Below are 288,358 nucleotides of genomic sequence, written 5' to 3'. Positions count from 1 at the left end.
TACCAGCGAAAATTATAAAAAGAGGATCAGTTACACTGATATCTCCCCCACACGACCAAATATTTAAGGAAGAAATTCATGCGTTTAGTTCCTTATACTATCGAAATGTCAAGAAATGGAAGATAATGGAACTCTTCCATTTCTTGACGTATTAATTCTTCATTTGAAGCCAAAACAAGGAGATATGTTGATAAAGGAATACAGAAATACAAACATAAAGAAATACAGAATCGTAAAGAACAGAACCCTGGATATCTTAGCGACAACAAAAGAGGAGGAAAATCATGGTATAGTTGCATTATTTATCATCAGAACAATTGAAAATAAAGGCTTTTTTTGGCATAGGCAAAAATTACACGCACCAATTACCAGTCATAACTGCAAATACCGAAAATTTCAGATCATCTCACTTGCATGATAAGCTAAACATCCTGTATTATATTATATATTATATTAATCAATATAATCAAGATATATTACAAGATTATATATATATTACAGTATATGAATCAATATAATCAAGATATATTATATATATATTTATTATATATATAATATATATCTTATATAACCAAGATCAATATCACCAAGATATGTTATTTATTATATGAATCAATATAATCAAGATATATCATCAAGATTATACATATTACAGTATATCAATATAACCAAGGTATATTATTCATTACATTAATCAATATAATCAAGATATAATCATGATATGAATCAAGATCAATATATAATCAAGATATATAGTTATGATATGAATGATATGAATCAAGATATAATCAAAATTAATAGTCCTTATAAGGACTGGCTTAAAGGGGCGAAGCAAGAATGCTTTTCATCTTCCCCGTTATCTGTGGAGGACAGTGTAGGGATAAGGTTATTGAGCTATTAAAGCTCTGATCTGGACAGGAGGATAACAGCAATAGCCGAGCCTCAGTTAGAACTTCATTGGCTACAGCATTGCCATCCATTACCCTCCAAGGGTATTAATCACCGCATCTCACGGTCGATTCAGCCTCACCCCAAGATTAATATCCTTATTAGCTAGCTACAGCATTGCCATCCATTACCCTCCAAGGGTATTGGATTGAATGAATCAATCACCGCATCTCACGGTCGATTGATATCAATCATTCTCCTTCCCACTTCCCCAAGATTAATAGTTCTTATAAGAACTGGGCGATGGACTGAGTACTTGACTCTTTATCCCGTCATCTGAATGAAGTAAATCTGTGTGGATGGAGTGTTATTGAGCTAAAAAGCTGTAGTCATGGCTGGATAACGGCAATAGCCGAGCCTCAGTTAGAACTTCATTGGCTACAGCATTGCTATTTGTTACCCTGATTAGTAAGTAAAGGGTAAAATCTCAAAAAATCGGACGATCTCTAGGCCACTCCATAGTGGGCGAAAGACCGTCCATGTCTCAGCGTTGGTTCCACTTAGTGACGGCCGCCCCGTCCAAGCACCCCGACGGGCTCCCCGTTTAAGCAGAACCGCTCAGCGTTGGTTCCACTCAGTGTCGGCCGCCCCATCCTAGCACCCCGATGGGCTCCCCGACTCCTGAGCAGAACCGCTCAAATTCCGAGGAAAATAATTCACCGACAAGAACCCCTCAGCGGGCCCTGCCGGAGAACACCTTCCCCGGAGACTCAAGGTGCTCCCTTAAGGCAAAAACCCTAAGGGAGCGAACTCAAAAACTCACACCCAGGATAACAGCAACAGCCGAACCTCAGTTTACTTCCTCGGTTCAGCATTGCCATTTGTTACCCTGATTAGTAAGTAAAGGGTAAAATCTCAAAAAATCGGACGATCTCTAGGCCACTCCATAGTGGGCGAAAGACCGTCCATGTCTCAGCGTTGGTTCCACTCATTGACGGCCGCCCCGTCCAAGCACCCCGACGGGCTCCCCGTTTAAGCAGAACCGCTCAGCGTTGGTTCCACTCAGTGTCGGCCGCCCCATCCTAGCACCCCGACTCCTGAGCAGAACCGCTCAAATTCCGATTCCGAGGAAAATAATTCACCGACAAGACCCCTCAGCGGGCCCTGCCGGAGAACACCTTCCCCGGAGACTCAAGGTGCTCCCTTAAGGCAAAAACCCTAAGGGAGCGAACTCAAAAACTCACACCCAGGATAACAGCAACAGCCGAACCTCAGTTTACTTCCTCGGTTCAGCATTGCTAATTGTTACCCTGGAAGTCCTAAAAAGGACTTTTTTATCCCAAGATTAATATTATAGTGTTGTGTCTAATTGTAATATCATGACATGAAATATTTAAAGGTGTACTTAAGATTTTTAAATTTATTTATATGTAATCTGAAAAAATCCTAATGTTTAAGCTCAGTATTAGTTATGTTTTTATTTTAAATATAAAAATATAATATATTTGTTGATAAATATTTATTATTTTTATCGTAAGTACTCAATGATATCGTATTCATCTGAAGCTACTAGATAGACCTTCCTTGTAGAGCAGTATTTCCCAACGTGTTTTGGATCATGCCCCACCTCAACGCCTCAAAGATTTTGATGTCCCCCCCCCTCGCCGACAATGAGGAGTGTTTTGAGTATATCAGTGATGAATGCAACATCAGCAGTGTTTCTCAACATGGGACGTACGCCCCAAGTTGAGAAACACTGCTATAGAGTTAATAAATACAGAGATAATGGTAAGATAGTACTAGGAAAGCTCTCCCTTCTTTAATTTTGAATCCTTTATGACTGATATATCATATAATCTAGCTAACCAAATAAAAGGATATTAAACTTCCATTAATCTTTCATAGCCAAGGTATAATTTCTATTTATTTTGTACATTTTTACATTCATTACTTGAAAATAGAACAGTGATGAAATAATTACAAAATATACAATTCCCTGTAAAGTAAAGCTATATTTAAGAAATTTCATTAATATTTATTCATTTAAAAACGTCTGAACTTCGATTTGGTTCAGTCTTTCTACTACATTCTCACGAGATTCGGTTTAAAATTTTTCGTTTCTATGGAAACCGAACTCCTTATTGAGACCCACTTTCCCATTTGCCTGCGAAGTGATTTCGTGGAAGTTGGTAGTGGCGTTTCTTATTTCTTCGCATTCAGATCGTCCGAAGTCCGAAGGTCAAATGAAAGCGTGCCCTATATGCAAGGTCCGGTGTTGATTTGCTTTTCGATTTTTCACGTTCACTTGCCTTCCCGTAGTTGAGATTTCTTATTTTCTCCTTCCCATAACTACATAAAAAAAAAGTACAAACGTTCTTCCGATAGGAAAAATTCCATCGAGGATACGATTCAAGGAAGGTATTTGGCTGCTCGATATTCACATATTGGCCGTGACAATATTGGTTGCTACGTCATGACTGTTTGGCGGTCGACCGAGAAAAAGTATTCGGTGAAAATTTATAGAAATATATTCTGAATTCACTTTTTTTGGTATTTGATTCCGAAGTTGCTGCATAACAACTCTGCATATGTTCAATACTTGTTAATGCTAATTGTTAATGAACAATCGCAATCCGTTGATGATAACTTGATAACCTTGTACACGCGATCAGCTAGCTGATCTTGTACACGCGATACGTGTTTCACTCACGTTCGATACTATTTTATTTGTAATTATTCTAGTCAGTTTTTATTCTTGTCAGTTTTGCAGTTACGCATAATTGTGAGAATGTTTAAACCTATATGTAAGTACCCTGAAGAAGCCAACAAATGAGTGTGGCGAAACTAGTTGGTTCAGTTAATTAATAATTGATCAACACTTGATCGGTTAACCAAATATTATTATTTACTAATTTATGATGAAGAAAATAACCTTCATGATGAATCACTATTTTAATTTTAATGTTGAAAGGAATTCTGAACTAATCATTAAAAACAAAACTTAATCACTGCTGTAATACTATAAAAACAAAACTTAATCACTGCTGTAATACTACAAGGAGCGCTGATAAACACGTCTCAACAAAAATAGAATTCTCGCAATCTGTTGATTCTTATAGTCCTTATAAGTAAGGACTGGCTTAAAGGGGCGAAGCAAGAATGCTTTTCATCTTCCCCGTTATCTGTAGAGGACAGTGTAGGGATAAGGTGTTGTTGGCTTTAAAGCTCTGAACATGGCAGGAGGATAGCAGCAATAGCCAAGCCTCAGTTAGAACTTCATTAGCTGCAGCATTGCTATCCATTACCCTCCAAAAGTATGGTCGGAATGACCTCTGGTAAAGTCATCCAATCTGTTGATGAACAGAACAAATTTCTTTAATAAACCAAATATTTAAAAAACTATTTGGTGTAGGAAGTTAAACGTAGATTATTCAGTGGATCTTGAAAATTAAAAATGATCATTGGAGTTTAAGTAAAAATAGTAAGATACATTTTTATTATTATAAAATTTTAAGATTTTTTTGAAATACAATGTCTGTATGCTGTCATTTTGAAAATATTTATGAAATTTTATCGTCTAGAACAGAGGTTCAACTGTAGTATTATGAATCTGGAAAGAAGCAAGGTGACTAACCACAAAAAAAAGAGGCTAAAATATTACTTTAAAAACTCGTCCGTAAAAACCATTTCATAAGATTTTTTGTTTACACACTTTCTAGAAATGCTTCAAATTAAGTGTACACTTAGAACAACTTGCGAAGAAGTCCGATAACTTTTCTTAGTAAGGGAAAAGAAAGTCAAGAAGCCATTTTATGTACAGATAACCACTTCAAGCATTCAGCGTAATGCCAGTAGTGGGCTTGAAGACATAAACTGTTTACTGGAAAGCGGAAATTCACTGATATTCACAAGAGATAGCTGGCCGAAGCCCATCTCGGATTTTAAACGGTGTTACGTAAAGTCCGGCATACAACTGCCGCCATCTAGTGGTCACTAACCCTAACGCAATATAGTACTGTCTGACATTCTAAAAAACCACACTAAATTCAAAATCTGCTAGTCTTAGAATATTGTTCATGCTTTTGTGGGATTAAACCCGAGTTTCGGGTTTAATCCCACAAAATCCCAGTAGAAGTAGAATTAGAAACCTCGACTACGTAAAACTTTCACATTAATAAATTTAAGGATTATTATCTTTTTATCATTTTACAGGATAATGTCATCTACTTAAAGTAAGAAAGTATAAATATCTCCAAGGTATCTTTTTACTCACGAACCTCTGCTTTTCTATTCCACAAACCGACCACGAAGAACGCACACAATTAAGCATGCACTGGTCCCATAATCTTAGTTATTTCATTCTATCTTTTATATTTGTGTCTCCATCTTCCTCTCTAGTTATACGCTACGTGTCTTGATTGATGGTTTGAGCTTCTCCTCAGATTTCTCCACATATGCTGGAGTATTCACTTGCATCCACTCTTGTTTCCTTCTATAAGTAAATAACTTTCTTACACCAACGTCAAATCCTATCCAGAGTGTTTATAGGTGATGATCCACTTTCTTCATTCGATAAACATCGCAAGGATCAGTGCTGGGAACTTCAACGTTACCGAAACACAGTCTGGATTCATTTCTCATAACAAAGATATCAACATTTACTTTTCCTTATCCTTGATGTTATCCAGATTCCCAAACCTGATCAGATTTCTCTTCTTGGGTTAATCTCTAGCCCTTTCTGGTACAAATATGTCAGTCATCGCATACTCAGTATCCAATAAATTAGACTACGTGCCTTTTTTTCTCTTCTCGCTACAGTCACTACTTTTCGCTTTTATCCCTACAAAAACTGTATAAATTCAAAATCTGCTAGTCTTGGAATATTGGTCATACTTTTGGTTTGATGCATCTAAAATCTAAGAATGCTTGATGCTATTAAGAAGAAGACAATCTAATTAAATGATGACTTCCTTCTATCACGGATTAACTCTGGTCCCTCTCTTATGTTTCTGCTTTATGTCACTGCTAGGGGTATTTTTATGGACAATGTTAATAAACAAACAGATGCTGGTCCATTGACTATCCCAGGCATTTTTTATTTCTTGGATAAGACATGTTTCACTACATCCTCCCTAAATAGTATAACAGCTGTTCGAAATACAAATGAACAGATTTCTTCTTACCACCTTGCCTCCACACACACATACCACCTTGATGTGATCGATGCTTGATGTGAGGAAGAATCACAAACTTTGTCTTACACACCTGATTAAACTTCAAAACACTTCCCACGCAACCCTTCAATTATACTTAACCAGTGCATCGCTCGTTGTAAAATTCTCATTATACGTGTACTATACGTTCTCTATAAGGTTGCATTTACACTACTTCCTTTGTACTTTTCATCACGTGCCTTTACCACACCCACAAAACTCTACAGACCATTGTTATATTCACATAATTTCTGAACTGTATGTCAAAGTAAAAATCTGATCCCAACCGCCATCTCCAGATTCTCCTCCAAATTTTTTCTCATTCTCATGAGTATGAGAAAAATACTCTATAATTCTTACATTAAAGAAAAATACTGAATATTATCTACTGCAACTCTTTTTCACATTTTTTTTGGTTTCTAATGTTTTAAAAATGCACTCCAAATGTCATTTTCCATAACCATGCATAATGAAAATTATAAACTAATATTTATGGAGTTTATTTTGAACGTATTGCAATAAATATTTTTTTTTTGCTAGATGGGTGAAGCAAGAATGCTTTCATATTCCCCGTTTTCTGTAAAGAAAATGTATGGATACGGTAATATAGAGCTATAAGCTCTGATCATGGCAGGAGGGTAACAGTAATAGCCGAGCCTCAGTTCAAACTTCATTGGCTACAGCATTGGCACACATTATCCTCCCTGGGTATCCATTTTAGTCGCATCGTACGACATGCATGGGCTACAGTGGGGCTGTTCTTATCCCTCCCGCCATACGGTGCCCAATAACTTTTTTTTTTTGCCAGATGAGCAAAGCAAGAATGCTTTTCATATTCTCCGTTATCTGTAGAGAACGATGTAAGGATAGGGTGTTATTGAGCTATGAACTCTGATCATGGCAGGAGAGTAACAGTAATAGTCAAGCGTCAGTTAGAACTTCATTGGCTACTGCACTGCCATCCATTACACTCCCTGGGTACCAATTTTAGTCGCCTAATACTACATGCATGGGCTACAGTGGGTCTGGAATGTAAGTAAAGCCCTTTCTAAAAATTAAGACGATCCCCGGACCGCTCCATACAAGTGGCCGAAAGATCGTGCAACTCAGCGTTGGTTCCACTCAGTGACGGCCCCTCACCACCACTAAGCAGAAAAGCTCATATTTCAGGGAAAAGCATCCACCGACAAGGCCCCTAACGGACCACGCCCTCTCCCAGAGACTCCAGATGCTATCTCAGGGAAATCCCCGAAATCTAAGCAAAATTTCGGAAGAAACTTGAGAGAGCGAAACTCTGTTCCCCATTTTAGTCGCCTCGTACGACATGTATGTGCTGCAGTGAAGCGATTTTTAAGTAAAGCACTGTTTAAAAAGAGCAGAGCCGCTTATATTTCAGGGAAAGGCGTCTACCGACAAGGCCCCACACACGCCACGCCAGAGAACACCCTCCCAGGAGACTCAAAATGCCCTCTCAAGGAACCTCCCGGAAATCTACCCCCCCCCGACGTGGGAGCAAAATTCCGGAAGAAACCTAAAGGAGCGCAACTCTGCGTCCATTTTAGTCACCTTTCATACATGGGTTGCAGGTGGCAGTGGCGTTATTCTTAGCCCGGCTACTACACAGGTTGCAATAAATTACAATAAATATGTATCGCTATACGATGCTAATATAGTTTTTGGTCTTCTATATTTAAATATGTCCGTTGGCTCGTTTGCTGCAGCTTGTTGAACCAAATCGTTGGGATGTGTGGACGTCTTTAGAAAAAATTTGGAAGCTAAGGATTGTAGATAAGAGAGAATATAGGGAATATTTGTGTCTCTGTGGAGTTGGCTGTTTCTAACATACCACGGGGCGTTCAAAATCATTCTCAAGCACTTGTTCTGCACTCGCTGGATCTTAATAATGTTAGTATTAGAGGTGTGGCTCCAGGCTGGAGAGGCATAGGTGATTATAGGACGAATCGACATCTGGTATAGCTGCAATTTGATTCTTTTGCTGAGTTTGCTATTTCTATTAATTAGCGGGTAGATCTGAGCTATGGCTTTAGATGCTTTTGCACATGCAGACTTGATATATTGGTTGAAAGATAGCTTTTTGTCGAGAATCACACCCAGGTAATTTGTTTCTTTCTGCCAGGGAATTTAGTATTGAATAGTAACACATCTCCAGCAGGAGACATTGGCCTTTTTGAGAAGAGAACCGCTGAGCTTTTCAGGGGATTGACTTCCAATCTCCACTTAGAGAACCAACCCTCCAGCTTTAGAAGATTTTCTTGAAGCTTTCTAGTAACGAAGTGGGGTCTGAGAGATCTGGTTAGTATTGCCGTATCGTCCGCATACAGTGCTAAAATGGAAGTCATCGGATTGTGTGGGATGTCTCACATGTATACAGAAAACAGCAATGGAGCCAGTAGAGATCCCTGCGGCACTCCAGCAAAGATATGGCGCTGGGACGATGTAGAACCGTTAATTTTAACTTGCATTGATCTATTCTGAAGATATGAACGGATTAGATGAACCATTTTTAGTGAGATACCGGCTGAGATAAGTTTGTGCAGGAGTCCAAAATGCCAGATTTTGTCAAATGCTTTAGATGGGTCTAGGAATACCGCACCTGTGCACTGGCGCCAGTTGTAGCTGGTGGTGATATATTCCACAATTCTGTGGGTTTGCTGGGTAGTACTATGGTGTTGTCGAAATCCAAACTGTTCTTTAGGGAGGATGTCTAGGTCATTTACTGAGGTTTGGAGTCGTGAGAGGATGACCTTCTCTGCAACCTTACCCAGATTGGAGATGAGACTGATTGGACGATAATTCTGCGGTAAGTGTGGGTCTTTGCCTGGCTTATGTATAGGAATCACATCAGCCATTTTCCAGGTGGAAGGAAAATAGTGAAGTCTTAAGATTGCATTTATTATATTGGTCAGATGCACTATAGCTTTTCGAGGTAGCAGCTTGATCACCCTGTTTGAGATGCTGTCTGGTCCAGGAGCTTTATTGTTTTTAAGTTTTTTAATAATATCATATAATTCAACAGGTAATGCGGGTGCAATATGATCGGCACTGGTGTCCGGGAGGTTTAGTGCATGCCTAACCTGTCTGTGAATTTTGTACAGATGATTGAAATCAATGTTGTTATAAGAAGGTTTGCACTGATCCTCAAGATTTTTAAGTATGGCTTCTGCCTTATCTGCATCTGTGTGGACTAGGCCCTGGTTTGAGATTATAGGGGGGAGGGATCTGGTTTTATTTTTGATATTTCTCAGTAGGCCCCCAGATAGAGTGATCAATAGGTGAGATAGAGGCTAACTTTTTATCCCAGACTTCGTTTCTATGTGTTTTAAGTGCATCTCTTACTGCTCCATTCAATCTGTTAAGCACTGTCTTATCCTGAGGTGCGCGAGTGTTATGAAATCTCTTCCTAGCTCTGCTCTTCTCTCTGATCAGGTCCATAATGTCCTCAGGCAAACGATCAGGCTTGGGAACAGGTTTCTGGTAGGATGCAACCATTATAGCGGACTTAATCTGTTGGGTGAAGCTAGTCACTGCAGATTCCACATCTTCTGGTGTGCATATGGGAGGGACGGGTCCTATTTGATCCCGAAGTGCTTTAGACAATCTCTCCCACGATATGCCTGAATGAGAAGGAGGAGGCAGGCATTCTTGCTCACCCAATTGCAGTAGAATTGGATTGTGATCCGACGACAGCTCGTTTAGTGATGTAAGGCTGTACTGTAGTTTAATGTCTTGCAGGATGGCTATATCCAGGATATCAGCAGTGCCAGATGTACTGAGATGAGACAATAAATATTATTTATTATTAACACCAATATTTGATATTATAAAATTATATTAGAAAAAAAATGGTGTTCTCAATAATCTAAAAACTGTTAAGAAGTTTAGAAATTTTTTCTTATTTTAGAAATTAAAAGTAAATAAATTAAAATCATTAATCAAAATATTAAAAAGAAAATAATTTAGATTTAATATTTAGAAATTAGAATTTAGATTATTAAAGGAAGAGAAAATAGGGGAAAACCAATTTGTAGAAATCTGTAGATATTCCCGCACAATCGCCGGTACTTAAATTCATTTCAGCTAATGTTTTAATGAACAGATAATGAGAATCGGACTGAAAACCACCGCCATCTCGTATTCATAATTCTAATATACTATTATTGTAAATTTTGTGTGCTTTATGATGATTTTCTTTAAGGAACTTACAATAAAATAAACAAGAAAACTGACCTAAACATAGTTGAAAAATCAACAAAATGTTCCTGGACAGTGAGTAAAATGGATCCTACAAAAAATAATATTTATTTTTACATTATTTTCTAAAGAAATAGTGCATATAAATAAAAAAAATGAAATACCTGTTTGAAATATTGAATAATTTAAAAATAGTAATTTAAAACGAAAGTAAGTATTGCACCTCTTTTTATATTGAATCGCAATTTATCTCTTGAAAAAAAAACTAAAGCAGTCATTGCTGGAATCATGAAGTGTTTCGCCAGTGTCGACTTCTTCAGGTGAGATATAAAAAACATAAGATACATAAAAATAACAATAACAAGGTAAAAAACGTGGACCTTCCAGCTTAATAAAAAGCAGAATAGCAACAGTCAAATTTGAATAGGTGACCGCGTGCTACCGTTGGCATGAGTCGAATGTGTGCGACAGCTAATTTTAGAGCGCCAGTACTGGATTACTGCGCTATGGGAATCAGGCAAATTGTAGCTTAGATTGTTGTTCAAGTATGAAGGGTACAGAACTATTTCTTTTGATTCGATAATTCTTCTTTCAAATTCATCCTTGCATATATATAAATTAGTAGTGCGTTCCCAATCAACTTGGTGTGGCCGTTCTTGAAGGTTAAAGTTTGCCGAGAAGAGGACATGACCGGAAAGGGCGCTCGCTCGTGTTCTACTGTAGGAGATGTCACGTCTATGTTCCTCAAGACGAAGTGAAACAGATTTATCTGTCTGGCCAAAATAAGGTCGACCACAGTCGCACAAACCTTTATAAACATCAGGAAAATGCAGTTGGTTGTGTTTTGGTTTTGGTCGACTCAGAAAAGAACGAAGTTTTGGCAGAGAGTATATTGTAGTGTATATTTGAAGAAATTCAACATAGGCCGTCTTTATGTTGAATTTCTTCAAAACTTAGCTAGTTTTGGGGTAAGAGAGCTGATAAATGGTAACTATATATGAGTGATAGGGTTGGAATCATCTTCTTGTCGAGGATGTTGGCGTGGACTCAAACGTTTAGTGATGTTACGAGACGAATATCCATTATTTAAGAAGGTGTTTGTCAGGAAGTTAAGCTCTGTTTGTAGGTCTTCTTCTGTGGAAGTGAGACATCTTGCTCGATGGGCGAGGGTGGAGATGATGCTCAGTTTCTGAGGTGGGAAGTGATGAGAAGAACCATGTAAATATCTATCAGTGTGGGTGGTTTTTCGAAAAATTGAAAATTTAAGACAGTCAGGTAATCTGTTGATCTTCAGATCCAAGAAGGAGAGAATGCCGTTAATCTCTAGTTCTGATGTGAATTTATTGTTCTGATGTTGGTTATTTAAATGGTTTAGAAAGTTTTGCAGTTCGTCTAAACTATGTCCCCAGATAAGGAAGACGTCATCAATGTAGCGTGACCACAGTTTAGGTTTCAAAGTAGCTGAGGAAATAGCTTTCTCCTCAAAATCTTCTAGAAAAATGTTAGCTAAGACTGGGGATAGAGGGCTGCCCATAGCTAAACCGCTAGTTTGTTTGTATATTTTATCTTCGTAGCAGAAATAGCCGGAATTGATGTAGTGAGTTAGAAGACCAAACATTTTTTAGAAACCTTGTCCTTAAGAAGAGTCAGAACTTCATTTGTAGGTACATTCGTAAACAGAGATACGATGTCAAAACTCACCATTCTGTCAGAGTCTAACAGATTCAAATTTTTTATTTTTGAGATGAAATCTTCAGAGTTTTTGATGAAGGAGGAGGAATTGCCAACTAAATGTTTTAAAGAAGCTGCAAGATATTTAGACAGATTGTACGTAAGTGAGTCAATCCCTTCCACAATAGATCTTATAGGTCTTAAATCCTAATTTCAATAATATTTATCTACCTTCTGACGAGGTTAATGTACATCTTATCAAGGATTATGAAAAAACTCTGGTAAAAATTGGACTTTTTATTAATAGGTTAGTTTTTCTAAAAAGATGCAAATTTCACTCTGTCATCCCAAAGTTTTTAGATTTATTATGTGTGTGTGTGTAGAAATGTAGGCAACTCCAGAAGGAATTCTCAGAAACGAATGTCACCCTGTTTCATTTCTTTGAACCACAAAAGACAACCCTAAATCAGGAGGACATCCATTTATTAATGAACTATAAACAGATGGCTTTGATTTGATGTGCTTGACAGGGCGTAGAGATGATTTGTTGTTCTGAACGAATGCGAAGAGTATTTAACAACAGTATGACGAACCAAAGTGGAATCGCTTTTCATCTATCTATATATATTCTACTATATTCATTCGTCTTCCATTAGGGAAGGCGACTTTTGATGAAATTTATCATTTGGGAACTTCGGAATTTAAGTTATTTCAAATTTTCTTTAGATCGATCGACAATCTTTAGTACTTGAATAAGAGTGCGCGGCCTGGTTCACCGAATGACTGATGTTATTCGTATGCATTTTATTAAACTTGAATTTAAAAATAGTTACATATAATTATTACTTTGATTTTATCAATTGACAGCTTAAACGATGTTCCATATACGGATTGTTATATTTTCTGAGGATGGCAGGACGGGCCTTTTTTTTTCTTTTTTCAGAGGGATCTCTACGGGCCTAGTAACTCCCTTTACAAAACCTTCAATATATTGTAGGTATGTGATAAGAATGTCATTAGCAACAAGAATTCCATTCTTTGTCACATTTATTGTTAATCATTATTTAAGAGTTTGTCTTGTATCGACCCCAAGGAATTGTATCTAACTATGAGACGTGTATGTGTGTGTGTGTGTGTGTTAAGAGAGAAACCATTCATTTTTGTTTTTTACTTTCTGATAAGACAGCTTTGGAATCCTCATACTGTTTCATATCATCTTTGTATTTATTATTTGTTAACTAATCACGAAGATACTGGCCTAAAATAAATTCTGAGGCGATTTACTTTATCATTTTTAGCTAGTATCCCCCTCACGTGATTCCGTTTCTTTATTTGTTTACTTATTCCACTTCCCCCTGCAACGTGTTGAATATCTGGGCTGTTCTATCTGACTTTCCCCTCTACAGTTCCAATCACCTCTTGATTCAAAGAAAAACGCTGACCAGCGAGGAAACGTTTTAGTTTTGGGGTGAGATAGAAGTCAAAGGGAGCCAAATCTGGTGTATAGATGGATGTTCCAACAATTCATAGTGTATATCCCTTAATTTCCCATTGCCAAAAGGCCTTTGTGGGCAGGTGCATTGCCCTCATGAAAGATGATTTTTTATTCTGCAAACCGGGATTTTTCTCATGATGTTTTTCGTCTAGTCAGGTTAAAACATCGAAGTATTATTCCTGTTATTGTTTTACCCTTTTCGAGATAATTAATAAACAAAATGCCTTTTTTATCCTAAAACACCGATGTCATGACCTTTCCTGATGATGGAACCGACTTTGTCTTCTTTGGCAGTAAACAGCCGGAATCTGATCACTGTGTTTGACTGTTGTTTGGATTTTGGTCTGTAATGGTGAATCCAAGTCTCATCCATAGTAATAAATCGACGCACAAAATCGGTTTTATTCTTGTTAAAACGCTCCAAGCACTGTTCAGTGATTTTCATGCGAGTGCGTTTTTGATCTGCGCGGCGCCATCTTGCGCAAAGCTTTTTATTTTTGCAATTCTTCATGCAACATGAATCCTACACGTTCTTTTGAAATGCCTATAATCTCAGCAATTTCACGCACTTTGACTCGCTGGTCATCCAATAACATATCCTTCACTTATCAATGATTTTGGATGTTGTTACACTTTTTGGACGTCCTTCACATGGATCATCTTCAAGGCTGGTACGGCCACGTTTAAACTTAGCAGTCCATTTCTTAATTGTCGAAAACGAAGGAGAAGAGTGCCCATAAACTTTTATGAACTTCGAATGAATTTTTTGCTTTTGGCGTTAAACCTTCTTTTGCAAAGAATTTTGTAACGTACGATACTCAATTTTATCCATTTCAAGGGATAATACAGACAACACTTGCTTCAGACAGCTGTATAAAACAAACTACTTGATAGAATGACTTACAACTTTAGACGGATGCTTATGACAGATATACTAACGAACAACAAATCTTGTCTCTTTAGTGTTACCATCTATTGTAGAGGCCAAGAGCGTTTTAGACCACTCTCGTAAGATCGGGAAGAAACGATATATTAATGGATATATAGCACGTAAGCATTCCATTTATAATATAAACAAAATAATTTGAGACTTAACACTATCAAAGGAATATTCGAATAACAGACTTAAAGAATTTCTTTTTTTTGTTTTGTCTACTAGAATGATTTGTACAATATGAAACATTTTTTTAGAAAAATGAATTGAAGAAAGATAAAAAATATAAATACATATTCACAGTCAATGTACCAAAATACTTAAAAAGGTAGTAGTTGAAAAAAACTTCTGTTATGTAGTCTTGTATATTAAACATCAACAATTTTGATTCCGATGAAAACAAAATTCATTCTAGAAAATTAACAGAAAGATATGTAGTGAGAAATACACGTTTGGATTTTAAATTAGATCACTAAATTATAACGCCAGCAGCTTTAATTTCACATAAATAACATATTAAAATTAAGTAAATTATAAATGCAGTCATATTTTATAGCCAAATATAGAAATAAATTAAGAAATATTTTGAAATTTTAGAGAGTGCTTATCAGAATACCATATTTACTAGAATATAACTCACACTTTTTTCTCCAAAATTGAAGTTAAAAAATCGTTGTGCAAGGATTTTCGGAAACTCAAGTTTTTCAGGAAAAAAAACAAGCTAAATAGACATTTATAAATAAACTGTCAGTATAATTTATAATTGCGCACATTATTTATAAAAAAAAGTGCATTTAAATGCTAATTATCAACGTTATTTACACGATCAGCCGCTCACTTTCATTACGCGATATATTTGAATATTTTATCGACAATGCTTCTGTAATTAAATGAATTATTTCTGGGAAATCATGTCGCAAGCTCGCACAATCCAGTTGCCCAACAGTTCTAACGATAGTCTATTAATTTTAATCCACCCTCACACAATCCAAGATCGTAAAATGTCAATGCCCTCACGCCCACATTTGCTTTACTGGTTGTTTCCATCTCTATGCATATGATTGATGAGGTATTATTTAACACACACACACACACACACACACACACACACACACACACACACACACACACACACACACACACACACACACACACACACACACACACACACACACACACACACACACACACACACGGATTAGAGTCATGAATATCGCCCTAGGAGATGCAGCAGAGGGGTGGTGAACAGGATGCATTAATACGCCGGAAACCCCTCATTAGGAGGGGACTCAACCCGTCCTAGACAGATGAGAAGGATAGGATAAAAAATACGGTATAACTTTCGGAATTGTGGTTGGCTTTGTATTCACCACTTAAATATTTCTTTAAGATTTTTTAATATATCAAATAAACTATAGTTGGATCTATAATATTATCTAAAATATTTTTCGCTTATGTACTTGAATGCATTGAATAACTCCATATTTTAGCAATTACCTTATGTACCTATTTAAAATTCACTTACTACGAATTTAATTATTTCAGTGCTCATTAACTTGATATTATTCCCCGTATGGTTGCCGGGATAAGAATAGCACCAATGTAGCTAATGCACGTCGTACGAGGCGACTAAAATTGGTACCCTTGGAGGGTAATGGATGGCAATGCTGTAGCCAATGAAGTTCTAACTGAGGCTCAGCTATTGCTGTTACCCTCCTGCCATGACCAGAGCTTTACTTTATAGCTCAATAACACCTTTGCCTTACACTGTCCTCTACAGACAACGGGGAATATGAAAAGCAATATTGCTTCGCCCCTTTAAGCCAGTCCTTATAAGGACTATAACTTGATATTAGGGGAGGGATGGGAGCCAAAAGTCCTTTTTAGGACTTCCAAGGTAACAAATGGCAATGCTGTAGCCAATGAAGTTTTAACTGAGGTTCAGCTATTGCCGTTACCCAGCCATGACTAGAGCTTTTTAGCTCGATAACACCCCATCCACACAGATTTTCTTCATTCAGATGACGGGATAAAGACTCAAGGACTCAGTCCATAGCCCAGCTTTTAAGAACTTGATATTACAAGAATGAAGAATCAATCGACCGTGAAATGTGGTGATTGATTAATACCCTTGGAGGGTAATGGATGGCAATGCTGTACCAATGAAGTTTAACTGAGGTTCAGCTGTTGCTGTTACCCCCCCTTGGGCGATGAGTTTTTGAGTTCGCTCTCTTGAGGTTTTTGCCTTAAGGGAGCAATTTGAGTCTCCGGGGAAAGTGTTCTCTGGCACGGCCCGGTGAGGGGCTTTGTCGGTGAATTATTTTCTCCGGAATTTGAGCGGTTCTGCTCGGTGGTCGGGGAGCTGTCACTGAGTGGAACCAACGCTGAGACACGGTCTTTCGCCCACTATAGAGTGGCCTAGAGATCGTCCGATTTTTTGAGATTTCACCTTTACTTAAACAGTCGGTGATTGATTTTATACCCTTGGAGGTAATGAATGGCAATGCTGAACCAATGAAGTTTAACTGAGGTTCGGCTGTTGCTGTTACCCCCTTGGGTGATGAGTTTCGAGAGTTTGCTCTCTCTTGAGGTTTTTGCCTTAAGGGAGCAATTTGAGTCTCCGGGGCAAGTGTTCTCCGGCACGGCACGGTGAGGGGCTTTGTTGGTGAATTATTTTCTTCGGAATTTGAGCGGTTCTGCTCGGTGGTGGGTTTCACTGAGTGGAACCAACGCGGAGATTTGGACGGTCTTTCGCCCACTATGGAGTGGCCTAGAGATCGTCCGATTTTTTGAGATATCACCTTTACTTAAACAGTCGGTGATTGATTCATTAATACCCTTGGAGGGTAATGGATGGCAATGCTGTACCGGTGAAGTTTAACTGAAGTTCGGCTGTTGCTGTTATCCCCTTGGGTGATGAGTTTCGAGAGTTTTTGAGTTCGCTCTCTTAAGGTTTTTGCCTTAAGTGAGCGCTTCGAGTCTCCGGGGAAAGTGTTCTCTGGCACGGCCCGCTGAGGGGCTTTGTCGGTGAATTATTTTCTTCGGAATTTGAGCGGTTCTGCTCGGTAGTCGGGGAGCCTGTCACTGAGTGGAACCAACGCTGAGATAAGGACGGTCTTTCGTCCACTATGAAGTGGCCTAGAGATCGTCCGAATTTTTGAGAGATCACCTTTACTTAAACAGTCGGTGATTGATTTTATACCCTTGGAGGGCAATGAATGGCAATGCTGTACCGGTGAAATTTAACTGAGGTTCGGCTGTTGCTGTTACCCCCCAGGGGCGCTGAGATTCGAGAGTTATGAGTTCGCTCTCTTAAGGTTTTTGCCTTAAGAGAGTAATTTGATTCTCCGGAGAAAGTGTTCTCCTGCACGGCCCGCTGACGGGCTTTGTCGGTGAATTATTTTCCTCGGAATTTGAGCGGTTCCGCTCGGTAGTGGGGAAGCCCTTCACTGAGTGGAACCAACGCTGAGATATGGACAGTCTTTCGCCCACTATGGAGTGGCCTAGAGATCGTCCGATTTTTTGAGATTTCACCTTTACTTACATAGTCTGTGATTGATTCATTCAATCCAATAAATACCCTTAGAGGGTAATGGATGGCAATGCTGTAGCCAATTAAGTTCTAACTGAGGCTCGGCTATTGCTGTTAATCTCCTGCCATGATCACAGCTTTAATTGTACAATAACACCTTATCCTTACACTGTTCTTTACTGATAAGGGGGAAGATGAAAAGCATTCTTTCTTCGCCCCTTTAAGCCAGTTCTTATAAGGACTTGATATTAGAGGTCCTTTTTAGGACTTCCTGGGTAACAAATGGCAATGCTTTAGTCAATGAAGTTTTAACTGAGGCTCGGCTATTGCTGTTACCCTCCTCCCATGATCAGAGCTTTAATAGCTCAATAACACGTTATCCCTACACTGTCCTCTATAGATAACGGGGAAGATGAAAAGCATTCTTGCTTCCCCCCTTTAAGCCAGTCCTTATAAGGATAACTTGATATTAGATACTTCCGGTTTTGTTTTTTCGTGATGGCGGCTCGCGTGTTAGTGTTTCGTGTATTATTGATGGTGAATTGTGAATTTGATTGATGTTTTTTAGCGATTTATGCTTATTCATTAGTAATAGTAGTTAATTGCTTGCTACCATAAACAAACACTTTATTTTTCCATAGTAATTTATCCAGGTAAGTCAATTGAAATTACAAGGGCGATATTCTAGGCCTACTGCCGCTAGTATCGCCATTGTTTCATATCTTGTAATCATAAGCAACTGTCTGTTTGCTAGCGTGACAAGGGCAAGGCATGTCCTGCCCCACAGAACAGATTTTGGGGCCAATCATGGAGGCACCATATGAACAACTAAATTTCAAAGAACTTCTGACTATCTTCAAGCATGTAGACAATCTACTTACGACTTTACCTGGCCCCTAAATGGCCAGGTAAAATCGTAATTCATCAAATAGACGAGGTTGATTGATTCAGATGACCCTCAACTCTCTGAACTTCTTCCCAGTATCCATCAAGATAGTACCAGCGTAATAGAAACAACTGCTGATGACAATTCGATTGCAGATCACTGCGATTATCAGGAGGTTCACGCTCGCAAAACTGCAGCCTCTGAACTACCCAAAGTGGATCGAATGGAAGAAGACGGTTCTGACCCGGACTCTCCTACCTCCTCAAGGGAAAAGATACCTCCGATTATTCTGCGAGAAAAGAAAAAAAATGGATGTCCCTAAGGACTATGATGTCAAATTTAGAGATTTCATACAGTCAAGCAAAGAATGTCACAGAAGGTAGTAAAATCCAGCCCTGCTCAGTGATGGATTATCGAAGGTTGACTGGTGAATTGGATGCCAAAGGTATACAGTATCACACCTTTTCACTAGGAGCAGAAAGAAACCTCAGTAGGTAGATCACTAGGTAGTAATCAGAGGTGTCTCGGAAGACGTATCCATAGAAGAAGTGGTTGCGGATCTACACCACCAAGCCTACCTTTTTCCCAAGTAAGCAAACAAGCAGGTAAGTCAAGTTTGCGCCTGAAGTATTTTCAGGTCTGAGGCCACTCGTGGTAAAGGTGGAGTACGCTCTGATCATTTTCCTTAGTATCTCCCATAATGTAAAGCACATCTCCCTGCGGACATGTATGATGCTTATACGCCATGCACTCCATATCTCACCGAACTATGCGCAGAGAACTGAATATTTGGTAAGGTATGGAGTGAGAACAGCTTTCGTTAAATGTTTTGATCGATTGCTGCACACAGCAAGTTCCCTACAAGACAATACAAGGAAGAAAGTTTTTCTCAGACGACAATAATCTCGTTCCTGACAAACTGTCTTTGGACCACAGTTACGCTTCTTAGACAAGTCTGGGGAATGTTTTTTTCATTGATTAAACACCTGAGATATCTCACCTTTTGAGAAACCAGTCAGCTCTGAGGTTTTCAAAATTGGGACTCCAGGCAGACATGCACCCACAGTAAGTCCTTTATGGAACTTCGAAAAATTCTATTTCCCATTGTGATCAACTATTGACAATTGCTGACCAGCAAGCAACCTTCTTAAATAGTTGCCTAGAATACGTTGTGACTCACGTGAGTAGCCAGTTTGTGTTCTTTACATGGAACTCGAAAACGATTCCAATTCATAACTGTAATTTGAAATTTAGTATGCATTTGATAATATTTTTACAGAAACATTTACGGCTTACATATGTAAAAAAATTATAAAATTTTATTCGTAAACTCCTATATATATATAATCTGGCGTAACATGGGTATCACCAGGGATACTGATAGGTAAGTACAGTCATAACATGAATCATAAGAATGAGTCATGAAGCACGTGCTTAATAGTCGTGTCTCGGTCGCAGCTGAATTGATAGGATTATACTATTGGAGTTCAAAGGAATAATTGTGAAAGTTGCGTAGATTAAAAAAAAAAAAGACGTTCAAAAGAGTGCAAAAGACAAAGCCTTTTGGAAAGATAACAAATTGGCTAGCGTCATTGAGTTCTACAATACCTTTAAAGAAATTAATAAACTTGAATTATGTTTACATTAAATGACTATTACAATTTTATTTATTTATTTTTTTAAATTATTATTTATTTAATATGAAACTTCATAATTACTACAACTACTATTAAAATTTTCAGGTAATTTACATATACTGTTTTTAGAAAACTTAAATGGTGTGTTTATTAATATTTTCATTTATACGGAAATTTAATTTGCTAAACTTTTTTAAAGAATTCGATGAGCAATAAAATTTCATTAGTAGTTCTAATACGTTTTTCCTATTTTCACATACATATTATTACCAAAATTATTACAGGAGAGTTAAGACATGGTCATCATCATCATCATCATCATCATCAACAACCATGGGTCCAATGCCCGTAGGTGTCTGCTGCCATCTTGATATGATTCTTCCATTGAATTCTGTTTTGTGCAAGATGACTCAGTTTGTGTATAGAGTTTCCGCACCATTTGACGATGTCATCGCCCCATTCTCTGTTTGGTCTACCTCTTTTGTTCTTTCCTTCAATCATTCCAAAAAGTAACGTTATTAATTTTCTCTCATCATTCATTCTACATATATGGCCAAATAGACGTAGTTTCCTTTTGATTATTTTCTGGATCAGGTTTTCTTTTGGTTGTATTCGTCTGTAGATTTCCCCATTGTTCACTTTCTATATCCAGCTTATTCTCAAGCTCTTTCTATAGCACTTCCTCTTAAATTCCAATAACCTCCTTTCAGATTCTCTCAAGAGTATCCAGGCCTCGTATCCATAGAGCATGCTGCTGAAGATAAAGGTTTCTACAAAGCGCAGTTTAGTTTGTATCTTTATAACTCGGCTCTTCCATATTTTGTCCATGGCTTTAAAAATAGTTGTTGCTCTGGCTATTCTAATTTTTATCTCTTTTTTTGGGGGGGGGTCCAAGTCATGCGTGATGTGGCATCCAAGATATGTGAAGTGTTCCACATTTTCCATTTGAAATCTGTGTATCGTAACTGTGTTCAGTAACTCCTGTTGTCCGAATATCATTGTTTTAGCTTTTTTCAAAGTTGGCATTTAGTCCATATCTTTTTTCTTCTGTGTATAGTGTTTGCAATGTCTGTTCCAGCCTTGCTGCGTCTTCTTCAATCAGGACGAAGTCATCTGCAAAGCAGATGTAGTTTATTCTCATGCCTCCACCTTCTTCTTTAATCTTATCTAGTGTTCTTCCCAGATGTGTGATGAAGATGATTGGTGATATTGGGTCCCCTTGTCTCGTGCCTTGACTAGTGGCAAACCAATCTCCAGTCTCACCTGCTATTCTGATTTTTGCTTGTGCTTGGCTGTTTATATCTTTCAGCAAGCGAATCAATTTATTGTCCACACCATAGGATTCCAAGACAGCCCATGTTATATTTTGATCAATATTATCAAATGCTTTTCGGAAGTCCACGAAACCGCAATATGTCGTTTTGTTCTTTCTTCGAGCTTTCTCTGCTATTAGTCTTAGTGCGAGTATTTGTTGCACTGTACTTCGATCTTGTAGAAATCCGGCTTGCTCATCCAGAAGATGTGCTTCCATATGCCCCTTCAGGCGTTCTGTTAGTATTTTCATCAGCACTTTTCCAAGATGACTCATTAATGCAATAGCTCTGTAATTGGTGCATTCTAAAGCACTGCCTTTCTTATGAAGAACAACCAAGACCGATTTTTTCCACTCTTCGGAGGAATACCCTGATCTCCACATTTCATTACATAGCTTATGTATTTCTTTTGCTACTGATTTTGCCCCTTATTTTAGCATCTCGCCAATTATGTTATAATTTCCAGGACTCTTGTTGTTCTTGAGATGTTTTATAGCCTTATTCACCTCCTCTTCCAAGATGTCATTTTCAAAGATCTCTGCTGGTGGAGAGATTGCTTTTAGTTCTTTGATTACTTCTGTTGCAGTATCATTTAGTTGATTTTTATATAGTTCGGTGCAATATCTTGTTCATCTGTGTATGATTTCGGTCTTGTCCATCAATACTTTACCATTTTCATCTTTGACTGCTACTGATCTTGTTTGCCACTTCCTATTGGCATTTCTTATAAGTTTGCAGACCTCTCTAGTTTTGTGTTCTCCATAGTACTGTTCAATGTCTTTGCACTGGTCCTCCAACCATTTGGCTTTATCAGATCTTGCTGCTTTCCGTACTTCATTGCATGTTTTGACGGTATAACTCATCTGCTGCCTCTGAATTATCTCTTTTAAGTTCTCTTTTCTCTTGTACCAATTTTAGGGTTTCCTGAGTTATCCATTTCTTGTTGATCTTTTCTCTTTCAGGAATTACTTCTTCTTCTACTGCTTTTTTTAGCACTGTAGTCAGTCGTTCTGCTCTTGTATTTATATTTTGTTTTTCACTTGGGGTCTTAAGCTTAGTTTCCAATATGTTCTGATATGCTGTTCTTAGCCTGTCTTCATTTAATTTTGAGATGTCTCTAGCTTTCTGGAACTATCCTTTGTACTTCTGTTCAGGTTTAGTTTTATATTCGTAATCACCAAGCTGTGGTCCGAATCAATATCAGCTCCTTGGAATGATCTGCACTGTTGAACTGAGGTACTCCATTTCTGGTCTATTAATATCAGGTCAATCATATTCCTGTGTTTGCCATCGAAGGAGCGCCACGTCCATTTACGACAATCTTTTTGTTGGAATTCGGTATTGCAAATCATCAGGTTGTTATCCATGGCAAATTCCAGAAGCATCTCTCCATTCATTTCTTTCTCCATATCCAAATTTTCCCATAACCGTTTCCCACCCAGTGTTTTTTTTTTTTTTTTGCTAATCTTTGCATTCCTGTCTCATCCAATGATGAGTATATCCTTTTTCGGCACCTCATCAATTACTAGTTGTAAATCCCTGTAAAATCTTTCAATGTTTTCATCTGCACTCTCTGCAGTGGGCGCATATATTTGAATGGTTATGATATTAAATGGTTGGACACTGAATCTTGCAACCATTATTCTTTCACTGACTGGTTTGTATCCTATCATTGCCTGACGGCCTTGTTACTTAGCAGGAAACCTACGACTTCTTCATGCTTGCTTTCATTTCCTGACCAGAGAAAACTCTGCTTTGATTCTCCTGACAATGTCCATCTCATTTCTGAAATACCCAATATAACAAATCTGTTTTTCTTCCTTTCTTCTTGAAGCAACTGCAATTTTCCAGTTGCCCAGAGTGTACGGACATTCCAGAGTATTTATCAGACAATATTTCAATTTTAAATCCATTTCTATTTGTTATAATTTAATTAATTATAACAATTTCATTTAAAAAAATTATTGGTGTTTAATAATATTCTTTTTTTTATTTAAAAGAAAGAAAGAAAGTTTTAAGAATATTCTTATATAATAAAATTTACTATAATATATTTTAGTTTTTATTTTATTATATCAAATATTACACATAACTATCTATTTTGATTTAAAGTTTTCTATTGGTGCAATTCCCACGTGTATTTTTTTTTTGAGAATAAAAGCTATCGTTTTCAAAATTATAGAATCGTCAATGACAACTTAAACCAATATCATAACATTTTAATCAATTTTTCATATCAACACGTCCAGTCTTATTCGTAAAAGAGATGCACGAATAAGGTCTTGATAGGAATATCAAAAAATGAAATCATTGTTGATTTGCAATAAATAAATAAATTATTTTAATTAACCTTCAATGATTCTAGACTTAATAATTCCAGAAAATTAAAGGAAATACGTATCTGTTGTCATGGAAACAGGCAGAAGTGAAATGTAAAATATTCAAGCCTCATTTTTAGTGGTAGAAATATACCAAACGTTGAACACTAAACCCTTAAAGCAACCAATGTATACTTAAGGCAACAAAATGCTCACCTTGTGTATAAGGGAAAGAGAGTTATAACGTGCTACTCTCATCCAACAAAAAACATGATGTGAGATATTTCCCACATTGTGCAGTTAAGCTTTTTTTTTTACTACGTCTGCCCTGAATAAAAATTTATTTCCACAGCAGATGCAAGAGACAAGAAGGCAGTGGGCTGTGAAAATAAAGCTTACCCAGTAAATATCGATCGAGCCTGGCTTGCAAGCGTGGTAGAAACACCTAGATTTCTTTTCCCAGAAATACTGAGAATGAAAAGCGTAGATATTATAACTTTTGACGCAGAGAAAAAATTCCATGAATTATATTAGAGGTTAAACACTATTGTCATTTGACCAAATGAATTTTAAGCAACAAAGGTTTGGAATTGGCATAAAACACCAAAATAAGTTTTATATATGATATTTACTTAAATGTTTCTATAAGATAACAGGAAGCAGAATAAGTAAAAGTCACCACAAAAATTTTTAATGATTAACATCCCTGGCATGAAGGGTGAAGCAACATGCTTTTCATACTCCCCGTTATCTGCTAGGGAAAGAGTGAATCGAAAAAATTTATGAGCCAAATGCTCGCTCTGAGCGGACTTGGAGATTAAACATCAGAATTGGTTTAAGATGGGTTTTGGTGTTTTATGTTTGAAGTAATTCATTACTTCGTAATTTGTAGATAGTTGAACCAGTTTGTTGGGGTGTACAGATGCTTTCGAAAAGAACTTGGTTTCTATAGTTTTCAGCAAAGTGTAAATATAGGGGCCATCTGTGTCTCGATGGAGTTTCACATTTCGTACGACCCATGGAGCGTTTAGGATCATTCGTACACATTTATTTTGCAAACGATGTAACTTGAGAATATTAGTATCAGCGGCATGACTCCAAGCAGGAGAACCGTAAGTGAGTATAGGACAAACCATCAGTTTGTAGATAAGTGGTTTGGTTTTGGTATTGAGTTTACTGTTCTTGATGATTAGAGGATAGAGTTGAGCAATGGCTTTTGATGCCTTTACACAGAGAGCCTTGGTGTAAAGGCTCTCTGTGTAAAGCCTTCTATCCAGTAGTACACCAAGGTATTTGACTTCTGTTTGCCATGGGATTTTTGTGTTAAACAGGAAGATGTCCCCTTTAAGAAGCATCGGTCTTCTGGTGGATAGCATGGCTATGCACGTCTGGGAATTCACTTGCAGTCTCCATTTAGTGAACAATTTTCAATCAGTGGAAGGTTTTATTGCAGTTTGTTGATTGCAAGATGTGGCTGTAGAGTTCCTGATAATATTGCTGTATCATCCGCGTAGAGGGCCATGATAGATGGCAATGGATTGTACGGGATTTCATACATGTATATGGAAAACAGAATCGGTGTCAGTAAGGATCCTTGTGGGACTTCAGCCAAGATACGTTTATGTGTTGATACTGTACTGTTGATCTTGATTTGTATACGCCTGTCAAAATGATGTGATTTAATTAGGTGAACCATTTCCAACGGTATTCCAGTTGAGACCAGTTTATGCAGTAATCCGAAATGCCAAATTTTATCAAATGCACTGGTTATGTCAAGGAAAACAGCTCCAGTGCATTGATGCCGATTGTATCCAATGGAGATGGATTCGACTAGTCTATGTATCTGTTGTGTGGTATTATGGAATTGATGGAACCCAAACTGCTCTTTACGAAGAATGTTTAACTTGTTTACGGAGGCTTGGAGTCTTGTAAGAATAACGTTTTCTGCAATTTTTGACAAATTTGAGATGAGGCTGATTGGCTGATCATTTTGAGGAAGATGCAGGTCCTTTCCGGTCTTATGAATTGGAATTACATCAGTAACCTTCCAAAAGGAATGGAAATGTTTGAAACGGAAGATGGAATTAATTATGTTGGTCAGATGTACAAGAGTTATACGAGGTAGAAGCTTAATCACCTTGTTGGTGATGCATCAGGTCCAGGAGCCTATTTGTGGTTTAATTTCTTGATTATATCATATATTCCTGATGGTGACGTGGGTACAATTTCATTGGAGCATGTTACAGAAGATTTTATTGAACTTCTAATATGTCGATGGATGTTTTAGATGTGATTGAAGTCTAGATGTCCATGTGAGGGTTTACATTGCTTGTCTAAGTTTTCTGCTTTGCTTCGGCTTTATCTTCATCGATGTGGATGAGGCTGACTGGGGAAGAGATTTGTTTTTGTTTTTGATCTTTCTGATTAGGTTCCAAATGGAGCCTAATCAGAATCAGTAGAGATAGAAGTCAATCTTTCTTCCGAAAGCTGATTTTGGGAAATATGCTTTAAGGACATATTTCCCAAATTAAGGACTGCCCTCACGCCCAATCACTTGGGCGTGAGGGCAGTTCTGGAAGTAGTGACTGCTGTAAAGGCAGTGTTAATTTGTTGGGTTAGGTCTTTAACAGCTATTTAAATTTCTTCTTTTGATTTTATAACGGAACAAGATCAATGTATTTCGGGGGTGCTTTGTTCGACTTTTCCCATGATATGAATGAGTGTGGTGGAGGAGACAGTTTTTTCTTTGTTTCTCAACTGTAGCAGCATTGGGTTGTGATCAGATTAAAGATCATTTAGTGACATTAAACTGTACTGTAGTCTCACATTCGGCAGTATGACTATGTCCAAGACATGAGCAGTGCCATATGTATTGTGATTGGTAGGTTCAATGGGACCTTCCCCAACCGCGTTGTTGGATCCTGTATACTTAGCAAGTATGTGACCATTCCTGTTAGTAGTATAACTGTTTCAGGCGGAACGCTTGGCATTTAAGTAACCGGCAATGATGACAGGCTCTTTGATGCTCAAGATGACGTCCAAATCCGAGGAAAGTAATGATTTTAATGGAGAATTGTATGCTGCATAGATTTGTAGTCTCCCAACCGAGGCCGTGAGATCTTTACACCTGTAACCTCAGGAGTAGTGGTAGGTGGGATATTTACAGAGTGACGACTAATGTAATTCTTGATGAAAATGGAAGTGCCACCGCCTCTGTGGGTCAGCCTGTCAGTTCTGTACAGATGTTATCCCCTGATTTTAGGGTTGTCCGATGGTCTGATATGGTTTCTCTTATCAAAACGTCATCCAGCTGCTGATGTCTTTGGGTGAACTCTTGAAGCTCGAAGACCTTATTTCTGAGACCATTCGCGTTCCCCGCGATAATCTGCAGAGAGTCTTGATTTAGTTTGTTCCTGTTCAAGGATGAGCGCTGCGAAGATGGTTTGTATATCGTTTAGGAATCGTTTAGTAGAGGATGGTGTAGGATTGGATCTGTTGAAGTCTAGCAGCATATTTGGCAGTGAAGAGGTGATGATCTGTCAGGTTTGAGTGTGGTACTAGCTGATCCTGTTCATGAGTTATCTGTTTAGAACGGACTACATCCACATATGTCCTTGTCTGTCGTTGTTCAGTTGTTCTTTTCAAGGCCTCCGACTGTGGCAGATGAGCTTCTTCTGACAATTTATGCTGGTCATTAAGAAGCTGTGGAACTGAGGCTCCTGGAGTGGACTGACAGAGGAAGAGTGTCTATCTGTCTCCGATCTTCAACTTTTTGAATTTTGAATGCATCCTCTGTAGTTGGCTGTGTATGGGCCACCGCAGGTGACACATTTAGCCGGGGTGGTTTTCGGCTTTGTACAGATATTGGATGACATTTTAAGGGTGTGACCACATTTTTGACATCTGTGGCACTGACTTGTTGAAGCCCTTTTCCTTAAGAGTTCTAAGCTGATTTTCATCCAAAGATTGACATCAGGTCATAAATTTGTTTGTAAGCTTGATAGATCTCAATTAATACTAGTGGCATCGGAATCTTTTCTCTTTTGGTCATTCTGTTGCACTTGATGGGTGGCAGATCCTGATGGCGTAGATCAGCAGCCACTTCTATGGATACGTCTTCAGATACTCCTGGGAGCACCACCTTCAGATTTTCTCTGAGCAGAGCGAGAAGGTGTCATACTGAATTCATTTCTCCTGTCAGTATTCGGTAGTCCATCACTGTGGTGGGCTGAATCTTGATGCCGTAGGTGACATATTTGGCGGCGGTGATATAAGAGACATCCGTCTTTGTTTTTCGCGGAGTATGATTGGAGGTACCTTTTCTCTAATGGAGGCAGAGGGGTCCGAAACTGGGCCATCTTCCATTCCATCCTCTTTTGGTGGTTCAGAAGCCATGGTTTTACGCTTCTTATGCGCTCGGACCTCTGTGAAGTATGAGGGGAGGAGACCACCAAGTGCAGCCTCTCTTCTGTTGGAGTATTGTCGTCACCCTCTTTGTCGTCCCCCGACATAGAATAAAAATTGATTTCAAATTATTTTAGAATCTTTTAAAGTATGTTTATGGCTAGCCCTCTGTTTAGTGACTTTACCAGGGTGTCAACGTCAATTCCACACATTTTGAGAAAATGAGGTGTAAAAGAACTGTTTAAGCTTAAGTCAGCGTGAAGGTTCCCTAGAACCAATCAATGATCTACCCACAGAGAGAATCCCGCATCCGAAAAGGACTGCCAGCAAAACCGAGCGTTGGCAAAACACTTGAAGTATCAGCAATGATTTAAATTAAATCAACCCGTGATTTAATGGGGCTGTGTGATTCAGGAGCTGTCTTGTCCCTTATTTCCACCAAGTGTAGTCGAAATCTCCTACTAGGGGCCGAAGACTACTGACGGGCACAGGGCAAGGAACAGCCGATTGCCTGGGACATTTGCATTAAAGCCAGAACCTTACCTTGCGCTGAGCGAATCCAATCGGCAAAATCCTTCCAGTCAAATCCGTCGCATAACCATCGTGAAAACTAGGTGAAAGACCACAATTCACAATTCAATAAAATCTTTCCAGAAATCCATTCACATAAAATCAATTTAAATTCTTTGAAAAACTCTGAGACTACTGTAACTACAATTCTTGATACAAATTCCCAGAATTTATCACACAAATTATTTTTTTTTGTTATTTCTTTTATAAGATTAATATCTAATATTATAAAAGCAATGCAGATAATGATACATCTTTTTTTTAAATTTTAAAAATAAGTTTATAATAAAACTAACGAATAATAATAAAAAAATAAATAATACAGTATTGTATCAATTAAAATTATAAATTATCACTAATATTCAATTATTATAATTAGTTATCGATAATAATAAATTGCTATACAGCTATATGTCCGCGCAGTTAGCCAGCTGGCTGTGCGCTTCGCAACCATATGCCTGGGGAAGGAGTGTCCTAGGTTCGATTCCCGTCGACGACGTGAGATGTTTAAGAATCCCTCTCGGCCATAGCCAAGTTAGCCGGTCTTGGGCGTGGACCGCATTTTTTATCCCCACTTTATCTAGGGGTTTTCATCCCGCATGCACGCAACACACGGGGATACAACCAGGAATACTTAGAGGCATAGGGGTGACCATCCTATCCTCGTACTTCGGTTACGAAATCCAAGTATGCTTGGAAGGTTGTGGGCTTTAAAGGACCGTTAAAGCCATTGGGATAGGATAGGATATACAGCTATATGAAATAAAACTTCATATAATTTGGTATGAAAAAATTCTGCACATAATTGAAATTTCTAATTCCATTTCTTCGAATTGAATTCTAGAAACTTGTCCGTTCATATATATATATATATATATATATATATATATATATATATATATATATATATATATATATATATATATATATATATATATATATATATATATATATATATATATATATATATATATATATATATATATATATATATGTGTGTGTGTGTGTGTGTGTGTGTGTTTAAAAAATAAATTTTAAATGACTTTAAACTGAGATCTTCTTCTTTTTCTTCTGCAGCTTCTCCCACTTAAGTGGGGTCACTGTGGATGATGAGTCTCCTCCACATCCTCATGTCGTGGCTTGTCACCACATCCAAGTTCTTCATCCTCAAGTCCTCTTCTACCAGCTCCCTTCATCTCTTCTTTAGCCGCCCACACTTCCTCCTTCCTTGCACATCCATCTACATAACCCTTCTTCCCACATATTCGTCCTCCCTCCTCATCACATGACCAAACCATCTCAAACTTGCCTCCTATATCTTCACTCCTAAGTTCGTAACTTTCACAGTTCCCCTCACATAGTCATTTCTCAGACGATCCTTTCTGGTCACACCGCACATCCACCTAAGCATTCTCATCTCTGATACTTCCATCCTGCTGATGTTATTTTTCCTCACGGCCACAGTTTCTATAGCATATGTCGTAGCTGACCTCACTACTGTCCTATAGCTTTTGCCTTTCAGATTGATCGGCACCCTCTTATCGCATAACACTCCAGCCATTTCTCTCCAATTCCTCCAACCCGCTTGTATCCTGCATGCCACTTCCTTCTCAGCTCCTCCATCTTCTTCCACGGCTGAACCTAAGTATCTAAAGTCCCTCACCTTCCTGATGACATTTCCTTCCAGCTCCAGATCTGTCTCCTGGCCGTCGCCCACAGTGCAAGACATATACTCTGTCATACTTCTGCTCAGTCTCATACCTCTCACTTCCAGTACTTTTCTCCATCTTTCCAGTTTAGTTCCCGCTTCTTCTCTTGAAGCGGGAACTAAACCGGGAACCTGCACACAGCAAGATGTCATCTGCATACAACATTGTCCAAGGCGCATCTTCTCTCACATCCTCCTTCACCACCTCCATCACAATGTTAAACAGAAAAGGACTTAATGCTGACCCTTGGTGCAAGCCAACTGTTACTTGAAAACTTTCTGTCTGTCCCAGACAAGTCCGAACACTTGTCTTCATATTTCTGTACATCTCCCGCACCACCTGACATATTTCTACGGAACCTTTTTCTCCCTCAGCACCTCCAGACTTCTTGCCTTGGCACTCTATGGTATGCTTTCTCCAGATCAATAAATGTCAGATGTAGTTCCCGTTGTTTCTCTCGAAACCTTTCCATCATCTGCCGTAACCCAAAGATAGCATCTGTTGTTGATCTACCAGGCATGAAGCCAAATTGTTCCTTTGCAATCTCCACCTCCTTCCTCAATCTTCCATCAAGAACCCTTTCTAGGATTTTCATTGTGTGGGACATCAACTTTATTCCTCTGTAATTTTTACAGTCTTGTACATCCCCTTTACCCTTGTAGATGGGGACAAGAGTACTCTCCCTCCATTCCCCGGGTATATTTTCCTGTTGGCAAACTTTCACGAACAGGTCCCACAGCAGGTCAATTCCCTCTTCCCCCAGTGCCTTCCATGCTTTCACTGGAATCCTGTCGGGGCCTACCGATTTTCTATTCCTCATCCTCTTCATGGCCTCCGTCACTTCCATTCCACTGATGTTCTGCACCATCCCCTCAGAAGGCTGCCCATCTTCTCTGTGACTCATAGCATTTTCCTCATTCAAAAGTCCCTCAAAGTATATTCTCCATCTGTTTCTTATGTCCACATCCCTCTATAATACTCTTCCTTCAGCGTCTTTGATCTGCCTCACATATAAGATGTCCTTTGCTGCTTTATTTCTACATTACGCCAGTTGGTAAATTTTTCTCTGTCCTTCCTTTGTTTCTAATCGATCACACAGATCTTGATATGCCATGGCCTTTGCCTGTGCCACAACTCTCTTGGCGTCTTGCTTTCTCTCTCTGTACACCTCTCTACCTCTTCCACTCTTGACTCATCCCACTTCTGCTTTGCCTTCCTGTTAGCTGTCACTGCCACTTGTACATTATTATTCCACCACCAACCCTCCTTCTGCTCTCTAATCTTTCCAGCTGTCTCACCAAGCACCTCGATTGCACAACTCAGGATTACTTTTGAATTATGTTTCCACCAATCTTGTACACTTTCTGGTCCATCCGAAATCCTCTCTAACACTCTCCCTAAAACGATTTCTCACATTCTTTAAAGCGAAACCACTTAATTGTCTTCATCCCATGGCTTCCAGAGGTTCTTATCTTCGATCTTATTTTAAAGTCTGCGCACAGCAGTCGGTGTTGCTGTGCCACTTGATCTGTTTGGAATTACGTTACAATTTGTCACAACTGTAAGATGTTTTCTTCTAGTCAAAATGTAGTTAATTTTTGAACTGTTGTTACCACTCTTAAATGTTATCAAATGTTCTTCCCTCTTGTAGAAAAACGAGTTCACAATTTCCAGATCAAACGCTACTGCAAAGTAGCGTTTGATCTGGTAATTGTGAACTCGTCTAATAACCCTCATGACGATCTACAGAGTCACTCAGTTTGCTGGGATAAATCCGAAAACATATTTCGCTGTAGTGATGAGTTTGAAAGGAAAATCGTGGAGTCCAGAGAAACCTTCTTAATCCTGAATATTTTAATAGCAATTTGAGTTATAACATCCCTGATAGCCATACTGCAGTTGTTCAATACTGGCGCTCACGAGAACCTGCAAGCACGTATACAATAAACAATAGCGTTAGTTAGAACGACTTGAAAAATACAACATTTTTGTGTCAATTATGTATTGCATTTTTTGCCTGTAATTCTCAGTTTTTTGTAACTTCAATTTTTTTATTACTGTGTTCTACCTTTAGTGGATACCTAAAGAAGGCTGTAAAAGGTTGAAACTAGTTGTATCATTATCATTAAAATTTAATATTTTATCTCGGTTTAAAGTCATTTAAAATTTATTCTTTAAAAAAAAAAATATATATATATATATATATATATATATACATATATATATATATATTTTTTTTTTGCCCCCCCCCTAGTATATACTGCATTTATCCAGAAAGGCAGACTATTGCATAATAAATTGGTGCATAAGTTACGTCAAATGAGTTTGCATTTTAATCTGTTTGGTGATATCGCGAGGGCACTAGTTTGTGACTGATATTCTACCGTTTGAAGACAATGCATGGTTGAGCAAAATTATTAGGAATAACGTTGATGTACAGATGCTTCGTAGTCATTCGTATGTGAGCAGACAAGCGGGATAAGAATTCAACACCAATAAGTGTAAGATTTCTCACTTTGAAACTCAGAAATGTAAAGATGCTTATCACATTAGATGGGTTGTATTAGAAGGTGGAAGTAGAGTGGAATCTTGGGATATCAGACAAATGATAACGAACCAAGATCTCAAAACTTTATAGATCTTTACAAATAACATCCTTAGAGAAGTCTTTGGACAGGTAAGAGATAACACAAGAGATGAATGGAGAAGACATAATCAGGAATCAGACGAACTGTACAGATCCCCACTGCTAACTGGTGAAATCAAAGTTTACAGATTGAGATGGTTTTGACCATCTCAAAATCTGTAAACAATGGACGAAGGGAGAATCCCTAAACAAGCGTTCAGGATGGAAGGCGATCATAACCACGACACTGTTGGAAAAGATGACATTCAAGACTCAACTAAGATAAGACGACTGATCAGTTAACCTCTAGAGCATATATAATTGCATACGGGGGAAAATATCCTGGGAGCTTTCGGTAAATTAGATCGGACGACACTAGGGGATGTTGGGTGATGAATAATTTTGAGATTTCTATCCTAGGATTGTCCCCATGGGGCTTGCGACTTGCAGGCACGGGCATGACTAACCCGGGGTCCCAGAGCTAAGTACGATCTATTTCAAAGCTTTTGGTCATACTTTTCTCTAACTCTTCCACTTCCCGCTTCCCTCATACTGACATTCTTCTTAATGAGGATTCTTTACTTAAAACTTTCTGTCTGTCTCTTTTCTTGCTTACTAACCCCAGGAGGAGGTCTTCCATTCTCCCTCAAGCTATTAGAGTACTCGAGGGCTAGGGGTGTTTCCTCCTCTTTCAACTAACCACTAATAATTATAGTAGTGGGCAGCAGCGCTACTTGTGTTAACCTCCTGTAGTATACATGTTACAATACTGCGATGTGGAAGGCAAGGGGAACCCCATTACATTCCCAAGTAAAAGCAGCAATGGAAGTTAAAAATGAAATCAAGATTGGCGATGGAGCCTTCACTGAAGGAGTCTTGCCAGGTAGGAGAAGTAACTGGGCTTCTCAGGTCGGCAGCCAACGAAATCCTGGTACTTCATTTCAAAAACGAAGACAAGAAATAAGCTGAATATTGGAACACGGAATGCAAGAACACTGCTAGAACCTGGTAAAATAGAAAATGTGATGAAAGAAATGGAAAGACTTGAAATAGACATTCTGGGCATTAGTGAGATGAGATGGGAGGGACAAGATGATTTCTGGAGTGGCGAATTTGGGATAATATATTCAGGACAAAAGAAGGGCGAGTCAGGTGTTGCAATAATGCTTCATAAAAAAGTTGGAAAGTTAATCACTACAATAATTGACCATAGTGACAGAATCATGGCGATAAGCATTCAAAATAAACCAGTAAATCTCAATATTATAATGGTCTACATGCCAACATCACAACATAGCGATGAAGAAATAGAAGAAATCTGGAGCGGCTTTAAAGACAGAGACAATGCAATAATAATGGGAGATTGTAATGCTATAGTGGGAGAAGAGAGCAATGATAATGTTTCAGGAAGATTTGGTCTTGGACGCAGGAATGAAAGAGGAAAGCAATTAATAGAATTTTGTACACAAAAACAGTTAGTTATAGCAAATACACTATTTCAAGTTCCAAAAAGAAGAAGATACACCTGAAAAACGCCTAGGGATTCAAATAGATATCAAATAGATTACATATTGGTCAAGAAAAGATACAGAAACCAAATAAAAAATTGCAAAAGCTATCCAGGTGCCGACATCACCAATGACCATAATATTGTCTTAATGAAAACAGAACTGAAACATAGGAAACAAATCCAAAGATACAAACCAATAAGATGAAACCTTGAAAAATTAAAGAGTAAAGAAGTAAAGAGAGGATACCAAGAGGCAACTGATCATAACATTCCTCCAGAAAACATAAATAGTCAGAATAATATTGAAAACCAATGGAATATGATTACAGAGTTAATTAAAAATTCATCAAACCAATTATTGAAAAATGCAGAAAAAGAAAAAACAAAACATTGGATAACAGATGAAATACTTGGCCTTATGGATGAAAGAAGAAAATACGAAAATGCTGTTAAAGAAAAAGATGTGGCCAAATACAAATATCTTAAAAATCAAATTACGAGAAAATGTAGCCAAGCCAAAAAAGAATACCTGGCAGAACAGTGTAATAACATAGATGAATTATTTATAAAAAGAAAACATAGGGAAATCCTATAAAGAAATTAACAAACTGACTTTCAAATTTAATAAGAACAGCAAAATCAATACCATCAAAGATGAAAATGGAAAATTACTAATAGAATCTGAGTATATATCAATGGAATGGAAGAATTATCTTGAAAATCTCTATAATGGCGACGAACTTGATGTTGATATCAGCATAGAAAATGTAAATGAAGATAATCTAGGACCCTCAATAATGCGAGAAGAATTTGATAAAGCACTGTCCGAAATGAGTAAGGGAAAAAGTCCAGGTCTAGACAGTATTCCTATAAAACTGCTACAAAATCTAGGTGATGAGACAAAAACCTTACTCTATCAATTAATATCCCAAATCTATGATAGAGGAGAAATACCAAAGGAGTTTATGAAATCAACTATAATACCAATACCAAAAAAGAATAATGCAAACAAATGCAGCCAATTTAGAACAATAGCTTTAATCCCACATGCTAACAAAATTCTGCTTAAAATTATTCAAAATAGAATTTATTCAAAAATAGATTGTGCATTGGATGAAGACCAATTTGGATTCAGAAAGAATAAAGGAACAAGAGAGGCAATACTCTGTTTAAGAACAATAATAGAGAGGAGATTAGAGCTTAGTCAAAATACTTACATTTGCTTCCTTGATTTAGAAAAAGCGTTTGATAAAGTAAACCAGCAAATACTCCTAAATTGTCTAACTAATATCGGCATAGATTTGAGGGATAGGAAAATAATTTATCAAATTTACAGAAATCAAAATCGACGGATTAAAATCAATGATAAGGAGAAAATAATAAATATAAGGGGTGGAGTAAAACAAGGATGTATACTTTCACTAGTTTTATTTAATTTATATATTGAAAAGGCCATTCAGGAAACTAAAGATAAAATAAATAGTGGCATAAATATAAAGTGGTGAGCAAGTCATGTGTATGAGATTTGCTGATGACATAGCCCTTGTAGCAGAAAACAGAAGAACGTTAAAAACAATGCTAGAATTACTAAATAATAACCTTGAAAAATATAAAATGAAAATCAACACAAATAAGACTAAAATAATTGTTACAGGCAAAATCCTTATCAATATAGAGCATATAGACATCAGTGGGGAACAAATAAAACAAGTGAAAAGCTTTAAATATTTAGGAAGCCTAATAACAGAAGATGGCAGAAAAAGAGAAGACAAGATCAAGTATAAACAACGCAAAAGCCCAATTCTCTCAGATCAAAAGCATTTTAACAGGAAACCTCAACCTACAATTGAAAAAAAAATTACTAAAGACATTGATATGGAGCATTGCACTGTATGGATGTGAAACCTGGATTCTAGGCAGAGAAGATGTAAGAAGATTGGTGGCTTTTGAAATGTGGTGCTGGCGCCGCAAGGACAAAATAAAATGGACAGAAAAAAAATCAAACGAACAAGTCCTGAGAGAGACAAACAAAACAAGAACTCTAATTAAACGGATCAAAATTAGAAGGGATAGGTGGTTTGGACATATACTTCGACATGATGGACTTGTGAAAAGAATAACTGAAGGCAAAATAGAGGAGAAAAGAAGAAGAGGCAGACCAAGGAAAAGCTTTCTTGACCAAGTCAAAGACAGCACGGGTTTGAGGAGTTACCAGGAGGTTAAGAAGAAAGCCAATGACAGAGTGGAATGGAGGAAATTGCTGCTGAGCTACCAGTCCCAAGACTGATGCAACTGATGATGATGATGATGATCCTACTATTCCCGAAACAAGTCCGCTTTTTTTCTTCAGTTGCATTCTTATTAATCACGCGAGTGTAGGGTTTAGATTTTCTAGAGTTAGAGCTGAGTGCGATCCGTTTTTATTCTTTACCTAACCAGACAAATGAATCAGTTGTTCGTCTTTGCTATAAGCGAGCTAAATCATAAATATGTTTAAATCTATACACAGATGGTTGGTCATCTTGGTGGGCGGAAGATGGCGTTGGTGTAGTTGTGGTTCATTGTAGTTGATTGACGATCAACTGTTGGATTGTGGGTGATGGAGATAAGAGAGTTGTAGAGTAGAGCCCTCCCTAGATGAGTCTTTGGGCTCCCTAGAGGTATCAAGTATTAATAATAATAATAATAATAATAATAATAATAATAATAATAATAATAATAATAATAATAATAATAATAATAATATTCTTTATATATTTTATAGAATAAAAGAAAAACAAGAAAGTGGATGGATGTGGCTCTGTGGAATGTCTGACAGAAAAGACCTGTTCAGCCGACATTGTCGTCTTGTTGACCAACAATTCAATGAACGGCGTAAGTTAAAAAAGAAATAAATAATAATAAAATAATACATAAAAAGCTGACGAACTCCTTTTAATTCTTCCACCTTTGGTCATTTGCTCTCTTTTACTATTGACCAATTAATAAAGTATGCAGATATAGGTAGAAGGCAAAAGAATGGTACAATCATAAAAACGTTGATTTTTTTTTTAATTGTCAGGACCCACTTATTCAGTCTAGACAGTCACTTTACGTTTCTTCACTCCTCGGTAAGCTCTACAAAGAAATAGATAGAGACCGATAAAGAAATACAACAGAATTAATTGATCTGTTTGAGCTTTTAAATCGGTAGAAATATTTGCATAATTATCAAGAACAGATAAAAGCTTTTCTGCCTAGACCGAAAAGAGAAGATAACAAAATCAAACAATCTATTTCTGAGGTGAGATGGCCACCCAAGAACGGGAAAATATATTCATTTGAATGTCTAGATTGTTATGTCTACCCATATTCATTTATCTCATGATAAATTAAATCTATCATATTCATTTATTCTGATCGTCGCACAAGTAGAGTGGAAATTGTTAAGAATTAGAGAGCTTTAGCAATCAAAATCCTCTAGTGTGTTCATGCGCAATGCGCATGTGTGGCCAGGATGACGTAATAGGTCAGAAGCTGAGTTTTAAAATAACTGACATCGCATTTTCTGTATTGAACCAATAAAACCAAAACACCAAATCGTTTGATACTCTCATATGATATCTTTAACTAATAAGGACGCAATAAATGTTTCGATTTATATTTTATTCGATTTCTACGCATTTTGTTTAAAACTTTTCTACGTTTATACGGTAAAGATCCTATGATGGATATAGAAAAGTACACTTTTATTCTTTATTTCCTTCCTTCTTTCATAAATGGCAATTCGTGTTATCAGATTTAAGAGTAAACTTAAATGGCAGATTTATTTCCGGTTTACTGAATTTCAATTTTATTTCATCATCGATCGCTGTCAAGAATAGGATGGGAATATAAACAAAGGAGCATTTGTTTCTTTTTTGTCTTAGGTAACCAACAATAAAGGAGATCGGAGAAAATAATGAGTCACTGCTTCCCCACTCTTTTGCCAGTTATTGTCCTAGAGTTTAAAAATATATAACTAAGACTATAAAAAAATGATGCATCTTTAATATCTTCATTTATTTTTTAAAAATATTTTTATTTCAAGAAAATATTTTAAATAAAAGTTTATTTTGCAATACACCTTTAAAATTATAGCATCTATTGACAATAAATATTTACATCAGCGAGGTCCTAAAAAAAAAAGGAGAGTAATGGATGGCAATGCTTTAGTCAAGGAAGTTCTAACTGAGGCTCGGTTATTGCTGTTACCCTACTGCCATGATCAGAGCTTTAATAGCACAATAACACCTTATCCCTACACTGTTCTCTACAGATAACGGGGAAGATGAAAAGCATTCTTGCTTCGCCCCTTTAAGCCAATCCTTATAAGGGTAAGGTCCTAAAAAGGAGTTTCCGTTACTCGTTGTGAGAGCAGAGGCCGGCTGATATATATTTAGGTTCGAAGGAACTTAAGTTTTTTAAGTGGTAGTCGATCTGAAGTTTGGGTTTTGGAATTCTGAGTGTGTTAGTGTTTCGTATGGTGTATTATTGATGATGGATTGTGAATTTAATTGATATGTTTTAGCGGTTTTTTATGTTTATTCATTGTAATAGTAGATAATAGCTTGCTGTTATAAACAATCGCTTAATTTTCGTCAGTGCATTATCCAGCGTCAACAGAGTGCTCGATCTTCAGAGAAGGTAAGACTTTTATTTCATCTTCAAAAACATTTTTCAGGCCCTCTCCTGTGCCCTGCCCTGTACAGCACTTGGTGGTTGAAGGGACAAGGCAGATCCTTCCCCCACTTCAAGTCTAGATTTAATTATGGATTCACCATATGAGGATCTCTCTTTCAAAGAACTTCTAGCTATTTTTCGGCAAATTGGTAACATTTTGCACACGAAATGGCCAGGAAGAGTTGAAGTTCATCAGATTATGGAGGTCCAGACAGAAGACCCTCAAACCACTGAAATTTCTCCTCACAGTACACATGACAACGTCACAACAACTGACATAGATTCCAAAGATTATCAGGAAGTCAGCAGAAAGAAGAGAAAGAAAGAGTCTCTTGCTGCAGAACCTGAATTTGCACCTAAAATGGACACATCAGCACTATCTAGTGCAAGAACAGAGACAAATATATCGACGGCCAAAAGAGAGAATTCCACCAGTTGTCTTGCGATCAAAGGAAAAATGGTCGTTGCTTGCAGAGACGATGAAGAAAAATAATATCAAGTTCTCATCAGCCAAAAACACAGATGACGGAGTCCGCATACAGCCTGAAGGAACAACGGACTACCGCTAGCTCACCAGACTTATGGATGATCATAAATTCCCTTATCATACCTACCAACTAAAAAGTGAAAAGAACCTTAAGGTAGTGATCAGAGGTTTGGTAGAAAACATAACATCAGAGAAGATAGCTACTGACCTCAGGTCACAAGGCTTGGAGCCGATCAAGATTTCTCGAGTGTATCGGGCAGATAAGCGCCCCATGCCTCTGGTCTTAGTAGAGATCAGTAAAGATCAGAGAGAAATTTATGATCTTAGAATAGTCTGCAACTTGGTCATCAAGACCGAGCCACTGAGAAGAAAGGTGTCGGCTGGTCAATGCCATCGCTTCCAAAAATTTGGGCATGCACAAATGTTATGCAGAGCAGACTACAAGTGTGTGAAGTGCGGTGGCAACCATCCCTCGCACACTTGCGTCAAGCCAAAGACCACACCTGCTAAATGTGCGAACTGCAGTGGCCCACATCCTGCTTACAAGGGCTGTTCTCTCCACTCATCCAACCTTCAAAAACCTAGACAGGAGTTAATCCAGCCCACTCAGAAAAATATTGTGAGATCTGTGCCTGAAATCAAAGCACGAAAAGTTACACCAGATAAATCTTATGCTTCTGTGGTTTCCTCACGTAACACCGAGGTACTCCCTGCAGCTAGCAGTCAAAATTCCTCAGATGTTCTCGCTGCCTCACTAGAGGAGATGCTAATGGCCTTCAGCAAAACAAATCCAAGCCAGGCCGATACCAACAAATTCCTTAGGAATACTCAAGTCATCTTCTCCATGATTAATGACTAATCCAGCTTGAACATCAAATTCTATACAGATAATATTCTGGAATGCAAACGGTCTCAACAAGAAAATTTTGGAATTACAGAAACTTACAGATCACTTACAAATTGATATTCTCCTCATTAATGAGACTCACCTACGTTCCTGCGATAATCCCAAACTCAGAAACTACTCATTACTTAGAAATGACAGACGCAATTCTAGAGGCGGAGGCACTGCCATCTTTATCAGAAGAAACATCTGCTATAATGAGATTAAGAAGACTAATACATCTAACCTCGAGGAGACAGGCATATAAATTCATACCAACAATGCAGGCAGCTTAAAGATTTATTCTGTATACAACCCCCCTGGCAACCCTTTACTCCCCTCTGATCTCTCTCAGCTACTAGATACAAATGAAGCAATAATTGTAGCAGGAGATCTCAATTCCAAGCATCCTTTATGGAACAGCAAGAGTTTTAACAACAACGGAATGATCCTCTACAATTTTACCTTGAAGAGAAATATTGTTATTGCAGGCCCGATCGAGCCAACACATTACGGAGTGATCGGCAGACCTAATTTTGGATATTGCTATATTTAACAATATATGTTATCAATTTCAACTTCAAGTGGTTGACGAGCTCGGCTCAGATCACAATCCAGTACTCGTAAGTTTAGGGGGGGAGCCTGAGCTCATTCCCAACCAATCCCACACTAACTTTGCAAAATTCAAAGCTAAAATGAACACTATCATAGACTCAGTACCTACTGTCTCCACATGTGAAGAAATTGACGTGGCAGTCAGCAATCTTGAATGTAAAATACACTCTGGCTTATCCGCAGTTTGTTCTATTTCCACCCCAGCTCAAGTCAACTCACTTCCTGAAGTAATCCTTGTTCTGATCAGGAACAAAATTAGACTCAGACGCCGCCATCACAACACGCTATCTCCGCAAGACCGTCGAGAACTAAATAGAGCATCCAACCAAGTTCGTTATGCATTAAAAGATCACAAAAACCAGCAATGGGAAAGAAAACTCTGTTCTCTCAAAGCTGAAGATAATTCTCTGTGGAAGTTGACTAAAGCTCTCCGTACAGATCGCTCTAACATCCAGCCCATTCACGGAGAAAGAGGTCTTGTTTACAGAGATAATGAAAAAGCGGAAGCTTTCGTTGATGCCCTCCAGCTTCAATTATATTTTTAATATGAATTATTAAAAACCAATTGTAGGTTGAACTTGAGAGGCTAACAGCCACCCCTATTGCCAACAGACCAGAATTACAGACTTCGCACTTTCACAGACACAAAAAAGGGCTCAGATTTATTACCGGAAACTCATGAAGAATACGCCCGCTTCCGCGAAGGTCAGCAGGAAAAACGACAAAAGTAAACAACTTCTATCGAAAACCCCTATGGAAGCAGAAGCTAATCTTCCTCCAGTTATCCTGCAAGTTAATGAACAATGGACAGCAGTGATCCCAGTCCTCAAATGCTAGTAACACGAGAAGAGGGGAGTCCAAATATTGCCAAGAGGACTACCCATTCATGGTGAACGAGATGCATAGGCTGAAGCTTCTGCCAACAACATGGAGAAATAGTAGTCGAACTGCACGTGCGAATTTAGATTTCATCAAGAACGCACGCACCAGGATACGTTGTACTCTAAAATTCACTGGCTATGTAAACTCAGTCTAACCAACATCTTTTCCGTTGAGATAAATGAAGTCATTACCAAATTTGAGAATAAGAAAGATAGGACTTCTAATTAAATCATCAAATACCTGCCGCGCAAAGCCGCATTACACATTGTTGCTATTATTAATGAAATGTTAAGGTGTCACTACACTCCAGCAAGATGGAAAGTAGCTGATTTAATTTGAATCACCAAACCAGATAAATCAGTACAATCCTCCTCTCCCCCAAACACACACACATATATCCAAACTATCGCCCGATCACTCTGCTCTCATGCCTTAGGAAAAATAACCGAGATTGTTACACTAGCAAGACTACAGAAAATCACTAAATATTTAAATCTCATCCCAGATGAGCAATTTTGATTCCAGAAGACCCATTCTACCGAATAACAAATTTTTAGAGTCGAGAAAAATATCAGCTTAGTTGTAAAATGAAAGCAGCACACAGTGATGATCTTATTGGATATTTCCAAAGCATTCGACAAATTATGGCACAGTCAGCTTCTTTTGAAACTCCTGGGAATCCAAACCTTATCAAATCCTACCACAAGGGTCGCAAAGTCCGACTGAAATTTTAGGGAATCAGATTGTCTGAACGCAAAATCATAAATGCCCCTCATGGATCCCTGTTATCATCCCTCTCTTCGCCATCTATGGGGCTAACATCCGATGCCCAGTTGCCACCACCACCACAGCCCTTAGATGCGGATGAAACTGCAGTAATGGTACCCTTCCTCCGACCTAGATGAGCAACTGTAAACTACAAAACACAATCTCAGAACTAGAACGATGTTTTAAAAAATTGAAAATTGATGTCAACGCCGACAAGAACACAGTACTTTCACCAGAAGACGAGTGTCCTCGAGAAGGAAAAGTGGTCATGTTTGGTATCTCCCCTTTCCATGTCTAACAAGAGTCAATTATTTAGGAGCGCAACTAGATAAAGCGTTTCGCTTCACGACTCATGTCGACGATAATAAGGCAGCTATGCCCATTACTTAATCATCGTAGCTGGTTAATCACAGAACGTAACTACTCCTATACATGCTGATCACGTAAGTCCCGATATATTACTCCCTCGCGACTCTAGTTTAACTTGTTGCTCTAGTTTAACTGAAAGCGGATAAACTAGAGCCACCCAGCGGATTCAAACATGAGCAAACTACAAATAATCCAAAACAAATGTTTACAGATAGCGTTCAACGAACTAGATTTCAACTTCACACAGAAGTCGGTATCCCTAAGATTAAAACTTTCTTAGCGTAATGACTGAAATATTCTTTGCAAATAAAGCTATCTAACCATCCACCCTACTCAATTAATCTGCCAAGCAGTAGACTACAGCAAACATAACCCTGAAAAACAGAAATATCTCAAAAATCCTATTGAATAGGTAAAATTTTTAAACCCACTGCCAAATGCCCAAAATGAGTGAGTCAAGTACTCCATAATCAAACATTAATTGAGCGGTTTCTTTGAAGGTACAACAAGTAACCACAGATCTAATCAATCCATTCGGTCGGAACAAACTCTTAATCTCCCTACCTTTACATAGAAAAAAATCCTCTCAACGCTACTTCAAATTACCGAAGAAGTGAAAAATTAACTCCTCTTCATTGATGTATTTCAATCTCTAATGAAGCTAAAAAACGGTACTCTATAATTATACTAAAATCACTACATCTTGATCATTATCTGGACAATATTGCAACAGACTTCCGTCCGTGCTTAATGAAGCTCTGGTAGGAAGGATCGTCTCACTATCCTGCTAATTAGCAATCTTCCAGAGTTCCCCTCAAGTAAACACGTGATCTTTTAAATAAATAATCCCAAAGCGGTTAAACTAATGCTTAAATTAGATCGCTCGACCTCTTGCTCTCAAAGCAAATATGCAAATATTGCTCATTACGTGGCGCTAGAGTTTGCTGATAATCACGTGATACAAACAGCAGCGATTCAGACTTGCCACGTTAATCTAAATAAGTGTGAAATGTGACCACCTGGTGGTGGTTTTATATTTCTATTATGGAGCAAATGTGGAAATTTTATAGGATATATTACATACAGTTTATAAAGAGTTTTTTTTTTGGTATTTCTGCTTTAACAAATATTTTGTTTTGTTACAAAAAACATTTACAAAATTATTACGAAACATTAACCATGTTAATCCCCTTTTTCAGAACTTTATTGCTAATTTGTTCAAAACAACTTTTACGCTCATATTAACCGATACATTTCCACTATATTATTATTACATACTTAGTACCAGAGTACTTAGTACCGCCTAATCATCAATACATTAAATCAGTGGTTCTGAACCTTTTCCCACTTGCGTACCCCCATTTCTATAAACTGTACCCCTTGTTTTTAAAATAGCTGTTTTTAAATACTGACAGTTTTGTTCAGTGCTTATCTCAATGTAAAATAGTTTACTTTACTTGTTTTTCCGCCATTACTGATTCTTTTTCGTGTACCCCTGAACATCCCAGCACGTACCCCCCGGGGTGTTCGCGTACCACCGGTTAGGAGCCGTTGCATTAAACAAAGAAGAATTCTTCATCACCTGGGCATGCAACTAGAGCTTTTTTTGTATAGAGTAGGTCCAGTTGTCTCAATGAAACGAATTATACAGAGGACAAAAACATGCATGCGAAGCGTATAAGGCGTCATCATTGACTTACTTACCCTACTAATCCTTGTATGATCAGCCTATTTTCTATCCGTTTACAGGGTGAAGGCCTCTCTCATTAGATCTACTTCTTCCATGGTAACTCACTCCATCTTGGAGGGTGTATATATACTTGAACGAATGAATGTATGAAGGTGGGGAAGACAACCACAAACATCCATCCCACAGCGGGATTCGAACCCCCAGACTTTTGGCTGGAGAGCGGATACGCTAACCACTCGGCCAATCAGACTAATCCATAAACATTGCAAAAATTGAATCCAGGAAAGTAATGTTTGGAGAATATCTCAAATATTCCCCAAATCCTTAATACACATATCTGGATGGTTACAGAAATAAGAAAATTTTCATACGTACCATAGACACTGTCTCCTTCACTATAATTATAGATGCCTATTCATGATGATCACTGTTGATTCACAAATTTGCGGATATGCAAATTTCCCTTTATCGTTGCTAGTGTTATCATCTAACAACTTTCATCTAACGCAAAAAGGAAATGAGGAATACACATTAGGCATTGAATCTATGCAAAACATTTCAGTCGGAGAGTTTAAGCAGACATTTCATAGTATATGGAAGTCTGTGGAGTCCTTCCTCAGGACCGGAGGTGACACATTATAACCAACAAATTGCCCAGAGACAAAGCTAAAATTTTTTTTTCTTCTCAGAATATACCTCCTTCGCTTTCCTATAACGATATGTGAAAATGTGTATTATACATATTTTTGTTTAAATAAAATTACAATTATCAGAAATATATAATGATTAGTCTCTATGGACGCAAGTATTACATGCATCAATTATTAATAAAACGTTAGCTATTAGCAAGCATATATATCAGATAATGATGATGTCAAGATAAATATATATATATATATATATATATATATATATCCATTATGAAGGTACTATTGTTTATATCTATTAAAAATTGTTCTTTTTTATTATCCTTAAAATCTTTTCAGTCCAGACCAATGTTTTCGAAGATTCCTATAAGTTTGTCGTGAACGATAGTGTCAAACTCTTTTTAAAAATCTACGAAGCAGAGGTAACCTGTTTTCGTACAGAAGTTCGTATTTCCGATATCACTCTGAGGTTTAGTATTGAATCACTTGTGCTTTCTCTATTTCTGAATATATGTTTAATATATTTCTCCTACTGTCCTAGGATATTTACCTCTTTAAGCAGTACATCTCGTTTTCATAACGGAAGCCTGTTTTTCTTCCTCAAGTTGATGTGTTATGTTCCAAATCACAATCAGCACAAGAATACGTTTTAACTTTCCTTATTGAGTTTCAAAACCTGTTTTCAATCATCATAAAATCAATTTAGTTCCTAGTATGATAACCAAAGTTCTTCAGATGCAAAGTAATTCCAGAATTGAATTTTGCTAGCGTTGGACAGTCTAACTTAACTTAACAAGATTTTTTTTTTTTTTTGGCTAGATAGGTGAAGCAAAAATTCTTTCCATATTCCCTGTTATCTGTAAAGAAAATGTATGGGTATTGTAATATGGGACTATAAGCGCTGATCATGGCAGGAGGGTAACAGCAATAGCTGAGCCTCAATTAAAACTTCATTGGCTACAGCATTGCCATCCATTACCCTTCCTGGATGCCCATTTTAGTCGCCTCGTACGACATGCATGGGCTACAGTGAGACTGGTGTGCAAGTAAAGCCCTGTCTAAAAATTAAGACGATCCCCAGGGCCACTCCCTACGAGTGGCAGAAAGATCGTCCAACTCAGCGTTGGTTCCCTCTCACTGACGGCCCCCCCCACCACCACCACTGAGCAGAACCGCTCATATTCCAAGGAAAAGCATCCACGGACAAGGCCCCCTCACGGGCCATGCAGGAGAACACCCTCCCCAGAGACTCAAAATTCTCTTTCAGGGCAAACTCCCAGAAATCTAAGTACCCCCCCCCCCACCAGGAACAAAATTCCAGAAGAAACCTAAGAGAGCGAAACTCTGCGTCCCATTTTAGTCGCCTCTTACGACGTGCATGGGCTATAGTGGGATTATTCTTATCCTAGCCACCACACGGGGTTAACCACACGATTAACATTTCTGACATAAAGGGTGAAGCAAAATGCTTTTCATACTCCCCGCTATCTGATAGGGAAACAGTGAGTGGAAAAATTTATGAGCCAATTGCTCGTAATTGGCTCATAAATTTTGCGACATAAATTTTGACGATAATGCTCTAAGCCTGCTCCTGAGCAGGCTTAGAGCATTGTCGTCATCCCCCGACATAGAGTATAAATTAAGTTCAAATTTTTGAGAATATTTTTCAGTATGTTTATGGCTAGTCCTCTGTCCAGTGACTCTACCAGGACGTCGGCGTTAACCCCACTCATACCGAGAAAACGAGGTCCAAAATCGCTGTTTATGAGCGCGAGTCCTCAAGTCCGCGTAAATGTCCCGTAGACCCAATCAATAGTCTACCCGCAAAGAGAATCCCGCAGCTATAAAAGACTGCCAGCAAAACCAAGCTTTGGAAAAAACTCGCAACGTAGCAGCAATTTTTGTTTTTATAGAACCCTAATAAAATGGGAAAAGGAGTGTCAAGAACTCACTTGGCCACAGGGTGAACACTTACCTCCCTAAAATACCATACGTCCACCACTGGATTTCGTAACGGGTAGGGCCTACACGGCCATCAGACCTCGCGAGTTTTTCATTCAACCAAGAACTTCCTGGAAGACTTTGATCCTTGGTATGCACAGTAACTGTATCAGCAGTTGAGGCACAAGTCTGTGTGGAAGTAGCTGATATTATCTCGTTTCTTTTCGCAATCATTTAATATCCACATAGTGGGTGATTGGCCCTATCAGTAAGTTGAACTGCAAAACTCCATCTGACATCTACCAGTTAGCTCAAGATAGAGAGACTTGGAAGACCATAATTTGTAATATTTAATTTTTAATATAAATCTCTTTTCCCTTTTCACATTTTATCATATTGTGAATAAACTATGTACGTATATGTAGTAATATATTTCGATTGAATTCTGGAATTTCTAGGACTAAAAAATAATTACTGAAACACTTTATAACATCTTATTCTTTCTTTTTAAAGATTTCTGAGGTTTCTAAAATATCTATGAATATTTTAGAAACATCTATGGATATTAAAGTAGATATCTATAGATATAGATAGATACAAATAGATATAAATATAGATATAAACAGATCTATGGATATTTTGTAAATTTCCGTTAATGTCCTTGGAATTGATTGTTACTTTTAAACAAAATTCCATCTGCTCTTGTCCATCAACATTTGTATTTCCATTTTTAGAGTTATTAGTAGAGACTAATAAAGTCCCCGCGGTTAGCCTAGTGGCTTTGCGCTTCGCAACCATAGGCCTGGGGAAGGAGTGTCCTAAGTTCGATTTCCGTCGACGACGTGAGGAGCTAAAGGATCTTCTTCAGCCATAGCCAAGTTAGCCAGTCTTGGGTGTGGATAGCAGGGTTTTTTCCGCCAATCTAACTGGAGTTTTTCAATCCGCAAGCAGGCAAACCGGCCCCCTGAACACACACGAATACTCACAGGCTGACCTAGACGAATTATTATCCTCGTACTTCGGTTACGAAATCCAAGCATGTTTGGAAGGTTGTGGGCCTTAAAGGCCTGTTAAAGCGATAACAGTGATTTTCAACCTCTTTCATAATACGGCACACCTAGTATGCAGGTTTTACTATCACGTAAAACCTGCATACTCCCATCATCATCATCACCGATAACTTTAATGTCGATGTGTTACAAAACCGATCACTGCAGGACTTTATGGACGCAAGTTGAATCTCACTTACGTTCAGACCACGGCGACCACGCTAGGCAACACGTGTATTGATTTGACTTTCGCCAGAAACTTGGATGCATCATGTCTACCGTTTGTATCTCATACTTCTCTTACCATAGACCTATGATAAATAAAATTATAATCGATAATTAAACTTGTTTTCATTTATTTACACTCCCCAACGCATATATAATCCGCTGGCTTGACGTATTCACGTAAAACCTCTCCAGCAGTACTCCGACAGGACCACACCAGATTTTTTTTTTTTGGAATGAAGTATGTACATTATTTTTTGTTTGTGTGACCCCATCTATTTGAAATGCCATAAACATTAGTACTATGGGTAGGATTAGATTTATTTATTGATTATTGTTATTATTATTCACATAAACCAGACCATCATTCTGTTCTGTTGTAAACATTCTCTCCCTCCCTCTTCTCTCTCTCTCTCTCTCTCTCTCTCTCTATTTTCCTGAAATATAGCAGATATGTAATTTCATACAGTTGTAACTTAAGCTTCTCTTGTTTTAATTGCTGCTTTTTTCGCTCTTTTATGTTGCGTTATTGATCAAAATCAAATGCCTCCGTTTTCAGTGTCTTTTTAACCTTTATTTCTCCTTCTGTAGAAGAAAATGCAACAACACTAGTACCGTCTTTTAAAATCTCCGCTTTGTCTGTTACGTAGCAGTATCTCATACGAATCAAAAAGATATTGGAGTTTCTTTCCACATTTCCTATCGGATTCCAATATAATTAACCAGACTCGTGTTCAACTCTAGTAATCAATAGACCGAAAGTTCCTGTGACTTTCTTATGTTTATTTTTTGTTCCTCATTAAAAAGAGACTAGAAATATAAATCTGTCAGTTTTCCTGATCCTCCTTCCGTAGTCCGATACTCACATGTTCAATTATTGAAAATCCTCCATACTTCAGTGAGATCTCTTGTTACACAAAGACTTCTTCTTATTGTGCTATCTTCTATCGAAGGTCAGCGACCATCTTGGCGAACAAACTGCGCTCTTGTGCTAATCTGAGCAGTTGTGCACTGCTCTTTCCTGTCCACGTCTTGATGTTGTCAAACCATGATATTCTTTTTCTTCCTCTAGTTCCTTTGCCATCAATTCTTCCTACCAAAATAGTTTGTAGAAGTTGGTATTTGCTGTTTCTCATGATGTGTCCAAGATATGATGTTTTTCGTTTCTTGATTATTTGTACAAGATGTTTAGCTTTGCCAATGGATTTTAAGACATCTTCATTGGTAATTTTTTCTGTCCATGATATCTTTAGCATTCTTCTGTATAGCTACATCTCAAAGGCTTCGATTTTCTTGATGGTTGTCGCCTTCAATGTCCATGTTTCAACTCCATAGAGCAGAATAGACCACACGTAACATTTCAGCATTCGGCATCTGACTTCCATGTTTAGGTCTTTATTGCAGAATAGTGTTCTCATTTTCATGAACGACTGCCGTGCAACTTCAATCCTTGTCTTTATATCTATTTCTGGATCCCACCGTTCATTAAGCCAGCAACCAAAATATTTATATCTTGACACTTGATCAATATTTTTTCCATTGAGTGTCAGTTTCATTGATGTGGCTGGATGTTTGCTGATGATCATGTATTTTGTCTTGTTGATGTTTATATTTATTCCCATTCTTTGGCTTTCTATGTATACTCTGTCAACGAGTTTTTGGAGATACATAATGTTATCTGCAATTAGCACGGTGTCATCTGAAAGGTTGTTAACAATCTTTCCATTTATTGTGATTCCCTCTGGACATTCTTCCAATGCCTTTTTAAAGATTACCTCTGCATATATGTTGAACAGGAGTGGTGAGAGCACACATCCTTGTCTCACTCCTCTTGTTAATATCACTGGTGGTAATGTTGTCTAATCGAACGGTAGCTGACTGATTCCAATACAGATTTTTATTAGTCTTATGTCTTGTTCGTCTAGCCTTATTTGTTGAAGGATTTCTATTAAGTTGGTGTGTCTGACTTTGTACACATAAAGACAGATTTCTGTTTTTCTATGCATTTTTGTATCAATATTTGGGTACAGAAAAGGGCCTCTCTGGTACCAAAACCATTCCGAAAGCCGAATTGTGTTTCACTTAGAGTTTCTTCACTTTTTCTATAAATGCGATTCTGAATTACTTTCAAAAATATTTTTAATGTTTGTCTCATTAGACTAATAAGTCGGAAGTCACCACAGGAATTCGCTTTGGGTTTCTTTGGGATAGTGATAAATGTAGATTTGAGCCAATCTGATGGAAATTCATCACTTTCATATATTTTATTAAATAGTTTTTCAAGAAGTTTGATGTTATCTGGTTCGATTAATTTTAAAAATTCTGTTTGCACACCATCTGGTCCACTGGCTTTTCCTGTTTTACTTGTTTGTATAGCATTCTCTATTTCGCATTTCATGATTGCTGGTCCTTGAATGTTATCTTTTATATTTATAGGCTTCTGTCTAGTATCATTGAAAAGTTCTGTTACATATTTTATCCAAATCTGTGCTTTATTCTCTTCTTCTAGAACTATTTTTCCATTTTCGTGTCTTAGAGACACTATTTGCTTTTTCCTCAGTTTTCCGGAAATTTCGTTGATTTTCTTATACAGATTGAAATTATCATGTTTCTTCTGAAGCAGTTCAATTTCAGTACATAAATTTTTCATCCAATTTTCCTTGGCTTCTTTTATTTTTTTCTTGATGATGTTATGTGTTTCTGTATACCTGGCTAGGTCTTTGTTTTTATACATTCTTCTTGTATCAATAAGAGAAAGAATCTCATCTGTCATCCATTCCTGTTGTTTTATATTATTCATATAACCTACTTCTTCAATACTTGTTGTTACGATGGCATTCTTTAAGCTATTCCAAAGAGATTCCACACTTTTATTTTCTTCTATGTAAATCTGTTGTAATCGCAGGTGAAGCTGTGTCTTGGCACTTTTATTTATGTTCGGGTCTTTCAGTTTTTCTACATCAATTTTCTTTTTCTGCTTTTGTGATTTTTTAGCTGATTTTAATCTAAGACGTACTTCTGCAACTATGGGATTGTGGTCTGATGAGATATCTGCTCCAGGATAAGTCTTTGCACTCTTTATACTACTGTGGAATCTTTTATTTATCAGTATATAATAAATTTGATTTCTGACAATATTATGTTGGTTATCTTGAGGCGATTTCCAAGTGTACAGTCTTCTTGGTGGAAGTTTAAACCAGGTATTTGCTATTGTTAGATCTTCTTCCTGACAGAATTGGACTAGGCGATCTCCTCTGTCATTTCTGGCGCCTAAGCCATGTTCGCCAACAATTTCTCCATCACTCCCTCTTCCCACTTTTGACATCTTCTTCACTTTTGTCAGCTGTGGGTGCATAAGCTTGGATGATATTTATGTTAACGGGGTTTCTCTTAAGTTGTAACAGCATTATCCTTTCAGAAAATGGAATTCAATTTATTACTGATTTATTGATTTCTTCATCTACTATTACAGCTACACCATGTCGATGTTTGTTCTCATCATTCCCAGAGTAATACATTGTCATATTATCTTGTTGACACTTTCCAGATCCTGGCCATCTTGTCTCGCAAATTCCCAAAATCCGGATGCCCAGCCTCTTCATTTCTCTTGTGGCATTTCTTAATTTGCCAGCTTCATACAGAGTTCTGACATTCCAAGTTGCAATTTTAAAAGTTGACACCATTTTGAGCCCGGAGATTCTTCGCACCCCTGTCCCATTTGAGGGACGCCGGGAACTTGGGGGCAATTGTAAGGGTTTGCTCGCCATGGTGGTTGTTCTGGAGATAAGGTAGAGCAGTAGTTTCTCCGTTTGCTTTCTGCTCCGCAGTATTACAGACTATTATAACTATTATAACTATTATATAAAATATAAAAGACTATTATAACTGAAAAATAATGCCATTACTGAGTTTTGTCGAACATTGTATCCTCAGTGAAGTTCTATTCTTCTTTTCGGCTGAGGACATCTATAATATATCGCTCTATATATACGAAAAAATAGGTCGTGGGTAAAATTAATTTTTTTTTATTTATGTTGTGCCATGTCTTCTATTTCTATACTACTCGCGAATTAGCGGTCATATAAGGTGCGAATACCCTATAGATCTCGGGAATTACGGCCGCTTTGAACGCAACGCTTCCGATAATGCGTGAATGAAAGGTCAGTTTCCACCTTACGTCTTTTAAACACCTATTTAAGATCTACCATGACACAATCACGATTGAACGTACTGACTTTGCTATATACACACAGAGAGAGATTAATGTAACCACGACTAAAGTAATTCAAGAGCTTTGTAAAAAGAAAAGAAAACTGGATTTTATTCTTTAAATAAATTTTTATAATCACCTAATGAATTTTATTGAATTTGCATTAAAATATTTTTATCCGTTCAACTCATCTCCACCAAGATTAAATCCTGAGTGCGCCACTGATTGCAATTGTTATTCTCTTCAAGCTAAGTTTACATGTCTTACTGTTTCGAATGTGCGCATGTTTAAAAGCGTTTTCCTAATTTTTATACTTGCAACTATGATGAATTGCCTTCTTTATAGGACCTACAACCTTTAGAGTTTTTTTTCGGTTATGAATTGCAGTAAAACTTACATTAATTCTATGGAATCATAGTTTTTCTAATTTTAAGAAAAACATGTTGTATCTCTTTAGGAAGGAGTCTAGCTATAGTTTAAAATTCCGGGAAAAAGATGAAAACAAAAAAGCGTTAAGCTGAAAATTCGGCTACCGGCAAATAACCCAACAAGAGTAATGCTCTTTGACGGCTAATCCGTAGCAAAGGAAAACACATCTTCAGTTTAGTGGCACCTGCAAACAAGAAAAAATACTGATCCCTGAAAGCTAAGCTACTCACTGCAAAACATGGCGTCTCTTTTTAGACAAAAACTGAGAATAGGTGGAGTGGGAGAAACCTGGAGTTTAAACTGCCACTTTTGTAATACAACAAAAGGAACACAGGCACTTCTGTTTTTGACATAAAATCCTGAAACAACCTTTGGATGATTTGCAGCAAAGATGAAAGTAACTCACTGAATACCACGATAAATCATGTTTGAAAACAAAACACCTCAAATCTACTTACATCATATAAGTATAAAAATAAGTTCTAAATACAATTATTCAATCCAATACCCTTGGAGGGTAATGAATGGCAATGCTGTAGCCAATGAAGTTCTAACTGAGGCTCGGCTATTGCTGTTACCCTCCTGCCATGATCAGAGCTTTAATAGCTCAATAACACCTTATCCATACACTGTCCTCTTCAGATAACGGGGAAGATGAAAAGCATTATTGCTTCGCCCCTTTAAGCCAGTCCTTATAAGGACTATATAATATTCAAAAAAAAAAAAAAAAAAAGGGATAAAATGAGTGATTGAAGTAAGATGGCGGCTCGCGTGTTAGTGTTTCGTGTCGTGTATTTTTGATGGTGAATTGTGAATTTGACTGCTATGTTTTTAGAGATTTATGCTTATTATTCATTAATAATATCAGTTAATTACTTGCTGCCATAAACAGGCACTTTATTTTCTATACTGGTTTATCCAGGTAAGTCTATTGAATTTACAAGGGCGATACGCTAGGCCTACTGCCGCTAGTATCGCCATTGTTGTATTTTATATCGCCACATCTTATTGCTGGTAGACACCTTAGTGTGTCTACGGGATTTGCTAGTGGACCCTCAAAAGTCCACAGGCCACTCACTTTTCAACTATGCAATGCTCAACTCTGTTGTAGTCGCCGGCCCTACTGAGCCCACCCATTTCAGCCCTTCGGGTGGCTCGGATGTGCTGGACATTGTCATTTTTAAAAATTTAAGATACCAATTCAAATTGGAATCAGTCAACGAATTATCTTCTGACCACAGTCACACAGTGCTCAATCTAGTTTCATCAGATCAATTCTCTCCTCTGCACACATTCATACCATGGGACAAGTTAGCCAAGGTTCTTCCCGATCATATTGGTCCAGTACCCAATGTCAGTAAAAAGGAAGAGATTGACACAGCAATAAATAACTTAACCATCCAAATTTGGAAAGCAATTGAATTAGTCAGACAATCAACTGTCTTCAACCCAACAAACCGTATCCCTGAAGAAATCATGGACCTAATCAAAGCAAAAAATAGAGCCAGGAAGAGATACCACAATACCAGAGCCCCACAAGATAAAAAAGTATTGAACAATCTAAACAGGTAGGTCCGAGAAGCTCTTCAAAAACACAGAAACCATCAATGGGAAACCAAATTGGCTAACATCAATACTGAAGATCATTCTGTATGGAAATTCTTAAGAGCAATCCGCACCAAAAAGAAACTCACACCCCCTATCCAAACCAAGAAAGGGACAGTTCACAAAGATGAAGAGAAAGCCGAAGCACAAGTAGATAACCTAAAATCTCAGTGCAACCCATCGTATATTAATTTAAATATCAACCTTATGTACAAGATTCATCGTCATGTTAGGTCAACCTTAAGACAGAACATTGTCAACTCAGAACATATCACTCCTACAAATCCAACAGAAATGATAAATATCATCTCCCATCTAAACAATAGAAAAGATCCAGGACCGGATTGCATAACTAACAGAATAGTAAAACTACTTCCAAGAAAGGCCATAGTCCATCTCGTCAACATTACAAATGCTATCTTTAGATTCCAGCATTTCCCTTCTACATGGAAAACAGCCACAATCATACCATTGAAGAAGCCAGGAAAAAAGGCTCACCTTCCTGAAAGTTACAGACCCATAAGCCTATTATCCAGCCTCGTAATGGTAACAGAGAAAGTGATCCTCTCAAGATTACAAGCAGAAACAGATAAGTTAGGAATTTTGCCTAACGAACAGTTCGGCTTCCGTAGGGCCCATAGTACAGTCCAACAAGTGCACCGGCTGGTAGAAATCATTACTAAAGGTTTCAACTGGAAACTCAATACAGCTGCCATCTTCATCGACGCAGAGAAGGCGTTTGATAAAGTATGGCATCAAGGTCTTCTCTACAAACTGATAAAATTTAATTTCCCAGTCAGACTAATAAAGGTAATACATTCTTATCTGAAAGACAGATACATGCAGGTCAGGGTAGGCGAAACGGTTTCGACCAGACGCAGGATCTCGGCAGGCGTACCTCAAGGAACTCTTCTGGCACCTCTACTGTTTTCAATCTATGTAGCAGACATCCCTCTGAACCCAAGAACAACATTCACTGCATTATATGCTGATGATACTTCACTGATGTCAAGTTCACTGAGCCCAAAACTGGCAACTAAAAGACTACAAAATAGTATACACACTTTAGAAAAGTGGATGGCAGACTGGAGGATCCAAGTTAACCCCAAGAAATGCTCAGCCATACTGTTTACTAGAAAGAAAATCCATACCATGGAGGATATTTATTTATTGGGAGTAAAGATTCCATGGCAGACTGAAGTTAAATATCTTGGAGTGATTCTTGATAGTAAACTCCTATTCAGCAAATATAGTAGTTACATTACCTCAAAGACATCCAACGTCTTAGCACAGCTCTACCCTATGATCAACAGACAAAGTAAACTGGACATGCAAACAAAATTAACAATTTACAAGATGGTAATTAGACCGGCTATCACTTACGCATCCCCAGCCTGGAGCCACTCCGGAAATTCGAACATTCTAAAACTTCAGAGATTACAGAATAAGTGCCTTAGGATGATTCTGGATGCCCCCTGGTTCATAAGAAACACCCAGATCCATAGAGAAGTTAATATCCCTTATATCTCTTCCTTTCTCATAAATCTAGCTCTGAAGTTCTTTACTAAGACAAGTAACCATCCAAACCCGTTAATCAAGGAAGCCTCGGAAAATAATGAAGAAGAAATCTACAAATTTAAAAGACCAAAATCTATTTTAAGTTCAGCTGAACGCAACTAACTTCACTGCCCTCAATGGGCGAGCATAAAGCTCACAAACACTCCATTCAAAGTTCTTCCATTACAAGACAAAGGGGAATATGAAAAGAAATTTTGCTTCACCCATCTAGCCAGAAATGTTAATGTTAATGTTAAAATATTCAAAAATTCAGGGGATATGAGAGAATCAATTGGAAATTACCCTTGGAGGGTAATGGAAGGCAATGCTGTAGCCAATGAAGTTCTAACTGAGGCTCGGCTATTACTGTTACCCTCCTGCCATGATCAGAGCTTTAATAGCTCAACATCTGCTTTACACGACTCGGTACATGCACACAACGAATTACATAAATTGTATACGACCAACGTTTCCATAAATAAAGGCATGATTAACATGAGCCAAATATATGGACTACTTTAGTGTATACATTTTTTTTTATTTTATAAAACGATGGTCAAAACTAGCCTAGATCGCAATAACTGAGAAAGTTATAAAAAAAATCGTAGGTCGTATAAAAGGAATCAACTTTTTTTTTTTTTTGTGCTTCTAAAGGTGTTTTTGTCTATCAGGACAAGTTGATTACAGTGTTTGTTACTCTGTTAAAAGAACCCACAAAGGTCGAGCGACTACGTACAGTTTCACAGCATTGGGTGTCCTAGCGTATTTTCAACGCCTGCTGCTTCCCACATTGTCCATTGAATCGACATCGCGTTCGCGTAAAATTGCTCAGTTGTTACTTTAAGAGCCAGGATAGCAGAAAAAAAAAAAGTTCTTATTTGCCAACTTCTTTGTAGCCTTTTGGGAAATTTTCTGAGTGTTATCCGTTCTGTGTTGGAAGTCTTTTATCGCCAGTAAATTACAACCGATAAGATTATTTAATGGCCGAAATAACAAACACCAAACTTTTGGTTGGTCGTATTATTATTAATTTTATTTATATTTGTATTTATTTTAGTTATATTTCTTCAAAATAACTTCTGGTTACCTTGGAGTTAACCAGAGGGCGCTGCTGATTGTTCCACAGTTTTAAATAAATAACAGTTCTGAATTTGCATGAGATATGCAAATTCAAAATGGCGTTAAAATGGCGTTAAAACATTAAAACAGTGAAAAAATAAGAAAAAGGATAAATTAAAAACAAAATAGGAAAATAACTTTAGGAAATCATTTTCTAATCTTGGTTTTAAATTTTAGACATAAAACTGAAAAAAAAAACGTAAAATACAGCACACCATTTCTTTTTTTAAAGATCCAAGACTGTTATTGTTCCTTGTCTTAAACCAACTTCGAGGGAAGGGATTGATTCATTCAATCTAACACCCATGGAGGGTAATGGATGGCAACGCTACAGCCTGAGGCTCGGCTGTTGCTGTTACCCTTCTGCCATGATCAGAGCTCTAGTAGCTCAATAACATCTTATCCCTACACTGTTCTCTACAGATATAATAACGGAGAAGATGAAAAGCATTCTTGCTTTTCCCCTTTAAGCCAGTCCTTATAAGGACCAAATTCGAGGATGCAGGATTAGACGTTAGGAATCGGCGGTGATTAATAACCTTTGGAGGGTAATGGATGGCAATGTTGTAGCCAATGAAGTTCTAACTGAGACTCGGCTATTGCTGTTACCCTCTTGCCATGACCAGAGCTTTAATAGCTCAATAACACCTTATCCTTACGCTGTCCTCTACAGATAACGGGGAAGATGAAAAGCATTCTTGCTTCCACCCTTTAAGCCAGTCCTTATAAGGAGAGCAGGATGAACTTCGATTATATATAAAGGAGTAATCCATGACTAAAGGAGTAAAAACAGATAATCGGTAACTTGAATAAAGAGTTGTGGCAAATCGTAGATAATCTTGTTAGTTTGGAGGGGATGGTTTTGATGAAGCTCACAAATTATAACCTTGTTTTTTGTACTCCTGTTCTCTCTCTTTTTTTTTTTTTCGTTTTGGATTTGGTGTTTGCTCCATTTAATGTTTAGAACCCTCTCAATATTGATTACCATAAACTAGCCTGATTAGTGAATATTTCGTTTTTTTAATTTTAATTTTAATTTTTTATTTTTTACGTTGTTTTAGCCTGAATTAAGAGAAAAAACAGTGCCGGTCTGAAGCGTTATAAAGCCGGTAAAAAATAACAAAAATTGATATATTTTTACTTTTAACTGGCTTAATTCTGTTCATAAATTAGAAATAAAAATACATAAATGTGAACAAAGAGAAATAAAATAAAATGATAACAAACATATAAATAGAAGTTTAATTTTTTTTCTTTTGCTTGTCATGATCGTTAGCTGAAACCACAGCATTACGAAGTCAAATATTAATAGTGGACCTTCAGATCTGTTAATAAAAACAAATCCGATATCTTACATCAGTTGTGAATTACAAACAGACATTAGAATTAAAAGAATAATTCTAATTCTTTTCTCTGTAGCCAATCAAGATAGCATAATCTTGGATTAAATATGGTAATGCAAAGTTGCAGATTAAATGAGTGAAAATAAATATGAAAATCATGATATCTTGCAATACGACAAAAGCAATTTTCTTCTGTATCGCAGCTAGATTAGTCTCCAAACGATTGTAACAAATCTCACATATTAATAAGAAATCTTATCACACAAAGAATAACTAGTTTGGTTTTGATGATGTTTGTGTGATACTGAATGACGCTATAAAGGAAGCAAGTATTTGTTCGTATTTTTTCCACTAGAACGAATAGCAAAGTTCTTTTCAAATTTATCTCGTCTATGTAAAGCAAACAGGTTGATCTCCATCTCTTTCGCAGTCTTATTAATTGTAACAAAGATGTAAAATCTAAATATAAAAAAATTGTCCAGTTATTGCATTTATTTGGCTAAAATTCTTCAATTGGATAATAAAATTAAATACGTCATAAAAATATTCATTGATATTTTGTAGCTCAAACAAAACTTTTATTCATTGATATTTTGTAGCTCAAACAAAACTTTTAAGCTGTAATGTACAATAATACAACTATCGGAATCAGTTACTTATTACTGTTGTGAGTTACTTTCAAACACTGAAGCTGTTTGAAATTAAATCGAATTTTGTTCAACTAATCATGCAGCTTTATGATGCTGTGTTGACTATTATTTCAATAATATTTAGAAAATGGTGTATTACTAAATACGATTTTTAATTTGAAATTCTCCATAAATAAAAATATTTATTTTTTACTTTTATAACATATTATAGTTTACAAGAAATTTTTATCTAAAATTTTAATTTTGAAATAATCAGAGAACTCATCCTTCATTGTGAAGATATAACATTTCGTCTGTATTTCAAACATTACTGTAGTCAATATAAATAAAGGAAATATGAATATATAAAATAGAATACGAGTTGGAAATGAACTGTCATCAATTTTCGATATTTCCAAATACTCGTACTTAATCGTCACATCAATGATAAAGGTTTGAACAAACGGTCTAATTTTATCAATAGAAATATTTATTTGAGGAGATAATGACAGATAAAATTTTCAATTTTTTTGCTTGTTTTTGGTGCAATGCTCATATTGGTTAGAATTAATTATTATTCAATGCGATCACGAAATCTTTAAATTTAGCAGTCCCAAATGTCTGTTTCAATTTTATTTTATTTTATTCTATGATGAAGGAAAAAAAATATAATCCGATGAAGAGTTGGACAAAGATCTTTCTTCATTGTTCCACATGGTTCAAGTCCAGTTCATTATGCAGAAAATTCGTTTTTTTTTTCTCTCATTTATAGAAGGATTTTGTTGATAGATTTCCAAGTGAAACGTGATGTAATCCTTCTCGATTTGGAATTGATCTCTTTAACTGAGGTGTTCAAGAGTCTTGTTTTTAGGACTTTAGGCTCAAAATAGCCGAATTTCTTCCACTTATTATGTTAAAATTATATTACAAGTTTAATACTGTATTGCAGACGATGTCTTTGTGAAAGAGTCGAAATATTGGAACGAGTAAATCTGTTGCTTAATTATTTCTCTGTGGTTGTTTACTCCATACAATTTAAGTATGGTCGTAAATCAACACTTAACTGGAAATACACGTTTGATGATATTACTCTGCTAAAAATAAAATGCACACATGTTGTTTATTAGTATGGTGAACAGATTTCATTGGAAACTGCTTAGGTGTTGGTCGATTGGTTTAGTATCATTTACACTATTACTCATGATGAAGTAGTTGGGTGCCGTTGAGGTAGTATCGGTTTCGAAGAAACATGTAACCATTTAGTTCTCTGCGCATGGTTACGAAAGCACTGTTTCAGGTGTGATAGTTGGCATGGCCATCTGAAACACTGATTTAATGTGACTTATCTGTTCATCCTAGTTCCCAGGTTTCAAGGGATTGCGAAAAATGATATTGCTAGTCCTGTTAGGCGAAAGACCTAAGGCAAAAACCTTAAGAGAGCGAACTCAAAACTCTCGAATCTCAGCACCCCGGGGGTGTAACAGCAACAGCCGAACCTCAGTTAAACTTCATTGGCTAGAGCATTGCCATCCATTACCCTCCAAGGGTATTAATCCTAACCTTAATCACCGCATATATCTTGTAAAGGATGATTTCAAGTCACAACAACTGAAAAACAGTAATACATTAACATTTCTGGCTAGATGGGTGAAGCAAAATTGCTTTTCATATTCCCCTTTGTCTTGTAATGGAAGAACTTTGAATGGAGTATTTATGAGCTATATACTCGCCCATTGAGGGCAGTGAAGTTAGTTGCGTTCAGCTGAAGTTAAAATAGATTTTGGTCTTTTAAATTTGTAGATTTCTTCTTCATTATATTCCGAGGCTTCCTTGATTAACGGGTTTGGATGGTTACTTGTCTTCGTAAAGAATTTCTCAGCTAGATTTATGAGAAAGGAAGAGATATAAGGGATATTAACTTCTCTATGGATGTGGGTGTTTCTTATGAACCAGAGGGCATCCAGAATCATCTTCAGGCACTTATTCTGTAATCTCTGAAGTTTTAGAATGTTAGAATTTGCGGTGTGGCTCCAAGCTGGGGATGCGTAAGTGATAACCAGTCTAATTACCATCTTGTAAATTGTTAATTTTGTTTGCATGTCCAGTTTACTTTGTCTGTTGATCATAGGGTAGAGCTGTGCTAAGACGTTGGATGTCTTTGAGGTAATGTAACTACTATATTTGCTGAATAGGAGTTTACTATCAAGAATCACTCCAAGATATTTAACTTCAGTCTGCCATGGAATCTTTACTCCCAATAAATAAATATCCTCCATGGTATGGATTTTCTTACTAGTAAACAGTATGGCTGAGCTTTTCTGGGGATTAACTTGGATCCTCCAGTCTGCCATCCACTTTTCTAAAGTGTGTATGCTATTTTGTAGTCTTTTAGTCCAGTTTTGGGCTCAGTGATCTTGACATCAGTGAAGTATCATCAGCATATAATGCAGTGAATGTTGTTCTTGGGTTCAGAGGGATGTCTGCTACATAGATTGAAAACAGTAGAGGCGCCAGAAGAGATCCTTGAGGTACGCCTGCCGAGATCCTGCGTCTGGTCGAAACCGTTTCGCCTACCCTGACCTGCATGTATCTGTCTTTCAGATAAGAATGTATTACCTTTATTAGTCTGACTGGGAAATTAAATTTTATCAGTTTGTAGAGAAGACCTTGATGCCATACTTTATCAAACGCCTTCTCTGCGTCGATGAAGATGGCAGCTGTATTGAGTTTCCAGTTGAAACCTTTAGTAATGATTTCTACCAGCCGGTGCACTTGTTGGACTGTACTATGGGCCCTACGGAAGCCGAACTGTTCGTTAGGCAAAATTCCTAACTTATCTGTTTCTGCTTGTAATCTTGAGAGGATCACTTTCTCTGTTACCATTACGAGGCTGGATAATAGGCTTATGGGTCTGTAACTTTCAGGAAGGTGAGCCTTTTTTCCTGGCTTCTTCAATGGTATGATTGTGGCTGTTTTCCATGTAGAAGGGAAATGCTGGAATCTAAAGATAGCATTTGTAATGTTGACGAGATGGACTATGGCCTTTCTTGGAAGTAGTTTTACTATTCTGTTAGTTATGCAATCCGGTCCTGGAGCTTTTCTATTGTTTAGATGGGAGATGATATTTATCATTTCTGTTGGATTTGTAGGAGTGATATGTTCTGAGTTGACAATGTTCTGTCTTAAGGTTCACCTAACATGACGATGAATCTTGTACATAAGGTTGATATTTAAATTAGTATACGATGGGTTGCACTGAGATTCTAGGTTATCTACTTGTGCTTCGGCTTTCTCTTCATCTTTGTGAACTGTCCCTTTCTTGGTTTGGATAGGGGGTGTGAGTTGCTTTTTGGTGCGGATTGCTCTTAAGAATTTCCATACAGAATGATCTTCAGTATTGATGTTAGCCAATTTGGTTTCCCATTGATGGTTTCTGTGTTTTTGAAGAGCTTCTCGGACCTACCTGTTTAGATTGTTCAATACTTTTTTATCTTGTGGGGCTCTGGTATTGTGGTATCTCTTCCTGGCTCTATTTTTTGCTCTGATTAGGTCCATGATTTCTTCAGGGATACGGTTTACCAAAGGCCACACACTTTTCAACTATGCAATGCTCAACTCTGTTGTAGTCGCCGGCCCTACTGAGCATACCCATTTCAGCCCTTCGGGTGGCTCGGATGTGCTGGACATTGTCATTTTTAAAAATTTAAGATACCAATTCAAATTGGAATCAGTCAACGAATTATCTTCTGACCACAGTCCCATAGTGCTCAATCTAGGTTCATCAGATCAATTCTCTCCTCTGCACACATTCATTCCATGGGACAAGTTAGCCAAGGTTCTTCCCGATCATATTGGTCCAGTACCCAATATCAGTAAAAAGGAAGAGATTGACACAGCAATAAATATAACTTAACCATACAAATTCAGAAAGCAATTGAATCAGTCAGACAATCAACAACCGAAAAAAAATTAGTATTCAAATTAATATTACTTTTATATAAAATATAAAATGGTGTTTTATTTCTAAATAATAATATTTGGTTAACCGATCAAGGGTTGATCAATTTTATTAATTAACTTAACCAACTAGTTTCGCCACACTTTGTAAGTGCCCTGAAGAAGCCAACAATAAAGTATGGCGAAACTAGTTGGTTAAGTTAATTAATAAAATTGATCAACAGTTGATCGGTTAACCAAATATTATTATTTACTAATTTATGATCAAGAAAACAACCTTCATGGTGTTTTATTTTATTCTTATTTTTATTCTTTTATTTAATAATTCATAATTATATTTTAAAATTTATAAAATACTTTATTAAGTTGAATGATGCATTATAGTTTAAAAAGAATGTTATTTTTAATGATTTGTTTTATATTAAATATAATCCTGTATAAATGAATGAGTATCGAAGCTTCTGTCGATGAAATCTTAAATTTCCAAGTAATAGTATAAACCAAAGGTCGCCAACCGACGGCCCAAACGTGAATTTTTGGCCACCCATAAAAGGTTGACCATACTTACATGGCATGTGGACTGTGTTGAATTATTGAAATAGTACATTTTATAATATGAATAATAAATTACAAATAATTTTATAACCTATACTTCGTGATATCAAATGATGAGTTCAATGTCACAACAACCGAAAAAAAATTAGTATTCAAATTAATATTACTTTTATATAAAATATAAAATGGTGTTTTATTTCATTCTTATTTTTGTTGGCGACCCATAAAAGGTTGACCATACTTACATGGCATGCGGCCTGTGTTGAATTATTTAAATAATACATTTTATAATATGAATGATAAATTACAAATAATTTTATAACCTATACTTCGTGATATTGCCGTGCAACGAGTCAACCATGTGAGTGATCATTAGTGGGGATAACAAATGCGACTTCTTCCTACGATAACTGAGATTTTGCTGCACTTTTACAATCGCGTTCCCTGGTATGTCTTTTAATAATTCATTAACATCAACTATTATTTTCAAAGGATATATATTTGTTAAAAATAATTTCAAAGAAGGCCTTATATAGATTCAGAATTTATTAAACGATGTTTATTAGCTGTCGTTGAAAAAATATATCCTGAAAAGAAGACTTTATTTCAAGATAGTTTATCTGCCAGTAGAAGAAGTGTCGGTGCCAGTTTATTTGAGTAGCTTCAATTTAAAGCAAAATCATTTGATTATCACGCTCTGGTAACAGATGAAAGCACTGACGTAACAGACATGCGCAGTTAATGATATTTATTCTGGGCATTGACAGTGACTTTAATGTTCATGAAAAATTGGCCAGTTTGTGTAGTTTAAAAGTTACTACAACTGGCAATGATTTGTTCATAAAAGTAAAAGAAACTATTGATTATTTAGAATTGGACTGGAAAAAATTAACAAGTCAAGATGTTATGGACATCGTGATATCAACTGTAAACTTAAGATTTAGAAACGGAATTTGTGGATTTGTGGATTTCAATAAGATTTGTGGATTTTCATAAAAATAGTATCGAAATGAGATTATTTTTGAACCTTTTTAATGTCGACATTGATGACGTACCAAACTGACTACAGATGGAAGTTTTGGAATTACAACAGAATGAAATATTAAAGAACGCATTTTTATTAAAAAATATCCAAAACTTTTTTTCGAAGCTTACCAAAAAAATGTGAAGGATTAATTAGTTTCCCAAAGAAGATGATAGTCGCATTTAAAAGCACATATATTTGCGAATAAGCATTTCCTTCACGACTGACTGACTGATGAACATTTGCATGCTTCGATTCGAATTTGCACCTCAGGTTATAAAGTGGATCTAGATGATTTTGGCAAAGGTTATGTCAGAAAAGGCACATTAAGCAGGGAGACACACATATTGTGATGCATGAACAATATGACTTTGTTTTTACGTGATAATTTTCCATTGAGTTTCATTTCGTGCTTGTTTCAAATCGTACTTCAAATATTTCTGTGTTTTCTAAGATTATATACTAAAAATTGATAACTTAAGTATTTTTTCAGTCCCTATTTTCTCTTAATTAAACGCTTGTGGCCCGATTATTAAAAATAAAAGTTGAATGTGGTCCGCGAGTCTGAAAAGGTTGCCCACCCCTGGTATAAACAATACAGACTTTTTTATGTGTCTGTATTAAATAGAGAAGTGGATTAAATTCCCATGGGGACAAAAAGTATTATAAATACACATTGAATAAACGTACACCAATAAAAAAATCATGAATATAGAGATATTCATAAATAATAAAGAATAAAAAAAAGCCATGAGTAGAAATATAAAAGTGAAAATTTTGTAAGCTTATTCGCATTCCTGATATGTCTTATTCACTGGTTGTGAAATAGACGCTATTAAAACTGTCTCTCTCTCTCTCTCTCTCTCTCTCTCTCTCTCTCTCTCTCTCTCACACACACACACACTGCGTAAAAAGTGTGTAATTAAGGCACAGTTCACTAATTCGGACTTCCCACATGCTTGTTTCCCACACCACCATTTCATCCGCAAAAAGAAAAGTGCTCCATCGATCCCCTTCCATTTCTTTCATCTTGTCAAGACCCAGCCAAGGAGGCGAGAATATCTCGGCTTCTTTGATCAGCTAGCTACGTGGGCGTGTGTAAATTGGAACTGGCTTGCGAACTATACTGTTGTATTAAGTGCTATATAAAGCACACGTGGTTTTTTTTTGTATGACGTCATGCGCAATGGGTGTTTCAGAATTCACTTTCTGCGCATTTTCATTAATCTGCCCGTATTGTAGACTCGTACGCCACAGTTCATTTAGTGTACATCCTCTGAGGCAAATTCAACAAGGGTTGTCTGTGTTTAGGAGATCAACGTCCCTCATTCATTTTTCTTAAATATCTGAATATATTTATAATAGGGTTGTTGACTGCAATCGATTGGATTTGTTTTCTGATTAATATTTCTGCTTTTTTTTTTTTTAAAAAAACGAAAATTTATCAAGACTCGCTTATAAATTTTTCGCGTATATTTTTATCATCTTCACAAAAAGATCTTTTCTATACCATAAAATGTCGTATGTGGGCAAGTGTAACGTTAGAAAGAAGTTAAGTATTTGTTGATGTGCTTCTTGAAGAATTTAAGGATTACAATCACTGAGCATATGGAAGACTGCTCCGAGACTAGGTGTGTAGGGGGATGGTGAACAAGAAGTGGAGGAACAATAATGGCCAGTTGAGTAGAAAATCAACCATGGAAATATCTATAAAAAAGACATAATGCAGCTAGTCTATTGGGTAAAAGCGAGAGGGAGGGAATCATGATTTAAGCGAAATGGTCTCTTCTGAACCCAATGAAGCATTCTAAAGGAAGTCTTAGGTACACCACACCAAATGTGGAAGAGCATTCTAGGGTCTGACGGGGTTCAGTTTTATAAAGTGTGAGTTGAGAAGGGAGTACCGTATGGAATGAAAAATAATACAAACATTTTTGGAGGCCCAAGAGGCTAAGAACTTGATGTTCTTGTGCCAGGAGAGGTTAGATGCAAAAGTCAACACTAGAAGAGCAAACTGATTCTGGTTGGAGAGCAGACTATTGTAAAAAGTGAGAAAAATTAAGGCGTGGTTTTCTTTCGGGAAATGAGAGAGAATTGAATTTCACTAGGTTTAAAATTCAGCAGCTTGTATTCACCCCTGCTTGAGAATGACAAGGAGATCGGTGTTTAAGGCACTGGTTAAAGAAGATATCCAATCGTGACCTATCGGAGCATTATAAGATTTTATAAATGAAAAAGAGGAGTGGAGGAATGTTGTTATCGGCACAGCTGTGAACAGGATTGGATGTTAGAGGAGAGAACATCATTGATGTATAGAAGGATGAGTGTAGGTGAACACACAGGGTCCTCGGGTACACCAGTATTGAATCAAAAATCTCATGAAAGGAAACCATTGACCATGACCCTCAATGCACGACCGGAGAGGAAGTTAGCATTCCATTCAGAAAGTAAAATAGGAATACTGTAAGATGGTAAGTAGGTCAAGATGTCAGACTTAATCAGATGCTTTAGAAATATCAAGAAAGACCACCAGAGTTTCTCCAAACATTTCCATGGCCTGCGTTCAAAGGTGTGTGAGGTTTAGCTAGGAGATCTGCTGTGGAACGAGAATGACAGAATTCATATTGCTAATGACTAAGTAATTGATGAGTCTCAAAGGGGAAGACAAAAAAAATGTAATTACAATGTTAAAGGACAGATTAAATTTATTCTAACGCAAATCAGGATCAGGTTGTGGATAAAAAAAATGAATTAAATCTATTCAAATGTGTATTTAGAAATTAGTTTGTTAATCGGGAGAAAAAATATCTACTAAGGATCAGTCAATTCATCTTTAACTTAACCTGCCTTTCAACCTTACCTTGGAACTCACCTATGAGCTTTGCTTATTCTATTGGCTTTTTTTATAATTTGATTTTCTGAAGTACTTGTTCTACAGGTTCTCCACTGAGTACTTCTTGAAATATGATCCAACTCCGACCAAATCATTATTTAGTCGGAGTTGGATCTATATTATATTATAGTATATTATTATTATTATTATTGGATCTATATTATAGTTGGATTATATTAATTTATTATAATTAATATCTTGTGGTTTGTATAATATTTTTATCCGAATGGTTCCTTTATTTATTTACATACAATATTTTGATTTTGAAGAGTTATCATCATTTCTTAATACGTACATTGAAGGAATTTTAAAGAAATGTATGTGAATTCCCATTCATGGAAGATTATACACCTATAATATATTAGTACCATGAATGAACTAAGGGATGAACTGTTAAGTAAGCCACGAATCATTCTCTATAAAAAAAACAAGTGACACAATTTTTCAAACCATTTCATGGCTCCAATAAGCAGGATTATGATTTTACACTGGGCAATGAAATTCATCTACCACACACACACCTCATTGACACTTTCAGCAAAATTCCGATCACGACGTATTGTTCTGAGGCTCAGACATCCACTTGAACAACTAGCCAGCAAGTGTGCTCAGTACTATGATAGTACTGCCCCCAATTAATTTTTATCACGTTAATATGAATTTTTCAGGTCGCCAGTAGTATCTGATCTCATATGTCGGTATTCTAAGACACTAATATCAACATCAATCCACCTGGATCTTAATCTTCCTCTTGATCTTTTCCCTTCCATCCACTCAGCAACTCTGTTTTTTTTCTCATCTTTCTTCTCCGATTCTAAAGTGACCGAACAACCTATTAACTCTGCTTGAACATTATTGAATGCAAACAATATCAGTTTCCTTTTTTGATATCCTCATTTTTAATATGATTCTAGACTGATGACAATTCATATTAAAATCTTGTCTCATCAGTGGGTCTCGATTATTTCCAACTCAATTTTCAAATGTGTAGGTTAAACTTGGTTGAAAGAATGGCTTGTGTACAGCCAGTTTAATGTTCTGACTAATTTGTCTCGTATTTTATATAAAATTATCAGCTGGGTCCTCACCTATGAAATTTGCTGACTTGTGCAGGAGCTCTATTTAGAATGCACCTCACATTTTCATACTTTAATATTCTTGCTGATTTTCATAACAACCCTCTTATTCTGCTTAGACAAAAGAGCCTTGAAGCCTTACACTGGATTTATTTAGAAATGTAGCATTATTTGTTTTTATTATATTACAGCATTTATTTTGTTGGTGGTTGTATGAGAACATCAAAGATTTTTTTTTTTTTACTTGAAGGCATAATTTTTGTTTTATCGGTCGACGTTGGCGTACCTTTGATTCTTCACATTGGATTTCATACAGCTGCAGTTAATATTGGAAAGATGAACAAAATTAAATCGATCCGCTTTAGACAGTGCAAATTAAAAAGAATCGACGAAACAGGCTGGTTTTAAAGTATTGGTGTTTTATTTTTTAAGGAGGCACAAGAAATGAAAGCTGTAAAATCCAGATCTGTGATGGAAGGATTATGACACTTACAACAATGATTATGTTTAACCCAAAATAAATACACAAAATAAAAATTATTTAAAAAAATAATCCAACAAGCAAGGTAGTTACCATTTGAAAAATCATGATACCCGATTTTTAAAATTATTTTAAATACGGTAATTGATAAATACGAATACAATCCAATTATAGATTTGTCTTTTAAAATTAACAGAGGGACCCATAAGCTACGAGGATATAAACTTTTAATAATTATTTATTTATTAATTATTTCAATTCTTTTTTTTTGTTATAACGAAATATAGAACCTGGAGATTCTTACCATAATAAAAAAGTTATTTACATTTTAACCTCCTGGGATTTATGGGCTACACTGTTGTGAAGATTATTATTATAGGTTTTGAAAAATTCAAAATCAAATCATTTATGTATACTGGTTATTCATAAAAACTAAATATTAATGCAAACTACCATTTGTTATGTGATATTTCTAATATAAAAACTTTAATTTATTTTATAGAAGTAAAATTTTTAAAAAATTCTTATTTTTTCTAAAAAAATTAAATAAAAACTAAAACATATTTTTTAAAAAAACATTAAAATTATCTTAATTGAAAGCAGTCAAAATTCATGAAGTATGGTATTGAACGAGATACCTTCGACAGTCGTAATAATAAAGTCCAAGTAAATATAATTTATTTCCACTTTTTTTTTTTTTTTTAAGTTCGTAATTCACGTACCCACCATCAAGATAATAGCTCCACAAGTAGTTAGAAATACACGTGAGATACTCAAGCATTGATTTCGATCCTCCATTCACAACTTTTGTTGGGGTAGTTTTTCTTGCGGACCGTTTTGAACATTCTTTTAACACATATTGGGCCTGCTTACCATCTTATTCCATCTTTCTATTTTCGTCTACACGCCACTGGCACAACTACTACTTTTCGCTGACACTGCTTCAGACTGGAAATTTCATTAAGTTGACTTCTTGCCATCCACTCATTACCTGAAGGAACATTCGATCGGTATCTTAATTTGCGGCAATAGAGTCGCAAGACAGAGAAAGAGAAAAAGAAGAAGAAGAAGAAGAAGAAGGGGAGAGAGAGAGAGAGAGAGAGAGAGAGAGAGAGAGAGAGAGAGAGAGAGAGAGAGAGAGAGAGAGAGAGAGTGAGGTATGAATGAATGGTTGTGCCCCCGAGTGATGTTCCATGTGATGTCACAGTGAGCAACCCTTTCTGAACTTGCTGATAGGTTGCATGTCATCTAGCATCGTACGCAAACCGACGGATGTTGACAAGAGCTAATGGGTGAGGCAAATGACCCGGTCAACTCCTCCCTGAAGATAACGCTCATGAAAGGCCATTCTGACAAGTCATTGGCTTCACGAAAAAAAAAAAAAAACTCGTGTGTCGACGTAGTTTCTCGTCTACTACGGGAGTTGGAGTTTTTCCAACGCGAACGGACGTTCGTTTATAGAGAATGGTCTCGATTAGTTGGGAGAGTTCGTTAATCCACTTTCATTCAGAAGGATCTCCTTAAACAGTAACCTGACTGCAGATGGTGAACAGGAAACTAACGTATAAAATCACGTGATAGGCTAGAGTGAGTATGTGACAAAAAGAGAGGAAGATAGATAGATATAGGGAAAGAGAAATAATTTTTATGGAAATTCACACAAGACGTAGTTCGGCTGATTACACAATAATAATAATAATATATTCTCCAATGATTATTCTTGCGGTAACCCTCGTATAACACGGTGGTTAGGTTCCTGTAAAATGTCGTCTAGTGCGAATCTGTGTTATAACCGAACTAGATTTCCAAATAATGCTTTTTTTAGCATAACGGCCTTTACCCGGATGATGTAATCTGTTCCTCTTTGCTTGACTTCTATTGGTGTTTACGGTGAGTTGAAGCTGGGAAGGACATGGAATATAACAGGCATTTTACTCATCAATCCACACCCACTACCCATAACTCTGCAAATCAAAATTCCAATCTGAAATAAGCAGACTGTTGGTATTGTATACCTGGAGGCGAAAGTCCTACCTCTCGGTGGAACTTATATTACAAACATAGCACTTTCTTTAGTTGTGGTGATTTAAAGCCATTGGCTGTACGGTAAATAACATAATAAATAAACCCTCAATTTCCAAAGGGAAAGTGCTGTTTTAGAGAAACTAATTCGGAAGATAGGTGTGCGAGCGGTCTCCACCCTCAGTCGTGATGAATACATAACCTCAATGCTATAAATGCTATAAGTGGCAAGCAAGTGCCCTCATCTTGTGATCCTAAATTCCACCAGAATATATTATTATTATCTGAAATACTTCTAGGGTCGATTTTCTTGAGTATTACACAGTTAAAACCTAAGTTTATAGGAGAGACGAACCATAATAGTCTGTGCAAAGTACAAATAACTCACTACTGAAAAATAAACTCCATAAAAATTCTTCTAGTCAGCAACTAGGCTCCAGACTATATTCTGGACATCTAGCACTATGAAAGGCAGTGCCGTTTTCATATAGCGCAGACACTGCAAGGGATAGGATCCAAAACGAATTATGAACACTACGAAAGTGGCAGTTTTGGCAGACCGATTATTTTTAAGCAAAACAGTTGAAGTTATATAGCCTCTATTCTGCTGAATTGACTAATAGAAAGAGAAGCGAAAGAAGAAAAAAAAAGACAAAACGATGGATAGACAGAGAGAAGGAGGGACAGGGAAACTTTCCATGCATGCTTTTAGGGATATTGAGGTCGTGATGTCACTGAATTTCTAAGACTCTCCGTAGAAACACTTTTGTTTTCGAGTAAGCGGAAATTGTGGCTGTTTTCTGATGTCATTCAAGCCCCAACTGATCGTGCAGAAACGGTTTTTCCTTGCAGGAAAAACCACTCACCGATGCCAACTCTCATTGCTTTGCAATACGTAAGGGAAGTTTATAAAATCATATCCGCTGCGGCTGTCGATGTGAAAAGACTCCCGCGTGATTATTACAGTGGGGAAGATTTCCCTGGAGGTGTGCAAAAGTACTTAAAGGGTACGCACGGAGAAATTTCATCCCGCGCGCAGCTTCCGGGAGAAACATCTCGATTACCATCTGAACTGACGGCGGAAGGGATGACATCTAAGTAAATACAAAAGAGATTGAAGTACGTTTCAATGTAATCTTATAGGAAAACAGATAAAGATGCCACATAGAGATTGCTTGACGTCTTACTTAACATTGACGTAAACAAGGTTGGCTTCTGTTTCTCAATTCTTGTCGAATATGTTACCAACTGAGCTTAGCGTCAGCAACTCCCCCCCCCCCCAACAACAACCCTCTATTGGCTGAAAGTAATCACAAAATACGCTTCCACAAAGACAGCAGAGCTATGCCAAGTACTTGAAATGTTATTTAAATTGTGCCTTTATTAAAATCTTTATTTTAAAATTTATTAAAATTCGGTTTGAATTTAAACTTTTAATACAAACAGTTCGAAACACGTGGTTGGATGGTGATCATGACGTCAACCATATACGTCACTAACGTTTAGTGGATATGCCAAGAGACGCGTTTGTTTAAAACTTCTTTTAGAGTTATTACTTATTGAAAATTATTTCTAGAATAAACTTGCTGTTATCTGCGACAAAAATATAAAATTTAAAAAAAGTAATAAAAATAAAAGGAAATGTATTTTCCTTTAAAAAGGTCTTTAGTATTTCCTAAAGACCTTTCGTATACCCCTGAGGAATGTGTTCTGCAATATGGAAAATATTGCTTTATTCAGCTGGAGTTCGGGTTATCAGTATTACCTTACTGTTCACTTAAAAATGTTACTGAGGTAATGAAGATCCACGCAGTGAGCATTCTACAACATCTTTCTTAAATTCAAATATGATCATTTCATAGTTCGAATGATCCCGGCGGAGCGTGGATGGCTATTTATGTGGTTTCTCTCTCTTTTGGTTAAAATTTCAGTTACTGTATCACACACACACACGCCTTATTTAAAGGTAAAGGCGTGTCTAAAAATTCGGACGATCCCGAGGCCACTCGATCGTGGGCGAAAGACAGTCCATGTCAGCGGTGACTCCATTCAGTGATGGTCTTCCACCTACCACCACCGAGCAGAACCGCTCATATTCCGAAGAAATATATATATATATTCACCTACAAAGCCCCGCCGCTCAGCGGGCCGTGCCGGAGAACACTTTCCCCGCAGACTCAAATTGCTCCCTTAAGGCAAAAACCTTAAGAGAGCGTACTTATATTATATTATTAGCAATGGTGAGCCTCAGTTAAACTTCATTGGCTACAGCATTGCCAACCATTACGCTCCTAGGTCATAACACACGCCAAAACGAATGAATGCTGGGTTAAAGTATCTCTCCCAACAAAGTTATCCTTATCCTTATAAGGACTGGCTTAAAGGGGCGAAGCAAGAATGCTATTTCATATTCCCCGTTATCTGTAGCGGACAGTGTAGGTATAAGGTGTTATTGAGCTATTAAAGCTCTGATCATGGCAGGAGGGTAACAGCAATAGCCGAGCCTCAGTTAGAACTTCATTGGCTACAGCATTGCCATCCATTACCCTCCAAGGGTATTGGATTGAATGAATCAATCACCGCATCTCACGGTCGATTGATCCCTCTAACCTCTTCATGACCCCAACAAAGTTAAATTAAACGAAAGAATATAAGGAATTGCCTTATGTAATTATTATTATGGTATCTGAAACAAAATATATTTTTGCACTTATTAACTGATTATTTGGAACTATATATATTTTATTTGGATAAAATTATACTTTATTATATATTTTATACTTTAACTTTAATTATTTTAAATAATTTAAATTAAATGTGTTTTTTCAACACTTGTAACATGATTTTAATCTAAATACAATCTATATCCTATGTATTTTGTATTGATAAAATACTGATTATAATCATTATAGGCAACAATTATTTGTCGAAACAAATTGAAGTATAACTATTTTTTTTTTAAATTTATCCCATACACAACAGGTCGAACAGGACTTACAAGGAAATCAGAGACTTTTTTATTGATTTGTGTGTGTGTGTGTGTGTGTGTGTGTGTGTGTGTGTGTGTGTGTGTGTGTGTGTGTTTGCATTTGCATTTGCACATTAAAGGGGATGCGCTGGGAATTTGTAGCTCTTGTATTAACAGCTGCAACAGAACTATGAGATCTATGAGCCTTAATTGCATTCCTCTGGATGATGTTAAAGATTTTAAGGGAAGTTTAAGGTGCCCCCCCCCTAAACATGTGAGTAGTATTGTAAACATTCACGAATTTCAGATTTCTATTTTGTGAAGAGGTTGTTGGGTTTGAAATAAGCTCTTAAACGAGAGGGAATGCCAAGTTTCTTGGATGCTGAGGAGACTATTGATGTGATGTGTTTATGCCAGGACATACTGGATGTAAACGTCAGTCCAAGCAGAGAGATCTGATCTTCTCTGGTGATTTGTATGTTACTGAGGAAATCTTAGATCAGGTGTCTGCATACAATTTTAAACAGTTCTCTATTATTGTCTTAACTAGACATTTAGGTTTACTCAACCGTCGTTATAATAACAGCCTTAATTAAATTGCCTGAATATTTTATTGATTAAAAGTCAGAATAATTATTTTTAACATTAAGTTTTTTAATTTAACATATTAAATCTTTGCAATAACTTAACATAAAATTACGATGTTGATATAGCTAAAAACTTAAAATATAGTTAGCATATTTTTAAGATTTAGCTAGCTTTTTAAAAACACAACTAAAATGGAATGAAAATGGAGAATGGATAGTTTGTTTTTTGCCTGATATTTTATATATGAGATTAAATGTTCCTTTTAGGATCGAAACCGCTCCATACCTATAATCTGAGGTTTCTGATTAGGCTGTTAATGTCATAACACAATCTACATTTTCCGTTAATGTGTATATTCTACGACCCACTTTCCAGTGTTGCAAGAAAGATAAAACTCCGCTACTTCTCTATGAGATCAGCTAGTTCATCTTCGGTCAAAAAGAAGTATTTGTAAATGTTGAGGAGCTTAATCAAGGCTCATCAGTATGGATTTCGTTCATCTAAATTCAGAGCACGTTTTCTAGCCATCCTCTGATCAAGTGTCTTAGAAAGATTTACAGAGATACATCTTACTACCGATCTTCACTTATTTCTCTACCCAAGTCAGACAGCTATTTTTGCTCAAGTAATATAAATATGCTCAGACAAGATCAGATCTCTCTCTCTGTCTTTATTTGATCTGACATTTAAATATATTTTTAAGGATATATATATATTTAAGAATTAACAGCACACACGCTTCTTTAGTCGATGTCCAACGGAATCAAACTATGAGGATAATCTCTGGTGCTCTAAGATCTGCTACTGGCTCCCAATTCTCAGTAATATAGCCCTCCCTCGCTTCGAAGGACCCAAGCCTTAAGCAAATTATGGACAAAAATAATTGGAAACAGTTCCTTGCCTATCCACTAAGACATTTCCTTCCATACCTCACAAAGACTGAAATCCAGGAGCTCTGTCTAGAGGAGTTCAATACAAATGAGCGACCAGAACTTCGACCTGTGCGAGTCATGAGGAAAGCATCGGCTTCAACGTAACCGCAATCTTAAAATTCCCATTTCAAATCGAAGCCCTTCAGACGAGATGTTGGATTTGAAATGAGAATAAAGTGGTCCACACATGTCTCTCTAGACATGTGTGGACCACTTTAAATCAGATCAGAATAGGACACGGTAGATGTAAGCATCTCTCGCATAAATGGAACTGGGTCCGATACTCCAAACTGTGAATGCGGAAGCGGATTCAGACTATCAATCTCATTGTACTTCAGTGCCCTATCTACTCATTCTCAGGTTCCGAAGAGGACTTTTTTAAACTGGTCCCAGAATCCCTGCAGTGGATCCCGGATTTAAGGATTAAGCTCTAACTCTTGATTCTTAATTTTGATGTTTAATCATTCCAACCTATTGTACCCTTTTTAATATGATTTTTACAATTGTTTTTATGCTGCTTTATGTAATTTGTATGAAATATCCTGAGACCTGTACATCATAGGCTAAATAAAATAAGCATTGTGCATAAGGTGTGACGTTACATGATTTTCATTCCATTCATCACAACCATAACTTCAGTTAGCGATGTAGTGCGTCAGTCATGACGTCAGCGTTTTAGACAAACCGACGAAATGCCCAAAGGAATATTTTAAAATATTTAATTTAAAATTATTAGAAATGATTAACTGGCTGAGAAATGCATCGTCTAATATGCCGAAGGTGCCAACAATGTTTCTATAGAGAAGGATAAATATCGACTCTTGTCAGATGATTGCAGACATTCGTCTTTGTTGGCATCACTTCAAAGCTTAATTCCACTCTCTTTCCATTTACATTACTTTAGTACACTAACTCGAGTAAATTAAAAAGCTTTTTCCGAAACGGCATTTATTCATCTCAGCTAATGGCTTTTAAACATTCACGAAAAGCTATTATGTATATTAATGTACAAATTTATTCTACTCCGTACTATTAAATGCCATTGCATTTCATAAACAAACATAATAATTAATATAGTTTTTATAATAAATGGAATTGTGTCGTATTTTTCGAGAGCACATCGCTAATGATATCATTAAAATTCTGCGTCACTTCAAACTTTCCATCTGAACATAGGGAATGCGATAGAACACTTAAAAATAAATGCAAACTTACCTCCGATCTCTTACGGTTGTCATGGCAACAACGTTAGTAAACTAAAGCTCTTTTGAAAACAATGCAAGATCAATCTCATTATCACGGGGATTTACATCAATATTAATAAACGAGCTTGTATTCCATTTATACGCTTATGACTCACATGTCAGCGCCATGCAAGCTGAAGAGAGAATTAAACCGCAGAAATAATTCTACACAGTAGAAAAGCATATCGATGTATAGACAGAAAACATGAAAAACTTCTGAATAGAAAAATAAACAAAAAAAATGGCTCTTTCGAACCAAATATTGGACAGAACGATATGTTTGCGAAGGAGAAACTGTCATATCTATAATAGGTTTTGTGCGGAGAAGCCAGCTGGAATGTTAGTATGTGGACCCCATCTGTAACGCAAAGAAAAGAGCACACACACACACACACACACACACACACACACACACACACACACACACACACACACACACACACACACACACACACACACACACACACACACACACACACACACACACACACACACACACAGAGAGAGAGAGAGAGAGAGAGAGAATGCATTTTACCGTCTACGAAAACGAAGAGACAGATTTTATCTGGTGAGCTTAGTCTAAGTATTGTACATCTATTTATTCTATTTTTTCCATAAATTCTCCCGTTTTGGATAAGGAGGTCAACTTGTTCTCATTGATTTAACATGGACAGTAGAAAAATATTCACTCTACTATTATAAATGATTTTAATATTTTAATTTTCTTTTCATTTCATCTTTATTTTATTTCAATTATAAATAATTTAATTTAAATAATAAAACAGGCAGTATAATTTGATTTATACTGCCTGTTTTTAGTAATCCAAACCCCGAGTTTTTGGGAGATAAAACAAAGGTGTCCGTATGATACTGGTAATTTACTTCGGTTGAAGAACTCTCATGAAAGTTTTTTTCGAATCCTAGAGGTGGCGTTCAAACCCAGAGCTTTTTACTCAAAGAGTTGAAAGTTGATAACGAGTTGACAGGATTAGCTCCGAGAATATCAGCTTTGGGATTCTAAGTAAATCACCCAAACTACGCTAGATACTCTCTGCTAGCAGACAGTGGTAAAAGTGCATCACGGGTTTAATATCATGTCGAACATCTAAACAGCTAAAATTGCTTCCTGAGAAACACCTAAAAATTGCTGTGTCCCAGGAAGTTAGCAGTAGGCAATCAGGATAAAGCCTTATCCTGTTTCTCAATTACTTGGCGATATTTATAATTTTGCAGCACTATTTCTGAATTAGTATTAGTCTTTTTGTATAAACAGCATCGAGTTCCCAAAAAAGGGTGTTTCTTGTATTGCTAATGGGAATACTCAACGGGCATCAAATTATGTTGAAGATAATCCAAACTGAATTAGTATTTTAAACGATTTGAATTTTGTTCTCGGGATTTGCATATAGTGACCTTCATGCAAATCCCGATAGAACGAAGAAAATGTAGATGGAATTGGAATCCCTAAGAGTACGATCAACGTTGCTTGTATACTTTAGTTTTGCTGAGCTCGGAGATTTACTGCATGAGAGTCATCAGTTTTTATTTAAAAAAAAAAGAAGAAAGAAATGGTTATACTGTTAAGAAGAAGACTGCTAATGTGGATAGTTCTTACAAAAGGCTCTAGCTTCCTCATATATTTGATTACAGCCCGAACCAATTTATTGAGGATAACTCTTTAAAATTGTAAATGTAATGGAAAGGCGATTATAAAATTTAAAACGTAATGGAAAGACGATTATATGATATATGTATATGATACGAAATATGTGACTTTTATAACATAACACCACTAAGAACGTAACTAGTATCTAGTAACATTACTGGCTTAACGGGTGAAGCAAAAGCTTTTCATATTCCCGGCTATCTTAACAGAGACTGTGAGTGGAGAGAGTTTATGAGCTCTATTGCTCGCCCTGATTGGGCTAGGAGATTAATCCTCAGTGAGGGGATTTAGGATGGCTTTAGGTCTTTTGTGCTTAGAATAGTCCGTTGCATCATAGTCAGCGGCCAGTTGGATCAGTCTGTTAGGATGCACACTTGCCTTTGAAAAGAATTTGGTTGCTATAGTCCGCATGAAGGTGTAAATATAGGGGACCTCCGTGTCGCGGTACAGTTGGACAGTTCGGATGAACCATGGAGCGCCCAGGATCATTCTAAGACACTTGTTCTGAATGCGTTGTAATTTAATGATATTTGAGTTTGAAGTATGGCTCCAGGCCGGTGAGGCATAAGTGAGTATTGGACGAACCATCAGTTTGTATATGAGAAGTTTGATTCTGGTGCTCAATTTGCTGTTTCTGTTTATTAGCGGATAGAGCTGGGCTATGGTTTTGGATGTGTTTGCACAGAGAGTCTTGATATGGGAGTTGAAAGTCAGTTTACTGTCCATTACTACACCAAGGTACTTGATCTCTGTTTTCCACTGAATTTTTGTGTTAAAGAGGAGAATATCTTCTTTGGGAAGCACTGATCTTCTAGAGAATAAGACGGCTACGCTCTTCTGAGGATTCACCTGGAGACGCCATTTGGCAAAATATTGCTCTATTTGCAGTAGGTTTTCTTGCAGTTTCTTGATGGCTAAGTGAGGCTTTAATGATCTGGCCAATATTGCTGTGTCATCAGCATAAAGAGCTTTAATTGAAGATAATGGGTTGCGTGGTATATCATGCAGGTATAAGGAGAATAGGATTGGTGCTAGTAAGGACCCTTGTGGAACTCCAGCCAAGATGTGTTTCTGTGAGGACACCACTCCACTTAGTCTCACTTGCATGCGCCTATCGCAGAGGTACGTCTTTAAGAGTTGAATGATTCCGATTGGGATACCGGATGATATAATCTTGTATAGTAAACCATAATGCCAAACCTTGTCAAATGCACTGGCTAAGTCTAGGAAAACAGCCCCAGTGCATTGGCGCCAGTTAAAACCTGTGATGATATGTTCCACCAATCTGTGTATTTGTTGTGTGGTACTATGCAACTGTCTGAAACCAAACTGCTCCTCAGGCAGGATGTTTAACAGGAGTACAGAATCTTGAAGCCTAGTAAGAATTACCTTTTCAGCTATTTTTCCGAGATTAGAAATGAGACTGATTGGTCTGTAATTCTGTGGCAGAGTGGGATCCTTTCCAGGTTTATGAATTGGAACAATGTACGCCAATTTCCAGTAGGAAGGGAAATACTTGTAGCGAACTATGGAGTTGATTATGTTTGCCAAATGAACAATAGCTTTGCGAGGTAGAAGTTTTATAACTTTGTTGGAGATGCCGGCGGGTCCAGGAGCCTTTTTATTTTTGAATTTCTGGATAATAGCATATATTTCAGCAGGTGAGATGGGTGTGATTTGAGTAGAATGTGTGGGAGCAGACTTGAGTGAATATCTGACATTACGGTGTATCTTGTAGATATGACTAATGTCAAGGTGACCGTATGCGGGTTTGCATTGATTTTCAAGATGATTCGCTATTGCCTCAGCTTTATCAGCATCGGTGTGGATGAGACCTGAATCTGTTTGCAGAGGGGGAAGAGGTTTATTTTTGTTCTTGATCTTTCGGATAAGATTCCATACAGAGTGGCTGTCAGCGGAGATGGAGGTCAGTTTTTCTTCCCAGAGTTGAGTTCTATGAGCTGCGAGTGCATCTCTCACTGCAGAATTTAACCTATTTAAGATCCGTTTATCTTGTGGCGCCCTAGTGTTATGGTATCTTTTTCTAGCCTTATTTTTTTCCCTAATCAGATTCATAGTATCTTCAGGCAGGTGGTTGGACTTGTGGGTGGTTGCAGGGGTAGTAACTGCTGTACAGGCTGCTGTAATCTGTTCTGTTAGATTTTTGACAGCTATGTCAATTTCCTCTTTTGATTTAATGATGGGAACAGGTCCAATATATTTCGGGAGCATCTTGGAGAGCCTTTCCCAAGGAATAAATGAGTGAGGGGGTGGGGATGATTTTTCAAGATTTCCTAATTTTAACCTTATTGGATTATGATCTGGTGATAAATCATTGATTGTTATTAGATTGTATTGGAGTCTGATGTGCTGCAGTATGGCTATGTCCAATACATCGGCCCTACCATAGGTGTTGTGATGGGTGGGATCAGCAGGGCCTATTACGTGAAGGTTGTTGAAATCATCATAGTTCTGTAGTATCTGTCCATTTTTGTTAGTGGAGTGGCTATTCCAGGTAGAATGCTTGGCATTTAAATCACCTGCCACAATGGTAGGCTCTCCAGTGTCAAATATGGCGTTCAAATCAGAAGGTAGTAGTGCTTTTTGTGGTGGATGGTATGCTGCAAACATTTTTAATTTGCCTACTGACCTCGTGAGAATCTCGATGCCAGTGATCTCAAGATTGGAGGTAGTAGGAATGTTTATGGAGTGATGAGTGATAAAATTTTTGATGAAAATTGCCGTGCCTCCACCTCTGTGGGTTGATCTGTCAGTTCTATGCGACTGATATCCATAGATTTTGGGATTGTCTGCTGGTCTTAGATGCGTTTCATTTATTAGTAGAAGATCTGGCCGATGTCTGTGGGCAAAATTTTGGAGTTCTAGGATCTTATTTCTTAAGCCGTTTGCATTCCAGGCTATTATCTCTAGGGCTTCTGGTTTTAATTTTTTACCGTTCATTAGTGAGCGCTGAAATGATGACGTGAGTATCTTTCAGAAATCTGTTAGTAGAACTTTGTGAAGGATTAGATCTGCTGAAATCTAATAGCATATTTGCCAGAGACGCGGTAATGATAGCTGTCATATTTGGGCGTGATGTTGACTGTTCTAGGGATGTCTGTTTAGGGCGGGTTACATCCGCATATGTCCTGGGCTGCCAGCTTAGAGTCGTTTTTTGAGGGACCTTAGTTTTCAACAGATGGGCTTCTGAGTTTTTATTCTGTACTTTAGGAGGCTGTGAAGTAGCCGCAGATGTAGGCGAGCTGATGGAACGAGAGAATGGTCCCTCTTCAGATTTCCTGTTACGTGGATTGTACAAACATCCTCTGTAGTTGGATGTGTGAGGACCGCCACAATTGGCACATTTAGCCGGGGTAGATTTTGATTTAGAACAGGTGTTGGTTGGGTGACCAACCCCACACTTCAAACATTTAAATTCGGCCCTACACATTTTCTGGGCATGCCCAAACTTTTGACATCTATGGCATTGCCCAGTAGAAGCTCTCTTCCTTAACGGTTCTACCGAGATTTTTAATCCACAGATGGTTGTCAAGTCATATATGTGTTTATAGGTTTGACTGATCTCGATCAGCACTAATGGCATTGGAGTCTTGTCCCTCCTGGTCATCCTGCTGACCTTGATTGGTGGTAAATCACTTGAGTGCAGGTCTGTGATGATTTCATCGGTGGAGACATCCTCGGGCACGCCTCTAATCACAACCTTGAGATTTTTTCCGAACCGAGTGAGAAAGTATGGTACTGAATTCCTCTGGAATTTAGTTCTGCTGTTAACCTACGATAGTCTGTGACAGTTTTAGGGTGAATTTTTACACCATCTGTGATATTCTTTGCATTGTTATATGAGATCTTTAGGTTGTTCATTATGCTCTTTAGAGTCATCCATTTGTTCTTCTCACGCAGGATAATCGGGGGGATCTTTTCCCTCGCGGAGGTAGGTGAGTCTGGGGCAGAGCCATCTTCTTCCATGACATCTATAATTGGTGTTTCGGAGGTCACAGTTTTGCGCTTTTTGCTTGCGCGAACCTCCTGGAAATCAGTGTGGTCAGTACGGGAATGATCTTCAGCCGTTGTGGTTTTTTCAGTAGCGTTGTCTTGGAGTAGTTCAAGAAGTTGAACGTCGTCCGTATCAACTTCTTGGATTTCATGAACTACTACCTTACCTGGCCATTTTGTGTGTAGCAGATTTCCAATATGCTTGAAAATAGCCAGGAGCTGTTTGAAGGTGAGTTCCTCGTACGGCAGGTCTGTGGTTGGACCCACGTTTTGTTCTGGATAACAGGACATGCTTTCCATTTCTGTCTACCGTATTGTGATAATAGGTAGTTTCTAAAATAATAACTGATTCAATGAAACAATGGCGATGCTGATGGCAGTAGGCCTAGCGTATCGCCGTTGCTTCGGAAAAAAGGTTAACTTACCTACTGAATTAGTTTTTATGAGCCTATACAAGAACCAAACCGGTTGACTATACCAGTAGGACTATTCACTGTCAGTAAAAATATTTGTTGAGTTCATTAAATCACATTTTATATCAAATATCAGAATCGCGAATCAAATGTATAAGCACTAGGCAAAACGCCATTTTTTTTTTCGGTCCCACTAAGAACGTGACCATTGACCATTGACGTTACTGACAGGATGGGTGAAGCACAAGTGCTTTTCATATTCCCCTTTATCTGTAATGAGAGTTATTTGGGAATGGGAGATTTGTGAGCAATTAAGCTCGCCCTCTGAAGGCAGTAGTGTTAGCTATGATCAGTTGAGAGAAGAATAGCCTTCGGTCTTTTGTGTTTGTAGTAATCAGTCTCATTGTAATTGACAGCTTGCACGATTAGTGGGTTTGAGTGTGAACTTGACTTCACGAAGAATTTTTCTGCACGATCACGAAGAAGAGAGGAGATGTATGGAGTGCCGGTTTCTCGGTGAATTTGTGAATTTCTGATGAACCACGGTGCATCCAGGATCATCCTAAGGCATTTGTTTTGGATTCTCTGATTTTGAAATGTTTTTGAAATGTTTGATCTTGAAGTGTGACTCCATGCTGGTGAGGCGTAGGTAATGACTGGACGTATTACCATCTGGTAAAGAAGCAATTTATTATGTAGGTTCAATTTGCCCTTGCGGGTGATCAATGGGTAGAGCTGAGCTATGACTTTGGAAGATTTGGAACAAACGAGATTGATGTGTTTGTTGAAAAGGAGTTTCTTATCCATCAATACCCCAAGATATTTGGTCTCTGAATGCCATGGGATCTTTTGACCAGAGAGCAGGATGTCTTCTTTGTTGCAGATCTTTCTTCTTGAAAACATCATGGCTGAGCTTTTGAAGGGGTTTACTTGAATTCTCCAGTTGGTGAACCAGTTTGCTAGCTCATTGATACTTGCTTGGAGTGTAGTGATTGCTATGCGAGGGCTGAGCGATCTAGCTAGAATAGCGGTGTCGTCAGCATAAAGGGCCGTGGTAGTTGTTCTTGAATTGAGAGGAATATCTGTCATGTAAGTTGTGAAAAGTATTGGGGCCAGAAGAGAACCTTGAGGTACTCCCGCCAGGATTTTGCGCCTTGATGACACAATTCCGTTGAGTTTTACTTGCATGTATCTTTCATTTATATATGAGTTTCACTAGTTTAATTGGGATATTGTTCTCAATTAGTTTGAAGATAAGGCCTTGATGCCAGACCTTATCAAAGGCCTTGGCAACATCCAAAAATACAGCAGCAGTATGAAGGTGCCAGTTAAAGCCATGAGTGATGTGTTCTGTTAGTCGGTGAATTTGTTGCACCGTGTTGTGAGCTTTGCGAAACCCAAATTGTTCATTTGGGATTATTTTCTGTTGGTCCACTGCTGATTGTAGTCTTGATAGGATGACCTTTTCTGTTACTTTGCCAAGACAGGAAAGAAGACTAATGGGCCTGTAGCTTTGGGGAAGTTGTGGGTTATTACCAGGTTTTTTCAGAGGAATAATGTCCGCGACTTTCCAATCAGAGGGAAAGTATTGGAATCTTAAGATGGACTAAGAACGTTATACAATGTAAATAAGACACCATATATAATTTACGTTTTAGGGAAAATTTTTGGTGTTTTTTTAATAATTTAGATTATTAGAAGAAACTCATAGTATTTTTTAATTTCTCTAAAAAATCTCTCACAGTATATAGGTACTTTTTTATATATAAAAACAAAATCAATAAAATAATATTTAATATTTTTACTAGAAAATTTGTTAACTGTGTACTATGAATATGAAAATTCGTGTTGTCGCGAAAGAAAACGTTAGACTTAACGAAAAGTCAAAACCGCTAGGTGGTGTGTCATCTGAACATAGCTATAGCAAGGCAGCCAGCTCAATGGTTTAAATTTTAGTTATTCACTGTGTTATCAATATTAGTTTCTTTCTGTGTCCGGATTTTGTCTAGATTAGTTACTTTTTGTAAATGGATTTTTGGCATACTTTGTACAGTAAGATAATGGAGAATTCAACTAAGCTTTAAATGGATCCTATTAAAAATGGCATTTTTTCTCCCTTTCGATCCTAGTTGCTCCTTCCGTTCACTTAAAAGAGACATTAAACATCCTGAACAACTTGAATATTTTATGCCGATTTAAAATTTTCGGGAATGGTTCTTATACAGTAGTATTGTATAATGGCAGTGTTTTTCACCTAATCATAGATTAGGTGAAAAACACTGCCGTATTTTCTTTGCGAAGAGTGACGGCGGAAACCAAAATTAGCCCTCGATATTCCAGCAAAGTGGCATGCACCAGATATTAATTTATCCCCAGTCTTAAAAATATTTTCTGTTAAAGTTTGAATGATACACAGGATGTTCATGTTAGGCTTAATGAAGCAATTTGTCAAGACATGAGACAAGAATGGTGATGATTTTCAGTAAATGATCTGTCAAAAAATGCTAATATCTGAAACATAGCTGAAAGTATATTCAATAAATTCAGGTCGCAATAAGAGTTAACGTTTTTTTTTTTTAAAGCCTTTAGATTGATGCTACAGCATCAATCTAAAGCCGATTATATATTATATTATATATATAATATAAATATTATATTATATATAACTTTTCTGGAATATCGAGGGCTAATTTCCACCGTCACTCTTCGCAAAGAAAATACGGCAGTGTTTTTCACATATCATACTACTGTATAAGAGCCATTCCCGAAAATGTTAAATCGGCATAAAATAGTCATTCATGTTCCTGTTCCTTATTTTTTTTTTATTTTATCAAGTTGTTCAGGATGTTTAAAGTCTCTTTTAGATCGAAAGAAAAAAAAATGCCATTTTTAATTGGATTCATTCAAAGATTATATATATAATATAAATATTATATAATATATATATAATATAATATATTATATATATATACTACATATATATATATATATATATAAATATATTATTATATACATATATTATACATATACATATATTATATACATATACATATATTATATATATATATATATATATAAATATATAATATATATATATATAATATATATATATATTATATATGCGTATCAAGGATTTAGGCCTAACATGGCCATTTCCGGCCTTAGAAGTCATCGTTGAATCGTTTAAGAGGACGTACTGGTTTTCTTTTTCCTAATGCCTTGTTTACTATATATATATATATATAATATTACATATATATAATATTATAAAATATGTAATATATACAATATACATACTTTTATACTTTTACATATATATAATATTATATAATATATAATATTATATAATAAATACAATATACATAATATTACATATATATAATATAACATATATAATATTATAATATTACAAATTAATACTTTAGTTCTATTTATAACTTTTAACATAAAAAAGGTGTACTAATTAATTGATAGTAAATATAATTATCATTTAATGAAATTATATATATTTTTAAAATGTTAAAAATATTTAAATATAATATATATTTTTATATGAAATTGCTTATAATTAAATAAAAAAATGACGATCCTTCGGTGATTCCTCGCGTGTTTTAAATTTGACCTCATTTGCAAAAATCGATTTTGGTAATTTCACTTAAAATATTTGTGCCTCCTATCTGATAATCAAATAGGAGACAACAGTTTCAAACAAATACGTCTAACAGTTCTTATAATCTAGTTGTTTTTATTCTTGAAAAAACTAAAAAAAAGTGATACGAGTTTTTGATAAGTGTAAAATGATCGCAGTTGAATGAAATAATAAAAAAAAATGTATAAATACATCTTTAATTTAGGCATTTTTTAACAACCAAGGCTGAAGTCACAACATTTCATTTGTTAAAGCAATTTTTAAATAAAATTCTTTCTAACTGTCCTTTTACCACAAACTGCTTTCGTAATACGCGATTATTTAATTTTGTATTCAATAAATAAAGTAAAGCGATGTCTGGTTATGCTCCACCTATCGACTAAAATTGAAAGTTTCCAAAACTTTCAATTTTATGGATTTTATTGATTTACTGGATGTGTCTTAGTTCGCAGAACATTTGTATGTTAAACAAAATTACTATAGCTCAAGAAAGCTCAACAGATCATAAAATCCATCAGAAGTGGTACAGTTGGTTAAAGGAAAGTGCGATACAACCGAGGACAGCAACTTTTAAAAAGTTTTTCTGACTAGTCTAACAATCCGTTGTTGACAGCTGTTACGACTCCAGCCATGCTGGCGCCATCTGTTGTCATTAAAGTAATATATAAATGATCAGTGAAACCAAACAAATACTTCAGTTATTCAAGTAGTTTCTCTACGTGCTGTAAGATAAATGGTATTCTAAGAAATAGCTAATGTAATATTCCCGCAGCGTACATAAAATAGGTCACAATGTTGTCTGGCTTGGACAAGTACACATACTAACTGAGTATTACTGAAAACGGCCTGACTGCCTCTGAGACTCAGATCAATGACCTCACATGGTTGCGGTAAATCTTGCAAGCAGCGATTAAGGCCAGATGCTCCTGAAGATGAACCGAATCTGCACAAATATCTACAGAGCATGTTTAAGAACACTGACCACTTCGCTTGCGCAGAGCTCTTATCCAGGAGGAAATAAAAGTTTGAGGAGTAGAAGATTTGGGAACACGTACTAGAAGAAGCACAAATCGTATTTTGTTTTGATCTCCACTGTGACATCATGAATCAATTAATATAATACGCCGAAAAAAACCATACATATGTATGTAAATATACACACACACACACACACACATACATATATATATATGTATTCATGCGCAAACTTAATTGTTTGCATACTTGGGTTTAGGAGTTAAATAACCAAGTTTATAAAATTACTTGGTAACCCTAATATACAGTATCCCCAAGTTAAAAAATTCATTACATATATATATGTATATCTATACGTGCCTCAGTCAGAACTTCATTGACTACAGCATTGCCATCCATTACCCTCCGATTGTATTATTTATCACCGCATCTCACGGTCGATGTATCCCGCCTTCCCTGTTATATAGTCCTTATAAGGACTGGCTTAAAGGGGCGAAGCAAGAATGCTTTTCATCTTCCCCGTTATCTATAGAGGACAGTGTAGGGATAAGGTGTTACTGAGCTACTAAAGCTCTGATCATGGCAGGAGGGTAACAACAATAGCCGAGTCTCAGTTAGAACTTCATTCTAATGGATGGCAATGCTACAGCATTGGCATCCATTACCCTTCCAGAGTTTCATCCTTCCTTCTCTCATATCCACTATTAAGCACCTTCCCTGTTATAGTTCTTATAAGGACTGGCTTAAAGGGGTGAAGCAAGAATGCTTTTCATCTTCCCCGTTATCTGTAGAGGACAGTGTAGGGACAAGGTGTTATTGGGCTATTAAAACTCTGATCATGGCAGGAGGGTAACAGCAATAGCCGAGCCTCAGTTAGAACTTCATTGGCTACAGCATTGCCATCCATTGCCCTCCAAGGGTATTGGATTGAATGAATCAATCACCGCATCTCACGGTCGATTGATTTCTCCCTTCCTCAAATCAACCTTGCCTGTTACGCATAACGCATAACGGTACTGACTTGATGGGTGAAGCATAAATGCTTTTCATATTCCCCTCCATCTGAAAAGGAAAGTTCTTTGGGTGGAGAATTATTGAGCTTTAAGCTTGCCCTGAAAGGGCAGTGAGATTAACTGTGTTCAGCTGAGCATAGAATTGACTTGGGTATCTTGTATTTGCAGAAATCTGCTTCGTTATAGTCTGAAGCTTGCTTGATCAGTGGGTTCGGATGGTTAATTGTCTTATTGAAGAACTTTTCAGCTAGGTCATGAAGAAGAGTTGTGATGTAGGGAATGCTGACGTCTCTGTGGATTTGGGAGTTTCTGATAAACCATGGAGCATCTAAACTCATTCTCAGACATTTGTTCTGTATTCTCTGCAGCTTTTGAATATTTGCCTTCGAAGTGTGACTCCATGCAGGAGCTGCATAAGTTATGACTGGGCGTATTACCATCTTGTATATGAGCAGTTTGTTTTGAGTATCTAATTTACTTTTTCTGTTCATCATAGGGTAGAGTTGCACTATTGCTTTAGACATCTTTGAACTTATGTGTTCTATATGGTTGGTGAATTGTAGTTTTTTATCCAGAATTACTCCCAGATATTTGACTGTATTCTGCCATGGGACTTTAACACCTAGTAAATGTATATCTTCCTTGATTTCAGGCTTTTTTCTAGTATGGCTGAGCTCTTCTGTGGATTGGTTTGAATTCTCCAGTCCATAAACCATCTTTCCAGCGTGTGAATGCTGCTTTGGAGTCTCTTAATAGCCAGTTTTGGGCTGAGAGATCTGGCTAATAATGCAGTGTCATCAGCATGTAATGCAGTGATTGTTGAGCTTGGGGTTTGAGGGATATCAGCAATATAGATAGAAAACACAAGGGTGGCCAAGAGCGAGCCCTGCGGTACTTACTCCCGCCAGAACCTTGCATCTGGTTGATACAGTTTCATTTATTTTGACTTGCATGTATCTGTCTCTGAGGTAAGAGTGAATTATTTTAACTAGATTAGTTGTGATGAGCTTGTAGAGAAAACTCTGATGCCACACCTTATCAAAAGCCTTTGCAGCATCTAAAAAGACTGCAGCTGTATGAAGATTCCGGTTGAAGCCTTCGGAAATGTATTCGATCAGCCTGTGGATCTGCTGAACGGTAGAATGGTTTTTTCTGAATACAAATTGCTCATTTGGGATTATATGTAGTTGGTCCGTTTGTGATTGAAGTCTAGTAAGGACTACTTTTTCTGCAATCTTTCCAAGGTTAGACAGAAGACTGATAGGTCTGTAGTTTTCAGGGAGTTGAGCGTTTTTTCCCATCTTTTTGATTGGTGTGACATCTGCTATTTTCCATGTTAAAGGGAAATACTGGAATCTGAGGATGGCATTAATTATGCTCACTAGATGTACAATGGCTTTTCTGGGGAGAAGTTTAATTATTCTGTTAGTAATTCCATCTGGGCCTAGAGCTTTATTGTTGTTCAGGTGGGTTATAATGTTTATAACTTCTGTTGGAGAAGTGGGTATGAGAGATTCTAGATCATCTTTTTGTTCTGTTATGGCCTGCCTAACTCGGTAGTAAATCTTGTAGATGAGATTTATGTTCAAATTTTCATATGAGGGGTTGCACTGACTTTCCAAGCTGTTGGCTAGAGCCTCTGTTTTTTCCCCATCATTGTGAGCTATTCCTTTCGAGGTTTGAATTGAGGGTAAAAGTTGTCTTTTGGTGCGGAAGGTTCGCAGAAACTTCCATATGGAGTTGTCCTCAGGGTTTAATTTTGTTAGCTTAGATTCCCACTCTCGGTTTCGATGTGTCTGGAGGGCTTCACGTACTTGTCTGTTTAATTTGTTCAAATTTGCTTTATCTTGAGGAGCTCTTGTTATGATACCGCTTTCTGACTTTGTTTTTCAGTCTAATTAAATCCATAATTTCCTCGGGGATCCGTCCACTAGGGTGAAAAACTGTGGTTTGGGTAACTGCCTTTATTGCATTTTTGATTTGATTGGTAAAGTTGATTGCAGCCATTTCTATCTCCTTTTTAGTATGAATAGTAGGGACTGGGCCAATGTGATCAGGTAAGATTCTGTTGAGTTTGTCCCAAGATATGAAAGAGTGGGTAGGGGAGAATTGTTCTTGTGTACCAAGTTTAAGCAGAATGATCTGATGAAAGTTCATTTATTGCTTCCAGCTGGTATTGGTATCTGATGTTTTTGAGGATAACTACGTCAAATACATCTGAACTTCCAGTTGAGCTATGATGGGTGGGCTCTGTGGGTCTGGTTACAACAATAGAATTTTGCGTTGCGTAATAGTTTAGAATTCGACCTTTGTCATTGATTGTGGAGCTATGCCAGGCTGTATATTTGGCATTAAAGTCACCAGCCATGATGATGGAGTCGGAGAAGCCGAGAATGGGGTCCAAATCGGATACCAGCAATGGAATGCTGGGTGGATTATATACAGCGTAGATTTTGATATTGCCAGCGTTGTTGGTATTAACTTCAATGCCTGTTATCTCTAGGTTCTTGGTTTGGGGATTGGTCAGAACATTGTGGCTTAGATAGTTTTTAATGTATATAGCTGTTCCTCCTCCACTTCCGGTTAGTCTATCTGTTTTGTACATAGTATAGTTCCGTAATTTGGGATTATTAGCTGGCCTGAGATGTGTTTCGTTTACCAGTATTATGTCAGGATTATGCCTGTGAGAGAACTCTTGTAGTTCTAGGGTTTTATTGCTGAGTCCGTTGGCATTCCATGCCGTGATCATGAGACAGTTGGGATGGAATTTTCTTCTATTCATTGTTGAGGGCTGTCAGAATTGAGTGAGTACCTTGTAGGAATCTTTTCGTGGATGGTGAAGGATTCGTCAAACTGAATTCTTGTAACATGGTAGCTAGTGAGGCAGTTAGTACTGAAGTAAGATTTGAGCCTACATGGTCATGAGATGGAGTAGCCTTTGTTCGTGCTGCCTCTGCATAAGTTTTAGGCATTTGTTTCCTTTCTTGAGTTACTGATAGTTTGGGCTGGGGTGTGATTAGCATGGCTGGCTTGCGTATCGCTGAATTGTGTTGGAGGGGTAGTTTTTTGTAACCCTCGGTTATTTGGGTGTGTAATGCATCCCTTGTTGTTTGCAGGGTGAGGTCCTCCACAATTTTGTGCATTTAGCTGGAGTGGATCTTGGTTTTGTGCACATGACTGTCTGGTGGCCCTCGCCAAATTTTAAACATCTGTAATTTGCTTTGCAGAGTTTTTGGGCATGGCCAAACCTCTGGCACCTATGGCACTGCCCAGCTGTTGACCTCTTCCTTATTGGTTCAGTAGAAATTCTGAGGCCACATATCGTTGTTAATTCATAAATCTCTTTCTGTGTCTTATCAATTTCTACGAGTATTAGTGGCATTGGTCTTTTATCTGCCCTGAGCATCCTGCTCACTTTCACTGGTGTTAGGTTCCGACTCATGAGATCAGTGGTGACTTCTTCACAGGTGACACCCTCGGTCACTCCGCGAAGCACAACCTTGAGATTTTTCTCGCTTTTGTTATCTATTAGTCTTGTTAGCTGTCTGTAGTGACTGAGGCTGATTGGATTTTGACTCTTTCATCTTGATTTTTTGCCCAGGAATATGCAATTTTGTGTTCTCTAAGGGCTGCGGTGATAGTGGTCCATTTGTCCTTGTCCCTAAGTATTACTGGTGGAACCTTTTCGGTGTTCTTTGGGACTTCTAATGTACTTGAGTCTTCATCCATCTGGTCTTCTGTGATTCTTCTTCTTTTGTAAGTGCCACACCTCTAATGCTAACATCATCAAAATACAGCGAGTGCAGAACAAGTGCCTGAGAATGATTTTGAATGCCCCGTGGTATGTTAGAAACATTCAACTCCACAGAGACACAAATATTCCCTATATCTTCTCTTTTCTACGATCCTTAGCCACCAAGTTTTTCTTAAAGACGTCCACACATCCCAACGATTTGGTTCAACAAGCTACAGCATACGATCCAACGGACATATTCAAATACAGAAGACCAAAAGCTATATTGGCCTCCTTTAGTGATGCATAATCTCCATGCCCAATCAGGGCGAGCATTCTGCTCATAAATTTTACCTTCACTGCAACCACAACAGATAGCGGGGAATATGAAAAGCATCTTGCTTCACCCCTAAAGACATAAATGTCAATTGTCAAAAAAAAAAAAAAAGGTTCGAATAGCCCTCCAGGTCCACAGAAACTCCAAATGGGAAACCAAACTGAAAGAAATCAACCCAGAAGATAACTCCATGTGGAAGTTTGTAAAATCTCTTCGTACCAAAAGACAACCACTTCCCCCTTTAAAGACCAATCTTGGAGTTGCACACACAGATGAAGAAAAAGCAGAAGCCCTAATTGACAACCTGGAAAATCAATGCAGCCCATCTTATGCAAACTTAAATATCAATCTTATTTACAAAGTCCATCGTAAAGTTAGAAATGCACTAAGTCAGCTTAAGGATGATTCAGAAACCATCATCCCCACATCTCCAACAGAAATAATAAATATCATTTCCCATCTGAAGAATAAAAAGGCCCCCGGCCCTGACGGCATTACCAATAGAATAATAAAGCTACTCCCACGGAAAGCCATAATTCATCTAGTTAATATTACCAATTCCATCTTAAGATTCCAATACTTTCCCTCTGATTGGAAAGTCGCGGACATTATACCTCTGAAAAAACCTGGTAATAACCCACAACTTCCCGAAAGCTACAGGCCCATCAGTCTTCTTTCCTGTCTTGGCAAAGTGACAGAAAAGGTCATCCTATCAAGACTGCAAACAGCAGTGGACCAACAGAAAATAATCCCAAATGAACAATTTGGGTTTCGCAAAGCTCACAACACGGTGCAACAAATTCACCGACTAACAGAACATATCACTCATGGTTTTAACTGGCACCTTCATACTGCTGCTGTATTTTTGGATGTTGCCAAGGCTTTTGATAAGGTCTGGCATCAAGGCCTTATCTTCAAACTAATTGAAAACAATATCCCAATTAAACTAGTGAAACTCATATATTCATATATCAATGAAAGATACATGCAAGTAAAACTCAACGGAATTGTTTCTTCAAGGCGCAGAATCCAGGCGGGAGTACCTCAAGGTTCTCTTCTGGCCCCAATACTTTTCACAACTTACATGGCAGATGTTCCTCTCAACCCAAAAACTACTACGGCTCTTTATGCCGACGATACCGCTATTATGGCCAGATCGCTCAGCCCTCACCTAGCAATCACTAGACTCCAAGGAAGTATCAATGAGCTAGCAAACTGGTTCACCAACTGGAGAATTCAAGTAAACCCCCTCAAAAGCTCAGCCATGATGTTTTCAAGAAGAAAGATTTGCAACAAAGAAGACATCCTGCTCTCTGGTCAAAAGATCCCATGGCATTCAGAGACCAAATATCTTGGGGTATTGATGGATAAGAAACTCCTTTTCAACAAACACATCAATCTCGTTTGTTCCAAATCTTCCAAAGTCATAGCTCAGCTCTACCCATTGATCAACCGCAAGAGCAAATTGAACCTACATAATAAATTGCTTCTTTACCGGATGGTAATACGTCCAGTCATCACCTACGCCTCACCAGCATGGAGTCACACTTCAAGATCAAACATTTCAAAATTGCAGAGAATCCAAAATAAATGCCTTAGGATGATCCTGGATGCACCGTGGTTCGTCAGAAATTCACAGATTCACCGAGAAACCGGCATTTCATACATCTCCTCCCTTCTTCGTGATCTTGCAGAAAAATTCTTCGTGAAGTCAAGTTCGCATTCAAACCCACTAATCGTGCAAGCTGTCAATTACAATGAGACTGATTACTACAAACACAAAAGACCGAAGGCTATTCTTCTCTCAACTGATCATAGCTAACACTACTGCCCTCAGAGGGCGAGCTTAATTGCTCACAAATCTCCCATTCCCAAATAACTCTAATTACAGATAAAGGGGAATATGAAAAGCACTTGTGCTTCACCCATCCTGTCAGTAACGTCAATGGTCAATGTTAGAGTCCATTGTTCCATGGACTCTAATAATATGGGACTACTTTCTAACATGGGACTATTACAGAATTCAAAGGTGTGCTCTTACCTTAAGGTTTCGCGAGTGTCCAGCGCGCATACACTGGTCTCTGGACAGAGCTCGTGTCTTTTAAGAAGTGCAAGACTAAGACAAATCTGATATTACATTCTCATAAGATACCTCAGTCAACTTTGAAGTTTTTATTCTCGTAAGATACCTCAGTCAATTTTGAAGTTTTTAAATGTTTCAAATTTTCTGCTATGGAATACGCAAAATCCTTTCATTTAATACTGATGCCATTTTATTTATGGAGGAAAATACGGGCTATACGAATAACAAAGCAAAATAGCATTGTTTTGTTTAAATTTCAACTTCGTATAAGATAATCAATAGCAATTCATACATTTATATTTTAACTTCTACAATAATTTAATATATAATAAGTTAATATCGAAATTTTAAGTACTATGGCAATTTAATGTTTCAATTTCAATCCCTACAATACGTTCATAGCACGTTAAGCAATTTCATGACACTAATTACGGGTGTAGACCATATTGGTCTGTTCCGGTCTCATCATCCATCCAATATCGTGTTTTGATGTCTACCCTGCCTTCTCTTCCCAATTGGCTTATATTTTAGCATTTGTTTAGGATGAATTTCAATATTTAAATTTTCCTTCCTAAAATGAATTTCACAATTATGTCTTTAGGGGTGAAGCAAGATGTTTTTCATATTCCCCGCTATCTGTTGCGTTTACAGTGAGGGTAAAATTTATGAACAGTTTGCTTGCATGGAGATTATGATCGCTACAGGAAGTTAAAATGGCTTTTGGTCTTTTATATTTGAATATGTCCGTTGCCTCGTATGCTGCAGCTTGCTGAACCAAATCGTTGGGATGTGTGGACGTCTTTAGAAAAAAACTTGGAAGCTAAGGATTGTAGATAAGAGAGAATATAGGGAATATTTGTGTCTCTGTAGAGTTCGCTGTTTCTAGCATACCACGGGGCGTTCAGAATCATTCTCAAAAACTTGTTCTGCACTCGTTGTATTTTGATAATGTTAGCATTAGAGGTGTGGCTCCAGGCCGGAGAAGCATAGGTGATTATAGAACGAATCGTCATCTGGTATAGCTGCAATTTGATTCTGTTGCTGAGCTTGCTATTTCTATTAATTAGCGGATAGATCTGAGCTATGGCTTTAGATGCTTTTGCGCACGTAGACTTGATGTGTTGGTTGAAAGATAGCTTTTTGTCGAGAATCACACCCAGGTAATTTGTTTCTGTCTGCCAGGGAATTTTAGTATTGAATAGTAACACATCTCCTGCAGGAGACGTTGGCCTTTTCTAGAAAAGAATTGGAGAACCAACCCTCAAACTTTAGAAGGAAAAATGAATTTGAATTTCCTATAAGAGAATTAATAGAAATTTTTAAGCAAAAATTAAATGGTGTTTTAAGATATTCTAATTTCATCTAAGTTATTTAAGAATAATTAAGATACATACATACATCTTCAAGGCCCACCTTTCCTAATTGGGTTGTGGGGGACAACAGCTGCAAGAGGAACTTCCAATGGTCAAGATCCTCTGCCACCAAGCTCAGGTGTTCTGGTGGGATTCCCAAACGTGTTCACCCAAGGTTTTGGATATAATCTATCCAGCGAGTCCTTGGCCTTCCACGTGGCCTCCCACCCTCTGGCTTGGCAAAGAGGGCCTGCTGAGGGAGGCTCTCTTGAGGCATTCTGACAGTTACGTTGGTGCCCGTACCAACGTAACTGTGATCTCTCATTAAAAATTAAGATATACTTAAATATTTAATCATCTATTATAAGTTACAAAAACAATCTATATATATATATATATATATATATATAGTATATTAATATATACTATATTAATATACTATATAAATAATATATATATATATAATATATATATATAAATTATATTTATATAAATATATATAATATATTATATATATTATATATATATATATATATATATATATATATATATATAATATATATATATATAATATATAAATAAATAGTATATAAATAATATATATATATATATTGTTAATTAATTTCATATAATTGGGTTTCGGTACTTGTCGAAATGAACTTCGAAACTTAGCTACTTCTATAGTGGCGCCATCTATCAACACACGAAGTATTCATATTCACATGTTCAGTCACTTTTATCTCCGTCTATCAATAATTTAGCTGTCTTCGAATATAAAAAAGAAAATGAAAAAAAAATATATAATTATGTACTTAAGTATTATTATATACTTTAAACTTGTCCCTTTAAAGTTTTTGCTAGTAATTTCAATTTTTTTTTCTGAAAAATTTTGCTTTTTCGCTAACATGCTATTCTTCCCCCCCCACACACACACTCTGAATTCCGATAGCGATGCACAATAATCTTTTATAAACTATACGTTACTCGAAATTCTTTTTTTTTTTTTTATTACTGCAAATATCAAATTAGAATAAAATAATTGTTTCCTATTTGTCGTTTCCTACATTTCGATAGGAAACCATTGTATCTCTATTTGTTCATTTTTAAAACAGATTTGTTTTTATTAGTGAGTTTCATTTCTTTTTAAATGCGATTAAAAGAGTTCGAAAATGCTATGAGAATACACACACAAGTAAAGACTGTGGTGTGACTAACTTTATTTCTTCTAGCAAAGCAGTTCTTAACGAAAGTCTGGTTTTACAACAGAACACAGACATGCAGAAATCCTCTTTATCTTGAGAGGAAAGTTACTTAACAGGAGGGAAAGGGTGGGGGGTTCGAGGAGTAGAAGACGAAGATGCAGAAGACCATTGAAAGTAGCACATTCATTGCACGGGTGGCGTTTCTTGAGTGACGTTGTGCGCCAAACGAGGGACGCAGTAAAACTTCCTGTGGGCGATGAAATTGGTCAAGTGGTTGAAGGAAATATCGCACGATTTGCAATATTTCGGTCCCTTGGGTCGCTTAAGACTCTTGTCTTCCGTTTTCTCCGTGATGTCGCTACTATCGGAGTCACCTTCCTTATCTTTATACCGAGGGGTGGTCTTCGAGTGGGAGGTCACTGGCATAGTTGTGGAATCCCTACTGGATTCGGCTTCAGTGTCTATCACCAGCTCCTCCGAGGGACACGGACTCCTATCTTCCATCCCAGACTCAGCGGACGATACCACTTCGCCGTGTACGGTAGTGACGTGTCTGATGACATTGTCCCTTACGGACGACGAAAATCCGCAGCATTCGCACCGGTAGATGACGTCATTGATACTAGCAGAAGAAACTTCTCGAGGTGAAGCACTAGATGGCGCTGAAGTGGACATTTCGGTGTCTGTAGCCGCTGGAACTTTCTTCGCATCAATGCCACCTTCCGTTCGGATTTCTCCGTTGTCGTACGTGGTCCTTTGACCGCATTCGGTGGTCGGCGGAGAATCTTTATCGACCGTTGCCAAAGCGGTTATCGTTCCGTCCTCGGTGACGCACGCAATGAAGAATTCTTCGACGGCCACGATGTTCTTGTTGTCGAAATGGACTCGGACGTGAGTGCGCATGCCCCTCAAGGTGTTTCCGCGGTAACCACAGATTGTACAACAGAAAGCTTTCACGTCAGAGTGGGTGGCCAGATGGTGTTGGGCGTAAGTCAGCGTGGGACACGACACCGCACAGTAAGGGCACTTAAGCTGCACAGCACATTGCTGGGGATCCGTAGGCTCCGAGGTCATCGCCAGCACTGAAGGACACGATGGTTCACTAATTCGCCTGCCGCGTCTTGTGAACGACTGTTTTCTCCTAATGGAACTGTCCCTTCGGGGGCAATAATAAGTTTGATGGGCGCGAAGGGTGTCCGGAGAACTGAACTTGATGCCACAAGCAGTGCAACAGAAGGTTAACAGGGGTGGCGAGACGCTGTCGGAATGGTCTACATCCTTCGCTTTGGACATGTCCGTGGTTCGAGATAACACCGCTTCGTCCGACTCTACTTCGTCATCCAAATCCATTCTAGTCGGGAGATCGTGTGACGACATGGTTTGCATGCGATGACGACGAGAGGCACAGTAATGTCGCTTATGAGCCACGTAGTTGTCGTACTTGAAGAAAACGATGTTGCATTCCTTGCACACGTTGTTTCCCTGCTTGGCAACACAACCCATTTCTCTGATGGGCACCAGAGGAGGAGGCGAATGCGAAACAGGCCTTCCATTGACACGTACACTCTCCAGGGACGAAGAAGGAGGAGGAGGAGGAGGCGTGATGGATTCAAATGCAGAAAGAGAATTGCTGGCCTGGAACGAACCTCCAGTGGGTGGTGACATAGGCGATGCCACTGCTGCCGACATGGAATGACGTCTCTTTATTCGCAAGTCCAATGGTTTGTCGTCATTCTGGACATCCAATTGGTGGGGTATGTTTTCGGTAGTTTTCTGATGGGCCAAGGTAGTGGTGGTTGTGGTAGTGGTGGTCACATCCTCGCGAGAAATCACCGAAGGATGAGAGGCTCTGCGTTCACTCCTGGGTTTGTCTAGAACAGCTGTAGGTGGCGATGCAACTGGAAGTTGAGGGTTGAGAGTAGGTACAAGAATCGATGTAGGAAGAGAAGTAGAAATTCCGTTCGTGGGTGTGGACCCAGGAGAAATGGTCACTGCTGGGATGAGCCCACTTCCTTTTATGGAACACGGGATTAGGATCAAGGGATTAGTCGAAATTGCTGCAAATACCGTCGGAGTTTGTAACACTTTGGGTGCGAGAGGTTTGTAGGCCACACTTTCAGCTCTGGGGGATGAAATTAATTTCTCTTCCGAAGATGACCTTGTAGTGGTGGCCGGAGGTTCTGGAGAGGATAACGTATGTTCCTGTTGGGGAATATCACCACTCCGAGTCTGTCTAGACTTGCAGTAATATTGCTTATGCACTCGATAGGTCTTGGGTGACAAGAACTGGATGCGACAGTCGGAGCAGTAACGTTCGACCGATGAGTCATCGTCTGCAGGGCGACTTTGGATCGATGGATTCGGCTTCAGCACGCTCTCGTGAGCTCGCATGTGCCTAGACAAAGAGTTTCTTTTTTCGGTGAAGTAAGCGCACTGAGGACACCGATAAATGCGACCGCTTTTCACGTGTTTCATAGGCATCTCCTGGCTAGTAATTTGAACTCCATTTTGGTATGCACGGCCAGCGATAATATTCGAATGGGATTTGTTAATCTCACGTTCTCTGGAAGCAATTACTACTGACGATAAACACATTGAATCATCGGGAAGAATACCTAAAAAATATATAATTTCTTTAAATAATAAGCAATACCAAATATTATATATATATACACACACACACATTTATTATACTACATAGTTACTCTGTAGCAGGTACTGTGCTGCCATCTATTGACACTCGAATGAACTAGCTTTAAGAATAAAGATGCAGCCATGTAAGACTGTCAAAAAATTAAATAATTAGTGAACATGTTTTTATTATTATTATTATTATTATTATTACCACGTGACACCTCCAGTGAGTCCAAGGCCTCATCGTGGGAGGGAACAGTACTCTACTTCGCTAAATACATCTCATTCTCTTCACTACTACTTAAACTACTACTGCCATCTATCGCCCATCATCACCAACAATAATATTTTTTGTCTGTAAATTGCGTGGTATTCTGAAGGCCGATTTTTTTTTTTTTTATTGAACAACAAATTAATACGATATGAAGCTGAACAAAACTTGTCATAAAAAAACTCCTAAAACAAAATTCCTGTGTTTTATGATACGTAAAAATTCGTTTGATTTTTTTAAGTCTTATTTCTCAGCAAAATTAGATAAACTCCCCCCCCCCTTTATTTTGATACCTCTATTTTTAGAATACAATAATGAAGAATTTGGTCTGAAGTGTAATATGAATAATGTAAGTTAAAATCCTATAATTAAGTAGTAGTAGTATTTTTAAATAAATTGAGATTATTATTATTATTATTATTATTATTTTGAAAAGTTAAACTAATGCAGCACAATAAAAGTTTTAATGCTACAACAATTATATTGTAATACTAACTATTATTTAGCATTCATAAAATTTATTACTAAAGAACAAACTAATTGTTTAAAAAATTTCAATTGAAACACCAATTGTAGAAGTATATAAATAATATACATTTTGGCCTTTTATATATCTTGGTGAGAGAGGAATGAGAGAGGAATAAATCGACCCTGAGATGCTGTGATTAATACCCTGGAAGGGTAATGGATGGCACCTAATCTTAGAATATATATGGAATATATATATATATATATATATATGGATCATATATACATATATATATATTTATATATATATATATATATATATATATATATATATATATATATATATATATATATATATATATATATATATATATATATATATATATATATACACATATATATATGTATATATATATATATGTGTGTATATGTATATATATGTATATATATATACACATATATATATATATATATATATATATATATATATATATATATATATATATATATACTGTATATATATATATATATATATATATATATATATATATATATATATATATATATATATATATATATCTTGGTCATCGAAAGTCAACTAGAACGGAGTAGAAGAAAGTCCTTTATAGGACTTCCAGGGTAACGGATGGCAATGCTGTAGCCAATGAAGTTTCAACTGAGGCTCGGCTATTGCCGTTACCCAGCCATGACCAGAGCTTTTAGCTCAATAACACCTCATTCACACAGATTTTCTTCATTCAGATGACGGGATAAAGAGTCAAGGACTCAGCCCATCGCCCAGTTCTTTTAAGAACTTAAGTCAACTAGATTTGGAGCCAAATCTTCTATCTAATTGAGTCGAGACTGTGCAGTAAGAGAATAGAGTTGATAATGATGCATAAAGAAGACAAAACAAGGAAAATGAGGAATTTGAGAAGTATATTGAATTAATAAATAAAAAGATTTACTAATTTTTAATTTAAATTTAATTGAATTCTAGTTTTGTAATTCAGTTCAATGGAGTCTTTTTAACAACATTTTTTCATAAATTTATTTATTTTCTATTAATTGAAAATTTATCTTTTTTTTTTTTTTTTTTTTTTTTGACCGGAGGATTATTTTCCTTCGGTAAAATGTTTTTATCAATATCAAGGAAAGTAAGAGAAAAGCCTAAACTTCTTTGGTCATTTGTGTTGGTGACATATATCAGAACACTCTATGATTAATTTATAATATATTTGGGAATTTTTTCCTGCAGTGGAAGCACACCTATTTTTTGATGTTATGATATTCCCAACAAACATACTCTGTGTGTGTGCGCGCGAGCACCCTTCCATTTGTACCAATACGGATATTTATCTTGGCTGATAACACGCAAACATTGAAAAGTGTCACATGATTTAGTATTTGCAATGCAGCTAGAAGAAAAGAAATTAGCCAAAATTATTCATTTAGAATCCACAAAACAGGAAAAATTGTAATACCTTGAAGAGTAACGTTAATGAGAGTAGCTTAGTGCCACTATTATTGTAGGAAAAAGCGAAGGCTATTTATTTATTTACGCATTTATTTATTTAGTAAATACGCATATTCCCACAGATATCACAGAATGCAGAACATTACTTGGTTTGATGGTGAAGCACAAATGCGTTTCATATTCCCCTTTGTCTATGAGGGAGGTTCTTTGAGTGGAGTGTTATGGAGCTCTAGGCTCGCCCTGTGAGGGCAATGAGATTAGCTGCGTTCAGCTGAGCATAAGATTGATTTGGCTCTTTTATATTTGTAGTCCGAAGATTGTTTGAAGAGCAGGTTTGGATGATGAAGAACTTTCTGCTAGATCATGGAATGTTGGAGGAAATAAAAGGAATGTTGACTTCTCTGTGAATCTGGGAGTTTCGTATGAACCATGGGGCATCCAGAATCATTTTCAGACATTTGTTCTTTATCCTCTGCAGTTTTTGAAGATTTGTATTCGAGGTATGACTCCATGCATGAGATGCGTAAGTGATGACTGGGCGTATTACCATTTTGTATATAAATAGTTTGTTACGTACATCCAGCTTGCTTCTGCTGTTGATCATGGGGTAGAGTTGCGCGATTGCTTTAGATGTCTTCGAGCCAATGTGTTTTATGTGATTGCTGAATTAAAGTTTTTTGTTAAGTATCACGCCTAGGTATTAACTTCAGTCCACCATGGATTCTTGATTCCTAATAGGTGTATGTCCTTCTTGCTCTGGACCTTCTTTTTAGTAAAACATTATAGCTGAACTTTTTTAAGGGTTTACTTGTATCCTCCAGTCCATCAACCACTTTTCAAGTATATGAATACTGCTTTGGAGTCTACTGATTGCCAGTCGGGGACTGAGTGATCTTGCTAGTAGAGCGGTGTCATCTGCATATAATGCAGTGATGGTTGTACTAGGGTTTTGGGGAATGTCAGTTATGTAAATTGAAAATAAAAGGGGGAGGGGAAGGAGAGAGCCCTGAGGTACACCAGCCAGGAGTTTTGCGTCTAGTTGATGCAATTTCATTTATTTTGACTTGCATAAATCTGTCTTTGAGGTATGCATCTATTATTTTTATTAGCTTAATTGGTACGTTGAATTCTATTAGTTTATAAAGCAGGCCCAGATGCCACATTGTCAAAAACGTCTGCAACATCTATGAAGACTGCAGCTGTGTGGAGTTTCCAATTGTAGCTTTTGTGATTTCCTCAACCAGTCAATGTATCTGTTGTACAGTATTATGGTCTTTACGGAATGCAAATTGCTCGTTTGGAATGATTCCTAATTTGTCCCTTTCAGATTGGAGCCTTGTGAGTATAACTTTTTCAGCAACCTTACCAAGACAGGGTAGAAGGCCGATAGGTCTGTAACTTTCTGGGAGTTAGGAGTTCTTTCAAATCTTATTGATAGGGATGATGTTGACAATCTTCCAGATTGTGGGAAAGTGCTGAAATCTGAGATTAGCGTTGATTATGTTGACTAAATGAATTATGGCTTTTCTGGGTAGTAATTTGATTATTCTGTTGGTGATGCCTTCTGGCCCTCGAGCCTTGTTGTTCAGATGGGCTATAATACTTGCTATTTCTGCTGGAGAAGTAGGTGTGATAGGTTCTGAATTAACCTTTTGTTGTCTTATGGCTTGCTTGATACGGTGGCGAATTTTGTAGACAAGGTTGATGTTTTAATTTTCATAAGAGGGGTTACATTGTGTTTCTAAGTTGTTTATTAGAGCTTCAGCTTTTTCTTTGTCTGTGTGGGCTATTCCCTTCTTGGTCTGAATTGGGGGTATAAGTTGTCTTTTAGTGCTAAGAGATCTCAAGAATTTCCAGACGGAGTTGTCCTGTTGAAATTAGTCAATTTGATTTCCCAATCATGGTTTCGGTGCTTTTGAAGAGCTTCATGGACTTTCCGATTTAATGTGTTCAGTATTGTTTTATCTTGTGGGGGCTCTTGTGTTGTGGTATCTCTTTCACGCTTTACTCTTATTAGATCCATAATTCCTCCGGGATGCGACTGATCAAGTGAAAGATTATGGTTTGGGTAATAGTTTTATTAGTTCGTAAAAGAATTGGGAGATGGACTGAGTCCTTGACTCTTTATCCCGTCATCTGAATGAAGAAAAACCTGTGTGGATGGAGTGTTATTGAGCTAAAAGCTCTAGTCATGGCCGAGTAACGGCATTAGCCGAATCTCAGTTAAAACTTCATTGGCTACAGCATTGCCATTTGTTACCCTGGAAGTCCTCACTGATTTCATTCTCCTTATAAGGACTGGCTTAAAGGGGCAAAGCAAGAATGCTTTTAATCTTCCCCGTTATCTGTAGAGGACAGTGTAGGGATAAGGTGTTATTGAGCTATTAAAGCTCTGAGCATGGCAGGAGGGTAACAGCAATAGCCGAGCCTCAGTTAGAGCTTCATTGCCATCCATTATCCTCGAAGGGTATTGGATTGAATGAAACAATCACCGCATCTCACGGTCGATTGATCTGTAGAGGACAGTGTAGGGATAAGGTATTATATTGAGCTATTAACGTTCTGATCATCAAGGCAGGAGAGTAATAGCAATAGCCGAGCCTCAGTCAGAACTTCATTGGCTACAGCATTGCCATCCATTGCCCTCCAAGGGTATTGGATTGAAGGAAACAATCACCGCATCTCACGGTGTATCTCTCCCTGATTTTAATGCTTTTTGGATTTGACTGTTAAGTTTTCTTTATAAGAGCTGTATTCTGGTGTATTAATTTAACTTTAGTTAACTAATTTTATTTATAATAAAATTTTTAAAAATTAATAAATATTTTTATTACAGCGATACTTATTTATAATATAAATGTAATTAAATAAATATTTATTTATTTTTATTGTCATGTAAAGAAATAAATAGAGTTAATTAAGTATATGATTATAACTTCATCCAAGATCTTTATTATATATCTTTGTGTGTCATCTTATTGATAGGTTTTAACTAATTAATGTATTTTACAATTAATAAAATTATTAAATAAAATTTTAGTTGACTAATTACAGCTCGATAAACGTTCATAATTTGATCGTCAACAAATATTAAAATTAAATAAGGATTATTATTCGGCTCACTTAATGATTTTATAAAATGACTTAATAAATTACACAATTCTATTTCTTTATTTCTTCTACACTTTTCTACTGTTTTTTTTTTTTTAATTAATTTTATATATGCATGCCTGGTTAGTGGACGCCTTACAATCAGCAGGCTTTGGTTCTAATTTCACCGTAACTTCGATATAAATAACTATGAATGTTTGCATTATTATTAAGTGACATCTTCAAGGAATTCAGACTCTTCGAGGGAGGGCACTCTACTCCACTCCGCTACACACATCTGACCATCAACGCCATCTACCGCCCATCATTAGAGTAGTTTTTTGACTGTACATTACGTGCGTTCTAATCGCCGATTTGCCTGCATGCGGGATGAAAAATTCTAGACGAGGGGGGGGGGAAATGAATTCTTCGTCTACAGCATCACGGAACAATCGAACATAAAGAACTGACAAGAATAGTTTGGTCATCCTGAATATTCAAGTCTGTAGATCAAACCAAGAACATGATTGGATAAACGAAGATAAGATAGATTATTATGCTTCTAATCAAAGTATTAAAAGACATTGTTTAGAAGAATATGGCTTGCTATCTGCTTTTATTATTATTATTATTATTATAACCATCTCAAATAGAAACATGTGCTGTGTAAAGTCCTATAAGGATGCTCGTGTGTGAGTGCGCGCGCGCTAGTTATTGCCTTGCCGTTAGGGTACTGTAACACAAAGAATTAAAAATAAAATGACCATAGGTATGTACCCCAGAAATCAGTGCCCAGTCGATTGTTATTCCATCTTTAAATTAATGACACTAGCAAGGATTCTGCCTATACAAAGATAGGTAGGGTAATCAGGAAAGTATCCAATATGCAGTAGTTGCAGAATGATTTGAATATGATATGCAAATACAGTTCAGTGGAATGCAAAGGAGAATGTTAAAGATGATGTCGGGACTGTGGAATGCAGATTATGAAAAGAGATTGAGAATTTGTTGGCAGCAAACCCTAATAAACGATAGAAAGGGAGGTAATGTGCTAGAGATTTAAAAACTTCTACAAGGATCATAAAGGCTACAATGATACCAAGAGATGAAATTTTTCATTTTATAGAAGGTGGGAAGAGCACATTATGAAAGTTGAAATTCAATTCACTCAAAGATAAATTTTTCTTTCATAGATTGTAAGTTCCATGCAGTTTTTCCCAATTTCATCTCTTTTAAAGAAAAGATAACAACGGAACGCGCTAAAAGAATCTATCGTAAAGCTAAGATGGATCTCCTCAGCGAAAGAATTTCAGACACAAAACGTTGTTTAGCTTTTTTGTTCAGCACAAAAAGATCTTTAACTCAAAAACTTGAAGAAATTGTGGATAATGTTAACTTACATGATTTTATCATTAACAGTGAAGCACAAGCCACACGAATACAAAACAAGAATAAATATACTCTTATCAAGAAATTTAATGATCTAATAAGAACACAAAACAGATCTGGTCATAGTGAAGCCCGTATTAATCCTGAAAAGGTAGTAGTGAACAAATCTTCTCATATGCTAACGGATGCAGAAACGGATATTCTTAGCAAAGGTCTCAATTTTATTCCCTCACCAAAATTTATCCCTAAAGAATCTCTCCTTACAAAAATAGAAAAAGCAAGTTCACTCATTCCTAATCATTTGGCGAAACTTCTTCGTATTGAATCGATTTTCATTATAAATAATGCCAAACCTCCAACAGATAATATTTCAGTGGCTGAAAGAAAAGCCCTAAAAAATCTAAAACAGAACAGTAACATTATTATTTTACCTGCAGATAAAGACAACTCCACGGTCATCCCCAACTCCGAAGATTACCACAACAAAATGCTTCAATTACTTGGAGATAGTTCAATATATTCAATTCTTCAGGACGATCCTACAAGAGAATTACAAAACCGTACAAACAACTTGTTAAAGACTGCGAGTGAACTTCCTCATAATGTTCGCCTCTCTTTACGCTCTCTACATCCTCTTATCCCACTCATCTATGGAGTTCCAAAAATTCATAAAGAAAACACCTCTCTTCGCCCAATTGTGGAAGGAATTGATTCACCTACATATAAACTTTCAAAATATTTAGCAAAGTACCTCAAGTGTTTCTCCAATAAATCTTCATCTTTCATCAAAAACACCACAGATTTTGTTTCTCATATTAAAGATATTCCCATCGATGAAAATGACATTCTAGCTAGTTTTGACATTATATCTTTATTTACTAACGTTCCTACGGACGAGGTACTTACATTACTACAGGACAAATTATCCAAAAAAATGTTCACTTTATTACAGCATTGCATTCATTCTGGTTACTTCAGATATCAGGACTCCATTTACTAACAAAAACAAGGCCTGGCAATGGGCAATCCTTTGTCCCCAGTGCGAGCTAACATCTTCCTTGAAGATTTTGAAAAGAAAGCCATATCTTCCTTCTCATTTAAACCAAAAGTTTGGAAAAGATATGTTGATGATATATTCATTATTTGGAATCACGGGCACACATCTCTCACAGATTTTCTTCGTCATCTAAACATCCAACATCCTAATATAAAATTTACTGCTGATTTAGAAAATAACAACTCCTGACCTTTCTTGGATGTTATACTTACACGATGCTCTGAAAGATTAAAAATCTCTATATACAGAAAACCTACGCATACCAATAGATATCTGCATAATCTTTCTCATCATTTTCCACCACAAAAACTTGGAACTATATCTACCTTAGGACACAGAGCACGTTCTCTCTTAAATAAACAAGATGAACTACAAAAAGAAATGAATCACCTCACTCTTATTTTTAAACAAAATGGATACTCTGAAAAAACAATTAAGAAATTTCTTCTGGATCCTCCTACGCAGTGCACAACAGAAACTATTAATTTTAAAGGTAGCATCTCCATTCCATACATTAGCACAGTCTCCAAAAAATAGCTAAAGTCCTTAAAAAATATAATATCAGGACCTTCTTCACCACACTTCCTAAAATCCGCTCTCTAATCAGCCATCCAAAACCTACTCATCACAACCTTAAGTACCCTGGAGTATATAAATTGTGGTGCGATTGCAATATCCCATACTTTGGACAAACAAACAAATCTATTGAACAACGAATAGAAGAGCATAAGAGAGACATCTCTTACAAAAGATCTCATGCAACGGCGTTATCCAGTCATGTTCTTTTTTCAAATAATCCTAATGATGACCAACAAAGCCACTCTGTCTGCTGGAATAGATCAGAAAATATCTTTCGCTGTGATGATGAGTTTGAGAGGAAAATTGTAGAATCAAGGGAAATCCGGCTGAATTCTGTCCACTTAAACAACAATTTAAGTTATAACATCCCAGATAGCCATGCTGCAGTTGTTCAATATTGGCGTTCACGTGAACCTGCACGCACAATTGCAATAAACAATGGCACGCCAGTTGGAACAACTTGAAAAAATACATACAACGTTTTTATGTATCGATTATGTGAGGCAATTTGTACCTGTAATTTCCAGTTTGTTTAGATTATTCAATGTTTATTAGTATTCCTTTATAAATACCTGAAGAAGGCTGCCATATGCCGAACTAGTAGTATTTATCATTAAAATCTTTATGTTATCTCGGTTTTATAGTCATTAAATCTATATTTTTTTTCAAATGTAATTAAGAAATAAGTACGAAATAAGTATTTCTTTCATTCTTTTTTATTTAAGGTGTATTAATATATTTATAAAATATAACCTTTTTTTAAAACTAATATTAATAAGATTTTATATGCAACTATTTATGTTTAATATACTTTAATATTATAAACAAGAAAACATTCCATATGTTTAGAATGGCTTCACTTTGGAGAATGGCAACATTAATACTACATTCGCAATACCATCAATAGTACAAATTATCTTCTAAGTAACATGCATGTGTGTTAAAGATACCAAGCTATTTTAAACCTGGTTTTACTCCATTTTCCAAGTAAGCAAACAGACAAACAAGTGAAGTTTGCGCCTGCACGTATTGCAAGTGACCCGCAAAGTAGTGCAAATCAAGGCAACTCGTGGTAAAAGTATAAGCTCTGATCACTATTCTTAATATTTACCCTTAATGCAAAGCCCATCTCCTTGAGGAGATGTATGATGCTATGTATTAAAAGCAAGGGGCAACAACCCAGACCGGTTTCAACCTTTATTGAGATCTCATTAGTGGGAGTCAGGCTTAGGAATACCAAGATTTAAGTGGTCAAATAATAAGAAATTTTCCATATATAGGAATACCAAGATTTAAGTCGTCAAAGAAATAAGAAAAATTCAATATATATGGTTTCTTATATATATATATGGTTTCTTAAGTCCTTATAAGGACTGGCTTAAAGGGGCGAAGCAAGAATGCTTTTCATCTTCCCCGTTATCTGTAGAGGACAGTGTAGGGATAAGGTGTTATTGAGCAATTAAAGCTCTGATCATGGCAGGAGGGTAACAGCAATAGCCGAGCCTCAGTTAGAACTTCATTAGCTATAGCATTGCCATCCATTACCCTCCAAGGGTATTGGATTGAATGAATCAATCACCGCATCTCACAGTCGACTGATTCCAACTTTCATTCCCAAAGTCAAAATAAGTATTTATTTCATTCTTTTTTACTTAAGGTGTGTTAATATATTTATAAAATATAACCTTTTTTTAAAACTAATATTAATAAAATTTTATATGCAACTATTCCTGTTAAATATACTTTAATATTTTAGAAGGAATCACTTAATTTAAACAAGTAAAATTAGTATTTAGAAATAAATAAAAACAAGACGAAATAAGGAATGTTATTGCCACTTCTATGTTGAAAATGATTTCTGTTTCAGCTTTACAAATCGAAATTGTACAATGAATATGGCCTACTCCATTTTCAACTTAAATCCTTAATGCCAAAAGTAGTCTTGTATGGAAGCTTACTGTTAATTTATGTTACTTCCATAACAGAATAATATAAAGTTAATTAATTGTAGTTCTTTTTTTATTGTGGTTTTATATGGGTGTGTGATAGATTCAGATATTTAGATTTAAGAAAAACTCATATTTCTGTATTAAAGTAGATATTGTCAATGTCGCACGAATGCGTAATAGAACAACGGTAGCCAAAACATCTTTGATGGGTCAGCTGTATAGGAGCGATTCTGTTCAGTGCAGTATTTGTGAGATGTATAATTCCATGTCAGTTGTGTGGAGAAATCAAAACATGCAGTAGTGGAGTAGAAAATGTTAAGAAGTCTGCAAAATGTTAATGTTAGGCAATAACGTTGAAAGTTGGATGGTGGAAGGTCAGGATAATGATTCAGACTTCAAGAAGGAAACATCGCAAAGCAATTATGTATATTCAGGACATATATTCTTTTCTCCTGAGAGTGAAGACTGTTAGAATAGTTCCTTTCCTTATAGCAAGTGTGATAGTTTACTTAAAGAAGATTAATACGGATTTCTAAGGATGTTTTTACCAAATTTATGGACAGAAGAAATTGAATATTGAATATAATGTAAAACTAATATAATATAATATTAAACTAATATAATATAATATTAAACTAATATTATAATAAACTAATATTATAATAAACTAATATATCAAATTAATAATCGTGTATATACTTTGTGGATCTCGCACTTCAGAGAAACAATCAAATGTGTTGTGTATAAAAGGGAGGGAGAGACCTATCATCTACCAAGCCGTTTTTAACTATAAAATATTAATTCTATAATTACGAAATAATTATAAAAATAAATAAAATGTAAGAAAAAATTAAGTAAAAATAAAGTTATTTTTAAAACTTTATAAAGATTAATCAACCACTCAAAATTCTTTATTTATCCTTAAAGATTCTTATTAAAATATTTCTAAATTCTATAAGTACAGGGTGTTCAGGATAAATTTGACAGTTTCGTAAGGAAAAAGAAAATCTTCTTTGTATCTATTAAATTTAATGAATTGACAAAAAATCATTACAGACAGAGTTAATTACAATACTATCAACAAGATTTACTCAAAATAACCACCATTAGCATCGATCACAGCTTCAATTCTGCTTCGGAACCTCGAACAAGCTGATGCTACAGTCTCCCTGGGAAGGGCCGCAAAAACTGTTTTAATTTTATCCATTAACTGGGCTTTTGTATTACTGGAAGTGCGATTGGTGTCTTTTTCAACTGCGCCCCATACAAAATAATCCATGGGGTTAAGGTCTGGGGAGTTTGGAGGCCAAACATTTGGACTGGTGAAGTCGTAGAAATTTTCAGACAACCATTTTTGACTTTTCCCAGAGGTGTGGCAAGGGGCCGAATCCTGCTGCCATACATACGGCCTACCATTGGCTACCCTTGTTATCCAGGGCTTGACTACAGTTAGCAACTCCACGAACAAAGCCCGAATTCCAATGCCAGGGTTCTTCAACACCTGTTCCTGAAGATTTGCGAGGAATTCTGCTGTACGAACGCAATCAGATCGTCTGCTAGGGATCTTTCTTCTTGCTACATCCTCGTAGTCACCATTGCAAGTCTCTAGTTCATGCCTGATTGTTTTTACTGTATTCAGGGAGCATTGGGCAGCAGTCGTAATATCCTTATTTTGATGGCGGGCACGAATCATCATGATACAAGTTATTCTCTTCCATGATTCAGGTGGGTTCCAGCTATCCATCCTTTCTGACATCTTGTATATGAATGAAGAAGGGTCCAAACTTTTAAAAGAAGAGAAGTGTGTGTTAATACATGTAACTTACGCAAAAATATAATTAATTATAAATATGTCAAATTTATCCCGAACACCCTGTATATGCTGAAGCAATTGCATGTATTATTAAATCAGTGGAATATGATGAGTCCTTTTTTAGAACTTCCAGGGTAACGGATAGCAATGCTGTAGCCAATAAAGTTTTAACTGAGGCTGGACTATTGCTGTTACCCAGCCATGACTAGAGTTTTTAGCCCAATTACACTCCATCCACACAGATTTTCTTTATTCATTCAGATGATGGGATAAAGAGTCAAGGACTCAGTCCATCTCCCAGTTCTTTTAAGAACTTTAAGAATGTATTATTAAATTAAATTACCCCATATAGAGGCCTGGATAAGAATAGCCCACTGTGCCAATGCATTTCGTACGAAGCGACTAAAATGGGTACCCAGGGAGGGTAATGGATGGCAATGCTGTAGCCAATAAATTTTTAACTGACGCTCGGCATCGCCGTTGTCCTGGGACGCTGAGTTTTGCCTCTCTTAGGTTTCTTCCGAAATTTTCCTCCGGGTGAGTGGGGGCTAGATTTCAGGGTGTTTTCACAGAGCATTTTGAGTCTCTAGGGAGGGTGTTCTCCAGCATGGCCCGGTGAGGGGGCTGTGTCGGTGGATGCTTTTCCCTGAAACAATAGTAGTTCTGCTCGGTAGTGAGGAAGCTCATCACTGAGTGGAGCCAACGCTGAGTTGGACGGTCTTTCGGACACTGTGACGTGGTCTGGGGATCGTCCTAATTTTTAGAGATGGCTTTACTTATTCGGTAGCCCACTGTGCCCATGCATGTCGTACGTGGCGACTAAAGTGGGACCCCCGGGAGGGTAATGGATGGCAATGCGGTAGCCAATGAAGTTCTAACTGAGGCTCGGCTATTGCTGTTACCCTCCTGCCATGATCAGAGCTTATAGCACTATATTACCCCATCCATACATTTTCTTCTACAGATAACGGGGAATATGAAAAGCATACTTGTTATCCAAAAAAAAAAAAAGTATTATTAAAGATGGCGGCGAATGCTCATCATCATTAATTTAAATTTAACTATACTCCTAACGATGGCAAACTACTTACTGTATTCTGCTGGCTGGATAGGAATTTGTGCATCCATCTGTGAACTTTCAACTTGTATTCTACTACAGTAATATTTTTGATGTGCCTCTAGGATGGAGTAGGTACTAAACGTAATTCCACACGGCAGACAATGAAACTTTCCATCTAAAAATAAATAAATAAATAAGTGTGAGAAGATGATCATAGAGTCGCATCTAATATTTCAGGAAATTATCTTGAATAATTATTTTCTTACCAGAAGATGGCACCACCGATTCAGGACTAAGTCGTTCTTGTTTTACAACGCAGTTTTCGGATGTTTCCAAATTTGGATTTTCTAATTTGACAGTTACGGCCAGCTGCTTAGGTGAAGAAGTGTTTTCAGACTCTTGTCTGGTTATTGCTGCACTTTCAATCGTTTGATTTTCCACTGACATCAATTCGGCATCTCTCGGCAACCCAAGGATCTCTAAGCCATCGAGCATCGCGGCGCTGTCGAGCTGCTCCGAATTCGAAGGACTGTCGGAAATGTGCTCACCTGCCGATGCGACGAACTCTGGCAAAGCGGAGTATTTTATCTCGTGTTCACTGTCCGACGGGCATTCCTCTGTGAAAAGAATTTAAAGTTCTCAATTGAAAAAAATGTTATTTTCGTTATTTTCTACAGTATAATTATGTTTAGATAATTGAAAGACTGATCATTCCTTCATTGAACAGACACACAGTAACGCATAGGGTACAGTGCTGCCATCTGTGATCCAGTTTTAGAATTCATTAATCGATTTATTTTTTTATTTCATTTTATTTATTTATTGACCATTCCAAGTGCACAAGGTAGAAAATCACGCTATCATAAATGAGCTTTTGGGATCTTTAAAAAAAGTCCAGATATTCAGTTTCAGTTTGATAAATCGTTTTCGAGAGAGCATAAATGACAAAATCATATTAAAAACGAAGACAGAAAGATAACTGATATTTAGAAATGATCCAATGGAATAATTGATTGATATTTAATCAAGGAGAACAATTATTTTCCTCCACAATCACATCTTCATTACCTTCCTGTGAAGGACCAGGCTGAGGCTCTTCTGGTGTAACCTTTGTTTTTATGATGAAAAATGTCCAATGGGCTTTGCTTATTCCTCTTCTTCTTTTTATCATAAATTTATTCATAGCAAACAAACGCATCGTGTACTTTCCTTTCTATTATTAAGTAGCATTTAATTAGGGTCCATGTCTTCAGCCATTTTGAGACCATCGCTAACTGCAAAGAACATTTCTGCAAGACCCTTCGGTGTAAATTGTTTAACTCCCCCTTCTTTTTCTCGTTTTTTCTCTTCTGCGACAGTTGTTCCTCCAGTTCCACCAATTCTTCGTTTGTCAACTCTTCAGAGGAACTTTCTATGAGTTGAATTATGTCGTCACCATTCACTTCGAGATTCAGATTGTTTGCTAGGCCCACTACTACAAACTTCCAAAATCATGCACAAACCTTTCTAATGTCTTTTTCCATATGCCATTCATGCATTGAGAGATCACTTCGTCCCAAGTCACAGCAATATTTTTAACAGCATGATAAATATTGAATGTTTTCCAGAATTGTGAGAGTCTGATCATTTCCTTCAGTGACAGAAATGGTTTGTTAAAAAGTTCTCCGTAGATAATAAGCCTTAAACACTACAAGACTCCCTGATCCATCAGTTGGATCAATGAAATAGTGTTTGGGGGGAGAAAAATGACCGTGAACTTGATAAAGATCACCGCTATAAGACGTACAAGACGGATGACCTGGAGCATTATATAGAATTAATAAAATTTTAAATTCTACATTTTCTTTACAAAATAGCTTTCCATTCCACTCGCATAACAGTTGATTAAGACATCCTCAAACAATTTTTGATTCATCCACGACTTCTTTTTGCTCCGATAATGAACTGGAAGTATTCTTCCTAATTTTTCTGAAGATTATCACAAATGGTTTCAGTTTGTATCCAGCCACACCCGTAACAGTATCGCAATACAAGCTTTGAATCTAGGCATAGATTTTAGCTTTGCTTTATAACTTGCAGCTTTGTATCAAGATCAATTGCTCACCTCTTTTACTGTGATTCTTCACTACGTTTTTTTTTATTGTGCGTGTAGGGACCATGATGAACACAACATCGCTAAATATTTAACGATAAATACACAAATAACCCATTTCTCAAACACAAAATCAACAGAGGAACTGTTGAAGACAGGTGCCGACTGCCGAGGGAGGTTGAAAGCACAGTCACTGTGCATGCTTTACTTTACGCTCGCTGGCGTCTTGTTCGAAAGTATAGCCGAAAATGTTATTTATTCCCTTATGGGATCGCGGACGTATCTTTGAAACGACGTAACTCGAACGGACGTAAGTCGAGGGATGACTGTATATAAAACAGACGACATAATATTATGACGTTCTTAGCTATCGTAATTTGTTAGTTACCAATTATTAATAGTTAAAGTTTGATTTCATTTGAACTTAGGATGGTGATTATACGATAAAATAATTTAAATTTTCATATAATAGGCTGTTTAATATGAGTCTCACAACATGGAATATCTGCAGGAAAGAAGGTATGTATGATAATTCCATTGCAAGGGTGATGCAAAGACCGATGTATCAAACCAAATGCTAAATAAATAATAAAAATTTTGTTACTGAATTGTTATTTTTTTATCAATTAGCAATTTAATTTTTTTAATTTGATTTGGTATACGATTTTATCGACACCCATGTAAGAGTAATGACGGATAAAATATTGGGAGGCAGATTCTGACTTTTGACCATGTATAGGATTAATCCAGTTCAGTGATCACTTCCTGCAAATTTTTGGGAGTATTCATACGAGTATAATTAACGTAGTGCTGTTGTGATTAAGTACGTGACTACCTAAGTGGAAAACCATTGTCTTAAAAATATAAATAAACATTTATATATTTAAACTTATTAAAATAAAGAGCCAAAAGGCTCCATTTCGTCGATGCAAAATTATTTAAATCAATTGGATATTAAATGCAGCATTATTTCAAAGTAGAATGCAGAAAGCATGAAAATTTCGTACGAAGTTTGACCAGAGAGCTTACGGGAATACACTCGCCGACATTTAATGAGTTACCCTAGCGCAGGCCTTCTAGAAAACATGATCGCTTGGCCAAGCGTCCATATATACGCCTTCTATTGGTCCCCTTCTTGAACAAGAAAAATATGGATATCAACACTGTAAACAAAAGTTATTCTAGAGAGCGAGAGAGAGAGAGAGAGAGAGACCTATAATGAATGGTAAATGTCCAGTTGTTTAAATAAAGCGATAAATTGCCAGTAAGAAATCTTACAATGGCTGAATGCCAAGATCAGCGATGAACTTTTTTCATGTCACTTTGTAAGCAATAGTTCTTTCCCTTGTTTCATTTTTTTAAGAGAATGTCTACTGGGAATAATGAAATATCCAAATATAGTCTATTTTCATATCGATAAAGGCAGATTTTATAGAAATATAAATAGATTTTATCAAGTTTCTAAAACAGAGTCGTTTCTCTCTCTCTGTCCGATGATTCATACCCACAACTTTATCAAATTAGTTAAAAATCATTAAAATGAACAAATGTACTGTATGTAGTTTTTTTCTTCTAATTCTACTTGAAAATGTCAAGTTTAAGGTTAATAGCATAACCAATAAAATGAAACAATAGTCCTTATAGTCCTTATAAGGACTGGCTTAAAGGGGCGAAGCAAGAATGCTTTTCATCTTCCCCGTTATCTGTAGAGGACAGTGTAGGGATAAGGTGTTATTGAGCTATTAAAGCTCTGATCATGACAGGAGAGTAACAGCAATAACCGAGCCTCAGTTACAACGTCATTGGCTACAGCATTGCAATCCATTACCCTCCAAAGGTATTGGATTGAATGAATCAATCATCGCATCTCACGGTCGATTGATTATTCTTCAATGAAACAATAGTCCTTATAGTCCTTATAAGGACTGGCTTAAAGGGGCGAAGCAAGAATGCTTTTCATCTTCCCCGTTATCTGTAGAGGACAGTGTAGGGATAAGGTGTTATTGAGCTATTAAAGCTCTGATCATGGCAGGAGGGTAACAGCAATAGCCGAGCCTCAGTTAGAACTTCATTGGCTACAGCATTGCCATCCATTACCCTCCAAGGGTATTGGATTGAATGAATCAATAATAATAGTTCTAATAAGAACTGGGCGATGGACTGAGTCCTTGACTCTTTATCCCGTCATCTGAATGAAGTAAATCTGTGTGGATGGGGTGTTATTGAGCTAAAAAGCTCTAGTCATGGCTGGGTAACGGCAATAGCCGAGCCTCAGTTAAAACTTCACTGGCTACAGCATTGCTATCCGCTACCCTGGAAGTCCTAAAAAGGACTCTCTTCAATGAATCAATAGTTCTTATAGTTCTTATAAGAACTGGGAGATGGACTGAGTCCTTGACTCTTTATCCCGTTATCTGAATGAAGAAAATCTGTGTGGATGGAGTGTTATTGAGCTAAAAAGCCCTAGTCATGGCTGGGTAACGGCAATAGCAGAGCCTCAGTTAAAACTTCATTGGCTACAGCACTGCCATTTGTTACCCTGGAAGTCCTAAAAAGGACTTTATTTCAATCAATAAAAAATGAATTGGACTAGATATATTACTAAAAAATAGAACAAGAAAAGGTGTCCTAATCAATTTTTATTTATAATAAAATTATTATTATTTTATTATTCTTTTTCTTATTTAAATTTTATTTAATTTTAATATTTTCCAAAATTTTATTTTATTTTTATTACTGCTTTCGATTGTGCTATTCTGTAGATAAGGCAGTTGGCTTTACGACAGTAGCAAGCAAGCATTTTTTACACTGACGAGCTTGAATCAAGTCTTCAGTGGGACTCGTAGGTCGAACATGCTTACATTTATAAAGTATAACCAGAGAGGAATGATATCTTACTTGGAATATATATGAAAAGATTTAAAAACAGGTTTTACTATTCTACACAGTTGGATTATGCGAAGAGAGTAATACTAGTTTCGGCAATTTTACAAAAATATAAATATTCAACTGTGGCAACGAATCAGAATATTTAACTCATCAATGCGTTTGTGAATTATTTGTCAAAAAATTAAATAAATGAAAATAAAAAAAATAACCCACCTTTGATATGATTCCTGCTCAGGTCTGAACTAAGTGTGATTGCAGGACTTGATATCGAACTGGCATCTTCTTCTACACGCAGATTCTGTAAAAAAAAATATAACAGATAGTACGATTAATACAAAATAAACTATCTTAAATCACAGAAAATGTTTCCTTTCTCAATTTTCACGACATTAAACGTAAAGAATATACTTTGAAATTTTCTTATTTCTAACAGTGGCGGCTCGTGACTTGAAATCGTGGGGGTGCTGCAACTTTAAATATACATACATACTGTAAGTATAGTGTATACGTGTTTGGATAAAATATCAAAATTATGGTAAAAATTAAAAAAAAAATTAAACATGAAAAAATATTGTTTATTATCGATAAAATTATACAGTTTGGTATAATAAAATATTACTTAAAAATAAAATCCATTCTTCTTGTTTTGTTTCGAGCGAAAAGGTCAATAACTTTTTCCTTGATGTTTGTGTGACTGTTGAAGAATTTGTAGTTCACTTACAGTCACTATTGTCACAGAACTTATTTCTTGATTTGCATTTCTAAGTCATAATCGTCAATAACCCCAATAATGTTCTAAAATAAAAACTATAACAAATGTTATGTCTTTAATTGTAATGTCCAAATATTTAAAGAGACGGAGTAAACACGATAAGCACTACGAACTCTCGACTACTGGCGCAAACTGCATATAAACAACAGTGGAACTGCGCGACGGACAGTGCCGCATTACGCTAATAGCTCTCATCTTACTATGACGTGCAGATGCTTGCGCGCGTAGCAATAGGACACTGTGGTAAACACAGTGCCGCTAGCGTCCTTCGCCCTTTTAAGTGCTACAAGATGGATTTTTATTATTTTTTATGCAAAATAGGAGAATTGTATAGGATTGTTGATGATAAAATTAAATATTACAAGCAAATATAAATAAATTAATAAGCATATTTATGTATCGAGAAAAATTGGAGGTGCTGCTGTTTCGCAATGCCTATGCACGAGTAGCCTCTGGTTTCTACTTAAAATGCATACAACATTTAGAGTTAAGAATAACTTAATAGTCCTAAGGAGTATCTTAATAACACTTTTCAGGTAAAGCACAAGATGTAACGAATAGGATCTGAAACAGAAAACGAAATTAAACCATTAATAGGAGATGAATTATCTGAAACAGTTCTCACAATGAAGAATTAACAAGTCACAGGTTATCAAGGAGCTTTTTAGGCATGGAGGAAGATCCTTAAAAATTAGACTGTTATGGTGAAAAAGAAATTGGCTCTTAAAAATGTGGCTTTAGAAGATGCAAGCTCATCGTTGATTACATCTTCACTCCGCGTGGTGGAGTTATTTTCGTATAGCTACTTTCGCACGGAGTTACGTGATGGAATCTTCTTGAAAAGGTCATAACTTTGTGACGAGGTGTAACTCCAAACAATGACGATGAATGATAACTGTAATTTTATTATTTCCGTGTGTTATTTAAAGTATTTATTGCTATGGTAATCCCATGCATGAAAGTTGTTCATTCACTAGTACATTAGTAATATGAACAGCGAGTAGACAGATGCTTTTAACATTGGACACGAAGAGAGTGGAGCACTCAATTACGAAGATTATTCTGCAAGTTTCGAGTTGAATTTCGCTCTGAACGATGTCAAGTTGTATTGTCTGAAACATGAATATTCTTTTCCAACCATAACTATGCCATCATCGTTCAATTATGAAAAACATTTTTGTTTAGCATGTCAAAAATACTTCCAAGTTCAACTGTTGAAATAAAGAATGACGTCATCATAGGAGAATGCTATCATGAAACGCATCTTTCCAGTCCCGTCAGCAGTCATTTCCTCACTAGTTAATGCTAAGACTTAAACTGGCCAATGAAGTAAGCTTTACTATTGTGTGGTACATTAACTCAGAGCATTTGAAGGTCATTCTTAACTGATAACTGCCTTTAAATGTTCTCTTCAGTACAAAGTTTAATAATGGTTTATCTAGCAAATCGGACCCGAAATTGCTTGCTTAAGACTAAATACTAGAAACACAATTCTTTATGATCTTTTGAGAGTTCAGCATTATGTTGAGTGTAGCTACGACATTTATCTGTTTGTCTGTTAAACGAACAGTTATATTCGAGTAAATACGGCAATTATTTTTTATCTTTCAAATTCTTAAGGAATCATTGGTTAAAGACTGGATTTATAAAACGCATAAAAGAGAGCAATATAGCAAATACAAATCAAATGAAATTGATAAGGGTGTGACGTCTGACATCTCTAGAGAACCAACTAGGAAGACGATGTAAAATCTTCGTAAGTACGATATGAATTACTTGAAATGTGGATTTTCATGGACGGGAAATGAAGAGGAACCGATTTCAAATTTTGTTTCATTAAAAATATTTTTTGTTTACATGAACATATAAATTCAAATAAAATAGACATTTACAATGAAATATACTTTATTTATTATTATTATTTTGATAAGGGCTACTTGATAATAATGAAAATCTAAGAAGTGTTACGCGGATATCTGAAGTTTGAGAAACACTGCATTAAGGGAATGGCCACTACCCGAGACCGATTTCGACCTTTATTGAGGTCTCGTCAGTGGGAGTAGTAATCCACCTTTACTACGAGTTGCCTCAGACTTGAACTACGTTTAGGCACAAACTTGACTTACTTGTTTGTTTGCTTACTTGGGAAAAGGATTAAAACGTAGCTTATAAAATCGCTTGGTATCTTTAACATAGTATATACCCAAGGTAAAAAACTTTCTACAACTTCCAACATCTTTCATTAATTTAAATCTACAATACTTAAGGAGTGTCTCTCTGTGTGTATGAACACAAACTCAAGAAAATAAAAAGCCAAGCTCAAACATAGTCTAGCTTCAGGGTGATTATGGAAATTTCAATCGTTAAATATAATATCAAAATTGAACTAAAGGGGTTGGAGATTCTTCTAGGGATCTTCAGAAAACATTTCGAGTCGTCTGTGTTGCATTTCCCTCATGAATATATGTTGAACCTTCTAGTGATTTTTATTTCAATTTTGTATTGATTGGCAATTTTGATCCGGACATCGAAGAGTACTTCGACTAGTTATAACTATCTTAACAGATGAAAATTAATCGCTCTCATTCTCTGGGGAGCTTGCTCCGAAAACTATTCAAAATTGCATATTATAATACGTCAAGCACAGTAGTTTGTGTTATGTGATGTTATTATTATTATTATTATTATTATTATTTATGATTTTTACAGTTTCATCCAGAATTTTTCTTAGGTCTGTAGCCATCATATGTGCAGCCGAAGTCTCCCTGTGTATGCAGCAGTGTGTCGACTTTGCATCTGGTACAATCGCTTTAATCCTTGAAACGAGCCCTTTTTTTAAGATCCCACCATGGATTTCTCTCCGTCCCTGCTTATTCCAACACAACCTTTCCAATCGAGCTTGTTTTTTGATGCATAAAGGTATTTATATTGTTGAATATTTCTTCTCCTGTTGTATGTTTTGGTAAGGGTTGGCAATATAAAACGTCGTCATGAAGTTTTTGATTTTTTTCGTACCTAACGAACACTAGAAGATTTGCAAAGTTTGTAATGTCGGTGAATTCACCTACCTGCAACGTATAATAACGTCTCTTACGTATATCGGATAAAAATGTTTGGATTATATTTTCAGCCATTTGAGTGATTCTTCGATGAACGGTACTATTTGAAAGGCAAATCCGATCAAAAGACCTTTTTGCATTATTTCCGACCATAATTCTGCTATTATTTTTGCTGCAGTCTTGATCAAAGTTTCACCAATTGTTTCCACTGCACCACTTTTTACTACACCACTTTTTACTATTAATAGCGACACACGATATGAAGCTTCTAAAGCCTCCTTATTTTCACCTCCTAACAGGATCGACATCATTTTTTGAGATTCTTTTACATTTTTTAGTTTATTTTGAAAAAAAAGTCTGCAGGTTTGTCCTTGTATTCATTATGTTTCGATTCAAAATGGCGATTTCAATTAGATGGTTTCATGCTTTCATTTTTTAAAGTTTCACCACAAATGACACATAATAGAAAAGGTTCCTCTTCATTTCACGTCCATGAAAATCCACATTTGAAGTAATCCATATCGTACTTACGAAGTTTTTTACATCTTCTTTCTAGTTGGTTCTCTAGAGATGTCAGACGACACACCCATATCAATTTCATTCGATCCGGATCCGGATATCAACGTTTTCCTGGTGCTTACAGCTACTTGTATCTGCTATATTGCTCTCTTTTGTGCGTTTTATAAATCCAGCCTTCAACCAAGCTAAAAAGTTATATTTATTATAGGTATTATAATTTCCGTACATTATTAAAGCAATTATATTACTGTAAAAGTAGTACAAACCTATTAATCGTTATTTTAACTAACAACAAATTTATAGTATGATTAAATAATGAAGTACATTGATTAATATCTGCTTAACTATCTTAATTACATCTACTAATGATTCATATAATTACTTTTTTTTATCAGTGGCTATCGTACACTTTTCGCAGGCTCACAATGTACGATCATACGAAGCTGAACGAAGATTCACGAGTGCTCGCCCGCGAATTTGTAAACCATTCAAATGAAGCAGTTATCACAATTTGTGTAGGAGAATTCATACACAATATATAATTTATAGAGAAATATATAGGGGAAAAAAAGAATTAAAATAATTCTTTGTTTTTCCCTTAATAATGATTCAATGCGTTACTGATGCATAGCAGAAAATTGCTGTGCATCATTATGCATAGCATAATGATGCATACGTATCCCCTGAAGACCTTTCACGTACCCTCTGGGGTACGCGTACCACACTTTGAGAAACACTGATCTATACCAACCGAACTCTTTAAATTATTACTACATGAGAATGTCTAGGCATACAAAATAATTTCATCCAGTTCAAAATGATATCCTCAATGCTATTTCAGCAACTTTTTTTTTTTTTTTTTTAAAGATACCCCTTTCAATTAGACGAGTCCAAAAAGAGAACATATTATTAATGTTATAAGCAGTGGCGACCCATGGTTTGAAATCGTAGGGGTGCTGCAACTTACGATATATACATAAACACGTGTTTGGATAAAATATCAAAATTATGGTAAAAAAAATTAATCATGAAAAATATTGTTTATTATCGATAAAATTATACAGTTTGATATGATTCAAAATTACTTAAAAATGAAATATATTCTTCTTGTTTTGTTTCATGAAAATATATTGTTTATTATCGATAAAATTATACAGTTCGGTATACTTCAAAATTACTATAACAAATGTTGTCTTTAATTGTAATGTCCAAATATTTAAAGACGGAGTAAACACGATAAGCACTAAGAACACTCTACTACTGTCGCAAACTGCATATAAACAACAATGGAACTGCGCGATGGACAGTGCCGCATTACGCTAATAGTTCGCATCTCACTATGACATGCATATGCTTGCGCGCGTAGCAATATGACACTGTGGTAAACACAGTGCCGCTAGCGTCCTTCGCCCTCCTAAGTGCTACAAGATGGATTTTTATTATTTTTTACACAAAATAAGAGCATTGTTGATGATAAGATTATATATTACAAGCAAATATAAATAAATTAATAAATATATTTATCTATCGAGAAAAATCAGGAGTGCTACAGTTTCTATCCACGAGTTGCCCCTGGTTATAAGACTTCTATGGCATTGAATACACGAAAAGCATTCTGGACCAACTGGGCATAATAACGTTCCTGAGATCAGGGACCAAAAGTGAACCAAATACTGAGCAAGTAAGAAGTTGCAATTTAAAAGTGATTTCGATGACATTTTTTTCTCCAGGTATTGTTATTGTTGTATTCTGGTACCGTATTTTAAATCGGTTTAATTTTTTTTTTCTTGCAGAAACACTCCGATTAAAACCAAAACGCGATAATTTAAGGCTTAGAAACTGTCGTACATACTAAATTTCATCAATATTTCTTTAACAACAAGAGATTACTAACTGAAAATTTTTTTAACAAAATGGAGATTAGTTATTGAAAAATCCATGAATGTTGATTTTCCGGTAATGTTAAAAGCAAAATGATCCTTATAGGGACTGGCTTGAAGCGGCGAAGCAAGAATGCTTTTCATCTTCCCCGTTATCTGTAGTGGACAGTGTAGGGATAAGGTGTTATTGAGCTATTAAATTAAATTAAAGCTCTGATCATGGCAGAAGGGTAACAGTAATATAACAGCAATAGCCAAGCCTCAGTTAGTATTTCGTTGGCTATTGCCATCCATTACCTTCCAAGGGTATTAATCACCTCACCGCATCTCATCTCTTCTCACGGTCAACCAAAGTCAACCAACCAAAAATCAAAATGAAATCGACAGTGAAGCTTTTATTGCTTTTTTATTTCAGAAAAAAATTGGTGTCTAAACCGACGATAGAAATAGTTTCAAATAAAATATAAGAAAACAGAGCAAAATACCGCTAAAACATATGTGTAAATCAACCTGAAGTTAGTTAATAATCTTATATAAGAAGTTAATTTAATATTAAGAAAGCCCATAATTTTTACATTGTGACTAGTCCAACACCTCCTCTGGTGGCGGTCTTCTTGCTAAAAATGATATACATAATGGTGTCATTTGGGCTTGGAAAAAAATTAAAACATTACAATCATTACGAAAGTACTTGTTTTAATTTTAAGTTAATAATTCGAAAGTATAAATTTCAGTCATTTAACATTCACTTTGAATAAAAAAATACTTTATTTCATTAATATTATTAATTATAATGTAACACCTAAATATTATTGTAATAAATCTTCTACGCATGTGCACGGGATCGAACCATTAACAATTATTTTTGAAGTGTTTTGCGCATGTGGAAAAACCCGTGGTAAAAGTCTAATGAAATAACACAAAGATGGAAGCTTGCGGTCACTATTTTTGTGACGATTATCAGTAACGATTTCGAATCAATTCATTATCAGCACATCGAATTAATCTTATTGTCTACCGTGATGTCGTCTACGATAATCTGTTGATTAAATTCCGTATTCGAATGAGTAATGGTGCCTTTTGACTTTGATAAAGTCTACTTTTTGATACGAGTTCCGTGTTCTTATAATTAAAATGCAACTGGAATTATTTCTTCATTCGTTAATTCGCGACTGCAACAACAGTTTTTCTTTTATTATTAGGTTATTAATCCAGTATTGATAAGATGTATAATATTTCACATAAAAGAAACTAAAAAAAGTACTTAATCTAATTTAAAATATTTTAAAAGGACTGGACTGGAAGTTTTAACTTGGACTCGGCAATAGCCGAGTCCAAGTTAAAACTTCATTGGTTACAGCATTGCCATTCGTTACCCTGGAAGTCCTAAAAAGGACTTTTTTTTTCAAAAAAAAAAAAAACCGCTATATCTAATTTCTTCTCTTAATGACTTCTTATTAAGAAAGATTTTTAATGGTGTACAAAAAAATATGGTTAATTTTTCCAAAAATTAAAAAACAGCAATAAAATAATAAAAATATTAAACTAAATTATAATTTAAATATTTTTCATAATATTTAATTTTTAAAATATATAATTAAAGTGAGCAGTATTTAAATGTTGTATTTAGAATATGAGAACTGATACAGCCTTATAAACAGAAGTTGGAATAATAGTAAAAAAAAGGGGCGTTTATTATTAGCCAACAACTAATTACAAAATTGAGGGAAATACTTAAGTTCAATTTAATTTAAAAACAATATTGCAAATGAAAACATAGTGCTCTTTTTGAAAGGATAATATAAGAATATGGTGAGGGTTGGCTGAGCAATACACAGGTTTGAAGGTGACATATGTTCTGGGAATATATTTGAATAATTTTTCTTAAAATTAAAAAAATATTATTATTATTATATTTCATATTAAATGTATAATAATAATAATTTAAAATATTTTGTGAATAATCTATTACTATAACTTTAAAAAAAACGCAAAAAAACAAACATATAAAAAAAGATGGATCTAGATGAAAAGAGAGAAGTGGAAGAGACAGAAGATAAAAAAAAAAAAAATTCAAGAACTTGATGCAAACGAAGCAGCAGCTTTGGATGATATATCAGCAAGCGTTCTCAATGTGCTAGATAATTACCATATCCTAAGATGGTTTTCTTGAGTCTCGAGACAAACAGGATTCCTGATGATTAGAAGGAGGACAAGATAACTCCATCATACCAAGTGGAGAGGCAGAGATAATGAAGCCAATTATAGACAAATTTGTATCTTTGGAAAAGTCATCAACGTATTAGATGGAATACTGAGAAGTCGCATCCAAAGGGTAGATTAACAAGCTGAAGTAGAGGTCCTCGTGGCTCTGTTAAAGCAAGGTCTTCTTTCACCAATCTCCTCATGTTTTACAATAGGGTAACAGCTGAGTCGAACTGGGGAATGAATGTAACAGAATTCTCCACTGAGGATTATTATAAAAATTTAAAGGGAGAGGTGTACAAAATAGTCTTATAGCATGGCAGGCTAGTAATGTAGCTCATTGCGTGTGCCCTTCTGGCTACTTAACCATACTAAACTGGCTTGGTTACCTTTAGCAGAAAAGACTATAAAGCTATAATAGTTCTTTGCATACTGGACAGGATTCGAACTCACTTCTTTGAAACTAAAGAGCATCTTCAATACCGACTGAACTACGGATGCTCTCGAGAACGGAAGAACTGTATCTAAAAAATGCGGGAGACTGCAGGATTATGTTATATCATCCTGTTTAATCCGTTTATTAATGACTTTGGATGCAAAGTTAGATCAGATGATAAGAGATCTATCTGATACAGAAACCACGCAAGATAACTTGAACAGACTAATTCTATGAGCAAACGTGTTCATTTAAGACTGTTAACTTCACGTTTATGCACTTTGGGGATCAAAACATTGCAAAAACAGTTAAACGAATTTAATGCCAGTTATTGATGAAGCTACAGATTTATGGGTAGAGAGATAGTTTATTTTTGTATTTTATAGATTTCGGAGATATTTTGGTGCTATTAAACTTATCATTTATAGTTGTAACTGAGGGACTATGCAATATGAATTAGATATTTTCATTAGATCTGAAAGTAGAGGAATTCACAAAAATAGATGGACACATTTTGGGAGTTTGAGTTTGGGAGTAGAAACTGTTGATTCGATTCTAGGTTCTTTCTCTCCGTTTCTCCCTCCCCATCCAATGACTGTCTTCTCTGTAGAATCCTTCCCCCGCAAAATATCCATACTGCAGATAAGTTAAAAACTTTCCCAGAACATACTGAAATACGCTTCAGTATTAAACTCGTATCAAGATTCCAACAGCAACAAGTTCTAGTTCACTTGAATCCTCGGGAATGTATTGAAAATGAATTCTTAATTTTTTATTTCATGTGTTTTTCCATCTAAAAGAAAGTATCTGTGCTTCTTGTGTACTGCTCTGCATGACAAATTGATTAAGATGGGCACTTCCCTATCTTAATTGCTTAATTCCCTCTCTTTGATTCCAAAGACAAGATAACGAAGCATTGTACACACCAAAATATCCGAAGAATGGTATATACCTTCGCCTTTTTCATCAGCAGTCCATGTTATTTTCTCATACCACCAATGTAAAGTTTCATGCATACCCATTTTCAGAATTTCTTCTAATGGGATAAATAATTTTTAATCCATTGAACATTTACTCACTCTTTTGATAAAAAAAATATCCTTAGTTTCAGAAAATTTATATTTCTGCCCATTTTTTTTTAATCCAATGTCTCTCTCACATTAGACTACAGTTAATACGCATTATCAGAATTTAGCTTATAAAAGACTGTTCGATGATCAGTATCATGACGATATTCTTCACAATTACAACTTCAACTTCAACTTTACTGACTCCAAGGGTGAAGCAAGATGCTTTTCATATTCCCCGCTGTCTGGATACAGTGAAGAAAAAGGTTTATAAGCAATATGCTCTCCCTGAGAGGGCAAGAGGATTAGAGGTCATTTCTTGAAATTAAGAGGGCTTTAGGTCTTTTGTGTTTATAGAGATCCGTTTCATCATAGTCAGCAGTTTGTTGCACCAGGGGATTGGGATGTGTAGACGTTTTTAGGAAATACTTTGCTGCAAGAGACTGAAGGAAAGAGTATATATAAAGGATGTCGGCGTCCCGATGAAGTCGAACATCTCTGATGGCGCGTTCAGAATCACACGAGAGCACTTGTTTTGCACTCTGCAGTTTGAGGATATTAGTATCAGCGGTATGGCTCCATGCTGGTGAAGCATATGTGATTATAGGACGAATCATTAGTTTGTAGAGGAGCAGTTTGATTCTGGTGTGTAATTTACTGTTTCTGTTTATTAGGGGATAGAGCTGGGTGATGGCTTTTGATGCCTTTGCACACGAGTGCTTGATGTGGTGGTTGAAGGTTAGTCCTTTGTCCAGCAGTCCATCAAATATCTGACTTCTGTTTTCCAAGGAATTTTGGTGAATAAACCCCTTGAAGAACAGCGCTATGCTCTTCAAGGGGTTTACTTGTAATCTCCAATTGGAGAACCGTTTTTCTAATATTTGTAGGTTATCTTGGGTTTATTGATGACTAGGTGTGGGCGAAGAGCTCTGATTAGTATCGCTGCGTCATCAGCGTAGAGGGCCAAGATAGATGACATTGGAATGTGTGGAATATCTGCCATAAATATCGAGAACAGAATTGGAACTAGTAATGATCCTTGAGGAACACCAGCCAGAATGAAGCGCTTGGTAGATATAGTGTAGTTTATCTTGACCTCCATAAATCTGTTAATGAGGTATGATTGGATCAACTGTACAATCTGTAGCAGGATATTAAAGGCGATGAACTTGTGGAGCAGAACAAAATGCCACATCTTACCGAAGGCCTTGGCCATATCCAGAAAGACAGCGCCGGTAAGCTGCTGCCAATTGTAGCATGTGGTAATATATTCAGTTAGTCTATGGATCTCTTGAATGGTGCTGTGACGTTGACGGAATCCAAATTGTTCATTTGGGAGGATATTCAGCTTATTTACTATGAACTGGAGGAAAATCCGACATCCCACACAATCCGATGTCTTCCATATTGGCCCTATATGCGGACGATACGGCAGTACTAACCAGATATCTCCATCCCCACTTCATTACCAGAAAGCTTCAAGAAAACCTTCTAAAGCTGGAGGGTTGGTTCTCCAAATGGAGATTGGAAGTCAAAAAAGCTCAGCCGTTCTTTTCTCAAAAAGGCCAATGTCTCCTGCAAGAGATGTGTTACTATTCAATACTAAAATTCCCTGGCAGACAGAAACAAAATACCTGGGTGGAATTCTCGACAAAAAGCTATCTTTCAACCAACACATCAAGTGTACGTGCGCAAAGACATCTAAAGCCATCGCTCAGATCTATCCGCTGATTAATAGAAATAGCAAGCTCAGCAACAGAATCAAATTGCAACTATACCAGATGACGATTCGTCCTATAATCACCTATGCCTCTCCGGCTTGGAGCCACACCTCTAATACTAACATTATTAAGATACAGCGAGTGCAGAACAAGTGCCTGAGAATTATTCTGAACGCCCTGTGGTATGTTAGAAACAATTAACTTCATAGAGATACAAATATTCCCTATATTTTCTCTTTCCTACAATCCTTAGCATCTAAGTTCTTCTTAAAGATGTCCATACACCCTCATCGATTTGGTTCAGCAAGCTGCAGCACACGAGGCAACGGACATATTCAAACATAGAAGACCAAAAGCTATATTAACCTCCTATAGCGATGCATAATCTCCATGCCCAATCAGGGCGAGCAAACTGCTCGTAAATTTTACCCTCACTGTAACCGCAACAGATAGCGGGGAATATGAAAAGCATCTTGCTTCACCCCTAAAGATATAAATGTCAGTCAATTGTCTGACAAGTGCAGATTAGTTCGCTGAAGTGTCAAAGTTTTTTTGTTTTTTTAATCAAAGATTTTTTGTTAAAGAAATTTTTTTTTTAAATCTTTGACCCATCCAAGATATGTGATTAGTAAGTGGTCCAAACAAGGCGACAAAAAACCAGACTTAATTCATGTCATCATTTTCATATAATAATATTTAAGGAATACAAGTGCTATGCAAGCGAACATTTCTATTCCTCTCTTTGTAACGTTTCCCATACAGCAAAGTATCTCTTCTATTCTACAGATTTCTGCGTTTTAGTATGACATCGTTCACGAAATGTAAGTACTTTTTATAGATGAAATTCTCAGCTTGACTGGCTTTAAATTGTTGCTTACATTTATGGGTAGGATTCCCGCATTCACTAAATCAAAGAAAGTTCTATTTGTAGAGATTATTGGTTTCTTAAATCGTTTCCCTGTTGTCAGAAAGACTAATGGATTGCTAGACTAAAGTGTAAATACATTTATCACAGCCACAACCATCTATTCAGAGAAGAAAGATGAGTTTCTAAAGTAGTAGAGGAAAAAAGGAAAAAAAAAGTTTAAGAAAGAAAAAAAAAAAAAAGAACAGTGATTAGAACAAGGCGTGAAGAACACATCAGAATCAATAATTTTACCTCGTTAAATATTCTTGGCTATTTATAGCATACACGTAGTAACCTTTATCAATTCCTACCTGGTTATCAGATACGCCTGTAACCTGACTGTATTTGAAACCGCATCCATCATCAAGCGAGTCGATTCCTTTGGACTCTTCAAGTTCGGTTTCGCAACAATCAAGTTTTTCTTCCACTGGGTGCTCAGGAGCGACCTCTAGTAGCAAGCTGGGTAATTCTTCTGTCTCATCGGCTTCTTCGTCTGACCCTATAATACACATTCAAATATAATTCAAATAAAATATGATTGGACATAAAACTTTTTTTTTAAAAAAAGTATTGATTTAAACTTCGAATAGGGTATGATAGTGAGACACTAATAACGTACAAAGATTTAGATACGATGAAATGAGATGTCTATCATAAAACGAGCCTGGGGCGAACAGACGGACATAAACGAAGACGCAAAAATGACGATAACATGGACCATTTAATTCTGACTACAAAACCGCCCGCTGGGCGGGTGCCTTCCCTCCACGCCCCAGCGTTGCTAAAAGAACATGTTTCGCCTGTCCGTAGGTAATCGCCTTAACACTTGGCAATGTCACACTTCAAGGCACAACACAGGGAGGGGGGGGTCAAGGACATTTTAAGTACTATCCTGACGTTGAAACGATCCCCCTAAAGAGAACAGGAGGAGGTTAAGTAGGCGCAAATTAACCTCTTTTGAAAGGGTCGCACTAAATAGTGCCCGTATGTAATTGACGTCGTAAATAAAATACACGTTTACATACACCCTTAGGTGATTTGATTAACTGGGAAATTCGTTTCTTTAATTTGCAACAAGTTTTTTAGATTGATATCAGTGCCATCTAGTGGACACTGTTGTAACTTCTTTTAATATGGTAATTGATTCTTTGAATTATAAATAATTTCCGACATTGAATGACTTGATAATGAAATCCAGTTTTCGCCAGTATATGCAAATGAGGGTTAGTGATTCAACTTATGATCCGTAGAAGTGCCAAAGGTCATCTGTTACCGTCTATTACTAGACTTATTTCGACATTTGGTCTGCAACCCAGCCAGTAAATATATGGTCAATAAACGGAAACAGATGATAGCGCACACGCAAACACGCACGCACACACACACACGCCTGTGACGTCTTAATAGTTAAGAGAAAAAACCCTGGCTATCTATCTAACTTGAGACTGACAGCTATAATGATAACAATATAAGCGCATGCAAACGTCATTCATTAACTTGTAGGTTTCACGAGGTAACCACGTAAATCCAGTAGATTTCCGGATGACGTCACCTGATTGTTTCATTCGATCTACAACAATTAACACGCGCTGTATGAAAATAACAGTATGATTGTATTGTTAACAAGATCGAATATTTTTATTTTTATTTTTTGAAAAGTACATTTGGAATAGATGCTACAAATCGAAAAGTACAAAATACATTCACAGCTTGTACGAGTAAATATTATCCCTAAAATTGAAATTCTCCTCATCAATCTCAAGATAAGTGGCTATACAAATATCGATGAATGTAGTTTTTATCGAACGTCCTAAATCGTTCACTGTAACTATTTTAATTAACTTACCTATTATTAAATGAAGTCCATAAGACTATTCCACGTAATAAAAGTAATTCCAGTATCCTAACGTCGTATTTCTGAGAGCGGCTGATTTCGCATGTCCAAAATATCCTTTTCTTGCTTCTCTTCGATACTTCCCAAAGTCATGTATCCTCACGCATGCGCAGTATCTCTTTCTCTGGAAAACAGTTACGTATGCCGGGCACAAGAGGCTATCTCCCAGGGCAGTCGTGCATGTGTTATCATCAACAGAAGACTCACGATTCACGAGACTACAACGTGAATCAGTCGATTTTCTATCTGACGCAACAATGAAATCGAGTTGTGTTGCTACTATGCCTCGCGACCACGCACTAGCTATCACGCTGCTATGGTGAAGTTGACGAAAATATGACACAAACAAAACAAGCGCTTACATGAAAGAAAAAAAAAACTGTTATAATGACTGAAATAACGGGAGTAGATCTTTTACTTGGCTATTTTGTTTATAGGACTCTGCCTTTGATAACACTTTAAACCGTAGCGAGTTATTTTTGGCAGATAAACAGTAGTATCTAGTTGCTATACTGTACAAAGGTTTTGTCAGTCATCGAGCGGACTCAACTCGATTTACGCTAAAACAGAATAGTGCGTGGGTGCGCGCGTGTGTAGCGGATGATCGCCCCCAACGTGTCATTGGTGAACTTACTACAAAACTCATTCATTTAAAGGTTATGCCATACATTATTTGAAGTCTATCGATTTACAATTGCGGTATTTGTCTCCCCTTTTCTATCTATCCGCATCTTCTCTCCTTTTCATTTGGTTTCATTATTTTTCTTTCCCTTGACTCTTCCACTCTCATTCATTCCTCTTTCTTTCATTTTGCTCTCTATTTTTTCGTTCAATTTTCTATCGTTCCATCCTCTTTTTATATTTGTTATCCCACTATGACTGGGTAAAAAAATGTCAGAAACTCGTAACTCTGAATTGAGTAAATGGAATGTAACTTATAACTTTTTAATCTATACACTTTATAGAAGTGTATAGATATAAAAATTAATAAACTGATATTATACATAAAAATTTTAATTAATTTTGAAATATCTAAAATAATATGAAAAATTATTAAAATATTTAAACACGCCTATAAATTTTTAATATAAGTATATTATAATAGAGAGAATTACGACTATCCAAAAAGCATGGTGAGGTGCGAATGAACAATCGACCGTGAGATGCGGTGATTGATTCATTAATGCCCTTGGGGGTGATGGATAGCAACGCAAAGCTGTACCAATGAAGTTTAACTGAGGTTCGGCTGTTGCTCTTACCCACTTGGGCGATGAGTTTTTGAGTTCGCTCTCTTAGGGTTTTTGCCTTAAGGGAGCACTTTGAGTCTCCGGGGAAGGTGTTCTCCGGCACGGCCCGCTGAGGGGCTTTGTCGGTGAATTATTTTCCTCGGAATTTGAGCGGTTCTGCTCAGTGGTCGGGGAGCCCGTCACTGAGTGGAACCAACGCTGAGATTAGGACGGTCTTTCGCCCACTATGGAGTGGCCTAGAGATCGTCCGTATTTTTGAGATTTCACCTTTACTTACATAGTCGGTGGATTGGTTCAATATGAGATGCCCATATATATAGGGTAACGGATGGCAATGCTGAACCAATGAAGTTTAACTGAGGTTCGGCTGTTGCTGTTATCCTGGGTAAATGAGTTCGCTCTCTTAGGTTTTGCCCTAAGGGAGCACTTTGAGTCTCGGGGGAAAGTGTTCTCCGGCACGGCCCGCTGAGGGGTACTTGCCGGTGAATTATTTTCCTCGGAATATGAGCGGTTCTGCTCGGTACTCGAGTTTCACTGAGTAGAACCAACGCTGAGATTTGGACGGTCTTTCGCCCACGAATGAGTGGCCTAGAGATCGTCCGATATTTTTGAGATTTCACCTTTACTTACATAGTCGGTGATTGATTTTATATGAGATGCCCATATAGGGTAACGGATGGCAATGCTGAACCAATGAAGTTTAACTGAGGTTCGGCTGTTGCTGTTATCCTGGGTAAATGAGTTCGCTCTCTTAGGTTTTGCCCTAAGCGAGCACTTTGAGTCTCCGGGGAAAGTGTTCTCCGGCACGGCCCGATGAGGGGTACTTGCCGGTGAATTATTTTCCTCGGAATATGAACGGTTCTGCTCAGTGGTCGGGGAGCCCGTCACTGAGTGGAACCAACGCTGAGATTAGGACGGTCTTTCGCCCACTATGGAGTGGCCTAGAGATCGTCCGTATTTTTGAGATTTCACCTTTACTTACATAGGCGGTGATTGATTCATTCAATCCCTTGGAGGGTAATGGATGGCAATGCTGTAGCCAATGAAGTTCTAACTGAGGCTCGGTATTGCTGTTACCCTCTTGCCATGTTCAGAGCTTTAATTGCTCAATCACACCTTATCCCTACACTGTCCTCTACAGATAATGGGGAATATGAAAAGCATTCTTGCTTCGCCCCTTTAAGCCAGTCCTTATAAGGATAAGGATCCAAAAAGCATGGTTAAATAAATATATATGGTAATCACCGTGAGTTGCGGTGATTAATTATTAATACCCTTGGAGGGTAATGGATGATAATGCTGTACCAATGAAGTTTAACCGAGGTTCGGCAGTTGCCCTTGGGCGCAGAGTTTCGAGAGTTTGAGTTCGCCCTCTTAAGGTTTTTGCCTTAAGGGAAATATGAGTCACCGGGGAAAGTGTTTTCCGGTACGGCCCGGTGAGGGGCATTGTCGGTGAATACTTTTCTTCGGAATAAGAGCGGTTTTGCTAGGTAGTGGGAGTGCCCGTCACTGAGTGGAACCAACGCTGAGATATGGGCGGTCTTTCGCCCACTATGGAGTGTCCTAGAGATCGTCCGAATTTTTTTTGAGTTCACTTTTACTTAAACAGTCGGTGATTAATACCCTTGGAGGGTAATGCTGTAGCCAATGAAGTTCTAACTGAGGCTTGGCTATTGCTGTTACCCTCCTGCCATGATCAGAGCTTTAATAGCCCAATAACACCTTATCCCTACAGTGTCCTCTACAGATAACGGGGAAGATGAAAAGCATTCTTGCTTTGCCTCTTTAAGCCAGTCCTTATAAGAACCAGAAAGCATTCTTGACATATGAACTGTGACCAACAGGACAATTAATATATTAGTATACAATTAGTCTGTGATTCAAATACCCATACACTCTCATATATATGTTATTCTTGTAGTAGGAGAAAGTTAGTTATAAACAGTATTCCCTTAATCAGATATTATTCATATCATTTTTGTGAGAACACACACACACACACACAGATGGAAGTGGTAACTTTTTATTAAAACCTACCAGAAAAAACAGATCTACTAGTGCATAATGTGTAGTGAAAACCATGACTGAGCTAATCTTTGTATCCTATCAAAGTTCTATCTCATCTTATCATGAGATAAGACTCGGAAGTTCGGGACCGATGTTACCCTTTCGATGAAGAGCCTTGAGTTCGAATCTAGAATGTGAAGAACTAAGGAGGGGAGAATCGTGGTAGATTTTAAATTCTACTACTTGAATTCTTCCTTATACAATAATTTTAAAAAATCCAGTTTAGCTGAATAGGCTTACTTATTGGAGGACTTTTTGGTACATCAAGGAAGCAAATGACCTTGAGAGAATAAGAATGGTGGGAAAAGAAACCTTTCAGGAATAGAAGACTTCATACAGACAGGCAAATATTTAAGAGGAATAAAAATCAAAGAAATTAAAAACAAAACAGAGAGATTGTGAAAGATTAGGCAAAATTTTATCCTTAAATATTAAAATAAATACAGGTGATCGTAGATTATCAGGCCCAGATTATGAAATGGGTTCTACTTATTGTGTATGTTCTATGGCTAGTTTCTCTCTCTCTTTTTTTTTTTAAACGAAAATTTCTACCTTCTGAGTATATGGAAACTAAATCACCTTCATTTCAACAGCTCTTATAAAAACGCAGATGTTTTCAGCCAAGTGTGTCGTTTCTACAAGCTGCGTTTTAGTATTCTGATTCAAATCGGACACAGATTTAATGTGAAAAGTAACCCGAACGCCTCTATCTGCTAGAAAGAATACGCTGTGACACCGTAAAGTGTAGTTTGTCGAAGAGCCGATTGCGATATAATTTGATAATAATATTGTTTCTAATGCCGCATTGAGTCTAAATTTTGTTTGGATTTAATCGATTACTTTTTCGCTTCATTATTTATTGTTATCATATTATATTCATTTCGTCTAAATGCCATCTTTAGATGATCATGGCGCCCTTAAGTAGTTTAATAAGTACTTCCAACGCCATGATTGTTACTTGTTGGATTTTCAATGGTTGATAATATTGATCACCGATGAGAAGTTTTCCGGAATATTCAAGATAAGAACTTTATCAGATAAACGTACAGGAAAACACTTGTGTTTTTGAGATAAGAAACGTCCTGTTTGACTTAGAAACAGAAAGCTTTTGTACAGAATTCTCTATTTCTTTCTCTTTCCCTCTTCCGGCTTCAGGACGCAATGTTTCATCAGTGTTTGCGAGCTTATATAGAGCCCAAGTGACAAAAGAAAAGCCAGAATACTCAAAAATTGTTGCAAACGAGTACGTTAGCTACTTACGAGAGCTAACTCATTGTTCTAAGAAGTGATTTTTCATCTTCCAAAATACTTGGAAGATTTTCAAATTAAAAAGTTAGTAATTATATAATAAGAATTTTAAAATATTCATAACCAATTACAACAAATGAAATAATAAATACATTTCATTTACTTAAGAAAAAATAAATTATAGACGGAAAAATTAAAATTACATTATTCAATTACCTATGTATTAAATGATCCTGTTTCTGTAATTATTGCACTTACTGCCAGATGGCGCCACAAGACAATGCTGATATCGCGTAAGAAAAACATTATCAAACTCAATCAAGTGGGAAAAAATAGGAAATTAATTTCTTGTCTAACCGACTCCTATCTCCTATCCACTGAAAACATCGTTCACTGATAACGACTTCCATTTATTATGCATTAATTCGCAAACACTGTGGAATACTTTGATAAAACCACTTTAAGTAATTTAATTGTTAAACGAACTTCGATCGCACCTTGTCGCTCTTGTGAAAGGGGCAACGAAACAAACAGCCGGTTTCCTGCGATAGCGAACAAATGAATGCGTTTCCTAAAAATAAAAATAAGAATGTGGGAAAAAATGGCATAGAAAAGAAATTAAAAGAAAGCAGTATTCCATTGTTCTCCATTTTTAAATGACGCGAATAGCGTAGAAACACTTGTATTGTTACATTCAAAGCGCAATAATGACTCTAATGACGTTTGTTCACGTGAATGTTCAGGAAATGTACAATGAGCTCACTGTTGCCAACAACAGTGAGCTCATTGTCTGCTAACTGAATTATATTAACTTTGCGTTTACTTGAAGGCAGTTTAATTGGGATAATAAACAATTCATTAGATAATGATTATATTAATAATTATATTATTAATATAATTATATAAGAATTCAAATAACACACGTGTTAATAAATTATTTATTAAATAAATTTAATAAACAATTAAATTGAAATAATAACACGCGCTTTTTTTTTATATTTTTTTGGAATTGCATTCATGATGAAAACAAACAAGCAAGCCAGCTCATGTGGATTTCATATTGTTATATCAACAAAAGAAGAAAAGCGCAATTTTTATTTATTTATTTTTAATTTATTACTTTTTATTGCCTCTACAGACGTTTATATATATATATATATATATAGTAATCTAACAAAATTTGATTTTTTATGAATACAGACATAAAAACAAAAAACAAAACTAAATATTTAAAATATTGCCATCATTGCGCAAGTAATGTCAGCATATTTGTTATAATTTAAGGCCACAAATGTGTGTGTATCTCGCAAAAGATTACAATATTCATCTTAAGTGCATCGTTTAGTTTTCTTTATCAGCAAATAAGGCAAACTTAGCAAATCAATTCCGAGTACATATATCAGAGCTATTTGATAATGCATATTTGCTCACGCACTTCATAATAAACCAATCAGCGAAGTGCATACAGCTGCCACAAGTGTAACCTAAGAGCAGTTTCTCAGTTTAGAAAGTTAAAGTAGATTATAAATAAATGAAAAGGGAAATTTTGACGAATATTTAAATTCTACGCATGCAAAAAAAAAAAAAAAAATATATATATATATATTTAGCTGCGTAAATGTGAGATTTTCAAATTCTGTATTATTATTGTCTATAAATTGTAAAAGCCTACACGAAAAAAACCACATAAAATGTCACATTTCTAAACAATTTTTTTTTACTGTTTTCAACTTGATATGAATGTACAGGATATGGCATCGTTTGATAATTATTATCTCCATGGAGATCGTTATCTTGGACATTGTACTTTGAACAATCATATGATCTCTACTGACCAAGTAAGGCAGTAGTTGAAGACGCAAAATATTTAACTTCTTAGCGCAGAAGTGATAAAGTTGGGAAATGAACATCTGCAGATATTATGTATATGAAACTGTGGCGTCAATGTTGATCTAATTGTGATTTGCATTTTTTCGTTCTCTTTATTAGATAATAATTATTTATGTTATTGCAGAAGTGGGAGAGAATCTAATGCTTTATAAAAATAGTACGAATCTATAAAAATCAAAAATTAATTTAAATAAATAAGTTATGTGATTGGCACGCATTTAACACGTGTTCAGTTGTTACAATATTAACAATCACCTTCCACGTGCGGGAGTAGTGGTAGGTGACTATTATTGTTAACGTGAAATCAACATTCAGGCAACAATCACAGCAGACGAAAGATAAAATATTATTTGGTAATGTGAAATCGGCATTTTCAGAGAAAAAAAAAACAACAATACGGTTGAAAGATAAAATATTTGTGGAAATTCAAACAATCACAGTACAGTCAGTTAAAAATAAGTTTCTAGCTGGTTTTTTTTTTTTTGTTGTTGCTTTTTGTTTTTCATCGTTTGCATTATTCAGAATCATTTAAATGTAACTAATGCAACTACGAACAGGAAAAATCGTGAAATATTCTAGTATATCTCAGCAGACAAGGAAGATAAAATACACACACGCAAAAAAAGGAAATAAAAGCGACCAGAGCTCTTTTCATAGTGATGCTCTTTCTTTTCCAATAACTTTTCTCTAAAACTTACTTTCATAAAAAGGAAAAAAAAAAAAAAAAGGAAGAAACTTCTTACTTACAGACAAGGATGATATTTAAAGAATCTTTTGTAGCATCGCACAAAAACGACACTTGCTTTTATCTTGGCGAAAACTTGGTGCACAGATGAATTCCTCTTAGGTATTTGAAATCACCATGTTTGATCACATCTGCAATGCCCCACGCGCATATAAAATACACACGCACGCACATATGTATATATATATATATATATATAAAAAGGAGAGAATAAGAAGTCAAAAAAAAAAAAAAAAAAGGGCGAACTTTTAAGAGTTGGCGGGGACAGGTCCTTCCTGTTCGTAGTGTTCTCATTACACAGAACACCCAACAAAAGGAAATGGCACGTAGCGTTACTCGGTCACAACCGTCGACGATTCTAGCGGCATCATCTTCGATGTGGCACTTAGAGCACCAGGATAAGCGTCGTTCTTGTGGGGCGAAGCGACATTTGCGCCGCAAGGGCTCCTTTCGATAAAAGAAGCAAAAATGTTCATTTACATTATCGTCCCTTATCTCTAGTGTACAGTCACTCGCAACGCGGTGATAGCGTCCTTATCAAGTGCCTAATCCCGGTGTCGTGTGAAGAAATCATAGAAAGTAAACTTTTTCCCGATGCATGCTCGGCCGAGATAGCGTTTATCGCACGAGATAGAATGGTTATTGTTATCGGCCAATAGGAGTTAGCCTTTTGTAAACAGCGCACTGGATGGATGGGCGCCACCGATATGATAACCGAACTGTAAATGGAGCCCACAGAGTTGCCCTTTTATCACACGAACACAGGCGCTCGGCCCTTGTTCTATCCCTGGCGAGAGCGAACTTGCCCGTTGCAGCTCCTTTCTTGGCTGTTATCAACCCCGAACACATCCCCGTATCAGACGGCAGTTATGTAGTCCATTGTATTAGGCCTATCGCACACCACACCCAGTCACGTGTCGCGGAAAGAGACGCTAAAAATTATTTGGCGGACCCTATCAAAACTCCGAGCGGCTAGGTGGTCTTTTGAAAGGTACGCGCGCACGCACACACACACACACACACACACACACACACACACACGCACGCACGCACGCACGCACGCACACACACATACACACACACACACACAAAGTGGGCTTGACATTCGCTTCCCTATTAATTACATTCGTCCACATTACAATCGCTCCTACTTGACTGAAGGGCTGTTTGGGTTTTTCTCACGTTTTCTGTTCTTCTTTGAGTTTTTATTTTTCATCTATCTTTCATGGGTTCTCTCTTTTTGTTTTGATTTATCGTTTTCGTCCTCTCTCTCTCTCTTCAATCTATTCTTTCATTGTCTCTTGCGTTTTTTCTATTGTTTCATTTACTATTCATATTTCATTCTTTTTCTCTTTTTCATTTTCTGTTCGTTTTGGCTTCGTTCTATCTGTATTTCCCCCCCCCCCTTTATTCGCGCTGTTTTATTCCCTTCGTTTTTTCACCTTTTTAATTTTACTCATTTAATTTCAAACATTTTATTATTACTTTTTCAACTTTCATCCTTCTCTATTTTTTCGCTTCATTTGATTTTCTTTCTAGTTTACCCTCTTTCGTTCCTTTTGTTCTTTCCCACATTTAACTCTCAGAGCACGAATGACATCCACATGTCTTCGAATTTTTCAAAAGATGAATAATACAAAATATTCTTTCTGCATGGCGCAATCCTGTTTTGTACTCCTGGTTACGATGATATTCATTTCATAGTTCGCCGTCTTGGAAAATAAAAAATGATTATTGACTATCGCACTTGTCCAGGAATTACGCAATGCTTTGTTTCGGTTGTAAGCAGTGGCGGCTCGTGGCTTGAAATCGTGGGGGGGGGGGGGGTTGCTGCAAGTTTCGAAATATACATACACATACTCTAAGTACAGTTTATACGTGTTTGAATAATATATCAAAATTATGGTAAAAATTAAAAAAAAAATTTAAACATGAATATATAAATGTCCAAATATTTAAAGAGACGGAGTAAACACGATAAGCACTACGAACTCTCTACTACTGGCGCAAACTGCATGTAAACAACAGTGGAACTGAGCGACGGACAGTGCCGCATTAAGCTAATAGCTCGCATCTCAGTATGACGTGCATATGCTTACGCGCGTAGCAATATGATACTGTGTTAAAACGCAGTGCTGTTAGCGTCCTTCGCCCTCCTAAGTGCTACAGGATGGATTTTTATTATTTTTTATACAAAATAAGAGAATTGTATAGGATTGTTAATGATAAAATTAAATATTACAAGAAAATATAAATAAATGAATAAATACAGTATATTTATATATCGAAAAAAATTGGGGGTGCTGCAGTTCCGTAGTGCCTATGCACGAGCCACCCCTCGTCGTAAGGGAATCGTTTCTGTGTGTGTGTGTGTGTGTGTGTGTGTGTGTGTGTGTGCGCGTGCGTGCGTGCGCGTGTGTGAAAATAGAATGGGAGTCTGCAGCATTATTCGTTTTGTGAGAGAAAGTATTAAAAAAAAAAATTCAAGTTTCTTCGGGGATATCACGAAAAAAAAATAAATAAATAAATAAAACCACGAATTTGTTGGAATAATTTGTGCCGCATTTCATTCCTAACGTTTCGGTAAAACATATGTCGATGATAACTGAAACATCACAATATTTTGTAATATTTCGGAAAGAACATTTCAAAGGTGAAAGCTGATTCTTATGTGGATCACTTTTTACTGTCTGTTTAGGTTCAACACCCGTCATTTTCTTTGATGGTTTTTCCACTTCTTCTTCTTTAGTCTTCCTTCCATTCTTCTATTTTTTTGCTTTTAAATTTACTAATTAAAAATTAATTAGTTTTATGATTCTTTATGATTTATGATTCTGACGTCATTCTCAAACTATTATGTTTCGCGATTTGATTAGCAGTTGCTAATAAGATTAGTTTCGATTTCATTTTAAAATATAAAGTAAAATAATAAAATAATATATAATTAATAGTTAGTAAATAATATATAAAATAATTATATATTAAAAATTATCTTTTGACAAGTTTAAAATGAAATACACCATTTTATTATTAATATACTAAAAATTTAAAAATATCAGGACGGTAACGCAAAGGGCATGATTTTTGAATCAATCGACCGTGAGATGCGGTGATTGATTCATTCAATCCAAAATATCCTTGGAGGGTAATGGATGGCAATGCTGTAGCCAACGAAGTTCTAACTGAGGCTCGGCTATTGCTGTTACCCTCCTGCCATGATCAGAGCTTTAATAGCTCAATAACACCTTATCCCTACACTGTCCTCTACAGATAACGGGGAAGATGAAAAGCATTCTTGCTTCGCCCCTTTAAGCCAGTCCTTATAAGGACTATAAGCTATCTTCCTTAGGGTTTGGAATTAGCGTGATCAGAGGTGACATTGCGATTAGTGAATGATGTTTTCTTTAGGATTATCAGAGTGATTGCTTGAAGACGAAAAGGTTCATCTGATTACTGATAGTGGAGCACAAGGTAAGACTTTGATTTTTGATGCAATTTAATAGCTATTGCTTCGTTTAGCCTATGCTTGGTATTGCTCGCAGTCCTTTGCGGCTGCGGGATTTTCTATAAAATTTCTGCTGACAGGTTTCTAGACCTGCGGGATTTCTACTAGCGCTCACATGCAATTAAATCGATATGAGCGTGCCTGACCTAGACGTCGTCACTGATTTGCTCGATAAAGAGCCGGCCCTTATATCATTAATAAACTGCAAAAGAAGTTCAAGATGACTTGGCTTACTAGAAAGATCGATCCCGACATCATTATCGAGTCACTCGATAAAGGGCTAGTACTCACTTTTGTTAAAAAGCTTCTCAAAAAATTTGAACGAGATTGGCCCGGCTACTTAAACTTATATTCTTTACCCGAGGTCGATGATGAGGAAAAAGAAGAGTCTCCTCAAATGGAGGAAAAACTCGATCTAGTTGTCTCTACCTCTAATCCTTCTGATCAAGGAGGGATCCACGCTCGTAAGAAGCGAGACACTCTCCCTGCTGAGCCAACAAATGATGTTGGTATGGATGAGGACGCTCCCATTTCAGATCCCTCTGCCTGCCCAAATGAAAAGGTGCCACCGATTATCCTGGGAAAAGCAGAGATGGACAACACTAGGAACCAGCATGGCTAACTTACAAATAAGTTATAGATCGGCTAAAAATGTAGATGAAGGCATAAAAATTCAGCCTGCCACGGTGACTGATTATAGAAATCTTACAAAGGAGCTGGACACTAGAGGAACCCAATATCAAACATTTTCACTTGCCTCCGCAAAAAAATCTGACAGTGGTCCTACGAAGAGTCTCCGAGGATATTGACACGGATGAAATAGTTACTAACCTCAACTTACAGGATCTACCTCCCATAAAGGTCACTAGAATGTTCAGATTAAATAAGACACCTATGCCTCTAGTCTTAGTAGAGATTCATAATACTGTATTTACAAAGACATATACAATCTAAAATCAATCTGTGGACTTAAAATCACCCCAGAACCATTGAGAAAGAGAGCATCTTCTGGGCAAGGCCACAGATGCCAAAAATTTGGCCATGCCCAGAAGCTATGCAAAGCCCAGTACAGATGCTTAAAATGTGGCGAGAATCAACCCCAAAACACCTGCACCAAGCCAAAATTCACCCCGGGTAAGTGCGCGAATTGTGGGGATCCTCATCGTGCTAATTACAGAGGGTGTATACATCACCCCAAAAACAGACGGAACGATCCAAATAATCAATCTACCTCGTCATCTAGTGCAAGAGTTCCTGAAGTTCAGGCTCCTCAGTCCTCCAAGAGTGAGAACATGACAACAGGTGCTTGCCCACCATTAACTGAGCCCCTTAAGAAAATGAATCTTCAACATCAAGCGAGAACATATGCTAATGTGGCCCGCTCCAAAGAGATAGCACAAACCCAGAACCTGGCTAATCCATATTCAAATCTATCAGCTATTATCACCTCTTCTCTTGCAAATATGCTGCAGGATTTCTGCAACTCAAATCCATCACTAAGTGTTACAAAAAGATTCTTACAGCAAACCCAATCCATATTATCTGCACTCTCTGATGCATAGGGAAAAAATCACTCCAGATTCGCTTAGGATTATCGCTTGGAACGCCAACGGTATCAAAAACAAAGTGTTGGAAATCCAGGAATTCAATAATAGATATAACCCAGATATATTTCTAATCAATGAAACTCACCTGAGGCCTGCTGACAACCTAAAAAGCAGAGGGTATCAGATTTACAGAAATGACAGACTTGACTATGGAGGTGGAGGTACAGCCACCCTTATCAACAACTATATCAACCATCATTCAATAACCAACCCTACAACCACCAACCTAGAAATCACAGGCATTAATATCCTCACAAACTCAATTGGAAACCTAAAAATTTTTGCTGCTTACAACCTTCTATCAAAAACATTGTTGACCAGAGATCTGGATGCCATCCTTGGAGTAAAAGGACCGGTCATCATCGCTGGAGACTTCAGTGCAAAACATCCTGCCTGAAACAGTAAATCTACCAACACAAATGGCCGAATACTGTTTAACTACTCAAGTTCCAACTGCATAGCTGTAGCTGGTCCTTCTATACCAACTCATATCATCCAATTGGCTCCTCCGACGTCCTAGATATAGCTGTCCTCGAAAATGTCAAATTGCAGTACAACTTGGATTCACTTGACGAATTAACCTCTGACGACAACCCTATTCTACTCCAATTAGGCAATCAGAAGGGACTATTCCCCCGGCCTCACAGCTTCATACCTTGGGAAAAACTATTCAATGTGCTCCCAAACTACTTTGGTCCTGTTCCTCATATTAACTCTAAAGAAGAAATTGATTCTACAATCAATAAATTTACTCAACAAATCAATGCAGCCTTGTCATCGATCACCTCAAATACGGCTACTTCTAAGCCTAAAAGACTTCCAGAAGATATTATGAACTTAATCAGGGAAAAAAATAAGGCAAGAAAAAGATACTTTAATACCAGGGCTTCCCAGGATTAAAAGTTACTCAACCGGTTGAATAGTGCAGTGAGAGATACACTGAAGGCCCACAGAAACAAACTATGGGAAGATAAATCTGCTACCATTTCACTCGGTAATCAAACCGTTTGGAAACTGTTAAGAAATATCGAAAATAAAAATAAAACTCTTCTCCTCTCAAATCGGATTTAGGCATAGTTCACTCAGATGCTGAAAAAGTTGAAACTATAGTCAAAAACTTAGAAAAGCAGTGCAGTCCATATTATGATAACCTGAATTTCAATCATATTTATAAAATCCACCGCCACGTCAGATACGTACTAAAACAGTGTGAGACTTGTACCAGCCAACTCACACCTACTTCTCCAGCCGAAATCTATGACATCATACAAAATTTAAAAAAATAAAAAAAAAAGCTCCTGGACCTGACGGCATTCTAAATAAAATAATTAAATTGCTACTCCGAAAGGCAATTGTACATCTTACAACAATAATAAATGCCATGCTTAGATTAAAATACTATCCCTATGCTTGGAAGTTGGCAGATGTGGTCCCTATTTATAAGCCTGGCAAGGACCCACAGCTGCCCCAAAGTTATCGCCCCATCAGTCTGATTTCCAATTTGGGCAAAATCGCTGAAAGAGTCATCCTCTCCAAAATTTAAATTTCTGTAAACAAGCTAAATATCCTACCTACAGAGCAGTTTGGTTTTTGCAAACTCCACAGAACTACTCAACAGATTCATGTTGAGTACATTACCACCAGCTTCAACTGGCATCAATACACCGGAGCAGTCTTTCTTGACTTAGAAAAGGCCTTCGATTAAATTATGGCACTTTGGACTCCTATACAAGTTGATTTTAGCCGGGCATTCCACCGAATCTGAACCACCTCATTAAGTCCTTTCTTTCTGGAAGACGCATGCAAGTTAAAGTAAACGGGGCGGTTTCAACCCAGCGGTGGATCTTGGCTAGAGTGCCTCAAGGATCCCTCCTGGCGTCGATACTTTTCTCGATTTACATTGCGGATATCCCGCATAACCCGATGTCATCTATCATTGCTCTCTATGCCGACGATACAGCAATACTGGCCAGATCTCTTAAACCGCATCTTGTTACAAAGAAACTACAAGATAACCTGCTGAAACTGGAACACTGGTTCTCCAATTGGAGACTGCAAGTAAACCCTCAAAAAAGCAGTGCTCTTCTGTTCACAAAACGTTCAACCTCCCCCAAAGAAGAACTCTTTCTATTTAACATCAAGATTCCCTGGAAAACAGAAGCCAAATATCTCGGTGTTCTGCTAGATAGAAAACTAACCTTCAGCCAGCATACAAAATCCTTATGTGCAAAGGCATCAAAAGTTATCACTCAGCTCTATCCTCTTATCAATAGGAACAGCAAACTAGATATTAAAATTAAATTGTTCCTCTACCAGTTGATGATTCGTCCCATTATCACTTATGCGTCCCCCGCCTGGAGCCATACTTCAAGCTCAAATATCCTTAAACTACAAAACAAATGCTTACGCATGATCTTAAATGCACCATGGTACATTAGAAATGTTCAACTTCATCGAGACACAAATATCCTTTATATCTACTCTTTCCTGCAATCTCTCGCAGTAAAGCACTTCTCAAAATCGTCCTCACATCCAAATGAACTAGTTCAACAAGCAGCAAATTATGATGAATCGGAATTATTCAAATATAGACGACCTAAGACCATCCTAGTTCCCTTCCAAGATCTATAATTTGCCCAACTCCGGCTGAGCACGTAGCTCACAAATTTTTCCTTACACAGTAACCTATCAGATAGCAGGGATTAAAAGCATTATGCTTCACCCTTATAGACAGTAGCGTTCTGCGTTCTGCATCTTCGTAAGAGCGTGATTTTTTGTGTTAGCACGAGTTCCTATATGAGTTTGAGAAAAAGTGTTTTATGGAGTTTTAGTTAATTTACTAGTAGTAAATAGTCTTTGCTATTAAAAACAAACGATTTATATTTATATATTGAAGAACAGCTACGCAGGTAAGTCAATTGAATTTACAACAATGGCGATACGCTAGGTCTACTGTCACTAGTATCGCCATTGTTGTTTTATATACTTGATAAGCAACTGTCTATTTATTATTGTGTTAAGCACAAGGCATGTCCTGCTCCACGGAACAGAGACTGGATGCGGCCATGGATATGCCATATGAAGAACTTAATTTCAAGGAACCTTTGGCAATATTCAAACATGTAGGTAGTCTACTCCACACCAAGTGGCCAGGAAAAGTCGTAATTCACCAGATAAAACAAGTTGATACAGATGCCTCTCAACTCTCTGAACTTCTCCCTAGCATTCCCCAAGACAGCGCCAGCGAACTAGCAACAACAGCTGATGACTATCCCCTCACAGACCATAGTGATTACCAGGAGGTCCACGCACGCAAGAAGCGCAAAACTGCAGCCCCAGAACCACTCAAAACGGATGGAATGGAAGAAGACGGTCCTGTTCCGGACTCTTCTGCCTCCACTAGAGAAAGGATACCTCCGATTATTCTGCGCGAGAAGCAGAAATGGATGTCACTGAGGACTACGATGTCCAATCTCCAGATCTCATATAGCCATGCGAAGAATGTCGCAGATGGTATCAAAATTCAACCCAGGACAGTGTTGGATTATCGAAGGCTAACAGGTGAATTGAATGCTAAAGGCATCCAGTACTACACCTATTCACTCGGATCGGAGAAAAACCTCAAGATAGTGTTCAGAGGTGTATCTGAGGATGTATCGACAGAAGAGGTGGCTGCGGAAGGGCACCAACAGGACTTACCACCCATTAAGGTCAGTAGAATGACCAAAAAAGACAAGACTAGTAGAGATCAGTCCAACTTATACAACCTTGTACAACCTGACGTCCATCTGTGGACTAAAAATCACCCTAGAACCATTAAGGAAAAGGGCTTCAAAAGGGCAGTGCCACAGATGTCAGAAGTTTGGCCACGCCCAGAAAATGTGCAAGGCTGAATTTAAATGTTTAAAATGTGGAGTCAGCCACCCAACAAATACCTGCACTAAGCCAAAAATTACCCCGGCTAAATGTGCCAGCTGTGGCGGTCCTCACACTGCCAACCACAGAGGATGCACTCAAAATCCTAGAAATAGAAAATCAGAGGTAGAAACATACTCTTCCTCCCTCAGAAGATCTGCATCAGAGATTACTGACTCACAGCTTCTCAAAGATCAACATAAAGGGTTAGAAGCCCATCTGACGAAGCCAGAGGTTCTCAAAAGAACAACTCAGCAACCAAAGAACATATACGGAAGTGGCTCGTCCCAAACAGACATCCTTGGATCAGTCAACACCACATACAAGTCTGACAGCTATCATTACCTCTTCTCTGGCAAATATGCTATTAGATTTTAGCAGATCTACCCCTCACCATGTTCTATTACTAGATTTCTAAGGGATACACAAACCATTACCTCAGCGCTCACTCATGAATAAAAACAAAATAAATCCAGATTCTCTACAGATCATCGCATGGAATGCGAATGGCCTAAGCGGAAAGATCTTGGAGCTCCAAGAGTTCACCCAAAGGCACCAGCCGGATGTACTCTTGTTGAACGAGATCCATCTGCGACCTTCGGATAACCCCAAAATTAGGGGTACAGAACAGATAGATTGTCCTGCAGAGGCGGCGGCACTGCTATTTTCATAAAGAATCACATCAATCATCACTCTACAAATATTCCATCCACCATTAATCTTGAGATTACAGGCATTGAAATTCCTACGTGTTCGGCGGTTAATCTACAAATCTTCGCAGTTTACAATCCTCTGCAAAAATCATTACTGTTCTCAGGTCTGAACGCCGTAGTCGACAACAGGGAGCCTGTCATCATGGCCGGCGACTTTAACTCTAAGCATCCTGACTGGAACAGCTTCTGTCAACAAAAATGGACAAATACTAGCAAACTACTCAGGATCCAACAATGTGGTTGTGGTAGGCCCCACCGAGCCTACCCATCATAACACATACGGTCGGGCTGATGTTCTGGACAAAGCTGTCCTACAAAAGGTAAGACTACAGTACAGTATAATGACACTCAATGATCTGTCATCCGATCACAATCCCATTCTATTAAAGCTGGGAAACCAAGACAATTTGTTTCCCGCCACCCACACACACATTCATTCATACCCTGGCACAAGCTATCCAAGGTACTTCCAAAATATATTTGGTCCTGTGCCGATAATAAAATCAACAGATGAAACTGAAATAGCTGTAAAGGATCTAACTAAACAAATTAACACAGACCAAATCACTTGCCAGAAGACACCATGAACTTGATCAGAGAGAAGAACAAGGCAAGAAAGAGATATCACAACACCCGAGTACCTGAAGATAAACGAATCTTGAATAGATTGAACTCAGCAGTAAGAGATGCCCTCACAGTGCATAGAAGTCAACTTTGGGAGGAAAATTGACCTCTATCTCTCCTGATAACCACTCCATATGGAATCTTATTAAAAAGATTAAGAATAAAAACAAACCTCTTCCGCCTCTCCAAACAGATGTTGGCCTCATCCATACTGATGCAGATAAAGCCGAGGCAATAGCAAGAAATCTTGATCGGCAATGTAAACCCTCTTACGACCTCCTCGACTTCAATCACATATACAAGATCCACCGACAGGTCGGATCTACGCTCAAATCTTCTATCACATACTCTAGCCAAATTGCACCCACATCACCTGCAGAAATATACGATATAATAAAGAAACTAAAAAACAAAAAAGGCTCCTGGACCTGATGAAATCACCAATAAGGTGATAGAAATATTACCCCGCACAGCTATTGTTCATCTGACCATGATAAACTCCATATTACGCTAGAAATATTTCCCTTCCCACTGGAAGTTAGCAGATATAATCCCAATCCATAAACTTGGAAAAGACCTGCGATTACCTGAAAGTTACAAACCAATTAGCTTCATCTCAAACCTGGGAAAAATCGCCGAGAAAGTTATCCTCACTAGACTCCAAGAATTAGTGCACAGGCTAAACATTATTCCTGAGGAGCAGTTTGGGTTCCGTCAATCTCACAGTACCACACAACAGATACATAGATTGGTGGAATATATTACCACAGGATTTAATTGGCGTCAATGCACTGGAGCAGTTTTCTTGGACATAGCCAGTTCATTTGACAAGGTTTGGCATTATGGCTAACTACACAAAATGATATCTTTTGGTACACCATTGGGAATGGTTCAACTGATCAGGTTATACCTCTACAATAGGCACATGCGGGTTAAGTTAAATGGCGCAGTCTCGATACAAAAGCGGATCCTGGCTGGAGTCCCACAAGGATCTCTAATGGCACCGGCTCTATTTTCCATATATATGTGTGATATCCAGGAAAATCTACTGCTAATCGAACAATATTTCGCCAAATGGCGACTCCAAGTAAATCCTCAAAAGAGCGTAGCAGTGTTATTCGCCAAAAGACCAATGCTTCATACTGGAGACATCCTCCTATTTAACACAAAAATTCCATGGTTTACTGAGATCAAATATCTTGGTGTACGGATGGACAAAAAACTGACTTTCAGTTCCCATATCAAGACTATCTGTCTAAAGACATCAAAAATCGCTCAGTTCTATCCTTTAATCAGTAGGAACAGTAAATTGAGCACCTGAATCAAGCTACTTATATATAAATTGATGATTCGTCCTATACTCACTTATGATTCTCCGGCTTGGATCTATACTGTCAATACCAATATACTCAAACTACAACGTGTGCAAAATAAATGTCTCAGAATGATCCTCAAGGCACCATGGTTTGTACGTACTGTGCAACTTCACCGGGGCACAAATGTCCCCTATATCTATACCTTCATGCAGACTACAGCAGCTAAGTTCTTCTCAAAAGCATCTGTGCACCCTAATAAACTAATTCAACTAGCTTCAAATTACGACGCAACAGATTACTTTTGCGTAATCCATCATCTTTAAGCATAAAAGACCGAAAACTATCTTAAACTGCAACCCCAATGAATAATCCTCACGCCCACTCAAGACGAGCAACAGGCTCACGAATCTTTTCCCACCCACAGTTTTCCTCATCAGATAGCGGGGGGAATATGAAAAGCATCTGCTTCACCCTTGAAGTCAGCAATGTTAAAGTTAAAAGCGTCTTCGTAAGATCTGGAAATCATACCATAGAAAATACGAGATAAAGTGCAAAGATATTAAGCTATTTCTTTTCCTAGGAGTCAGAAAGAAAATTTTAATACATATGATGTATAAGAAGTTGGAAAAGAATTATATAAGAAATTGAAAAAAAAAATATTTGGATCATTAAATTAGTTTTTGCAGAAAATAGATCAAAAGGCAGAAAAAAAAGGAGAAGGTTTTTGACTTTTCAGAAAAATGTTGAGCATATACATCGCTGATGATATGGATTTACTGTCTACCATTATGTGAACCCTAACTGATGAATAAAAAAACTGACGGAAAAAAAAAACGAAAAAAAGTTTTTTCTGATCCAGGTACATTTGCCACGTAATTCGAGTATTACACAATGAAAGCCACTTGTTGATAATTATCCATCTTAAATAATAATAATAATAATAATAATAATAATAATAATAATAATAATAATAATAATAATAATAATAATAATAAAATGCGATGTTCTCATGACCAAAACTCATTTAGAGGGAATATCCAATACTCTTTTAAAATTGTTGATGATATCAATAAAGATATTCATTCCAGAAATTAATCCAGAAAATATACTTTTGAAAATATCCACTTTTAAATTTAATTGCTCAGTACTAATTTGTATGACGTTTTACGTAAAATGAATATGATAAGCAAAATGATACAGGGATAGGAAGATGGTTTTATGTAACATCTGGTATTATAAGTAAGGGTTAGTTTTCAGTTTTTAATTTGTGCACTATTTCCACTCTTAATTCATCATCTATGTGAAACACATTATGAACGTAAGTGACATTAAACCTGATATGCGAATCGGAGACATCAAACTTAGCTCGTTAATTTAAGCAGATGATGTTGTTCTCATAAACAACATCATCATCAACAACAAAAAAAGGTTATAAAAATAAACAAAACAGAAAAAAAAACCGAAAATTATAAAAATGAACTACATTCTAAGTTTCTTGTGAATGAGGAGCCTATAGAACAAATCAAATATTTTATCAATTTGGGCACAATTTAAAAAAAAAGGTCAAATTAGTATGGAAATAGACAGCAGAATTAGTAGCAAAGCTGGTGGTGTTATAGGAAGTGAACTGAATAAATTTATATGATTATGTCCATATCTATTCTGTTCTTCCGTTTTTTCTATTAGTTTGCAATATCACTTTTTTTTTCAATCAGAAATATTACAAAATAAAATGTTTAATTTGAGACTTGAGAGCTAGTTTTAAACAGCTCATTGATTTGTTTTTTAGTAGTTTTCTTTAGATAGTTTATGAATGAAACTATATTTATGATTCTAAGTAATAATATCATGTTCGGTGCAAGATTATTTAATGTACACACACGCTGTCCTTGGTATTATACTTCTTGATCTTACTACTGGCTATGAACTATTATCTCACTTTTAATATTAAAATCTTTACACAAGAACGGTTGAAAATTTACTGTAATACATTAGTATTTTGCGTGTTCAAGCAATTAAAAACAGAGAAAGACCTGTTCCTGTTTTTTTTTTTTTAATAGTAATCTGATGACCTGTTATTGTTGGATAAAACAGAAAAGAGTGATTGTGGGAAAGGACATTCCATGGAAAAACAAAGTGTAGGCCAGGTTCTCTGGTATATTCAAAAGAGGAATTAGTTTTATGTTGTGCGTGTGTTAAAACCTATCTTTAGGAATGATTTTCTGGTATTCTGATGGAAAAGTGAATGATTTACATTAGATCACGGCTAATAGCAAACACCTTAGTCTTTCTCTGTTTGGTATTTAGAATTGAAACACTGAACCCAGATGCATAGAGGGGAAGAATGACCTGAAAACATTAAAGTAACCCTAGGAGGATGATTACACCGTTTTAGTAATTGACTGAAAAAAATAAAGATGCTGAGTAAAAAAAAAATAAATAAATAAAACTTTATCTCTGAAATGAAGGCATCAATGGGAATTCGAAGGATAACATATTTTAAGACAAGAACATCAAATACGATAATATGATAAATCAAATCAAGTGAAGTTAAAAAAAAAAGGCAGACTCATTTTGGAGAACTAAACGAATTTGAGGCAATCCAATTATAATATTAATAATATGTAGAAAATAAATTGGTGTCTCAAATTAATAATATTAATTACACCAATAATTTTGCATTTTAATCATATGCTTTCTTTTTCGTATAAAATATCGCGAATTATATGACATAAATTATACTTCAGGAATATTAATAGGATTTAATTTGTTTATTAGCATTTATTTTACAATATTCTTAACATTGCAAATACAGCATTAACGCATTTCAGTGTCAAATAAATTTGTACCGAGATAAGAGTTACAACACGTGCTTTCGTGGTAAAAATAATTACAGTAACATTGCACTAATATAATGAATCTTAACGTGATTATTTTCCTCCTTTAAATAGCCTCCACGTTCATCCAGAAGAAAAACTGGTTTTTCAGTGTATATGCAAGAGCTTTTCGGAAGATATTTTTGTACTAAAGATTACAAAGAGAATGGAGCAAAATACGATAAGTGAATCCACATGCGCCTTTTTTTAAAACAAATATTAATTCACTTAAAATTGCACGCATTATTGCGATACCGTATCTCCACCAGATTCCTTTCTATAATCATCCTTCTCCGCAGTCCCTGATTTCTCAACTAAGTGTGAGTCAACGAGATCCTCCATTCTCACCCAGTGTTGGAGATTTAAATGACACTAAGTAAGAACCAGATTTTATTTTCCATTAATCTTATCAAAGGCCGGTTTTTAGCGATGTCACCATTCGTTTCCTTCCCTCTTCTTCTTTCTCCACCCGCCAAAAAAATATTTCTTTTAATTAATGCACGGCCGATAACAAACTCATTAAATGGGAGACATCTGTGCTATCTGTTGACCTCTACAAATCTCCGCCTAGCAACACCCCTCTTATCTTATCAATGCTTAAAGTAGCAGGAAGTGCCTACTTTTGAAGTGCACGACATTCGATATAAAGTTCACCATTTAACCTTCACGCAAATTCACCACACACTCACGGAAAAAAAAAAGGGGGGGGGGGGCAAGGAAATAGACGATCGCATTTCTCACTCCCAACAACTCGTTAAAGCTCTCAAGCTCAGCACTTTTGTAATCTTATCACAAAGAAAGAGTTATAAAAAGGTCCTCTTCCCCACCCCCCATATATCCCCGAAAATAGTCTTCCTCGAATGTATGTTACTCGGAGACCAACGTTCATCAATGCATCAGTGACATACGAGGTAAATGAATTCAATAGTTGATGTTTGAATTAAAAATTAGGAATTAATAATTTTTAAATGGTTCTCAGCATGGAATATCACCAAACGCTCAACTCCGTTATTGTTCCTCAAGAGACAATAATAAACTTTTTTGTTTTATTTTTTAATAGCGACTACGATCATTAAGGCTGTTTTTTTGGATTGGTGAAAAACCTTTTGATCGCTAATTATAAACATTCGTCCTCAATACAACATTTATTTTAGTGGATTCCTATTAGTAAAAGCCAATAATAGAGGGTCACACAATTAATTTAAAATTATTTTCTGGAAATTTTCAGAATTTATGAGAAATTCCTCATTTAACTCCGTATTGGGATAACTCCCCTTTAGGTGACAACTCTTATACAGTCTCCTTTCTTAGGAATTAAATCCGGATCAAAGGGGACAGGTCGCTACTTTTTACGACATCGCAAGCAACATATTATTATTATTATTATTATTATTATTATGGTATCTGTGAATATCTACTCAGATACGGTATAACGGTCTACACAAACACATCAAACAGCCACCTAACAAAATTAGAAACATTACATAGGAAAACTGTGTCAACAGTGATTTGGAGACCTTACATACAACAGCCAATATCCGAACTTCTTATGCAATACACAGAATCCTGAGCATTAAAAATCGGAAACACTACTTAATGTTACTAAGAAATTACTTCAACATCACCTATCGAAACAACAGACATATATCGTATAACACGACCTACTACAACTCTTTACATCCTTAGACCCTTCAACAACGCATACGGTTCTTTTGTGAGATCACATCTGATACCCACACTACTCAACAACCTACCAAGAAATTTAAAACCCATAGATAACTACAGAACATTAAAACACGAACTCTGGAAAATATACCAACAAAGTTAATATACCATTAACACTGATATACACATCAGAAATCACCAGCATCCAATGCGTACATCCCATACATAAACAGTACCAAACAACATAAATAGTGAAGGCTAATCCTACACTCTTCATAAAAGCTAACCCTAGTTTCGAAGTAGGGGGAGATTAGCCCGCTTCATTCAGTTAATCATCATAATCATAGACTGCAAATTATTGTAATTTATATGTCAATAACGTGTATAATCATAAATGATGATAGTGATATAAAAAATGTGTATTTTTATTTAAAGAAATAAGTTACAGTATTATTGTAGGCATACAAACGGGTGCACAGTGATATCACTGCTCCTGTTTTTTTATAGTTTTAAAGTAGTTTCAACACCTGCGTTTTAATTTGAAAGTGTTCCCAAGTAACTCTACATGTCATGCTGAAGATAGTGATATAAAATTCACCGAAATCGGCTAAGAGGAAACCAAATTTTGAAGTGTTGAAAAGTGAACAGAGAGAACCGCGGTCAACAACGAGCGAAGAACAAAGGACGTCGCCATCTTTACAATCACAGTACTGTTACTCAAGGGAAGAAAGGTGAGTCATGAAGTGCATCAAATGCATGTAGGAAATATCGTCCGACGGAAATCGTATGACCTTTGACAAACAGAACGAACAAATAACAAAAAAATCTTGCGAATATGAATATTTGGTCAAACAATAATTTAGCAGCGACAGAAGTGTTGCAAACGGTAAAAGACATTAAAATGAGCATTAACGCACTAAATGAGAGGCAACACAATTTGATGAAAGACATCCGTACTACGTCAAGAACTTCATTCTCTAAAACTACAATACGAACGTTTAAATCAGCAACAACATAAAGAAGATCTTGTCTTAAACGGTCTTCCTGAAACTGCACCTACAGCAAACCTCAGAGACGTAGTTTAAAATTAGACCATGCAATTGATATCCCCCCTACAGCACAACGACATTCAGACAGTAAATCGGATTCCTAGGAAGAGCAAAAACCAAGGCTTGCCACGACTGCACCAGTCATAGTTCTTCTTACAAGCAGGTCCACAAGAGACAATCTCATAAAAGCCAGCAGACAGAAAAAAGCAGTTGCCAAGGACTTGAACGCACTGCAAGACAATACACCAATCTTCCTATCCGAATGTTTAACACCATTCAACCAGAATATGTTGTACCAAGCAAGAAAAGCAAAAACAGAAAAAAATCACCAATTTTTGTGGATCAGAAATGCCAAAATATTCATGAGGAAATATATCACATCTTTTGTCTTACAAGCATACCAGCTTACCAACCCGGAACTCGGGACCAGTGTCGTCCTCAGATAAGCTAATTAAAAAGCTTCGAGGATGCAAGCTAAGACATTACATTTCAACCGAGATCAACAGAAAGAAAAAATAAAATAAAAAATAAATAATTTATTAATTAAAAAAAATATATGTATGCAGGGAATTTATCTGCATGTACTTGTATGTGAAAAAAAAATGTTAGCAATATGTGTCAACACCTGTATGCAGATTAGTGTGTGCAAGTAAATATTGTAAATACTATGTGTGAATAATAATAAAGTTTGAAAAAAAATTATTATGAATCCCCGTAGCTCAGTTGTTTATAGATGAAACCCATTGGTCAGGAAAGACCTGTTCCTCGCCTCATGGACGGGAATCGTCCATGAGGCGAGGAACCTTCATCTGCTCTCTTTCGACTAAAGGTGAGTTAGTCGGTTTCATACGGAGGTAGAGAGTTTTTTCGCCCTGAAACTCGGCTTTTTCATCCCTCAAAACAAGCAAACCGGCCGTGTCTACATTTTACCCTACCAACATAAGATATATAAGGACTACACACACATTATTATTATTATTGATACAGTCTGGTGAGTGAGGCAAAATGTGGGGGAAAAAAAATGGAAAATCTTCCATGGGCGGATTGTTTGGATTACGACAGAAGTAACTATAAAGCCAGTTATCCGTAATTGATTATTATTTTATTTATTTTTTAGGGTAGGTTGGTCTGTTTTTCATCCCTAATTACAGGTACAGATATTGCCATCCTTATGAAAAATGGTTGTTATGATATCAGCCAATGAATAAAATAAAAACAGAGATTTTTAGTCATGGGGTTATTAAGTAAACTATTCTAGGGACTGTGGTGGAGTCAACTTTTGGGTCTGAACATACAATCTTTCTATCTGATGGGAAACATGCCAAATTTATTTGTTGTTTTAGCAGATTCAACGGTGCACATCTGTATGCTGGATAGATATGTCTCTATTTGTAAATTCATAGTTAGTTGACTCCTCTTCGCTCTCTCCCCCCCCCCCCCTCCTAACAGTTACAATACTTTATTGATGGCATGGACAGATAGAAAAACAATAACATGTTTGCGTGCTATTATTATAATACGAGTATTTTGCAACAACTGAAGATTGCTAAATATTGTAATTAGTCGAGTTACAAAACATTACCAGGAAACAACCATACATTTATGCTGTTTTTTTTTTTTTTTCGCGTGTCAAAAATGATGCTACAAATGAGCTTGTAGACAGCTATGTTTACTACAACGCTTTGCAACGAGGATATAAAAGATTATTTCGAAATTCTTTTCCCAAGTGTCTCAATTAGCTATAATGTCTGAAAAGCGAGATGGCAACTTAGGATTAACTGATGTCACATATTTCTTCTTTTAACAGGCTAAGAGATCGACGGACACAAGTCCAGCTTATTATGCTTATCATTTTTTTTTTATTATTTTTAAATTTCCTTGACTATCGTTTATATTTTTTCTAAACTATAACGATACCTTTAGACAAGTAATCGAAAGTGTCTTTGCAAATAACAGAGTAACATTCAAAATGTTTTTAAGTGATAAACAGTGAGGTTATTGACATTCCCTGAAAAGGGGCCTCTGAAGATAGCGTTTGCATGTCTCCTGTGAAGGTCAAAACAATCCGGTCATATTTGTTTTTATGACGTTTTGTTAGTGTTGTATAGATTACCTAGATGGCGCCCCGGTTGTGACGATTACAGTTTCGATACAAACATGCGACACACTCATTCTCTGAAAATTAAATGATCTAGATAATTTCAAACTTGACCACCAGATGGCAGTACAGTGCACATTTCACAAGTCGCTTTTATATTGCCGTTTTAGCTCTTAATATCATCAGCACACGTTCTACTTATAACAGGTCACTTCGATGGTGTCCATTAGTGAGACTTTCAAATACTGCGCTGATTATAAAGTCATTTTCTATTGTTATATGATTAATTGAGCAAGCACACCACCATTCAGCTATTATGTTATCGGAATCGTCTGGACTACAGATCAGTCATTTGCATATTAATGAATTTTTCTTCAAATTTACTAAGCTGTTTAATAAATTATAGCACTTTTTTATATCGCTGTTTCCCCATTAGTTGATAATGACGTCATCAGGTGATACAGCAATATTTTTTATTCTAAATATTTAATAAAATGATACATTATCTTATCATCAAAATGAACAATTTAAAAATTTGGTATAATATCCCAGGAAATAAAACAAAAAATGAATTTACATGATACACCAAATTAAGAAATTAATGAACAGGTTATAATTTCCAGGTGAGGGAAAAGAGTTTTAACATTACATTTATTTGGAAATAGATTCCAATTATTCGCATCTTTGTAGACATAAATTTATAAATCATAAGTAATTATATTTTTCTAATGTTTTGAGATAAATAACAATAAATAAATAAATAAGTTTTATGATTAAATCAATTTATTAAATATTTTAGATATTCACATGCTTTGCGATCAACTTCTTTTATGCTGATTACTCTGCCATAGCGAGGTTGTAAACCTGTAGCACTTTCGTATCGTATGTGGGCTAAGTACCAGATAATTCAGGAATTATGCCCTTGTGACCAAGCATGTATCCATTTTTATCTACAAATAATAAATGTTTATATCTATTTTCTAACCTTTGCAAATAGTTTGCGTTAGCTAAAACATAGCTATTTTTAGCTAGAAAATAAGAATTCTAACTGCTGAAGAGCATGTGCAAATACTTTTTCTGTTTGTTTTTATTTTGAACAAACTATGTAATAAATAAATAAATGTATAAAAACATAAATATATTATTACAAAAAAATTACATATTTTAAAATAAAGTTACATGTTTTTAAAAATATAAATAAATAAGTTTAGCAAGCCTATTTAGCACAGTGGTTATCGTAACTACTCTTCAACCAACAGTAAGCAAATTCGATCATATAATTTTTTGGGGGCGGAGGAAGGAGATGAACTGAGACCTCGACTCTTTATTCCTTCATCTGATTGAAGAAATTTGTGGTTGGGGTGTTATTGAGCTATAAGCTCTGGTCCTGACTGGGTAACGGCAATAGCCGAGCCTCAGTTAAAACTCTATTGGCTACAGCATTGCCATCCGTTACCCTAGGTCATCCTGTCGTATCACCCGATCATATCATCCTCATAAGGACTGGCTTAAAGGGGCGAAGCAAGAATGCTTTTCATCCCCCCCCGTTATCTGTAGAAGACAGTGTAGGGATAAGATATTATTGAGTTATTAAAGCTCTGATCATGGCAGGAGGGTAACAGCAATAGCCGAGCCTCGGTTAGAATTTCATTGGCTACAGCATTGCCATCCATTACCCACCAAGTGTATTAATCACCGAATCTCACGATCGATCTGCCCTCTCTTATCACCCCGATCATATAATCCTTATAAGGACAGGCTTAAAAGGGCGAAGCAAGAATGCTTTTCATCTTCCCCGTTATCTGTAGAGGACAGAGTAGGAATACCATTGCCATACCAGCCTTGAAGATGATCCATCTTCAAGGCTGGTACGGCCATGTTTAAATTTGACAGCTCTTTTCTTAATTGTCGAAAAAGAAGGAGAAGAGTGCCCATAAACTTCTATGAACTTCGTATGGATTTGCGTTAAACTTTCTTTTACAAAGAATTTTATAACCAATGTCATAGATACTCAATTTTATCCATTTCAAGGGATACAGATGACACTTTTGCTTCAGACAGCTGTATAAATGAAACTATTTGATAGAATGACTTGCAATTTCACATGGATGCTTATGACAGTTGTACCAACCGAGAATAAATAAATTATATATATATATATATGTGTGTGTGTGTGTGTGTGTGTGTGTGTGTGTAGAAAGTTTTTTACCTTGGGTATATATTATGTTAAAGATACCAAGCAATTTTATGAGCTAGGTTTTTAATCCTTTTTCCCAAGAAAGCAAATAGACCAGTCAAGTTTGCGGCTGCACGTAGTGCAATACTAGGCAACTCGTTGTAAAGGTGGAGTAAGATAGTAAATAAATTTATAAGCTCTGTATTACTTCACTCTTGGCATTTTTTAGGTGTGGCTCCCACTGATGAGACCTCAATGAAGGCCAAAAGCGGTCTGGGTAATGAACATTACCTTAATGCATAGCATCATACATCTCCGCAAGGAAATGTGCTTTGCATTAGGGGAAAATTCTAATTAAAGTGATCAGAACTTGCTCCACCTTTACCACGAGTTGCCTAGTGTTACACTACGTGCAGTCGAAAACTTGACTTACTTGTCTGTTTGCTTACTTGGAAAAAGGATTAAAAACCTAGTTTATAAAATTGCTTGGTATCTTTAACACACACACACACACACACACACACACACACACACACACACACACACACACACACACACACACACACACACACACACAATGTGCGCACACCTTAAAACACATATTTTCAGCATGCAATAAGTTTATGGTATTCAGATTTATACTATGAAAACTAATAAAGATTTCAGTTTAAAAATGCGATGAAATCAAATTTATTTATTTATCAAATTTTTAAGTTAAGGCTAAGCACATCTATAAGTTGTTCTATATGTATCAAGGCTTTGTGTTAATTTTACACTGTTATTAAAAATAATTAATTTTGCACTGTCGTTAAAAATTAATACCATGATGAATGATAAATTTATGAGAGATATAATATATATAATAAAAGTAAAAAATGCAAATGTTCATAAAGGACGAACAAAGCACAACTTCGTAGCGCACGAGTATCAATTGTAAACTGATTGACAAAAATATGCAACACACCGCTTTCACTAACGCTTGGCGCCTCAAGATCAAACAAATGAATGTGCAAAAGATGTGCACGAGACCATAAAATCGGTAAAAACAATTACAAAGTTTTAGCTTTTTCTCTACAAATTGGTTTTTGGTTAATACTTTTTTTCATGAATAGGTTTTTATTATTATTATTATTATTATTATTATTATTATTATTATTATTATTATTATTATTATCGTCATCATTGGTATCTAATGTGCCACTTTTAACGCATGCGTATAATTAATATGACGTTTCCGTTACATCACTGTTATTTAGCATTTATCAGTAATGTTAACTCATCTAAGCTAATATTTCCATTAAAATTAAATAATTAGCTTAATAAAGGATTTGATACTAGATTACATAATTAACCTTCTTAATTTTTAATAAACTAGCGATGGAAGATATTTTCAAAATTGAAAGAAAAAATGCTCGAATTAGTCTATTTGCTGTTCATTAATGCCTTGATTCTTGTGTTTCATCAAAATAAAATTTTTGCAGAAGTTTAATATAATTAATTATAAAACTCACTTGTAACTGATATATTATTTAATATCTTGCATTCTTTTCTTTGATTTCTTAGCACAGTTCAGTAAAAATAGCAATTTAATATTTACACTCGTATTCTAAAATAATATTTTCAAATGGTTTCTTGTTAATTATAATTTTATTTAAAATTTGAATTAAACTTTTCAATAAGGTAGCAAAAATGTTCGGTATATATATTTTATACAATCAACTCATGTTATTTCCGTTGATTTGTAAGTTGGATTAAAGTGAAATAAAAAATTATTAACTCTAAATAAATATATAAACCCAAGTTTAAAAGAGTGAGCTTAAAAAAGAACGTTAAAACATCTTCTTTTTTTTTTTTTTTTTTTAAGATGCAGCATATTTTGTTTTCTTTAACACTATGTACATCACAAATCGGCATCAGATAATTACTCCGAAAAATGGGCTTCTAAAATAAATCTTAGGACTTTCTTGGATTTAACACTAAACTGAAATGTTATTTGCATTTCTAGAGCATACTAAAGACAAATCTAATCATGAAACATTGATTTTATTATCAGAATTTATATTGGCGATGTGGTATTCTAAGAGGGGCAATGAGTACTGCTAAGGAAACCGAGTTTTCTTTTTGATAAAATCAAAGATTTTATCTACATCGTAATTTTAGAAACTTGTCCTCTTTCCACGTGTTAGTGTTATTTTGTCCTTGACAAATCAATATGTGATGTTTGCATGAAACAACCATCATTTTAGAGCGATTATATATTTTCAAACAATTATTGAAAACTATTTCCTACGTATAACATAAAAAAGAAATCTTTCAATGAACTTTATGATTGTCAAAACATCTCAATTAAAAAAAAATTATTTATGCATTTATAAAGTCATTCTAATCTTCACGTGCTGAAATGTATATTACAATAACAGATTCAGAAAAGTGTATCATATGCATCGCCATATATGCGGATGGCATTACTAACCATCCTATCCTAAAGGACTTAGTTTATAAAGGGTTACGTCAACTATATACTATTGTAGTTAGAAGTACCTGTTTTTTGTACATTTTCAGCTGCTTACCCTTATTATTATTAATTTAAGAAGGTTTTTTCCTGTTTTACTTGTAACTGGGGGTCTGTCCGCACACAAAATTACTAGGGATTTTTAAGTTAAATCAAGCATTTAAAAGTCCTTAAAGGGGCGAAGCAAGAATGCTTTTCATCTTCCCCGTTATATATCTGTAGAGGACAGGGTAGAGATAAGGTTATTCAGCTATATAAAGCTCTGATCCTGACAGGAGGGTAACAGCAATACCCGAGCCTCAGTTAAAACTTCATCGGCTACAGCATTGCCATCCATTACCCTCCAAGGAGATGAACTGAGTCCTTGACTCTTTATCCCGTCATCTGAATGAAGTAAACTTGTGTGGATGGAGTGTTATTGTTGAGCTAAAAGCTCTAGTCATGGCTTGGTAACGGCAATAGCCGAGCCTCAGTTAAAACTTCATTGGCTACAGCATTGCCATTTGTTACCCTGTGTTTAAGTAAAGGGTAAAATCTCAAAAAATCAGACGATCTCTAGGCCACTCATTCGTGGGCGAAAGACCGTCTAAATCTTCGCGTTGGTTCCACTCAGTGAAACTCTACTACCGAGCAGAACCGCTCATTCCGAAGAAAATAATTCACCGACAAGAACCCATCAGCGGGTCGTGCCGGAGAACACCTTTCCCGGAGACTCAAAGTGCTCCCTTAAGGCATAGACCTTAAGAGAGCGAACTCAAAAACTCATCACCCAGGATAACAGCAACAGCCGAACCTCAGTTAACTTCCTTGGTTCAGCATTGCTAATTGTTACCCTGGAAGTCCTAAAAGAACTCCTATCCCATCATTTAAATATTATATTGACCACTGACCATTGACGTTACTGACAGGATGGGTGAAGCACAAGTGCTTTTCTTATTCCCCTTTATCTGTAATGAGAGTTATTTGGGAATGGGAGATTTGTGAGCAATTAAGATCGCCCTCTGAGGGCAGTAGTGTTAGCTATGATCAGTTGAGAGAAGAATAGCCTTCGGCCTTTTGTGTTTGTAGTAATCAGTCTCATTGTAATTGACAGCTTGCACGATTAGTGGGTTTGAATGTGAACTTGACTTCACGACGAATTTTTCTGCAAGATCACGAAGAAGGGAGGAGACGTATGGAGTGCCGGTTTCTCGGTGAATCTGTGAATTTCTGACGAACCACGGTGCATCCAAGATCATCCTAAGGCATTTGTTTTGGATTCTCTGTAATTTTGAAATGTTTGATCTTGAAGTGTGACTCCATGCTGGTGAGGCGTAGGTGATGACTGGACGTATTACCATCCGGTAAAGAAGCAATTTATTATGTAGGTTCAATTTGCTCTTGCGGTTGATCAATGGGTAGAGCTGAGCTATGACTTTAGAAGATTTGGAGCAAATGAGATTGATGTGTTTGTTGAAAAGGAGTTTCTTGTCCATCAATACCCCAAGATATTTGGTCTCTGAATGCCATGGGATCTTATGACCAAAGAGCAGGATGTCTTCTTTGTTGCAGATCTTTCTTCTTGAAAACATTATGGCTGAGCTTTTGAGGGGGTTCACTTGAATTCTCCAGTTGGTGAACCAGTTTGCTAGCTCGTTGATACTTTCTTAGAGTCTAGTGATTGCTAGGCGAGGACTGAGTGATCTAGCTAGAATAGCGGTGACGTCGGCATAAAGGGCTGTAGTAGTTGTTCTTGGATTGAGAGGAATATCTGCCATGTTAAAAATTGTTGTCCTTATAGTCCTTATAAGGACTGGCTTAAAGGGGCGAAGCAAGAATGCTTTTCATCTTCCCCGTTATCTGTAGAGGACAGTGTAGGGATAAGGTGTTATTGAGCAATTAAAGCTCTGATCATGGCAGGAGAGTAACAGCAATAGCCTAGCCTCAGTTAGAACTTCATTGACTACAGCATTGCCATCCATTATAGTCCTTATTAGTCCTTATAAGGACTGGCTTAAAGGGGCGAAGCAAGAATGCTTTTCATCTTCCCCGTTATCTGTAGAGGACAGTGTAGGGATAAGTTGTTATTGAGCTATTAAAGCTCTGATCATGACATGAGGGTAACAGCAATAGCCAAGCATCAGTTAGAACTTCATTGGCTACAGCACTGCCATATGTTAAGGTAAACCCGTCTCTAAAAATTCGGACGATCCCTAGGCCACTCAATCGTGGGCGATGGACCGTCCATCTCAGCGTCGGCTCCACTCAGTCATGGCCTTCCGCCCACCACCACCACCACCGAACAGAACCGCTCATATTCCGAAGAAAAGCATTCACCAACAAAACCCCTCACTGGGCTGTGCCGGAGAACCCCTTCCCGGGAGACTCAAATTGCTCCCTTAAGGTAAAAACCTTAAGAGAGCGAACTGAAACTCTCGAATATCTGCGTCCCAGGCGGTAACAGCAATAGCCGAGCCTCAGTTAAACTTCATTGGCTACAGCATTGCCATCCTTTACCCTCCAAGGGTTATAATCATCGCCGATTATATAAGTTCTAAAAAGAACTGGGCGATGGACTGAGTCCTTTACTCTTTATCCCGTCATCTGAATGAAGAAAATCTGTGTGAATGAGGTGTTATTGAGCTAAAAGCTCTGGTCATGGCTGGGTAATGGCAATAGACGAGCCTCAGTTAAAACTTCATTGGCTACAGCCTTGCCATTAGCTACCCTGGAAGTCCTAAAAAGGACTGGGATGTTTTCGCCGATCATATCATATATAATATATATCATATATAATATATATATATATGATACGATCATATATAATATATATGATAGGATACTATCATAAACAGCATGTGCATTATATATATATATATATATATATATATATATATATATATATATATATATATATATATATATATAATATGTTCTTAGGTGATGAATTTTATTAAATGGTGTGAGAATACTTCGCCGTTTATTGTAGTTTTAAAATAATTAAAAAAACTTTAAATGTTTAGTTTTAAAATTCGGTTTCTAGAGAAGTATTTCTACTAAAGCTAAAATTAGATAAAAATAGCTCAGGAAAAATAGAAAAATCATTAGCTAGTCTACTATACGAATTAAAAATTATTAAAATTATTATCATTTATTAAAAAGCTTTTGTGGGTGGGAGCCCCATAACAGATGTAAAAATATAAAAACAAATACGTGAAAAAATAACTTTACAAATACAAATAAATAAGGTAAAAACTTCTTAGCCCGCCCAGGGCACTAACGTGTCGATGATTGATGGGTAGGAGACATAAACTGACACAACTTTCGCAATAAAGAAGAAAATATGACATGTATGTTCAATTTTTAATTACGTAGAAACATTATTTAATTATATAGTTCTTTAAAGTAAATTATAATTTTAGTGCCAAATTTTAATTAGATGAAGTATTACTAAAATAAAGAGAATAAAGGTTTTAATTTAGCCTAAGTAAGAGTTTAAAATGGAGGGTATTATGGATCCATCCATATTTTTAATGCCCAAGTTATTATTCTCATAAGCTCAATCGTAAATTTCAAAACTTTGATAGGTTCTTTTTTATATTTGGCTCTAAAATATGGATTGGTCTATAATATCCTGTAAATTAAAAATATAAATAAATTATATTTTTAATTTACAGTTAATATAAAAATAAAAAGTTATTTTATTATAAAATACAGTTAGTCAATATTTGTTACAGAAAATAAAGTTTTTTTTTTTTTTCAGGAAACTAAAGTTTTTAATCCCAGTTATTTAATGTTTCCAACTAATATATAGTAAGGTAAACTAAATTCTATAATTCATGATTCAAATTATAAAAAATTTAAACTACAATTAAACTGATTATATATATATATATATATATACATATACAACGAGTAATTGTTATACATATATATATACCCTGAAGAGGTGCTACATTATCATAACTCAAATCTTATTTATTAAAAACTGATTATAAAAAACAGAGAAAATATTAAAGTATTTCATTCCTAGTTAGCGCAGAAAAAAAAAACTGAGTTTTTCTTCTTCGAAATTAGAAGACAATAAGTTTATCTTCTAATTTCGAAATGTTGTTATGAAAAGTTTCATATCATTGATAGATCTCAGCATAAAACATAACATAATTGACATAAACATAACATAACTCAGAAATTTATGTCTAAAAGAGTTCTCTCATTTGAAAAATAAAAAGGTGTTATAGAAAACTTGCGTTTTTCAATAATATTAACAAAAGGTATCATAATTATATTATACTTTTCTTAAGTTTATTCAAGTGTACACTCAGTGTCATGGCAGAACTTTTTATTTTTTTGTAAAAACTATGAAAACTACCAAAGATAATACTAGTTTTAGAAACATGCATTGTACTTACATTCGAATGCAACTGAACACTTTTTTAATAAAATAAAAAACAGATCTGTTGACAAAACGGAGTATGTACATGAGAGTTGTTGGAGAAACAGAAAAACTTATAGTTATCTGCAATAGTAATAGCTATATTGTTCTCATTATATAATTTATCTAAAATAAAACGAAAAAAAATAGTAAAGATTTTTATTGTTGATAATTGAAGACGAGTTTTTATTTTAGAAAAAATATATTTAAATAATGAGATTGCACAGGGTTTTTCTTCATTTTCTCTGCATACTCTGCTTGGGAATATTGCGTAGTATTTTGTAATACTTGTCGAATTTGAATGCTTCGTTCAGTGTTAGGATCGGCGTCCAGAAGAAAATCAGAAGCATCGCCTATTTTTCCGATCAAAGTCGAAATCTTATTTAATGAGAATTCTTTTATAGGCATTAAAATTGCGCCACTGCGCATAAATGGGTACTAATATGCAAAAAAAAAAAAAAAAAAGTAGTGCGACCACAGCTTTGTTGTATCATAGCTGAAATAACACTAAAGGGTGTATTAATTGATACAGCTGCTAATACAGTATACTAAATCACTACAGATTAGTTTTAGTAGAGTATGCATGTCGCAAATGCAGTACAATATCGTATTGTATTGTGGTTCAATGAAACCAACAGTAAAAGGCGCTAGGAAGATTACAATTTAAATTAAATCATTATTATAAAAATATAATTAATGAAATATAAAATAAGATATAAAATAATAAAAGGAATTGAATATTTTTAAAATAATATAAAATGTAAAATAGTTTAAAATATATTAATAATTTTAAAAAGACATTAATTGGAAATTTATATAATTATTTAATATATAAACTTTTATTATAATTATAATTTTTAGGAGGGGAGTGAATCAATCGACCGTGAGATGCGGTCGATTGGTTCATTAATGCCCTTGGGGGTGATGGATAGCAACGCAAAGCTGTACCAATGAAGTTTAACTGAGGTTCGGCTGTTGCTCTTACCCACTTGGGCGATGAGTTTTTGAGTTCGCTCTCTTAAGGTTTTTGCCTTAAGGGAGCACTTTGAGTCTCTGGGGAAGATGTTCTCCGGCACGGCCCGCTGAGGGGCTTTGTCGGTGAATTATTTCCCTCGGAATTTGAGCGGTTCTGCTCGGTAATCGAGTTTCACTGAGTAGAACCAACGCTGAGATTTGGACGGTCTTTCGCCCACGAATGAGTGGCCTAGAGATCGTCCGATATTTTTGAGATCGAACCTTTACTTACATAGTCGATTGGTTCATTAATGCCCTTGGGGGTGATGGATAGCAACGCAAAGCTGTACCAATGAAGTTTAACTGAGGTTCGGCTGTTGCTCTTACCCCCTTGGGCGATGAGTTTTTGAGTTCGCTCTCTTAGGGTTTTCGCCTTAAGGGAGCAATTTGAGTCTCCGGGGAGGGTGTTCTCCGGCACGGCCCGCTGAGGGGCTTTGTCGGTGAATTATTTTCCTCGGAATTTGAGCGGTTCTGCTCGGTAATCGAGTTTCACTGAGTAGAACCAACGCTGAGATTTGGACGGTCTTTCGCCCACGAATGAGTGGCCTAGAGATCGTCCATATTTTTGAGATAGAACCTTTACTTATATAGTCGATTGATTCATTCAATCCAATACCCTTGGAGGGTAATGGATAGCAATGCTGCAGCTAATGAAGCTCTAACTGAGGCTCGGCTATTGCTGTCACCCTCCTGCCATGATCAGAGCTTTAATGATAGCCCAATAACCAATATCAAGGTTATTAACCTTGCGCCAATAACCTTGATATTGGCGCAAGGTTATTGCGCCAATATCAAGGCCCAATAACCTTGATATTGGCGTTTTACTCCAAGGGGTAAAACGCCAATATCAAGGCGTTTTACCCCTTGGAGGGTAATGAATGGCAATGCTATAGCCAATGGAGTTCTGACTGAGGCTAGGCTATTGCTGTTACCCTCCTGCCAGAATCAGAGCTTTAATGGCTCAATAACATCTTACCCACACACTGTCCTTTACAGATAACGGGGAAGATGAAAAGCATTCTTGCTTCGCCCCTTTAAGCCAGTCCTTATAAGGACTAAGGACTATAATTTTTAAGAAGGATGGAAAGGGATCATTCAATCCAATACCGTTGGAGGGTTATGTATAGCAATCTGTAGCCAATGAAGTTCTAACTGAGGCTCGGCTATTGCTGTTACCCTCCTGCCATGATCAGAGCTTTAATGGCTCAATAACACCTTATCCCTACACTGTCCTTTACAGATAACGGGGAAGATGAAAAGCATTCTTGCTTCGCCCCTTTAAGCCAGTCCTTATAAGGACTAATAAGGACTATAATTTTTAAGAGGAAACTTGAACAATCGACCGTGAGATGCGGTGATTGATTCATTCAATCCAATAGCCTTGGAGGGTAATGGATGGCAATGCTGTAGTCAATGAAGTTCCAACTGAGGCTAGGGTATTGCTGATTCCCTCCTGTCAGGATCAGAGCTTTATATAGCTGAATAACACCTTATCTCTACCCTGTCCTCTACAGATACAGATATATAACGGGGAAGATGAAAAGCATTCTTGCTTCGCCCCTTTAAGGACTTTTAAATGCTTGATTTAACTTAAAAATCCCTAGTAATTTTGTGTGCCGACAGACCCCCAGTTACAAGTAAAACAGGAAAAAACCTTCTTAAATTAATAATAATAAGGGTAAGCAGCTGAAAATGTACAAAAAACATTTACTTCTAACTACAATAGTATATAGTTGACGTAACCCTTTATAAACTAAGTCCTTTAGGATAGGATGGTTAGTAATGCCATCCGCATATATGGCGATGCATATGATACACTTTTCTGAATCTGTTATTGCAATATACATTTCAGCACGTGAAGATTAGAATGACTTTATTAATGCATAAATAATTTTTTTTTAATTGAGATGTTTTGACAATCATAAAGTTCATTGAAAGATTTCTTTTTTATGTTATACGTAGGAAATAGTTTTCAATAATTGTTTGAAAATATATAATCGCTCTAAAATGATGGTTGTTTCATGCAAACATCACATATTGATTTGTCAAGGACAAAATAACACTAACACGTGGAAAGAGGACAAGTTTCTAAAATTACGATGTAGATAAAATCTTTGATTTTATCAAAAAGAAAACTCGGTTTCCTTAGCAGTACTCATTGCCCCTCTTAGAATACCACATCGCCAATATAAATTCTGATAATAAAATCAATGTTTCATGATTAGATTTGTCTTTAGTATGCTCTAGAAATGCAAATAACATTTCAGTTTAGTGTTAAATCCAAGAAAGTCCTAAGATTTAATTTAGAAGCCCATTTTTCGGAGTAATTATCTGATGCCGATTTGTGATGTACATAGTGTTAAAGAAAACAAAATATGCTGCATCTTAAAAAAAAAAAAAAAAAAAGAAGATGTTTTAACGTTCTTTTTTAAGCTCACTCTTTTAAACTTGGGTTTATATATTTATTTAGAGTTAATAATTTTTTATTTCACTTTAATCCAACTTACAAATCAACGGAAATAACATGAGTTGATTGTATAAAATATATATACCGAACATTTTTGCTAACTTATTGAAAAGTTTAATTCAAATTTTAAATAAAATTATAATTAACAAGAAACCATTTGAAAATATTAATTTTAGAATACGAGTTTAAATATTAAATTGCTATTTTTACTGAACTGTGCTAAGAAATCAAAGAAAAAATTCAAGACATTAAATAATATATCAGTTACAAGTGAGTTTTATAATTAATTATATTAAACTTCTGCAAAAATTTTATTTTGATGAAACACAAGAATCAAGGCATTAATGAACAGCAAATAGACTAATTCGAGCATTTTTTCTTTCAATTTTGAAAATATCTTCCATCGCTAGTTTATTAAAAATTAAGAAGGTTAATTATGTAATCTAGTATCAAATCCTTTATTAAGCTAATTATTTAATTTTAATGGAAATATTAGCTGAGATGATTTAGCATTACTGATAAATGCTAAATAACAGTGATGTAACGGAAACGTCATATTAATTATACGCATGCGCTAAAAGTGGCACATTAGATACCAATGATGACGATAATAATAATAATAATAATAATAATAATAATAATAATAATAATAATAATAATAATAAAAACCTATTCATGAAAAAAAGTATTAACCAAAAACCAATTTGTAGAAAAAAAGCTAAAACTTTGTAATTGTTTTTACCGATTTTATGGTCTCGTGCACATCTTTTGCACATTCATTTGTTTGATCTTGAGGCGCCAAGCGTTAGTGAAAGCGGTGTGTTGCATATTTTTGTCAATCAGTTTACAATTGATACTCGTGCGCTACGAAGTTGTGCTTTGTTCGTCCTTTATGAACATTTGCATTTTTTACTTTTATTATATATATTATATCTCTCATAAATTTATCATTCATCATGGTATTAATTTTTAACGACAGTGCAAAATTAACAATTTTTAATAACAGTGTAAAATTAACGCAAAGCCGATGAAGTTTTGATCCATGCAGAATGCTATGGTGGGCTGGATATTTCATCCATCTCAGCCGGTAGAAAGGTTAAGGGAGCAATTCTCCGGGGAGGGTGTTCTCCGGCACGTCCTGCTGAGGGGCTTTGTCGGTGAATTATTTTCCTCGGAATTTGAGCGGTTCTGCTCAGTGGTCGGGGAGCCCGTCACTGAGTGGAACCAACGCTGAGATATGGACGGTCTTTAGCCCACTATGGAGTGGCCTAGGGATCGCCCTTTTTTTGAGATTTCACCTTTACTTACATAGTCGGTGATTGATTCATTAATGCCCTTGGAGGGTAACGAATGGCAATGCTGAACCAATGAAGTTTAACTGAGATTCGGCCGTTGCTGTTACCCCCTTGGATAATGAGTTTCGAGAGTTTGCCCTCTTGAGCTTTTTGTCTTAAGGGAGCAATTTGAGTCTCCGGGGAAGGTGTTCTCCGGCACGGCCCGGTGAGGGGCTTTGTCGGTGAATTATTTTCTTCGGAATTTGAGCGGTTCTGCTCGGTGGTGGGTTTCACTGAGTGGAACCAACGCGGAGATTTGGACGGTCTTTCGCCCTCTATGGAGTGGCCTAGAGATCATCCGATTTTTTCAGATATCACCTTTACTTAAACAGTCGGTGATTGATTCATTAATACCCTTGGAGGGTAATGGATGGCAATGCTGTACCAATGAAGTTTAACTGACGTTCGGCTGTTGCTGTTACCCTGATGAGTTTCGAGAGTTCGCTCTCTCAGGGTTTTTGCCTTAAGGGAGCAATTTGAGTCTCCGGGGAAAGTGTTCTCCGGCACGGCCTGCTGAGGAGTTCTTGTCGGTGAATTATTTTCTTCGGAATGAGCAGGTCTGCTCGGTAGTCGAGTTTCACTTAGTGGAACAAACGCGGAGATTTGGACGGTCTTTCGCCTACGAATGAGTGGCCTAGAGATCGTCGGAATTTTTGAGATTTTACCCCTTTACTTAAACAGAGGGTAACAAATGGCAATGCTGTAGCCAATGAAGTTTTAACTGAGGCTCGGCTATTGCCGTTACCAAGCCATGACTAGAGCTTTTAGCTCAACAATAACACTCCATCCACACAAGTTTACTTCATTCAGATGACGGGATAAAGAGTCAAGGACTCAGTTCATCTCCTTGGAGGGTAATGGATGGCAATGCTGTAGCCGATGAAGTTTTAACTGAGGCTAGGCTATTGCGGTTACCCTCCTGTCAGGATCAGAGCTTTATATAGCTGAATAACACCTTATATCTACCCTGTCCTCTACAGATATATAACGGGGAAGATGAAAAGCATTCTTGCTTCGCCCCTTTAAGGACTTTTAAATGCTTGATTTAACTTAAAAATCCCTAGTAATTTTGTGTGCCGACAGACCCCCAGTTACAAGTAAAACAGGAAAAAACCTTCTTAAATTAATAATAATAAGGGTAAGCAGCTGAAAATGAACAAAAAACAGGTACTTCTAATTACAATAGTATATAGTTGACGTAACCCTATATAAACTAAGTCCTTTAGGATAGGATGGTTAGTAATGACATCCGAATATATGGCGATGCATATGATACACTTTTCTGAATCTGTTATTGTAATATACAGGGTGTTCGGGATAAATTTGACAGTTTCGTAAGGAAAAAGAAAATCTTCTTTGTATCTATTAAATTTAATGAATTGACAAAACAACATTACAGGCAGAGTTAATTACAATACAATCAACAAGATTTACTCAAAATAACCACCATTAGCATCGATCAGAGCTTCAATTCTGCTTCGGAACCTCGAACAAGCTGATGCTACAGTCTCCCTGGGAAGGGCCGCAAAAACTGTTTTAATTTTATCCATTAACTGGGCTTTTGTATTACTGGAAGTGCGATTGGTGTCTTTTTCAACTGCGCCCCATACAAAATAATCCATGGGGTTAAGGTCTGGGGAGTTTGGAGGCCAAACATTTGGACTGGTGAAGTCGTAGAAATTTTCAGACAACCATTTTTGACTTTTCCCAGAGGTGTGACAAGGGGCCAAATCCTGCTGCCATACATACGGCCTACCATTGCCTACCCTTGTTATCCAGGGCTTGACTACAGTTAGCAACTCCACGAACAAAGCCCGAATTCCAATGCCAGGGTTCTTCAACACCTGTTCCTGCAGATTTGCGAGGAATTCTGCTATACGAACGCAATCAGATCGTCTGCTAGGGATCTTTCTTCTTTCTACATCCTCGTAGTCACCATTGCAAGTCTCTAGTTCATTCCTGATTGTTTTTACTGTATTCAGGGAGCATTGGGCAGCAGTCGTAATATCCTTATTTTGATGGCGGGCACGAATCATCATGATACAAGTTATTCTCTTCCATGATTCAGGTGGGTTCCAGCTATCCATCCTTTCTGACATCTTGTATAAGAATGAAGAAGGGTCCAAACTTTTAAATGAAGAGAAGTGTGTGTTAATACATGTAACTTACGGGAAAATATAATTATTTATAAATATGTCAAATTTATCCCGAACACCTTGTACATTTCAGCACGTGAAGATTAGAATGACTTTATAAATGCATAAATAATTTTTTTTTAATTGAGATGTTTTGACAATCATAAAGTTCATTGAAAGATTTCTTTTTTATGTTATACGTAGGAAATAGTTTTCAATAATTGTTTGAAAATATATAATCGCTCTAAAATGATGGTTGTTTCATGCAAACATCAGATATTGATTTGTCAAGGACAAAATAACACTAACACGTGGAAAGAGGACAAGTTTGTAAAATTACGATGTAGATAAAATCTTTGATTTTATCAAAAAGAAAACTCCGTTTCCTTAGCAGTACTCATTGCCATTAGAATACCACATCGCCAATATAAATTCTGATAATAAAATCAATGAAGTCGTTTCATGATTAGATTTGTCTTTAGTATGCTCTAGAAATGCAAATAACATTTCAGTTTAGTGTTAAATCCAAGAAAGTCCTAAGATTTATTTTAGAAGCCCATTTTTCGGAGTAATTATCTGATGCCGATTTGTGATGTACATGGTGTTAAAGAAAACAAAATATGCTGCATCTTGAAAAAAAAAAAAAAAAAAAAAAAGATATTTTAACCGTTCTTTTTTAAGCTCACTCTTTTAAACTTGGGTTTATATATTTATTTAGAGTTAATAATTTTTTATTTCACTTTAATCCAACTTACAAATCAACGGAAATAGCATGAGTTGATTGTATAAAATATATATACCGAACATTTTTGCTACCTTATTGAAAAGTTTAATTCAAATTTTAAATAAAATTATAATTAACAAGAAACCATTTGAAAATATTAATTTTAGAATACGAGTTTAAATATTAAATTGCTATTTTTACTGAACTGTGCTAAGAAATCAAAGAAAAAATTCAAGACATTAAATAATATATCAGTTACAAGTGAGTTTTATAATTAATTATATTAAACTTCTGCAAAAATTTTATTTTGATGAAACACAAGAATCAAGGCATTAATGAACAGCAAATAGACTAATTCGAGCATTTTTTCTTTCAATTTTGAAAATATCTTCCATCGCTAGTTTATTAAAAATTAAGAAGGTTAATTATGTAATCTAGTATCAAATCCTTTATTAAGCTAATTATTTAATTTTAATGGAAATATTAGCTTAGATGAGTTAACATTACTGATAAATGCTAAATTACAGTGATGTAACGGAAACGTCATATTAATTATACGCATGCGTTAAAAGTGGCACATTAGATACCAATGATGACGATAATAATAATAATAATAATAATAATAATAATAATAATAATAATAATAATAATAAAAACCTATTCATGAAAAAATGCATTAACCAAAAACCAATTTGTAGAAAAAAAGCTAAAACTTTGTAATTGTTTTTACCGATTTTATGGTCTCGTGCACATCTTTTGCACATTCATTTGTTTGATCTTGAGGCGCCAAGCGTTAGTGAAAGCGGTGTGTTGCATATTTTTGTCAATCAGTTTACAATTGATACTCATGCGCTACGAAGTTGTGCTTTGTTCGTCCTTTATGAACATTTGCATTTTTGTACTTTTATTATATATATTATATCTCTCATACATTTATCATTCATCATGGTATTAATTTTTAACGACAGTGCAAAATTAACAATTTTTAATAACAGTGTAAAATTAACGCAAAGCCGATGAAGTTTTGATCCATGCAGAATGCTATGGTGGGCTGGATATTTCATCCATCTCAGCCGGTAGGAAGGTTAACATAATATATACCCAAGGTAAAAAACTCTCTAGATATCCGAAAACAACACCAGAAGTCATTGATCAAGTGCACGATATGGTATTGGATGACCGGAGAATCAAAATATATGAAATTGCTGAGATTATAGGCATTTCAAAAGAACGTGTAGGATATATTTTTCATGATGAATTGCAAATGAAAAATCTTTGTGTAAGATGGGTGCTGTCACAGCAGATCAAAAGGCACTCCAATGAAAATTTCTGAACAGTGCTTGGAGCGTTTTAACAAAAATAAAACAAACTGATTTTGTGCATCGATTTACTACTATGGATGAGACCTGGATTCATCACTAAACATTAGAATCCAATAAGCAGTCAAAACAGTGGACAGAAGCTCTGATCACTATTCTTAGTATTTTCCATAATGTAAAGTGCATCTCAATAAGAGATGTGTGTATATATATACTGCAATACATTATGGGTGGGGGTCACTACCCAGACCGGTTTGAACCTTTTTTGAGGTCTCCTCAGTGAGTAGCTAGACCCTAAATATATACCAATACCAAATTTTCTTATAGTCCTTATAAGGACTGGCTTAAAGGGGCGAAGCAAGATTGCTTTTCATATTTCCCGTTGTCTGTAGAGGACGTGTAAGGATAAGGTGTTGAGCTATTAAAGCTCTGATCATGGCAAGAGGGTAACAGCAATAGCCGAGCCTCAGTTAAAACTTCATTGGCTACAGCATTGCCATCCATTACCCTACCTGGTTACCAATTTTAGTCGCCTCGTACGACATGCATTAGCTACATTGGTGCAATCCTTATCCCGGCAAGCACACAGGGAAAGCATAACAGATTTTTAGTAATACACAGCCTTATCAACTTTACCTATACAAATTGCGACAAGGTGTTATTATTTTTAATAAAAATCTCTGGAGAAGATAAAAATGTAAATTAGTTTTTTTACCTTTAGTAATGTATGTTAGGGTTACTAAGTAATTTTATAAACTTAGTTATTTTACTCCTAATTTCAAGTAAGCAAACGGTTATAAAAACAAAAAAAATATTACTTAGTAACCCTAATATGCATTACCCAAGGTAAAAAAAAAACTAGTTTACATCTATATCTCCTCCAGAAATTTTTATTAAAAATAATAACACCTAGTTGCAACTTGTATAGGTAAAGTTGATAAGGCTCTGTATTACTGTATTACTAAAACCTTGGTATTGGAGACCTCAAAAAGGTTGAAACCGGTATGGGTAGTGACCCCACCCATAATGTATTGCAGTATACATCTTCTAGTGAGATGTGCTTTACATTATGGAAAATACTAAGAATAGTGATCAGAGCTTTTCCCACCTTTACAAGTTAAGTTTGCACCTGAACATAGTTCAAGTCTAAAGGGGTTGCACCACCTTTAGACTTGAACTAGGTTCAGGTGCAAACTTAACTGTTTGCTTACTTGGGATTAGGAGTAAAATAACCAAGTTTATAAAATTACTTGGTAATCCTAATATACATTATTCCCAAGGTAAAAAAAAAACTAATAAAAAACTAAAAAAACTAACAACAATCAATGAGACGAGCCGTCTTATTGATTGTTGTGGTGTTTGGCTTGAGTGGCGCTTGCTCGTCTGTCAGAAGCCAGCAAATGGAGTTCCTTTCCTACAGTATTAGTGCTAACCATGTGCTACTGACGCTCTGGAACTCATTACGGATGATTTGTGCCGATAGTAGTCGGTTTTTGTGTACCACTTAATTCAACACCTTGCTGTCCCTGTTAGTCATTTTCGGCGTCCCCCCCCCCCCTCCCTGGGCGTTTTCCTGAACTAGTGATGCCAGAACGTCTCCATTTGTTGATCACATCGTCAGTCGTTGATTTTGGATGCTCCAGTTGAGCGGCAATGGCTCGTGTGGACATGCCACTAATGTGACAGCTCACAATGACACCTCTCTCGAAATCATTGAGTTCACGTCGTCTTGCCATACTCCCTGTATTCAACTCTTACGATGAAATACTGCTTCCTACTATCTGTATTCCGGTTTGATGTTGTCAGCAAACCTAGAATGTTCCATAATTGCAAATAACAGGGATGCCCAACAATTATTGGTAGATAGAGTACATATATATAGACATATATAGACATATATAGACACACTTACTGGCCACTGAATCAAAAACCTTTATGCATATGCACGTAAACGTCACTTACGTATATGCAAAGTACTTGGTGACGTTCATCACCACGTGTTCTTGCTAAATATTTAAGAACGCCACTAGTAAGTAATCGTCAACAACGTTCATCACAGTGGGAAAAACAAAGAATCTTCGAGTTCGATAAAGGGCGTATTGTGAGCCTGTCTAGATAGAGTCATCAATCAGCCCTGTTGTCTGAAAACAACAGGGCTGACTGATGTCTCAAAACGGGAGATATTTTGGGTGTTTAATCATTGGAAAAACAACCCACATTTACTAAAATAAAGTGCCAAAAGGCTTCGCTTCGACGATGCAAAATTATATAAATTAAGTGGATATTAAATCCAACATAATTATAAAATATTATATCCAACAATATAAAATTTTGCATCGCCGGAGTGAAGCCTTTTGGCACTTTAGTTTGGTAAATACTTTACGCACCGACCGAGAGTTCGTTTACGGAAAAATACACCACTCCGATGGTTCGAATTCCTTTCCTTAGTAGTATAGAAAGTTTTTGCTCTCTTACCTAGGTTTCTGCCTGGTTCCTAACGAAGACCAGTGAGTTTGAAACAGCAGCAGCAGTCAGACCAGTGAAACCTTATCAAAATGGACCAAGAAGAGGCGAATATGGGCAAGGTTCATCGTGCCATGTCAGTGCTAATGTGTCCGGGTGAACTGGCTGCGAGATTGGAACTGACGAAGTTAGAAACAGGGGTTTAGATAGGGTGCCATGTTGCAGGCTTATCTGTTCTGTAACTGTTGATAAATTGGGCCACTCAGGTCAACAACCAATGATACTATACTGAGACGGAAGCGCATGGAGTCAAAAGCAAGTGCTACTCTCAGTGGACAATCTACTACATTCAAAGAATGTTACCGGTGGATGCTACAAAGGATAATACGTAACCACCTAGAACACGTACTGAATTTTCTCTTTTGAAGTCTGCACAATCGGACGTGCAAGTTTTGAAAGCTGTATTATGGAACGGTGAATCATGCAACACACTTTGCCGAGCAGATGGGGGGGGGGGGACGGATGCACCGTTAACTTCTCTAACCAGAGTGTGCAACCCCAACTATGAAATTCAGAAGTAGCGATGTGATGGCATTGTCCTGTTTTTTCTTTGTTTGGCCTTGAACCTCTGTTTGTGGTGGTACGAGCATTGAACTCCAAGGGGTACCTGAACATTCCGGACAATGCAATGCCTCCTATTTTGTGGTGGTTCTGCGGAACTGATCATTGTCTCTTTCAGTTGTGTTGCTGAAACTGTGCCATAAGGTGCTACTGTAATGCGTGGTTTGTGTGACTTCGATGTCACTTCACTTGACCGGTCTTCGCAGAACCTTGATCTCAACCCCATTGATCATCTGTGGGATGAACTGAAGCCTCGGGTGAGGTCAAGGGACGCCCTCTTGACACAACAGTTCAGGACCTCATGACGTGCATACAAGAAGAATGGTCCAAAATTGCCATTGATCGCTCTTAATTGATTGTGGAAAGTATGTCCCTTGGGATTGCTACAGTCAACCTAGCGAAATTTTTTGTACATTATATATATATATATATATATATATATATATAATCTCTTATATTCTAAATGTAGAATTAGATATCCTAAAATGATGCTACAGAAAATGATGACTCAGGCCTTCATAGCGCCTGTTATCTAACCTACAATTTCCTTCGAAAAATCATTTTCAAGAACTTGTGACTCAGAAGCTGTGCTCTCCATTTCTCCTTCTATCTCTACTGTCTTAAAGCAGATAGAAGGAGAAATGGACGGCACATCTATCTGAACCGTCTGGATGATGTTAGCATGCACTCTTATTTGTAAGAGTAACTCCTCAGTGACGTGTTCCACCCATTCAATTTTTTTTTAAACTTCATAATCCAAATGTCTTTCTTCTAATCTGCTGGAAATATCTGGATTTGAGTCCTATTTAAGAAAACATGAAGAATCTTTATCAGAGCTTTTTTATATATATCTGAGCTAGCTGGGATCATAAGGAGTGTATAGGGCTCCATCTATCGGAAATTTGAGTTTCTAATTCTGCAAAACAAGCAAACAGGCCATACAATACACGCAGTTTAAAGACATAATACACTACTGGCCTCCACCCCCCACCCCCGCTTAGCTTCGGCCATAATTCCCCACAAACACAAACATTCGTAATATGTTGTTTTGACAACATAGCTCGAACGTAGTTCCAAATTAGAGGAAAATAAATCTCTCATCTTTAATAAAGGTTCATTTGCCCCCCCCCCCCCGAATGTTCTGCATTGTACTACATTTTCACTTCTATCGTTTCATTTAAATATTTAAAACCTGAATTTGGCGTAATGTTTCACTGTAGTGCCCGATCTTAGCAGCGACTGAGTAACTCTTGATATCCCTCAGTAAGCCGGTCATCTCTCATAAATAGCTGAACTCATGACCATATGGTGATTTTCAAAGCATCGGAAAGAGAGTTCGGTAGGCACCTGCTGCCATCTAGCAATCAAAACCATATTATTGAATGAAATAGTGTAAGCATTCACTGCAGGCGATATTTCTAAAATGTGGAATTGAAGCCACCACGAGTTTCAGGTAAAGAAAGAAAGAAAAAAAACAATTTTTCTTCGACAGAAATCAACTAACTGGCTGAAAGAAATTCTCTAGTACCAGTGACATGCTAGTTGCGCCACAAATTTACAAAGAGCACAACGAATAATTCTAGTCACACTCGATACGAATGGCAAGGAAAGTACTGATACTGATTTTTTGCCTTCAACAAATGCAGTTCTTAAAATTAAGATATTTCTATTTCCCTGTGGTGTTCAATGTCATGTCAGACATAAGGTGACGCCACGATAAAGATTGTGTAAGAGGAAAATTATGGTTCTTAAATTACAAGTATTGCATATAGAATACAAAACATAGTTATATATTGTTCAAAATATTATAGTAATTATAATATTTCACATGAAATAAAGCGTATCCTTTGTATAATGCGGAGATTTCAGAAAAATTAAATCAAGTTACTAGCAGATGGCATCTAATGATACATAATCTTATTTTTCACCATATTTCACTATCTTAAAAATATCAGTTTTAGTGCTTATAATATAAACTAAAATTAGGTTAAATATAATATAGTATTGAATATAAAATACAACTAATAATTTTTTCTGAGTATCAGAAATGATAAGAAACATTGTATATAAAAAAAATACGTTTTATAATTACATTCTTCAATGAACACCATTTATTCATCACAATAATTGAATCTGAAGATTTTCTTTATTCAGTGATTAAAACAAGGATGGAATGAACAAGATAGGAAATCGACAGTGAGATGCGGTGATTGATTCATTAATGCCCTTGGGGGTGATGGATAGCAACGCAAAGCTGTACCAATGAAGTTTAACTGAGGTTCGGCTGTTGCTCTTACCCCCTTGGGCGACGAGTTTTTGAGTTCGCTCTCTTAGGGTTTTTGCCTTAAGGGAGCACTTTGAGTCTCCGGGGAAGGTGTTCTCCGGCACGGCCCGCTGAGGGGCTTTGTCGGTGAATTATTTTTCTCGGAATTTGAGCGGTTCTGCTCAGTGGTCGGGGAGCCCGTCACTGAGTGGAACCAACGCTGAGATTAGGACGGTCTTTCGCCCACTATGGAGTGGCCTAGAGATCGTCCGTATTTTTGAGATTTCACCTTTACTTACATAGTCGGTGATTGATTTTATATGAGATGCCCATATAGGGTAACGGATGGCAATGCTGAACCAATGAAGTTTAACTGAGGTTCGGCTGTTGCTGTTATCCTGGGTAAATGAGTTCGCTCTCTTAGGTTTTGCCCTAAGGGAGCACTTTGAGTCTCCGGGGAAAGTGTTCTCCGGCACGGCCCGCTGAGGGGTACTTGCCGGTGAATTATTTTCCTCGGAATATGAGCGGTTCTGCTCGGTAATCGAGTTTCACTGAGTAGAACCAACGCTGAGATTTGGACGGTCTTTCGCCCACGAATGAGTGGCCTAGAGATCGTCCGATATTTTTGAGATATCACCTTTACTTACACATTCGGTGATTGATTTTATTATGAGATGCCCATATAGGGTAACGGATGGCAATGCTGAACCAATGAAGTTTAACTGAGGTTCGGCTGTTGCTGTTATCCTGGGTTAATGAGTTCGCTCTCTTAGGTTTTGCCCTAAGGGAGCACTTTGAGTCTCCTGGGAAAGTGTTCTCCGGCACGGCCCGCTGAGGGGTACTTGCCGGTGAATTATTTTCCTCGGAATATGAACGGTTCTGCTCAGTGGTCGGGGAGCCCGTCACTGAGTGGAACCAACGCTGAGATTAGGACGGTCTTTCGCCCACTATGGAGTGGCCTAGAGATCGTCCGTATTTTTGAGATTTCACCTTTACTTACATAGTCGGTGATTAATACCCTTGGAGGGTAATGGATGGAAATGCTGTAACCAATGAAGTTCTAATTGAGGCTCCGCTATTGCCGTTACCCTCTTGCCATGATCAGAGCTTTAATAGCTTAATAACAGCTTATCCCTATATTGTCCTCTACAGATAACGAGGAAGATGAAAAGCATTCTTGCTTCGCCCCTTTAAGCCAGTCCTTATAAGGATTAAAACAATTTATTTTAATAGTATTCTCGAAGCCACCGTCGAATTATTATTATTGCATATCGTTTTGCCAAAATGGTCTAACTATAAAATAAATTAAAACATTTAAAAAGAAATTAGAATTTTATGCTATAATATAAAAGTAAAACAAGGACAATTAACTTTTAAATAGGTATATACGTAAGCATTTCCCGATACCGGACTAAAAACCAAACAGCTGGAACGAAAAATTAACATAGAAATGAGTGTCGAAGCTATTGATAACATTCATGTTGCAATATTTTATTAGCTATCTTTTTCTCATAGTTTATCAATGTTTATTAGAACAGTTGAGATCTGATTTGGGATTTCAATACGTCAAATAAAATCAAGTGTTGATTCCTATTTAGGATTCCCTGTGAGCAGATAACGTCACCTGATTCTTTGAATGATTGCCATGAAATTTTGAATACGGAAAGGTGTAATAAAAGCACAAACAAACTAATTCCTATTATATATATATATATATATATATATATATATATATATATATATATATATTCTATCCACAGACAATTGCAAGGCAGAATTCTTTATTTATATTTATGCTTATTTATATTTATAATATTTATGCCGAGTATATTTTTCTTGGTTATTTGCTTTTTGCTTATTTTTATTTGAAAGAAATATCACAATTCAGCTTTTAAAACTTCGTTATATGTCAAACTTATAACTTTTAATATATTATTTTTCCTGCTCATACCATTCTTGCGTATTTCCTGTTTCCGTTTTAAAATGATCCGTTATGAGATATGTTTATCATATGTATTAATGCACTTGATGCTAAATATTCTTGCAGTAAATGAAATATGATTTAAAAATAATCAAATAAAATAATAAAACTTATTTCTATGCTGAAATTTTTTGAAATATCTTCAGTTATAAATTTTATTTAAATAATAAATCAATACACCATTTGCTTTTTTGTTTGTATTTAATATAATAAGTTTGTGATCTTTATTTTTACTGTACAGTTCTGGTACGCTGCAATTCAATTTATGTTATCTTCTACATATGAGATTTGGAGAAATAAATTAATGACGTCCATTTATCAGCACGATTGCAAAAAGCAAACAGGAGGTAGAAGCGACCCTAATCTGTATTTTCATCACTTATCAAGTGAACGTTGACAGATAGTCTTAAGAATGAAATCATTCCATCGTGACGTATGTGTTGTGATAGTGTGCACAAACAATACCTCCACATTCATTTACGTCCCACATGCTGGCAAATTTTTCTACCAGTGTTGTAATATTAAGGTACATAAGTATATCACGAAATTAGGTAAGATTTCAAGGAAATGATGGTGGTGAAACTAGAACGAGAAGTTGGTTAATTACAATGGGGGGATATTTTGCTAACAGTGAACCTCCAACAGTCGAAACTAGGCATTTTTAGCAGAATTTATTTTAAAAGTTGGGAATGGCAATTTTATACTCAGTTATTTTATGTGATAAGTTATGATTTTTATTTAATTTTTTTGTATTAAATAGTACCATATGAATTCAAAATAAATACATTTCAAAATTGTAAATGCAAATACTTTACAAAATAAACATTATTTATGTCCTGTAGAAAAAGCGACTACATTGTTATTATTATCATCACTTCTTTTTCTGATAGTAGATGGCAGCACAATTCATTTCCGTTTTTAATATTGAAGCATGTACTATATTTGTTGATTTCATATAAATAGATACGAAAAAATAATACAGATAATAAAGGGGAGGGGGAAAAAGATAAATAAATATCTATTTATTTAGAAACATAAATAAATACAAACAATCCAAAAAAAAAAAGCTAAACTGATAGCCAATTAGAGACAGGTACAAGAATAGATTCTACGTATCCATTTTATTATTTAGTAGTTTCAGATCTTATCTGCCATTAATTTTGTAGCCTTGGGAAAGGCAGACTAAATCAAAGATGAAATCATGTTTTATTTTGTTGCTATTTGTTCTGCAATCAATTCCAAGAATTGCTGACCAACCAGTAATATCACGTGCCAGTCATTGGGAACAAACACATCCAAACCAGTTATTAATAAATCAAGCATAATAGCTAAGGGGATATCATTTCGTTCAAGTTATAAAATGGTTTCATGTCATTGTGGATTAAAGAAATATCAAGTACAAGACCGCCGGTCATATATTCTGTAGGTAAAGGGGTAGGCGTGGTGATGTTTATTCCAGCAATTCCTAATCGGAGACATCTCTGAACGTGTTATTTGGTTCTAGTTTCTTCCTCATTCTCAAGGACGCGTCTTTCAATCGTTTAGGTCTCTTAAGCCCCTCCCAGACATTGTGTCACCACGCACAAGCTAACAAGCCGCCGGTTTTCGCTATATGCCAGATGACAACTATGATAACCCCTACCTCTCGGTGTGGCGTCGTGCGTAATTGAAAACCGGGGCCGAAACTCGAAGCTTTCTCTTTTATAGAGTTCCTGGACAGTCTCGGGCGGAATTAATTTATCTTATTTTGTAATCTTGCTGACTACAGTGCAGTCATGACCTGCCTGCCTCCTCTACGGTTAGTTATCAACATCAAAAACGCCTTCACAGCGAGTCACGTGATCTTTTTTTTTTTTTTTACTCCTACTTCTATTGTTGCAAGGGGAAATTCTGACATGCGCATTCATTTGGACATTCCATTGTTAGTTTGTTTCTTTTTACACGAGGCAATTCTAGGGAAAGATTTAAAAAAATATCTCTTTATCAACTTGTTAATTCTATTGTTGGTTTGCTGGCACGAGTTTCACGCCAAAAAAAAATAAAATAAAATAAAATAAAATAAAAATAAAAAAAAATAATTTTCTGACTACAGTGCGATAAGTACCTGTACCTGATAGATAAACCAATATAGGCACTAAAACTTCGTTACATATATGAGAAAAGCAGGCTAAAGATTTTATGACTAGAATATTACTGGAATCTCACTACAAATTCAAAAATAGCGATGTGCATACGGCATAAACAAATAAGTGGCCACTTTCATTCCGTAACCATTTGTCAAGGAGAAGGGGGTTCTAAAAAAGGCACAAATGTAGTGGGTTTTGGGGACAACTATATGGAGCATGGAAAAGGCGTCGTCAACACACTGAATTCATTGAATCTCTTATCAAGAAGAAATATGATCAGTCAGATGGTGTTTCCTACTTCGTCATATCTTGGGTAGTGAGTGTGCACTTGTTGTGACTAACTCTCTGGTGGGAGGTCTCAAGTAGTTTCATTTTTTAATTCAAAGATAACGAAAAAGGTGCAGAAACATACACAGATAATGCAAAAACGCGGCGAAGCACTTCTCGCTACTTCAATGAATACTTATCGGGGTCGCAGTGTGTTCTCCACTTGTCACACAGGGGTGACTATCTGGTATAGACTAAATTAATCTGTTTTACAATCTGAGAAACAATAGTAGCTGCTGGAATGCTAAGAAACTTTCAAGCAAATACACCATAAATTAATTAGGAAATAGTTAAAACCCGTATTGTTATATATATATATATATATATGAGCTTAACATTGGAATACTTTGAATTATGAGATGATTTTTTTTTGTCAAAAAAAAAGAGATAATAGAAAAGCAGGTAAGAAAATGAAAGAAAGAAAGAACAGAGAGACAGAGAGAGAGAGAGAGAGAAGGAGGAGGAGGAGTAGGAGAAGTGAAAGACTAAGCTATACAACATGAGATAGAATGAAAGAGACAGAAGCATAAATAAAAGTACGAAGAAAGAAAATGAGAGAGAGAGAGAGAGAGAGAGAGAGAGAGAGGGGGGAGAACAGAATGAAGGAGAAACCGAGTACGAAGGCAGGAGAAAAAGACAAAAACGAAAGAGAGAAAATTGAAGAAGAAAACGAAGATAACTATGTCGGTCTTTCAGTTTTTGTGTCCGTCTGTGCAGACAGATAGTTGGAGGCAAAAGTGAAAGATCGAGAAAGTGAAGGAGTAGATTAATACAGATTAACCTTGGCTGATGAAGAAACCTCGGGCGTGCACGCAGCCCAAAGCACGCAAACGCTAATACGTTTCCTCTTTAATATCTGCCTTGCACAACATTTCCAGAAAGGAAGATAATGGAAGGGAAACTAAAGCTAGGGGGGGTGGGGGGGGGGCGCAGATGAGCACCCGATAAAAAGCTCATGAAACAGCGACTTTCAGTCCGTTATCTGTCCGTGCGATCGCCGATGATATCATATCTACATCTGGACGGCGCCATTGTGCCCCGCTAACTTCCGATAAGCATCCGTCTCGGTCTGAAAAAGGGCCTCCAGCTCAGATACGCACTTCCGCTGTATTGTATGCGGGACTATCACTGTCGAGAGATTTGGCCACTAACGCAGAATACCGCGCGGGAAAAACACACAACGAAATCTCAATTACTAGCTAACAGTTTGAGGCAACTAGAACATCCCTAGCTGACTCTTTCCATATTCTCCCTTACACTGATCAGGCCCGCTGTCAGCTTAAATCATTACATTGCCAAGGGAACTCAAAGGGTTACAGAACACGACATCGGAAAACACTGTCCATTTATCGGTTAACGATATGGTATGACCCTCGCAGTTGTCAGTGTCTCTAGAATCGAAAATTTCTTCGCAAACGATGCGCATGCAATGATGTTTGGCCACACTGAAGTTCATCAGTCGGATCCGTTCCTTCTAGTCCACGCGACTAACATATATTCATAATAAACTGGGCTTTTGAATCGCCCGTAATTGAAAATAACGTAACCCAAACCAACTCAATCCTTTTAGTGCAAAACATCTGTGAAGTCATGACACGTACGCACTTACAACTAGGGCCGTTTTAAGGTAACGGCGAACCCGGCAGTCACATGGGCCCCCGATATTTAGGGGCCATATTCTCTTATTTTTTTAAAATAGAGAAACCAAAAAAATTTTCAGTGCTCGACATGAGCCTGTTAAAATATTACATAACCCTAATCTAACTTGATGCAAAGTATTTTATGAAAATGCTATGAGGACAGAACTTGAATCACGTTGAAAAGCTTAATTTAATTTTGTCGATTGTCGTTTTCAAACTCCGGTTACAAGAAACCCGGTTAAACAAAAACTGTTATTAAACTTCGTTTTATTTCGGTGCTAAGCTATGAGTTACTCACTTTTATGGAGTTAACATTAACTTGATTTGTTGCATCCTACGTCGATAGTCACGAGTTTCTGACCAAACGCATTGTTGATATTGCTTATGTGCAAAAGTTTTGTGCGCCAAAGCCGATATAACGCAAATCGATCTTACTTCTACAGAACTATTCATGGAATGTCTCCACTTTAGGTCGCACATGATGATGGATATTGAATCAGTGACGAAAGCAAACGTAGGTGATAAGACCTTAATCACAAATGAAGACTGTGTTACCATTAACAAAATTTACGCTTATGTGCATAATGAACATATATTTTCAGCATTTCCTAATATGGAAATTTCTGAGGATTTTTCTTTCAATGATAATGATGGTTACTAATACTGCCTGCGGTGAACGTTCAATTTCTAAAATAAAATTACTAAACAATGAATTAAGAAACAGCATTGCACAGTCACGATTAAACCACCTAAGTTTAATGAGCATTGAACATGAGATTTTACAAAATATTAACTTTGATGACCTAATACATTATTTTTCCACACATCAAAATTTAGAAAAGTCACTTTATAATGTTTCTTTTGCTATGGGGAAGCGTGTGGGTGGGAAGGAGTGAATTGTTATTTTTGTTTTGAATATCGCCTTCACATTTACCATTGGAATTACTTGGGACTTCAAAATCGATGAGTATATTATTATTACTGAACATTAAGAAATGTGATAGGGGCCTCACATTTCTCAGCATTATGGTATTATTTAATTATTTAACAGAAATGCAAATACTGTGGTAGTTCTTCAAGTATCACAATATTTCTGTTAACCAACCATCTGAACTGTGATGCATAAATTTCCTGAAGTAAAATTAACTAGTTTAATTATCGTAAATAAATTTTCATAGAATATCTAAACAAAACTGCTATTAAACTTCGTTTTATTTCGGTGCTAAGCTATGAGTTACTCACTTTTATGGAATTTGGCATCGACAATTTGAGCTCATAGCTATTTGATGATTTTCGAGCTATTGGCAGCCATCTTGAGATGCTAAACCCTAACGCTCATATACTTGCCCGAAATGGTATAAATTGTACAGTCGATTTTTCTAGCATTCTAATGCAGTTTCACACACACACACACACACACACACACACACACACACACACACACACACACACACACACACACACACACACACACACACACACTATTTAATTTAAAATAGATTTTATGGTTAAATAAGACGTGGAAAAACAATAAATAAATAAAACATTCCATTAATTGTTAATTAAGAAACAACACAACTAGATTCACCCGTGCTCTAGCAGACTTCACCGAAAATAGTAGTCAAGTTTCAGAGATTCATGAATAAGGAAGCAAACTTAATTAATGAACATTGTATCGTAATAAAAGGCAAGAAATAGTGCTGGGCAGGCTCCTAAGTCTCTTTCAGAGGAAGAACTTACATACTTCAGTCGGTATAGACAATTCTCTATGATTCAAAAGAACTGTGTTCCAATCCCATCTAGAATCCAAAGAACCTTCACAGAGACTTTTCTAATGAATGTAAGTAAGCCGATATCATACGGAGGTACTAACGTTTTTTTTTTAACTCTTGGAAACTTCGTCTTTTCAAAACAGGTAAATCAGCCAGATACGCATACTAAATTAACATGCATAATAATGTCATGGCCCTTTGGCATTATGGCAGAAGGTTAATTCTATAAGAACAATTGTTTTGGAGGAAAGTGGTAAAATGCAACCGTTCTGCTACGAAGTCAAAATGCGAAGGAGAGTTTAAAGCAAGAATATAATATGAAGCTCCTCCACAGAAAAGTGTCATGCCTGTAGGCAAGTAATTAGGAAGTGCTTGTGATGATTTTTGTGAACAGCTGAGGGCCTTATTCATTTGCAGAAAATCATCTAGAAAAGATAGCTCCAAAGAACAGAAATAGAGAGAATGAAAGAAAAGGATGAGAAGTTATTGAGATAACTTTCAAGCTGAACTTTGTATGGATGTTGATCAGAGGCTGCTCTTGAGCAGTTCGGTGAAGCCAAGTGTTTGTTTATGGATAAGTTGGATGTAAAAGTCGACACAAGAAGAGAAACTGACCTTGCCAAGAGACGAAATATTATCAAAAGTGTAGGGTAGAGAAGTAAGTTCATTATTATGTGAGAGTAAGCTTGTGTTGAGCTGTCTAGCTTTTTAAGCAGACCAAAATTCTCTTCCCGACGTAATTTTTTTGTATTTTATTTATTATCATTTTTTTAGTATCAATCCCACACGTGAGGTCCCAAGACTTATGGCACGATATGGGCAAGTGGTTACAAAGAAGAAAGAAATTTGTTGATGCATTTCTTGAAGAGGTGTGGGTAGTGAATCTTCCCCGTTATCTGTAGAGGACAGTGTAGGGATAAGGTGGTATTGAGATAAGGTGGTACTTACCCTCCAAGGGTATTGGATTGAATGAATCAATCAACCAATGGTACATGTATTATGTATTAGCATTCTTCCTTTGTAGAACATTATACGTTTATAATTTTGGTGTGGTAAATTTGCTAGGGAATGTAAGTAATACTGTATATTAAAATGTAATTAAATTATTATTATATTATTAACTAGATTATTATTTTTCATATTTTTGTTTATTTATTTTTATTATTTACTTGTATTATATTCATAATAATTTTTCCACACTGGTTTCTTCAGTGAGTGATATCGTCTATGTTCTATTTGTGCATGCGGCCATGGGCGCCCGCAGAAAATTTTCCGGGGGGGGGGGACCTTTGAAACAAATAATTACATCAATAAATTTTTATTTAATTTTTTTTGGATTTTTTTTTCTTTTCTTTCACAAATAGATCCAAGGGGAAGCATGCGCCCCGTTTGTCCCCTCTGCGAGTGCCCATGCAAGCGGCCGTGGTGAATGTGTTGAAAACGACTAAGGCTCTGAAGTTAGTGTATTATATTAATTGCGTGTATTCTTCTAGCCTGTTTGTTTCGCTGGGTGAAAAACCCGAATATAGTCTGGGGATGTCATGTCAGGACTGTATGGAGGGGGGACTGAAGATGCATTTCCCATCCACACCTTTTCATAAGATCCCACGTATAAGTGAAATATGTGACCTTGCAATGTCACGAAAAATGCGTGATGTCCTACCTGAGTCAGATTCTTTCTCGAATTTTGAAGTCTTGTTTCGCCGAATTAGAAAACTGTATCATGATGATTTTGCTTGTCTGGCTTGCAACCGATGTGTATTTGAATACGTCATCCTACTGGCCACGCATGCGCAGCATGCAAAATCTTGAATTGAACCCTAGTAGCATTACATTGTTACTTATGTAATTGGTTTACAAATCTCATAAAATGTCGTAAATTATGGATACTTCGAAATCATATTCCACTGAAAAAAGTTGGAAATAATGATAATAACTAAACTAGAATGTGCACAATCATGATCGCATTGTTTTATAGTGACTGTGGTATAACGATTTTCATAATTTACTTGGCATAGCCTTGGCACATTGCCATGTAAATTGTTATTTTTCAAAGTTTAATTTATATACGGGTTTTATTCAAAACAATAAAATATCTTTCATCGGTGTTCATTATAGGCTTTAATTCGTTTAATTATACTATTAATTAGTTCAATCCTTTGAGTTAATTAATGTTAATTATACGAAAGTGAATTTACAAAAAACATCACAGGACTGAAGATGTATATGTATGCTAATTACACTAAGTATTGTGACATTGGCTTCTGATTTAGTAAACCTCTAGTGGAACCTACAACACTTAGTGAAGTAATTTAATGAATATGTGGTCTGGTATCCTTTTTTGCATGCTTAACAAACTCGCATAAATTTGCGTGCTTCGATATAACAAAATTTACTTTCCGTGCATATAAATTCGGGAAGGAACGAACTCATTACATATGGTAAAATGTATAGATTAAATACCAAATCTTAAAATACTTATCGTGTTCTTTGTACCTTGGAAATGCTCGAATGTCAATGGCTGGAATACAACAGTAACATTTAAATATACGTTTCGTGTATGATTTAAAAATAAATGCAAACTCGCGAATAAATTCAATCTCATTTAAGGCAGGAATAGGCTTTTAACAACTATCTATCTCCTAACAGCGCCATCTACAATATCTAACAATATATATAATATTCAAATATATTTTTAATAACATCTATCTCCTAACAGCGCCATCTACATTATCTAATAAATATATGTACATGTATATATATTTCGATTGTTATATTGCAACTTATTAATTTCGAAATTTAATAAAGTTATCTATATTTAAAATACAAATTTATAATAAGTTAACTTTGGATAAATTATTATGTATCTAATTCAGCTTAAATAAATCCTTTTAGATAAAAAATTCGCATTTATATAGAATTTGTAAAATATACCTTTTCATGTTTTCTATAAACTATGTAATAAGAAAACTTATGTTAGATTAATTTCGTATGCAGAAATAAAATGCATTATATTTGTATCGATGTAGTTTACAAAAATTAAAAAGATTTTGAGATCTAAGACTTAAGTAGTATGTCACAGAATAATCAGCATAACAATAATTCAAATGAAGTGAGAAATTAAAAATATTAATTGCTTTTCCTTTACAGAGATATCTTTCTCTATTTTCCGATCTCCTTAAATCTAAAACAGAGAAAGATAGGAGCCTAAGGTTATCATATTTAGCCTAGAAAGAAAGCCCCACCTTTCTGATGAAACAATCTTTCCTCACATAAGCCATTAAGCTGTTTTTATTAATTAAGAAGAGAGTTACGTTTGCCATCTGTATTCTACTTGATAAACGAACCCTTATTACGAAGAAAAATATCTTATAATTAGCTATGAAAAGATATTAAGAACATTGTGATTGCATGCTTGGCCCATTTATGCTCCGATGACCAAGCGATCAAAAGATACGACATAGCTGCGATAAGCAAAGACTTGTGCACACATACGCGCACGGTATTTGTGTCACAGAACGAAAGTGTACTTATACGACTCACTTTTTACGATCCCTTATAAGACGCTGGTCCATAAGAGTTTTTTTTTTTTCTTTGCAAATAACTGAAACTTTTATACTAAACCCAAACTTTTTTTTTTAATCATGAGGAAGAAGGTAAAAAAAAAAAAAAAAAAAAAAACAGGGGGTGGGGGAAGTAATCTGTTCTCTTAGCGATGCAATAATTGCGATGGTTTCCTAGGATTAGAGAAATCAGTCACGAACTATTTTTTTTTCTTTATTTTTTCAAAGCTTATCTCACAGGCCTTTTTAACCACGCTGGAAAAGGAGTAAACTCGGTCAAACAGATTGAAGGAGGACTTAATAAGAATTTAGAAAATTTCTTACCTACACACATGAGATTAGCGGGTTCTCTTTTGAAAGTTTCTTACAGTCCTATTTAGAGATAAGTGCGAAGTTTCTTTGCTCATCATTACGCTATAAACTCAAGTTATCTGTAGCCAGCAAGCGATGAACAACGAAATAGAACTATAAAGCTGCCAAGTACTATTATTGTGATACGCATCATGATTTGGCAGTTTTAAAAGATATTAATATGCACTAGATAAATGTCATTTTGTATTGCAGTGTATATAAAAGAGACAGGTAAGTCCGTTTCCTATTACCAAGAAGTACTTTGTCATGTTACCAATGTAATACTTATAGATGCATGACTTGAAGGAATTCTCACAATCAGCTTTACCTACAATGAACGAAGCAGTTTTTGTATGTGTGTGTACATACAAAAACTGTATTTAGGAATGACCATTCGCAAGTGATGACGCTGTTGTAATTCTAGTCATCGTCGTCTGAGGGAGCACACTGTTTCGTTACATTTATTACTAACAATAATTCTAATTATGAATAATCGTAGTTCGCCTGATTGTCGTCAGGGGGCAATGCAATCACTTCATATCAGTATTGCGCAATATTACAATTTGACTGCTCGCTGTTATTGAAAGCTGAAAATAACATATTTTTATATGATGTCTTTTTTTTTTTTTTTTACAGTTCGGTTGTCCTCCATCAGAGGGAGTTGGAGTTCACTTCATATTGTAGAACGAAGATAAGCTTATCTCACTTCATTTTCGTAATAAAACGAAATATAAATAAGAATAGAGCTGGAAAATTCCCTCTATGTGAATATATACTTATTTATCTTCATCGGCAGGTGGAGATTTCGATCGATAAAGACACATACACACACACAAAAGATGGAGCCATCATCGATGACGTCACCGTTCATTATCTTATGTGCGTCTGAGTGCAGTTGAAAACAGAGCATGCTTCTGCTTTATCGGCTGCAATTGTTTATAAACAGCATGGGGGTTTGGGGAAGAAAATGAGATAAGGAAAACAAAGGTAGCACCGAATTCTTCTTATTAACTGATTGTTTCCATGACTACCACATCGTTCTTATCTTTGAAAAACTTCTTTCGATTGTTTTTGTCCCTTTTCTTTTGTTTTTTTTTTTCCTTTTTTTTTTTTTCTTCCTTACGAAATCTTTGGAGGTTCTTAAAACGACATCTTATATGGACGGATGTCTTTTGTCTTTCCAAATGAACTACCCCCGATAACACCGAGATAATGTTATTCAATTGAACCGCTATCTCGACTTAAGGAAATAATGCAAAGCGTGTTAGGTGAAGTTTCTTAAGATGTGGCGTAGATTTTTTTCCCCGATAGCGTCCACCCTTTCCTTCTCACTATAGCTAATTAAATAGGCTAAAAACTCCATTTTTTTTCTTGAGTAAGTTGGCTAGGGGAAGGAGGGGGGGGGGGAACGGTCTTTAATTCCCTATCCAATTGTTAATGGTATGAAGAAAAATCAATAGTAATTTAGCTTAGTTGAGATAACAGAAACGCAGTGAGCTCTATTTCCAACTAGCTAAAATCAACTGTGTGTTGAATACATTCCATCTTTAAAAAATGCGGACAGCGTGTAGAAGCTTTTTTTGTTCTTGTTTTTTGCAACACAATTAGTTTTCGTACACATAACACGATCTCCTTCTGTGAATACGAAGAATAGGGTTGTTATTCCACTGGAATTTTCTAAAAAAATATTTCAATATATCAATTAGTCTTATTCTGTTACCATGAGTGGTATTTGCTTGGCAGAATAAAAGTTAAACCCTTCCAGTTCTCTAAGTAACACTTTTTTTATTGTCATGTCCAGGTTATGGTTTATTTGGATGCAGTGGCAGCTCGTGGCTTGAAATCGTGGGGGTGCTGCAACTTTCGAAATATACATGCACACTGTAAGTACAGTGTTTGGATAAAATATCAAAATTATGATAAAAATTAAAAAAAAAATTTAAACACGAAAAAATATTGTTTATTATCGATAAAATTATACAGTTTGGTATAATTCAAAATTACTTAAAAATAAAATCCATTCCTTTAATTGTAATTAAAGGAATGGATTTACAATTTTTGGACATTAGAATTAAATCCTTTAATTGTAATGTCCAAATATTTAAAGAGACGGAGTAAGCACGATAAGCACTACGAACACTCTACTCTGGCGCAAACTGCATATAAACTGCAACAGTGGAACTGCGCGATGGACAGTGCCGCATTACGCTAATAGCTCGCATCTCACTATGACGTGCATATGCTTGCGCGCGTAGCAATAGGACACTGTGATAAACAGAGTGCTGCTAGCGTCCTTCGCCCTCCTAAGTGCCACAAGATGGATTTTTAGTATTTTTTATACAAAATAAGAGAATTGTATAAGATTGTGTGGATTATATCTGCATAAACCTGCCACCTTCGTACGAGACCGGCTAACTCACCTTCATTTGAAAAGAACAGATAAAGATTCTTTCCATCACAGACGGGGTTCGAACCCAGGTCATTCCAAGAAAAGGGTATCGTCGAAACTACAGCTTTAGGGCGTATTAGTATATGAATATTCATTGTTGTGCAGATACCATCATCTGCGCCTATTTATACTTAATTTGCATTAGAAATAATATTAAAGTGAAGTCTAAAAACATCCTTAACTCCCAAAAAGCTGGGGGGGGGGGTGGAGACAGTAGAATTTGTTGTTTCCAATTAGAATACGAAGCACATCTCCCAGTCATCAAACATAAAGACTGGAGTTCTAAGCTCAAGTGCCATATATAATACTTAAAATGAAAGGACACGGCTTTAAATGCTGATACTCAAGGACCTGAATATGCCATAAAAAGGGTTAGTGTAGATCATATTTGCATCACAAGTTGGAACAGCTCCTTGAATTTTTCATCGATACAGGTGGTAATCGTAAAGGCGAATATAAAGAGAAATAAAAAAAGAACCAACTAAAATATTCAGGTACTCTTTCGACACTGAACTCCTCCGTATATAGATTAATATGGCCTTGGTCTTTGGCTACTAGCATGCATGCTGCGATATTATATGTGTCACGCGATGGAAGGTTAAAACAGGTCCTTGAGAAAATGTTTATTTTAGTGAGTATTCAAATGAAAACTACCTTTCTAAATATAACAACATTATATAAGCTGATTTGTTTTTAATAATGCCTGTTAGTAAATCAACTCGTCTTAAAAATGCAATATACAGTAAACGTAGTCATAATTCTTCTGAATAAGCCACGTTTAAATCTGATTAATACGTAAGTAATTTTAATTACTCGAAACACAACCGGATTGCAATGTATTTTCAAGAGTGACAGTTTAATAATGATCAAGCCACACCCAAATATCGAAAAACTGCACTATCACATCAGTAACATCCAGCGCGTGAATATTTTTGAAGCGCTTTCATAAGCTGATGACGTCAACAATAGCCCACGTGCCCGTGTGTTGCAGTTCTTCTAAGCATCATGCTTTTTCCAGCGAATGACGTATTACGCTATTTATTTTTAACTTCGTATGTTGCTTTGTGAAGCGAAAACAAATATCAGAAAACAACTCGCGATACAGGTGTATGAAATGTTGCCTAATTATTTAAATATTCTATCTTCAGAGTAGTACTCTGTCTTCCTTTCTGGCAAATGTCCATAAAAAATTACTTTTGTACATAATATGGCAATAAAAATATTACTGATAAATGCAGTACATTAAAAACAAAATATAGGTCAAACGTTAGACTGCAAATTCAGATTACGTTGTTTCAGTAAAAGAACTAGTAATAAGGGAGGAACAAGAGTTTTACAATATACCGTGAATTGATCATTTATTTATTTATTTAATAAATCAAGCCAAAGTGTTAACTAGTCTACCCATACATGAGCGATATCTAAACATCTAGTAGAAAATCTTATAAAGGCCATTGACCCCCATATTTTGTATCATTATCTCCTTCCCGTAATTATAGTATTATCAGCAATGTCCGCAAATAATACCTAGAAGTTTACGGCATGTCAAGCGTGCTAATCTCCTACAGACTATGGTTTCCCTTAGTAAACTTTCAAAAAGAAAAAGATATAAGAATAATAATGGAACCAAAATTATTATTTATTATTATTATTTTTTTTTTGTATAATAAACATTTGACTTCTATCAGTAAGCAAAATCTACCAACACGTTGCTAATTTCACCCAGATAAAATCTGAAATGTATTCAAATTCGACAGTAAATTTCAGGGGGAAAAAATGGAAAATGATACAGTGGAGAATTGGGATGTAACTTTGAAGTCTCCGGGTAAGATGGTGAGCTAGGATCTCTTCACCCTACCAAGTCCTCCTGTTGATTACGACACCTTGAGGATCATAGGTGGTTCAGCCATGAGTCTGATTCTGCACTGGACTATCCATTTGAAGCTTTCGCGTTCCATAGAAAAATGTATTGTATTAGCCTGTAATGGGTGAAAGCTATCCATTACCATGGATTTAGCATGGCCGTGTTTTTTTTTTTTTCCCGTTAATTCCCATCTTGATTCAAATGGAAAGTTTGCAGGGATACAAACAGAGCCATCGTAATCCCCTAAGCAATTGAGGCAGTGCCTAGGAACGGCAAAATCGTATCTGAACTATAAAAAAGCCCTTTTTGTTTTTAATTTTTTACGTATTTCATTGGATTTATGGTCGGAAAATAGTGCTTGCCTAGGGATGACATATATACTGTCCTGGGTACAAAGTGTCAAAACCTATCAAAATACAGTATATATTACGAGAACCCCATTCTCGCTGAATTTCAAATTTTGAATTTTAGTTTCAGTAAGATTATTTTTATTCGAACTGATATTCAAAATTCTAGGAAGGAATATAATTAAATTTATATTCCTTCTTTTATATTTAATTTATATTTATATTCACTGATAGGAAGGAATATAATTAAATTTGGTGTTTAGGATTTCTATTAGAATTTATCAAATCATTTATTTTTATTTTGGTTTAAATCAGACTATTTCTAGTAGCAAAACGAAGTGAAACAAAATTGTATGTCTACACTAAATAAGCAAAAGCATGTCGACATGGATTGAGCACTCGGTAATATTTGACAAAATCTTCGAATTTTTACAAAATTAGCAGAAACTGGCAGCGTTCTCTTTGAATGACGAAACTATGTAGGCAGAACAAAAGTACTTCTTCAGAACGCACATAGATTCAGTTATTGTGGTGAAGAATGGTGTCACTACACAAGAATGCTATTATGAAACGAATTTTACTTATGTATTTATTTTTTTTAGGATTTGTGTGCGATCACTTCCTTGTTCTTTATCTTCAGTTTACAGGATTTTATGTTTTGTTATAGATATAGACATATTATTAATACATATTAATATAAATAAAAAGAAATATTATTTTCATATAGATATATTATTAATACATATTAATATAAATATAAATAAAAAGAAAAGATCATTTTCTTTAATAGAAAAAAAAAATATTGCTTCTGAACAAATTAAAACAACTTAAACCGAAGAACGTACAGGCTATAAATTGCACAAACGTGAATTAATAAGTCCTTATAAGGACTGGCTTAATGAGGCGAAGAAAGAATGCCTTTCATCTTCCCCGTTATCTGTAGAGGACATTGTAGGGATAAGGTGTTATTGCGCTATTGAAGCTCTGATCATGGCAAGAGGGTAACAGCAATAGCCGAGCCTCAGTTAGAACTTCATTGGCTACAGCACTGCCATCCATTATCCTCCAAGGGTATTAATATTAATATTAATCACCGCATCTCACCGATTTAATCAGTTATAGTCCTTATAATGACTGGCTTAAAGAGGCGAAGCAAGAATGCTTTTCATCTTCCCCGTTATCTGTAGAGGACAGTGTATGGATAAGGTGTTATTCAGCTATTAAAGCTCTGATCATGGCAGCAGAGTAACAGCAATAGCCGAGTCTCAATTAGAACTTCACTGGCATTGCCATCCATTACCCTCCAAAGGTAATAATCACCGAATCTCACGCAAGACGTTACTGACTATAAGGGTGAAGCAAAATGCTTTTATAATCCCTGCTATCTGATAAGGATTGCTGTGTGAGGAAAAGTTTATGAGCTAAGTGTGCCTGAGTGGGTGCGATTTAAAGATCTTCATTTGGAAGTAGGATGGCCTTCGGTCTCCTATATTTGGAGAAGTCTGTTTCATCATAATTTGCTGCTTGTTGCACTAATTCATTTGGATGTGAAGAAGATGCTGAGAAGAACTTTACTGCTGAAGAGTGCAGGAAAGAGTAGATGTAGGGGATATTTGTATCCCGGCGGAACTGGACATTTCTGATATACCATGGTGCGTTGAAGATCATGCGGAGACATTTGTTTTGCACTCTCTGTAGTTTGAGGATATTTGTACTTGAGGTGTGGCTCCAGGCTGGGGACGCATAAGTAATAATGGGTCGAATCATCGACTGATAAAGGAGCAGTTTTATTTTGGTATCCAGCTTGCTGTTCCTATTGATAAGAGGGTAAAGCTGTGCAATGGCTCTTGAAGATTTTGTACATGAGGCTTTTATATATGTGGACTGAAGGTTAGTTTTCTGTCCAGCAGTACACCCAGATATTTGGCTTCTGCTTTCCAGGGAATCTTGATATTAAATATATTTATATGTGGACTGAAGGTTAGTTTTCTGTCCAGTAGTACACCCAGATATTTGGCTTCTGCTTTCCAGGGAATATTGATATTAAATAGGAAGATGTCATCTTTTTAGTTTTCTGTCCAGCAGTACACCCAGATATTTGGCTTCTGCTTTCAGGGAATCTTGATATTAAATATATTAAATAGGAAGGTGTCATCTTTGGGAGATATAGAGTTTTTAGTGAAGAATATGGCAATATGGCGATACTCTTCTGAGGACCGCATCTCCAATTTTCTAATTTATAGAAAATGGATTAAAGAAATAAATAGGTGTATTAACAAATACTTAAGCAGATCAATAAAATCTTCAAAGAAATTAAAGTTTATAAAATATTTATAAATAATTTCTATTACAGTATATTATTTAGGAATTTATTATATTTATAAGTTATAAACTATTTTAAATAAAGCATCGCAAATTATATGCACAAATATGACATCGCTGTTTTAGAATATCTGTTATTAAAATCTAGAAAATTACCTTGTAAAAAAATGTTTATTCATTTGAGCAGTATCATATCAAGTAAACATATCACGAGTTGCATTCAGATTTCAAGTACAACATGTCAATGTATTTTTTAGACACTTACAGAAATAAATAAAATGAAATAAATCTTGTATGTGTCAAGCCAAAACATAAAAATTCATATCTATACATTCTGCAAAATAATAATAATAATAATAAAAATAATAATAATAATAATAATAATAATAATAATAATAATAATAATAATATCAGTATAAAATGAATAAGAATAAATGATATCAATACGGCCTGTGTGTTACATAAATGAAGTTTCTATTGATTAAATTTTGAAATATCATGTTTTAATCTTCATTATCAGTTTTATTATTTAACTAAAAAAATAATTGCGAATTCTATTATGTTCAGTAATTAACGAAAGACTGGATTTCACACTTGGTTTGACATTAATTTCCATTACAAAACTCGTTATGTTTAAATGAAATATTTAAAGAAGTCTTACCGGTTCATTCATATTACAGCCACCGCAAGACTTCGTTATGACGTTCATAATTTTTCTAATTTCGTCGATAAATTTCTTAATCATTTTCAGACAACATGAAAAGGAGTAAACACGTCATTCAAAACTAAAAATTTAAACGTGACACGAACTTTGAAATGCGTCGTTTGAAGCGGAAATTCTCTAATAGCAACTTAATAATCTTCAAGTCAATTTATTAAACAAACTTGACACAAAAAAACAAAAAAGAAATCATCTACGCAATCAAATTTTCCTGTTTACTCTTTTATAATAGCGCTTCCAGTCACGTTTCAATGTGGTAGGTGGCGTGCAAACATCGCATGAGGCGCAACCTGTCGGAACATTTAGTCAACAACTTCGCAGCAGACGACAAAACGAATTGTTGGCAATTGTGTTGCTAAGCTACGGCATAACGACCAAAGAGGTAATTGTGGTTACTTTTTATATATTTCTTCACATTTTTAACGAAATTTTAATTAACTAGTAATACTAGCGTAATTAGAATTTATGAAAGCATATCAACCTCATTATAATACTGTATTTGGGATAGTTTTTAAACTTCTAACTCGTGATGATCTTCGGCTGCAGATCTCGCTGCAAATGCCGCATTATGTTTGCTGTCGGCTCATGGAATGTAGCCCTAAGCATGACACAAAACTTTTAAACCTCAGTAGCAAAATATTTATGGGATTTTAACTTATGAAACTTACTTTTGAAAGGCTTTGGATTGGGTTGTTTACGACGGGACATTTGCAACCAGCGAGTCACCATTACTCCGTCACAGTCTTCGTCACTATACACTGTACTCTGTCTACAGCGTTTGATAGAACCACTAGATAAAGTTGCGCAGAACGGATGCGCAGTGCTAGGACTAGCCTCCTGCATGGCGGCACAAACAAACGCCAGCTTACGAGATCATAAAACGCTGCTGATCGCAAGGAAGATAATGTACCACATTCGGCCAATGGAAGCGTTTCCTGATAAGAATTACTGATCGCATTGATAACCAATACAGCTTTGCGACAGAACGTTCAGCTGAGAATGGCGGTAAAGCGTTAACTTCCTTCTTCCAGCCACTTGTGTGTACTTTTTTTTTTTGTTGTTTTCTTTTACGCGAACCCGTTGAGGGAAAAATGCTTTTAAAATGTTGAACGAGGCCATGCGTGCGGGATAAAGAAAACATCAGTGTTTAAAGGAGTTAGAATTTTCATATCTCTGCGCATTCGGAGTGCTGGCAGACGTAAAGATTATAAACAGCAGACAAATACAACCTTTGTGTAGCGAGTTTCATTAACACAGTAACATCGGTTATCTCACATCTTGCACGCCTCTGATTCTCATTTTATTCGCTCTCTCTCTTCAAACTATTTATTCTTCTAGCTCAGCATATTTATCATTTTATATACATCTATCTCCCCGTTTTTCTTGGTTCATTCGAATCCTTTAACAACATTTCTTCTCTTTTTTCTTCAAGTGCATTCCAGCTTTTTAACAGCTGCTTTATACTAGAGATGTAGATATCGTAAATTTATTATTATTATTTTTTTTTTTGTAATATCTGAAAACTTCAAAATTATGAAGCAGAAAAGGTATTCTATGGAATTTATTCAAAATCAATCATTTATAACAAATCAAAACTAAAATAAATTAGTTATAATATAATAAAAACTTAAATTCCTTATAAGGACTGACGTTTCAAAAATTAAATTTGTTATATTATTATCTTATTATAAAAATGGTGTTGAAATATTTTGCTGTTTTTATCGAAAAGTAATTTAATTAATAATTAATAAATTATACAAAATAATAGAGCAATAAAAAGTTGCAAAGTACTTATTTTTATAAACGCACGAAATTTAAATTATTAAAAATAATATAGTTAATTAAAAATAATTCTGTAAAGTGCCGCAGATAAAAATAATTTGAATCATTTAAAAATAACTTTACATGTGAGAAACAGGAAGTTCTGATTAGAATATTTTTATTCATTTATTTTACGTGCTTTTGCAATATGTTTAGTACCTCTTAGATTTGCATTATTCGCAATATAATACGTCTTCCGTGTCTCGAATTTTAATTAAACTGAATATTTGGGATGTTTAAAATTCGTTGAGTATTTTGAGTACTCAATTGTAGGAATCTTTTACTGACAAAATTAGATAAACATTTTCAAATGGTGTACAAGTATATGTCATATAACTGTATACTAATAATAATTATTATTTATAATAATTATTTATAATTAATATAATTAACAGCTATTGTAGCCTGTTTTTGTTTAGGAGTGTCCCTTATTTTAAAACATTGGCTAACATAACTCAAAAAAGGGATATATATATATATATATATATATATATATATATATATATATATATATATATATATATATATATATATATATATATATTTTTTATTTTAGAAGCGGGAAATAAGTTAGGAAACCCGGGTTACTATTAATAATATATATATAAATATATATATATATATATATATTATTTTGTTGTGGGGAAGGGGGGATGAAGGGGGGGACGAAGGGGAAGGGTTTCCCAGAAACTATACTTAAATTATTTATAATTATTATAAATTATAAATTATAATTACTTATAATAATTAGTATACAAATAAATAATACTAATTATAATTAGTATTATTTATTTTGAAGGAAACAGTGCTGAACCTATAATGTTTGGAATATTTGATATATTATCTCTTGAATTACTTGATTTAATTAAGATATAGCAATCAAAAATTGCACTTAAATGTGTTTTGGTGAAAAGGCCAGGTCAGCTCATGATTGAGGAGTGGTCAATAACCTGCAAGGTTGAAAAACTGATATGGCATTTATAGAGTTTTATAATTCATTAGGCATTCACCATAGGACGGTGAAATTCTTTTATTTTGCCTGTTTCTAATTTATTTTTGAAATATTTTCATTGCAAATTAAACATTTGACCTTGTTCTTCTGAATCTAAAACTAAGCATGATGATTGTGATACCTTACAACGTCCGTCTTCCTATGATTCCTTTCTTAACCCCGTTTTTTTTAAACACGCATTTTGTTAAATATTAACATTATTGAGTTAAAAACATGACTTTTTATGTCTAGATTTATTTCTGATGTCAAATGAGCCAGTCTCCCGGCCCACGAACAATAAAAAGAAACTAGTTGAAATAATTCTCGGTCTAGTTAGCCGGGAGGATGGCATTTTCACCGCAAACTGCAGGTTCTGGTTTCCAATCTCACAGTGGCAAACGATAGATGAATTATCGTTATTTCACACACTGCTTACTGGATGCATAAAGTGGCTTGAAAGAATTCGATTTACGTAGTAGAGTTTCTAGCATCTGTCGACAGCTCCACCTGCAAAAGGTGGAGCTATCCATTTCCACAACACACTCATATCCACAGATCTCCATCATTGTTGATTTACACCTACGTGTAGACCCAAACTTCACTGTGCCGGCATTCGAAACCAAATCCGACGAATTAGGATTTGGTTTCGATTTGATTTCTCCCATAGTGTTCTTATGTCTCTATATTGTGTGTATTATTCCAGTCTTGTTTTGAGGGACGAAAAGTCTGGGCTTCAGGGAGAAAATCGTCACTTCCATGAAAGAACGATAACCCATCATTTGATCGAAAATACCTGATAAGGGTTACTCGTGTCAGACGGAATTCGAATCTGGGTTTGGTTTGAAAAACCCAGATTCGAATTCCGTCTAACATGAGTAACCCTTATCAGGTATTTTGGAGTTACGAGAAATTTGTAATTTTGTCTAAGAACAGATTCCATTTGCTCTTGATGTAAACAGAAGTTTACTCCATTAAAAGGTCAATGATAATGGTTGAATTCCGAAAACAAGCCAGAAATTTATATATAGATCGCACACCTCCGTCTCAACATTCTCTAGGTTAAATAAATTTCAGAACATATATCCACAGTATTAAAGAAATTCAACCTGCAGAAGGTGATCAATAGATTCATTAGATTTCGTGTTATTGTCAACACGCATAATCGACACCTGGGATTAATCTAAATGGATTATGTTCGTTTTCTTCAATCTGATAATTCAGGATTCGCTCAGCAAGAAATTCCACGAGTTAGAAATTACATTGAAATCAAATTGAACTGCTGCACAGAAGTTACTTTACATTTAAAGCTTCTCAAAGAAAGAAATCATTCCACCACCACCCCATTATGAGTCGTAAGAATTATATTACTTGTCCGAAATGTGGAACAGAATGATCCTGGATTGCTAAATGCCTCTCCATGGCTTCCCTCTCCCATAGGTTAGCCTTGATAAAGACATAATTCCCATTTTAATGTTTTCTTTGAAGTTTAACAGTATATTATTGCATAATGAGCGTAAAATATTTTCAACGACAAACACATAGATCATTATCATCCTGCATTTTATATTTTTTTCAATGAAAATTAAAAAAAAAATCACTAAGTGTTGCTAAAAATGTTTTCTCCTGTACGATATCGAGGTGATGACGTCATCAGGTCTATGTTTGACTAGTATTTATTAACTACTTGCCGGATTATTTATGCTTTCCAAACAGGGCGATGCGTAAATCAAAAAAGCAAGCAAGCCTGTTCTTAGGAAACACAGAAAAAGCATCTTGTCATGTTTATTGAAATAATTGACCCTTGCTGGACACGAACATCTAGAAAACAAAAATAAACACTTGCAAAGTATGGTGTTTGATCCTAAAATTCGGATATCTAATTACACTATATTAAAGTTTTAATAATTTATCGAATTACGTCACGAGCAACAATTTCCAACCTTCTTTGCATCATGCGATAAAATAGAAAAACCGCATGAAAAGTTTTTTTGTTTTTTTTTGACTTGACTAGATGGGTGAAGAAAGAATGCGTTTCATATTCCCCGTTATCTGTAGAAGAAAATGTATGGATGGGATAATATAGCGCTATAAGCTCTGATCAGGGAGGAGGGTAACAGAAATAGCCGAGCTTCAGTTAAAACTTTCATTTGCTACAGCATTGCCATCCATTACCCTCCCGAGGTACCCATTTTAGTCGCCTCCTACGACATGCATGGGTTACAGTGGGGCTGGTATGTAAGTAAAGCCCTTTCTAAAAATTTAGACGATCCCCCGGACCACTCCTCACCAGTGGCCGAAAGATCGTCCAACTCAGCGTTATCTTCACTCAGTGACGTCCCCCCCCCCCTTAACTGAGCAGAACCGCTCATATTCCAGGGAAAAGCATCCATCGACAAGGCCCCTCACTGGGCCATGCCGGAGAACACCCTCCCCGGAGACTCAAAATGCTCTCTCATTACAAATTCCCCGAAATAAGTTCCCCTTACCAGGAGCAAAATTTCGGAAGAAACCTAAGACAGCGATACTCTCGAAACTCATCCCATTTTAGTCGCCTTTTACAACATGCACGGGTTGCTTATATAAGTAAAACGCTCTCTAAAAATTAGGACGATCTTTAGACTACTCCATAGTGGCTGAAAGACCGTCCAACTCAGCGTTGGTTCCACTCAGTGACGGGTACCCCCACCACCGAGCAGAACCGCTCCTATTCCAGGGAGAAGCATCCACCGACAAGGCCCACGGCCATGCCGGAGAACACCCTCCCCAGAGACGCAAAATTCTCTCCCAGGGTAAACCCCCCGAAATCAACCCTCCTCCCTCACCGGGAGCAAAATTCCAGAAGAAATCTGAGAGAGAGTGAAACTCTTGAAACTCACCGTCTATTTTAGTCGCCTCTCACGACATGTATGGGTTGCAGTAGCGCTATGCTTGTTCCGGCCATCACACTGTGGGGGGGGGGCATGAAAAGTTGCTTTTGAAAGAGACTATATGTACAATATATAATGTAGAAATAATATTGTGTATTAGAGATGTAGTTGTTAGTTTATTCAAAAACTGCACATATATATATATATATATATATATATATATATATATATATATATATATATATATATATATATATATATATATATATATATATATATATAAAGTAAACATACTTTTAATAATTGATTGTTTAATGTTATTTAATAACTTTATGCAAACTAAAAGATAAATTCTACTTTGACGCTAAGTCAAAATGTGGATGCATTTTGCACAACAGCTTACAGCCGCTGGCTATACACAGCTCTGCTATACTCGAAGCACTTTACATATACAGTACTGCAAATTCGTAGAAGTGTTTTCAATTCTGCATTGTTTTCCTGTTGTTCCAGGCAAAAGAAATTAACTGCTACCTTCTACAGTACGAAAGGACTTTCTTATAGGCTTTAATCTTTATGATCACAAAGTGGAGTAGGTGACTTCCAGTGGTTACCCAACCCATTAATATTTGTTTCTAACTAATATTAATAGGAGATTCTTAAATAATTAACGTTTACTATCATGTTATTTGCAACCTAATCCATGCTCTGAATAGGAAGGAAATAAATGGAATTTTATCAAGATTTACTTATCTGGGTGGTCAAATAGATGTGTTTTTTTATTTACTTTAGCACCAATACACTCACACACTGTATATATAATAACTATCTTTTTCCGTTTATGTCTATCTGATGACCTGTCCTTAATTGGAAATGCCATTTCATTATGTAGGCTACGATACAAACTGGTCGCTTTCAAAATATCACATGCTAAACTTGTCCCTTTTGGAACAAATGTAATGGTATGCATTCTTCCCAAGGAAAACCAGTGATTTTCTTTGCTTCTTTCCTCTGTCGTTCCCCCCACTATTTTTATGTTTCTTTTATTGTGATTTACATATTGGGCTCAAGGCAAAAATGATTATGAAACTATTGGTATTGTTTGCATTTTTAAATTGTATTATTGGTAGAAAGGGGATGTTATGAAAAATTGTTTAAAAAAAAAATCGAAAACTCATGGGTGCTTGCAATCGGTGCCAATACCTAACAGATGTATTAATATAAATTCACAAACAGTGTAATATTTATTTTCAGCACAAAATTATGTATCATAATTCTGAAAAAAATCTGTCCAGAAAAAAAAAAAACGCATTTTTTCCCCTCCAAAATTATCAGTATTACTTGGAGGTGACATCACTAAAAGATATCTGCAAATGATGAGCTCGCTCATCTCCACTAGCCTGAGAAGACATCTTCTAGAGGAAGGGGGAGGGGAGCATTGCAGAGAAGACCCCTTTCACCCTCTTGACTACCTTTTCACTTCCACCACTTAATGCTATTTTTTTTTCCCATCCCAACAATTTCGGACATATGAGTGAGAGACTAGTCACATGGTCTAACATCAAAAATGCTGTTTGAGGATAAAGTACTTAACATAATAAGGACAAATAATATAGCATACCCTTCGAGGCACAGAGAAGGTTTGCCCAATGATCTCACAAAATAAGATAATCTCAACATCAACATCATATCCAACAACATGTAGAAACATGTCCGTGAATCATCTGCACAAAAGTCATTTTGAAAGGAACAGTCAGGGTTAAGGGTCAGGTAAACAGTACTATAAGGAAAAGCAAACGAGTCAAGTGTCTTTGCAGTTATGGCAATTCGTTCATCCAGTGCAGGTATCATATTGTGTTGTGGTGTTTTGTATCCAGGAAAGTAAAGTAAAATAATGGGTGAGCCACAAAAGTCATTGAAATTTTCTTTCTTCAGGAAAATAGCATAAGGCAAAACTCTCACATAGCTCTAAAAGGATGGAAACCAATTATTATTTTAGGAGACACGTACATTGTGATGTATCTATCCAGGACGACTTGGAAAAAGGTATGAAGGATGTAGTCTGATATCCTCGGCTATTTGAAAAGAAGAGTTGACTACGAAATGGATCTCAGTGAGTGTTATATTCTGAAATGCCAAGATGGGGAACTAATACTTGATGATACAAGAGCTGATGGAAGTAAAGTTTTTCTATTAGTTATGAAGAAGCTAAGAGATTTACACCAAAAATGTATGACATTGATAATCATTTACTATTTTTGGAAACTGAATTATCAGCAATTCATATCATGGGGAAAATTATCACTAATCATTTAAATTCATCAATGGTAAAATTAGACCTTCAAGATTTTATCCAATTCGATAAAGATTCTTTATTTTGGGCATTTACAAACATTTTACAAAAACTGTTTGTGTATATTTGCTGACAAAAGAATACACAGAATGTTTAGGGAGGCATGGTGTCATTTCCAGACTGACCACGATATGAAATGTATTGAGCTGTGCTTACCATGGTATCTGATTTAAAAATTATTTTGGGTGACCAGCTATTTTGATGTAATGTAACCAAAACACAGGGAGTAATGAAAATTTTATTCATTGAACTCTTTGGAAAATGTTAAGAGTGTAAACTAAATATTGTGAAATATTTTTAGGTAATTATATGTTTCGAATTTTTCTCTGTGAATATACTTGTAAATAGTATTTCAGCAAAATAAAATATGCAATTGTAAAAACTGGTAGGCTCTAATATAGTTTGTTTTTCATAAATGGTCAGTAATTAATAAATAAGTTTGTATTTGATGCATTTGTAAACTTAAATGAACAAAGATGTGTGTTTTTATTGTTGTGTTTTTCCACAGCAAATTTGTTACTCAGTTTTACTGATTAGAACTTGATATTTAAATCCACAACTTTATTCCTTAATGCAATTCTGTTTAAATGTTTAATTATTGTAAAAAAATCACTACTGTGAAATTAATGCCAGGAATGGGGTGGGAAAAAGTGGTGAAAACTAATATCGATATAATTGATTATTTCAGAAATTGTCTAATGCTACCTATTGACATAGTTTGAGTTATCTGAAAACAATTCGTTCACATAATCTAAAATCTGAACTGTTAGAATTTGGTTGTTTTACAGAGAGGCAGCAGATAATTTAACCCCAAAACGTGACTTAAACTCTTAAAGTTTGGTATATAAAAAATGTTTGTACTCACCAGATAACACAAATACAAATTTTTCCTTTTCCCACAAAAAGTAAGATAAAAACACAACAACAGTATAACAAACAGCATGCGAAAAAATGTCATTGAGTCATCTGTGCAAAAGGTTCGTTTTGAAGGAATGGTCAGGGTGGGGCATATAGTAAGGGTAAACAGTACTATAAGAAAAAAACCATAGTGTCAAGTGACTTTTGACTTAAGGTAATCGTTCGTCCACTGCAGCTGCTGTATTGTGTTATGGTGTTTAGTTTCCAGTAATGTAAAAATAATGGGTGAGCCAAAAAATTGTCTGGAAGTTGCTTTTGTGAAAAGTTTTAATTGGTTAGAATTTTGTAACAGAAAGTTAACATAACATTTAAGATCAGAGCTCATAATCAGTGAAATAATAATAATAATAATAATAATAATAATAATAATAATAATAATAATAATAATAATAATAATAATAATAATAATAAATAACTATTTATTTGTGGTGCCTTATGAAGTAATCTAAGAAGAAGAAGAATGAAGGAAAACGAATATTGAAAATCGACAGTGGGTGAAAAATACGAATTTTCAGTTATCATTGGAATAATTGATTTAAAATTTCTTTTGAATAAAACTTCAAATTTATTTCCTAAAGAAATTTGTATTTCTGATGGAATTATTTTAAGATATGCATTGACAAAATCACCTTGTAGTTGGAAAGAATTAACTGAAAGAGTTAAAAAACAGATTTCTTGGTTAATAAAATATAACCATCAGCTGAAGTGGGAAATTGGTTCACTATCTCTGGTCAAACTAAGAAATTGGATAACACAATCAACATGCAAATATCAAATATTGCTCACCAAAGGAAGAGAAAAATCAAAAACATTAAGAAGGTTGTTAGAGAGACCTGTTCTTGATTTAAATGAAATTGGATGCCCAAAATGTGAAAACATAACGTGTACTTTTAAATGCTTTTGGAAACATAGCGAACGTTTGTGTGATTTTAATAATGCTCAAAAATATATGTATTGGTTTCAAAATAGTAAAATTGTGACCCATAATGTTACTGCAGTAACAAATTCCCAATGATCACAAACGAAGAAACTTTCAGATGAGAGTCACAAACGATTTCAGATGTCGAAAACCACATGATGGCAATTCTGCAACCATTGGAAGAACTTTTGAACAACAGCGCAAAATTAACAATAAGCAGATTAAGGACCAAAAAATAAGATTGTATTTTTCACTTTATTTATTTTCTGTATGTTAGATTAAGTAAATACATTGTAAATAAAATTTTCACTCAAATCAAATATAAATTAAAATGAACAAATTGCGTGTTGTTAATGTGTTATACAAATTTAAGTAAGACTTTTTTTTGTAAAATTTCATGCCACAAACTAACCAGAGACTTTTTTTTTTGGAAATCCATTCAGTGAATTAAAAGTCTTATTTGTTCATGCAAGCTCTCAAATATTTCAAGAAACTCAACTCTTGGAAGCAAATGGAATCGGGTATTAAATTAATAGTCAGAATTTTATTGGAGAAGTTTTCACCTGAAGTCACAATTTTGCTATTATATCTGCAGATACCTCCAACAGACTAGAAAAAACAGTTGTATTGAAAGTAGGACTGTTAGAATTTGATTATTTTACAGAGATTAGATATTAAAAACAAATATGTTGCTAAAAGTCTTGAAAATATTGCTGTAGAAAAAAGGTATCACAGTGTGCAGATAAAATCAAGTGAATCAACATGCATATATCAAAAAATACTCGCCATTGGAAGAGAAAAATCAAAAAACATTAACGAACTTAATAGCCAGACCTTCATTTAAATGATACCAAATGATGGAAACAATATTTGCATGAATTTCAAAACTTTGAAAAAGCTGATGAATTTCTTGTTTGCTATGATCATAAATATTTATTTGAGGGTAAACATTTTTCTTTCTTTCTTTCTTTCTTTCTGAGCTAATTTTCATTTGAAATAAGAATAAGTAATTATTTATTTGTATTGGAAAGAATATCTAATATAATAATTGTGTTAAAAATATATATGTAGATATCTTTACTGTGAAATAAATGTCAGGCCGAGAGGACAACAGTCAATTGGGACAAACGGAAATGAGTTTTATATATTTGAACTGTGTAAAAACCATAGTTTCACTTGTTTTGAAATGTCACATGGAGAAAATCACATGAATTACATGTAAGCACCAGTGGCAAATCATGCACTATGAACATCAGTGCAAATGTGAAATCAGAAGAATAAGAAAAAAATACTGCCTTTTTCACTGTTAGATTCAGTAAATACAATTTGTTAATAATATTCAAATTGGCGACCGGATAAGAGAGATATCTTTAAGATAAGACTTAATGAGAAATCTACAGTGTTGGAAAATAAATTAACATACATTTTATTTATTTTTTAATTTTGCTCAGTTATTCTGTTAGAATATCTAGTTAAACTGAAATTTAAAAGCAAAATAGAGAAAATAACCAATCAATTTGAAAAAAAAAATTATTTCACTTGTCAGAATTCCATACTCTAACAGCAATCGGAATTCGAAACAGAAAATAACACATACCCTCAACAAAATGGCACATAGACTTTCCCACCAAGCTTGGGAAAACATAGCATGAACAACTGTGGGAAAGAATTAATACAGAGAACCAATCGGATAGTAATCAAAATTAAGTAGTCAACTAGCTTTTCTGATTATTTACAGAAATATCTTCCAACTCCTATGTTTTGTGTGCTTTTGTGCTGTGGATATATTTTAGCCCCAGTAACCTATAATGAAAAAGAGTCAATTGCATTTCATATCTTGTGTTCGTGTGTTTTATGCTGTGAATATATATTAAAATCAGCAATTTGGAATATTCAGAAAACCTCGATAGTTTCTAGATGTCCCATTCTGTAAAGAAATGTAATCTTTTTTTTTTTAAACTTAAACATAACAAGTGGTTTCTAATTACAATGACCACTGGTCGTATGTTTGGGTAAGTGCAATTCTAATACTGGATAGTTTTTTTTTTTCATAACGCTGCCACCATATCTAAGAATTCTAAGAACTTTACTCTAATAATTCCCACTCTTTAACAGGAAAGAAATACCTCAAAATGTATTGGAAAATTAGTACAGCCATCTATACCCAACCAAAGACAAAACATTATGACAATGAAGAATGTGTGTCACCCTGGGAAAATTCCAAGATATCTTATCTCAAAAACATCGCCCACAATTCCATAGGCAAACCAAAACACTATGTGATATCACAGAGAGACATATGTTCCCTAGAAATTTTGAAACACAAAACGTCACGATTCCTTATGTCTAAACATACCCACAATGCTTTACGCGAACCAAACACACCACGTGATGTCCCTGACAGAAGGGGGATGGATATCACGTAGGACATCACCAGCGAAATTCCAAACATTCCAAACTTTATCTTATTACTAACCATCACCCATAATGCCATACACTAACCATTCACTTATCTACAACTCATAACAACGCACATCCACGACACGGACATTGCTTCCCCCATTCAGTCTATGCCTATTTTCTTCATAGTATACCTCCAATCATGACACGAATCCTTATTCACTAATATATCTTCCTTTTCCATTCAAAACAATAACGTCACTTATTTACAACTAACAAATGACGTCGTTATCTACATCTGATAATAACAAACATTCACGACACAATTCCTTATCTTATCTTGATCTTGTTCATAGTGCCCCACCAATCACGACACGAATACTTACCTCTACCATCACCGATAATTCCATACGTGAACCAAAACACAAGAACTGAAACCATTGACATATATGCCCCCAAGGAAATTACAAACATCCCAAACTCATGATGTCACACACAATGACGTCATCAAATGAACAACCAGTCATGTCACGATTCCTTATCTTATCTTCATCTTGATCTGGTTATTAGTGCATCCCATACTACTTACATGATCCACTGCTGGATGAAGGCTTTTTCTAAGATTACCCCAAAGCTGTCTGTCAATGTCTCCTTCCACATGTTGCTCCTACAAATCTGATGACATCATCAATCCACCGTAATTCGTGTCGGCGTCGTGGTCGTTTTTTCCTCTGGTGGAATGCAATCCGGTACTACTTTCGTCCATCATTGATCTTGTCTTCGAGCAATATTCCCAGTGCATTGCCACTTTAGATGTTTCAGTCGTCCTATGACGTCAGAGACTTTGGTTTGATTTCTTATCGACGTATTCTTTTTGTGATCCAGTCCTGTGATACCAAGCATATGTTTTTTTTATACTAAATTGCGTTATTCTTAATTTTTGAATTTCCTTTGCATTAAATGTCAATGCTTCACAGCAATATGTCAATATAGGAAGAATACATTGGTTGAAAACTATTCTTGTTTAGGCATAATGGTAGTTGGCTTCTGAATATTGCTTTGCACCTAAACATCATGAGTCTTTTAATTTCGTTCATGGCATTTTGTTTCATTGATATCTGTTGTCCTAATTATACTGTATATAATGATCTACTTGCTTTTTTTCACCATTGTTGATTTTGATTATTTATGGTTCGACGTAGCAATTGAACATAACTTGGGTCTTTTTTAGGTTTATCTTTAGGTCTGCTGTTTTGCAAACAATGTGGAGTTCATGATGTTTGAATATTTCTTCTAAGCATGCTGTGAATAATGTTGGAGATATTGTGTCATCCTCTTTTATACCTCTCTGTATTTCCGCAATAGAGATGTTTCCATTGAAATGAATTGCTACTCTGGCATTGGTGTATGCTGATTTGATGGTCCTGACGTATGGCTCCTCCACGTGCTGTTTTCGTACTGCTTTAAGTATTGCACAAGTTTTTACCGAATCAAAGGCTTTCTAATAATCAAGACATAATGATAACAGGTACTGATTACACCGTTCGATAATTTGTTCTACAACTTTAACATGGTCAGTTGTACTAAGGCCACTTCGGAAGCCTGCCTGTTCTTTTGGATGTGCTAGGTCTAGAGTCGCAGAAGAGCGTATGAGCTAAGACTTTTGGAAACACCGTCTAAGCCACAGATAGTCGACTGATGGGTCGGTAGTTTGTCAGGTCCTCTACTTCACCTTTTTTGTGTATAAAATAAGGGTTGCCAGTTAACATGTTCGAAGTACATCATTTTTCTTCAAACATACTGTAAATAGTTTTGCCAATAGTTTAATCATTTGCCCACCTGCATTTAGAAGTTAAGCTATAACTCCATCCTTTGGATGCTCAAAATAACTTCTTCTGGTAGAATCTGTGGCACTTCAGTTATTTTATAGTTGTCTTCTTCTTCTTCATGGGATTCGTCATCCTGATATAATACTGAGCAAAATTCTTCAGTTCTTTTTTTTCTGTAGTATATCTATCTCTGATTAGTTTGACTACTGCCATCAGTTTATTGCTGTTCATCAACTGTTTTTGACATTTCTTGAGACTATAGTTGTCTTCATCTGTTTGCTGTATGAATTCACAATTGAAGTTTCTTATTTCTTCAGTGATACGCTTCCTAATTGCACAATTCAAAGTATTCAGTTTTATTCTGTTGCTTATGAGCTTGTTTCATTTCTCTTCGTTTCTTCATCAGCTGTTTTGTTTCTTCCGCAATTTTGTCTTGTTTCTGTTCTGTGGTACCAGCTATTTCAAATGAGCATTGCAAAAGGTTTTGGATAATAATGTCATTACTTTCTGATGGATCAGCATTGCCATCTATAATAAGATATTTAAATCTATTGTTTAGTTCGTGTTGAAATATACCTTTTATAATGCTGAGTTTGTGTACGTCTGTGTCTTGCTTTGATCTTAGACATTTTTCGTCTTTCCTTTTGGCAATTTATTTGAATCGTACGGTGTATCATACAATGATCACTCCTAATATTGATAACAGAGTAGTCCTGAAAGATGTTTTTCTTATTGCTGAGGATAAAGTCAATTTCGGTAACTTTCCATTTAGACTTTTCCATGTCCACTTCCTATTGTTATTTTTTCTTGAAAAACACCATAATGTACAGTTTTTCCCCTTGCAAATTCCTTTAGCCTTGCTCCTCTATCATCTCTCATACCATATCCAAAATTTTCCAATGAGCTTTCATCTAATTTTTGTATACCAATTCTGGCATTAAAGTCTCGCATTACAATTTTGAAACGATGTTTTCATTTGTTGTAAAGTTGGGATACATCAAGATAGAAGGCTTCAATTTCTTTATCAGTATGATTTATTGCTGGTATATTGACTGGGATGATCTTGAGAATATATATTTTTGAGATTTGACAAATAACACTTCCTATTCGATCAGATATTATCAAATTCTAATATGTTGTTCTTCAAGTTTTTGTTAATCCTGAATCCAACTCTACTGATTCTTTCCTTATCTTGACCTCCGTAATACAGTATATCAATATTTTTTTAATTGAAGAATTTCGTCACCATCACGTTTAACTTTACACAGTCCAAGAATGTCCAATTTTATTCGCTTAGATGTTTCGTTAGCCCCTTCACTGCTCAGAGTTAAAATTTCAAGGTGTAGTTTCTAATAGCAACGTGATCTGGTCACCCGTGGATTCTTAGCATCCCCCGCCTTCATGTTTGACTGGGTAGTAACAACCTGTCCACCGAGCAATGAAGACCATTTCATTTCTGCTTGATTGATCTTGAAAAAATCAGCCGTAATTCACCAGGCCAGCCCACTGTGGATTGGTGAATCGCAATATTTTCACATGCGATCGAAATCCCCAAAACCACTGGTCTACTGCTCTTTTATCAATATATTCAGAGCTGCTCTGATATACAACGGACGGTAGTCCCGATACATACATATATCGTGGATAAAGTCTATCCACTTGCAATTTTACAAGCTAGGTTTTAATCCATTTTTCCCAAGTAAGCAAACAGACAAGTTAGTCAAGTTTGCGCCTACACGTAGTGCAAGACTTAGTCAACTCGTGGTAAAGGTGGAGTAAGATATGATCACTTTCCTTAGTATTTTTTCCCTAATGCAAAGCACATCCCCTTGCGGAGATGTATGATGTTATGTTTTGCCTCAGTCTTGCACTACGTGCAGGTGTAAACTTGACTAACTTTTCAAGTTTGCGCCTGTTTGCTTACTTGGGAAAGCCTAGCTTATAAAATTGCTTGGTATCTTTAACATCAAAGCTTGATTTGCTTCCTCAGTCTTAAGAAAAGGCTGGTTATATTCCACTAATTCGAGCCCTACCCAAGGGCCTATGAGTTGTGGAAATACTTTCTGAAAATGAAAGCTGTGCCGAACAAAGCGGCCTTTTGCAGCTTCCCAATTTTTAATCCATCTAACTCGAGTGCTTCTAGATGTTTTTTCAATGCTTTAGGGATTGCGTCTAAAGCACCTATTATTATGGGAACAACTTTCGTTTTCTTTTGCCAGATTCGTTCAACTTCGATTTGCTAATCGCGATATTTTGTAATTTTTTTCATTTTCTTTGTCGTCAATCCGACTATCTCCTGGTACTGATATTTCGATAAACTTAACACCCTTGTTTTCACTTTTTTCAACCACCGTGATATATCGGCTGTATTATATATATATATTCGGTTTTGAAATAATGCTGGATTTAATATCCACTTGATTTATGGAATTTTGCATCGCCGAAATGAAGCCTTTTGGCACTTTACTTTAGTAAAAAATTTCTTACAGCTATATTCGGAAATAAATAAATGTAATATGCCCAACTTGGGAACGCGCCTTAAAAAGGAGAAAAAAAACAATGTGTTGAAATGTGTAGATTGCTTTTCACATACGAGTGGGAGGGGGGGGGAGGCTGAAAAGTTCTGATAAACACCTAGAACAAAAATGATAATAAAAATATAAAATAATAAAATTTAAGATATGTTCTTTCTTGTAGTTATATCAAGTGCTCTAATATAATTTTTCTTCTAGGTGTTTATCAGAACTTTTCAGTCCCTCTCTTATATCCTTTTTTTATCTGAATGCAAATTACGATATTCTATATGCATTTTATATACTCCTCATCTAAATTCCTGGCATTTGAAAAACGTGTTTCTTTTCACGAATCTTTCACGTATGAGAAATGTTAATGAGAAAACGGATAAGAAAATCGAAAGTCATCCCAATTCGGCATTGAAGATGTTATGAAAAAAAAAAAAAACTGAAAAACAGAACAAGTTTTAAAATATTGTCAGATCGAAAATCTTAGATGACTTTGGGTATAAAGAAAAATTCTTTTAATAATGTTTCTGTGGTAGCAAAGTAGTATGTGAGGCGCTAGTGACAAGATCAAGATCAAAGATAAGATAAGGAATCGTGACGTCATTAGCTGATAAGATCATTGACATCATTGTGTGTGTGATTCATTGCGTGACGTTCATGAGTATGGAATGTTTGGAATTTCCCCGGGGAAACTTGCTCATGACGTCACGTCGTGTATTTTTGTTAGCCTATGGTATTGTGGGTGAGGATTAGAGATAAGATAAAGTATTGAATCTTTTGAATTTCCCAGGGTTACACACATTCGTCATTGACGTGACGATTAGAGTGAAGAAATGGCGTCAGCATTTAGACATTTTTTAAATAATTAATTACTGGGTATCAATGGTGTCCCCTCACTACCCTCAAGCGCGCACGCACACACACACACACACACACACACACACACACACACACACACTTTTTTTTCCCATATACATAACTCATCTGAATATTTTAATTTGTCTAAACTTTTGAGATCTTAAACTTCATTATTTTTTCTAATTAAATGTTATCTTTATTACAAATTCTAAACAGAATAACTGAGCAAAAAAAAAAATGAATTGTGTGTGAATTAACTGTGATTTCAAAAATATATGTGGTCTTACTTAAATTTGCATAATACATCAACGACACCAGTTTGTTCATTTAAGTTTACACATTTTATTTGACTGAAATATTATGTACAATATTGTATTTTCTGAATTTAGCATACAGAAATTAAATAAAGTGAAAAATACACTCTATTTTTTGTTCCTTAATCTTCTTATTGTTAATTTTGCGCTGTTGTTCAAAGGGGATGATTTCCCATGGTTGCGGAAGTGACATTCACATTCTTTTCTACATTGGTGACACTCGTCTGCGAATGATTATTCATTTGTGATCGTGGGAATATGTTACTGTAGTAAAATTAATGCTTACATTGTTATTTTTTTTAATCTAATACATAAATTTTTGAGCATTGATATAAACACAAAATCTTTGGTTATGTTTCCAATAACATATAAAAGTACACGTTATTTTTTCACGTTTTGGGCAACCAATATCATTTATATCAAGAACAGATCTGCCTATTAACTTGTTAATGTTTTTTTTTTTTTTTCTCTTCCTTTGGTGAGCAATATTTCATATTTGAATGTTGATTCATTTATGCAATCTCTTAGTTTGCCCAGAGATAGTGATAGATCAAAAGTAGCTTTGTAATCTTGAAGCTGAACTGTGTATAGATGTTGATCAACAAGAAGAATGCAAGAAGCTTTTGGTTGTTGAAGACCTTGAAGCTTGAATCATTTGAGCACTTCAAGATTTATCAAAGGAATAAATGAAACGTGGAGTGTCTGTATGAGTTTCTTCAAACCCTTTCATGGCTTTTGTGCAAAAGTGAATATGACGCTTGTTAGGATATCTGTGAAGCGGATATGGCAAAATCCATATTGGGGATGATCACTAATTAATCTGTTGCCTCTAGGTAGTGAGATCAATTACTGATAACCTTTTCCTGGTTTTTGAGAAGCTGAGGTAAGACCAATTGGGCGATAGTTTGATGATTGACATTCATTATTCTTTTCTTTTTTTTGGGGGGGGGGGGAGCTTATATAGGCTTGCCTCCATGCTGCCTGATAGATGCAAGATAGATGAATATGATAATTTGTACCATATAGAATGAATGTTGATTTTGGAGCATATAACTGGAAGAATATCACCGGAACCGAACACCTTGTCGTTATCCTCACTGTTTTATATCTTCCTGGTGTCTTTTTTTTTTTTTTTTGCAAATAATTACAGATGGCATGCAATGAGATGTTCTTGGGGTGATTTGCCTTGATTATCTATAGAAAAATTAAAGGATAGACTGATACTACGAGGGAAGCTTTATCTTTCGGTGAAGCTACAACTGCAATATCTGAATATGTCGGGAATAGGAGCATGTGAGGACAGGCAAGCCAGAGAGAGAGAGAGAGAGAGAGAGAGAGAGAGAGAGAGAGAGAAGAAGAACAAGGCTCAGGCTCAGTTCAAAAGGCTCAGTACTAAACCTAACTCTCATATTGTTGTCTGATAACTGTGTTTCGTTATCGAGTTTGAGCGATGTCAAAGATCGACTGATTGGGTAAACAGCTGAAAAAAAAATGGGATAGAAAAACTTCTCTAGTAGGTGACTACAATCGAAACTATATGGTTTTTCTTTTTAGTCGTCTAGTATTATATCAAGAACGTTGACACAGGGATCCACATGTAACCACTATATAGGGTCGGATTTGTGATTGAGGTTGTTGAGGCTCTAAGCTATAACGTTTTTCTCCAGTAGATAAATTTTAAGTTATCTATTTTAAGATAGAGGCTTCTTATAATGAGAAATTTCATTTGATCCTCTCAATAAGGTGTGGATTTTATTATGGTTCTGATTACACTTTCTATCTTTCTAGGTATGCTGTATGCCAGTTGTGAGAATAGAAGTCAGATATTGTTTCCCATTCCTCTTTCAACATAACTACCATTCCGTCTAACTTTGTTCGACTTATTACTCTTGCCTGAATCCTACACTTCAATTCATCTCAAAAAATAGTTTTAAAAAAAAAACGTTATATTGGGTTAAGATTATGATGACCATGAAAACGATGAAAACTTACACTTATGGTCTGTAGTATTAATTAAGATGGTTAGTAATTAATTAAGATGCCTTATGCACAGCTACCCTTTAGGTTTTTATAAGAATGCACTTCTGTACTTATTATTAACTTTATTACTAATGTCTTCATTAACCTAAACAGCTATAAACCCTTTTAATTCCTATGTTTCCACATCAGACTTCGATATTTCCGCATACTGGCATTCCAAGCACTCCTTTTCCTCGATTGAGTTTCCTGCATTTTCGGGCTATTCCATCTCGCCTTCCCATTCTCGGGAATGGACATCCTGCGATGACATCTTTTTCATAGTCTGTATACTCTCCTTCCGCGTACTGTTAATATACAGGGGTGGTTCAGAGGTGGGGGGGTAGAGAACACCAAATCAACCATATTCACATAGGAAAGCATGACCGGAAACGCCACCCAAAAGTGATAGGTGGCGCTGTTCGCCAGCGCTCCAGGTGAGCAATTGGGGCTTCCTCATTGAAGCTTTCGACGTCGTACGAAGAACATGCGTCGTTTAACGAACACTGAGATAGCATACATGCACCTCCTTTAACATATTCTGTATCCAACTACTATTGAACTGTTCAGTTATGCCTAATAAAGTTTTTTACACTACTTACTGCCTTGTGTTATTTCTGTATCTTTGTGTCCCTGTTAGTACCTTCCGGTGGCGTTTCCGGTCATGCGTTCCTATGTGAATATGGTTGATTTTGATGTTCTCTACCTCCCCTCAAAGTTTGTACGTGGAATTTTGAACCACCCTGTATAGATATGTATTGGATTGTAGGGTATACAGTAATCCCTCGATTAATGCGCCCCCGATTAGTGCGTCATTTTTTTTTTCGATACCCAAATTCTATTAGTGCTCCTCTAAAATTCGATTAGTGCGCCTATATACATCTTAAAAATAAATGTTACAGATTTTAAAATTTTTCCATCTATACATTTTTATAGCTAACTATTTTAAAAAAATCACTCAATAATTTAGTTACCTATTTAAAACATTTTACAAAGTTATTTTTAATGGCATACTACACTACTTCCATGTACACTATGGATACTATGTTCCAAATTTTTACCAAGAAATACAACTTCTCTCATACAACCTATGGACCTGGGGATTATCGCAACCTTTAAGGCATACTACTTGAGAAGAACATTTAAACAGGCAATAGAAGCAACATATGATAAACTAAATATTGTGAAATATTTTTAGATAATTACATGTTTCGAATTTTTCTTAGTGAATATAATTGTAAATAGTATTTCAGCAAAATAAAATGTGCATTTGTAAACTTAAATGAAAAAAGATGTGTGTTTTTGTTGTTGTGTTTTTCCACAGTGAATTTTTACTCAGTTATTCTGATTAGATCTTGATATTTAAATCCACAACTTTATACCTTAGTGCAATTCTGCTGAATTACTTTTAAAAAATCACTACTCTGAAATTAATGCCAGAAATGGGGGAAAAAGTGTTGAAAACTGATATCCATGTGATTAATTATTTTAGAAATTGTCTAATGCTACCTATTGACATTGTTTGAGTTATCTGAAAACAATTCGTTCACATAATCGAAAATCTGAACTGTTAGAATTTTGTTGTTTTACAGAGAGACAGCAGATAAGACAACAGAAATTAACTCAAAAACTTTACTTAAATTCTTAAAGTTTGGTATAGAAAAAATATTTGTACTCTCCAAATAACACATATACAAATTTTACCTTTCCCCACACAAAGTAAGATAAAACAGACCAACAGTATATCCAACAGCATGTGCAATATGTCGTTGAGTCATTTGCACAAAAGATTCATTTTTGAAGGAAAGGTTAGGGTATGACATAGTAAGGGTAAACAGTGCTATAAGAAAAAACCATAGAGTCAAGTGACTTTGGACTTAAGGTAATCGATTACCTTAATCCACTGCTGCAGCTTTCTCGGTGTGTTGTAGTTTTGTGTTTGGTAATGTAAAAATAATGGGTGAGCCACAAAATTTTGTAACAGAAAGTTAAGATAAAATATAAGATCAGAGCTCATAATCAGTTAAATAATAATAATAATAATAATAATAATAATAATAATAATAATAATAATAATAATAATAATAATAATAATAATAATAATAATAATAATAATAAATATTTATATGTGGTGCCATATGAAGTAATCTAAGAAGAAAAATAAAGGAAATCGAGTATGAAGAATATGAATTTTCAGTTATCATTGGAATAATTGATTCAATTTCTTTGAATAAGACTTCAAATGTATTTCCCAAAGAAATTTGCATTTCTGATGGAATTAGTGTAAGATATGTATTGACAAAATCACCTTGTAGTTGGAAAGAATTACCTGAAAGAGTTAAAAAACAGAATTCTTGGTTAATAAAAAATAACCATCAGCTGAAGTGGGAAATTGGTTCACTATCTTTGGACAAACTAAGAAATTGGATGATAGAATCAACATGCAAATATCAATTATTACTCACCACAGGAAGAGAAAAATCAAAAACATTAATGAGGTTAATAGGGAGGCTTTTTCTTGATTTAAATGAAATTGGATGCCCAAAAGATGAAAACATAACGTGTACTTTTAAATGCTTTTGGAAACATAGCGAACGTTTGTGTGATTTTAATAATGCTCAAAAATATATGTATTGGTTTCAAGAAAATAAATATCCAACTCCTAATTTTACTACAGTAATAAATTCCCAAAGATCACCAGATGAAAATTAACTTTTAGATGAGAGTCGCATTGTCAAAAACTACATCATGTCAATTCCACAAGCATGGGACAAAGCTTTGAACAACAGTGCAAATTTATCAGTAAGAAGATTAAGGAACAACAAAAAATAGATTGTATTTTTCTATTTATGTATTATCTGTATGTTAGATTCAATAAATGCAATTCGTAAATAATATTTCATTCAAATAAAATGTGTAAATTTAAATGAACAAATTGGGTATCATTGATGTGTTATACAATTTTAGTAAGACGAAAACAATTTTTTTTCCTTGTTGAATTTCATGCCACAAACTAACCAGAGATTTTTTTTTGAAAATCTACTCAGTGAAACTGTCTCAACTCTTGGAAGCAAAAGAAAATGGGTATTAAATTAATAGGCAGAATTTTAGTGGAGAATATTACGCCTGAAAAGTGAGAAAAAAAATAAAAATGTATCGTAGCATGCAGACAATAAATGAATCAACATGCATATATCAAATAATACTCGTCATTGGAAGAGAAAAATAAAATGACTCGTTCTTTATTTAAATGATACCAAATGATGAAAACAATATGTGCATGAATTTCAAAACTTTGAAAAAGCTGATGAATTTCTTGTTTGCTGTGATCATAAGTATTTATTTGAGGGTAAACGTTATTTTTTCTTCACAATTTTTCTTTCTTTCTTTCTTTCTTACTTTATGAGCTAATTTTCCTTTGAAATAAGAATAAATAATTATATACTTGTATTAGAAAGAATATCTAATATAATAATTGAGTTTAAAAAAAATATATATATATATATATATATAAAATATCTTTATTGTGAAATTAATGTCGTGCTGAGAGGACTACAGTCAATTGGGACTAATGGAAATAAATTTTACATAGTTGAACTATGTAAAAACCATAGTTCAACTTGTTTTGAAATGTCACATGGATAAAAATCACATGAATTACACGTAAGCACCAGTGACAAATCATACACTATGAACATCAGCGCAAATGGTAAATCAGAAGAATAAGAAAAAAAAGATACTGTGTTTTTTCACTTTATTTAATTTCTGTATGTTAGATTCAGGAAATACAATTTGTTAATAATATTAGAGTCAAATAAAAGGTAACATAGAAATTAACAAAATGTATATTATGTAGCTAATATTCATTTGAAATAATAAGAAATAACTATTTATTTGTTGTGCTGGCAAAAGAGTTTCTGAACGAAAACGCTGTGGAGAGTTCAAAACCTTGTTTGTCTCATATCCGTTACTTAAAATTATAATGCTAAAGAAAAAGAAAATAAATGAAATAAATTTCAGTTTTACAGAAATAGGGTAAGAGCACAAGGTATCGAAGGTAAAATTAATAGTCAATATTGGTTTTAAAAAAATAAATGTAAACATTAATTTACTACAGCAATACTTTCTCACTGGAAGGAAGAGTTCCAACCTAAACACATGATATCTCACCTACAGCAAATTTTCGACCGGGTAAGAGAGATATCATTAAGATAAGACTTAATGAGAAATCTACAGTGTTGGAAAATAAATTCACATACATTTTATTTATTTATTAATTTTACTCAGTTATTCAATTAGAATATGTAGTTAAGCTGAATTTTAAAAGTAATATAGAGAAAATAACCATTCAATTGAAAATAAAATCATTTCACTTGTCACAATTCTATACTAGCAGCACTCTAAAATCGAAAAAACAGGAAATAAAACATACTCTCAACAAAACGGCGCATAGACTTTCAACCAAGCTTGGGAAAACATAGCATGGGCAACTGTGGGAATGAATTGATACAAAAAACCAATCGGGTAGTAATCTAAATTAAGTAGTCAACTAGCTTTTCTGTTTCTCCTCAAGATGGGCTGTGTATTAAGGGTAAATATTAAGAATAGTGATCAGAGCTTATTCCACCTTTACCATGAGTTGCCTTGACTTGCACTACTTTGAGGGTCAGCTAGACTTGCAATACGTGCAGGTGCAAACTTGACTTATATATATTTGTTTGTTTGCTAACTTGTGATATGGAGTAAAAACAAGTTTAAAATAGCTTGGTATCTTTAACATTTATTATACCCAAGGTAAATTACTTTCTACATTTATATCTCATCCTGAGATTTTTTTAATAAGGTTAAAACACCTCATGGTAACTTGTTCTGGTAATATACTTATTAGCCCTGTATTGCTAAAATCTTGGTATGGACTTGCCTTTTTAGGATTTCCAGGGTAACAAATGGCAATGCTGTAGCCAATGAAGTTTTAACTGAGGCTCGGCTATTGCCGATACCCAGCCATGACTAGAGCTTTTTAGCTCAATAACATCCCACCCACACAGATTTTCTTCATTCAGATGACGGGATAAAGAGTCAAGGACTCAGTCCATCGCCCAGTTCTTATAAGAACTATAAATCTTGGTATTTCTATTTCTAGCCTGGCTCCCACTGATGAGATCTCGATAGGGGTCGGAACTGGTGGGGGATGGATGTGAGAGGCTCTGCTTGGGGATAGGTTTTTGCATGTCTCTGAGTAGGACCACCGCTGAGATTATGGCTCTGGCTGGTGGTGGGGTGAGCCTGCCACTGGGTAGAGCTAATACTGAGAAGTTCTTCTCGGTGATGGGGTGAGCCTGTCAGTGAGTGGAACAACGCTGAGTTGGATGGTCTTTCGGCCACTATGGTGTGGTCTAGGGATCATCCTGATTTTTAGAGAGGTCTTTACTTAAATACACCTAAATAAAGGTTGAAACCGGTCTGGGTAATGGCCCATTGCCTTTAATGCATAGCATCATACATTTCCTCAAGGAGATGGTCTGTGCATTAAGGGTAAAGGTAAATATTAAGAACAGTGATCAGAGCTTATTCTACCTTTCCCAAGAGTTGCCTTGGACTTGCAGTACATGCAGGGTCAGCTAGACTTGCAGGTGCAAACTTGACTTAAATATATATATATATATATAATATATATATATATATATATATATATATATATATATATATATATATATATATATATATTTATATATTATATATATAAATATTTATATATATAAATATTTAATATATATAATATATATAATATATAATATATAAATAATAAATATATAAATATTTATATTTATATATATATTAGTTTAAAATCGCTTGGCATCTTTAACAAGCTTTTCTGGTTATTTACAGAAATATCTTTCAACTCCTATGTTTTTTGTGCTTTGAATATATGTTTTCCCCAGTAACCTATAATGAGAAAGTCAACTGCATTTTCAGACTTGTATTTGTGTTCTGTGCGGTGAATATATGTTAGAAATCAACAATTTGGAATATTCAGAAAACCTAGATAGTACGAAGATGTTCCCATTCTGGAAAGAAATGTAAGTTAATTTTTTTTAACTTAAACATAACAATTGATAATTGTAATTTCAATAATCACTGCTCGTATGTTTTAGTAAACGTAATTCTAATACTAAATAATTTTTTTCATAAGAATAACCACAGGGTTCATATTAGAGTATCAACATGTATACATTAGCGACTTTTCATTTCTAATGTGTGTGTGTGTTTGAGGGACACCAGCATATAATTAAATTATTCAGAAAAGCCAATCACTGCCGCCATCACCACTCTACTCTAAGAATTACCACCCTTTAACACTTTCATTGCCAAGCTGAAAATTGGAATTTCGTGTGGTGGCCAAATTGTTTTTATTTTTTTTATTTAGTTAGCGACGTCCACGCGATAACGCATTTGGTCAGACCTCGTATCGCGCGATATCGCGTGATTGGCAATGAACATGTTAACAAGAAAGAAATACCTCAGAATGTATTGGAAAATTAGTATGGCCATCAATAGACAACCAAAGACAAAAGATCACAGAAGGGGGGCCCCAGCGAAATTTCAAACATTCCAAAATTAATCTTATCACTATCCATCACCCATAATGCCATATGCAAACCATTTACTTATCTACTAATCATAACAATACAAATCCAGGACACAGACATCGCTTCCCCCATTCACCCTACCCCTGTTTTGTTCATTGTATCCCACCAATCACGACACGAATCCTTATCAACTAAAAAATCTTCCTTTTCCATTCAAAACAATAACGTCACTTATTTACAACTAACAATAACGTCACTTATTTACATCTGATAACAACACACATTCAGGACAGTGACGTCGCTTCCCCCGTTCACCCTACCCCTCTTTTGTTCAGAGTGTCCCACCAATCACAACACGAATCCTTATCTCTAACCTTTTCCATTCAAATCAATAACGTCACTTATTTACAACTAACAATGACGTTACTTATTTACAAGTAACGAATGATGTCACTTGTTTACATCTGATAACAACACACATTTACATCAGATTCTTAACAAACAATCACGTCACGATTCCTTATCTTATCTTGATCTTGATCTTGTCAGAAGTGCCCCTACTACCCACAATTCCATATGCGGACCAAAACACATGCAACCATCCAATATGCCCCCAGGGAAATTCCAAACATTCGAAATCCATGACGTTACGCACACAATGACGTCATCATCTCAACAAACAAACACGTTACGATTCCCTATCCTATCTTGATCTTGATCTTGTTCAGAGTGGCCGGACTACTACTGGTACCAATACTAACATTCTTAAGTCACATGTTTTCCTTTACAACAGTTTTCCGAAAAAGTTCCTTATTCATTGTAATTCTTTACTCTCAGTAATTCAGCAAGTCACTTCCTATTTTACTGAGGCGAAAGTTTTCTTAAAATCTACAAAGCAAGAATGCGTATAGCGTACAGTTTTTGGTTTATGAACTGGTTAAGCTTCAAACACATGGCATCAAGAAATACAGTTGCTCATGCGTGAAAATAGGGAAAGACAAAAGCGTTTGATGTCCAATATTTTATATTTCTATGAGCACAGAAGCTTTCCGTCAATATTGCTAGAAATATGTTTAGTATTTGTTTATTTATAGCAAAATATGATCTGTTTAATATAGAGTATGATATGATATTTGTTGAGAGTTTTTCACTTGGTTATATTATAAATTAAAGAAACCAAGAAATTATATACTTGGTTTAATCCATTATCCAAGTGTAAGCAAACAAAGTTTGCGGCTGAAGTATCTTTCAGGACTGGGGCAACTCGTGGCAAAGGTGGTACGACATCACATCATTTGCCTTAGTATCCCATAATGCAAAGCACATCTCCTTGCGGACATGTAAGGAAAATATGACTTTTGCATTGCTTCAACCTTGGTATCTAACCTCCGGGTCCTGGCTCCCACTGATGAGACCTCAATAAAGGTCGAATCCGGTCTGGGTAGTGACCCTTCCCACAGCGTATAGCATTATACATGCTGCAAGGAGATGTGCTTTGCATTATGGGATACTAAGGCAAGTGATGTGAAGTCATACCACCTTTGCCACGGTTTCCCTCAGTCCTGAAAGATATTTCAGGTGCAAACTTTGTTTGCTTACACTTGGATAAAGGATTAAATCATGTATATAATTTCTTGGTATCTTTAATTTATTGAGTATCATATGTTCGTGATTATGCTAATAATAAGATAAATCGCTTGTTTTACATAACAAATATTGAACACCGTTTTTATGCCACTTTAGTCCTGCAATAATAATGCAAGTGACAATTGTTTGTTTTTTTTTTTTGGCGGTGATACTTGTTCATATAGAGTAGTTAATAGTTAAGATGATAATAGTTAAGATGAAATGATATATACAGGTAAACGTTCTATGCTGTATATAATGGTTTGGACTTCCGAATGATATATTTAGAGGTAAGAATTTTTCCTTTTGTCTATTTTTGTGATTACACATTGCTTAGCTGGTAGACTCTTGCGTGAATCTGAGGGATTTGTCAATAGACCACCCTCCTAGATCGTCAGGAATAAGACATCGGAATCATCCCTCATTGTACACAAGGATGGAGAATGTAAAAGATATCAAGGACGCCATTCAACAGTTAAACAAAGATATGCCAATTGACATTCTCAAATTCATCCTAAAGAAATTTGAAACAGATTATCCTGGTTGCTTGAATCTCTTCACTCAAGTAAATGACACTGTGATTTGGACATCGAGGAAGACATTACACCTGTTCCACCTACAAAGACTCCCCGACAGTTCGATTGTTCACAGGAGGAACAATCTAATAAAATACGCAGGACATCGGAAGGTGGAATGGAAGATGACGTAACAACTCATCAAAATCAGAACACCCAAAATAGAAAAGAAAAGGTCCCTCCAGTTATCCTTCGAGGTAAAAATAAATGGACCTGTCTCATGATCCCTACGAAAACAAAATATCAATTTCTCCTGGGCACGAACTGTCACAGATTATCGCATGATGACGAAAAGACTGCACAACTATAAATTGCCCTTCCACACCTTTGCGCTAGCAAACGAGAAGAACTTAAAAGTAGTTCTAAGAGGAGTGGCTGAGGGCATCACAACTGATGAGATCACAGCTGACCTCATCAATGAAGGATTGACCCCAATCAAAGTCAGTAGAATGTTGAGGTCAAATAAAATACCAATGCCACTGGTGTTGGTCGAAACCTCCAACACACAAAAAAGAATCTATGAAGTTACCGACATTTGTAAGCTTAAAATTACAACCGAACCTCTAAGGAAGAACGCATCGGCAGAGCAGTGCCACAGATACCAGCGGTTTGGGCATGCCCAAAAACTGTGCAGAGCTGCCTACAGATGCCTAAAATGCGGTGAGGGTCACCAAACAAACTCCTGCACCAAGCCTAGATCCACACCTGCCTGCTGTGCCAATTGTAGAGGACCACATCCCTCTAATTACAAGGGATGCCTTTTCCATCCAAAAAACCGTGGATCAACAAGAACTAACCACGCTCCTCCAAGCAATGACACAAACAACAAGCAGGTCGCCCTCCAGATCACAATACCTCATATTCGGCAGCACAGGAAGGCACTCGACCTTCATCCATGTCCAAATCATATGCGGAAGCGGTAAGAACCCAGATTCCTTCATCGCAAGAGCGAACAAGCTCTAATCTCACATTAGCTTTAACCTCGTTGCTTACAACAATGCTGCATGAATTCAGCAAAACAAGTACCTCACCATCTTCCAGAAAGAGATTCTATCTAGAAACCCAATCCATATTAACAGCTCTCTATAATATTTAAAAAATTTATTTAAACCAAATTCTCTCATGATGACAGCATGGAATGCCAATGGCTTAACAAATAAAATTCTCGAGCTGCAAGAATTCGTAAAAAGATACAATCCAGACATAACCTTGATTAGAGAATCGCACCTCAGACCATCAAACAACTCAAAACTAAGAGGTTATATTTTATATAGGAGACAGACAGACTTAACTCTAGTGGAGGTGGCACAACTATTTTTATTAAAAATTATTTAAGCCACAACTCGCTGACCAACCGCCAAACTCTAAACCTTGAGGTGACAGGTGTGGAGCTGCACACTAATAACGCATGCAAACTCAAAATCTACGCAGCGTACAATCCTTCCAGCATTCCACTATTGACAGCAGACTTAGACTCCATCCTCGGCTCCACGGATTCCATAATTAGAGCAGGAGACCTAAACTCCAAACATACGGCTTGGTTCAGTTCGTCAATCAACTCCAAAGGCCGTACCATATTTAACTACACGTCATTCAACTCATCAATAGTAGCTGGACCCACTGAGCCCACCCACTACAGCCCATCCAGAAGTTCTGATGTATTAGACATAGTTATCCTCAAAAACATCAAATATCAATACCAGCTGGAGACAGTAGAAGAGCTTAACTCAGATCATAATCCCATCCTGCTCAGGTTAGGACTTCAAGATCAGCTCTCTCCCCATCATTCTTTCTTACCATGTAACAAGCTCTGTAAGGTTCTCCCAGTCCACATCGGTCCACCCCCTGTCATTCGTAAAAAAGAAGAAATAAGCCAAGCTCTAAGCAATTTAACTAGGCAAATCAACACAGCAATAGCATCAGCCACTCAAACCACTGTCTTCCACACTTCCAACTGGATCCCAGAAGAGAAAATGGACCTGATTAGGGCCAAAAATAAAGCCAGAAAGCGATATCACAACACCAGAGCCCTGCAGGACAAAACAACCTGAACAGACAGGTTCGAGAAGCCGTCCAGATGCACAGGAATTCCAAATGGGAATCCAAACTCAGGGAAATCAACCCAGAAGATAATTCCATGTGGAAGTTTGTAAAATCTCTTCGTACCAAAAGACAACCACTTCTTTGAAGACCAATCTTGGAATTGCACACTCAGATGAAGAAAAAGTAGAAGCCCTAATTGACAATCTGGAAAATCAATGCAGCCCATCTTGCGTAAACTTAAATATCAATCTTATTTACAAAGTTCATGGTAAAGTTAGAAATGCACTAAGACAGCCTAAGGATGATTCAGAAACCATCGCTCCCACATCTCCAACAGAAATAACAAATATTATTTCCCATCTGAAGAATATAAAAGCTCCTGGCCCTGACGGCATTACCAAGAGAATAATAAAGCTACTCCCACGGAAAGCCCTAATTCATCTAGCTAATATTACCAATTCCATTTTAAGATTCCAGTAGTTTCCCACAGATTGGAAAATCGCGGATATTATACCTCTGAAAAAGCCTGGTAATAACCCACAACTTTCCCAAAGCTACAGGACCATCCGTCTTCTTTCCTCTCTTGGCAAAATAATAGAAAAGGCCATTCTATCAAGACTACAATCAGCAGTGGACAAACAGAAAATAAACCCAAATGAGCAATTTGGGTTTCGCAAAGCTAACAACACAGTACAACAAATTCACTGACTAACAGAACATATCATTCATGATTTTAACTGGCACCTTCACACTGGTGCTGTATTTTTGGATGTTACCAAGGCCTTTGATAAGGTCTAGTGAAACTCATATATTGATGAAAGATACATGCAAGTAAAACTCAACGCAATTGTGTCATCAAGGCGCAAAATTCTGGCGGGAGTACCTAAGGGTTCTCTTCTGGCTCCAATACTTTTCACAACTTACATGGCAGATATTCCTCTCAATTCAAGAACAACTACTACTGCCCTTTATGCCGACGACACCGCTATTCTAGCTAGATCACTCAGCCCTCGCTTAGCAATCACTAGACTCCAAGGAAGTCAATGAGCTAGCAAACTGGTTCACCAACTGGAGGATTCAAGTGAACATCTTCAAAAGCTCAGCCATGCTGTTTTCAAGAAGAAAGGTCTGCAACAAAGACGACATCCTGACCTCTGTCATAAGATGCCATGGCAATCAGAGACCAAATATCTTGCGGTATTAATGGATAAGAAACTCCTTTTTAACAAGCACATCAATCTCATTGGCTCCAAATCTTCCAAAGTAATAGCACAGCTCTACCTATTAATCAACCGCAAGAGCAAATTGAACCTACATAATAAATTGCTTCTTTACCGGATGGTAATACGTCCAGTCATTACCTACGCTTCTCCAGCATGGAGTCACACTTCAAGATCAAACATTTCGAAATTGCAGAGAATCTAAAGCAAATACCTTAGGATGATCCTGGATGCACCGTGGTTCATCGGAAATTCACAGATTCACCGAGAAACCGGCATTCCATACATCTCCTCCTTTCTTCGTAATCTTGCAGAAAAATCCTTCGTGAAGTCAAGTTCACATTCAAACCCACTAATCGTACAAGCTGTCAATTACAATGAGACTGATTACTACAAACACAAAAGACCGAAGGCTATTCTTCTCTCAACTGATCATAGCTAACACAACTGTCCTCAGAGGGCGAGCTTAACTGCTCACAGACCTCCCATTCCCAAACAACTTCATTAAAGATAAAGGGGAATATGAAAAGCACTAGTGCTTCACCCATCCTGTCAGTAATGTTAATGGTAATGGTTAAAAACTGATAATTGAACAATATTTCACCAAATGGCGACTCAACATAAATCCTCAGAAAAGCGTAGCCGTACTGTTCGCCAGAAGATCAATGCTTCCTACTGGACACGTTCTCCTGTTTAACACAGAAATCCCTTGGCAGTCTGAGATCAAATATCTTGGCATATTGTTGGAGAGAAAATTGACTTTCAGCTCCCATATTAAGTCTCAATGTTTAAAGATATCAAGAATCATTGCACAGGTCTATCCTCTAATAAACAGAAACAGCAAATTGAGCACCAGAATCAAACTACTTATATATAAATTGATGATTCGTCCTATACTCATCTATGCTTCTCCGGCTTGGAGTCATACTGCTAATACTAAAATCCTCACTACAACGTGTGCAGAATAAATGTCTCAGAATAATCCTGAATGCAACATGGTTCATACGCACTGTGCAACTTCACCGGGACACATAAGTCCCCTATGTTTATACCCTCATGCAGACTATAGTAACTAAGTTATTTTCAATAGCATCTATACATCCTAATAATCTAATTCAACTAGCTGAAAATTACGACGCAACAGATTACACCAAGTACAAAAGATCAAAAGCTATTTTTAACTGCTACCTCAATAATTAATCCTCAGGCCCACTCAGGGCGAGCAACTCATTAATATTTTTACTCTCACAGTTTTCCTCATCAGACAGCAGGGAATATGAAAAACATCTGCTTCACCCTTAAGCCAATAAAGTGGAAAGTTCAAAAGAATCGACCGTGAGATGCGGTGATTAATACCCTTGGAGGGTAATGGATGGCAATGCTGTAGCCAATGAAGTTCTAACTGAGGCTCGGCTATTGCCGTTACCCTCCTGCCATGATCAGAGCTTTAATAGCTCAATAATTTATCCCTACACTGTCCTCTACAGATAGCGGGGAATATGAAATGCATTCTTGCCTCGTCCCTTTAAGCCAGTCCTTTTAAGGACTTAAGGACAAACCTGTTCATCTACCACCTAAATAAAGAAATATATTCATAAACATTCTTTCCCCGTCATGGGATTCGACGAATGACGTTGTTAATTGTTAAATGCTGTCCACCTAGGTAACATTGACTCAACGAAATTAACTAAATTCATACGTGTACCAGGATGTACAAATAAATTAAAACTAAGACGTTTTCAAGGTTAAAACGAGTTTATTGAGGTTTACATAATTTGTTTATTACGATTTTAGCAATATAATGTCATTGATAAGATCACCAAAAGAAAAAAAAAACGAATAACTTTTCAGTCAATAATTTGCTAACAGTGGACAAATCTAAGAACCATTTTGTGTTGGTCATTACATACTGATCTCATCAATATAAACAATAATTATCTTCATGCTACAGACTTGCTACGTGTAAAAACACTTGAGTCAGCACGCTATTTTAACTCTAACAGGAAAGTTTTCGAAAACGTAAACAAACCAAAGAAATTTATTCATTCGTGAACAATTAACATTCTGAATCCTTTAATTCTGTCTAATCCCCTGGTAATTACTTAAGGTCACATAGTTACGAAAACACGGATTTGGATTAAATGAACCATAAAGCCATGGGTGAATTATTGACGACGTTTTTCTTTTCTTTCAAAACAGTAGGATTTTCCTTGAGAAACTTACCAAACCAGGTGATAAACCTCAAAGAATTTTACTACTTTAGGAATGATCCTATTTAAATCATTAGGAGTTGCATAATGCATCGCATTACTCCGTGAAACTTGCTACCAATTATTCCACAGACAGATCCCCTACAGCGCCATAAAACAACCCTTCCTATTTTCTCACATCCCTTCTGTTTCTTTCCCCACCCCCTTTATTCATTTTATCTCTCACTCTCTCTTTTCTACGATACGCGTACAAGCCACTATCTGCTGTTAATTATGCTGCTTATGATTTGCGCATTCATTCCTTGCTCCAAACCCTCCCCCCAAGTTCATTATGATCAGAATTATAATTAGCGCTCTTTATCTGATCAGTAATTAACTCTCTTGCGCCGTCAGCGCCTCCCAGCGTCAGAAATATGATGTACGCTATTTCTTTGCAAGATGAGGCCACTGGCAGATCTTTTATCTGGACATTAGTATTAGTCAGTGCGTAGCCCCGCTGAGCGTGATAGCCAAAGTAAGGCCATTGACAACCCTACGACACTGAGGAGGTCAATAACATACCGACAACTATAAAATGGTGCGCGCACACTCATTTCTCTTGTTTCGGACACATTTATCGAAGCTCATTGTCATTGTAAGTCTTATCAAAGCCACCATCACGCAGGCTATACTGTAGATCCCTTATCGTAAGGGGATGTGGAGGGTTGAGTAAGTTTCGGGGTTGTGGGACAATCTCTTAAGGAAACAGGTTCACTGGCTGGGCGTTTCCCGTGTTTGATCGCATGCTGGAGATAAGATTTCGGTCTTATCTGGGACGGGAGAGCAGCTGTCCTTCACAGAAAATCCGGTTTTCGGACCGGATTTTTTGACGACAATGTCGTACGTCTTCTCGTAAAGCTAACGAAACGACTCAAGTTATGTGTCATATTATTAGAGTTGTTTTCGTTACTCTTTGCTAATGTTGCTTCAATAAATCAAAACATATCAAAGATTAATCGGAATTAAGAAAAAAAAAGTGATTAATCTTCAATTGCATAGTGTATTGCCATAAACAACCACATTATAGATCGCAAGAATTTCCATTTTGTATTCTAACAGATTATAGCACCATCATCTCCTTTCATCAGAAAATAAAATCAAATGGAACGAATTCCTCTTCTATTTTTATCTTGATTTTTGTTATTACTTATTCATTTCATATCCATTTATCGGTGAATGATGTTTATTTATTAGAATGTCTGCAGCAATTTTTCTGTAAGATAGGTTTTTCTAATCTGGAAATAGAGGATAAAGAAGAATTCAATTATGGCAATTGCAATAAATTAGAACATCTTTAAACTTAAAAACTTCTATGTTTCTTTTTAGTAGTATTAAAATTTTATATTGATTATAGGTATGTTTTAAATAAAAATAAGAGTAATTTAATTTCTTTATACACTTTTTTATTTTTTTAATAGTAACCATACGAATTTTTCATTATTTTTTATTTATTTTTTTTGAATTTATTTTAATTTCTTTTTTAACGGTAATTTCTTCATGGTATGTGCAATACTTAATTTTTTCAATCAATGTAAATAAAAAATATGTGGTTCAAATGAAGAGAAATGTAGGTAATGATCTGTATGAATGAGCTTCCGGTTATACGCTAAGAGAGAGGCTTCATTCTGCTTCTTTCGAAATTAAAACATCTAGGGAAGATAAATTTCCTTCATTTTCAAGTTCTAAAGTGAATTTAATTTTAGGAAGGAAGGAGGTAATAGATGAAAGAAAATCGTGTAACTCAGCCACACTGCACTTCCAGATTATAAATATGTCCACGTATGTCCAGCAATGTGACGTTTTTCGATTTGTAGATAGCAGAAAATCTTTTTCAAAGTTTTCCATGAATAAGTCAGCATATAGAAGATATAGAGGGCTTCCCATTGAAAGGCCGGAATAGTTGTCGACCGTACCAGATGTTCTTTGGCTCCTTTCCGTTCAGAATATATTAAATCATATGATCTCGTAAACTATTGTTAGTGTTTGCGCTAATAAAGTAACCAAATACAATAATAAATAATAAACTAGAAACTCACCGTCAAACACCACATTATTAATATGATCAGCGATCTCTTATCAACATCCACAAAGATTAACGTAAAGTAGGTATCCCTCCGCGTGTGGTGGCAGGAATAATAATAGCTCCACTGCAGCCAATGCATGTCGTACGAGGCGACTAAAATGGGTACCCAGGGAGGGTAATGGATGGCAATGCTGTAGCCAATGAAGTTCTAACTGAGGCTGGCTATTGCTGTTACCCTCCTGCCATGATCACAGCTTCATATAGCTCAATAATACCCTATCCTTACACTGTCCTTTACAGAGATAACGGGGAATATGAAAAGCATTCTTGCTTCGCCATCTAGCCAGTCCTTTTTAGGACTTTCAGGAACATAAAGTAATTGTTGAAAATCGTAGGAACAACACTTCCATTAGTCTAAATGCTCCACAACAAAATCGTTTCTCAATGGTTAAACTGTTTTCGTGATATCATGAACGTCAATGTGTCCCCAGTTTCACCTTAGCGAACATTTAGCAACGACCTAATGATGTATCTGCTTATCTCGTATTCACTCAATTAGATATGACCTCATGTCCTGTACTATTTCCATAATATTTGCTGAATATTAAATCTTCAAATATCGTTCTATAGAAATGCGAAGTCATTACTGGTAGCCTCCCACTAATAAAGAAGTTATATGAAAATCTAAACACAAAAAATTTGGAAAAACTCAGTATGTCAGTGAACGTGTGACAACAGTTGATTTTGCAAGGAGTAGGCCTAACTGGCTGGGAATCCATACCCTGATGATCATCGATATCGTTTTAATTACTGGTGGTTTTAGCTCATTCAACTAATGGCATTTTTTTTTTTGAATTTTAAATAAGACAATTAAATATAAACCAGTATTAATTTCGTTACGAAAAACGGGTTGACGGGATCTGGTTCATGTCCCAACATTTTAATCTTTTATCTTGGTACAGAGCCTGGACTTCTGTGCCATACCTTATCAAGAAGTTCAGATCCTAAGACTTAGTTATTCCAAATCAGAATCGGAAAATACGTTGTTCACAGCATTGGCATTGAGTCTTCAGTCTCAAATTTCGTAAGCAGCAGTCTTACATATAATAATAATAATTATAATATAATTAAACATAAAATAAAGAACAAGATTATGAGTAATAAAAGAGAAAAAAAAAGTATTTATTTAAAACAAGGAAGTCAAATAAAGAATGAGCTTATTGGGGAAAACAATAAAGTAGATAATATAATTTCCCTTAACAAGGAAAGTGAATTTCTGTTGAGGTTGGATTACGTTAGAGGCAACTAAGGCTATGTTCAGATAATTACTTTATTTCATTCATTGCTCTTGTTTTTCTGGTTAGAGCAAGACAAGTATTTCCTCTATCCGGAAACATAAAAATCCTCAAAAATTTATCGAAAGAGGCGAAAACATTACACCGTATTTCAATAGAAATAAGATTTTTTGTATAAAGCTTTGATAGAAGAAAAAATGGGGTGTTTAGTTTGCATCAAAATATTCAGTTAAATTTAAAGAATTTTAAGAATTTTTAGTGAATTCTTTCTAAACATTTTTATATAAATGTAATTTAATAAAAAAATATATTAATAAATAAGGTAATCTCCTCTATTCTGTATTATATATACACACATTTATATCTACCTATCTATTACAATGTCATTCATATTCGTAACTCTTTCGGTCTTTTAGAAATCAGTTTCAATATTTTAATATTCACCATAATAATTTTATTTGGTTATCAGCTACTTAACCTTTGATTTAAGTTTAATCATTTTGCTCATCTTTGCCTTGTCAGCTAATCTAATGGTAGACAGATTCTTTTAAAAGAGAAATTCCTGGACGATATATGTATATATATATTTTAAATTTTTCATCTGTGCTATTCAGATAACGCATTAGAAAAAAAAAAAAAAAACAGGTTGCACAATACGTTACTGTAATGAATAGTACAACCGCAAACATTTTTGTTGTTTTTTTATAATAAAAAATTGCTGGAATATCTTAACAGAATTTTCGTATGAAAATAAAATTAAAAGTTTCCAGTTAATTTTATATTTAAATTATTAATTACATTAAATTATATTTAATTCTTATTAATAAATTCTAATTTCAATTATATCAGATTAAATTAATATACTTTAATTGATGGTTTTAAAGGTAAATCTTAGTGCATAATAACATGCATTACAGTAATCTATTTATATCAATATTTTTTAAAACAATCAGAATAATCATGACAATTTAGTTGCATGTGGAGGTGAGTATTTGATTTCGTGCAAAACTTTATATCACTAAATAATAAAAATAATTTCAATAAAAAACTCTAAGACTTAAGACTTATTCATAACCTATATAATATATAGGTTATGAATAAGTTAGAACAATAGTAGTCTATTGTTCTTTTTCTTGCAGTTTTTATGAACATTTTCCATATTTTATTTAATTATTATTTGTTTATTTCTTAAAAATAAAATCTACGTCCTCATGAGTGTATCTTCTATCTCATCAACCTCTTTTATTTCGAAGCAAAAAAAAAAAAAAAAACATATCGATTGCATTGTTTTGTTCTTACAAGATTAGAATTCTATCGTAAACCTATCTTCTTTAAGAAATAAATTATCTTATTGAAAAGTCAGAATTGTGATCACTATCGATCTAATTTTACGACTAAGGACAAATTACTGACATCTAGTCATATCTCCACCTTGAAACAGATTTTTAACTGCGCCGTCATCAAAAAGAGATTGCCATAAAGATTAACTTTATTATTCAGTAAATAAGCACTTATTTTTCTAATCAGACAGAGCGGTTAAATATAATGCATAGTCAATAAAACAATTATAGAAACCCTTAAAAAGCTGTAAATGGTTTCCCAGGAAACGCCTCTTTACTTTGTATGACGTCTATATAGTATTTGTCTAATTTGCTTGAACTCCGATAGGCTGAAATAGCCTGAGGACTTCGTTAATTATCAAGGAAATGGTTTTAAGATCTCGGTTTATTTCCTTCTCATATAAGGATAAGATCGTCCTCTTCCTTGTACAGAAAATAAAAACGTGCACTGATAGTTATTTTCTTTAAAGGTGTGTCTACGTATGGACATTAACAATCGCTTAGCCACACAACATTCATTAGATTTTAAAATGCCAACGCTAAGTTATTCTTTAACAAATAATTAAAATATTTTGGATAAACTATAAACGATCACTATGTGTAATCGATTATATATAATGCTAATTTGCAACAATAATTCCATTTTAATATTATTCTTTATTATTTATTTGCTTTCGAAGTTCTAGTAGTAATTATGTTAGTTTTTATTATTTAATAAGGCAGTTTATTAATGATGTTATAGTCAGCATAAAGATAATTTTTCTGTCATTTGGATTACTTATTTAAGTACGTTTTAAATTTTATTCTTGGAAAGTTTATTGTTGATTTTATTTTTATTTATTTTCGTTTTAAATCTGACACCTTATCGTTTTTACTCTATTTGTTCGTGAGATGTGAGAAACAAACAAACAAACAAACAAACAAAAAAGATAGCGTAGCTGTACTACAGGTTAAAAAAAAAAAACACTGGACCATGAAAATAAATATAACTATTGCGAAAAATTGTCCAGTCTCATATGGTATTTCGAGAAAAAATAAGTTCGATTGTAGACCATATATCGTCATTTATAATGGAATGACATCGAAATCATGTTATGCATTTGGTAACATGATGTCATCACCTGCAAAAAAGATTAAAATGGTAAAAACATTCACTGCTCTATTGAGTTATATTGGTATAATAACTAAAAAGCAGAATTTCATAATTCAATTCAAATTCTCATAATGTGTTACTCAATATTTTATTAATTTTAATAAAAATTAAGTATAAAATACATATTTTAAATATTTCAAAAAATTAGGGTTTTTTATTTAAAGTTTTAAAATTTTATTAATACACCATTTATTTATTATTAAAGAGATAATTTATTTTTATTTATTTATTATTTAATTTATTATTATTATTAAAGAACAAGATGATTTCTTTGTTCATAGTAGAAAATATCTTCTTATATATTCTTGTAATATTTATTTAATTTTATCATCGACAATCCTGTACAATTCTCTTATTTTATATAAAAAATAATAAAAATCCATCTTGTGGCACTTAGGAGGGCGAAGGACGCTAGCAGCACTGTGTTTACCACAGTGTCATATTGCTAAGCGCGCAAGCATATGCACCTCATAAGTGAGATGCAAGCTATTAGCGCAATGAGGCACTGTCCGTCACGCAGTTCCACTGTTGTTTATATGCAGTTTGCGCCAGTAGTAGAGTGTTCGTAGTGCTTATCGTGTTTACTCCATCTCTTTAAATATTTGGAAATTACAATTAAAGACATAACATTTGGTATAGTTTTTATTTTAGAACATTAGAAATGTTCTTTATAAAGAGAGGATACGTTTTATTTATAATAAGTCCGATATTCATTAATACGTAGAGTTTGATTCCGGTCAACTCCGTCATATTGTCTAGGAGATAGCCGAAATTTTTATTGAATCAACGGCGCCTCCACTTAAACAATTTGAATGACGAAGAATGTTCTAGTTAAACGATGAAAACGGTTAAAATTTGTTTGTTTTGTTCATTTGTAAAAGCAGTCTTCGTTGTAGTTTAATATCATAGACAGCAGATTAAATAGTTTGTATTATTCTTTATTGTTTTTTTCATTTGATTGTTATCCATTTTATCTTCAAAAATTATTTCGTTACGTTTTTAGTTTCATGTCATTTATTTATTTTAGTTTCATGTCATTTATTTATTCTACCCCCCCCCCTCCCCACATGCAAACAACTAACATGAAATTTCTAGAGAATCCATTATTGCATATGCTGTGTGCACAGCATATGCAATAATGGATTTTTCCTGCACTTATATGCAATAATGGATTTTTCCTGCACTTATAGGCATGCAAGAAAAACTAGTTATACAAACTTATATCTGAATAAAAAAGGTGTCTGGAATTTCATATTTTTCACAAAATGATCCGGGAAATGTCCAAATAATTTTGAGATTCAAATCCCTTACTCCTTATAAAATATCAGAGAGGTTTCAACTTATGCCTATATCCACATCTGACAGGTAAAGTTATGTATTTGTGGAACTTAACAGCAGAGTTGTTGGGTTGTCTTACGTTTTGTTGTATCTGTTTTAAAGGTCTCAAAGAAAGGCTGACGATATAAGAATAGAACCGCATTGGAAAATCAAAATCACGATGTTTCAATTCTACGATAGCGCATAGAAATCTAAAATTTAAATTCCATCATTGATGATTTTCATGAATATAAGTGGATTTTGTTGATATGGGTATGATTTGAGAAGAGTAACGCAGTTTGCAAACTTCTTTGGAGCCATCTAGGTTTGAAATGTTTGTCAAAAGGAATATTTTAAAAATAAACTACATTTTTGGTTGATAGTTATTTTTATTGACTAAACTTGTATTGACAATTAAAAAATCATTATTCATCAATATAAATTTTAAATAATTTTCGAAAATTTTTTTATAAAACTTTCAAATTAAAATACACACCTTTCATCTTTTCATATCATAATATTACATGTAATTAAGAGAAATAACGTTCAGATACGTTTAAATAAGCAAAACGTTTTAAAGCATTTTTGGAAATCTTTCTAGAAGTTTCTAATTTTATAATAAAAACGCTTAAATTTAGTTGAATATTTGAATAACTTCGATTATTTTTAGAGAGGTTATTCTAAGATTACCAAAAACGAAAATATATTTACTACTTCACTATTTCATACATTTTGTAAAGCCATATCCGCTTCCTTTTGCAGTATTGATCGCTAACACTAATTGAATGCAGTGTGTGGACGCTACTTTTTTATGATTTTACTTCCAGACAGAATGATTTTTCTTAATGTTGCATTAAGGAAAGAAGAAAAAAAAACTTTCAGGTTCGTTTGTGTGGCTTACAATGTTCTGCTTCCTCAGATAAAGTTATTTTTTAACAGCATAATATTACTGATTGTTTGTGAGGGAATACGAAGCTTTCTTTTGAACTGTCTTCAGTAAAAGATAGTGAGCCTCTTATCTCAGCGACTTAATTCGCCTTTTATCGGTCACTACACCTCTGTTTTCTATCTGCCCGCACAGAGCGACTGTTTATATCTCTTCGATACATAAATCATTAGTTCTTTGAAATATCGTAGCCTTCAGAGATAGCAATAGAATGCCAGACCCCAGCTGGTGGAACTTGTTTCTGAAGTTAGTAATATATAATCAGCCAGTGTTCTTCTTCGCAAATCTATTTGAAACCACCCTACCACATCCGTTCTATGTTCCTTTTATCTACAACATCAAATCTATTCGTTATTCAAGAAAGATTTTTTCTCTCTTACTGCTCTTTTTTCTATATCTGAAATGTCTGAGTTATCTAAGATGCTGTCTTCGGCGAAACTTCCCTATTAAATACATAATTGGTTCAGGAAGCGACTATTACGTTGATCAAATTATCTTCATTTATTCAAATCAAATTTATGAAATAATCCTACAGATTACTTATCTTCTTAGAAAGAATTTTATCATTTTTTATATAAATGGATTATTATAATTTTATCTCTCTTTACTTAGGCATAATTGACTAGATTTCATCAGCACACAAATTATTATTTTTTTTTAATTTTTGTTGTTCACAAAAAAAAAATATATATAAATAAAAGAAAATGTTAAGAAATCAACATTCAGTTAAATTAGTGGCAATATAAATATTAAAAATGAAGATTTAGAGAAATATAAATATAAAAAAATATGCAAAAATAAAATATAAATAAATTCTTGAAATACAGACATGAGAAAGAGAATTTATATGACAGTAATTTTCGAAGACCAGTAAAACAAAATATAATTTTCAACCTCTTACAGTTTCTGGACAAATTTCCAAACGTATTTGAATAATTTTATCCACTTCCTATTCATCATAAATTGCGTATACTTCGAAAAATATACGTATTGTTATCGAAACATTACATGGTTTTAGGTATCCATAATTGTGGATAGATGGAAAAGCAAAACCTGTTACGTTTTAATTACTAAATTCTCGACATTGATCAATACAATACAATTCACGATGGAATTGGAAAATGATAACAACTTCAATTCAGTAAAACTGTAGCAAGATACAGTTACCTAACCTATTGTATATGACTACCGAGAGTGGGATAATGATTTTTCTATTCATTATTATTATTATTATTATTATTATTATTATTATTATTATTATTATTATTATTATTATTATTATTATTATTATTATTATTATTATTTATTCACATAATTGATACACAGTCAAAACAAGATATCATATAAACAAAAATTTGACTTACAGAACAATTCAATTCAGATTCTACCCAAGAATCTAAGAATAGTCCGTCAGGTAGCTTCTTAAAATAGGGACTGTCCCAAGTAATGCTGTTTTTTGTAGGTCATATGGGATCTCTTCGTTGATGTTTAATTGCTGCAAATAGTTGGATAGCTTCTTTGAAGTTGCACCAAGTGCACTGATAACTATTGGGATGACTTTGGTGTGGTTAAGCCACAGTCGGCCAACTTCGATTGCCAGATCTCGATATTTAATAATTTTTTCCAGTTTTTCGTTGTTAATGTTGTTATCACTAGGTACTGCGATATCAATAATCCTAACCTGTCGATGTTCAATAATTGTGATGTCAGGTCTATTGTGTTCCAGATGCCGATTAGTTTGTATTCGAAAGTCCCAGATAATTTTCGCTGTTTCGTTTTCCAATACAGTCTCTATTTTATGCTGCCACCAGTTATCAGATGTAGGAAAGCCATATTTTTTGCGTACTTGCCAATGAACTATTTTAGCCACTTGATCATGGCGGTATTTATAGTCACTTTGAGCTATCTTGTTGCAAGCACTGATTAGATGTTCTACAGTCTCATCTTTCTGATCGCATAATCTGCATTTGCAAGTTACTATTGATGTTCAAAATTTTTGCATTGATTGCATTAGTTTGTAATGCCTGTTCTTGAGCGGCTAGAATAAATACTTCTGTTTCTGTTTTAATATATCCATATTTCAGCCATTGCCATGTCTTGTTCACGTCAATTTTTTTCTCAGTATCTCGAAGAAATTGGCCATGCAAAGTTTATTTTTCAAGCACAATTATTACTATTATTATTATTATTATTATTATTATTATTATTATTATTATTATTAGTAGTAGTAGTAGTAGTAGTAGTAGTAGTAGTAGTAGTACTATTACTATTACTAAATTAATTAATTTATTTTTTGTTTATTATTTATTTGTATTATTTATGTTTTATTTTTGCTAAAAGGCAAACCACAAACAGTAAACTCCTTGATATTTACTGAAACTCCCCTACCCCACATCTCTATACCTCTTCTTTCCAGTTTCACTCATATAAAATACACATTTTATATGAGTGAAATATTATTTACAAATTGTATTTACTGAATCTAACATACAGAAAATAAACAAAGTGAAAAATATATTCTATAATCTATTTTTTTTGTTCCTTAATCTTCTTATTGTTAAATTTGCAGAGCTAATCAAAGGTTCTTCCCATGCTTGTGGAATTGCCATCATGTGGTTTTTGACAATGTGATTCTCATCTGAAAGTTAATTTTCATTTGGGGATCATTGGGAATTTATTCCTGTAGTAAAATTAACGGTTGCATATTTATTTTTTTGAAACCAATACATATATTTCTGAGCATTATTAAAAGACTGGCTTTTTTTTCCTCCAAAGTTATCATTATCAGTTGGAGGTGACATCACTAAAAGAAATCCGCAAATGAGGAGCTCGCTCATCTCCACTAGGATGAACAGACATTTTCTGGAGGTGAGTGGGATTGAGGTAGTTAGAGTATGGGGTGGGGAGCATTGCAGGGAAGTGTTTCTTTTTTTTTTTTTTCACTCTGCATTTATCAGTATCAGTTGAAGGTTTTTTTCCTCCGAAGTTATCAGTATCAGTTGGAAGTGAAATCACTAAAAGATATCTGCAAATGATGAACTCGCTCATCTCCACTATCCTGAGCAGACATATTCTGGAGGAGAGGGGAGAATAGGGGTTAATGAGGTTATGGGGTGGGATGAGGGAGCATTGCAGAGAAGACCTCTGTCACCCTTTGACTACCTTTAAACTTCCACCACCTAATGCTATTTTTTCCCTATCCCAACAATTTCGGACATATGAGTGAGAGAACTAGTCACATAGCCTAACATCAAAAGCACTTTTTGAGGTTAAAATACTTAACATAATAAGGACAAATAATATAGAATATCCTTCGGCTACAGAGATAAGATTTGCCCTATGATGTCAGAAAGTAAGATAATCTCACATCAACATCATATCCAACAGCAAGTAGAAACATGTCCGTGAATCATCTGCACGAAAGTTTCATTTTGGAAGGAATGGTCAGGATGAAGGGTCAGGTAAACAGTACTATAAGGGAAAACAAACGAGTCAAGTGTCTTTGCAGTTATTCCAGTAAAGTAAAGTAAAATAATGGGTGAGCCACAAACGTCATTGAAATTTTCTTTCTTCGGGAAAATAGCACCAGTCAAAACGCTTCACATAGCTCTAAAAGGATCGAAACTGATTATTATTTTAGAAGACGCATACATTGTGATGTATTTATCCAGGACCCTTTAGAAAAAGTTAGGCAGGAAGTGGTCTGATATCTTTGGCTACTTGGACAGAAGAGTAGACTAGAAAATAAGCCTCGGTAAGTGTTATATTCTGAAATGCCAAGATGGGGAACTAATACTTGATGATACAGGAGCTGATGGAATTAAAGTTTTTTTTGTTAGTTGTGAAGAAACTGAGAGATTTTCACCAAAAATGTATGACATTGATAATCATTTACTATTTCTGAATTACCAGCTATTCGTATCAGAGGGAAATTTAATGCTAATCATTTAAATTCATCAATGGTAAAATTAGACTTTCAAGATTTTATCCAATTCGATAAAGATTCTTTATTTTGGGACATTTACAAACATTTTATGAAAACTGTTTGTGTATGTTTGTTGACAAAAGAATGCACAGAAAGTTTAGGGAGGAATGGTGTCATTTCCCGACTGACAGGATATCAAATGTATGGATCTGTGCTTACTATGGTTTGATCTAAAAACTCTTTTGCATGACCAGTTATTTTGATGTAATGTAACCAAGAAACAGTGAGTAATGAAAATTTTCTTTATTGAATTCTTTGGAAAATGTTAAGAGTGTAAACTAAATATTGTGAAATATTGTTAGATAATTACATGTTTCAAATTTTTTTCTGTGAATATACTTGTAAATAGTATTTCAGCAAAATAAAATATGCATTTGTAAACTTAAATGAAAAAGATGTATGCTTTTGTTGTCATGTTTTTCCACAGTGAATTTTTTACTCAGATATTCTGATTAGAATTTGATATTTAAATCCATAACTTTACACCGTAATGCAGTTATGTTTAATTATTGTAAAAAAAATCACTACTATGAAATTAATGCCAGGAACGGGGAAAAAGGGGATGAAAACTGATATCCATGTATTGATTATTTTAGAAATTGTCCAATGCTACCTATTGACGTTGTTTCAGTTATCTGAAAACAATTCGTTCACATAATCCGAAAATCGGAACTGTTAGAATTTGGTTGTTTTACAGAGAAAGACAGCAGATAATTGACTGAAAAACATGACTTAAACACTCAAAGTTTGATAGTATAGAAAAAATATTTGTACTCTCCAGATAACACAAATACAAATTTTACCTTTTCCTGCACAAAGTAAGATAAAAACAGACCAACCATATATCCAACAGCATGCGAAAAAATGTCGTTGAGTCTTCTGTGCAAAAGGTTCGTTTTTGAAGGAACGGTCAGGGTAGGCCATGGTAAGGGTAAACAGTACTATAAGAAAATACCATTGAGTCGAGTGACTTATTGACAACAAAAAATGACGTCACTTATCTACATCTGAAAACAACACACCCACGACACGATTCCTTATCTTATCTTGATTTTGATGAGGTCAGAAGTGTACCATCAATCACAACACGAATACTTATCTCTACCATCACCCATAATTCCATACGCAAACCAAAACACAAGAACTGAAGCCATTAACGTATATACCCAGGGAAATTCCAAACATTCCAAACTTATGACGTCACACACAATGACGTCATCATCTCAACAACCAATCACCTCACGATTCCTTATCTTATCTTGATCTTGATCTGGTTCAAAGCGCCTATCATAGTACTTACGTATTTGGATAAAATACCAAAATTATGGTAAAAATTAAAAAAAAAAATTAAACATGAAAAATATTGTTTATTATCGATAAAATTATGCAGTTTAGTATAATTCAAAATTACTTTAAAATAAAATATATTCTTCTTGTTTTGTTTCAAACGTAAAGGTCAATAACTTTTTCCTTGATGTTTGTGTGACTGTTGAAGAATTTTTTCTCCGTTGAAATCATCGCAAGTGCATTTAACCTATCCTGAATCATAGTGCTCCTCAGCAATATTTTTATTCTCTTTAATGTTGAAAAACAGCGTTCAGGCTCTGATGTAGTCATAGGAATTGTCAAGAGAATTTTTATCAGTACAGTAATTTCACTAAGAACCCAATCTAAATTATTTTCTCTTATAAATTTTAACAAGTCAATTAATTTACAATAATCATGCATGTCGGGTCTACTGTAGAACACTCGAAGTTCAGTTTCCAGATTTTCTTTGTTGATCATGGAATATGCTTCAGTGGTCAATTTTATTTCTTCTGTAGTCAATTTATTCTTAAAATTAGTTACCTGTAATTTATTCTTATTAAATAAGTAAACAAAAAATAAATAAAATAACCAAGACGGAGTAAACACGATAAGCACTACGAACACTACTACTGGCGCAAACTGCATATAAACAACAGTGGAACTGCGCGTCGGACAGTTCCCCATTACGCTAATAGCTCGCATCTTACTATGACGTGTATATGCTTGCGCGCGTATCAAATACTAGCAATATGACACAGTGCTGCTAGCGTCCTTCGCCCTATTAAGTGCTACAAGATGGATTTTCATTATTTTTTATACAAAGTAAGAGAATTGTATACAATTGTTGATGATAAAATTAAATATTACAAGCAGATATAAATAAATTAATAAATATATTTATATATCGAGAAAAATTGGGGGTGCTGCAGTTCCATAGTGCCTATGCACGAACCGACCCTGTATGCCATACAACGAATCAAATATTTCCAAAGGAAATATTCGATTCGTTGTAAGGCTAAGAATACAGTCACCTTGTTTTCTTAGGAAGCCCTAAGAAAACAAGGTGACTATATTCTTTTAGATGCTGATAGATTACTGCCTAAATCGCAAAATTCTTGGATACGCAAAAAGAACTGCACAATATTATTGAAGATTTTAAAATGTATAATAATCCCAACATACGTATTTTAAGGTAAATAAAATAAAATTATATATCATATTTTAAAATCTATATTCAAAATAATAAAATATATAAATAATAATATAAACTTCAAATACATACTATTTGATACCATGCTATTATAAGTGATATTATAAATTAATACACCTATTGCTTTTAAATTAATATTAGATACTAAATACCAGAAAATTATGGGCGTATTGTTCATCTCTTGGAACTGACATTTTCTTTAATTATTATTATTATTATTTTTTTTTTTTTTACTTGTATGACTGAAAAGCGATTGTTGTCATTAGCTGGAATAGATTCCCATTTATATCATTTTTAATATATGCTTGTTAGTTCCTAATAAAAGTACATTTTGTACCTGATACCTGAATACCTAAGTGTTGCGGTGAAATACATAATGTGCTTAATAGGTGTTTTATACTTTATTTTATTTTTATTTTTTGTTGACAAGAAACGTAAGGCAATAAATAAATTGGCCAGAGGAAATCTTATCATGTACCGCTAGGTGGCGTCGTTGATAGCTATTCTTTGTTGATCTTCACGAACAGCTGTTGTCAATGTCAGTAAGACACTGGAAGGAAAAATTTTCTTAATAGCCCTCTGGTGTGGAATTTGTACCAGCTATTAACACAAACAGCTTGTTGTTTTGAAAGACGGGTATAGTCAATGAGTCATCAGTGATGAGAAATATTTACTTACTTACTGCAAGCAGAAAATAAACAGTAGAAAACAGAACGGAAACAACAAACAGGTCATAATGGTATGGAGTTTAATTTACAGAAACCCCAATGGATCAACCAAAGGCAGCTAATTTAGTCAACACGGAGAACTGTTCGTAATCTACTTCACATCGCTATTCTGCACTATCCACTTCTTTATATATGCAGATTGCTGATGATAACTTTTCTCTATGGAACCCAGACACAGCACGAAATGTGCTTAGTCTTTAGCTGCTGAGGCATGCGTTGAAGAATAAAATTAGCTAAAGGAAAGACCAGATAGTAATCGAAGGACAATAAACGTAGAATAAAATTAACTGCAAACGTATAATGCATGTGCGAATATAACGAAATGCAACGTTAATAACAATCAGATACCACTTAAATACAATTTATATTTAAACCCACAAATATACATTCTATATGGCTTAAAAATAACGGTTTGCTTCTATAATTTCCAAATAAGTTTTCGTGAGAGTAATGTGGATATTATAAAACTGTAAAGATTTATCATATCAGAGTGTATCATCTCAACAAAACTGTGGATAGGATAATCAATCGGTGACAGAAGGTCATTTATGTATAGGAGAAAGGGTGAATATGAGCGCACTCCCGAATCGGTGGAAAAGTTGGAAGAGAGTAAGTCAGTCGCATGACACAGAGATCGAACATAGAGAAAACTGATTGGTGAGAATAGAAGGTGGACTGTAGAATGCAATTTACTGAGCAGGCTTGGATGAATGCTCAAATCTCAATGGCTCTTATCCTGTAATGGATAATGTAGGCTAAGAAATCAGCCATGGATTTAGAGTGGTGGAATAAACCCTAGTGGGCATCTAGGCAATAAAGTGAATTGACTATTGCATGTTTTTGTATAGGACTGAGTGAAGATAATGGGATCATAGTCTAGTGGTAGACATTTATCTAATTTTTTTCATTCTTTAATTTTTAGGAGGAGAGCTACTGAACGTAAAAGAGTGTTGTACTGTAATACCATCAGAATGAGAGAGAGAGGGAGAGAGAGAGAGAGAGAAGGGAGAAGGAGAATCACTGGCCAGGAAGGTGCTATTGACAACTGCTGACCTGTGTATGTGCCTGGTTCTGTCCTTTGAAAGTCTGAATTATATTTAGATTTGCTGATAGCTGTTTTTCATCTGTTGAGTGCTTTATGTTAGTATGAAGCTGGTGTTTGTTCCAAGGAAGCTGCGTAGATGGTCGCTTATAGAACGCTCACACTGTCTCAATGGGAAACGAAGACCGGTAACATAACTTCTGCAAACCTGTTCAGAGCAGATATTTGAACTACATTATGATGTTATCTGGGTTGAATATTATTTATATTATTGTTTTATATTATGTTATTAATTTACTAAGTGAGATGCAAAATGCATTTTCTTAAAAATAAAAGTTGTAATATTTAATAATAATATATTTTTAATTTATAATTTTTTTTAATATCAATACCTTTAGATCACAATATCTAATGGCTTTATCTAGGAAAATGGAAAACAGTTGTCCAGTGAGTATAATGGAAAGGTGGCATCGTGCTCACCATTTACTTCAGGTATATAAAACGACATATAACAGAACCTGTGCAAGCCCCCTCTCCAGTTATGTCCTTTTCTCTGCCAACTCTAATTTAGAAGAGTGTCAACACCAGATAGACTGAAATCTTACTACAAATATCCATAAATGTCCTGATGAGCTAAAACGACGCATCTTAGAATCAAAAGAAATAGTTCTGGATCCCTCATCACATGAAGAGTAATTAAAATTATAGCTTACCTGATTCACACAGCGCAATAATTCAATTTTGGCATTCTCGAGATAGTTCCCAGTCACTAACACCTCACGCTAGACCTGCCACTCGGACGCCAGTTCAAACTTGACTGTTGTTGTTACTAACTTGTTTATGTGAGAAGTTTACTTTTCTATCTTGTTAATTTTTCCAGTTTTTTGTGATAGTATGTACACCTGAAGAAGTCGGCATTCTGACGAAACTAGTTGTGTTCTAATTAAAGTTTTTGTACTATCTCGGTGTTCTCTAGGCACTAAAATTCCAACACACACACACACACACACACACACACACACACACACACACACACACACACACACACACACACACACACACACACACACACACACACACACACACACACACACACACACACACACACACACACCACACACACACACACATATAGTGTTTTTTTTTTAAAAATTAAATGACCCGATACCGAGGGATAAAAGTAAAACATAGTTTAGTAGCACAACTAGTTTCCTATTTTAACAGACTTCTTCAGGTACACATAAAAGAGAAAACCAAGCATAAAACTTGAAGGGATAAACTCTACTGGTAATTCCCCCCCTCTTCACAAAGAAGGGAGCGAGCACAGTTTGCTAGCGTCGAGATGATTCCAAGTTTGTGAGGTGAAAAAATAGTGGGACTGAGCTTGGAGATATCTGTTCGTATGAGTAGCTTTCCTGTAAATCGAGATTTTTAATTTTTCAGAGAAACGAACGAGTTTAACATCTAAAAAAGGAATAGAAAAATTAACTTCTAATTCAACAGTGAAATTTATGTTTGGTTGTTGACTATTCAGGCGGTCAAGGAAGTTCTGAAGAGAGACTCACAGCCGTGGCTCCAAATTAAAAAAAAAAATCATTAATATATCTTTTCCATATTAACTAAGACCTTAAATTTCTTCGTACTGCTTTCCAAAAGAATGGTTATTCCAAGAAAACAATTAATAAATTCCTTTTAAATCCTCTCTCACACAATGGCTTGGACACCGATAGTATAAAAGGTCGTATTTCTCTACCATATATCAGCTCCGTTTCACCCAAATTGGCCAAAGATCTTAAGAAATACAACATCAAGACGTTATTCACTTCCCCCTTCCTAAACTCTGTTCCCTACTGAGCCGACCCAAACCAAGGCTTTACGACCTTAAATATCCCTGCGTCTACCAGATCTGGTGTGACTATGAAAAGCCATATTTAGGCCAGACTGAGAAGTCCATTGGATTACGTATTGAAGAACACAAGAGGGACGTTACATACGGCAGAACACGGGCTACTGCGCTGTCAAACCACGTTCTGTTTTCTGCTAACACTAATGAAGAAAACCTACTCCTTTCAGTTTTATGGGACAGATCAAATAATATCTTTCGTTGTTACGACGAACTAGAACGAAAGATAATGAAATCTAAAGAAATCATCCTTAATCCTATAGATCTTAATAACAACCTCAGTTATAACCTATCAGACTGTCATTGTGCTGCTATCCGACTTGGACATTCACGAGATTCTAAACACATGCGCAACCCCAACAACGAGGTTATCCAGAGAACAGTTTCAAATATCCGAACGCCAACGCTTTAATACTGAACTGTGTATGCTAACTTTGTTTGTTTAGAGCTTATTCCTTCAAGTTTTTTTGCTTAGTGTTTTTTTTTTTATGCACCTGAAGAAGTCTGTTAAAAGACGAAACTAGTTGTGCTAATAAACTATTAATTTTATCCTTCAGTATCCAGTCATTTAATTTTTTAACACACACACACCCTTGTTATTTGAAGTTATGGAGCATTCCAGTTGACTACAGGTGGTATGGCAACACATCGTGAACTCAGTGACTTTGCGAGAGGTGTCATCGTGGGCTTTCACATTGGTGACATGTCCATACATGCCACCAATGTGAACGCCTACGATGAGTGCCATTGCCTCTCAACTGGAGCATCCAAAACGAACGGTTGGCGACGTGATCAACAAATGGAGACGTTCTGACGTCACTCTGCAGGAAAACATCCAGACGGCCGCCGAAAATGACTGAGAGGGAGATGTCTTAGAACGGGTGGCACGCAAAAACCGGCAACGATTGGTACAAAACCATCCGTGAGAGTTCCAGAGCGACAGTAACACCATGTTGAGCAGTGGTTCTTAACCAGGGGGTTGAGAGAAGTTTCTAAATTTTGACCCAGATTCGATGGACTACAGCTATTTAATAAAAGACGATCTTATTGAAATACGAGATAATGCACGTATTCAAATGGAATTTGAAAAACTGGACTTAAAAGAATTCTGGTGTACACAGTTAGAACCGTATCCACAGCTGGCAAAAGCAGCATTGCAGACACTTTTACCATTCGCCACCACCTACCTGTGTGAAATGGGATTTTCATCACTTTTGCACATAAAAACAAAAGCTAGAAATCGCTTAAACGCAAGTGATGACTTACGCGTGGCTCTTTCAAAAAAGTAGCCCCGCTTCAAAAGTATTATTATGAATAAACAACAACATAGCCATTAAAAATTGAGGTATTGTTTTGTATGTATAAGTAAATGTATGTGTTTATTTTTCAATAAATAAATTATCTTGCAATAGATGTAATTTCCTAAATATAGAAATAGAAACACATTTTTCAAGGGGGTGCGAGAACTTATTTTTATATTCAAAGGGGTGCGAATCACTAAAAAGGTTAAGACCCACTGATGTTGAGCACTAATACTGTACATTTACTGAGTTTCCACGGAGCAGCAGAGGCACACAAGCTGAACATCATAACAACGAAAAAGGCGTCCCTTTTGGCTTGGTGCAAAGAGCGTGTGAAGTGGACAATTGACCAATGAAAAACGTTAGTCTGGTAAATGGAATCAAAGTTCATCTATTTCCAGGTGAATAGCAGGATGTGAGTATCGAGGAAGCCTGTCGAACGCTTACCACAGTGTGTTTGTACCCATATTGAAGTTTGGTGGTGGAGAAGTAATGGAGGCAGAGTACATTCAGCTGGTTTGGAGTAAGACCACTGGTCGTTGTCCGTGGTTCCATGAAGGCAGCTCAGTATCTTGATATTCTGGATAATCGGTGGTTCCTACACTGTGAAGTTTTTATGGAACGTACCCATGTTACTATCAAGACGACAATGCCTAATGCCACAAAGCTGCAGCTGTTATGGAATGGTATGAAGAGATGGGTGTTAAACGACTACCCTGGCCCGTGCAGATTCCTGACCTCAATCCCATCGAACAACTGTGGGACGAATTGGAGCGGCAATTGAGGTCCAGAGCAGAACGTCTTTGATCTGTCGCCGAACTCAGTGCTGCTTTGATGGAGGAATGGAGACAAATTCCTCTTGATGTCTGCCACACATTGGTCGAAAGCATCCCTCAAATAGTGTTGGAGGTGATCAAAACCAAAAGTGGGCATACCTGATATTGGAGTTTGCCTGCTGGTATCAACTGTAAATTACTAACTTGTCCGGACAATTATTGGTTGATAGTGTATATTTAAATCAGCTAACGCCTTTTTATTCCAGTATAGGGAGTAGGCGAGGCCGTTTTAGCCATTTGAGTAACTTTCGGAGATTGAGTGGACAGCTTAATTTCCACCGGCAGCCAATCGGAGATAGCTGGCTCAAGACTATCACTGAAATATAAGCGGCAACTAATGAAGACACAACAGACAAGTGCCGCCATCTCATCGTTCCTAACCCTAACATATTATGTTGTCTGATATCATGTGGGTTGTACGGTCGATTTTCTTGAGTTTATGGGATGAGAAACTTGAGTTTCTGGGAGAAAAACCAACCAGCTTGTCCATTCCAGGAGTATTTCCAAGTAGCAATTTTAAACTGATTAGCACGTGATTTACTGTTCATAGTTTTATAAGTGGTTTAGATTTACAACTTACAAGTGTGTCCTTTGCAAAGTGCCAAAATCGCACTTCTGAAGTAAAGTATTGAAATAGTCATTGGCCTTGTTGTACTTAGTGCTATGCTATTTATTCTTGGAGGAGAGGAGACTCTTCAGATGCCTGAAGAACTAAGTCGTTATCTCACTAGCGCGTTCAGAAGTTTTCTGGAGATTCCAAAAGTCAGTCTAGTATTTTTGTACTATCATAATTAATAAAAAACTATTCCGAATGTATTTTGGTTAACGAATGATACTAGTTAAAAAGACTTTAGTCTTACCTACGAGGCTGAAAAATTAAACATATAAATATGTTGCCAATTTGTGTGAGAGAGAGAGAGAGAGAGAGAGAGAGAGAGAGAGAGAGAGAGAGAGAGAGAGAGAGAGAGAGAGGGAGAGAGAAAGAGGGGGGGGGGGCTTTATTGTTAGGTGAATATTGCCTTAATTATGTAAAGTGAGAAACTGTTCCTCGTTCTCGCATCCATTCCATCTACAACACTTTTACAAGAGTGCTGAATATGAAGGGGTGTTAGGGGGGTATCGTGTAGAGATAGAAGGGCTTTGATTACTGGACACTCGGGTTTTTCATCCAACAAAATAGGCAAACCGGCCAGAATAATTCGTCCAATTAACAAAACGTAGTAAATGAGTCTCACGGCCTTAATTGCATGGGCCATGACTTCACAGACCCACCACAACCACTAACTTGTTCTATCATTCATCTCAAATTTGCTCGAGAGTCACAAACCCGTGTGGGTTATAAGTCATAGGAAACCAAAAGTTTTGAACCAAAAGATAAACTTGGATTTTTCCATAAGTAGAATAAGAAATGTAGCCGCGAAAATGTTCACTTCCAAGCATGGATTATTTATTTATTTATTTTTAAGTTGATGTTAGAGATACATTCTCTTCCTGTACCTATTAGATACTACATGAAAAAACATTTTTTTTGGACTTAAATGGGATAAGTTTTAAAAGAGGTAAACCGTGAGTAGACATAACTATACAGGGTGTTCGGGATAAATTTGACATATTTATAATTAATTATATTTTTCCGTAAGTTACATGTATTAACACACACTTCTCTTCATTTAAAAGTTTGGACCCTTCTTCATTCATATACAAGATGTCAGAAAGGATGGATAGCTGGAACCCACCTGAATCATGGAAGAGAATAACTTGTATCATGATGATTCGTGCCCGCCATCAAAATAAGGATATTACGACTGCTGCCCAATGCTCCCTGAATACAGTAAAAACAATCAGGCATGAACTAGAGACTTGCAATGGTGACTACGAGGATGTAGCAAGAAGAAAGATCCCTAGCAGACGATCTGATTGCGTTCGTACAGCAGAATTCCTCGCAAATCTGCAGGAACAGGTGTTGAAGAACCCTGGCATTGGAATTCGGGCTTTGTTCGTGGAGTTGCTAACTGTAGTCAAGCCCTGGATAACAAGGGTAGCCAATGGTAGGCCGTATGTATGGCAGCAGGATTCGGCCCCTTGCCACACCTCTGGGAAAAGTCAAAAATGGTTGTCTGAAAATTTCTACGACTTCACCAGTCCAAATGTTTGGCCTCCAAACTCCCCAGACCTTAACCCCATGGATTATTTTGTATGGGGCGCAGTTGAAAAAGACACCAATCGCACTTCCAGTAATACAAAAGCCCAGTTAATGGATAAAATTAAAACAGTTTTTGCGGCCCTTCCCAGGGAGACTGTAGCATCAGCTTGTTCGAGGTTCCGAAGCAGAATTGAAGCTGTGATCGATGCTAATGGTGATTATTTTGAGTAAATCTTGTTGATAGTATTGTAATTAACTCTGCCTGTAATGTTTTTTTGTCAATTCATTAAATTTAATAGATACAAAGAAGATTTTCTTTTTCCTTACGAAACTGTCAAATTTATCCCGAACACCCTGTACATAAAAAAAAAATAACGGAAAAACTCACGTAGAAAAATTATTTAATGGTATAATTTTCGCCCGTGTGTCACAGGCATCTTCAGTACAATTAGGCACAAAAATTAAACATTAACTGACAATTCCAAAAAGCGCCACCTAAGTAGCTGGTGTAAGATAACTAAAAAGGTCAATAACTTTCCTAAAAAAAAAAAAAAAAAAATTAATACAATAAAAAGTTAGGAAAGATTAGCTGATTTGTAAAGTACTATCTCCCATAAAGGGGATAGACGTAAGCCGTCGGATCTGTTTAAGTTAGGAGAATGAAGTAGAGTTTCACATGCTTCTTTATAAAGGCGTTCCATGAGAAACTGACTTTTGTGAAGAACTCTTGTCTTTTTCCAATGAACTCTGTGTCTAGTGAAGATGGCATGTTCTGCAAGTCCAGACTTTTCAGGTTTAAAGTATTCAATATAAGATTGGTGTTCTTCTAGCCGAATGGAGGCAGATCTTCCCGTTTGTCCGAAATAATACATTTTGAGCAACGTATCTTTGACAATATTTCTCCCAGACCTACTCATTGGTTCAGATATGTCGATGACATTTTTGCTGTATGGAATGGCTCTTCTGATGAACTTCAACAATTTCTCAATAAGTTAAACGCATTTCATCCTAGGATCAAGTTTACCCTAGAAGTAGAATCAAATAAGCAGTTAGCCTTTTTAGATCTTCTAATTCTTCGCCAACCAGATGGTAACCTACATTTCTCAGTTTATAGAAAGAAGACTCATACAGGCCATTACATCCATGCGGAATCTCATCACCATCCCAGTCAAAAGGCAGGAACTATTAAAACACTGGTTCATCGGGCCCACTCCTTTTGTTCTACAGACGATCTTTTACAGAAAGAGATACGATATATAACTTCTTCCTTTCTATCTAATGGCTATAAGAATTGCTTCATTAAAAGAACTTTGAGTAGATTTAATATGTCTCCCTCTTCAAACACAGAGGAAATAACGCGCATTACCATCCCTTATATACAAGGCATCAGTGAACGTATAGCAAAAATTTTAAAACCACTGAATATTTTTGTTGCCTTTCGACCGTTTAGAAAAATCTCTACCTTTCTCGCTTCTCAAAAGGACAAGCTTCCACATCTCAATCATCCAGGTGTCTACCAGATTCCGTGCTCTTGTGGATTATGTTATTTCGGACAAACGGGAAGATCTGCCTCCATTCGGCTAGAAGAACACCAATCTTATATTGAATACTTTAAACCTGAAAAGTCTGGACTTGCAGAACATGCCATCTTCACTAGACACAGAGTTCATTGGAAAAAGACAAGAGTTCTTCACAAAAGTCAGTTTCTCATGGAACGCCTTTATAAAGAAGCATGTGAAACTCTACTTCATTCTCCTAACTTAAACAGATCCGACGGCTTACGTCTATCCCCTTTATGGGAGATAGTACTTTACAAATCAGCTAATCTTTCCTAACTTTTTATTGTATTAATTTTTTTTTTTTTTTTTTTTTTTTTTTTTAGGAAAGTTATTGACCTTTTTAGTTATCTTACACCAGCTACTTAGGTGGCGCTTTTCGGAATTGTCAGTTAATGTTTAATTTTTTTGCCTAATTGTACTGAAGATGCCTGTGACACACGGGCGAAAATTATACCATTAAATAATTTTTCTACGTGAGTTTTTCCGTTATATTTTTTTTATGTATAGTTAAATGGGATAGTTCTTGTTGATACATGCTCTGAAAAGCTAAAGTGTATCAGACGTTGTTACCTTCTTCCACACAGCAGTCAGCTAGATACGATGATTCCAATAGAAGTAAAAATGCAACAAAATTCTTCTTGAGAAATTCCTACAAAAAATGTACTTTCTCTGAAAATTAGGAAGAAAGTTGATTAGCATCCCTGCAGAGTGATTGCATTTATAACACTAAAAGGTTTATAGCTGCAATATTGTTTTTCCCCACATGTGAATATATTTTCATGCTTTCAAATGAGTTTATTATATAAAGATAATTTGGATGTTGAAGATTTTATCCAAAGCTTTTCTGTGCGTTTAAAAAATAGTTATTCAACATAACAATTGCCAAATTTCACACAGGTGGTCCTTTCATTTAGATATAAGATAAAACGATGACCATTGGAAATAATGAAACGCAGATTTGTGTTTGTTCGCATTTAAGCTGTTATTTTCCGATCTTGAAGTAGTTTTAATTCCCTCTACATTTGTGAGTGTGCCCACACATAACTTTGCAAATATTTTAAATGGATAAGCTGAAGTCGTCTGGTTGAATTTCCAAAATGATCACAGTCTAGGTTATCAGATTTACTCTGAGTATGGGTCGGAGTTTAGTGATCGCATACTGATACCCAAGAAAACCTAGGATGAATTGTCCTCATGAAGATATTTGTTGTAAACTCCAGACATGACGAAGATAAGGAAACATCGCTTCATAACCCAATATCGGAAAGAAATTCGGAACTTCTTTTTCCATTCGAAATGTTACATGGATTCTTTATAAAAATAGAAAAAAAAAATCCTTAGTCCACACACACGATACAAAATGTACCATAGGTTTGTAAAATAATCTTTTGTGAGTGAGAGGGAGGGGGAGAGAGAAAGAAAGATAGCATTATTAAAAGGTGCTAAAATTATTTCTATATAATAAATGAAATTTAAGATGTTTAACCTTTTTTATAAAAATATTTAAATGTATATTAAAATTATAACTACTTGTTTTAGTTTCGTAATAAACTAATAATAAACTATAATAATAATTTTTAATAACATTTTTTTATTTATTTATCATCTTACAGAGCATTTACATATTTACATATATTACATATATATTTTTTACAGTGAATTTCATACTAATTTTTCCGTTTTTTTTATTCTAATAATAATATATTTTTTATTGCTAAAATATTTATACATACAATAAACATCTTGTGTGACATTGCATATTATAATTTTACCGCGTTCAGCACTAAGTGCTGCAATTCCTACATTGGATTTCAATTAAAATATTTAATAATACTTTTTTTTGTATAATTTATTTTATTTTATTTTATTTTTTTTAAAGTTTGAGAAAGAGTGATTATACATACAAATTTCTGCATTTGCTTATAAGGATTACTTGTAGATGAGCGAGGCAAGCTAATCCCACCTACTTCGAAGCTTGGGTTTGCTTTTATGAAGAGAGTGGGATTTAGCTACTTGCTACTGCATTTGATGTTAGTGATTTGTGATGTGTATATTAGTGTTAATGGTTTCTTAACTTTGTTGGTATATTTTCCAGAGTTCGTTTTTTAATGTTCTGTAGTTATCTATGTGTTTTAACTTTCTTGGTAGGTTGTTGAGTTGCGTGGGTATCTGATGTGATCTCACAAAAGAATCGTATGAGTTGTTGAAGGGTGTGGGGACGTAGAGAGTTGTTGTAGGTCGTGTTATACGATATGTGTCTCTGTTGTTTCGATAGGTGATGTTGAAGTAATTCCTTGTTAATGTCATGTAGTGTTTCAGATTTTTAATGCTCAGAATTCTGTGTATCGCCATGTGCTTGTCGGATATTGGTTGTTGCGTGTAAGGTGTCCAGATCACTGTTGACACGATTTTCCTGTGTAATATTTCTAATTTTGTTAGGTGGCTGTTTGATGTATTTGCATAGACTGTTATTCTGTATCTGAGTAGGGATTCGCAGATACCGTGATATAAGAGTTTTATTTATGTTGGGTGGAATAATGTCTTTAACTTGGAAGAGTTTTGCTGCGATGATCCGGAGTTTGGTGTGTAGGTATTCTATATGTTTTTTCCATTTAAGGTGGGAATCCACACAGAGACCGAGGTATTTTGCGTGTGTTACAGGTTTGATTTCGGAACACTGGCAGGTATTTTTGTTGTTAATGCAGCGGTATGTGTGACAATGTATCGATAGTGATGGAGGGCGTATGATTCTTGGGTTGTGTATTATCAACATCTGTGTTTTGGTGCCGTTGATTAGAATTGCGTTTTGATGGAAGTATGTTGTGATTTCGTTTAGGTCTTGTTGTGATTTGCAAAGAGCTGTTAATGTCTGTGTGGATTGCTAGTAGTGCTGTGTCATCTGCGTATTGAAATATTTGACTTCTTATGGATATGTTATGAACATCGTTAATGTATATGTTGAATAGAGTGGATGATAATATGGCACCTTGAGGTACATCGTGTTTTACTTGTATACTCTGACTGTGACATGTACCTATTTTTGTTACTTGTGTTCTGTTTGAGAGGTAGTTCTTGAAATGCAGTGTTCTTCTTATACCTATTGAGTATAGTTTGGTGAGAAGTATGTCATGTTCAAGTGTGTCAGATGCTTTGGTTTGGTCCAGCGGTATATGGACGGCGTACTTGTTTTTGTCGAGAGCTTTGTTTATTGTGTCGGCGATGTCTTCTAATAAAGTAATGGTGCTTTTTGTTTTCTGAAAGCCATATTGGTTTTGTGAGATGATGCTGTACTTCTGTAAATAGTTCTGTAGTCTGGTGTGTGTTATTTTTTCTAGAATTTTTGAGATGACTGGTAGTGTAGCTATTGGTCTGTAGTTCTGAGTATCGTTTCTTTTGCTGTGTTTGTATATTGGCGTAATTACTGCAGTTTTTAGTTGTTGTGGAATAATACCTGTGTCGAATATTATGTTCACGAGTTTCAAAAGAATTGGATTTATTTGTTCAAAGTGTGTTATAACGCCTGTGAGTCTTATTTTGTCTATTCCTGGAGTGGTCTTTGGATTTAGTTTTAGGAGTGCTTCTTTCAGTTCCTATTTTGTTATGGGTGGAAAATACATCGTTTTTTGTTGACTTTGTGTCGGTAGTTTTTTTCTGACCGTTGGTAGTTTGTCTTTCTTGAGTTGTGTGATATTGTTTGTGAAAGCATTGTTGAATGAGTCTGCTAGTTCCTCTTGGTTTGTGTCCTGACCGAAGCTTTTTGCAATAAAATCTTGTGCTGAAGTTTTTTTTTTCGAGTTACTAGTTCGTTGAGTGAGCCCATGTTTGCTTAATGTTGTCGTTATATTCCATGAATTTTTGGAAGAAGTAGCATATTTTTGCCCTACGAATTTTTGTCGTTAGTTTATTTCTTGTGTTTTTATATAAGGTTTGTAAATGTGTGTTACTGGGTGACTTTTTAAGTTTTTTCCATAGATTTTCTTTTTCAGTAATAGTATTTAGTATGTCGTCATTTATCCATGGATTGTTGTCTGTTTGTCGCCTCGTTTCTGTAGGTTTTGTTGCTTTTTTGTATATTTCTGGAACTTTAGTTGAAAATTCTCGTATAATATTACAGGATCGTTTATTTCAAGTAGAGAATTCCAATCTGTATTTTTTACTTGGTTATCGACAATACTCTTTAGTATGATCGAGTTTTGTCGACTTTTGTGGTGGTGGGAGGGGGAGGGGGTAGGAAACGTAATAGAACGAAGTTGAGACAAAGTAGTGATCGGCAATTTTTATGTTTTGAGTATTTCTTCTCCTGTTGGGGAGTATGGTAGGGTTTATGTTGTACTGACTTAGTATATCAAGATATGTGTTAGTGGTTGAAGAAGCGTGGTCAAGAGTATTTATGTTAATGTCTCCTATTAGGATGAGCCTGTGTGTGGTATGCGGTTCGATGCCGCTTAGCCATGTTTCTAACTTGTGAAGAAAACTGAGTGGATTATTATCTGGGGGTCTGCATTTTGTGTTTATTGTGTATTTGATACTATTGTGGCTATTTGTGATTTCCAAAATTAGTGTTTCCGCATGTTCGAAGTGAGTTTGTTTTTCTGTCACATTGTATTTTTCTTTGATAAATGCCACGATGCCACCTCCTCTTTTGTTTGGTCTACATAAGTTTTAGGTTTGATAATTATTTATGTTGTATGCGTAAATTTCTGTGTCGTTTATTGTAACTTCGGTCAGTATTAGCGAATCTATGTTTATCATGGTATAATTGAGCTGTGTTATCAATGTAAGCCAGTGTTTTTTTTATATTTCTTATGTTTGTGTGTATGATAGTGAAGTTGGTGTTGGTGGAAATGTTGTCTGACCATTTCTTCAAAGAGTCAAAGACCTTGCAGTTTATGTTGTCTGACTGGATATGTTCGCCTCTGTTTGAGATCTCCATTATATAGTTTTAAAACCTCCCAACCGGCCAGGACGTCTATAGACGTCCAGCTAAATCTGGATACGATGCATGCTATCTGTTGAAAGAACATGGATAAGAAGCAATTCGGCCAGCATGTCCATTAAAAGTTGTGATAGTCCCTCACACTGAAGAGAGCACTTAATCAGACTATCTCAGGCTCATAGCTGTGACTCAGTTACCTATAACAAAAATGCAGTTCCTTGTTCTATACTGGGTACCTGAATTTTAGTTATATTGGATAAACTAAAAATATGGAAATTATTTTTATTTTCTCTTTTTATTGTACAATACAATTTTATTGCCTGGACAAAATAAAGATCCTTGGCTAATTTCTTCACTTAAATATTGCGTTACCTTCCAGAACCAATTTAATTTTTAATTTTTTTGCTAATTTTTTCTAATTACTTACTCCACATACCATTGTCTTTGTTCTCGAAGAAATTAATTCACGATAATTATTTGAAATATTATTAAAAAAAACCGGCTGCTGACGTTTGAGATTATGTTATATTTTTGTTCAAAATCATGATTCGAAGAATACTTCACAGATTTCCCGAAGGATGTGCTTGAGCAACTTTGCTTTATAGAGAATAATGAAATTCTTTAAACATACCATTACATTTTTTCCCTTTATATTGTAATTTACTGTTCTTTGCACTTTCACCTTCTTGGTTTTCCTGTATAATTGGTCATTACAAAATAAAATTAACGGTTATGATTTAAATTGATATGTATATTTTTTCTGCTAGTTCAGATATTATGCTCCAATTTTATAATAAGCAATACTTTTGCTTATATATATATATACTTCATATTTTTCTTGTGTTATCTGATTTTTTTCTTGTAGTACAAAGAAGAAATCACTTCGCATAAGATGGTAGAATACAATAGGGCAACAATCTGTAGATTGATTACATTATAGCTGATAGAGAATTCATGCCAGAAAAATTATTTATGTCAGAGTTCTAACATCAGCAGATATAACGACATTTTCTTCTAGTGTAGACATGTGGCACTGAAGTAGCTAAACCTTTGCTATTATTTACACTAAAATGAATGGGCATGTTCCCCAAGTGATTTACGTTCATAACAGTTGTCTTGCGAACGATTTATAAAATAAATTCTCTGAAATATCTTCAAATTGAATATGTCTTCCATAACCTTCCTACCCTCCCCAAAAAATAAGATTATGTGAAGTATATGCTCCTTTTCTTTTAAAATAATTCAAGTCCTCTTTTTCAAGATAATTATATGAAATAATTTATAATTTTTCGATAATAAAAATGAAACTGATCATTATAAATTAAGAACTTATTTCAGAATAAATACTGTATCAGCCTGTTAATGAAATGTCTGTATTTTTTTCTATGTTAGGATGTCTACTAATCAATAATTGAAAACGAAACACGACATTCTTCATGTATCTCGCACTATAGCTTGAGGCACTTTAGTGTCCCTTCTAGCTAAGCGTTCTCAATTTTCTTCCTCAATAGCACTGAGAGTAATCTAAGCCTTTACCTTTCCCTCCAGCTAAGAGGATTACTACAAGTATTTCTAAGACGTAGATTACTTCAGAAATAGCAACCAGAAGCTGTTAGTCAGGCACTAACAGTTAATCCACGAATGGCTCTAAAATATTCGTAAAGGGATTAACGGGAGAGGGAGGTAATGGCATGATGAAAGGTACAATGAAGATGAAGTTTTGATCCATGTAGAATGCTATGGTGGGCTGGATATTTCATCCACCTCAGCCAGTAGGAAGGTTAAATGAGTTCTAATTTTATTCTTAAGGATGTGAAAAGTTAGTGTTTTATATTGGTAGGCTGTGTAAGTCGGATTCACTTGTAATTATGTATACTCGAGTGTTTTCATTCTTTCTCAAAAATATCTGGGAATTCTTTGTCCACAGGAACTTGTAGTTCTTCTCTGTTTTTGTCTCCCTTGCTTGGTTTATAGAAGATTTTTAGAGTATGGAGTAAAGTGTTCCGTTATACAGATCGCTGTTGGGAGTTTCTTATCAATTAGGATCGTTGTTGTCGGCCTTGTTTTCTTGCTTGCTGTAAGAATGGAGTCTCTCAGATTTCTGTTGATAAAACGAGCGATGATATAGGTGATATCTGTGGTTGCGATTTGAATTCCAATTTTACTGCCGATCAGTTGCATTATGTTGCTTAAGTCTGTTGTATTTTCTTTCGTTATTCCCTCAATTTGAAGTTCTTTTTTTCTTTCTTTTTGTAGCATGTGTTCCGTTTGACACTTGAGTGCGTTTACTTCTTTCCGCAATTCTTGATTTTCGCGTTGGAGTGTTTCTTGCGTTCCTATCGCTACCGTTAATTGCGTCTTTATTTCTCTCACGGTTCCTAACATTTCTTCAGAGGTCTCGTTATTGAACTGTATATAATGTTCATACTCCTCGATTTTTTTGTTAATTTGTTCCATGTGTGCATTTCATAAGTCTTTCACCATGAGTTTAAATGAATCAAAGTTATCTGTAATTTTAGGATCCGGAAGCGACTTACCTTGATGTGCGTTGTTACTTTTCTTTGGTGTCTGGTCTTTGTTCTTCGTTTTCTCACGGCACTGTTGACATCTCCATTCGGTCCGTTTCACAGCTCCTTTTGCTTTCCACGTGCTTTCTGAGATCCCTGAACAGTGGAAGTGTTGTTTTTTGTTACATCCGGAACACTGCGACCCGTCCCCTACATCGCTTAATGGCTTATTGCATTTGTTACAGCTCATTTTTCTTGAACTTCGCTGTCTCGGTGAACTTTTAGCCTTTCTTCCCGTTAGCAAGTATAGTGCGACTTTTAAAATGGCAACGTCCTTTGTTCTTCGTTGGCTGGTGACTGCAGTACACTCTATGAACTTCCAACACTGATAATTTGAATCTTACTTATCCGATTTTGGTAGAACGTTCCTGTCTTCAGCGTGACTAGTAGAATTAAATAGTAGCACTTTCAAGTTAGAAACATGAGTTAATTAACACTTTAAACCTATAAAACCAGGAGCAGCGATACAATGTACGTGCATCCGTCTGCATACACAGCGCCCTCTGTGTGGACTATTAAACTGTAATATCTAATAAACTGTAATAATAATAATAATAAACTATAATAATAATAAACTGTAATAAGATAATAAGTAAACTGAGGAATATATATCTTTAATAAGCATTCATATTCTCAATATTCCAAATAAAGAAACAAAATCTACAGAGAAATCTTGCGTTGTGTTATATTTCAGCTAAACCGTTCAAGTCAACTTGAACAAGCTGAAATAATACTTTCAATTGAAAGTATTATTTCAGCCCTATGCAAAAATGCTTTTATACTCTTAAGAACAAACAAAAATTTCAGAATTATAATCGAGTAGACGTTTTAACCAATGTCAGTGGAGAAAATGACTGAAATCTGATTGGCTAAATAAGCAAAAGAAAATGCTGCACTTAGATAAAAGATGTCGCTGCAGTCTATTCATATTACTATGCAAAACAGGAATAAATATCATACATAATGAAGAGTCGCGTCAAGCTCCCCCCCCCTTGAGAAATACGATTCGATGGGATTAAAACGAGGGATTGTGAGAGGATCTAATTCTAATAATATTTGTCCAATGCTGCATAGTTGAACGATTTCAGACAATTTTGAAATGTCCCATCGGGATAAAAGTGATACTACACATACCGACTTCTGAATTAGAAAACCTTTATGTAAATATACGCATTAAAGATACAACCGGGATATAAAAATTTTTAATTCATTAAAATTAATTGTTTGTAAATTTCATATAAACTTTTTAAAAATACAATTAAATTTATAATTGAATCTTAAATTATAAAAAATAATTTTAAAACATTTTAAATAAATCTCCAACACCTTTTAGTAATTACCATAAGGAATTGTAATTAAATATAATTGATTTTATTTTAAAAAGCATCAGTAATTTAAATAGTTGTTATGAGCGTTCTTCATTTTCTGAAGAAAAATTTATTTTGTAAAATATTTACTACTGATGCTGGTAGATCGATTTGATCTACGGGATATTTACATTGGGCTCTAGGACCCAATTCTCAAACTTTATTCTAATAGAGTTGCCTTCTATCAGTCATGACAAAACCTCTCAATGAAAGCATATTCGAAGAAGTTTACAGAGAATTCCTAAGATTAGGAAAACTATTGAGCGACAACTGGCCAGGGAAAGTAAAGCTGTTAGATACATTTCCCCCTACAGCAGTCACAGAAGATAGGATGGATGATTTTAATGAAGGAAGTATGTTGACTGAACTAGAATCAAGTCACTCCACGAATATAGAGAATGCTGCATCTCTGGATAATACTCCGCAGTTTTTGGAAACCAACACAGAATTCCAAACAGTCAAAAAGAAAAAGAAAATCTCCTCTACTGCAGATACACCCAAAACAGCGGAGATAGAACCAGATAATGTAATTAAAGAAAGGGTACCCCCAGTCGTCCTAAGGGCCAAGGAGCACTGGACGTCCGTTGCATCCACACTGAAATCTTCAGATATCACCTTCATTAAAGCCACAAACACAGAAGAATGGATTCGCATACAACCTAAAACATCATCAGATTACAGAAAAATGACCAAACTTCTAGACAACAACAATTTGCCATACCACACTTTTGCACTCAACAGTGAAAAAAATTTAAAAGTAGTGTTAAGGGGAGTAACTGAAACATTACAAATAGAAGACCTCTCTGCAGACCTCCAACTTAAGGATTTAGCAAAATTAAAGTCAGCCGAATGCGGAGAGCTGATAAAACACCCTATCCCCTAATTCTAGTGGAAATAAGTAAAAACCAAAAACATATATACAATCTCCAAACCATCTGTGATCTAGTCATAAAAGTTGAGGCATTGAAACATAAATCAACTACAACCCAGTGTCATAGATGCCAGAAGATTGGGCATGCCCAACGATGCTGCAAGGCTGAATTTCGTTGCGTGAAATGTGGTGGCAAACATGCATCAAATGAATGCCATAAACCTCGTACACTTCCAGCAAAGTGTGCAAACTGAGGAGGACCACACCCTGCAAACTATAGGGGCTGTATAACATTTCCCCAAAACCAAAAATTACAACTCAAAACCAGTAAACCTCTTCAACAACAAGCGTCTTCCCATCAAACCATAGTCTCCACAACGGATGGAAGATCGTATGCTGAAGTTAAAAGATCAACCTTCCAAAAAGACCCAAAACCAAAGCAGTCACAGCAAACCAACAAACCTATCCTACTGAACATAACAAGCCACTTAGGTGAAATGCTTGCTGAACTCCAACAAATAAACCCAACTCAAGAAGCCAAAGATATCATCTTAAGGCATACACAATCACTCTTTATGGAAATTCTTAATGGATAAGTCTAAAAGAAAACCGAAATCATTACAAATTGTTTCATGGAATGCAAATGGTTTATCTATCAAATTATAGGAGCTGCAGGAGTTTGCAGCAGAAACTCAAGCAGACATCATCTTCATAAATGAAACACATCTTCGTCCAAGTGACAAAATCAGAATCAACGGTTATAGCACTTACCGTACAGACAGATGCTTTGCTAGAGGTGGAGGCACTGCCATCTTTGTGAAAATAAACATAAAACATAATTCAATAGCAGAACCCCAAATAGAACACATGGAAACTACAGGAATAGAAATATATATGGAAAACACAAGCAGCATTACGATATATGCAGCCTACAACCCCCCAAATAAAAAAACTCCTTGAATCTGACTTAGAGGTGATACTAAATACAGGCAGAGCAGTGATTATAGCCGGAGATCTTAATGCCAAACACTCAGTCTGGAACAGCAGAAACTCAAATATTAATGGAAGAATACTCAACTCTTACACCACTTCAAGAAATATAACAGTAATAGGACCCACTGAACCCACACATTATGGAGCTATCGGTCGTCCTGATGTACCTGATATAGCTATATTAAAAAACATAGCGCACAGCTATCAGATACAAGCAATCAACGACTTAAGTTCTGATCATAACCCCATCATATTACACCTAGGCACAATACAAGATTTAACAGAAAACACAACCACATTTATAAATTGGAAACAACTTCCCTCAGCCTTCCAGGAAAACCTTGGTCCAATACCGCATATAACATCTGCTGAAGATGTAGAAAAAGCAGTGAAGACTCTTGAAAAACAACTGCTGACAGCTATCACAGGTAACAAATATAACCAAATGTACACCATCAAATAAACTTTCACAGGATACAAAACGTCTTATCCAAGAGAAAAACAGATTAAGAAGACAATATCAGAGCACAATGGACCCAGCGGATAAACAAGCAGTCAATAGAGCAACAAACCAGGTTCGATATGCCCTAAAGGACCACCGTAACCACCTCTGGAATAACAAAATTTTGAGGCTCAATCAATATGGAAAATGATGAAATCACTCCGTTCAAAGCGTTTTACATTTCCTCCAATCCAAGGTGAATCTAATGTTGTCTACAACGACGAGGAAAAAGCTGAAGCATTTGCTGATAGTTTAGAAAAACAATGCAGCCCCAATTATATCAATACAGATATAAATTTCATAAGTAAAATTCACACCCAAGTGCGTAAAATAACTCAAAATGCCTCAATCCAATCCAATAACAAATCCGTGTCACCAACAGAAGTATATGAGATTTTAAGAAAACTAAATATCAAAAAGGCTCCGAGTCCAGATGGAATAACAAACAAGGTACTCAAGTTACTTCTTCGCAAAGGGGTTATGCATCTAGTAGCCATCATTAATGCCATCCTCCGGCTAAATTATTTTCCACAACGATGGAGAATTGCCGACGTTTTCCTAATTCCCAAACCTGGAAAAAATACACAGTTTCCTGAAAATTACAGACCAATCAGCCTTCTTTCATGCATAGGTAAGATATCCGAACGTGCTATTCTCACACGGGTTCAAGAGGCAACAGATAGCAACCATATAATTCAAGATGAACAATTCGGCTTTAGGAAATATCACTCCACAACGCTACAAATTTACAGAGTTATCGAACATATAACCCAAGGGTATGAATGGCACCAACACACTGGTGCAGTTTTTCTAGACATCACTCAGGCATTTGATAGAGTGTGGCATCATGGACTGATTTTTAAACTACACAAAGTTGGTATTCCGTTACCACTAGTGCTACTTATCAAATCATATCTACACAACAGAAAATTTAAAATAAAACTCAACGGTATCAGATCCACAGAGAGGAGAATCACGGCCGGAGTACCTCAAGGCTCTCTGCTATCTCCCCTACTCTTCTCCATATACATGACAGATCTCCCCAAACTGTCTCCAGCTATCACCGCTCTGTATGCGGACGATAGAATCATTATAGCCAGATCCCTCCGTCCACACTTGGCCACAATCAAGCTGCAGAGAGCAGTCAATGAATTGGAGGATTGGTACACCAAGTGGCGTATCGCAAATAATCCAAACAAAAGCTCTGCAGTACTTTTCACCAGACGTAAAGCAGAACCGAATACAAGCATACAAATGTTTGGTAAAATCATCCCTTGGCGCAATTCTACCAAATATCTGGGAATTCATCTTGATAGACGTCTAAACTTCAAGTCACATATGGATAGTGTTGCCACTAAGGCAAGTCAGACTATAGCATAGCTATATCCACTTTTGAACAGGAACAGCTTCCTAAGCATAAGCAACAAAATCCTCCTTTTCAAATCGGTAATCAGACCGCAACTAACTTATGCCTCTCCAACCTGGGGTCACACGACTAAAAGCAACATCAACAGACTTCAGATAATAGAGAATAAATGCCTAAGAATGGCATTTAATGCCCCATGGTTCATCAGAAACATCCAGTTACATCAAGAAGCCAATCTTCCAGATATTAAGACCTACATGACAAGCATTGCAGAGAAATTCTTCACAATCACGGATAATCACCCAAATCAGCTAGTTCGACAGGCAGCAGACTACAAGCCCTCAGATCGTTTCAACCATAAAAAACCGAAATCCTCCATCGCAAGAGAAAGCTGATACAGCCTCAATGCTCACAATGAGCGGGTAAATTACCCACAATAATCTCATCACCCACAATTTAAAATCCAGATGAAGGGATAAAGAGTCAAGGGCTCAGTCCATCAACCAATTAAGTTCAAAGTTCAAAGTTCAAATTTTAATAAGCATTATTTTTGTTTCTCTTGTTGGTTATATTGGATATACAGTATTTATATTTATAAGATTCAATTTATTTAATTAATTTAGCTATATTTCAACTAAACCGTTCAAGTCAACTTGAACAAGCTGAAATAATACTTTTCGGTAGCTTTTTTTAAATGAAAGAAATATATATTAAATATTTCATATATATATATATATATATACAGTATATATATGAAATATTTCATTAATATTGTTACAACTGATATCTTAGGAATATAGTATTCTCAGCTATCATGATGTAACATGAAGAACAAATATCATAAATTAAAAGCCCTGCATAAAAAATGAATTATTTAATGGAAAATTTCTTGCATCCAGTAATATGTATAAAACGTAAGGGTTGTTGTTAAAGTAGCTGATAAAGGAAGGAATGTATTAATATTGTAATATGACTTAAAATAAATAATTCTAACTAAATAAGTAGCTAACAAAGGAAAGTATAGATTAATATTGTAATACGATTAAAAATGAGAGAGTTAAGTAAATAAGTAGAAAGGGGTGAGTCATAAAATACGTTATGTGAGAGATTAAGTTATTAAGTAGAATTCATAGAAAAAGTTTGAAAGGGGATTAAGTCAGGCTAGCACAAGAAAAGCAAAGCTATCGCTTAGGGCCGATCCCCGGATTGAAACATTGAGAATGGGCTTGCGGATCAAATGACGTTTGGCAAGAAAACGCCACCCTAATTGGTCGATGATTAAAAAACAAGTAGAAGGAGGAGAAAAGAAGGACCTTTTTGGATAGTCGCTTTTGGCCTTTGAGTTTGGTTTTGGTTCCGGTGGAGTTCACGGGGTTTTCCTGAGTTGCAACAGGGGTGATATCTCCTCGTCACAACACGGAAACGAAAGTGAGCAGGATTTCGATTCCCGTTTTCCCGAGTAGGAAGCAAAGGAAAAATTGCCATAGAGTCCTAGAAAAAGAGGGATCTTCTTCGTTTCGACTCAAGTGATAACTATGCAAAGCAGAAAGCTGTAAAGAGATCGATGTCCTCGTTGCTGATAGTAGAGCAAATATATGTGTGTTAAAGTATTCCAGAGTTACGAGAAGTTATGCTAGAGGTTCGTTTGGAAAAGAATAAAGGCCCATACGAAGAGCTCAAGAAAGGTACTGTAAATCATAACCTATGTTAGCTAGAAATTTGTCTGTGAAAAGTATCGTGATTCCAATACAGAACTGTTGAAGTTATACCAGGACTTTAGTATATGATAGAATGTGTTATGTGTAGATTGACTAGTGTTAAAGATTTGTGAATGATTAAGAGTCCTAAGGTATTTTTGCATGTCTATTATATTGCACAAGATATTTAAATAACATAATTGTGTGTTAGTGCAAATAACGGTATAATGGAATAGTGTGAATTAAGTATTTACGTATCCTAAAAATTGATAATTGAAATGTCACAAGTATGTGTTAGCAGTGAATGATTTGTTAATCTACTTCAGTATGAATAATCAGATAGTGTGAATTGATCTAATTTGTTCACATCAGGTGAATTTATGAATTAATGTGTATGGCGGCATAATCACAAATAGCCATATTGCTTGTAATGATTTAATGTTGGTCTATAAGTATTTTAGTTTAGTACTTGAATTGTACCATGTTTAGAAACTTAATAAACCTTTTGTTCAATGATAAAAGAGTTGTCTGATGTTGCTAATCCAATGCACGGCTTAAAATCATCGTACCTAATCACGCGGGAAATTTAATGTTGAGGAAAGAGATTAAGTGTCACGACTGCAATAATATTTAAATACTAAGAGATATATTCGAGATTGACTTTCTCCCTATTTATGACAACATAAATGGTGCAGTTGATAACCACTTGAAAATATTGTACTTAGTCACGCGGAAAATTTAAGTTGAGAATCGAGTTAAGTGTCGCGACTGCAATAGTTACACTTTCAGATATATTTGAGTTCTTTCTCCTTGTTTATGTATGTAATATCCTAAACTAAATATCCCAAAAGGTGCAGTATAAATACAAATATTAGGGGTACTACGGGGAGCAATAACTTAGATATTGGTATAAGTTTTGGTAAAATCTCGGGCATAGAAGTTAGAAGAATATAGATAAAAGGAATTTGTAAGATTAGAGTAGAAATCGTAAATTTTTTAGTTTGATATACACTGTGTGTGTGTGTGTGTGTGTGTGTGTGTGTGTGTGTGTGTGTGTGTGTGTGTGCCTTGTTCATAGCAATCGCATCACCTGCTGTTACCATCTTTTTTTGGTGATTAAATTGGAATGTCTATTTGAAAAGGGATAATATGACAATAATTGTCACAATTAATGAAAAAGATAATATTTCATTTTTATTTTTTGATTAATATTTGACTCTTTTTAGTGCAAGATATGATATAATTAGGAAATTGCAACAAACTTGACAAAGTTACAAATATTTCAAAATAGAGTGGACAGTGATATTTCTGCTAGCAAAACAAACACCAGTATCAAAATTTAGTGCAGCTACACAATTTTACTAACATTCAAAGCTAAGAATTCACTTTTTGCTGTTCAGTACTTCGTTGTTCTTCCTCTTGCCTTTATTACAGCTTGGCATCTGTGGAGCATTGACAAAATCAATTTCCTGATGCATGTAACTCAATTTACGGTTCCATACCTTTACAATGCTTCTTGGAGCTTCCGAAGTGGTTTCTCCGTCTTCTTGTGTATTTCGGTCTCCATTTGGTATAACAAATTCTCAATGGCGTTGAGATCTTCGCTGAATCACCAACATCATGATGCGACATGCAGTCCCAGATCATCTGACTGGCTGAGAATTAGACTGTTCACACCGGACAGTCAGGGTTGAATTTTCCCCTGATGGTCTTCGAACTGTCAGTCTGCCGTCGGAGCCCTGCTGGTGAAACTTTTCCTCTTCAGAAAAAATTACTCGTTTCCACTGATCCTGATCGCAGGTCCATTTGGCATGCTCTTTGCACCAATGTAACCGAGCCAATCTCTTTTTTTTTTTTGGAGGAGGGTTAACAAGAGCTTATTTTCAGATCGTCTGGCTAACGGTCCCTGTAGAATGAATCTTCTTCTGACATCTACAGAGTTTGTCACAACTTCCATTTTTTCTTCCCAGTCCGGTTTCAGTTCTCCGGACGGCGATTTTTCAGCCAGAAGAGGTTTAGAAGTCGATCTTGGCAGGGTGCAGACAGTGGTTTTCTTCCTGTTCCCTTCTTCCTTTCAGCAGCTCCGATTTCCTTCACCTTCACAGCAGCCATACCAAAGTAACTACAAGACACCCTTTCAGCTATTTCACGAGAGGAATAGCCTTTTATATTTATATTTAAAGCGTGAATCACACCTTTCGGGCTAGGTGGTTAACTGCACGTAACTAGCCATAGCGATCTCAGCACGAAAATGCGAAAACTAGCTCATTCTGTCTCTTCATAGCATAAAATATTCTGACGCAATTGCACCGATTATTACATCATATAGAAACCTGAGGGAATGATAGATGATGCAATACAATGGAATATCTAAAAATAAACCAATGAAAATGACCATTTAACTATTGAAAACTATATTTATGTAAGGTGATGTGGTTTCTGTGAATTGGAGTGTGTGTGTGTGTGTGTGTATATAAATATATATATAAATGCCGGCCTGTCCGAGTGGTTAGTGTATCTGCTCTCCAGCCAAGAGGCTGTGGGTTCGAATCCCGCGTAGGCAGGGATGTTTGTGATTGTCTTCCACTTTTATACATTCATTCATGAAAATGAATAAATAATCTCCCAAGATGGACTGGGTCACTATGGGAGAAGCTGTCCCAACCCTCCCACAATGGGAGAGGCCTTCCTTTCCCATTGCGAGAGGGTTGAGTATATATATATATATATACATATATGTGAAAAGTTTTTTACCTTGGTGATAATATATATTAAGGATACCAAGTAATTTTATAAACGTGGTTTTTTACTCCTTCTCCCAAGTAAGCAAAACGGTTAAGTTTGCGCTTGTACGTAGTTCAAGTCTAAAGGTAGTGCAACACCAGGGCAATTTGTTGTAAAGGTGGGTAAAGCTCTGATCATTATTCTTAGTATTTCCCATGAAAACTAAACAATTGAAACCGGTCTGGGTAGTGACCCCCCACCCATAATGTATAACAGTATACATCTCTTAGTCAGATGTGTTTTACATTATGGGAAATACTAAGAATGATGATCAGAGCTTTACCCACATTTACAACGAGTTGCCCTGGTGTTGCACTACCTTTAGACTTGAACTACGTTCAGGCGCAAACTTAACTGTTTTGCTTACTTGGGAGAAGGAGTTTAATGGATAGCAATGCTGTAGCCAATGAAGTTCTAACTGTGGCTTGGCTATTGCTGTTACCCTCATGCCACGATCAGAGCTTTAATAGCTCAATAACACCTTATCCCTACACTGTCCTCAACAGATAACGGGGAAGATGAAAGCATTCTTGCTTCGCCCCTTTAAGCCAGTCCTTATAAGGACTATTATATATATATATGTGTGTGTACCAAATTTATTGTCATAAATCTGTAGATAACTGTTTCTGTCTCTTCTTATTTTTTATATATAGTTTTGTGTTAAAATTTAGTAGTGTGATGTAATTTAACTTGTGCTCTTAAATTAAACATAATTCATACATTTCTAAGAATTTCAGATTAGTGAGTTTCATGAGAATATGTGGATGAGTGAGGGATGGTTCAACTAACTTCTCTAAGTTGGCTTTTCACTTCTTGAATTCAAGTCCTTATCTGTGAGTTAATGTTAGCGATCCTTACGTAGTTTCGTGTGTGTTTTTATTTTTGATTTCAAACTAATGATGTCTCCTTGCCCTATCCCCACACTCATCATCAATTTCATCAATCGTTACAGGAGAGAAGGATTGATGAAATGAGTCACGCTCCACGTCAACTGGACCCATGATCAATGGAAGTCGGTTTTGTTCATAGACAAGTTCCGATTTTCTCCACAAAGCAATACGAGGGGTGCTCTGATCTGGAGAGAACCAGGGACACATCATCCCTCTATTATGAGTAAAAGGGACGCTTATGTTGGAGATAGGGTGATGGTTTGAGGACATCTCGCTGGGTAGACGCATCCACCTGTATGTGCTTCCTAGCGGAACCACCAACTTAGAGAGTTGAGGGCCTAGATACTTAAGTTCGTCCGTATGCGGGTGCGATAGGGGAAACATTTATCCTACAAGAGGATAATCCTCATCCTCATCGAGCGAATATCGTGGACCATTATCGGGACCGTCATACGTATGGACTGTCCAGCGGATCTCCTGACCTTAATCCTATTGAGCATGTTTGCGAGCATTTAGTACATTGTTTCTGCTCAATATCCGTTCATGAAACTTTAAGGGAACTGATCATGAAAGCTTTGCAGGAACATGGGTTCTTATTACCAAATGAGCTCCCGGACACCATTGTAAACAGTATTGAAACATCATTGTGAGCACTGCATTGCTCTAAACGGTCACTTGTTGAGGCATTTTAACAATCTCATTTTGACCTCTTCTTTTTGACCATTATCGTCAGCTATATTTATTAATGAATTAAACTATTTATTTACAATTTCTGCGGGTGTTTTTCGCATTTCGTAACGTACTGCTTTGCATCGAATTTCATCAAATTTATTCATACAGTTTTTAGTTTATCTTGATTTTTCTCTTTATGTCTTAATTTATGAAAGCCAGTGTCTAACCAAAATTCATATCACTGTTCTGAAAAGTTAAAAAAAAAAAATCTAGACAAGATACGTTTTTTTGTAGAGTGGTTTAGGATTAATGCATAATGAACTTAAGCGGATATTTAAGCCCTTTGTATAATGTGCCGAACATGTACTTGTCTAATTTATCCGCAATTATATATTTATTTTTAAATATAATTATTTGTTTATTCATTAAAAAGTATTTTTTTGTTTATTATTTATATGTAAACTTAATTAAAGTTTCTAATTAATTTAGTTCTTAAGTAAAGTTTTATTTTGATGAAGTTTAAATTTAAATTCGCAGCACACCTATATATTATTCATAAACTCTACCTTATTCAGAGAGTTGAGTTTAACTTGGAGTGACTTATTCGATCCGACATTTGCTTTTCAACGTTGAATTCTTTTTGCGCAAACTATTAGGATAACGTGTTCCACTGCAGAAAACAAATCTGTTTATCAAATAAATATGTTATTATTATAAGGTTATCAATAAAATTATATAAATATTTCCATAAAATGCTTTTCGGTTATTGAGTAATGTTTTAAAGCATTGCAACAAATCATAAGCGTGCATAATAAGAAATAATGCTACTTCAATGATGAATACTATTATATCTTCTTTATTTCAGTTATTTTTGTTTAGTCATTAATAATATTTTCAAAAATTTAATATTTGTAAAGCAAAACTTTTAAATATAATAGTGACATGAAATTTAACTATATTTTTCAGAATTGTTTAGGTTTTAAAGAAATATTATTTAAATAGTTTTATACACCTGTATTTGATTAGCATCACTTTACTATGGGTATAAAAGATAGGGAAGTTATTTAATCAGGGTAGGGGGTAGAAAGGTGAGAACCACCATACCCTTGGAGGGTATGGATGGCAATGCTGTAGCCAATGAAGTTCTAACTGAGGCTCGGCTATTGCTGTTACCCTCCTGCCATGATCAGAGCTTTACTAGCTCAATAACACCTTATCCCTACACTGTCCTCTACAGATAACGGGGAAGATAAAAAGCATTCTTGCTTCGCCCCTTTAAGCCAGTCCTTATAAGGACTATAATCAGGGAAGGGATTAATCGACCGTGAGATGCGGTCGATTGGTTCATTAATGCCCTTGGGGGTAACGGATGGCAACAATGCAGTGCTGTACCAATGAAGTTTAACTGAGGTTCGGCTGTTTACCCCCTTGGGCGATGAGTTTTTGAGTTCGCTCTCTTAAGGTTTTTGCCTTAAGGGAGCACTTTGAGTCTCCGGGGAAGGTGTTCTCCGGCACCTCCCGCTGAGGGGCTTTGTCGGTGAATTATTTTCCTCGGAATTTGAGCGGTTCTTCTCAGTGGTAGGGGTGCCCGTCACTGAGTGGAACCAACGCTGAGATTAGGACGGTCTTTCGCCCACTATGGAGTGGCCTAGAGATCGTCCGTATTTTTGAGATTTCACCTTTACTTACATAGTCGGTGATTGATTTTATATGAGATGCCCATATAGGGTAACGGATGGCAATGCTGAACCAGTGAAGTTTAACTGAGGTTCGGCTGTTGCTGTTATCCTGGGTTAATGAGTTCGCTCTCTTAGGTTTTGCCCTAAGGGAGCAATTGAGTCACCGGGGAAAGTGTTCTCCGGCACGGCCCATTGAGAGGTACGTGCCGGTGAATTATTTCCTTCGGATTGAGCGATTCTGCTCGGTGGTCGAGTTTCACGGAGTAGAACCAACGCGGAGATTTGGACGGTCTTTCGCCCACGAATGAGTGGCCTAGAGATCGTCCGATATTTTTGAGATTATCACCTTTACTTACACATACGGTGATTGATTCATTCAATCCAATACCCTTGGAGGGTAATGGATGGCAATGTTGTAGCCAATGAAGTTCTAACTGAGGCTCGGCTATTGCTGTTACCCTCCTGCCATGATCAGAGCTTCAATAGCTCAATAACACCTTATCCCTACACTGTCCTCTACAGATAACGGGGAAGATGAAAAGCATTCTTGCTTCGCCCCTTTAAGCCAGTCTTTATAAGGATAAGGACTTATTTATTCAGTCCTTTTTAGGACTTCCAGGGTAACGAATGGCAATGCTGTAGCCAATGAAGTTTTAACTGAGGCTCGGCTATTGCCGTTACCCAGCCATGACTAGAGCTTTTTAGCTCAATAACACCACATCCACACATATTTTCTTCGTTCAGATGACTGGATAAAGAGTCAAGGACTCAGTCCATCGCCCAGTTCTGTTAAGAACTTAAACGTTTTGTACATGAGGGTACAACAAACGTGAAGTTCCACGATAATAGCTCCACCGCAAATCCGTGTGCGTCGTAAGAGGCGACTAAATGAACGTAGAGTTTCGAGAGTTTTGCTCTCTCAGGTTTCTTCCGGAATTTCGCTCCCGGCGAGGAGGGCTTAGATATCGGGAGGTTTGCCTGGGAGCGCATATATTTTGAGTCTCTGGGGAGGGTGTCCTCTGGCACCTCCTGCTGAGGGAGTTTGTGGGTGGATGCTTTTCCCTTGAATATGAGCGGTTCTGCTCGGTGTGTGTGTGGGCGGGGAGGATGACCCATCACCGAGTGGAGCCAACGCTGAGTTGGACGGTCTTTCGGCCACTATGGAGTGGTCTAGGGATCGTACTAATTTTTAGAGTCGGCTTTACTTAAAAAAAGCAAGATACTTTTCAATACGTTTCACTTTCATGTTTTTAGGCTAAAGGCAAGAAATATTCCAAAGTAACTGAAATCATATTTCATAAAAAATTATTGAGATTTTGGTAAAATCGTATTCAAGGCTACGTGAATACCAGGTTTCACATTTTGATTTTCTCTAGAAAAACGAAATCTAAATTAGACAAGAGGAGCACATTTTCAATCATTGTGTGTTTGATTTTTATGATGTAAAGACATCAAAGGCCATTCTTTGCCAGGACACAAGTTTACAGCAGTACATATGGTCCATGCCCACGGCGGGACTCGAACCCACAACCTTTTGGCTGGACAGCGGATACGCTGACCACTCGGCCGACCAGGCAGGCTTTGAAGGCCGGTGCTTGATTAGCTGAACTGTTAGTGAAAACAGAAACTCTGTTAGCAAGGACGCCTGATGATGAGATGTCAGTATATGACAATTTTCGACAAAAATGGATCTAATTCTTGGTTTAACATCAGCATTCTTGATGTGACTTTGCAATAATGGAGTCGAGATTGGTGAGCTAATGCAAGTCTCACATTTTTTTACCTGAATGGAATATTATTTTTGTGATTTTAAGGCAATCATGCTGTCTTAGAGTTATAAGACGAAGAGATTTAAGTTTCAATTTCGGATCAGGTGACATATTTGGCAGGTTTCGGATTAATTGATTTCTTCTTTCTTGTTCAACACGTGGAACCGACATTACCAGTTCTAAGAAGAAGGCTCTTGATTTGTTAAATAAAGAAAAAAAGATCATTATTCCCAAGGCTGAAAAAGGAGATGCAACTACTAAATCCAAATATCTCTTTCACCCCCTCGTTCACCAGACTCATCCACCTACGGCGTCTGTAGTAGGGGTCCCACTAGTGACCAGATCAAGATCAAGATAAGATAAGGAATCGTGACGTGATTGGTTGTTCATTTGATGACATCATCGTGGGCGTGACGTCATGATATTGGAATGTTAGGAATTTCCCTGTGGGCATACGTGTCAGTGAGGTGAGTTCTTGTGTTTTGGTTCGCGTATGGAATTATGGGTAATGGTAGAGATAAGGATTCGTGTTGCGATTGGTGGGGCACTAGTGACCAGATGAAGATCAAGATAAGATAAGGAAGCGTGTCGTGGGTGTGATGGAAATTGATGGCAATTCCACAAGCATGGGAAGAACCTTTGATGTATTTTTCAATTTATTTATTTTCTGTATTGTTAGATTCAGTAAATACAATTTGCAAATAATATTTCATTCAAATAAAATGTGTAAATTTAAATGAACAAATTGGATGTCGTTGATGTGTTATACAAATTTAAGAAAGACGATAACATTTTTTTTTTCCTTGTGAAATTTCATTCCACAAATAACCAGAGAGTTTTTTTTTTGATTCATTGAATTAAAAGTGTTATTTGTTCATGCAAGCCCTCAAATATTTCATGAAACTGTCAAATCTTGGAAGCAAAAGGAATAATCAGGTATTAAATTAATAGCCAGAATTTTAGTGGAGAAGATTTCACCTGAAAAGTCACAATACTGTTAAAATTTGGTTATTTTACAGAACCATTAGATATTTTAAACCAATGACACGTTACTAAAACTCTTAAAAAGATTGCTGTAGAAAAACGCTGAGGAGATTTCAAAACCTTGTTTGTCTCATAACTGTTACTTAAAATTTACTAATGCTAAAGAAAAAATAAATAAAATAAATAAATTCCAGTTACAGAAATAGGTTAAGAGCACAAGAAATCGAAGGTAAAATTAATAGTCATATTGGTTTTTTTTTTAAAAAAAAAATAAAAGTAAGCATTAATTTACTACAGAAATAATTTCCCACGGGAACCAAGAGTTTGAACCAAAACTCTTGGTTCACGATTTCATTTCTCACCTACGTACTACAATTTGGCGACTGGATAAGAGAGATATCTTTAAGATAAGACTTAATGAGAAATCTGCAGTGTTGGAAAATAAATTCGCATACATTTTATATATTTCTTAATTTTGCTCAGTTATTCTGTTAGAATATGAATTTTAAATGTAAAATACAGAAAATAACCAATCGATTTGAAAAAAAAAAAATAATAATTTCACTTGTCAAAATAATTTCACTTGTCATACTCTAACAGCATTCAGAATTCAAAACCGGAAATAACATTTACTCTAAACAAAACGGCGCATAGGCTTTCCCACCAAGCTTGGGAAAACATAGCATGAGCAACTGTGGGAATAAATTAATACAGAGAACCAATCGGATAGTAATCTAAATTAAGTAGTCAACTAGCTTTCTGGTTATTTACAGAAATATCTTTCAACTCCTATGTTTTGTGTGTTTCTGTGCTGTGAATATATGTTAGCCCCAGTAACCTATAATGAAAAAGTCAACTGCAATTTCAGGGTTGTGTTTGTATTCTGTGCTGTGAATATATGTTAAAAATCAACAATTTGCAATATTCAGAAAACCTAGATAGTACCAGTATGTTCCTATTCTGGAAAGAAATGTAAGTTAATTTTTTTTTTTTTTAAGTTGAACATAACAATTGATAATTGTAATTTCAATAATCACTGCTCGTATGTTTTGGTAAGCGTAATTCTAACACTGAATAGTTTTTTTTTTTTTTTTCCATAAGAATAATCATAGGGTACATATTAGAGTATCAACATGGATACATTAGCGACTTTTCATGTCTAATGTGTATGTGTGTTTGAGGGACACCAGCATATAATTAAATTATTCAGAAAAGCTCAAAACAGTGCGGCCATCACGACTCTACTCTACTCTAAGAATTCCCACCCTTTAACAGGAAAGAAATACCCCATAATGTATTGGAAATTAGTACACCCATCTACAGATAGACAACCAAGCAAAACATGACGACGATGACGGATGTGTGTCACCCTGGGAAAATTCCAAGATATCTTATCTCAAAAACATCGCCCACAATTCCATAGCCAAACCAAAACACCATGTGATATCACAGAGAGACATATGTTCCCCAGAAATTTCCAAACACATAACGTCACGATTCTTATCTCTAAATATCACCAAACACACCATGTGATGTCCCCGACAGACGAGGGCCCTAGCGAAATTCCAAACTCTATAACAACAAACATTCACGTCACGATTCCTTATCTTATCTTGATCTTGATCTGGTCAAAAGTGTCCCACCAATCACGACACGATTCTTTATCCACTAATATATATCTCCCTTTTCCATTCAAAACAATAACGTCACTTATTTACAACTAACAAATGACGTCACTTATCTCCATCTGATAACAACAAACATTCACATCACGATTCCTTATGTTATCTTGATCTGGTGAAAAGTGTCCCACCAATCACGACACGAACCCTTATCTCTAATATATCTTCGTTTCCATTCAAAACAACAACATCACTTATTTACAACTAACAAATGACATCACTTTTTACAAATAACAAATGACATCACTTATCTACATCTGAAAACAACACCCACACCCACGACACCATTCCTTATCTTATCTTGATCTTCATCTGGTCACTAGTGCACCACCAATCACAACACGAATCCTTATCTCTACCATTACCCATAATTCCATACGCGAACCAAACACAAGAACTCACCTCACTGACACATATGCCCACAGGGAAATTCCTAACATTCCAATCTCATGACGTCACGCCCTCACCGCTACTATTTGCATCCAATCGATCTTACCATGAACAGACAAATAAATTATTTCAAATACAATAAATATCTTAGTGCACTCAGTAAATAGCTTTTTTTAAATATTTAACATGAAGTAACTAAAAATTTATTGTGTAGTTATTTATTTTGCATAATATGATTTTATTTAGCATAATAAGTTCCTTCCTTGAATACAGTGCACAGCATAAACTTATAATTTGTCAAAAGGACAAACGACATTATTTTTAAAGTACTCATAATTACTTCTAGATATACAAATACGGATTTCAACTGAATTCTACTTGATCTTCGTTATAATGAAATTGAGCTAGCGGATGCTTTTATGTAACCAGGAAATTTGAATGAACTATATTTGCACCTTCTGCCATCTATCGGTAGCAAATTCATTTTCAGAAAAATGACACTGGATTTGTGGAAAGGTGTTTACGTTATTTGATATTGTTTTCAATTTTATTTATTTTTTATTTCTTCCTTACATGTCAAATATTTTCAAAAAGTTTTAAAATTGATTTTGTTATTATTATATATATTTTAAAAACATTGTATTAACTTTAAACGAAAATTATGCAATATTTGAATTATTACAGTTATTAACTGTAATAAATCATGCCCTTTTTTTCTTCTTTTTTTATATTTTCATTTGTTTCTCTTTTTTAAGTTTTTTCTTTATTTTATAATTATCATATGGGGTATTTACATATAAACAACTAACTATTATTGTTACATTTATTACAAAATACTGAATACAATAATTTTTGATGATAGTAATATTATTATGAGGGAAAGTTTGTAATTCACTGATAAGCAGATATATAAATAAAAAAAGTTATCATCTGGATTATCGTGCTGAAGTGTAGTCATCTGGATTTCTTGGGATGAGAAAAGAGTCATAGAAACGATCCAGAAGCGACCTTGATTGCGAGTGGTGGGTCGAATGCTCTTTATGAAGCCAGATTGAGATTTCATGGGTTAGAAAATTGGTTAATAGGCACAAAACTATAATTATTATATTTAATTATCGCTTCGCTCTTTCATCGCTATTTTAATTTCCGAATTCAGGTCAAATAATCGATGCTATATAGAGACTATATGAGATTTATACAATCTCTCACTATTTTTATATTATTATTATATCTGCGATCGCAAGGAGGTTCACGCATTGAGTTGTTAATTTTAATAAACTCCAAAATATACCCTTCATTCTATTAACGAGAAGTTCAATATAATCCACCTAAAATATCTCCCATAAATCCCAACACAGCAAAATGGTCTTATGATACATCTATATCAGTACCTCGAAATGTACGTTATTATTATTATTATTATTATTATTATTATAAGCAATTATTATTATTATTGCTTCTTTTGGACGACATTATTATTTTTTATGTGATAAAATTTGTATCAAGAACATAACATTAAACAATCGCAAGATTTGTAGACTATAAAAATCGTATATGAATGGAGACTGCGCGAAACACGTCAGTGCTCGTTCACAGCATGTGCGACACTGGCGAAATCGGCCGGCGCCGGAAAGATATGACTAGTGGTGAGACGCGAAGCAGGACGGGAATACGTACATATAAGAAACCGCGTAACTCCGGATTCGCGTAAGTCTGAGTATGTCTGTATATATATATATTATTGTTGTTAGAATTATGGGTTATTCTTCGAACAAAATGATTCATTTGACAGAAATAACAAACTAAGTGCTTCAACATTGAAGTGAAACAGAATCCAACTGAAAACTAAAGCCAAAGAACACCAGCATTAAATAATCAACATCTGCTCATGATATTCGATTCCAGGCATGTCCTAATCTTCTTTGGCAATTCTTGGGCCTTGCCACAACCAGAAATGACAAATATCGTGCGCGTGAGATCCTTCATGAAAATGAGAATTGTTAGCAAAGAATCTTACAGCTATGGAAGTTTTAAAAATAATTACAGCTTATTTTGACGCTGTCTAATTTC

The 288,358-nt window shown here is 35.8% G+C and overlaps 1 protein-coding gene, 1 long non-coding RNA gene and 1 other non-coding gene across 3 annotated transcripts; 1 reads left to right on the top strand and 2 right to left on the bottom strand.

The window, feature by feature from the left end:
- Nucleotides 1-74,229: 74,229 nt before the first annotated feature.
- Nucleotides 74,230-74,365, bottom strand: LOC150103407 (U4 spliceosomal RNA). The gene has a single exon (XR_016548881.1). It is a non-coding gene; the product is annotated as a U4 spliceosomal RNA (small nuclear RNA).
- A 23,848-nt stretch (nt 74,366-98,213) lies between these two features.
- On the bottom strand, nt 98,214-203,967 carry LOC150103406 (zinc finger protein ush-like). Its single transcript, XM_090398145.1, has 6 exons — nt 203,611-203,967; nt 131,890-132,077; nt 119,226-119,310; nt 114,298-114,648; nt 114,063-114,206; nt 98,214-100,859 (listed from the first exon to the last, which is right to left on the bottom strand). Exons 1-6 carry the CDS (start codon nt 203,783-203,785, stop codon nt 98,428-98,430), a joined length of 3,375 nt encoding a protein of 1,124 aa, XP_090254271.1. The 5' UTR covers nt 203,786-203,967; the 3' UTR covers nt 98,214-98,427.
- LOC150103405 (uncharacterized) lies at nt 203,269-255,697 on the top strand. The gene is made up of 3 exons (XR_016548837.1): nt 203,269-203,324; nt 228,637-228,827; nt 253,796-255,697. It is a non-coding gene; the product is annotated as an uncharacterized LOC150103405 (long non-coding RNA).
- Nucleotides 255,698-288,358: the final 32,661 nt, after the last annotated feature.

Source organism: Typopeltis vanoorti, chromosome 9, assembly GCF_054136105.1.
Source record: "Typopeltis vanoorti isolate ZY-2024b chromosome 9, IOZ_Tvanoo_1.0, whole genome shotgun sequence".
NCBI lineage: Eukaryota > Metazoa > Arthropoda > Arachnida > Uropygi > Thelyphonidae > Typopeltis > Typopeltis vanoorti.
This window is presented reverse-complemented; position numbering and strand designations above follow the sequence as displayed.

Excerpts from the sequence above, each read along its gene's own strand:
- LOC150103406 (XM_090398145.1), bottom strand. The coding sequence starts at position 203,785 with ATGCAGGAGGCTAGTCCTAGCACTGCGCATCCGTTCTGCGCAACTTTA. Across the intron at positions 119,311-131,889 it reads CAGGCGTATCTGATAACCAG|AATCTGCGTGTAGAAGAAGA; the intron begins GTAGGAATTGAT and ends TTTTTTTTACAG. Across the intron at positions 114,649-119,225 it reads GAGCAGGAATCATATCAAAG|AGGAATGCCCGTCGGACAGT; the intron begins GTGGGTTATTTT and ends TTCTTTTCACAG.